The sequence below is a fragment of the Ornithodoros turicata genome, chromosome 4 (genome assembly GCF_037126465.1).
Source record: "Ornithodoros turicata isolate Travis chromosome 4, ASM3712646v1, whole genome shotgun sequence".
NCBI lineage: Eukaryota > Metazoa > Arthropoda > Arachnida > Ixodida > Argasidae > Ornithodoros > Ornithodoros turicata.
In genome coordinates this window covers 79,042,060-79,245,710 of record NC_088204.1, presented here as the reverse complement: position 1 = coordinate 79,245,710, position 203,651 = coordinate 79,042,060, and the positions used below count along the sequence as shown (strand labels likewise).

Sequence of the window (203,651 nt, the reverse complement as noted above, 5' to 3'; positions counted from 1 at the left end):
ATTTGCACCGAATTTCGACGCGAACAATGCAATCAATAACTGCGTAATAAAAAGGCACGATACAGGCAGAGGAAAACTGTGCACGGAACAGATACGGCAATATCTTTCAATAGCAGATCTGTTTTCCCTTTGTATATACGCTGCGCCGCGCGACCCGTGATCAATGTTTTCATCCCAGGTAGACAACCTGCCATCAGTGTTGCCAGCCGTACATTCTGCCACGACCAATGTTGTTGTGACCCACGGTATATATATATCCACGTGATAAATGTTGCTACCGGGAGTAACCTCCGCGTGATTAATGTGGAGAGACAAGAGTATCAAGACGTTCTCGGCGGGAACACCGGTCTGCATTGTGCGGTCATCGAGTCGCCCAACCGGTTCTGTAAAGTCAGATTCTGTAAAGCTTACCGTAAATGCGTCCATAAATTTCGAACAAAAGCCCCGCCCTCTCGCTGATATATATATACGCGCGCCTCGCTGGGGAAAAGCTGTAGCACAATTTGTCTGCAACGTCCCGCATATATATAAGAGCACGGAAATCAACGTGAGCAGACCGCCTCCCCACCACGTAACGCTAAAATATAACTTCCTCGTTAGTATCTCATCTGATTTACCCAACTATCATAAGAATGAAATACAGTGAACCCTCGTTAATATGACCCCCGATAATCTGACATACGCGCTTTACGACCTGTGAACAATGGAGTGAAACCTCTGCAAATCCCCCCCTCTTCGTTAATATAACAATTCCGCGTTATGACCAAAATTTTCGGGAACGACCGTGGTCATAATAACGAGGGTTCACTGTATCTTGAACAGTCATTTTTTATTTTATTTTATTTCGTGTTAGTGCCGCGACGCAACTGTGGCCATGTGCGGCGTAGAGATGTGGACAGATGGAGAGAGGACAGCAGGAAGAAGTTGGGGACAGGGGGGGTTAGTATAAGCGTCCCGGGCCGACTTGAGGGGGGAAACTGTGCCGACATTCGTCTTGAAAGTCTTCGGAAAACCAGGGAAGTTGAGCGAGTCGTGCCATTGTGACGTAATCGCGCTTAGAGCACGTGACCAGTCACGGTGAGGACTATAAGGAACAGGTTCGATTCTCGACGCTGACTCACTTTTTCGACGAAAACCATATCTCAGTCACTCTATAGTCGTGTTCAGCATAAGAAGGAGAGGAAATCTAGTCCGTCAGCTCTCAAAATGTTACTGCGCCGCACATAGGATGGCTGGACGCAGAGAGGTAACGCTCCCTCCCTGCGCCAGATAATGTAGTCCATCATACTCACTCTGCTTCCGTATTGGCTATTAAGACTGGCCGCAGAACACTACGCTGCAGCAGAAAGTGCGCTCCCCTACTGGTGGCGCATGGTGGCGCTGCAGTAATTTCTTCTGGCGCGCTAGTGCGTCTCCTTATCTCCAACGGCGTATGTAGTTGACGGACTAGATTTCTTTTCCTTCTTAAGTTGAAGACGAGTATAGTCATACTTCGTTATCCTTTATACTCAAAACGGAATGAAGGAACTGTTTCGGATCTCTGTATATTGATTTATTTCTCTGTTTTTTTATTTTATTTCAACGGTAGTCATTCTTTTAGATGTAAATTTCCGTTTTCACTGTCCGTTATCGTCCCACGTGACCAAACATTCCTTCGCAGTACCACTTTCAAAGCTTCGCAGAACACACACTAAAGTGATGCTTCGGAGTTTACGTCGCGAAACAACTAAGATCACGGGCGACATCGCGGCGATACGGGAAGTCCCTCTCGCGGACAACAACATGTATTTGTGTGCAGTGCATATGTAAGCGTACATAGTATATAATATAAATAAACTCCCTATTATTGGCAAAAAAAAAAAAGTGTTTAAGCAACTTGCAGCATGGCATCAAAGCTGTTGCCACCTTCAGCCTGGACCGAACCCGCAATACCGGTATCCTACTGGTACTGGTATCGGTACGCAGTGAGACTCTTTCAAATCGGTAACTTTATAGGCTCCACCGTCGCGCAGGTCCGACCGTAGCTTTATAGGACCACGTGACAGTGAATACGTGACCGAAGTTTTTGAGAGCCAACGATTGTCTTATAAAGTCTGCAAAACGTGCAAAGTTGCATAACACCATTTTTGAAATGCTTTCGTTTGATTTATGATTAGATACACCCAGAAAAGAACAAAAGAAGTAGATTGAGAAGCAATTAGATGTGACAGATAAGGTCGCGTAGACACCGGCGAGCAGGTGGATGAACTCCATAACGGCAACCCTGAGCAGGGCAAAACACAGCAGCTCAAACCAGAAAAAATGTTTAATTCTCACTAAGACTGAAAACCACATATAAAGTACGTGGCAAAAAGGACAGAAGGAGGGACGGGAAAACAGACGAGTGAACAGACAAGTCCTGTGTTGTGTTGTCTATGTGTTTTTGCCCTGCTCAATGTTGGCCGTTATGCAATTAGAGTTGCTAGTCTTAGATTGCAATTCCTCCCCCATCTTAATCCCAAACCCTGAAATCTATTCCCCAGCACAGCAACTACACTCTAAGAAGAAAATGAGTAAAACGGGGAGTAATTGCAGCTTCTACTCCCCTAGTCTGCAATTACTCCCCATTTTAGTCCCCTAACCCAACATTTAGTCCCAACATTTACTCCCCAGGACTGCAAATTGTCACCAAACTTCGCGAATGGTCTCCTGAATGCAACAGTCTACGTAAATATGTGCCCTAGGCCAATTTGAACGACATAAGGCTGTATAACTCAGACAACGTAGCAATTTTCCAGCCACACAGAGTAAGAAACAGTTAGCGCATTTTTCTTCGCAAATTGTGCCCTAGTATGACGCAAGATTTTATATCGCTCGATATATCACCGTTGACGGTTTGCTTCAAAGTATTTTCATGCATGCGCACCAATTATGTACCTGGGACTCTTACAAAAGCGCGTGAAATGCGGTCTTCACTCTGTAACATTCATTTACTCCCGTGCATTTACTCCCGAAAGGGACTATTTTTTGTGGCAATGCAATTAGTCCCCAAAAGGAGTAAAAGTACTCCTTTTTTTCTTAGAGTGTAGTTGTACACACTTCCGTGTGTTTAGTCATGGAAGGAATTGATGGCTGTGGCAATGCGTCTAGTCTCTAAAAGTACAAAAAAAAAGAAAAACTCTCTCTCTTTTTTTTTCTTCTTTTCTTTTTCTAGAGTGTGATCAGTTCCGCTGATCCCCCGGCACACCCTGCAAGCTGCGTACTGTCCATGGCGACTGTTACTTCCAACACTGCGCATAATTACCGATCCCACATAGTTGACCGCTACGATCTTTCAAGTGGGGGACCCATAGCAAAAGGCGTGGTGGTGGTTCCTCCTCCTCGGATATGTCCACGAGCGAGTTGCGCCATGAACCCGCTCGATCTCCCGGCTTTATCGTGCAGAACCCGACGATCGGCCACAAGAAACCGGTCTCCAAAAAATCGCCACCGAACAAAAGCAACTCTCTCGACCAGGCCAGCAGCCTTGCAAGGTCAATGCTCGGAATGCGAGCAAGGCTACTGCTCTCGCCGCCGCAGACGCTGCCAACGCCTTCGACGCTCTTTCTTTTTTTTTTTTTTTCTTTTTTGTTGTTGACGAAAGAAAGCATGCCCCGATGACAACAACGGGATTGGGATGAGTCGCTCAAGGGACCATCAACGGTACTTCATGTACGCCACACACAGCGTGCACGCTTCGTGTTGGTTATAGGAGCACTGGTCATGATCGGCAACGGGGCAAGGGCGCACAGGCGAGCTGGTGTACACGTTGATAGACGGTAAAACCCGCGACAGGGAAGAAAGAAGAGGATTTTTGAGATCGTGTGATGAGATCATCTTCTTCCCTGTCTCGAATTTTACCGTCTGTCAAGCTGAACATGATGTCTGTCTCTTGTTTCGCGGCGTTTCCATCGTATGTTCATTGGTGTATTTGGTGGTGGATTTGAGTCTTCTATGGGAGGTTTTCGTCAGTTCTTTTTTTGTTTTGTTCTAGTTTTAGTTTTGTTAAGCACTCAACGAGTAAGTAATTTTTAAGTGCTCGTACGAGTATAACACAGTCACAACATCATGTGTACACGTCATGGCTATCATGTAACCCCTTGGCTCAGCATGCAAGGACAAGCGCCGAGAGGATTCACACGTTGGTGGAAGCTCCAAGACTGGGAGGTGCCAGGTACGAATCCTACCACGGGCTGTATACTGTCCTAGACTTTCCAGGAAGGACATTGTCTCCCGCTCCGTCCCATCGTCCTATCTCTCCATCTGACTATACGTCTGTGCTTCCGTTGATAGCAGCAGATGCTTCGCGGTGTTGACAAGGCGAGCAGCGAACAGATGGAAAGAGTGCGGTAGGAAGGAGAGGAGGTAAGGAAGGTGAGTATGCGTCCTGGGCCGACTTCTGGAGGAACTGCGCCGTGTCCGAAAAAAGTGTGCGGGAAAACCCAGCGGAAACCTCAGGGAGCAAAGCTGCATGGTGGTGTGACTCGGACCCCCTGTCACGTCGCAGTCCTTGGCACGACCTTTCGAGGTGGTCACCGCAGTAAATGGACGTAGTGTGGACTCGGTCACCGCTATGTATCGTTCGTGTATACGTCGATGCATCGGATGGTAAGACCATACCGTAGAAATAACACGCAACGGTACGCAACGTCCACCCGTATCTCGCTCCACGTATATACCAACTTGGGTTTCGCCATCGTTGCAGGTTGAACGCGACTTATCTCCTGGCTTCGCAGAAATTACATCATAAAAGTCGCGGAGTGGCAAGTCGACCATTGCGACTTCCACTTCCGGGAAGAGAAAATAGCCCCGCTTTTCTCGAAATTCCGAGAAAGACATGATCCGTGAAAGGAAATGAAAACTACTACTCGCTTACAGAAATGACCGTGTGTCCTGAAAGACCGAGCTTCTCGCAGGCGTAACAAACAGCGAGATGATATATTCGTACGCTGTTTGCATGTTCAACATAACATGCTGTACCAGGACAGCGTGTATGACCTTGAAGACCGTTAAAATAATAATAATAATAATAATACTTGGGGCTTTACTTCGCGAGACAGCTATGATCATGAGCACATAATGCCGTGTCTGAGCAACTGCTGGCGTCCTCGACAGGGTTCGAACCCGGAAACTTGGGGAAAATGAACCACCGAGGCAGCCCTCGATGTATTAGTGGAGACCTAACATGATCAGCACGGCTTCTTACGTTTGACATGCATGTCACACATGTTTCACATGTGCGATGTGAAATCTATTAGCACTCTGCAAGCGTCAAGAAACAACGTACAACGACGCCCTAAGAGCACGGAAAGAAGTGCTCAGGGTAATAACACTGCTTTCCTGCAAAGTGTGGGAACGATGCTTGCGTGGCATTTATCTACTACACTACAATGGGCTTCGTGTGTTTGCGCTGAAAGATACTTTGTTCTGTATGAAAGAACAGTGCTTCTCCACCACTCCATACTTAACTCTATATGGGAGCACAGGGGCTGGGGTAAGATCTGCATTCCAATTTTGAGCGACATTTCGTGCCCTGATTGAGTTGGCATGAAAGAGAGGCATTTTTCTCTCTGCATCTGGCTGCACATATGCATGGTAAGGGGGTCCACTGTGGAAGCTCCAAGGTACACAAGACGCCACAAGACGCCACAAGTCGGGCTGAGAAGGCTGATTATACCCAGGGAACTCCCAAGGGATCTTGAGGGGTTGCGGCAGAACCGGTCAGCATCCTCAATTTTAACATCTAATTCAGCAAAGACGGAACCTGAAACTACTCAGTCACGGGGAACAATAGCAACGGAAGAACTATTTTTTTGTTCGCAACTCTGTTTGCATGAAAACCCCTAACGGGCACAAGAGATAAACTGATGCTCTGAGGCTGGAACAACATAGAAGGGACAGATACAAACAAAGCCTCAAATTGCCTAAGAAATCAACGATGAAAGAAGAAGATGTGGGTTCGATCCCTACAGCTGGCCAACCTTTCCAGTGACTTTCATCTTTCATCGTTGATTTCTAACGGGCACTTTTGGCAAAAATGTTCTGCCACGGTCTCGTCGACGCTCCCGATGGACCTGGTCGAATACCTCCACAGACCCGGCAATGGTACCATCGACAAGCGTGAGACATGTAACCCGTATGACCAAGCAGTGGCGACACGGTCGGTCAACAAAAACGGTTAACGCGATGTCCGGAGCCAACCGGGCGATGACATTTGGTTGACGGGTTCAGCGACGTGGCAGCCACGAGAGTGCCTTCGACTTGACACGGCGGCCTTCGCCGTAAATAAACCCCCGAGCGTACCTGCAATGTTCGGCCTCTCAGACAACGAGAAGGCCGGTGAGCTTGTCAAGTGGTCGTGCGGTAGCAAACAATTTTAAACGCTTTGTTTCTGTTGGCATCCAGTGGGCCAAGGACTATAGTGTCATTGAGTGAAGGTTTCCGCGAAGAAACGTTTTTTTTTTTTTTTTTTTTTTTACCGTACACGATGCATGAATTGCCAGTTCGAACGGTGTCCTTAAATAAGAAGTCGAACAACTAGTACTACTTTATTTTGGTTATGATTGGGGGTATCTCATCGCCCACCTTAATCAAGCAAGATTTTTCAGAAATTACCCGCCACGAAATGTGTCATTGTCCATCTTATAAGTAAAGCGTTGTTTTACGAATTATTTTCTGGGTGACAAAAATAGGTTATCGATGAGCAAGGTTGAGTCTTATGGTAATTGCCTTGCACAAAAACAACATATGTCTTGGACTCGTGCATGCCAGCCCTCGAACATTTTGCTGAGAACGGAGCTAGATGCAGTAGAAACACCCGATCCATGTCTACAACTACTTGTCTCTATGTAGAAAAGAAGCAAATGTGTATGAGAGAGTTCCACGCGACCGTACCGCGAGCGGCACAACAATTTCGACATTAATGTGCGTACCCGAGTCCGTCGCCCTCAAAAGACAAAAAAGGAAAATGAATAGAGTATTATATCATAATCCATCATTCTTCTCCACGAACTCTGCCTACAGACCAGTACAAGCTCCAGTTGCACAAGTTCCCGAAGCGCCCCAGACCACCCCGAAGACCTTTTTGGTCATACAGGAAATCACATCATGAGAAGAACGGCTCGTATATACGTCGGCAGTGTGAAGGAGCCAAACAGAAACACGGTATTGTTCCCTTCCCAGAACATAATTAAAGTCCGTTCTCACTTCTATAAAAAAAAAAAAAAAGTGTATAACATCGCGTGCGCCTTTAAAGTCGCCGTCCCAACCCTTACAGTCCCTCCTCCGAAGCAGGTCTTCCGGGCTGCCCGCGGAGCACCCGAGGCGATTCCTCGCGTCGACCCCGTCCATCGCTAAGCAGCCATTAACCGACGCCATTGCGTGAGACGGGCGCGAGAAGGGGCGGTCCGGTTCCGGCGGACGTGACGAAACGGGGGCCTACGAGAGAAAGGGGGAGAAAGACACCACCTCTTACCGGCCGCTGGACGGCACAACTCCCGGCCAAGGGCAACCATCAAGGACGACTCGTCCACGCTACTCCGTGAAGACCTACCCAGTAAGTGACACAGAGCTTCCTCCTCCTCCCTCTCGTTGTCATTCTGTATCTCTTATTTTCAACAATAGCGATCATCCTTGGATTGAAATAGAAGAGACAAAAAAGAAAAAAATAAGTGCTGTCATCGATGATTCCGGACAGGGTGTGCAGATCCTGACCGTACAGGGAGTATAGCCTGGTGTCTCTGGAACATCATCTTGGATGTGAACTGAGTGTAAAACTGGTGACCAAGACGTCGAGTCTCAATAGTCAAGTGCTTGAGCGAAGAACTCTTCACGTTGTCTATAGATGACACGCTGATAACGGGACAACGACCCTGCCAGGAATAACCTCACGAATGCCGCTGCTTGTTGCGGTGTACAGGTTCCAGCCTGCAAGAACTTCGAAACTGCTACGAGTGAAATTGCGAACGCGTACAGTGCGAACGAGTTTCGTCCGCGTTTTCTGGCGGCCGGTTTAGGTAACCCTGTCCGAGCAAGTGGCGAACGGCCATTGACCGCCGGAGTCACGTGGATGCCGCGCGGACGCCGCCGTGGAGTATGACGATTGTCTTCGTTTGTAGGCCCGGGGATGCGAGGTTTCCATAGGGCATCTCCTGGTATTCTTGTGGCAATGCCCATGGAAACCCCGAATCTCTGGATCCCACCACTCCGGGTCCAAGCCCCGAGACTGCGGAAGAAGACATCGTACTTGACCATGCACGTCATGGTACATGTCTATGTAGAAGATGACGCGATTTTCAAGAGGTAAATAAATTTATTTGTTAGCCGATTATTCTTCCTTTGTGACGGTGTTCTGTGATCAATTCGAGTATCGGACAGTTCTTCTTTGAGAAACGGGGAAACGGGCGGGTCGCCCGACGACCCCGTTCTCCTCGGGGCCGACGTCAACCTTTAGGCGTCCCTCCCCTCCTTGGGGCAGATAAGCGAGGACGACAGCCTCATGGCCAGCCGCCAAACAGGTTCGCATCCTGTTCCCCTTTCGCTGACGGAATCGAGACCGGTCAGCAGGACGCCCTCCTTTACCGGTCGAAGCCTTAACGCTGGGGTGACGCCCGGTCCTTCTAAATCGCTCGCGTTGTTACTCGCTTCTGGCCACTCCATCATTGACTCGTGGGCTGGAGAGCTTGCTTACACGCACGCCGGCGCATCCACTTGGGGGAATACAAAGAACCCAATAGATAGCGGCGGGAGCTTTACAATAGTTGCACGAACTGTGTCCGCTGCGAGAAATGGCAAAGAACTGCCGTCCCACCTCAGGTACCTTCCGTTGAGGTAAACGTCAGAGTCTCCTATCGAGTCGGCAGTAAGTACATACCGGTGTTGAACCTCCCATCCAATCCGTGTGCCTCTCTTCTTCAGTCTGGCAACATAATTGTTGAGGTTCAGTCCAAATAGAACGATTCCCCCGGGATATTGAAGGGAGCAATGGGCGTACACCCTAAAGTAGGGGTCACTTAATGGCACTTGATTAAGTCGAAGCACCCTTTGACCAACTAGCCTTCGGAACAGAAGGGTTAACCAGTAGTCTGGATTCGGTCGTGCGCTTGTCATATCAACTAGGGGATGGTCCCCACGGACGAAGGAATCTCGCAAAACAACGTTTACTCCGAGGCGTGCCGCGACGCCCAGAGCGTCGAGATACTGAAAGCCAGACGCGAAAGTTCCAGAAGCCCCTGGCGTCCGCCCTCCTCTTGATGGCTCCAGAGACGTCAGCCAAACTGGCTTGGCTCTGGGAGTTACGTTTCGGAGTAGCACGTCCAGATCACGCAGGTTGTTAACAAACCGTTCCATAGGTACGACGTCTAAGTAGTCATCGGGCGATAGCTTTGGGCCTGGCTTCGAGTGTACGACATGATGAAGTGAGACAACATCTACAAATTTTCCGCGGCTCTTGAGGAAAGAACCGAGGAATCGAATCCCTGGACGACGTATCGTTGATACGCCCGGCCCTACTAAGGTGGAGAACTCTGGAAAGAACAGCAGCAGTTCGTGTAGCGACCCATACTCCTTGCCTAATGCGTAAGGCGTAAGGCCGCCCGTAAGGTCTGGCTCGTGACCCAATTGCCAGAGTACCTGCGTCAAGTTGTGGCGCTCTTGAAATCGAAGAAGTTCGGCAGCGTCTGCCAGGTTCCATCGAAGGACGTCGTTCTCTTCGAGACCGGGATCCACATTGTGCAAGTTGAGGCTGAACAGAAGCTTCCACCCCACGTGAGAGGTCCAGTTAGTGAGCGAGAGCCAGTCTGCTCCCGTCAGAGGAAAGCGGTCTGCCACATTACGTAAGCGGGACCGCATTACACGGACCTGCTTGTCTATTATCCCAGCCGTCGTCGATGTCCCCCTGCAATCTTCGACGAAATAGAAATGGTTCGTCTCGTACCCGCTAAACCGTAAGACAGCCGGTGCGAGAGCTTGCGCGAGAGTAAGGAAGCGACTGTCCGGCTCACCCACCAGGCGACCCCAGGCTCCTGGTTCACCGAGGATAGACGAGTCTATCGTGGCTCCCAAGAACGCCCTGTCCACTTCTCGTACCGGCTTGCGGAGCTCGATTTCGAACGTACGGACCGAACGATCCAAATCGTCGGCCAGTTCGCCCGTCAGAAGAATCAGAAGGATCGTCATGAAGACGACAAATCCCGTACACGAGATTCCGACGGCGTTCAGTTTGAACTCTCGTGGAGGCTCACCGGCTCTCCGCAATAATGCCCTCAAAGGTTGCAGAAGACGATCGAAGAACGTTTCTTTCTTCTTCGGTGCCCCCTCCTTGCCTTCTTTATCAACTTTTTCTTTCTTGTCGGCTTCCTGGACGTGTCCAGGTTCGTGCGGGGCCTCTTTGTCTGCAGGCGGTTTACAGCAGCGGCACAACCGTCGTACGAACATAAAAAATCGTCGAAGGACCACCTTTACCTTCCCTTCGTGTTTTCCTTGTTCGTCGCCTTCATGCTTTGAAACCTTACTCTTTGAACCCCTTCGCGAATGACTTTCCAACTTGTCCTGAACAGGTTGCTTGCTTGGAGACGGTGCTCTGGAGGGACCTTTTTTAGCGTCAGCCTTCGGGGAAGTTTTTCCTTTTTCCGCTTTCACATCCTTATGCGATTCCTTGCCCTTGGGGGAGCCCTTGCCTCCTTTAGGAGATTCTTTGCCATCCTTGCTATCAGATTTCTTCGGCTTCGCGTGGTCCTGTCCTTCATGCTTAGTTCCATGTTTCGTCTCTTTCTTGTCCTTGCTTGCGTCTTTCGATCCCAAGTGCTCGGCCGATCCTTTGGGCGAAGTCTTCTTCTTGACCTCTTTTCCCGCAGCGTCATGTTTGTCTGGTGTCTTCGGCGGCCCTATGGTACGAACTTCTTTATGGCCGAATTTAACTTTCTTGTCATGGTCGGCATGATCGTCGTGTTTGGGGGCTTCCTTTGGCGGGTGGGGTGTTTCCTTTTTAGGATGAGGTGCTTCCTTTTTAGGATGTGCTGCTTCCTCCGACGGCTTCTTGCTGGGCTGCGGCGAAGGTGCTGCAAATGATGTCAGACACAGTCATGTGACATGACGCTATACGTAACGCCCCCTAGAGTACAAGCCTGTTCAAGTTCGCAGCGCCCTGAAAAGGACACTTCGCGACACGTCATCCCAGTGGCTTGCGTTTGCGAAGCGAAATTGAAGCAAACGTCTATCGTACGACTGTGGCCTACTACTAGTAGGTGACTTGCGTGCGTATACGAAGAAGTACCAAGTTATTTCTTACAGGCGACATTGTACCTTGAAACGTCATGTACACTGCGAAGCCATCAGTCAAGCCACTGAAAGACGCCGGGCAACTTACAACAGAACAAGACTGCGGTGTTCTTTGAATTCTATAGAGAACGGTGGTGCCGTGACTGTGTAGGTCGTTAAGAGCGAAGCCTCAGTTGGTTTCAATACAGCGTGGATTCAGTGGACCAGTGTGCCAGAACACGACCACAAGATATGCTAGACACTTGAAGACGTTAGTATGGTAAGACCACAGGCCACAGTCCAGTAAGCAACGTCCAGGTCAAAAGCCTCACCCTTTTTCTCCCCATGCTTGTCACTTGGTTTAGGAGGCGCAGACTTGCCCTTCCCGTCGGCCGGCTTCTTTATCGATTCCGTGCTCTTCTTCCGAATCGGTTCAGCGTAAGGCTTGAGTGTCTCTGTAAGACTCTTGTAAGCCCAAGCACGCGACTCATCCCAATACTCTTCGGCCCGATCTGTCGCTTGTTCCTGAAGGTCAGCCAAGTACTGTTCGCTTTCTCGCCGCTTCGTCGCCAGGTACTCCAGTCCTTTCGTCTTTACATCCTCTAAATACTGTTCCCCTTCCTTATAAGCCTGATCCTGCAGTTCATCGAAGCGCGCTCTTCCGTCCTTGAGCAATCCGGCCAGGTACTCCTGACTGCCCGTGTAGACAGCATCGGCTAGGTCGACGAGTCGCTCCTTGCTTCGCACGTACGCGCTCTCTGCGAGTTCGGTGACGTAGTCTTTGGTGTCGCTGACGAAGTCGCTCACTCTGTCTTTCACGTTATCGACGGCTACCGAAAAGGTTTTAGTGAGCTCGTCGTACGCGGCCTCAGCCTGCCGGGGAGGCGGGTCCCGCCCGCCATCCGCCATGACTGCGGCGGGACAACAAACAGGCACGCGGGACACAAAAGACATTCTCGTCTTCTTTCATCAAAAGTGAGTGCGTTTCAAGTGCGTTTTGGAAGGGATGTATTTAACTTTACTTTTCTACACTCCCATAAAGCACACCTTTTTTTTTTCGGATGACAGAAGCCCGATAACGGAGCCTACACCGTAACAACCCCCGTCTCGTAGCTAACCGTACAAGTCTGCAATAAAAATTCCTCTATCTTCCGATCGCCACCCTAAACAACGGCGAGGCCCCTCCCTTCGTAGGATATATACAAGCTCTCTTTGCTATTCGGCCGAGCCCAATTTCCTGGTGTTCATCGATCAGAAGATAAAAAGCCCGTTGTGCCGAGCCGACTTCCCAACGTGGGCCATCTTCAATCAGCCCAACCCATTAACCCGCCGTCAAATTTCAACGAGGCCGCCATCCACCACAGTTTACTTCCGTCCTCGCCCTTCTACGAATGCAAAGGGGAAAGGGAAGACGCCTACAGCGATGCGGAAAGAGTTCGCTATACAAAGAAAGGAAGGAACAACGACGCGATTAGAGCGATAATAACCAAATTGCCTCAACCAGGCAGACGCAGGGTACGATATGACTGAAGATGACGAAGTACTGGTGAGCTGAAGCCAGGACCCAGAGAACTTGCTGTCGCATCAAGATACCAAGGTCGCGAAATGGGACGTCTAGCCAACGGTCTGGACACGTCGTCCCAATGGCTCCTCCGTGCACAGTCCTCACGTTACGCACCCGAAGGCACGAAACAGTCCAAAATTCTTTCCTTGAAGATAAGTCGTCGACTGATTTTGATATTAAAGTTGTATTCCAATGTAAGTCACATGTAGAGACCACATGCAAAATTTCGTCCACCAGAGTGATGTAGGTTTTGACGCGAACGAGACGAACGAATGGCATATCCTCACATCCAGTTTCGGTTTTATGGTGACGTAAGCGTGAGGTAGCACACCCCTGCGGACGTCACAATAGTCTGTACCGCTCCCCGGTAGTGAGTAAAAATTGTTCTGCTTTCCAAAGCACGGACCCGGTGTCTGCTAAACAAATGCCAGGAAATGCGAACTGTTCAGAAACGTTGCTAACCCGCCAATCATGCGGCAAATCAGCAGACACCCTGCGCCACATGATGCTAGATTGCGACGAACTGAGCAGATACAGGAGGTTCAGATGAAACCGAAAACGAAAACGAAACCGAAGAAGCGTCAGAGTGGTTTAGGCGAGCGCTGCGCCACCTAGCCGAACGGGACACGTCAAAATTTGATAAAAAGAGAGACGAATTTGGAAGACTGTTCTCAGAAAAATCTTACATTGAAATTGAAAAATTGATTTCATTCGGAAGTCTGCCCTGTACCAAAAGGTACTAGGTGCTCTACTCTAGTCTAGTCGGCGATCGAGAAAGAAGCGATTGAGGACTGTCTTAGACAATGGTATTGCTTGGCGCCACAGAAACTGGAAGGTACCGACAACGACGTCACGGCAACAAAATCGCTGGTTACAAAAAAAAATCAGTTATAAATAACTGGCTGCGAATTTACGGTAACTCTCACCATCATTAAAGAAGCAAGTGAACGCGAAAGCACGTTAGTTGTTGCATAATCTACCGCCGCAAAAAAACAAGAAGACTACGTAGGGGGCTTTACTGCACTCTTTTAGAAACCTCCAAAATAGTACATGGCAGGAAACAAATACCGAAACCGAACTCTGCAAGACCTACGTGATAAAGAATCACCACGCAGACCTCGAATGAAGTCCTCACACTTTGTCCTACCCTACAAAACCCTTTCCACCAATCTTCAGCTTCACCTTAGGCACCTTAAAGTCGGAACAGTCGAAAGTGGACATGTAAAGTCGGAATGTCGTCTGCTTTCAGCCAATCGACGCAGACGATTCCAGGCACAGGCTTCTGTGGCTATACCGGCAGGCATATTCCCAGGATTTTGATCTAGGGGGCTGTGAGGTGTCGTAGGGGAGGTGTGCCGCCCATATCTGATGATTTTGCGGCGTTTTGATGCCCTTCTGGACGGTATCTTGGAGAGGTGTTGCAAGATTTTTTGGCGAGTGCTGGGAAAATCCCTGGCTACCAGTGAGTGCCTATACGGCTTGTGGTGGCTCTTCGCCACAGCTAAAGCCACTGAAATCACGTTCGTGATTTCGTAAAGTTTCAGATTCCGCCGGTCCCGACATAACCGGCGCTTGGCATTCCGACGCCCACCGATTAGCTTTGCGGGAAGACGCCTCATTCGTGCAATAGACCTCTACCAGAGGAACGTCATCATGACCTTGGTAGACAAACTGAAACCGAAACAAATCGAAAGGGGAGGGCTGGGTTCCACGAATGGGTACTTGTTCGCAGCCTCATACTGAAAGAAAAATAGGACCGAAGGTCGCGTCCCTTTCATAGGGACCATATTTATCCCCTCAAGACCGTGGCTTTCGGGCGCGACCTTGTTCACCCCTAGCTTCGGGTGTAGTCCAACTCTACCAGATTGGTGGCGCTGTGGAACACTATGACGTCATTTGTTTACAAACAGGGAGAGGTCTATTACGCGCGACGTTTTCGGGGCTTTTTGATGTCTTTCATCAGATTGCTCTGCATATACGCAACCTACCGCCATTGTCCGAGATCGCCGAGGAATATTGTGGTACTGAAGTTTCGGAGTCGACCGAAATGAATGCGATAGCCCCTTTAACGGGGTTGCGACAGGTCATCCCAGCTACACGCAAGGGACGGTTACTTGCACAGACGTAAACCTGCATCGGAAGTCCCACAGCGGCGAGGGTAACAGAGGCGGAGAAAATAGGCACTACGAATGCCGAAACTCGTGAAGCTCTGACATCACAGCCCTTGCCGCCGCCAGTGAGGCGGCGCACGAGAGGTCACGTGCTTACGCGGCTGCCAATGGGAATGCACGCAGCTCGGAGCTTTGTGACGTCTGCGCTTTGCTCGGGAGTGTGTTCGAGGGCTTGTATCTCGCTAAGCATGACATGTAGAAGAATAATTTTTGTTTCCTCAGTATTCTGGCGTGCAGTATAATAATGCATCCATGATGTAATGAACTGAATCTCTGAAAGTGAAAATGCGGTCGTGTAAAGCTTCGTTTACAAAGGCGGCGTTGCACGAGATCATACTTGCAGGGGCCGCTCACCTGCTAAAGCATTTTTCCTGCTGTAGACGAAAAGTTTAAGAGGAACGCCCTTCTTGGCAGCAAAGGAAAAACCACACTGCAAAGCCACTCAAAACATGGCACTCTCATTCTGCTTAGCATTCGTAGCGCGTAGCAATTCTCATTCTTAATAGCAGACATGAATTGTGAATGGGGCAGAGAAAGATAGAAGCAATAGACAAGGGCAAGGGACTCAGAAATCGGGTAATGGACGCTCAAAACGTGGACAAAAGCACCACATCGACAACATACAAAAGAAATCGGAGGAGGAGCATGCTGGACAGTCCACAGCCAGGAAAGAAATTGTTAGGAACGAAAATAACCGGTTAAATCAGCTGGCACCAGGTGGCAGAAGCTACCACCCTCTACGAAGGAAAAAGCCGTGCATTCATTCGTGCAAAACAGCTCAGCTGTAATTAATCATTCATACGTTCACAACAACAAGATCGTATGGAAGGTCAAAACCCATCATGAAACCATATGGTACATGACGTGATGTGTTTATTATGATATGAACATAAATGTGAACCGAAGAAATGGTGATGAAGTGGTTGATGAACTTGAAGTTCACACCCAGTCATCGTTTTCCTCAAACATGAGACTGGCGCTCACTTCCACCTTGTGGGATTGCACTGGCCCTGCATGAATTACGAGCGATAGGTTAACCAGCGCAGTCGTGTTTTTTTTCTTCGCAATCGGCTCCGTAACCCAACTGCTTAGCATACAAAATTGTTTTGTGCAAAAGAAAAGTGGAAAGAAACGAACAAAGAAAACATAAAGTGGGCAAGCTTGACGTCACAACAACCTTTTTTTTCAGCAGTTTTTTTTTTCATTTTTATTGAATGCCCATTAACAGCACAGAGGCCTACTTAAATGGTGCAATAACAATTCCATAAATGCGCTACAGAACTCATAACAGATTTTATTTTTTTTTTTGCATTGTACTATTTACCATTGGTCTAAAAGTCTTAATAGTAGAAAAATATCAGAATGTTCTCTGTAGATGATCAATCAGTGTAAGAGCCAGGTCATATACTCTGAAGACAGGAGGGTGTCGAAAGCGCCTTATGGGAGCATTGAAACTGAGTGATTCAACCAAACTTGGGCAATTCAAAATTCCATGCACAGTTTTATACAAAAATATGAGACAGTGCTTCTTACGTCTGAGTTCTAATGAATCCAAGTTACACTGCTTAAGAATTCTACTGTATTCGTAATGGTGCCGCCTCCTTAGCTACCTATCAAAGTAAATACGGATAAATCGCAGCTGAAAGAACATAATCAATACTATTCCGAGCCGCGGAGCAATATTCATGACCACGGTCGACGCCACAGTGGTCAGTTTATCAATTCGTTTTGTACACCCCAGCATTCTTCCACGTGCACTAAAATCTCGGCACACAGTATTTAAAGGAGCAGCGAAATCCTTCTCTCAATTTTTTTTGTTTTAGGTCAGGGCATGCTATGCGACCAATAATGTGAGCACTTGCGAAAGAACAATGTGTACAGCTGACCAGCAGTGCACATGCTAGTGGCCTCTAATCTCTCTAGAAACAATCAACTCCTTGAAAAAGAGTGTACCATATTTTCTCGATTATAAGACAACCTTTTTTTTTTTTCTTCAAAATCCAGTGTTCCAAAGTCGGGGGGGTCGTCTTGCATTCGAATATGCGAGCCACAACGAGGTCAGGGGATCAGCCAATAGCGCGGCGCGACCGATATCACGTGTTGCGGTGTCAGCGCGATGCAAATACGGCAATACGGACACAATGGGGACGGCATTCATTCTCCATTCACTGTCATGGTGTCAGTCTTCGGCGTTTGGACGAAAAAGTTAACACTTTCGCAAATGCAGCAACAATTTAGCGGTGGCAAGGTGGTTTCGAGTGTCGGAAATAAGTGTTACAAGGTGGCTAAAACAACAGGGAGAGATCAAGAATTGTACGAGCGCGGTGAATTTTGGACACTTCGTGCAATGTGCCTGACGACGTCATCATCGTGCACACTCGAAAGAAATATGCTTTGTCTAACTTTTTGGATGGAACGGAGGACAATGAGCTGCGTGTGGCTTGCACGGCTTGTGCAAGATACTCAAGAAAGTACTGCGCCATGCAAAAAAGTAGCTGAGTAGAGTACTGAGTACTCAACTTTGAAAAGTGTTTGAGCAGAATCTTAAATACTCACAAAAGTAACTAGCTACTTTTCCCCCCGATACTATCAAGTCACAATGCACAAAATTTACCGGCGAACAAATACAAACAAAGTGAAGATAAAAACAAATACTCGTCCGGATACCGTTGTATTTCCCTTCTTCATGCCCCCTCCTCGCCCTCCTCAGCAGACACCTCGCCCTATAATGTTGATCACGTGGATACCCGATACTGTGCCCAGAAGAGGAAGAGGAAGAAGAAGAAGAAGTGGTGGAGGAGGAGGAGGAGCCACACAAAATGAACATCAGCGACGAAGCCACCCTAAACTACATATACTATTGTTCTTATCAACTGTTCCTTTCAATTGTTAACATATGTAGCCACCCTCGCCAGTGAAGTACAAGAGTATATCGGAACATCTGAGATTAAATGCACGCACGTGTGAGTGGCATAGAGCACAACCAAGAAGCACGCAGTTAAAGGGGTTGCGAAAGGTTATCCCGGGTTTTCCGAGATAAATGTAAAAAAAATGGTGCTTTGTATCGACGTGAACCCGCATTGAAAATTTCACAGCGGGGAGGGTCACAGGAACAAAAAAAAATGGGTACCTCGGACACCGAAACTCGTGCGGCTCTGACATCACAGACGTCGCTGCCGCCAGTGAGGCAGTGCACGAGAGTTCCATGCTTACGGCTTCCAATGATAATGGTGATGATGGTGATGATGAAGATGGTGATTGGATTTTTGTGGCGCAAAAGCAACAAGCAATGGGAATGAACGCAACTCTGAGGTCTGTGACGTGCGCTTTGCACGGGCGGGCTTGTACGTCACTAAGTACGACACATACAAGTTTTTTTCCTCTGTGTTCTTGCTTGCAATATAATGCGTCCACGATGTAATGAACCACATCCATGAAAGTGTCTCAACCCCTATAATTTTTTTATCAATCTTCCAGACTCGCGAAAAAAGTAATTAACGCGAGCATCTTAGGAGTAACTTAAGAAGCGAGTACAAATTTCTTCCAAAAAAGCAACAACTTTATTTAATGAAGACGATTGGGGAGTTAAAGGAGCACAGAAGTCATTTTTAACACCCCGTTTTCTTTCTACAAAACGGTTAAGTAGGCCAGTAAAAAGCACCGTGAGAAGTAATTCGCCCCACAGAGCCGTAATTATCGCAGAAATTGAATTTAAAGTACGCCGCAAAAAGCGACCGTGTGCAATGGTGGTGTACCAGTGAGTACCATTACGCAAGAGCAGTACCAGCCTATGACCTTGCGCTGTTGCTACAGGGTCTGCGCTTGCTGATTGGTTCAGAGTGTCGTCTGCTAGTCAGCTGTTCAGGGCTCTGAAAATTCATCACCCACAGGGAAACTCCCGCGGGAAAATGAAATCCTCCATGCCCCTGGTCACCTTTTCAATTCCTAATGCCCCCCCCCCGAGGGAGCAGGTCTGCAGACTACAATAGAAGAACTCCCTCAGCAACTAAAAGAAAAAGACAGGTGCTGACCTCAAGTGACTGCGCAGAAGTTATGACATCATAAATCATCCCTCTCCTCCTCGTGGCACCCCAGGTGGTCGAGTCGAGAGTGAACGAGCGCGGCTGTGTCAAAACCTTTTATACTGTTCGGCAAATTGGCGCATATATTTTCATCGGACGTCTAAAAGTGAAAATATTTTGGATGGCCTTCTGTACTCCTTCAAGAGTATTTAAGTTAGAATGCTAAATACTCACTCTTAAAAGTATTTCAAGAAGTTACTCCCAAAAGTATTTAAGATAGAGTAACTCGAGTGGCATATGTAAGTTACGTACAAATCTGGTCCTATAACAAAAAAAAATTAAAAAACTCACCGTTTTTGCTTCCTTTCGTCAAAGGTGATTCGAGGGACGCACTGGACAATGAGACACAGGAGCCAGAGCTTGTGGAGGACCTACAACATCAGACGCTTTCTCAACCGCCCAAATGTTCGAACAATCAGGTGAAATACTCTCGCAGATGTCAAACGTGGCTCGAAAGATATCTTATCCCGCAGCACGGATAAAAAAAGCGGTCGCGAGTTATTTAATCAGACTGTTCTTTAATGCGGCACTTTAGCTCCGTAACGCACCACAGTTTGTACCGAATTTCTGGTAGCTCGCATCTAATTATCGAAGAGAGACAGACATTTCACATTTTTTGCACATTTCTAACGCTTACCCCGTGGAACTCCTGTCTTCCTCGCTGCGGGCTCTTTTGGCCGGTGGCTCTGCAGTTGCGCTGTCACTACCTGCGCTGTTTTCCGCAGGGTGCTGCGCTAGGCCCAGGGTCCTGGCATTAGCGTCCACGTATTTCGCATACGGATGCACTTGGTACATAGGGACACCACCGTCTTTGCGTGCCTTTGCCATGTCGGACAACACTGAAAAGAATACGGAACACGCTTACCCGTGGTTCATGCTCGCAACCATGGGCATCCCCGGGATTCTTTATGGGGAGGGGGAGCAAAGCACGCGACCAATAGCCACTAGGCAATAGTAAACTGTGAGTAAACTGGGGATCTTGGAGCTCCAGAGTGGATGCCAAGTCCCCCCTTGACCCCTCCTCCAAGTCCCCTCTTGGAACATCCACGCTTGCAACATTTTAAGGAAGTTAATCAAGTATGGCAGGCAAGCTGTACTTGTAAGATGAAACCAAGCAAGCTGCATGAGGTAACGTTGCTGTAGAGCTTGTTCAGTTTCCCAAACATCCTGTTTCTGCCGTGAGTGCATTTCCTAATTTGCGTAATTTTTCTGATTACCTTCGTGGTACCTCTACTTCAACGCATGTACGTATGAAGTACCGGCGACATACAAGTTTTCTCAATATTACGTTTGCACTGTTTGTGTGTTTATTAAATTTTTTTTTTTGTCCAGGCACAAAAATGCACTGCCTTTTGAATACTCACAATCAGTGGCGTATCTAGAGCTACCTGCGCCCATGGCAACATGGTTAACATGATCTCCTTGGGGATGCGTTTTCGTGTGGTCCGCACTAGGTTTCACACTACAACCTCTCTAATGGCGGGTGCTTTAGATCATTTATGAATGTGCCAGGTTGAGTACCCGACCTGGCACATTCACACCCGACCACATAATGGCGCCCCTGTTCACCTGGCGCCCATGGCACCTGTCCACACCTGCCACACCCTAGATACGCCACTGCTCACAATAACTTTCCCGTTCAAGTGATGCTCGACCAACGTGCATCCAGTGCCCTACGGTTACGCGGGAACTACATACTCAGGTCGGACACAGGTTGACTGGAGCATTACGCAAATGTTAAAAAATGGTGCCACGTTGCACGAAAAGCGGCACCATCAGCCTCGCTACATCTGCGGAAGTCTTTGATACATACAGGAAATCGTCAATGCTCAATATAGTGGAGGGTAGCAGGAGACCGAAGTTCGCAGAGCAGTGAGGGAATCAATTCCGCTGGGCTCGGGTTTTTCGGTAAGCCCGAGCCCGTGCAGTGCTCTAGTTGGTCCCACAACAAAGTAACTATCCTACGTACTCATATGTAGACCATGAAGTTTTCGGGTTTTATTTTTTTCCAAATTCGGGGGGTAAAATTCAGGTCAATCACTTGATGTCGAAAATTCATGCAAATTCGGGCGGAAAAATTACCATCAGACTGAATTTGGGGACAAATCGGGCTCTATTGTCGAACAAACGTTCGTTGTACAGCCTATCCAGAGCATCAGACGTTGAGATCAACCGTGTATTTTGTGAAAAATTAGTATGTAATTGCCGTGAGGTGCCTAGCTTAGGTGCAGTTTTGCGGGTAGAAATTGGGTTTAACCCTAAACCGGTGAACCTCGATTCGGGATGCAAATTCGGGGAAAAATCGGGTTTAACCCTAAAACTTCAGGGTCTACTCATGTGTGGCCCGCAACACATTTGGTCGTCTGCTACTGCCTGCAATGTTTGCTACTGTGAATCACACTTTTTCCCTTTCAAATATTTCCTCGCATTTCCGACTACCTTAAAATTAATGAGAGCCGTACATGCAACTGAGCGTGGTCTTCGTGCGAGGCAGCACCACTACCTTGCTATGTCTGCTGCAAATTTTGTAAATTTCTGTATAAGCAAAAACGAGGCCTTTGTAGGTCACTGCTACATTTTCGCTGCAGCGTGCAAGACCCACATTGGATACTGCGTCGAATTCCTTTTTGCTGTAAGAACGATAATCTGTGGCTTTACACCGCAAGACAACAACCATGGTCACATAACCGTAATACAGGTGCTCACACATACCTGTTCTGGCTCTAATGGAGTCTCTCACCCTGACTGCAGCTTCTGTGTGGCTGATCCATGTGACGTGTACATCACCTGCAGAAGTGCACATCTTCATGACAGTTCCTTCTTATTTGACTCCTTAGTGCAGGGAACGACATATGTACCACGTACATGATATGTGGACGTGTGTACCAAACATGTGACACAGTTAAGAAAAAGTACAGTGGGATAAACAGCACAAGAAACGACGAAAGGGTATGAAATGGTACAAAAAAGCCCCAATGCGAGCTACAGGTGACACGAGAAAGAATTCTTCGGGAATAAACGGTACAGGAAAGAACTACGGTGAAATAGAGGGAATAGGGAGCAACAACTAGGGAAATAAACGGTACAAAAAGTCAACAAGGACGAAAATTCCTACGTTCACCTCTGCACACTTGAAAGCCTAGCGAATCGTTGCAATTTTCGAGCACTGCCAATTTAGCAATTGCCCCTCGATCTAATAATATCGACGATAAAACGCAAAAGGATCTCGTGCTCCAAAATAACAGGTGCTCCGAGCCGGCAACTCACCATAAGGCATAAAGAGAGTCCTCAGGTCGTTGAGCTTCCACTCTTCGGGGAATGTCACATAAAACACGTTGCTTCTGTTTGGGACGACTGGTTCAAGGGGAAGAGAGGCAAAGAAATGGGATCAGAGCATGCACGAAGCGGTTTATCCAATAAACAGAGACAATGAAACAGTCAGCATTACCATTGACGCCATCCAAATTGATATAGTGCATGTCGTCCGACATAAAGTACACCCTAGAGAAAGAAAATATTACTGGTAACAAGTTCAATACCCTCAACTATTGCTGCTGAATAACTAGGGCCTGACTTTTTCGGGTTTTATTTTTGGCCAAATTCGGGGGGTAAATATCGGGTGATATTTTTCATTTCAAAATTCGGGTGTATTCGGGTTAAATCCCGTTACGGCATATTCTGTCGTCAGGAATTCGGGTGTATTAGGGTGATTTTTTTTTGTTTAATAAAAATTTGTCTTAACATGGAACTAATGTTTAGCAATGTTATCAAACTTTATTTTAATGCACGCTTACGAGTGTGACACGCGACCCGGATGTTTTCGGGTAGATTCGGGTTAAACCCGAATTTTACAGATTTTGTTTGGGGGGTAAATATCGGGCGGATACGGGTTTAACCCGAAAAAGTCAGGCCCTATGAATAACATACTGTAAAAGTGCTTTCTTTTGTGTGGAACAATCTTTTAATTTTTTGTGCACCCCTAAAAATAGCAAATTTCCAGGCGAATCGGCATTTTCGTAGTATAATTCTGCCTATATATAAACATATTTTGCGCTAACAAAAAAGGACTTCTGCAGTAAGTAATTATTATAAGACAACACTTATAACAAAAGCCTAAAGTTTTTGGGAAATATTTTTTTTCCAAATTCAGGGGGTAAAAATTGGGGGAATAAACATGTGCCCTAACTTGATGCGAATTTGGCTGAAAAACTTTCAGTACGCTAAATTTGGGGAGAAATCGGGCCCTATTACCGCAACGAACTGTACCGGTTTGGGACAAACAGTGATGTAATTGTGTCTGCTGCCAAACAAGCCAGTGCGTATTGCCACGGACATTTGAGTTAGGGCAATTTTCCGTGTAAAAATCGGGCTTAACCCGAAAGAGGCAACCTTCAATTCGGGGGGGGGGGGGGGGGGCAAATTCGGTGAAGAATCGGGTTAAACCCTAAAACTCCAGGCTCTACTTATAACAGAGAATGCAAGTCATGACAGGCCGTAGCTTCACAAGTTTTGTGGACTCTGCCAACACACCAGTCGGCTAACTTGCGCGACCAGTCGTGTGGCCGTCATAATTACTTGTTGAGATGGGATCGCAACACCGCACTGGTGGCGTTCAGCTCGGGATTGTCCCTCATCTTCTCGGGATCTGGAGGAACAGAAGAGAAACGATCAATTTACAAGACTGAGAGATCATACCGGGACCGGGACAGTGGCGGAGGAATCACTCACGGAGGCAGGAGATAAGGCCAAGGAGACAGAGACCTGTGGCAAAGGCGTCGTGGCCAGCGTCGTGGAATTTGAGACTAGATTCATCATAGCCGTAACCCGTACCGTGTTCTACAAGAACAATGCAGCAGTCTTAACTTTGTGTTTTTCTCCGTCGCAGGCAGAGTACCCCAGAGTACCCCCACCCCAAATTCTGTAGAACATAGTGCGAGAACCCTTACACTAAGCTACAGAGGGGGCTGCCACTTCGTCATCTGACTTGCTGTTAACAAGGTGGTCGGGACTCTCAACTGCGTGAGAGCCCTGTTAGCATTTAAAATTAAAAATTAAAATTGTGCGTCACAATAGCCAAAATCAGAAATTTAGAGCTTGCTCAGGAGACAAATATATCATTGTTAGGGCCTGACTTTTTCGGGTTAAACCCGTATCTGCCCGATATTTACCCCCTGAACGAAATCTGTAAAATTCGGGTTTAACCCGAATCTACCCGTACATGTGCCAACCAAAAACATCCGGGTCGTGTGGCACACTCATAAGCGTGCATTAAAATAAAGTTTGATAACATTGCTAAACATTAGTTCCATGTTAAGACAAATTTTTATGAAAAAAAAAAAAAAAATCACCCGAATTCCTGACGACAGAATATGCCGTAACGGGATTTAACCCGAATACAACCGAATTTTCGAATGAAAAATATCACCCGATATTTACCCCCCGAATTTGGCCAAAAATAAAACCCGAAAAAGTCAGGCCCTAGTCATTGTGTGTTGAAGAATATTGCTGTAACGGTGTCACGATATTGCGAAAACATGACGGAAATTTTGCCCCAATATCATATTTGTGTTGGGGAAACACGGTTCTAGTGCTGTCACAATGTTGCAGAAATGTTTTCCTGCAACGTTGTTGGAACAGATTTTCAAGAGGACATTCAGAACGCCTTTGTAGCCTGGTTAGGGTATAATCCAATCATTGTTTTGGGACCATATCTACTGCATGGTTAAATGATGGTGCATTAAGTTAACATATAGAATAAAAAGATCAGAGAATGGTAAAGTACAAACACTTAACAGGTTAAGTTCAAGGCACAATAAAAAACGTTCAACTAATGCACTATGGAAAACATCAGCAGTTGCGCAGCCATACAAACAATTAATCGATACTTACCCACGGTCGGAATACGGCCAGATTTTTCCTTAAGTTGCAACAAGAGCTGCCCTAGCGCGGTCGACTTGAATGACGGCTGAAACCAAGAACTGTTTTAACGGAGGAAAGTGTGCACAGCGACATAAACCAGCCTCACCATGTTAGCCGATGGAGACGACAAGACTTTTGTGTCTATCAGTGCTGGGAAGCACGCTTTCGACATTGCCTTAAATTCTTCGAAGTCCTGGGTGTAAGCGGATGAACGTATCAACATTGGACGAAACAAAAAGTTGAACTGAATCACCGTGTACAACTCAGGGGCGTATCTAGGGTGTGACAAGGGGGTACCTTTGCCCAGGGTGCAACCTAAAGGGGTGTGCAAGGCAAACAGAGTGAGAATAAACTGAGATTGACTTCAATGACATTACAGATCAGCCTATCATAGCAAAAAGTTTGGAAGGTTACACTACAGACGTCTCGTAGAGTCATCATTTAACGCATGTAAGCTTAAACTTGATTTACTTTATTTAATTGATACTTTATTTAATTGATTTATTGATACTTTATTTAAACTTTGATTTACACATATGGTAACGATAAGCTAGAGACGGGTGTCAGATGATTTGACAGGGGTGAGGTCACACTGCTTGCCATGGGCGCCGTTCTTCCTAGACGCGTCACTGATGCCACCGAGCTACTAAACTCACCCCAGGAAGGTCATCCACAAACTGGTCCAGCAGACGGATCAGATCCAACAGCATGTTGTGTCCAACGACCAGCTTCCCCGAGTGCGAAATCTTCTCCAGCACAAGCGAGAAGCCCTTCGAAATCTCTAGGGATTCCTGAGAAACGAAAAATTTGGGAGCGTACTCTCCGTCACAGGAGTCCGTAAGGTTCCGGGGCGTAGAGTTTACGGTTGGTGACTTTTAATCAACTTTATCTAATCGCTCTTATTAATTAATAAATTAGTCGTTATAATTTAATTTAACTGTCATTATTTTATCGATTCGACACCGCGTCAAACAATATGGAAAGACTTAAATCCCACGTCCTGCCTACCAACTCTGCCTTGTGTTTTTCTGCCAATTCGCGTTCCCTGGAGGCCGCCGAGAAACGTCTGGCAACCACGTGTCGCGCGTCCCCGCCTTGCGTCGTCTGCGTCTCCAGGTGTAAGACGCCCGCGTACTTGCTGAGCAACGTCTGGTAGATCAGTTTTCGTCGGTAAGCGTCGCAGTCGGGAAAGTGGAGCTCTTCCTCGGAGTCCCCGTGCATGCCCAGGAAGTCGGACGCAGATTTTCTGCAAGAGAGAAGGTATAGACCGGGTCCCCCAAACTCACCTCGGAAAAGCGTGCAATGAAGAAGGCCGCCACTAGGTACCCCACTGTTGCCGTTCCGGATCACTTCAGCGCGCTAAGTTTAGCGGCAAAATGTTTTTGTTGTTTCTGCGAATGAATCTAGTCTTTATATGTCCAAATAAAACGCGTATAACAACTTTCTGCGTCGTGTTTCACTATTTGGTCCCGTTTTTAAACGTGTTGAGCGATTGGAAGGATCTAGTGCACGGCTGCGTGCATCCCATAGCGTACCTGTCGTACCAGGCGCAGTCGTCCATTTCTCCTTCGGTGACTTGGCCTGGCTTGGATTGTGCTTCAACTGGATCTTTAGCGCGCTACAATCCAACACAAGCCAACGTCTCGTAACAATGGGGTATCTAAGGGTGGCCTCCGGCATTGCACACATCGGGATAGGAACAAATACATGGGAAAATGGCGACCTTGGGGGACCTGGTATAGACGTCGCACACATGTTTTGTTCCGTCTCCATCCGCACCGCAGAAAAACGGTACTTACAGGACGCCGTCGATGAACTCCCTGTGCTCGGCGGGAATGTCCGGTGCCGGGCCCTTGCACGGAGGCTTCCGCAGTTCCTGCAACTGGGTCTCTTGCCGTTCGTTGATGCCCGACAAGACCTTTTCCGCTTCTTTGGGCTTCAGGTAGCTCACGCCTAAGTGAGGCAGAAGGAACTGGGCAAAAATTTATCTGGCAACATCGTGTTCGTAACAACCGCTCGTCTCGGTAAAAGCGAGAACACAGGTACGCTCATACTTTTTGTATCACAGGGCTCTTAATCCTAATTTCTACGCCTCCGGACAGATTTTTTTTTAAAGAGGGATGGTTCCGTTCGTTGTACGTGACTTGGCTCAACTTCATCAGATTCTCCGTTTCTTTTTATTCAATGTTGGCACTGCGAACTGGCTACGGCAGCGTACAGACACAGACAGATGGGAGAGGAGGGTTAGTACACACCCTGGGCTGACTTCAGGGGTTGGACAATCTTTCGGAAAAACTGACAGAGCATTTACTACGGAGCAAATTTTTATCGAAAGAAACTGTACCGTTGATAAAAGCCTTGTTGAAATCGAACTGGTGATTACCGAGGAACTGCAATGAGGACGCCTGCATGAAAGACGGAACATAATTTTAGCAATCACTGCTGCCTTTGGAGAAGAAGACTTTCACGAAATGTCCAGACAAATATCAGAAATTCGAAAGAAAAAAAAAATCATATGGTGGCAGACTCACTTGATACTGAAAAATTCGTTCAGGCACGCCACGCAGTGCTAACCAAGGCCGGATGTAAAAACTGAAGGAGAGATTGCGATACCTGCGAGCACGAAAAACATCGTATGGAAGCTCCGAATATTATTGAAAAAAAAAAAAAAGGAAGAAAGAAGAAACGGTGTCACGTCTTAAAACTCACTTCTTATTTGACTTGTCATACTCGAATGTTGAAATGCCAACTTGGAGGACTTGAAATCCTAGGGCAGTCTAAACGAGAGGTCAGTATAAGTTCGCGTTCAACACAAGAATACAACTTACTTCTCGAAGTTTTGCGTAGTGTTCTTTCGGCGTGTCCAAACAGTGAACCGTACGCTTGGTGTGAAGTCCTGCACATTGTAAATTATGGTTTAGACGAACATAAACCCCGACGAGAACCCGTTTTGATTCGCTTCGTGCAGCGCAGAAAAAAAAAAAAAACGCTGCAACGAACCGGCCCAACCTATACCTGTGAACTCGCAGTCTATTGCAATAAATGACGCTGCCTCTATCGCTTTCTGTATGACTGGCAGCTCGTCCCTGAAGTCTGCAATGGAGTCGTTACATCGGTGTTATGTACGGTTACGTGTGAAATAAAGATGCAACAACTCGATAACTCCGATTGCACGTTGGGACAGCATGATAGAAGCCAGCAGCGTCTGCGCAAGACACTTACTCGAATCTGTCACTTCCATTGTAGCTACGCAGTGATGACACTGCCGTGCCGTGCTTCTTCTGGCTCAGTACTATTCAGCATTTAATATTTCATCGCGAATTTTCATTCCCGCCATCAAAACCGAGAGCACGATCCACGAGTCGGCAAGTCGGTTGCTTACCGTCTCTGCCGCTGCGTTACTCGGCGCGACGATCGCACCGCATTCGATATTCATCAATTTGTAAGGGCGTAACGTGTAACCCAGTTTTACGCCGTTGTATGATCTGCAACATCGATTATGAAAGCTGTGCAAAAGAGAGAAACAGTCAGACGGAGCGAAGAAAGCAGAGAGATAATTGATACTTGATACTCTGTAGCATGAAAAACAAGGGAAAGCTTGAAAACTGCAACTCTTAAGTGCGAAGGTGAGCAATGTGTGATTAGTTTTGCTTTCTTGCATTGTCCACGTAGGTAACATACGTCGAGCTTTTATTTTGTTACTGTAATTTTGTTCAATGTAACTTTCGTATGCATTCGGTTAAATATCATATTAAGAGAAGCAAATTTCGTGGCTCGTTGGTCTAGGGGTATGATTCTCGCTTAGGGTGCGAGAGGTCCCGGGTTCAAATCCCGGACGAGCCCAATTTTTTTTTCATTTGCATTGTGATTAATTTTTACTATTGATCTCGAGCATTTCCTCTCTTGCTTGTTGGTAACTTCAACATGGCACAGTGTTGACGCAGCAAACTGGCGGACGAAGGCAACGCACCGAAATTTTCAAGTGCTGTTGTCGATGCCCATTGTCCAGATTCTTGTTTTTCCCCTTCACCACGTACTCTGCGCTTTTAACCCTCTTCATGACAAACTGTCTTTGTGTTCGGCGTAAACGTAAACATCAAACTCCCATAGATTAGCGAATTCAAACAACTCACGGAAAACAGGCGTTGACGCCAGGAAGACCCAGGTTCGATACCGGGCGTCTTTTTCCTGGTCGTTGTTTGAAAACTGTTTTGTGTTCTCTGCCTTTCCCAAATTGTTGGCACATTTCTGCGAGTTGTGCTAAGTTGCCCACAGTGCCAGTCCGGAGAAAGAAGTACTTTCATTTTAATTACTTTCAATTACAATTTAATGCATTTCAATAAATTTTAATTACATTAATCACCTTTAATGAATGTTTGACTCTATACGGAAAACATGAAAACCGTCAGTGAATACTTCTTCCACGAATTTTGGAAAGGAGCCACGAACCTCCATAGATTCCACCCCAGACCCCACCCCCAGCAACCAGCACGTCAGCAGCCGTTGTGCCCTCCTACCTCCTCTCACTCCTTCACACGTAGACATACAAAGTCCGCCAATCGCGGCAGCCAGCCAAGATGTCAGCCAATCGTTGCAGACGATGTTGAAAGCCAGGCTTTCTGTGGCTTCCAGTGGGTGCCTATGCGGTTCATGGCGACTCGTTTTCATAGCTACGACCGTATGAAAGTAACGACGTGATTGGCTAAATTCAAGCGATCAGGTTTTGTCTCTAGGTGACGTTGTCTGTGGTGAGGAGCAATGTTACTTCTCAAAGCTAATTATTATTGCGATATTTCCGCTTCACATAGAAACACAATAGGTTTTCGTTATAAATAAGAAGCATTGACCGCGGACTTGAATAACACAAGCATTCTGCAACTATCAGTGTTTGCGTTTATTTATTTATTTAGTTATCTTTCTTCTTCTTCTTCTTTTTTTTTTTTTTTTTCATAGTTTCTCGATTCCGAGGGACAAGATCGTCCCCACGTGGCTCGTTGGTCTAGGGGTATGATTCTCGCTTAGGGTGCGAGAGGTCCCGGGTTCAAATCCCGGACGAGCCCACATGGTTTTTCTTTTTTTGTTATCAATTGTCTTGCCTTCTTCTTGTTCCTTCTCGGAGACTCGCTGCTGTTTCTGGTTCCACATGTGTTGTCCGAGCAACAGAACACTCACAAGATGTTTGTGTTTTCTGTGTTGTTCAGGCTCTTGGCCGTGTCGTACCCCGGCTTTCTACGTCATTGCAGTATTTTTCTGTTTGCCTCTGGAGCACATGGGCGCAAATATTGAACATTTAAGGTTGAAACGGATGCGAATGCGTTTGATGACTAAAGTACTTTGTTTCTAACACAAATTGTTCGATGTCACATTTTCTTCCGCGCGCAACTGTAGCTAACGAAATCACTGTGAATATATAAACACTATAGTCAGTGACAACATAAGTGACACATAAGTAAACATAAGTATACATAGCATACATACATAGCAAGCACACATACATAGCAAGCATACATACACATAAGTAAACACTTGACCCCGTCCCCGTCCAAGAATCGCTCCGCGCGCGCGCGCGTATGTAGTGCGGCGCCGCCAAGTGGGGACTGGAGAGAAAGAGAGAGAGCCGGGACTACATCGCGGAAGCGGGGGCGTCGTGCAAAGGCTGGTAGCCAACCGCAGGAGCCTTCCAGGGATGAGTGGGCAGTCCCAATTGTAGGACTTAAGTTGTCGTTGACTATAGGATGTCAGTTTTATGTCATGGCACGTTCGTACCAGCTTGACTTTGCCGTTTATCTTTCCATTTTGTCTACACCATACACAGCACACCAAGAAAGCGTTCCCATCTGTTCTAGTCGATTTCGAAACTACGTACCAAAGTGCGAAGTTGGGGTAGTTCTAAACTAGTAATTCGAAACTACATAGTGTCTATGATTTCTCCTGGACCACTGCACCACGGTATAGAAGATACCACGTAGCATAGTTTGACTGTTATTCAACGAAATACACGACAAGAGCAGACGCAGAATGTTGAGAGTATTCCGGAATTCCCTCTCTGGAAAAAGGAGAAAACGTCACTCCATAAGAGCCAATGAGGGCGCGACCTTGAGAAAAAGGAATGCCGCGTGCAAATGCATGCGTCTCGGAGCTTCTCGCTCCTCCGCTTAGGAAGTGACGCTACGCTGCAGGAGCTTCTGGGGGCGCGGAAGTAGCATCATAGTCCTCGCTACGCAACAATCGGGGCGTGGTCTGTCTGTAGCCACGACGCGGAACGCATGCGGGGTGAGTGGAGAGTAACTTAACTCGTAACAAGTTCTTTTTGACGGGTAACTTCTCAATCTATGGGTATCTGTCACTCAAAATAATTCATCCGGCAAGGAAAAATTTGTTTCGTTTGTTAAACCAGGCATATATCATTCCAGATTGCAATCTGGAAGAATAACTCGTAAGATGGAAGGAGGGGATATATTTATGAGACCAAAGAAAAAAGGGGGAGGAAACGCAAGATTGGGATCAGGATTTGTCGAATGGCAACGGAAGTGCCTGCTGCTGAACTTTCGAAGATTTTGCGATCAACAACTACAAATCGCAAGAGGACTGTTCTGAACTCCCTGAACTTTTGTCTTCTGTCACGTCACCTGAACAATTTAGACAAAGTGCGACACCTGTGAGTGAGCAAGCAGTTGTGCCTGTGATGTGTGATTCCAATGCGTGCTCAAACATAAAATAAAAGAAAATAGAAAAAAAGAATAGACTGAGAGCAATATATAGCTGATATACTTTAGCTGATTAATGTATTCCATTTAATGAAATAGTTTCTCTGTATCTGTTCGCGTTAATATCTATATCTCGAAATTCGGAAGCAAGTAACAACAGCAACAATGAATGATAGAGAAGTTATGATGACAAGGAATGTTTACCGCCGGTAGACACAGGACCCTACCCTACTTCACAGAGGTTAATATGAGAGGAAACACGTAGCATGGTTTGCACTAATTTCCCCTATACTTGCAAACAGTTCTCCCGCCAGGCACATACCAATCTCACCTCTCCGCCTTTGCTCTTCCCGCCCCCATCCCTTGCTCTCTCTTTCCCTCCTCACGTGACATATGACGCACGCCATGAGGCGGAGCCTGTCTGACGCGAACTACAGCCGAAAAGAGTCTCCCGTATCGGGCGGGCAATGTCACAACTCCCGCACGGCGGATCGTACGTCCTGGACCGACTTCACATAGGAGAGAACTGCGTCGACATTTATCCTCCTCCCCACACAGGAGTCTTAGCTGATATTTTAGCTGACATTTTAGCTAATATTTTAACTGACATCTTAGTTGATATTTTAGCCGATATTTTAGGTGATAATGTTACCCTATGTTTAGCTGATTTTTTACTCCGTCACTTCGTCGTCGTATTAAGCGGGCAATGTCACAACTACCGCAGGGTGCATCGCGCGTCCTAGACCAACTTCGTAGAGAACTGTGTCGACATTTATCTTAGAGTCTCCTCCCCAAGCAGGAGTCTTAGCTGATATTTTAGCTGATACTTTAACTGATATTTTAGATGATATCCTAGCTGATATTTCAACTGATATTTTAGCTGATATTTTAGCTGAATCTTAGCTATCCTCACTGATATTTTAGCTGATATCTTAACTGATATCTTAGCTGATATTTTAACTGATATTTTAGCTGATATCCTAGCTGATATTTTAGCTGAATCTTCGCTACCCTAGCTAAATCTTAGCTATCCTAGCTGAATCTTAGCTATCCTAGCTGATATGTTAGCTGGTATCCTAGCTGATATTTTAACTGATATCTTAGCTGATATTTTAACTGATATGTTAGCTGATATTTTAGCTGACATTTTACCTGAATCTTAGCTACCCTAGCTGATATTGTAGCTGATATCTTAACTGATATTTTAGTTGCAGTTTTAGCTGACATTTTAGCTGAATCTTAGCTCTCCCAGCTGATACTTTAACTGATATCTTAGCTGATATCTTAACTGACGCCTTAGCTGATATTTTAGCCGATATTTAGGTGATAATGATACCATTTGTTTAGCTGATTTTTTACTGCCTCACTTCGTCGTCGTATCAAGCGGGCAATGTCACAACTACCGCAGGGTGCATCGCGCGTCCTAGACCAACTTCATAGAGAACTGTGTCGACATTTATCTTAGAGTCTCCTCCCCACGCAGGAGTCTTAGCTGATATTTTAGCTGATATTTTAGCTGAACCTTAGCTATCCTAGCTGATATTTTAGCTGAAAGCTTAACTGATATCTTAGCTTATATTTTAACTGATATTTTAGCTGATATCCTAGCTGATATTTCAACTGCTATTTTAGCTGATATCTTAACTGATATTTTAACTGATATCTTAGCTGATATTTTAACTGATATATTAGCTGATATCCTAGCTAATATTTTAACTGATATCTTAGTTGATATTTTAACTGATATATTAGCTGATATCCTAGCTAATATTTTAACTGATATCTTAGCTGATATCTTAGCCGATATTTTAGGTGATAATGTCACCCTATGTTTAGCTGATTTTTACTGCCTCACTTCGTCGTCGTATCAGGCGGGCAATGTCACAACTACCGCAGGGTGGATCGAGTGTCCTAGACCAACTTCATAGGGAACTGTGTCGACATTTATCTTAGTCTCCTCCCCACGCAGGAGTCTTAGCTGATATCTTAGCTGATATTTAACTGATATTTTAGATGATATCCTAGCTGATATTTTAACTGATATTTTAGCTGATATTTCAGTTGAACCTTAGCTATCCTATCTGATATTTTAGCTGATATCTTAACTGATATCTTAGCTGATATCTTAGCTGATATCTTAACTGATATTTTAACTTATATCTTAGCTGATATTTTAACTAATACCTTAGCTGATATTTTAACTGATATTTTAACTGGTATTTTAGCTGATATCCTAGCTGATATTTTAGCAGATATTTTAGCCGATATTTAACTGATATTTTAGCTGACATTTTAGCTGAATCTTAGCTATCCTAGCTGATACTTTAACTGATATCTTAGCTGATATCTTAACTGATATTTTAGCTATCCTAGCTATCCTAGCTGATATTTTAGCTGATATCTTAACTGATATTTTAACTGATATCTTAGCTGATATTTTAGCTGACATTTTAGCTGAATCTTAGCTACCCTAGCTGATACTTTAGCTGATATCTTAACTGATATTTTAGCTGCTGTTTTAGCTGACATTTTAGCTGAATCTTAGCTATCCTAGCTGATATGTTAGCTGGTATCCTAGCTGATATTTTAACTGATATCTTAGCTGATATTTTAGCTGACATTTTACCTGAATCTTAGCTAACCTAGCTGATATTTTAGCTGATATCTTAACTGATATTTTAGCTGCAGTTTTAGCTGACATTTTAGCTGAATCTTAGCTCTCCCAGCTGATACTTTAACTGATACCTTAGCTGATATCTTAACTGATATTTTAACTGGCGCCTTAGCTGATATTTTAGCCGATATTTAGGTGATAATGATACCATTTGTTTAGCTGATTTTTTCCTGCCTCACTTCGTCGTCGTATCAAGCGGGCAATGTCACAACTACCGCAGGGTGCATCGCGCGTCCTAGACCAACTTCATAGAGAACTGTGTCGACATTTATCTTAGAGTCTCCTCCCCACGCAGGAGTCTTAGCTGATATTTTAGCTGATATTTTAGCTGATATTTTAGCTGAACCTTAGCTATCCTAGCTGATATCTTAATTGATATTTTAACTGATATCTTAGCTGATATTTTAACTGATATATTAGCTGATATCCTAGCTGATATTTTAACTGATATCTTAGTTGATATTTTAACTGATATATTAGCTGATATCCTAGCTAATATTTTAACTGATATCTTAGCTGATATCTTAGCCGATATTTTAGGTGATAATGTTACCCTATGTTTAGCTGATTTTTACTGCCTCACTTCGTCGTCGTATCAGGCGGGCAATGTCACAACTACCGCAGGGTGGATCGAGTGTCCTAGACCAACTTCATAGGGAACTGTGTCGACATTTATCTTAGTCTCCTCCCCACGCAGGAGTCTTAGCTGATATCTTAGCTGATATTTTAACTGATATTTTAGACGATATCCTAGCTGATATTTTAACTGATATTTTAGCTGATATTTCAGTTGAACCTTAGCTATCCTATCTGATATTTTAGCTGATATCTTAACTGATATCTTAGCTGATACCTTAACTGATATTTTAACTTATATCTTAGCTGATATTTTAACTAATACCTTAGCTGATATTTTAGCTGATATCTTAACTGGTATTTTAGCTGATATCCTAGCTGATATTTTAGCAGATATTTTAGCCGATATTTTAACTGATATTTTAGCTGACATTTTAGCTGAATCTTAGCTATCCTAGCTGATACTTTAACTGATACCTTAGCTGATATCTTAACTGATATTTTAGCTATCCTAGCTGATATTTTAGCTGATATCTTAACTGATATTGTAACTGATATCTTAGCTGATATTTTAGCTGATATCTTAACTGATATTTTAACTGACACCTTAGCTGATATTTTAGCCGATATTTTAGGTGATAATGTTACCCTATGTTTAGCTCATTTTGTACTGCCTCACTTCGTCGTCGTATCAAGCGGGCAATGTCACAACTACCGCAGGGTGCATCGCGCGTCCTAGACCAACTTCATAGAGAACTGTGTCGACATTTATCTTAGAGTCTCCTCCCCACGCAGGAGTCTTAGCTGATATTTTAGCTGATATCGTAGCTGATATTTTAACTGATATCTTAGCTGATATTTTAACTGATATTTTAGCTGATATTTTAACCGATATTTTAGCTGATATCTTAGCTGATATTATAACTGAGATCTTAGTTGATATTTTAACTGATATTTTAGCTGATATCCTAGCTAATATTTTAACTGATATTTTAACTGATATCTTAGCTGATATCTTAGCCATGTTTAGCTGATTTTTTACTGCCTCACTTCGTCGTCGTATCAAGCGGGCAATATGCTACCGCAGGGTGCATCGCGCGTCCTAGTAGACCAACTTCATAGAGAACTGTGTCGACATTTATCTTAGTATCTCCTCCCCACGCAGGAGTCTTAGCTGATATTTTAGCTGATATTTTAACCGATATTTTGGCTGATATCTTAGCTGACATTTTAACTGATATCTGAGCTTATATTTTAACTGATATTTTAGCTGATATCCTAGCTGTTATTTTAACTGCTATTTTAGCTGATATCTTAGCTGATATTTTAGCTGATATCCTAGCTGTTATTTTAACTGCTATTTTAGCTGATATCTTAGCTGATATTTTAACTGATATATTAGCTGATATTTTAACTGATATATTAGCTGATATCCTAGCTGATATTTTAGCTGATATCCTAGCTGTTATTTTAACTGCAATTTTAGCTGATATCTTAGCTGATTTTTTAACTGATATATTAGCTGATATCCTAGCTAATATTTTAACTGATATCTTATCTGATATCTTAGCCATGTTTAGCTGATTTTTTACTGCCTCACTTCGTCGTCGTATCAAGCGGGCAATGCTACCGCAGGGTGCATCGCACGTCCTAGTAGACCAACTTCATAGAGAACTGTGTCGACATTTATCTTAGTCTCCTCCCCACGCAGGAGTCTTAGCTGATATTTTAGCTGATATCTTAGCTGATATTTTAACTGATATTTTACCTGATATCTTAGCTGATATTTTAACTGATATTTTAGCTGATATTTTAACCGATATTTTAGCTGATATCTTAGGTTATATATTAGCTTATATTTTAACTGATATTTTAACTGATATCCTAGCTGTTATTTTAGCTGATATCTTAACTGATATTTTAACTGATATCTTAGCTGATATTTTAACTGATATGTTAGCTGATATCTTAGCTGATATTTTAACTGATATGTTAGCTGATATCCTAGCTGATATTTTAACTGATATCTTAGTTGATATTTTAACTGATATTTTAGCTGATATCCTAGCTAATATTTTAACTGATATCTTAGCCATGTTTAGCTGATTTTTTACTGCCTCACTTCGTCGTCGTATCAAGCGGGCAATGCTACCGCAGGGTGCATCGCGCGTCCTAGTAGACCAACTTCACAGAGAACTGTGTCGACATTTATCTTAGAGTCTCCTCCCCACGCAGGAGTCTTAGCTGATATTTTAGCTGATATCTTAGCTGATATTTTAACTGATATTTTACCTGATATCTTAGCTGATATTTTAACTGATATCTTAGCTGATATTTTAACCGATATTTTAGCTGATATCTTAGGTTATATATTAGCTTATATATTAGCTTATATTTTAACTGATATTTTAACTGATATCCTAGCTGTTATTTTAGCTGATATCTTAACTGACATTTTAACTGATATCTTAGCTGATATTTTAACTGATATGTTAGCTGATATCTTAGCTGATATTTTAACTGATATGTTAGCTGATATCCTAGCTGATATTTTAACTGATATCTTAGTTGATATTTTAACTGATATTTTAGCTGATATCCTAGCTAATATTTTAACTGATATCTTAGCCATGTTTAGCTGATTTTTTACTGCCTCACTTCGTCGTCGTATCAAGCGGGCAATGCTACCGCAGGGTGCATCGCGCGTCCTAGTAGACCAACTTCATAGAGAACTGTGTCGACATTTATCTTAGAGTCTCCTCCCCACGCAGGAGTCTTAGCTGATATCTTAGCTGATATTTTAACTGATATTTTAGCTGATATCTTAGCTGATATTTTAACTGATATTTTAGCTTATATATTAGCTTATATTTTAACTGATATTTTAGCGGATATAATAGCTGTTATTTTACCTGATATCTTAACTGATATTTTAACTGATATCTTAGCTGATATTTTAACTGATATGTTAGCCGATATCCTAGCTGATATTTTAACTGATATTTTAGCTGATATCCTAGCTGATATCTTAGCCGATATTTTAGGTGATAATGTTACCCTATGTTTAGCTGATTTTTTACTGCCTCACTTCGTCGTCGTATCAAGCGGGCAATGTCACAACTACCGCAGGGTGGATCGAGTGTCCTAGACCAACTTCATAGAGAACTATGTCGACATTTATCTTAGTCTCCTCCTCACGCAGGAGTCTTAGCTGATATCGTAGCTGATATCGTAGCTGATATTTTAGTTGAATCTTAGCTATCCTATCTGATATTTTAGCTGATATCTTGACTGATCTTAACTGATAAAATCGATGTGTGATTCAAATGTGTGCTCGAATCGCTGGAAACATAAAATACAAGAAAATAGCAAAAGAATAGACAGAGCAATATATATATATATATATGGTTAATGTATTCTATTTAATGAGAGTTTCGATCGGTCCTTGTTAACATCTATCTCTCGAAATTCGGAAGCACGTACAACAGCAACAACAATAAATGATAGAGAAGTTATGATGACATGGGACTTTTACCGCTGGTAGCCACATGACCCTACTGTACTACACGTAGAAAAGTTACACATAGCTACGATAATCTATACTATTTTGTGAAGTAAAATAAATGTAAAAATGGACGTGCATCGAATAAATAATGCTGAATTCGAGAAGCCATAACGGCAACACGCCTCCGACGGCGTTTATGAATGTGCGTTTATGAATGAAGTTGGGACCACGGTTCTGAATATCACAACGTCTTCATACTTTCGGAACAGCAGCGGAGCTGCACTTTAAATCATTCTTTGAAGATAGAACTCCCAAAGATATCGCATAATTTGCCCTACTTGCAAGCAGGTCTGCCGCCGGGCACATACCAATCTGGCCTCCCTTTCTTTGGTCTTCCCGCCCCATCCCTTGCTCTCTCTTTCCCTCCTCACGTGACATATGACGCATACCATGAGGCGGAGCCTGTGTGAATCGAACTACAGCCGAAAAGAGTCTCCCAGTTTCGCATTAAGAGCGAGGGAACGAAGAAGAAGCAAGAGGAAGGAGAAAGAGGAAACAAGGGGAGGGAAAAGAGGAAACAAGGGGAGGAGAAAGAGGAAACAAGGGGAGGGAAAAGACGAAACAAGGGGAGGGAAAAGAGGAAACAAGGGGAGGGAAAAGACGAAACAAGGGGAGGGAAAAGAGGAAACAAGGGGAGGGAAAAGAAGAAACAAGGGGAGGGAAAAGAAGAAACAAGGGGAGGGAAAGAAGAAACAAGGGGAGGGAAAGAAGAAACAAGGGGAGGGAAAGAGGAAGAAACGACAGACAGCGCCGCACTTTTCGTATTAAAAAATCTTTTTATTTTGTAGTCATCGAGGCCCCGTACGAGGCCTAGTCCATACTCCAGTCGGAGGGTGTTGGTCAAGAGGGTTATACACAAAATATACATATCCCTTATAAAAATATTTGCCTAAGACGAGCAAGCTCAAAACATTAGTCTATGCAAACACATAGTACCCCTCGTTATGCGTCCATATCGTACTCCTACTTTGCAGAACGTCGCGAGCAAGGGTCGCACCTAAATAATCTCCGTTGTCACGTGGACGCCGACGGAAGTGACGTCACGTTTGTCCCCTTTGCCACGTGCTTTTAAGCGTTCCGACGTAGGTAGTTCTGGGCCATGAGCCAGACTGTCATAGCTAGAGTTGGAGTTCACTTCAAGTTACGGGACAGCGTGACGTCTCGAGGTGCGTCTCCCTGTTGCGTCCCCTGTTGATTCTGTTGGATGTTGATGTACTGGCGGACAAGCCGGGAGACTTCGTGAGCCTATTGAGCAGAGAAAGTTATATAAACGAGTGATTTGTGGGGACATATTTATCGTGAAACAGTTCGGCTACGTATCACTGCACTGATTTTCCGTGGCGTGTCACAAATGAGGGCGCATGCGGAAAATAGCTGGTACCACATTTGTCGGCGTATGTGAAAAATAGCTGGTATCGGGATGGAGGGCGTTTGGGGGAAAACAGCTGGTATCGGGATGGAGTGCGTTTGGGGGAAAACAGCTGGTAAGGGGATTCGGGGCACTTGGGGGAAAACAGCTGGTAAGGGGATTCGGGGCACTTGGGGGAAAACAGCTGGTAAGGGGATTCGGGGCACTTGGGGGAAAACAGCTGGCAAGGGGATTCGGGGCACTTGGGGGAAAACAGCTGGCAAGGGGATTCGGGGCACTTGGGGGAAAACAGCTGGCAAGGGGATTCGGGGCACTTGGGGGAAAACAGCTGGCAAGGGGATTCGGGGCACTTGGGGGAAAACAGCTGGCAAGGGGATTCGGGGCACTTGGGGGAAAACAGCTGGCAAGGGGATTCGGGGCACTTGGGGGAAAACAGCTGGCAAGGGGATTCGGGGCACTTGGGGGAAAACAGCTGGCAAGGGGATTCGGGGCACTTGGGGGAAAACAGCTGGCAAGGGGATTCGGGGCACTTGGGGGAAAACAGCTGGCAAGGGGATTCGGGGCACTTGGGGGAAAACAGCTGGCAAGGGGATTCGGGGCACTTGGGGGAAAACAGCTGGCAAGGGGATTCGGGGCACTTGGGGGAAAACAGCTGGCAAGGGGATTCGGGGCACTTGGGGGAAAACAGCTGGCAAGGGGATTCGGGTACTTGGGGGAAAACAGCTGGCAAGGGGATTCGGGGCACTTAGGGAAAACAGCTGGCAAGGGGATTCGGGGCACTTGGGGGAAAACAGCTGGTAAGGGGATTCGGGGCACTTGGGGGAAAACAGCTGGTAAGGGTTTTCGGGGCACTTGGGGGAAAACAGCTGGTAAGGGGATTCGGGGCACTTGGGGGAAAACAGCTGGTAAGGGGATTCGGGGCACTTGGGGGAAAACAGCTGGTAAGGGGATTCGGGGCACTTGGGGGGAAACAGCTGGTACGGGGATTCGGGGCACTTGGGGGAAAACAGCTGGTACAGGGATTCGGGGCACTTGGGGGAAAACAGCTGGTACGGGGATTCGGGGCACTTGGGGGAAAACAGCTGGTACGGGGATTCGGGGCACTTGGGGGAAAACGGCTGGCACGGGGATTCGGAGCACTTGGGAGAAAACAGCTGGCACGGGGATTCGGAGCACTTGGGAGAAAACAGCTGGCACGGGGATTCGGAGCACTTGGGGAAAGCAGCTGGCATGGGGATTCGGAGCAGTTGGGGAAAGCAGCTGGTATGGGGATTCGGGGCTTTTGGGGATAACAACTGATATCAGGATTGAGGGCGTTTGGGGAAACAGCTGGTATCAGGCATCGTGATTGAGGGAACAGCTGGTATGGGGATTTGGGGCTTTTGGGGGACAGCTGGTATGGGGATTTGGGGCTCTTGGGGGAACAGCTGGTATGGGGATTTGGGGCTCTTGGGGGAACAGCTGGTATGGGGATTTGGGGCTCTTGGGGGAACAGCTGGTATGGGGATTTGGGGGAACAGCTGGTATAGGGATTTGGGCGAACAGCTGGTATAGGGATTTGGGCGAACAGCTGGTATAGGGATTTGGGCGAACAGCTGGTATAGGGATTTGGGCGAACAGCTGGTATAGGGATTTGGGCGAACAGCTGGTATAGGGATTTGGGCGAACAGCTGGTATAGGGATTTGGGCGAACAGCTGGTATAGGGATTTGGGCGAACAGCTGGTATAGGGATTTGGGCGAACAGCTGGTATAGGGATTTGGGCGAACAGCTGGTATAGGGATTTGGGCGAACAGCTGGTATAGGGATTTGGGCGAACAGCTGGTATAGGGATTTGGGCGAACAGCTGGTATAGGGATTTGGGCGAACAGCTGGTATAGGGATTTGGGCGAACAGCTGGTATAGGGATTTGGGCGAACAGCTGGTATAGGGATTTGGGCGAACAGCTGGTATAGGGATTTGGGCGAACAGCTGGTATAGGGATTTGGGCGAACAGCTGGTATAGGGATTTGGGCGAACAGCTGGTATAGGGATTTGGGGCTTTTGGGGGAACAGCTGGTATAGGGATTTGGGGCTTTTGGGGGAACAGCTGGTGTAGGGATTTGGGGCTTTTGGGGGAACAGCTGGTGTAGGGATTTGGGGCTTTTGGGGGAACAGCTGGTGTAGGGATTTGGGCTTTTGCGGGAGCAGCTAGTATGGGGATTTGAGCCTTTGGGGAACAGCTGGCACCACGACTGCGGGCGTTTGCGGAAAATGGCCAGTATCGCGATTACGTGCATTTACAGAAAATAGGTGATCGTGATTGCCTGCACTTGCGAAGAATAACTGCCACCCAGGTGGCGGCAGAATGGCGAAAGACGCTAACATGGGGTATTGTTCACCAGTACAAGTGAGAAGCGCCGTTCTACGCTACAATGCTTCCGTCATTGCATTCTATCATCTTACGTTACTACATAAAACCCATCCCCTGAACACGTTCCACTGCTCTTCTTGCTGCACTTGTTACACTCAGTAGGGCAGGCTATACTATCTTGCAAAAACAATCAACCAAACATAGATACCTGGTCAGTCTGAATACGGGTTATCTTTTGTACCATAAGGTTGCCACATTTCATGTCCAGGAACAGCGTTCCATCCTCCGCACGAACTTTGCGCGTAGAGATCACCTCGGAGAATGGGTACATCCACACGGACTCCTGGAAATGTGAAAGTACGTCCACGTGAACCGGTGCACGGATCAGGCAGTCAGGCTCCTAGTTCTTCGCAAAACAACCTACGTGTGAAGCGACATCTAAGAAGTGAATTCCTTCGCGATTTAATGCCAGGATGTGCTCGGCTTGATTATTCTCGGTGCGGATCCACTGGAAACGTTTGACGTCAAGATTAGCGTGAGACATCGTCAAGCGGAAGTTATGGCGTACCTTTACTGCGAAGAAGCAGGATCCGAACAATGGCCACCTTTGTAGGATGTCTGGAACGAAAAGGAACTGCACTCAAGGAAAGTTCTAAGTCGTTGCTGGACGTCTATAATTAATGTGATATGCGAGGATTAGGTGGAACTTCTTTTTCCTAACCGAACAGGTTCCACAAAATAAGCGTGTTATAGAATGGCTAATTCGTCGCCAAAGGGCTTGTGACAGTTTGCTCCTAAATTATGCCACATAGATCTAAAAGGTTATTCGCGTTGATCAGAACCAACTTTCAAAGTTTTAGAGCAAAGGTCATGGTAATACGCTATGCATGCGGGTCAGCATTTTGGCGCATCCCCTCAGCTTTTCCCTTTCCCGTTGTGCGTGTAGAATGAGCTCATTGGATCGCCCTTAAAGTGCCCCTACAGACTAAATCTCGTTTCTTCAGAATCCTACCAAAGTTAGGTTACTGGAATCTTCTCGTCTCACTTTACAATCCTGCAAAATAGTGTGGCACTACGTGACGGGAAAGCTAGAGAAAAATTTTTATGTTTGAGAACTGTGACGTCATGTTAGGCTCTGATGGAGCGCCCGGCTCTCATCTGGTAACGCTGTTGCCCTTCGCGTCTTCCGGGGGGGCTCACTTTTTGCGCTCCGGTAACGGAGCCCCACGTGACATATCATCCGACTGCTCCGACCTTGGAGAAAACACAAAGGAAGGAGAAGACACCTCTCCCATTTTCCCCTCTTTCGATCAGCGTCACGTGACCCTCCCTGGACGCCAGCGTCGTTGCTAGGAGATGTGTGCCCTCTCCAGAACATGATATCATTGCAATTTGTGGGCTTATGATTACGTCACTCGCTCTTCGCGTCATCGAAACTTGTGGAAGCTCAGCAAATCTTCAAAAATTGACAGAAATGCACAGCGTTCGTAAACGGCACTGAAATTTCTCGTATAGAATCCTTGAGGCACCTTTTCATGAACTAAAATAAAATAAACGCTGTTTTCCCGAGTCCGGAGCGGCACATTAAATAAGGTACCACAACAACTAAACGCGAGGACCTCACAGGTTGCCCACCTCTCTGAGGCTATCAACGGCGATCGAGCTCTTTCAACAGCGCCACCACCACGTTCTTTCATCTTTTTCACCGTAGTGTGGTGGCCCGTCTGCGGATGCCCCCTTATTGCCGTTTTTTTTTTCAGTAGACAAGACTCTGTCACGTGCTTTTTCAACCTTTTCTTCCTCTCACGCGCAGAGACGTACTGTCGTAGCGTATAGACGCAGAGAAAGTCGGCACGGTGAATACCGAAACTCATCTCTCATACAATATCGCGGCAGGGCTCTCAGGCAGGTGAAGCGGCCGCGAAAGAGGTGACGTGCTCACGGGAACCAATAGAAATGGTCGCGGCCATTATTGGTGTCATTGTAAAGCTTGAGCACTATGCACTGATAAGCGAGGAGACCTCAACTAGCTATAGATGATTTTCCGTGCAAACACACACGTCACTGTGTCTCTCTCTGACACCGCTGCGCAAGCACCTGCTGGTGACGCATCTAGTGACAGCTGGCGCCAGTGGCGTAATCAGAAATATATTTTGGGAGGGGTTCCACTGGGACTTTACTGGGGGAGGATGATTTCACCCTCGCTACCCTCTCCCAAATGCAATACAAAATGTACGAGTTCGGTGGGTTTTAAACCCCGAAACAGCTCCCCCCCGTGGCTACGCCACTGGCTGACGTGCATCTGCTGTTCTGATCCTCCTCCTTGCTACCCTTTCCACCAATTTACCGAGGCACTGGGCTTTGGCTTCCGTGTTTGTGAGGGCCATCATGTCAGGCCAACTGTATTGCACCATGTCGACCCACTGAGGCGGTCGAATGTCCTTCATGGCCAAGACGGGCTTTGGCAACAGGTACTTTACTTCGTCCCTAAGGAAACAAAGCATTATGAGGGTTAGGTTTACTTGGGTTAGGTTAAAGCATTATGGACACGAGACACACTATAGACAGGCAGGCAAAACACAGTGCGGCGGACTTACTTGGACGGAACATGCTGCATGTCGGCGGCACGATGTAACAGGGCTGCAATGCGCGCCATGTCGTTCTGAAACACGACACGAAAAACGAGTCGATGCTTATTAAGTTCCTAAACACACTGCAAAAAAATTCCTGCTGTTGAGAATATATTAAAAAAAAACAGTTGAAAACATTGATGCGCAACGTATTTTTCGTAAATGAACATGTGAAGCGATAAAAGCAGTATTTACATGCGGACTATCAAGCTCAAAGCTCAGCGCTACGCAGGCACTTTTCTTTTTTTGCTGAAACTTTTCTTTGTATCGAGAAACTCGTACACCAGAAATTTTCCCCGATTTAAGCCCCGCGGTTTTTCAAATACGCGCGGTTGAAATCGGCTCAGGACCTCTCCTCGGTTGTCCTCCTCTCACTTCGTTGGGTTTGCACACGGGTCGCAGAAAGAAGCGTATCTTCAATAGAGAATGAGGACGAAGCTTCTCTACGTTGTTGGCGTTGTTTACGCGGGCGTACCATGCGAAGAACGGTGACGTCATGGGTGACGTAGATGCGCGCGCTGTGAAGTTTTTCTTATCGCTACGTGGAGCGGGCGACAGGCGTATCATCCTCGCTACTTCGTTTAAATTATTTCTTGAAGTCATTCGCTCTTGCTGAAGATTAAACTTCGGTTATGTCATCAGAAACAACTATATACTGCCAAACGGACACAAGAAAACAATCGTTTCATAGTCTCTTTAATTCCTGTTATTCTGTTACGTCTGCTGGTCATGCACTGGGTCGCATACACCTTAAATATGTTGGTAGCATGTTGCGTAACAGGGACACCGGTTATAGCGATAGAGTATAACATAACAGGTTAATCCGTCAACTTGCGGTAAAATTCAGCTTACCACTACATTGTCAGGTATTGGACGCCCTCTTGGGGCAACCAGTAGCAGACCTTCCAAGTAATCAGGAGCCACTTGGTTGAAGATGACTTCGACGTAAAGCGCATTGTCCAGCCGCAGCGGGAAGAACCAAACGGAGCGGCAGAAGATGAGGTAGAACACGTGTCCGTTCTTGATCAATTCCGTCGTCACGTCAAGTATGTACTCCTCTCGACTTAAAGGCATGGTGAAAGGATCTGCGTAACAGGAATAAAATTCGTGACGCAGGCAAGTTTGTTCCTATATAATAACCCAGGGAAGGCTCGTGTGAGTCCATTTATAACGATATCGCGACACTACGGCTGTAAACGAAGCAAATAAAGTCTAGCGAAGTAAAATAAGTCTATACCCAACATGTTTGCACAAGACTAATATGACCATTTCACTCTTCTTACCGAGCGTGAATATGAAATCCGCTTAAAACGACCTCCCTTGCGGACGTTGTACAGAAATCGTTAATGTGAATAAAAAAAAAAGGATCTTTGGGAATTCTTCCAAACACATCGACCCTGGTAATGAAACCCCCAATCATTGTCATAAGTAAAGTCGTCGTTCTACCAAACACGTTTGTATACGGCAACTTGGAAAGACAATCTTCCGATCCTCATCCTCGGGCACCCCCTCCCTCACCACTTTCCGCGCCGTTGTAACTTTAAGAACGGTTACGGACTAACAGCCGTCGATGTTGGTGGACTTTACAAAACTATCGCTGAAAAATGGAATTGCCAGATAGAGGATAGGGGGCCGTCGTCTTCACGACTGCAACTCTCCATCGCCATAAGCGGGTTACTGCGTACCTCCTTCAACGATGCAATATAAAGAAAATTCCTCTGCTTCTATGGCACTTCGCACGCCCAGTATCGTGCAGATTTCGTCGATGATGTCTTCGACGACGGTTGTTGACTTTGTGTTGATGACTCGCTCCGTTCCTCCTGGTAGCCTGTAGATCTGCCGTTTCGAATTCCTGCCCGCCTGTTGAAAGCAAATGTGCACCAAACTGAATGACGTCTGCGCATTGAATGGTCTCAGAAAGTCATTTGGATTCTCATTTCGGCAACAATGTATCGATTGGAGGCTTTAGTACGTGGCCGTCAATGTTGAAACAAGAGTACTCACCGAGATGGCAGCAATCTCTTCTATGCTAGGAACATTCTTTCTTCCACCGTACTTAAACGTCTTCCTCAGGTTCTGCAAGCACACCATGGCAGTACCTTTGCGGAAGCACAAAAACGTCAGTTCATCGTTATAACAGGATCAGCGCAACCGACATACCGTGGTAAGCTCGTCTTTTGTCATAAGCTGCTGTTTCCAGGAACTTGAAGAGATACGGCTTCAGGTTCTCCGAGCAGTCAAAATATGCAGCGATGATTGAGAACAACCGCCATCCACGTTGGCAACTGTCACTGTTGTGCGGGGAGTGAAACCCGGTTATTGCGATGCGATGTGAGTACAGCGGTTATTGTTATCTAAACCAGGTCCTGTTCAGTGTCTAATAGAGACGGATATCACCAAAACAGAGAGCAACGGCCATTTGCGCTGGCAATTATTGGTGTAAAGAAGAAAGCAAAAATTCGGTTATAACGATATCAAGTATTTGCAAGATAATTCTGTTTCATTCTACGTATCCAAGTTCCGTAAAATTCCAGCGGGGTCATGAACGAACACTGACTTATGTAGAAGGGTATGTTCGGTATCTCAAGTAAGTATTACATTAGGTTTCAAGGAAATGCAACATTTCGACAAAGTACTTCACATACATTCCCATGAAGCACTTAAATTTCAACAAAACCTGCTAAAACAAAGTGCATTCTTCGTACTTACGGTTTTGAGCTTTTGTTATTTGTCGTCTGTTTGATAATCTGACAGTAGACTTCGTCTCGTAGTGCTGGATGTTTATGGCAACTCTGAAAGTTAAAGCCGATGTCAACTCGCACGCCAATCCACTCCAGTTTATTGATTTATTGACAATAATCGGATGGCAACGAGATCCAGAGAGAGTGCAAGTCTGCATGACACAGGCTCGGACGGGATACGTCAAAGATACAGCACGATGGATGACTCATAAAAGCGACCTTATAAAGTTCAAGAAACATCTTATCACGAGAGAAAGAAAATATTTTTTTCCCGGTTGGAACAAAAACCTACGTTACAAATGTCTTCTCGGAACCCCCCTCACCCGCATTATCATCACGATCAAGTTGACGCGAGTCGTGACGCAATTACTACTAAATTCCTGCGAACTTAGCATAATATTTATTAATCACTCCGGGGGCAGTACGAACCTAAAAATCGCTATAGCACGATTTCTAATGATGTTCACAATCAGCACGCAAAATATTCCAATGATACGGCACCATAAAAAAATGGACATGTCACCATAAAAAAATGGACATGTCACCAACAAAAAATTGGACATGTCACCAACAAAAAATTGGACATGTCACCATAAAAAATTGGACATGTCACCATAAAAAATTTACATTGCACCATAAAAAATGGACATGTCACCACAAAAAAAATGATATGTCACTGAGACTACACACAAAGCATAAAAAAACTTACCACAAGGATAGAATATACACAGTCCACTTCTGACTGATTTTTGGCCAAGGGGTAGTCGCCCATATAGCGCATGACAGCTGCCAAAATATGCACGTATTGATTAATGAGGAGGAACAGCTCACAGGCACATTGTATGTGCATTTAACTGTGGATATCTCACCTAGGAAGCTTTCAGTGGCCATTTTATTTAATTCGGGAGACTCCAAGTTGAGCAGAGCAGATTGAATAGGAGACTGGACAGGAAAAAAGAATGCATTCAAGATCACATTCAGGCATGGAGTCACGTAAAGCATACAACCAATTTCGTGGCAATTTCATTGTGAGGTACATAGGGTAAGATGTTTTTTAATTAATTACTTTAGGAAGTAATAACTTATTACTTGAGGAATTCATAACTTATTACTTGAGGAATTCATAACTTATTACTTGAGGAATTCATAACTTATTACTTTATTTATTTATTAGTTATTATTTCTTGATTTATTACTTTTTTTATTGCCCAAAATCCGCTATAACCTAATGTCAAATGAAGACATCAACCTGTGCTGTGAATGACGTCATCACAACCTTTGGAAACTTTTGAGGGGCATCACGATAGATGCAGGCGTGGATCTAGGGGGTAGGGGTCCGGATGTCTTGACCCACACCTCAATTTCTGTCCCTCAAGGCAGGATCTTCCCTCCCCCCTCCCCCTTAGAAAAGCCCAGGATCCGCCCCTGGGTGGATGGGCGAGCTTAAATGGTACTCGACATTTTCACCTCATTTCAATTTAACCTTTCCACTGAAGAGCAATCGCCCGCTTTGTTTTTTTTATTACTAAGGCGAGATTTATACCAACGTCGACAGCTGTGTCGGTCGGGACGGAGAAGTTAAAATGCCCAGGCGGCACACGACATCGGGCCGAAGTCGGTAGCAAATTGGGCACGTCGGCCCAACATATGCCCGATGACTGCCAACTTGTGCCCGATATACGACAGAATTTGGCAATGCCGGCACGATGTTGACGGAATAACGCGACATGTAGCCGACGATGCCAACTTGCGACCGATATCAAGTTGAAGTTCGCAATGTCGGCTCGGTGTTGACCGAAACAAGCGACATGTAGCCGACAACACCAACTTTGGACCGACATTCCGCAGAAGTTGGCAATGTCGACTTGGTGATCACCGAAACTAGCCGACATGACCTGCCACTGTCAACTGGCGGCCGACATACCACAGAAGTTGGCAATGACGGCTCGATGTTGCCGGCTTAACGCTGGCGCCCGTTGCCCAATAAAAGCTACCGTTTGACAGAATGCACAAAGATGCAGCCAATTCTTATTATTTTTGTTCATTTATTACTATTTTAATTAAGGAAACTTGAACAAAACTGGATGGGTATAGAAACCCAGCGAACCGGTAGAGATGTAGGAAGGGAGTTGCCTCAGGACAGAAGCCGCCGATATTTCGAACAGAGACTGTTCTTCTTCTACTGTTCTTCTTCGACTATATGATGACATCATGAAAATCTATCAAATAAAATCCACACTGTATACGTCTCGCATTCCCAACATATTCAGTTCCAACCAACGCATCCTATACCGTCTCTTGCTGCAATAAAAACAAATTTCTGACGCTTTTTAAATGTTTATGTGCCCTACTTCCAAAGTGTATACCCTGCTCGAGACAGACCCTCTCTGTTACGGTCTGCTGGCGAATGAGCGGCGTTTAAGAAAGCGGACTTTGAGAGCTTTTGTCGTTTGTTGGAAGGAACTTGGAACAATGATCTTCGAGATGGGATCTCTTTCTTTTCAGACGCGTTGTTGTTGTTGTAAATAGAAAGACGCGGGATAACAAGGTCGGCGATTCGCGCGGGCGTGGTGCATCGAGTAGGGGCCGTGCGCACGGGAACAGCGTCACAGGATACGCGAAAATGACGACAACAAAACGAAGTGTGTCAATAAAATGGCATAAATGGGGGGCTAGCAAGAAGAGAAACTCTTTGTACCAGCGTGGCGTAATGGTTAGGGCACTTGACCGGCAGGTGGAGCAACTCCATGCAGAAAAGGCCTTTTACACACGAAAAAACGACAACGCGGATCTATGTTGTACTCCACACTGATACGCCATAACAGATAAGAAGGGTGCGCATCTTATGAGACTTATCTATCTTAACTTATCTCTGACCAGGGGCTTTCCCAGCACACCCCACGCCCTAAGATCCCATCCCCAGCAGCACAATGTACTGAAAGTCGAGTGCAATAGGGGTGGACGGGTAGGTGGAAGGCCTTGAACAGAATTCTGAAACTAAAGAACATTGATAGGACACATACCGGCCACCCCTATTGCACTTGACTTTCAGTACATTGTGCTGCTTGGGATAAAATATCTTACAGTACACCCACGAAAATTTTGCTGATACGAACAATACATGGCAGTATAGCCAGCTGATACAGATGTCACACCGCTTCAGATAAAAATCCTGGTTAAAACCATCGGACCGCAGTCACAGAGAGCACACTATTAGCAGAGTTGTTACCTTAGAGAATTTGATCATCTCGACGAGTTCCTTCCAGGTCCAGTCGGAGTCCTTGGCTTTTCGCCCTTTTCCTCCTCGGGTTGCCTTCAAGTGTTCGATCATCTTGACGGAACCTCGGATGGAACCATCCCTCTGGCGCAGCAACTCGTACCTGGGCAGTCACAATGTGTTTACTCTCACACGCAAAAGCGCGCGAAAATTGGGACGTTTTGCGGCTCATTAGCACGAACGTGACGGTTTTTTGCGTCAGTTAAAAACGGATGCGAAAGTTCTTGTGAATTAGTAAATACGAGCGAACTAGCGAACTCTAATAGGCGTGCGAATAGACCTCTACCCGAGAAACGTCATCATGACGTTGGTAGACAGTCTGAAACCGAAAGAAATCGGAAGGGGAGGGCTAGGTTCCACGAATGTGCACTTGTTCGCTGCCTCCTATAGACCTCTCCCTGTTCGTAAACAAATAACGTCAAGCTGTTCGACAGCTTGACAGTTCCCAGCACAAGAACAATGTATCGCCCTTCAAACGTACCCACAAGTAAAGGTACCGGAATGTAACTGAACTTGACCTTACCAATTCAATAGCCAGTTACCGCAATCAGTCACAAACCTCAAAGGTACTTGACTCATTCTGTAAACCCGTTATCCTCGCGATCCTTTAATTTTCGCGAATTTCGCGAATCGGGAAATTAGAACTTTAAGGGCACGCGAAAGATGGACACTGCGAAAAGTGTGCTGGAATCGCGATCTTTATTTTCACCCAATATTAAGCATCATCAAAATAAAGCCGTTTTTCATTTTCACCCATGATTGTACAGGTTACTAGCAAAGAAAAAAGAAAGAAAAATATCCAACTATTTTATCGCGCAGACGCGTGCAATGCAGCTTTTTATCGAACGCAGCAATCTCGGGGTGTATACCAGGAAGTGAGCGAAAGTTCAGCCACGGATTTTTTGCATACAGACGAATCGCGAAATTATGAATGTCCGCGAATATACACGCCCTCTACCCCGTTCGCGAAACACTCGGGCCGCGAAATTAACGGCTCTTTTGCAGTGTCTTACCTGTCCAGACTCTCTCTGAAGTTGAACATAGCGAATTGCAACATGCTGTGCTTTCCGTCTGCCAATTCGGTCGCCCTCCTGTCCGCCTCCTCTCCCACCTCTTCCTCTTCGTCACCATGGTCGTCCTGGCGACGAAAAAAGCGTCGAAGAAACATTTCACTTCCGACCAGCGTCGTGAAAGATGATGCGGAACGTCAAGAATGTCAACAGAACCAGAGGGTCAAGCCATCTTCTTTACGACCGCATTATTTTCCCCACCCAGTCGACGCGAACATTGCGTTTCCTATTGCGGCTTATCACTGGAGCGATAACGGCAGAGGATACCAGGAGGAGAGCGCGCGTCTGAGGTCGTATCGGCGACAGCGTTGTCAACAAACCTGTACAGCTTAATATTGGATTAGGAGAAATGAGAAGTCGTATTGCACTGACGGTCAGCAATGTAGCTGCACTGGACATGGGAGAATGGACGAGGGGAAAAAATTGTTGAGAATGAAAGGAGTAGCTATCTTTACGTCAGCGTTGCCGCGTTGTTTTCCGAGTTTTCGAGATAATAATCGTAATTCCAAAGTTTACGTCACGGAGGTAGTTATCATCGGCAGAGACTCCTCGGTGGTCGATTCGCCCAACTCAAGGCCCAGACAAACTTCAGGGTCGTACTATAAGACAGGGAGGTGATGGTTCGAAGCCTGGCACAACGTGTGTTTGAGGCTTTCACCGAGTTTTCCGGCTGGCTTTGCAGAGGAGCATATATCGGCGAAGCCGGCCCTGGACGCATATTAACTTCCTTCTGTTTGCAACTCCTTCCTGCTGTCCTCTCTCTCCATCCGTCCACGCCTGCGCACCGCTCAGAGCCATAGTTGCATCGCGGCGCTAAACGGAATGAAAGAAAGGCGGCTGGGGGGGGGGGGTGGATCACGGGGATCACGCGAGCTGATGGCCTTCGCGCGGAGGACGGAGCGACATTCCAACCCACATGGTTGGAGTCCGCCGACCCGGCACAGAGGATGTTTTTGGAAGGTATATGTTCAAGAGGTTAGCTTCCACGAGTGTCTTGCAGCTCTTATAGCAGTGGACAGCGAAAGCGTTTGCTAAAACAGATAAAATAGCCTTAAATTTGGACTTTACTAAGAAATGCATGAAGGTAAAACCCCGAGACCAAGGATTTGATTTGACTTTACTGGCGCAAGGATAACAAAGATCATGCTGCGCCGAATAATAATTTTGTTGAGTTACTCTACATTAGGTCCAGTTCAGTCAGGTATTTGCATTATCAGAGACTATGAATTTCCTATGCCCATTGTCAGATCCGAGACTGTGTATGTTCTCATCATGCTGCAGAGCCCACATCATTGTGACACTGGGGAAGGACAACCCAGCTCGCTACCGGCCGAATGGTGCCAAACGTGTGGGCAGGTCCGAGACTAAGGATGACGAGAGCACACCAGGTATCGTTGTCCCTAGTCCCGGCGTGCTGCAGGGCTGACGTTTCCCCTTTTATTTCCCTTTTTTTCTGCCAATAAATTCCCCCCCCCCTAGTTTTGAGGTATGCTAGTCATCAGCTCGCTTGCTGTTTAGTAATTCTTTAAGAAATGCAGGTCCTGCTTCGCACTTACTGTCACATTTGATTACAAATAGATCTGCCACCACATCGCATACTTTTTTGCGCCGTGTAGTGCACAATAGGCAATATGGGTTTGGATAGGGCACTCAAGCGCTCTGGGGCCTCAAGGAACTAGGGGCCGTCACTGTATACGAGCCGAGAACCCAAACAATGTTCTGCGCAATACGGACCGACGACTCCTTATTTCTTTGGGGACCCAAAAACTCCTCGGTACGTACCCTATTCTTAAGATTCTCTACTGTTACGGATTTCACTTTTTCATCCCTATCTTAAGATCACATATCTTTCGCTTGTCCCATCCTACAGTTGGCAATACAAGATCACATATCTTATCATGAGTTTCTAGCAGACTGACGACGAAGACACTGACGCGAACGGAAGCCTGGGTATTGTCACATTGAAGGGCTCGGATCAAGAACGGAGTACAGAAACGCAAACACCGTCCCGTTGTAACACGAATCGTTCAACATTTCGTATGTCACTCAGTGCCAAGAACAGCCTTTCCAAACTGTACCCGTTCATGCTTAATTAATCCTCGTGCAGACTATACCGTGGCGTCGCTCGCCATGATCACACTTGTCTCGACACGTAAAGCCTGTACCTGTAATCGTTACTTTGGCTACAAGTTCACAGATAAACGATGGCAAGATGGCGCTGCTGCTACAAGCATTTCCTCCTAGCTTTCCCATCTGACTTGTGAATATATGGGAAGAGTTATGTCTAAATTTAATTGTTGCCTTATCTCTGGCATCCGTCTTTTTCTTTCTTTTTCACCCAAGTTATCATCATGGAACTACGAAGTGAATGTCCCAGTAGGGAAGACTTAAAAAAAACATGAAGCGACGACAAACAACCATGCAGCACGCTCTGCAAAAAGAGGAGAACTGCCTATATATGCTGACAGCGCCCAAATATCTATCATACGTGGCCCACTACTGCGTCGTTGCAAAAAAACGAGGACACCACGACAAGTTCTTCAGCATCTACATGCGACTTCCTTCAACACATTCATCACTCTTCGCCCGCCATACCTTCGACAGAACATCTACAATGACTAGCTATCATTTAACACTTATTTCATAAGCCCCCCCGCCCACACGACGTCTTACCTTGCTTTCAATCCACGCCGACGACGCGAGGATCGGCGAAGACACCGCACCATCCACGAGTCTCTCGACGTGCTGTCCAGAAGGCCTCTGCGACACCCGGCTCTCATTCTGCAACATGGTTCGAAGGCACACCTTCACGTAAGAACGCATAGTCAACGCCACTTGTCCGCGCTCGATCATATTTCCTGATGCCCTCCCTCCTAGACTGATTCAAACTTCTGCGTTTACCGTTGCCGCTTGCGTCCAATCATTTCAACGGAACCTCCTTCGGGATGGAAAGAAGGTACACATCGGACGCTGTACGCAGCCGTAAACGCAGTAATGTGAATCAGCCTCTCGCGTGAGTAATGTTCACCCGGATACGGGGCTTTATCTTATCGTGATTACCTTACCTGATGGGTAGGTGTGTGGTGAGCGCCATCTTGGCTTTGCCTGCCGAGTGGAACCACGTATTCGCAGGGAAAGAGGCCGGACTCTCCGCTCTCTGTAACGCCGTACAGCCATCCTGCAATGTTACGTTTTGTGACCGTTAGAATTCGCTTAGCTTACGGGTTGGAGAAAAGGTCACGCTGTTGATTTGGGTGTCTGGAGCGCAAGATACGAAGATTTTGTGCGAGGACTGTTCGATATTGTGCGATAGCTTTATCTGTTTGTTAAGCGTGCTAAGCTTTCTTTGTGGTGGTAGCACTGGTCCCGAAGACATTATTTATGAAAAGTGCCCAATTAGTTGGAAAAACGCACGGTTTGAAAACGCAATAATGGCAAGCGTATGTCGCGTTTTATGTCGTAGAGGTGCTTTGCGGTCAACGGTGAGGTTAAAACAGAAGGCATATTCATAAACCTGGCTGTTTCGGGAGTGGGACGGTTGTGCTTAGGCCGAAATATTTCGCCGTAGTACGATGAGCAAAAAGAAAGCAAACGCCAAATATTCAAATATAGATTTTTTTTCTTTTTGTTGCCACAACACCGCTTGTGGACAAATGTGCTTAGACAACGGTCTGTGGGCTTGGACCTAGTCTTTATCCTTTCTTTATTACATCGATAGCTCCTATAGTCTCCCGCCGTCCACTGTGGCGGGTGCACTGGCTTTATCTCCGCAAGCAAGTAGCGCTTTTATCTTTGACTTGCTTTGGTAGACAACACGGACCATCTTGCCTCATGGCCCGTCTGATTAATCGATAGTACAATCAGGGTATCAACCATGTCACACTTTTCAGGTCTGGACTAGTGCTTATCGTCCGCTCCTATACATGATGATAGCGATAAACTTGCTTCCGCTGTATTCCTGCTGGAATTGTAGCTGCTGACGTCAGGAACAAAAGACAAATCAAAGGGCAAGGTAATCGATAATTCAGTGGTTTATGTCGTAGTGGTTTCCCAAGCAGCAAAATGTACTGAAAGTCGAGTGCAATAGGGGTGGACGGTATGTGTCTTATCAATGTTCCTGAGTATCATGAGTCTGTTCAAGGTCTTCCACCTACCCGTCCACCCCTATTGCACTCGACTTTCAGTACATTGTGCTGCTTGGGTTATGTCGGGCAAGAAAATCAATTTTTGGCCACACATGACGTGTTCTTTAACGTGCCCTGAAATCCGCGTTTGTCGACGTCCGAACCGATCCCCTTGGAAACAGGAGGCGAACAGGTTACCAGCTGAACCACCGACGTAAATTCCAGAACTGGTAGAACTTCCATCACGCTATGTCACATTCACAGGGCTCGGCGCCGTCGGTCAGTTGCTTAATCGCGGGATGGAGCCTTGCTACTTGGATATCGAGAACCAGTCGAATTCGATACTCTGCACGACTAATCACAAGCAGATGTGTAAGGAACTATATAGTATAACCTCTGGAGATAATCTCTAACGGTTGTCAAGCACGAACGAAGTTCATATTGGTGGATTAGGCCTTACACAGATGAAGCTTTTCTCGCAGGCACAACAGAGGCACCTTTTCTGACTGAGATGCCATCACGCACATGGATGCTGGTAAGCAACTCAAGTGTAGCGTTTCCCTTATCTTCTGTATAGACCTTTGCCTGAGAAACGTCATCATGACGTTGGTAGACAGACTGAAACCGAAACAAATCGGTAGGGGAGGGCTAGGTTCCAGGAATGGATTCTTGTTCGCTGTGTCCTATTGAAAGAAAAGTAGAACCGAAGGTTGCCTCCCTATTCAGGGACTGTCGTAATCCCCTCAAGACCGTGGCTTTCGGGCGCGACCTTGTCGCCTCTAGCGTATAGTTCAACTCTACCAAATTGGTGGTGCTGCCGAACACTTGCCTACAAACAGGGAGAGGTCTATTGCTGCCAGAATCACTCTCTCACTCCCGGTAGTCTAGCTACCATCACAGGCGACAACGCTGTAACCCAGTGACGCATCGTTCAGGTACCAGGACATAGACTACTAGTACACATGGGAAGACCTCCTTCTTCGCCACTCATGACGTAACACGCGAGAGAAACCGCACTCACAATAGAAGACATCACCTCTCAGAGCGCCGACGACACCGCCGACCACCTGCCTTGGGTCCTTGCCGAAGAAACGCATCAACACCGAGCGAGGTTAAGCCGGAGAGCGACCATAAGCGACCATGCTGGGACGTGGACTGAAGAAGCGCCAAGAGAAGTGTGCAACCCCGCGTGTCTCGGCCATTGTCATCCTGTTGCACTCTGGTTGCACCGGCCGCGTCACATCGGCACCCACGTCGCGGATCACGGCTCTTAGTATGCGTCTTCACGCTTCGAAGCTCTCCTTCTTTGCGGGGCAGGACGACAAGTGTTCGGCTTGGCACGCGGCGAGTTGTTTGTGCAATGGGAGGAATGTGCCGATACTGTTTCTGATAGATTGCGTGACGGATGAAATGAGTCGTGGGTGGCGTTTAGTGTTGCGACTTGTATTTCATTGACTGTTGCGCACGCGCAGTCACGGATGTCGGGTGTCGTGGGTGGCCACGGTGTCCCTCACTGGATACGTGGCCAGGGATTTGTGCGTGATTTTTCGTCTCAGATGCATGGGTGTCGGAATAGACCATTTTAAAAAGATGCGCGCGCCATCAAGCGCGTGGCGCAAGGCAGCATGGGAACTTTGAGGGACACTGCTCCGTCGTCTGCTTCGGATATGGTTTATATCGGCTGACGCTGATGCTGCGCACACCGGGAATGTTGTTGTTCTTCTTCTGCCTCCGCCTCTGGCCGTATCGTAATGCTTGGAGGCGCTCGAAGTTCCCATGAGCCCTTGCGTACCACAGGTGGCGCTTGCTTTTCTAAAATGGTCTATTGCGTAGGGATGTGTTCATATATCTGCAGGCTTTTCGGGCTCCGTGGCCTTTTTTGCAGGAATTTCTCGGGGATTTTGTAAGTTCCTCGGGGGTGTATGGGGGTGCGAGGAAAACTACACACAATATCCGCTCGCCGGTGGTAGTGCCAAGGCATACTAAAGCCCAAAAGCGTGGTTGCTGGTTCGAGTCCCTCTACCGGCTCTGTTGTCTGAGGTCAACCCTGGGTTTCTGGCGGGCTCTCCGGACACATGTCACTGCAGTTCTCCACCCCGTAGGCGTACTAACCCCCTGTTTCCCACCCTCCCTTGCTGTCCTTTCTCCATCTGTTCTCGTTTATGCAACACTCATAGCCACAGAAACTTAAAAAATGACATTATATTCTCGCAAAAATGTCCTTCCCATATGTGTCAAGTTACACAAAATTAATCTCCAACTTCGAGACACATATACGTGTGTGATATATGGCTCCCGCCTGGCAACATTGTTGCTCTCCACGCAGCGGCGTCACTAAGGTACGCGCCACCCGGTGCGGGGGCTCTTTGCGTCACCCCCTCCCCCCTCTACCAGACGGTACACGATACATAATATAATACCAGAGGCAAAAATCACGTGCTCATAGAGGGCTCCTCATGTCGCCGCAAAGAAAGAGAGCTACTGGTGCGGCGCGTCACCCCCTTCAGTCGCGTCACTATACGGGGGTGCGGACCGCACCCCCCTATAGTGACGCTACTGGCTCCACGAATGATTCAAAGTTAGCCTAGAATTACTGGCCATCCTGCCATGGAGGCTGAAGACAGGCGTTCCGAGAGGACTTCTTCGCTGTTGCTAGGAAACAGATGCGCTTAGTGCGTGATGACGTCACCTACTTCTTCGCGAAACCGAAACTTGGGAAGACTCCACGATTCTGTGAAATTATCTCGAAATAAACCTGACATAAACCTGACATATACCCGACAAACGTCATCATGACGTTGGTAGACAGACTGAAACCAAAACAGATCGGAAGGGGAAAGCTGGGTTCCACGAATGAGCAATTGTTCGCTGCAAGAAAATAGGACCGAAGGTCGCGTCCCTTTCAGAGACCATCGTAATCCCCTCAAGACCGTGGCTTTCAGGCGCGACCTTGTTCGCCTCTAGCTTTGAACGTAGTTCAACTCTACCAAACTCGTGGCGCTGTCGAACATTACGACGTCATTTGTTTACAAACAGGTAGAGGTCTATACATAACGTTCGCTTCTAAGATCTATTCTGAATATCCGAGCGACGCGTGATACGAAACGAAATAAATACCGCTTTTGAGCGAGAGCTACCCTTCAGTTACACCCAGTTATGGACACTTTGTAGCCACTGAAGCGTAGTGTTCGACACTGCGGTGCAATGTGCAATAAACAGTCTTGCTTTACATCCGCTGCATGCCACTTTGATTGGTAGCCTTTGCAAGATATAATTCATTCTCAGATATCGGAAGAAGGGGCGAAACGCCCGAAGAGGAGCAGCAGCTGTGGTGCATCACGGGAACTGGTATGCCTCGTGCTTCCACACTGAAGAGGTGTGCACGTGGAAATTCTACGATGCTCTTTTAATACCGCTCTTGGGACCCTGGAGAGAGTGATGGAAGCTCCTTGCATGGACTTGAGACATTCCATGTGCCATACGTACTATCCTACGACACATTGACGCCAGTCCGTTTCGGAGGCAACGTAAGCCCACGTTCTATGACGTCATCTTACAAAAACGTGAGCCATCTCTTCACCGATATCTTCGTCGTCTTATCGATATCGCAGGTAACTGTGGGCCTCTCTCTCTAGGTATCTAGTTTTGCTGAACGTCTCTGCTGAGCGCCCGTAACTGCCGCCATTTTGCGACCGCCACGCTTCCAGTTGCAAGTTTGGAGCCAAGCCTTGTCAGCGATTTTCCTTGACTTCAGCTGCTTTTTGGCCGAATTCCCTGACAATCCCTCGACTCTTTCAGTCGCATCAAGATTTCTTAACATCCGTACATCGCACACGACTTGGAGCGTTGTACACAGGAACTACAAGGCACAAGCTAAGGTTCTGCGACTCCAACCCTTGCAAACGATGCAAAGTCCCAGAGGATACACACCACATAATCATGCACTGCCCAGAATATAGCTAAGCCAGACTTAAACTCCAACTGACTCTAACGGCACTGGACAACAGACCTTTCTGCTTTTGCAAGATTGCCGGAAGATGGCCCACAAGGCAACAAAAATCCAAAGCACTGAAAGCGCTCTGCGCTTTCTTAAAAGATAGCGGTATAAAAGACCGCTTCTAAATTCCATCCCTCCCAATTATCATATTTTAACGCGTGAGAACTGGAGCTGCAGGTGCTCTTAAGGCAGCCACCTAGCTTCAATATATACCATAACCAGTTGAACTTATCTTATCTTAACAATTTCTGGTTTTCCAGGTTAGTAAACACCCTGATAATTTACAGTCAAACTCCTTTATAGCGAACACCTTTTTAACGAAAATACCACTACAGCAAATGTTTTTTGCGGTCCCGCTGGAGCCTATAGGTCCAATAATGGACATCCTTTTTAACGAAAATACCTTTACTGCGAATTTTTTTTTATGTCCCCTGAGTTTCGTTGTAAAGGAGTTTGATAAATGAGAGGGAAACAAGACCATATGCAAGGACGCTGTTACGTCAAGAAAGTCACCTTTTGGTAGATTGAGCGAACGGTGTTTGACGAGGCGTACGATCTCGCCTTTACGGAAGCTGAGCAGCGTCGACTCTGTTGTCACGTAATCGGCCACAGCACGGAGGTACTCCGGCGCGTCCTGAAATAGTCCCCAAAAGGGCCATTCATTACAAGTATACGCAACATACGTATTCCCGAACCTCAAAGCTACAAGACGTGCTACGAGGTAGCGATATCACCGATATCCATCCTTACCTGTGTGCATTCCACGACAAACTTGTGTATCATTGACTTGATCTGCGTGGCCTAAGCAAAGGGAAGACATGTTTGATCAGCACAGGTAGGCGTCATTCGCCTAGTACACGTTGTGGTACCTACTTTTGGGGAGTATATCGTCATCCAGCCGCCGTTTCGCAGAAGAATATTCACAGTCGAAGGCCGCGGAACAGTCACATCTGCGATGTCTTCAAACCTGCAAGTTTAAGGTACCGCTAGAGTAATGCCTCAGTGCAGTGTAAGGTGTCCCTTATACCTTCCCTACAGTGTAATTGGTATGTCGTCCAAATTATGTGATCATGTAGTGTCATGTCAGGAGCAAAGAATGTCCCTACGATGTATCCCTGCATGCCTGTACAACCTACACTCTTAAAAATGAACTTCACCGCATAGCACGCTCCTAGCCAACCATCATCCCTAATGATATCGTTATCTGCCCTGATTTGTTGAAAACGGGAGGCGTACGCCTTTTTTAAGTGACACTTATGCTGTTCATAATTGTCACAAAAAAGGCGTACGCCTCCCGTTTTCAACAAATCAAGGCAGATAACGATATCATTAGAGATTATGGTTGACTAGGAGCATGCTATGCGGTGAAGTTCATTTTTAAGAGTGTACCCTTGAGGTTCATGTTCGCTAGAAATAAGGCAGAGTGCCCTAGGGATCAAGCTTCCCTATAATAGCATACGGTGTCCCTAAAGTGTAAACTGACCCTAAAGTAAGTAGTCCTTGCTGCACTTGACATACGATATAAAGCGACACCAGCGGCATGGTCGAGCAGGATAAAATAATCGGGTCATTGGTGGGTGATAAGGTCTTGCTTAAGACTGGAAGGTGGTGGGTTCGAATCCTACCACCGGCTGTGCTGTCTCAGGTTTTCCCTGGGTTTTCCGGCAGACTTTCCAGGAGAACGTCGGCACAGGTGGGAGGGGATATGTTTATTAAGAAAAAAGAAAGGAAAGGTTAGCCAGACGGAGATCGGCTTGCTATTAAAAAAAATGGAAAATGAGGGAGAAAAGAAAAAGAAGGAAAGAAAAGAAGAAAAGGGAAAGACAAAGCAGAAAAGAAGAGAACGGAAAAGAAGAAACGAAAAGAAAAAATGAAACAAAACGTCTGCGCTGTTCCCCTTGGAGTCTGCCCAGGACGCATACTAACCCCCTTATTCCCCCACTCCTTCCTGCTGTCCTCTCTCCATCTGTCCATGTCTGTACACCGCTCATAGCCCCAGTTGCTTCGCGGCGCTAACGCGGAATAAAAATATAACCCTAAAGCAAAACGTCTGTCTGGCGCCCCTGGCGTGTAAAAGTGATCCTAAACTAAAGTGTCTTTGTAGCGTCCATGACGTGCAGGATTACCCTAAAGTGTCCAGCACGCATAGCGAGTCCCCATTGGCATCACGTTGCCGCTTGACAAGCCGCACTCCCGTGTGGGAAACAGCCAACATTTGGACGTCCGGCAACTGCCTGCCTCCGGAAGCCGGGAAGATCCGGCTGAAATACAAGGGCAGCGCGCGGGCCGCTTCTACGACCTGACGCTTGGTCTGCAACGTCACGCTCGGGCCCTGAGCGTTGCTGGGAGTCACGGACAGACTCACTGCAAAAAGAAAAGCGCTGGCGTCACCGGTTTAAACCATTCACGATCTTCGAGGTGCTTTCTACACGTACCCAAGAGAGCTCGGAGAGTCTTGTTTTCGTCCGGCGTCAGACGAACGCAAGCGTCAGCGTACACGTCTTGCATGATTTGACTGAACACGAGGTGCAGCAGGTTCGCGTTGTCCAACATCTCTCCCGGTGTGAACACCTGTCATGCAGACCACAGTGTATACTTATTCGACGAATTGCTATGTGAAACGCAAATAATGTGCTATCAACATTCTACTAAAGTAATGACAGGAGATGACTACTCCGGCGTCTCGCTTATCTCATTTTGGCCTTTGAACAGTGGTCCTCAACTTGTGCGAGGGAAGAGGTATGGTGCCAGCCCGACTTCGAGGACCTATATACTTGCTCTGTCTACTCTCTATACAGAACGTTCAATCCGATGATGAGATGATGAAAACGCAAAAGGATGATGTCCAGAGACGAACAGAGATGATAATGGAGTTCAACATGTAGGTCTGTATTAAGTGTACTGGGGTAGCCAGTTTGACTTCGTCGAAAGTCACATCCCCATTTTTTTCTTTATTCACATCACATCACATCACATCACATCACTCTCTATATACAACGAGCGTCAGCCGCTACGGTTATATGATCTCGATGTCAATCCAGATGGCAATGGCACGATTTGGCAAGGTTTGCGAAACCCCGGTTGAGAACCACTGCCTTAGAACATAATGTAAGAAGAGAGAAAGTAATAGACAGTCGGTTGGTTCACCTCTTTCCGTATCCGCAGCCTCCACGGCACCTTGGTGTAGGTGAGGTACGGGGCTACGCTAGAGGGAAAGAGTTTAGTCTTGAGGCTGTCCACAGCTCGGGCCCCGCTCCTTGTGGGCACAGTGGGTGGTGGTGCGCTGTCCACGGGCTTCAGAAACTCCGGACATTCGTCAACTGTGAAACGTTAAGTGCAACGCGTCAGGGACAGCGCATTTTGTACACGTGTCCCTCGGCCAAACTTAAAGGTAAGGCTAATCTTTGCTTTGGGCAGCATTTTACAGTGCCAAGTTCATGTGCAGAAACCGAATCGCGTACTGGAACTATACTCCAGTGGTATAATCACGTATATGACTTCACCCCTCGATGCTGGCATAAGAATTACGTGCTGTCATCCAATCAGGAATCATCAAGATGTCAGTACAGTAACAGTGACGTCCGAGTTCCCAGTAGAACGCTATTGGTATACAGAATTTGGTTTTTGGTTTTGACATGACCTACTTCGTACGTACTGCACTGGCGGGTTAAAACATATAATGCCGAGGCACATTATCAAAATGAGAGAGAAAGATACAGAGAGAGAGATATTATTTCGCATAAAACCGACGGATGGGTCCAAAGAAAGGAAATGGTCACAGGAAAACGAAGCATTGCCATGAAACACTTCATAACGGCTGCCCTTATATTTGTAAACTCACATCCCCTTTTTTTTTTCTTTATCACATCCCCATCCATAATGCAAAACCCCGAGAGTAGGGAACACGAAGGGACAGGCACAACACGAAGTCTCAAGACTGAGACTGAGACTTAGGGAACTGAGAGGGACTTAGGGATTGAGATTGATGAACTTAGGGACTGAGACTTAGGGAACACGAAGGGACAGACACAACAGGAAGTCTCAAGACTGAGTCTTCGTGTTGTGTCTGTCCCTTCGTGTTCCCTAAGTCTCGGGGTTTTACATTATGCATCATCTTCGCCAGCTCGCTTGCTTCCTAGCCATTTTTTCATCACCATCCCCATGTTCGCAGCGACTTCAGAGAGCCCCACAGAAATAGGGCTCGCGCTGAGCCTGTGACTGCGCCTCTTCTTTCGCTCTTTTCGTTTTGTCTTTCTTTTTCTTCTTTTCATTTTCCCTTTTTTGTAAGCGGGAATAGCAAGTCGGCTTCTGGAGCCAGGCTAACCTTTCCCCTCTTTCGTGTTTTTTTTTTGGTTCTTTGTTTTTTCAATAAACCTATATCCCCCCCCCCCACACACACACAGAAATTGCACAAGTACAGCTGCACAGGAAACCTCACTCACATTCAATCGTCTCCGACTTTCCCGAAAGGCGGTCGAGAAGTTGTGCTGGCTGGATGGGCGGAGGCATAACGCGGTGTCGTGCCACCACGGGGGTATTGGGCGCGTAGCAGCTACTGGACGCGGCCACCGACGGCGTTGGCCCTCCCTTAGTTGGCCGGGGCGCCGAAGGGGGCTCCACGGGGGACGCAGGTTCCCGGGACGCCTGTCGCTCCATCTTCTCGATCTTCGATTTGACCAGGTTATCGACGCGGAAAGATCGGGTCCCCACGGACTCCGACGGCGGGGGCGGCGGTATGGCCGACGGCAGAGCTGGAACGGAACTGTCCAGTTCGTTCCAGCCTCCCAACTGCTTCTCCAACGCACGTTTCCGGTCTTCGTCGAGTTTCGGCGCCGGAAGGATCCGGCCCCTGCTCTCTTTGTGGGTGGACGTCTTCGAACGGACGCTGTGGTCTATGGTGAGCTGTTCCAGCTTGGCTTTCATCTCGGAGCTGATCCTGATCTTGCCGATGGAGCCCGGTCGGACTTCGCCTTCAAAGGCCCGAATGAGATCCTCTTTTGAGCGGCGACTGTCGTTGGCCGGGGAAGAAGAAGATGTTGGGGCTGGGGTCGTCGGGACGGGGATGCCTTTGGCGACCGTTGCGTTTTCAGGCTGTAATGGAATGTTGGGTGGGACCTGGGTTTAAATCGATGTAGTTTGGGATTGCATTGCGGTGTTCAGCAAGTTATGTAATACTTACGTTATGCAATACATATACTTAAGTTATATATTACATTTGGTTATATGTTGCATTGCAATTTGTGGGCCTACGATTACGTCACTCGCTCGTCACGTCATCGAAATTTGTGGAGGCTCAGTAGATCTTCAAAAATTGACAGAAACGCACAGCTTTCGTAAACAGGATTGAGATATCGCGTACAGAATCCCTTGAGGCATTTTCTTGTCATGGACGAAATAAAATAAACGCTGTTTTCTCAGTCCAGAGCGGCACTTTAAGGATTGCTGTTCGTGCTTGTCGTCGCCATGCAACAGACCAAGACTGCGAAGAGTTGCGTACGGGATAACGCCGGGCACGAAGGAAAGTAATGCTCAATGCAGAACAATCATCAGGAATATGTATTGGCACCGGAGCGGAAGACCATCCACACACACTGGTCCCCTCTAACCTTGCACACGGGCTATACTAGGGTGTATTGTCATCAAGCAGGCGAACTATCTATGGAGGTAGTCCCCTTTGCATTGTCACTATACGCTATACTAGGAATCACGTATTGTCATCAAGCTATATGTCGTATTGTCATCGTATTGTCATTGTTGCCAAGCAGTTGCTGTCAAGTTGTATTGTCGCTATTCGCGACTCCAGCGAACTATAGGTGGCGCACGCCGAAACTGGACTCGAGGGTTGCCACTTCCACCACTAGGTGGCTACGGCTTCGCTGGAGTCGCGAATACTAGAGAGTTTATTGGCATCAAATGGAAGGCCGGCTTTATATTGCCAACTGTAGGATGGGACAAGCATAAGCCGGACCGAATAACATTCCGAAAGTATACGTGTATTATAACCCACTCTGTCGTTCTACTTCCACCATGGTCCCTTTAAGGTACCCGTTTTGTCATCGTACGATTGTGACGGTATGGCTCATTCTTTTAGAGCACATGGGCAGAGACGAAGATGAAGTGAGCGTGTTGACACCAGAAAAAAAAAAAAGTTGAGGGGAATACGTATGTTCTTTACCTTTCCTCCAAGAGCCGTCTCCATGCCCTGAATCTCTGGGAAGTCGACGAAGTCTCTCTCGTCGTCGTCTTCGTCGCTGGAGTCAAAGGCCAAGCCGGCGGCACGACGTTCTTCGCGTTCCTGCTGCTTGAGTCGTTTGAACTCCAAGAACGAAGTCGGTTGTCCGGGGAGGAAGTTCCCAGCTTCGTCCCTCGGTGGAGGCCAACGCCACTTGCCGATGCGGACGGTCTTGGCCCGACCGTACACGTCTGCAGACAACGGTCTCACAACTTAGTTAAAGAAAGTATAAAGAACAGAGAAAGTATGGAGTTCTTCACTTTTCCCTATACATGTACTTTCTACCGTACGTATTAAAGGGGCTGTGCAACGATTTTTCGTCGTTCTTGTTTGTCAGAAGAGGTGTTCCTGAGCACACCACCCAATGGACCTGGTGGTGGTGGTGGTGATAGGGCTTGCCGTTGTCGGCCTCACGTATGTGGGCAACGTCACGTCACGTCACGTCACGACTCACGCCCTGGGGGAATGTGCGTCCTGGGCCGACTTCTAAGGGAACTGTGCCGACATATGTCTGAAAGCGTCTGAGGGAAACCCAGGAAAAACCCCAGACAGCACAGCCGGCCGGGATTCGAACCCGGGTACCAATGGACCTTTTTCCCCATACACGTCGTATCCTAGCGGCTCTCCAACGAACCATGCTCGGCGCGCGTCGAAACAAATCCACGTGGGTGGCAGAAAGGACTAAAACCGGTCCGGAGTGGGACCGTCGAGCTCGCGCCGTTCGTGCGGTCTCCCCACTGGTCCCCACTTCTGTCGTGCCCATACTGCGCCATCTAGTGAAGACGGAGATAACCCTCTCCGGCGCCTCAAGGTCATACGCATGCGCATAGGCCATTGTCGAAAAGGCCCATTTTTACGTGAGAAAGATTTCGTCGAGTTCGAACAATAAAACGGATAACGCCTTCATCAAACTCAAGGAACGTACGCCTTTTTCACGTATACGCCAGCTTGCTTGGCACCAGGGGACGGATCTAGAGGGGGTTACGGCAGAGCCGTTTATAGAGAGAGTTTGGCCATTAGGAGGAGCCTAACTTAAAGCGCGTCATGCGACGTCACGGCTGAACGACCTCCCTCGTCGTGCTCTATTGTTATCCAGTCGTCAACCGGTCGCCGACGCCATATTGATGCTGATCGTTGATGCTGACAGACTAGGAGAGACGACACGTGCGTCTTCTTGCTTCGAAAGCCTTTCGTCCTTGAACTCTTTCACTTCGACAACAAAGCCCCCCTTATCACTGGGGCCGGTGGATCATAAGCCGGTTATTCCTGTATATTACATTCAACGCAACCACGAAGTTGCCGACCAGCTGGCGGACAGCATCAATATGGCGCGGACTAGATGGCTGATAAACGGATTCCGCTCGGATTCAGGCTTTTAAGGCGGCGCAACGACGACTCTGACGTCAAAATAAGCTCCTCCCATGAGAAGACAAAATATCAAAGAATGGCCAAACTCTCCCTATAAATGGCTCTGGGGTTCGGGATGTCCTGATCCCCTCCTCAATTTCTATCTTCAAATAGTGTTTAGTCGACCTAGATCGTGTATCTACCACGCTGACCAAGGCTGGACCCTCCTCTCAGAAGAATCCTGGATCCGCCCCCAGCTCGGTTCGTCCTACTTTGTTCGCCGAAGTTCTACATTAAAGGGGCCGTAAACAGGTATATACAAGGTGCGCATTTCTCTGCATTATATTACTGCAACCTAGGCAGTGACAGCTCCTTTCAATTACCCTCCCTTTAAGTTCTCTCAAACATCGCAAGAAATGCACCGTTCAGGTAGCAGTCATATTTTCGAAAAGTTGTTTTATAACGTGAAACGAGAGTAAATATTATGCGACACTTTTTTTAACGCGCGTCGGAAATTAATTTAGCCAAAGACAACTTTATAAAACACCGAACTCTGTTCGGGCACTGTTCGCGTACCTGGATACTTGGCCATGGTGTTTGGCGACAAGGGCGGCATTGGAGGAGGAGGGGGAATTCCGTTTTCGGGAGCCGTTCCAGCTTTATGCCGCAGTTCGGACAACACATTGCCAAACGTGTCCTTGGGTGAAGGCTGGCCATTCTTCTTCGAAGCTTTCTGACCGGCGTCGGGAGGCTTCCAGGACAGGTCCGGAGTTACACCGGGAATGGCCAGGGACAAGGGCGCGAGAGGGGAGGTCAGGCCACCGGTAGAGGCCAGCAGTCGAGGGTCCGGGCTTGTTCCCGTTGGAGAGAGCAGTCCCCCAGACGTCCCGTTGGATCCTGGCTGCGGAGATGTGCCTTGGGGAACCTGGAAGACCGCATGCTGTCTCATGGACCGCGAGTTCCTTTCGCCTTTTTACATTTGCCTTTTATATTTTTTTTGTTAGCGTTGCCTCGATTTATTGTTTTCTTACAGACAACCAGTGAACGAGCACATTGAAGCTGAAGCCTCAGTTCAGCCGATATTCTGAAGAGAGGTTATTCTCCTGTGTTCGAAGTGGTGGCAGCTCAAGACGTGAAGCTCCCGCTTAAACCTACGTTCGCTGCGTTGTTTGACTTTCTACTCTTCGACATCACAAATTGCATGTTCATCGACATAATGATATTAGGGTACATGAGTAAAAAGTAGAACGAGAAGAACGCTAATGAGGCAACTGTGGGCGAATATCTTTGCTCATTATCATTATTTTCTCAACAGAGTGAAAGGAAGAAGTTATGAGTTGAATGGACCTACCACTGAAGACTGCAGCAGCTGCTGAAGTGCCGCACTCTGCTGCATCAGCTGCTGCTGGATCTGGAGGTTCTGTTGCACAGCATTTGCGAGGAACGCCCTTTGCTGCAGCTATTAAGCAAGAAATTGCGTTTAGTTTAGTTTAGTGCTGGCACCAAAGCAGTACGCCTTTACCTGCATCATGTGTTGCTGAAGCACCTGCTGCTGGATCAGCTGCGAGGCATCCACGATTGGCACTGTCATCCCTAAAAATAAAAGTAAGTTCAAAAGTTTGAATTGACAACGGAAGACAGATCTGTACCAACGGAACCAGCAAAGCCCTGTCCGCACAAGGAAGCGTCTTTCTCGGCAAGAGGAGCCACGCGTGGTTTTTAGCATTGCGGTGCTCTATGGCCCTCACATTCAAGGTATACTATGTGGAACAAAGTATTACATGACTGTTTAACATAACTTGATCTGGATATTACCATCTCTGTCTGGCATCCAGGCTAGACTTCACCAGCTGCATGTCAGCATGGTGTCTACGCAGCAGGCAGTCAGTGCTTACACTGTAAGCACTTTCTTACATTAACAGCACTCTCTTAGTATTGAATTTCGTACGCTAGACAGCTTCCTGATACCCTATCAAAACACTGAAGTTCCAGCTAACCCTATTCAAGAGTCGATCTTTGCACTCGCCTATTAAGAACTCCTTTTCACAAGTCTTCTGCGAGCACAGACGCGTACGTTGCTGAGGGGTTGCGTTGCCGTAACTGAGGCCAGTTGAGCATTAGGGGATGAATAATACTCCAAGGAGCAGTGAATACCTCCTCAATGAATTATGCGTCACCATACGTCACAATCATCATTGAAATGTACCTATGTCATGCTAGCTACCTGCAACAAGATCTAACGTCAATCACCTCAATGCTACCAAGATCGTCACCTCAACACCACGTGCTACAAGACCTGTCTTCGCACCTGGTCACTACATCTGTGCATCCCGCATGCTTTGCTTCTTCCATAAAAAAACAGGTGCTACAGTGCAGAGCAAGCGAAAGAGCACCACAACCGCCACCATGTGCGTCCGACACCAACCCTCCACCAGGGTCTTCTCACCTGAGACATTGTACAGTGGCAGGTTGTACGACGACGAGCTATTCGCCATGTTCCCTGTAATGATGCCATAACTCGCAGGCTCAGGGCGAGAGATAAACACTTTGCTCTCGCGGACAGATTATACACAACCAAACTTATGATCGAGAGTTTGTAGTTCATAGCGAGGTGGAAGTCTAAAGGGAAGATAACACAGTATGCCCCGCTGATTGATTGATTGATTGAAAAACGAGAGAAGGACGATGCATTTGTGCGCGTGTCTTTAGAGCAACATCGCGCTCAGATAGTTCGGTCATTATAATTCCTGTCTTTACGTCGCGAAACCACTGTAACCACCAAGGACGACCCTGTGGTATTCCTTCCCTGTATTCGTTCTCCTTCATTCGTGGAAGACTACCTACATGGGCAACATGTACCGTGCCGCCAGGCTGCTGGCGTGGTCATCCGGTTTCGAAACCGGATCATTAGGCGAGGATATTACAGCAGTGGAACACAGTAGTATTCGGCAGAAAAAAATTCATGAAACGTATCTTCGCGGCGATACTAGATATCCGTAATCCCGGTTCTGTACGGAAACAGCCACATAGGCCACAAGGAAACAACGCATCATGGATTTTACAGTGTAACTCTGTTCTACTGGCCGTCGCAGCGCTGACCTTCCTTGTGGTATCTTGCTGGCTCATCTAAGAAAACGTGACATGAGAGGCCACGTGTTTTAGAGCACCAATTCGGTTCCGCGTTACACCGACGGACCATAGCAAGATATCTGCACCTTCCCGTTGCTTTCTGCAAGGGCGTCACCAAGTGTGTGTCCGTCGCCCGTGCATGACCGCTTCAATTGCTCGCAGACTAAAATCACCGGTCAATGCAACCTACCGGGTAGCCGGGTGCATTCAGAAAAATTTAGCAAGTCTTGTATGTTAAAGAACCTTCGTTCTACAGTATATGCACCTCTTAAGCACGGGACAGAGGAGCGACTTCTTCGGCAGGAAATGCTACCCATCTGAAATGCATCACGTAGCATGGAGTCCTGACCCATATGTCCTGAAATATAGGTGCCTGCATTGTTCCCTATATGAGGTCAGTCGTGGTAGCAACTTGCTCGCAACCAGCAAACGCCATAAACATCCGTTTCTTCTTTCGTATATACCGCTATTCTTACACTTTTTTAACATTGACACTCAATGTGCTGTGTCACTGCTGTGCACACTTAACAGTAACACGACCTCCGTACAATCGGTGGCCCCAGTAGAAAGTGCGCAAGGGTTCCCGACAAAGTGAGTTGCAAACATGAAGGTCAGGTTTCGACTTATATGTTTACTACTTGCATTGTGGCGAACCCTTGCGCACTTTCTACTGGGGCCACCGATTGTACGGAGGTCATGTTACTGTTAAGTGTGCACAGCGCTGTACAATGAAAGCAAGGCCATGTTATTTACGTATATGTCCTGAACACCTTGGCAACTGGACAACAAAAACTAATAAGGACAAGTTGCCATGATCACTAACTAACCAACTCATAACTAACTGTAGTTATTGACAATGCATATTATAATATTGAGGCAACAGCAAAACATTGACCTACCAGCAGGAGGCGGAGTGACACCTGTAGGGCTCTGCACCGGGCCCATGCCAAGCAGCTGAGGAGATAGAAGACCAGCATTGAGGCTTGCCATGTTGAGCATGCTGAGGTTTGCTCCTTGAAGACCTCCGTTGGTCTGTAAAAAGAACCGCAGGCTTTATTATGCTTATATCATCGCCATAACCTGTCAAGTAGGTCATCCCCTGTCTCACACGTCCTCTCCTCAAGGCGGTGAGAAGTTCAACTCTGAGTCAGGGCCGAACAAGGGTTCCTTGTACGAACCTGAGGAACATTAGCAGTCATAGTCGTATTTCCCGCCGGCTTCCCATCGCCTTTGAGTCTTTGAGCCATGTCCACCGCGTCGTCCAATCCCAGGTCTTCTCCTTTCAGCGAAGCAGCCAATGACCTCGCGTCGCTCATTTCATCCAAATTCCCGTCCAATACCGGATTGAACAGCTCGTCCAGGTACTGATCTAGATCAGACGTGTGCGACGGAATACGGACATTCTTCACATGCGATGCCAGCGACGGCGCCTCCGAAGTATCCGACAGCGCGGAGCTTCTGGCGCCACCATAGTCCGACAGGTCGCGCGTCCGGTCGATGTGGGCGCGACTCGAGTGTGCTGCACCGCGACGTGGGGGACGCGTTCCGGCGTACTTGATGTAACGTTGCTGTTCTCCACGACTGTAGCCGACCGCGGAGTCTGTATCTCCGAGGTCCAACTCCGGAAAGTCTAGTCCGTCGAGCGAAGGACTGTCCGTCCGTTCAGAGTGGTCGTCACGACCCGACTCGCCGAGAAGTAGCTCACTGGCGGTCTCGGAGGCTGAGGGTGCGACTTGGAAATAACGTTCGTTGAGGGCTGAAGATGACAGGCCCATGCGACGTTGCCACGCTGAAGAAGATGATGTGGCGGAAGACTCTGGAGCTGCAGCGGAGTCGCGTCCGCTGGGCAAGTACTGCGGCGTGCTGATACGTCCTTTACTGGGAGGACGACTGCCTTCGAAGTAGCGACCGTTCAGAGCGCTCTGTTTGGACAAGGCGCCGTCGGGAGGACCACCGTCCAAGAGGTCTTCGAGGGAGCGGGTGCGATTAGTGAGCGCTGGTGAGCTCCGGGGTTCGCGGCGGTCTAAGGAGCCCTCTGTCAAAAAGAGGAAATACGTAACACTCGCTGCTGGAGGCTGAACTATATCGAGAAGTACTAAGATGCGTAAAAAAATAATGAACCTACCGACGGTGAGGCATCCCGTCCTGGTCTCGTGAACAAACTCTCTGACCTGTCGCCTCTGTTGGTTTTGAGACTCATTGGACCTCCGGCTCGGCGACGACGTGACAGCCGCGGCGTCCGGTACGACAGGCGGAGGAACGGGGATTGCTCCTCTTTGAGGTCTAGTAGACGGAGCGGCTGCAGAAGCCTGCGGACTTCTTCCCTCTGTGGGGGCGCTGTTACTAGACACCCTCTGAGGTGGAGCTGGAGGCAGATCATGAAGCTCCACCTCATATGTCTCCACACGGTCTGGACGGTGCGGCCTAACGATGATGTCGTGGTTAGACGAAGACACATGTGTAACGGCAGCAAAAATTTTGTCTACGAAACTACTACGAGACAGTAAATACGAGACCGTTAATTAATTGATACCGACTCTTAACAACGGTGAACAATATTTAGTGAAACTACAGTCAATATTGATCATTAACAACAACAATTATATCCTGCACTGTCAAATAAAAGTATAATTCGTCGTATTTCCTCCATCTTGAACGATCCCTAACAGAATTCATACAAATTGTAAGAACTATGAGAGACCTATCGCTCATGGGGAAATCTCGCTAGCGGCACCTATTCTAATATTTGCATCCACTGTGCCACGGCAACAGGTACCATCGTACACAAGATCAACGCCAACGTCTATAGCACCATGAACCGCCTATGATACAACCATTGACCCTATGGTTAGACGACTTACGACGCAAGTGCCGAGTTCGAAGACGGTGGCTCTCCAGGTCCTCCACTGTGCGAAACAAGGAAGTAAGACTTGCAGACAGGAAACGCCGGTGGAACCTCTGTCTCGGCGATGAGGTCGAGGACGTAGTCGGTGCCGTTTAGCGAGTAGGTGGCGCCCTCGTCCAGTAACTCCGTCGTCCAGCCGTACGCGTCATCCACACCCCTAGAGAAAGGCTTGTTTCAAAAATCTAGAAAGCAATAACACCCCTTCCGCTGCAGTCATCGCCAAGGGACGCCAAGGGACCATGCCTTAACGCCAAGGGACCATGATCGTGCGCGACGACACAGTGTTCCGTCTGTTGCTTAATTTTGTCCATCCGAAAGACCTCTAACGTGCATGCACTGAAATCTCTGCACACGGGACACCCTATTTAACGTCCCTCGCGGAGGGCGACGAGTCTATAGGTCTACCTTTAGAAGGTTGGCGTCCTAGGCCAAGTTCGAACACCGCAACCTTAGTGGACGGGTAGGCAATCAATAAGCGGACGCGTCACCGACTGATCCACCGATACTGGTGTTTAAGTTAAGCGTTGCTAACCAGCCAGAAGGGTAAAATTGCTACCTTGCGTGCAAGAGTTCTGCAGCGAACTCTTCTCCGGTAGTCCAGGAGTCGACGGCACCAAGGCCTTCGCGCTCTGAAAGAGATGATGCCAGAGAAGGACATGAAATTTCGGCGTGCCACACCTGTTTCTTTCTATTATACTTCGAAAGCGAAGAGCTCACCATCAGGAAACTGTGCCTCGAGCGCCATCTGCATCTTTCGAGTGTTCGCCTTCCATTCCAGTAGACAAGGTGGGTAAGTCCTGGCGTCTTCGGGTCCCAGACCGTTCTGACGCAGCAGTTGTTGTTGGCAGTAGGCAGCGTATCCTTCTTGACCATGATCGGAGACGTACCTAGGGTCAGGGTGCAGCGTTTTGTCACAGCACTTCGTAACACATTGATGCCCTATGACGCCAGCCATTTTCGTAATCGATAGTGAAACTACCATGTTGTCCAGGCCACACGCCAAAGGCACAAAGGACAGCTTAGTGGAGCCCACCAATATCGACAGTAGTGCGAGTCCGTCCGTAACAGTTGATCCTAAATTTAGCTCCCGCATTTAAACCCGTGTGGCTGAATGTCCAGAGATGAAGCCAACTTTTATATTCTGTTTTGTCCTTTGTCGACAACCCCGCCAGCATGAAATCCATTGCCGGAAAATATTCTAATTGTGTAAATTACATAGATATATCTTAGTCGACATGGTAGCTTATTTCGTCCAGTCTCATTGCAATGCATTGGTATAGTCATTGTGTCCTTATCACTTCATTTGGGGTAGTCAGCACAACGAGGTAATATTTGCAAATCTTCGTGTCTTACCAGAAGGATATCGGGCAAAACTGATTACAGATGTCAAAAAACGTCATGAAACGATGAACGGAAACAGCAATCGCGTTGTTTACAAACGATTCGGCCACAGATCATGGGCACAGCCATTGTTTATGCGTAAGGTTACATCTGTCCAGGACCAGATCAAAGTACATTGGGCGAGCCGAACACAAATTTTTACATCGAACGAGATAGGGCAGGGGACCCCGCGTTCCGTAACTGGTATACCGCCAGGTCTGGTGCCCTGCCATTAGCATCACGGGACACATCCCCCGTACGGAGATCTCTGCTAGTCTTGAAGTGAAATTATCTCCTTCGTTGTCTTCAATGCTACCTTATCAGTGGACACCGCCAAGTGCAGGCGCCTAGGAAACTTTTTTACAACGATACAAATTCCACAGTGCACGTACAGAAAACACTTCAAAAAACGTACGCAAAACGTCGTACGCAGTTACAAATACCATCGAGGGATACGCTTCGATGGATGATAATTCACTTGTCGTAACAAATCACTGAATAGGTAGTCCTCTTAGCTGATGACAATACACACATTTCAAGTGCACACTTTAAAGAAAATCACTGTTGCATTCAAGCCTGGCACATATTCTGAACCGGTAGGAGACAACATGGCTTACTTGAGGAGGTACTTGTAGAGTGTACTAGAAGGAGGAAACGCAGAGAGGCAGTTTGCCATGAGTAGCCAGCCTCTCTGGCAATTGGCAGCGTTGTCGTTCTGCCACGTTTGATTGCACAGCTGACAGAGGAGTTCGTCCCGCATGGTAGCCTCGCGTAGGCCCCGTTGGACGATGTAATCGCCGAGCACTCGTTCACGCTGACCGCTCAAGTGACTGTCGTTCATGAAACGCAAGATCTGCGCGCAAAGTAGCCAGACGTCATTCAGGAACATACAGAGCATTTAACTGGGTTCGTTTTTTTTTTTTTTTTGTCCGAAGACGCGTGTGTTGCCTAGGTAACCGTCAATCTAACGTGACGTCAACCAACATGTGTCGTGCATGACGTACCAGCTTGAAGAGCGCCAGGGAGTCCTGGTGCTGCGAGCCCGACGCCTTGGCCAGGAACGGTGTCCTGATGGGCTCCCTCTTCATGCCCCACAGGTGAGACTTGAAGTAGATATTTGTGAATTTGGTGAAGACGTGCTGATCCACGTCCGACGGAAGACCAGGGGTTGAGGTGCGTGGACGGGACACGGACGGGCTCGCCTTGGTGACGTTGCGGTCATTGTGCGGTGACTGCCACTCTGTCGGACGAAAAGTGCGTCACCACTTATTTATCCAGTCATAAGTCGAATAGACAAATATATTCATCATGCAAAGCACGGATGTTGCCCGGACGCGAACTCTTGAGGTTAAAGCAATGAGTCTTACACTAGGGTCTCTTCCCGTCTGTTACACTGCCTGCAGACTTCAAGAAGTTGTGACACACGCGTGTGTCGGAATATTAAACTTTGGCGTCGATATGGAACGAGGTCATCGGCCACTCCTATTGGCTCTCATAAACACGTGATCTCTCCCGCGGCCGCGTCGCTGGAGGGGATACCAATCGCGACGTAGTAGTAGCATGAGTTTCGGTGTTCGCGATGCCGATTTTCTACGCGTCTATCATCCCTTTTTCTGTAAAACTTGCAATGCAATTTCGCATAGGTACATAGAACCGTCTTTTGTAATTATGCGGCGTAACTTGAAGCCGAGTGTCCTGAATCCCTTCGGTGCTCTTTCTAGGTTTCCTGACGCTGCGTCAACACCTCTAATGCTTCGTGAAGTCGAAGGCGGCAGAACGTTGCCTATGATGGCCACTATACTAACCATCCAGCTTAGTAAAGATGAAGGCCAGTTCTGCAGGGATCTCCAAGTGGTTGACTCCAGCCACAGCCCGTGCGGCGCGCTCTTGCTGGTCGCGAGCCGCACGCTCCTTTGCCCGTTCCAAAGCAAGACGGTCGGCCTCGCGCTTACGTGCCAGGATAGCCTTGATCTGGAAATCATACAAATGCCTTGCATCAGTGTAATTCAGAGCAGGTACCGACGAGCATCATCAGCTTTTGAGAAATGGAATCCTGGGTCAGCGGATTCCAACCATGTCCATGTCTGTCCAGACTGCGTCTCGATGCGTGCAACACATCTTGGGAAGACCGATGATACTTGTAAAATGTGTTGGGTACATAGGGTATTATGACTTGCTTATGCAATATGGCTTATTGAGATATCCAAGGCTTATGTTATGGCCTAGTGGCTATATATACGGATATCCAAGACTTATGTTATGGCTAGTGGAATGGCTAGTGGAAGATTGGATCCTTATGGCATTAGAGCTTAGCTACGCATTAGATATATGACATTATGCCTTGTAGGCACACACTGCACAGACCTGGCAATGCGGTATCTGAACACACTCAACTGTCGCGGCATTATCACCTAGTGGTGGATTAATTTGTGCTTGTAACATTATGGGTTATTGACAAGTTGGGTACATGTGGCATTACGGCTTTTTGGCTCAGTGGATACTTATGGCATTAGGGCTTATCTATAAATTTGACATGACATTGTGGCATCTTGGCATATCGGACAGGCACATATGAACCGTGGTTTCTCAACACATCAAACCCTTATTGCATGGCCAATTCGTGGATTCGGCTTGCGGGCTCTTTGACACGTTGGCCACATACTGCGTTGTGGCTAATTGACTTAGTGGACACGTATGACATTATGGTTTTTCTGTGATGTTTATGGTGACAACGAAAGTATATCTCATGAGAGTGATTCACTACCTTGTCGTATTCCCGTTTTTGCCGTAACATTCTGTAGTTGGCCTGCGCTTTGATGACACCACGTCGTACCTTCCGGTAACGACTCCTGTAAAGGGGAGAGACATGCATGTTGTAAGTACAGTTCCTCGCCAGGTGGCGCCACCACGCCTAAATCAAGCACAAACGCGACGTCAGATAGGTCGCGTATACTCACCGAGCGGCATATCCACGATAAGCAGTTTGAATCCGCCTCGCAGCTTTCCTCATGGCCCGGTAGTGCCTTCTTGCCAGATAGCCCCGCACATGGCGCTGCAGTACCACGATGGCAGAACGCAGAACAGCAACGCGCTCCTGGTCCAGTGTCTGTTCTACTGTTTCTTTCAGGAACACCTGCGGAAGTACACTACCAGCAATCATCTCTTTGTGAGCGAACCGGAAGTCCTCTAGTTTCGTCGAACCATCTGACTGGAACAAGTCTTCTAGTGGCATCGAGTTATATTGAGCCGAAGTTATTCAGTGGTACCAAGACATTTGAGGCATCGAGTACTTAGGGCAAGGCGAGTTCGGCTTAAGGACTCTTAAATTACAAGAAGGATTATGAGGTGTAGAAGACAGACCTTGCTCGTGCCGAGCTGGTAGCCATCTTGAGATCCTGGTGTCCTTTCTAAAACAGCCCGGCAAACGTCTCTTGATGAAGTTGCAGCGAGTCCTGGGACTAGGCAGCGATATCTGCGCGAGATCACGTTGAGTTTCTTTCAGTTTGAAATCATTGATAATGTTTTATGAATAAACGATGATACAGATTAAGGAATCTGCGAAACGACAACCCCTATAGCGCAGCTAATCCTATGCCCGACCGTTCACCATGAAGGTTGTCCCCTGATGCCTTTCACAGACAACACAAAAGTCTTTCTTTGTGCATATTAGAAAACACACCAACAGCAGAACATGCAGTTACACTACGAACGCCTGGTGAATTCAAAGCGTATCGCGCTACTCTAAGAAGCTCTAAGTCCCTCTAAGCAGCGACAGTTCAATGTCGTCGACACATCGTGCAAGGCACTAGCACAAATCGAAGACACAAGCTCGTGAGTCTGTCGTGTGTTCTTCTCCTCCTGTGTTTTACCTCAAATTCAAGGCAATTTTAACATCATACCGTACTCATGATAACACACAGGAATAACACAGCACAGAAGAGAAGCTAGGAAGGACGTGGGTCCTTCCTAGCTTCTCTTCTGTGCTGTGTTATTCCTACAACGATCAACAAGGATGACAAAAATGCGGCTCCTTACGCAGGTCGGCTGACGGGTCGTTTCTTCCGTTTCGTCACCCTCGAGTCACTTCGTGTCAGTCTGGTGACACTAACGAGGAACAATTCCGAACGCTTCACCTTCCGGCCCTTCAAGACCATGTTCAACACCACCACATCACAACCCTACCGGTATATAGCACTGTACCCGTATAAAATTGTAGCTCTTTGAAGAACATCCTTGGCAAAGACGCAATGACATGAGTTGGTCCTGTTGAGTATTCCATTCAAACCATTCTACGCACAATCAGTCGACGGGTAAAGCCGGATGAGTATATGATATATTGTCTCTATCGTAAACTCCACTGCAGGCATGGAGTTCGTCAAAGACGTTAGGCTCAGAGTGTGCCTAATCATCAGTACGTAAGAGTGTTGTCAATATCTGAACACCGATTCCAAAACTTTCGTGGAGGCGTTGCGTCCCAACGACGGAGACAACGGACACAGATCAGGTCATCCGGGTCTTCGGACATTTAACCGTACCCGATCACCACCGACACCGATCGAGCCATTCAGTTCATCCGCGGTTCAAACCCGTTATGTGGAAACGGTAGATACCGGCCATTTTCACCCATTCTTTCACGACATCTTCGCGGCTTGGCTTCTTCCTACCTCTGGCAACGGTATCCCACGTACAGGTAACCTTCTTAACGTAGGCATCTCCATCAAGACCACACGCGCACTCTGTAGTATTCAAGAGTATCCAGCCGCTAAGCAACACTGTCGCCGGTGCGCTTACACGCTGAAGACCTCCAGCAGAAGATTCCTTCTTCCTTCTGTCAAATATCTCGATGCATCAGGTCTACTTCTTGTACCAGGTCATAATCCCATACGACGGCGGACATTGCGCACCCGTTTTTGCGTCATCCACGACGCTGACATCGACTTCGTGTTTTACAGATTCCGGTGGACGACACACGGAAGCCTCCAGTGAAGCGTTGACGGCGGAGTGCGTCGAGATGCTCCTCTGCTTTTCCGGGTGTGAGATGAGACAAAAAGCAGGAAAGCGACCGAGACATGAGCGCTCTGCCGTGAGAAAGTGGTTAACGACTTCGTACGCGGCCAAGTAGTGCGGCGAATTACTCGCGTTGGAGTTTCAGATATGGGCAGATAAACCAGGGGGAGCCAGTGGCAACTGGATAAGCGAGCAACAGTAATAATAACGGACTAGGTACAGGAAAGAGATAATAGTATGAGTGTACGATATTACGACACCGTTAAAGTGGGAAAGGAACAATGAAATTAAGGATGCCCCGACGAGAACGGACTGGGGACGACATACAAGATATGTGCGCCAAGGTAATAACATATTAATGGTATCTTCGACTGGGGGTACCAATGCGCTAAGTCAGAGCGCTCCTAGCTCGAGGAAGAAAGAAGATGGAAGAGATAGAGAGCTTCGTTTTGAGCAGACGAAGATACAGTGCGTGCTCCAGAGCACCCCAGAGTGATCGGTGTCTGCCACTCGAAGACGCCTTTTTTTTTCTATCCATCATCATCATCATGCCATAAGTAGCTAATAAAAGTAGGGTGTGTGCAGCAAGGTAATAATAATAATAATACGAAACTATAGGTAGAGGAAAAATAATCTGGTGCGGGAAAGATCTTCCAGAAGGTCTTCAATAGAAAGTCATTGGGTACCCACAGCATATCAACTCTCTTCCAGGCTTCAATAGAAGTTCCTCCGCCTTCGCGACAGTTCAGGTTTTTCTTTCTTTTCTCTCTCTCTCTCTCTTGGGGGGAGCGGGGTTGCCGCCAAATGATATACGAAATAGCTTCAGCGGCATTATTTGTAAGAGAAGTAAATTTCCAGGTTTGTACACGTCGTACACCATGATCTTTGGCGCCGTTGGAAGACACGAGCTAGGAGACTTAGACATAAGGTACCATAAGAATTGTTTTTAAGAGTACCCGTACGTACCTGTCAGCGAAGACGGCAAACTTGTATCGTACAGGGAAGCCCAACTTGCGGATACGGATGGTGTCCAGCATGCCCGAGTAACGGAGCTGTTCCAAGACCAGAGCCATGTCCAGTTTCATGGGCGCTTTTTCCCTGTTGGGTTTCAGGCAGCGAACGAACCACGGGTGACATCTGCGAGAAGCACAAGTTAGTTATGTGGACTTGGACTGTATGGCGCTCGGTGGAATGGTAAAGTATCTTTCAGCGCTATTATCATGAACATGCTGAAGGAGAGTTTCGCCGGGTTGGTCTTCTTATACTGCAACTTTGCTTCTAAAAAGCTGGATGCCAGAAGCGGCATCTACGTCGACGCAGGCAGTGCTTAAAGGGGTTGTGACATTTTGCGCCAACTTATGTCGAATAGATGTAAAAGATGTGAAAAGGGAAGTAGACGCGTGGTGGTGGTGGTGGTGGTGGTGGTGGTGATGTTGAAAGGGCTTGCCGTTGTCGGCCTCACGTATGTGGGCAACGTCACGACTGACGCCCTGGGGAAATGTGCGTCCTGGGCCGACTTCTAGAGGAACTGTGCCGGCATATGTCTGAAAGCGTCTGAGGAAAACCCAGGAAAAACCCCAGACAGCACAGCCGGCACCGGGATTCGAACCCGGGTACCTCCCAGTCTCGACGTGACAGAAGTAGACGCGTGGAGAATAAGTAGCGCGAACATCAGCCTATGGAAGGCATCCCCGTCAGTCTGCAAATCCCCGACTCCATAGCATTTCGACATAAGAAATAGAAGCACGTCTTGCGCCAGACATTCGAACTAGAGCGCTGGGAAAGCCCGAGCGCAGCCCCCGCGGGCCGCATCGGGTAAAACCTTCTTTTGGCGTGCCCATGCAGGGCTCAGGTTTGACAGTAAGGGCAGGGACCAAGCCACGGCCCACTACTCTGTGGCTCATGGGCCGAGCCGTGAAAGCTAGCAATTCCTGGTGCCAGTGAGCCGGACCTGAGAATGCGGCGCGTGCAGTGCTCTATGGTTCGAACGGTTACGCCACTTCCGCAGCCTCGCCCAGCTGAAGTCGAACGTTACGAGATTCAACAGCGGTCGCGTAATGGACCATGTGAGCGCCAACCAGAAGGGTTTTCACAAGATGAGCCGCCATTGGTCTTCGACGCTGGGGGGGAGTGATGTTCGGGGGAAGGAGCTGTTAGCGTGCTCTGGGTTGGCGGCTCGATGCAGTTCCGCGCGGCCAGCGCCCACCAATAGCGACGCCCGCTGCCAGTTGGAGACAAATTCGCCATGGCGAATGCGAGAACACCTGCGGTACTCAGTGGTCCCTCTCTCACACATTGCAGAACTATTCGCCATTGGGCAACCAGGGGCGGATTTAAGGGTCTGTCGGGGGGTCTTAAGAAAATGTCGTGCTTTGCAGCACAGCATCATCCAGGAGATAGGGTTTTTACGTAGGGAACACAGCCGTATGGAGGGGGGGCGCTCCCCTCAAATCCGCTCCATGAAGGCAACGATATAGTGATGCCCTACACCCACCGTCTTTGTCCTAGCAGTTCCACATTGTTTTGTATGTGTTACTGCTAACGACAAATAAACAATCAATCAATCGTAAACACCTTCACGTGGTCACTTGTTGCAAAAGCACTATCTTGTCCTCGTCATCAGGGGCCAGAACAGGTGCCGAACCCGAACCGAAAATCGCTAAAAACCGTTAGTTTTTATTGAACCGTAGGTGAACCGATCCGAAAGTATTTATTCTACCGCTGAACCGAATTGGAACTGAACCGAAATAAATCAGAAGCGTTTACCAGTTCGCGAAACGGTTCCATGAGGGATGTTTGCTTCAGGGAGACAGTCATACAGCATGAATTGTATCTGCTCTTTGTCACTCCTAAATGAATTATGTATGATATTAAATAATCGGTGAACAGTTAGAGTTATTTTTGGCTACGTGAGTCGCTACGGAAACGCATTCCCCGTTGACCTCCCTGACCGGGGTGACTCTCAAAGAAGTGCTAAGCGGAACACGACGGTTAAAACTGGACAAAGTATATCTCCCAAATTATCTCGACGCTTGTTTTGTGTGCGCCAAGACGTCACAATCAGTTGAGTGGGACATATATTTCATCGTCGGATGTATGTGCGGAAGGAAACCACAGGATAGGTGTCACTTTAATGACCGACTGCAATCACGAGCGTAATTGTTGCCCCCTTTGTGATGAAGAAAAAGCGGTCACCGTTTTCGCTTTGCGGCCATCCGCAGTCTTCATTAATGCGATAAAGGAGTCTTATCTTTCTCAAGGATTGTGCGCGCCGCGAAGGTTTTAGCGTGACGTGGGTTGACGTCGGTATGACGTCATAACTTCGTAGAGGATCTCCGAAAAAGAGTAGTACAAAGAAGGAAAGAACCTAACTATAAAAAAAAAGTATATAGAAAGGAAACACTCATGGTGTTTGAATTTTTAATCATAAATTGCTTAAAATCACTGCATTAAAAATTTATGCTGAATTGATTTCCTTTTATTTAAAATATGGAGTAGTTTTATACGGAAATTCAGTGAGTATTAGAATACTGTCACGGCCCCGATTTCAGATTTATGGACCATCACGACGACTCATCTCGGAAAGGAGCATTCCCAACAATTTTCGTCGATGCTGTTGAAAACGACCAGCTTCGGCACTAATGTGCTGATGTCCCGCTAATATCCCCGTTGATAACAACTTCTATTACCACTATGCGGGACCAACAATCGATTCTATACACCACGCCCTCAATATTCCGGAAACTGCACAATTTAGTTACAGGCAGTCTAGTGCAACGACTGCCGCAAACAATCTTTTCTTTTGAACCGTTAACATTCAATTTCGCCCCTTTTGCCCCTACATCATGATTGGACAATGAAAATTAGAATTTTGAACGCGCAGAAGCGGACGTGAGACTACCATAGCAGCAACAGCTCCTATGAAAACGCGTAGAATGATGATGATAGTCAACTTTAGAAAGAAGCATCTCTCGTGGGACATCCACCGTTTGTACAAAAATGCTATGGAAAACTGAAGTACAAAGTATTGCAGAAATTGAGGAAGCAATAACCGGGCCGATGAGTAGCGCCACCGCTATAGCTTCCAAATGCGGCGCTGGGAAGGGGTGCCTATGACATGGTCGTTATTATCTAGTAGGTTGTGCTCATAACAGGTGCAGTACAGCCCCTCGTTTTATTAGATGAGCGACGTTAAAGTTCAGCTCCGGGTTCGAGGCGCCAATGTTATGATGTCATGGTTGTCGTGACACCTAGGAGGCATCTAACACGTCGTTACGTTTTATAAATAGCGCAGAAGGGCCGTACGTGCCGTTCAGCTGTGACGTCACACAAGAAAGGAGTAGAGAGAGACTGTGTCGTGTTTGTTTGTTTTCTTTGTGACTTCGGTATCCGTCGTTCTTAATCATGTACCTGCTCGCCCTTGCCCTTTTACTTCGAAGCAAGGGGAACTTACGCTTTGAATTTCGCTAAAGGATCTCGAGGAGGTGGCAAGTGGTGAATATTTCCATCAGAATACAAGCAGAGACATTTTATGAACGATACATATTTATGCTCATACATGCTCCATATATTTATTTATGCTCATATATGCTCAATATACTCGTATATATTTATGTTCCGTATTTATGCTCATATTGCTACGACGTAGCCCAAGCAGCAGCATTATTTAGTCCACTGTTTTTGTACGGACGATATTTTATGAGGCAAATGCTGTTGAAATTCGATAAAGTTCGAAATAGCTCCGAGAAAGTAAACTTCCTTTACATTTGCGGGAGCTCCGAAAGCTTCGATACCCGCATTCGTTATAAAGGGAACACGAACTTGAGGAATATAGCGTCGTCTCGAGGAGTGCACAGAAGATACTTACTGGTTCATGGCGTCAATGAGACCATGCAGGGAGTCGCAGAATCGCGCAGCCACAGTAGGGGCCCGTGGTTTCATGGTGACGAAGCGTCCGTCAGCCTTGCTGGCCATGCGAGAAGCTTCGGTGAAAGCACGACGGCGCCTGAACATTTCCGACACGAGCTGTAAGAGGACGAAGAATGTGTCAAAAGAGAAGGTCATCGTAAAAGGAAAGAAAAGAAAAGAAATAAACACGCACGCCTGGAAGAGATGGGAATAATCGTTATAAACGATATATCGCACTAAGTGGGATCGCGACAATCGGAATCCACCAACTATGATGTCACTGACGTAATTTTAACACACGCGTACTACGACAAATATTTGGGCAACATGATTGGACACTGGGGATCATGGGAGACGAAATATAGCAGCAAGTCGACTCAGTGCCACCTTGAACGTCTACGATCCGATCGAAATTGTTCACCACTCAGTTAATTCTGATATTATGGCTAAAGCTGTAGTTGATATCTTTAATAAACTCCTCCCTTGAAGTATGGATCCTTAGCAAAGGTATATAGCGAAGTCAGGTACTCAAAGGTGAGCAGGTTCAAATACAAACGACTGTTCTGCCTGCCATGCTTCGCGTTTTCTAAGCTCTCTCCTAGGCAGACGTCATCAGTATGGGATGTCCTAAGAAATCGAATCACGACAAGCTAGTCGCCATCTACTGCATGATTTATTTATTCGAAATAAAATGACATTCAGTTTAAAATGACAACGCCCGACACTTTTGCAAGGTGTTCGCTATACGCAGCATCAGTCTGAGCGGGATGCAATGCACAGATTCTTTTCCGCACGAGATATTTCCACGTAGCTACATAAAATATGTTTATCTGCAATATCGTTATAAGCGGGATAGGTCCGATGTACAAATACGACAACCCGATGACACAACAACGCAATCAGGACGCAAAAAAAAAACACCACGAACGCATCCATCCTGACCTGAAGCTTCGAAGACACCAGCAGATCCACCACGTCCGCTCGCAGAGTGTCGCGATTCTTGTCCAGGAAGCTGTCGACGGTGTACCACACCTGTCCAGCGTAGTGACGGATGCCGAACTCCAGGGACGACATGCGAGGTCGGGAGTACAGTTCGTCCAGGGCGTGGTTGTAGTGGCACTTCTCCAGGAAGGACAGGTCGGTGGCCCTCGGGAAGTTGGACTCGTCGTCCAGCAACGGTAGAATGCCCAGGGGTTTCTTCGCGAGAAGGGCGAGCACGGCCTGGTTGTCCGTGAACGGTAAAGGCTGCCATTCCAGACGCTCGCGCGTATATTCCGCTTGTTCCAACTTGAATACCTAAACGTGAATGAATGAAACGTCGACGCGTTGCTGGACGGCAAATCGAACAAATTTACCACTAAAGAAGGAAGTCGCTGAAAAGTTCAGCCAGCTGTAGGACTCGAACCCACATGTTCTGGATTACCAGTCCAGGGCTCTACCAATTGAGCTAAGCTAACACACCCCCGCAGCGACTTCCAAGGGTACGTTATCTGAAAGGACAAACCAACCACTCTCTCTCACTCATCCCGCTTTCACTCTTACATGTTTTCTCACTCATACACACATTCGTACGACGCGATCGACGCAAGCGGCATCTGTTGAATAGGATGGCAATGGACCATTTCCGACAACGCGTATGCGCATGCCCAGCCCTCCAGTCCGCCATCGTTGAGCGGAAAACATCGCTATGGACCCACCTGGTGGATACTCATGTTCATTGTGGGGAGATAATCGGTTTCAAGGTTACGCGGACGTTTGAGGTCTGGTAATGAGTACAACGCGCTTTCACTCTTTCCGCATTCTTCTTCCAATCTTCTCTTGCTACTTTCCCACGCAACGTGCCACTCCGAAAAGCGCGTCACCATTATTGGGGGGAAAGACACGACGTTCGACATTCCGTCGCCAGGGGCGACGCGAATATGGAAATGGTCCTTTGGTGTTCTGAGGCTGGAACACATAGAAGGGCCAAATACATACAAAGCCTCAAGTGCCCAAGAAATTAACGATGAAAGAGCCCTGAACCGGTAATCTAGAAGATGTGGGTTCGAGTCCTACAGCTGGCTAACCTTTCAGTGGCTTTCATCTTTCATCATTAATTTCCTAGGCACTTGAGGCTTTGTATGTATTTGTACCTTCTATGTGTTCCAGCCTCAACACATCAATTGCAATCATGTTCAACAAATTTATCACCTCAGCTCTATGTTGCAATCCCAACAAAACAAATTCGTTCAGTGCTTTCGTCTGTACTGACGATGTGACGATTGACAAGAGGGAGCGAGCAGTGACTAACAAGTCTTCCGACCAGCAAATGAACTACAAAAAAAAAGAATAAAAGTAGAAAGAAAAAAATGGAAATGTAGGACGCACTGCTGCGACCAGCTGTTCCATGACGATTGATGTGTGAAAGCACTGAATGATTTCAAAGATTATTTCAGCACGTATGTCCTTGAGGTAGTTCGCCAGGGCACACAGCGCAGGTTGTTGGTGCTGCTTTGGCCAGCTCCCCAGTACCTTCTCAACACTAAAACGTCGGTTGTGAAGTTTAACAAGGGCGTTCTTCAGTGTTCGAGAGTCGAAGCGTCAGCAGGTGACCAGCACGTGCTCCGTATTCTCCACAGTTTCGCAAATTGAACAGTTGGGCGATCCAACGACACCTATCTTATGAAGAAACGCTGCTGCGAACGGGACGTTGAGTCACAGGCGATGGATGACGGACTCTAACGTCCTCGGCATCTTCGATTGGAGGCAAAAGAATGAACTTCCAAAACTAACACACATACCAATATATTAAAAAGCTAAGGAAGGCTAACAACAACTGCAAATGCATGTAGTGACAGTCAGTGAGGAAATCTGGCAGTTAATGAACTAACGGCCCCAGGACATGCGGTGACGCATAAATAAGGACAAGAGAACTAGGCACATAAGCTAAAAAGGTAACAAACTAATACGTCACTTGAACTATCATATAACGTGCGCACTCTTGGCATACCTGTTTGTTAAAGTGATGCTGCAATGTCTCGTTAGCGTAGTTAATACACAGTTGTTCCAAGCTGTTGTCCTTGAGGTCCTCGAAGCCAAAAATGTCCAGGATGGCGAGAGATGTCTTGCGTTGTCCGTGGCACACGATCTCGTTTATTCGCCTTACCAGCCACGAAAAGAGGCTCGAATATAATGCCTTAGCTACGGCGTCCCTATGAGAAACATGAAGAAGCATGCAGAAAGTTTGAGTACAACGGCACATGTGATCATGTGAGTCACACAATGCAGCAGTATATACCTTGCGTCCAGGGCTTGGTCAATATTTAGTGCTGTCACCATGCGTTCATTTCGTGCTTCCTGTAAACGACAGAGAGAACATTTAAAGAGAGAGCGTGGCAGATATCGTTATGCCGAACTCGGATAAAACGAATATTGGGTACAACGAAGTCGTATTTGCATTCTTTTTTTTTATACTATCCGGTACTCTTCGTGAAACGCAAGAACTTGAGTTGCAATATACAGTCAAACTCCTTTATAGCGAACACCTTTTTAACGAAAATACCCCTACAGCAAATTTTTTTTGCGGTCCCGCTGGAGCCTATAGGTCCAATAATGGACATCCTTTTTAACGAAAATACCTTTACTGCGATTTTTTTTTGCTGTCCCCTGAGTTTCGTTGTAAAGGAGTTTGACTGTACATAGTGTCAGTGATGCTTTCGTTATGTTGTTATATCGAACATTCGTTAACCAGAATTCGTAATACGTTTTATAACGCAGTACCAAGCTACATTCTACGAGGATTCTTTCGTACGACTTCCACCAAAATTAGCAACCTAAAAGCAACCAGATTGCGGGTGTTCCTTTAAAAAAAAAGTCCAACTCACCGTCGCCTTAGTGGTTAACGCATCGAGGATTCCCTCGGGTGAAATCTGAAGCAAATGGGACACCCAGCGTATTTCTGCTTCGCTTCCAACTTCCACGCCTTCTTGCCCGTGTTTTAACTGCACAAACGTTCGCTTGACATTGAAGTATCGTTCACCACCTAGAAAACTTCTGGTTTTGACACTTTGAATATGCTCACAACTGCGCCAAGTATTTTGCGTAAATCGCTATGGATAACTAGGGAGTGACTTTTTCGGGCTAAATGTGTTTCCCAGATTCGGGGGGTAAAAATCGGGCGCTATTTTTAAATCTGTAATTCGGGGAGAAATCGGGCGATAATTGTGCCTTCGGGTTGGCATCGGGTGTTTTTGTTTCCCCTCTTGTCTATTAGGACATTTCCTAATCTCTCTCTCCCTTTTATTTTTTTATTTTTTGCGGGATCGTGACCTTCCAGCGGTAATCCCCGAAGGCATAGACAGTGTTGACACACATGGGTGGATTGTTGGCAACGTAAGCGAGCCATTCTTACATGTGTTACACGTGGCGACCTTTGTTCGTCTTCAGTGGAAATGTCAGTTGAGGATTTCATAGTGACTGGAATTCGGGGAGAAATCGGGTTTAACCCGAATTCGTCGCAGGTCAGTTCGGGGGTGAATAACCGGGTGGAATCGGGTTTAACCCGAAAAGGTCACCCCCTATGGATAACCTATAATCGACTTCCTTGTGTGTATGTATGTGTGGCACTCATCATCCGAACAAAAGCAGCACCATCCAATTAGGCAACGAACTAGACGAAATAGACGGGCATATGTCTATGCCTGTGGCTATGGTCGATGAAACTAGGCCGCGATCAACCAGAAGGGCAGCCACAGGCCTTCTGTGTTTCTTTTATGTTCTTTTTTTTTTTTATCGTCTGTGGGGAGTAGCCGAAGGAGACGACATCGCGACTTTATCCGCTTTATTCTAACGCCCCCCTCAAGGTACCCAGATGCCTTTCAGTGGAGGGAACAGCAAGGAAAGGTGCTGCCGTTAGTGTGCGCTTCGAGAACCGAAGGGAGTACCTTTTGAAACGCTCTATGCTCTATGCTCTATAAGGATACCAGAGAGAATATGGCGGAAAGAGAGGGCACCTTAGGGTGCATTATAAGCTCTAGGAATCCGCGACGGCAGTATATGTCCACATTATGAGGCGTCGTGCAGGCCTCCTGTAGTCTGCGTCACATATCCATGGCAACACGACGTTCACGCACAAAAGTTGTGCGGCCAGACATGAGCGTTCCCAAGGTTTTTTTTTCAGGGGAGTAGGGGGAGTGCTTCCAGTTCAAGGGGGAAAAGTGTGCAACAACACCCTAACCTCTTTTCCTAGCGACGGACGCTGCACACTGTGCGCGTGTTCAGAGGTTCATATTATTATGACATCTGAGAAAAGTCATGACATCCTATGAATAAAGAGTTAACAATACACCTCTCCCTGTTTGTAAACAAATGACGTCATAGAGTTCGACAGCGCCACCAATTTGGTAGAGTTGAACTATACGCTCGAAGCTAGAGGCTAACAAGGTCGCGCCCGAAACCCACGGTCTTGAGGGGATTACGATGGTCCCTGAAAGGGACGCGACCTTCGGTCCTACTTTTCTTTCAATAAGAGGCAGCGAACAAGTGCCCATTCGTGGAAACCAGCCCTCCCTTTCCTATTTGTTTCTGTTTCAGTCTGTCTACCAACGTCATGATGACGTTCCTCGGGTAGAGGTCTATTTCTACGAGTCACCTTGAAGATCCGGGGGGAGGGGTATGCGGCCCTCCCCTTGTCCTTTCCCATGCCCCCCCATACGACCCCATGCGACCCCCATGGTACCATGGTACCCCCATGCGACCAGAAGGAAACGAGGGTAACCGAGCTATGTTCAAGGTTATAGTAAGTCATATGTCGCACTAAAAAAAATACCTTGCGCTCTGCATGCTCCATGTTACAAGTATCGCGGTTACTCACAGGCTTGCGATGAAAATAGACGTTGCCAATGTGCAAGACTGCGGCAAGAATCCTGAAGATGGCGTCCTGCTCGTCTGCAGTGAAACCCAGCACTTGCATGGCGGACAGCAAGCAGCGGAAGTCTTCCGCGTCATCCTTGCATGGAATCTCGATTGAACCACCCTTGGGATCACGGAAGAAAATAATTACGACTCATCTTCGACAAGAGTCTCCAAGGCACAATGAGAGGAGGGACACAAGAGTTACTCTCATCTGAAGGACTTACTGTCACTATGTACGCAATAGTGAAGTCCTACGCGCAAGGGTCCGAACATGGGCTAGGGATGAAGTCACGTATTTAAACGAGAAAGGGAGTAAAAATGGGGAAAGAGAGGAATGGGTTCATCACCCGTGTACACGATACCACACTTCCAGGCTGGAAGCGATATGCCACTTTGATGCCCTTACTCGTACACTCGAGTACTGGTACCAGCGAACTGTTATCTAGCGCCATTTTCCATTGCATAGGCTAATAGACGATTTCAGAAAATCCCAGTGGTCCTTCCACACGCGTTGCATCCTGGGAGATTACTGGAATGAACTGTCCTTGAAGTTCCGTTTTCGCTGACCTTGACTCCTCGTGGACAATCGGCCGAGAGAGAAGGAACCGAAACAGCCTTGGAGGCCTATCTCCTCCTTTGTTACCAGCAAGTTCCCATGGTTCAAAGCGGCACTAAGCTCTCTGGGATTTTCCGAAGTCGTCTGGCAAAACTGCGACATGTCCCTTCCCTCATTCCTTGGCAGGAGTTTCTAGCGATGCAAAGAGGTCTACCTTCTGTAGGCAGTTCTCTTACTTGATGACTATACACCCTTACCTGGTTGAGGTAAAAGTATTTGTCCGCTGTCTGTAACCCGAATTTCTCTTTCTCCTGCGCTCCTAGTCCTACGAGTAGTTCGTAGAAGACGTGGTAGTTCCGCTCTTCCGACGCCTATTGGCAAAAAGGTGCGGTGTCACAGAAAGCCTGGTACGTCTGCTCCGTCGAGAGATACCAGAGAGATACCAGAGAGAATTGGGATCAGCCCCGTTTCTCTAGACCAGACGCTACCCAAGCAGCACAACATATTTTCCCAATATTGGCCCAATATTGGCAATACTGGCCCGACATTGCCAATATTGGTCCAATATTGGGCCAAGATGTTGTGCTGCTTGGGTAACTAAGTGGAGGTACGTATACCTGACGCCATCTTGGAACTCAGACAGAACTAAACAGACCGAAATTTGAATTTAAGCGGACTGTTCGCTCTCCAAACGCCAATTTTTATATTTTTGTTTCGGTGCTGGCGGCGGCGGCGTGCCATTTCCGAGCGATCTGCCTGCCGGTGTGGCGGAATGTTGTTCGGGGAGATTGTGCGTGCTGGACCGACTTCACAGGGAACTGCGGCGACATCTGTCTTAAAGTTCGTTTCCACGGGTAGTGCGTACCCCGATTTGTCCAATCCCTGCTTCGCTTTTCGCCAACTCGAGCAAAATAATCAATATTACTACGAGCATTATAAATCATTGGAATCCGCACGGTTTGAAATTCCCGCGCTTGGATACGTATGAGTGACGTCAATATGAGGACACGATGGCGTTCCCTTGGCGGCAGGCTTTGTCCGCTCCTGCTGCAGGGCTGCAGGGAATACGCGATGAAGAGGCGTGAGAGAGGAACGCCGACACGTGACCGTACGGGCGAGAACGTGACGGGATCGTCACGTGATCTTCTCCAGCTTGCTCCTCCCCGTCTGCGCAGTCGGAGTAGCAGCAGCATGGAGCGGCGTCCGTCGCGCAAAAACACAACGAAATAGGCTCCTTATCCCGCCGCTCCCAAGACGCAGTCGGAGTCGGAGTCGGAGTGCCGCGTACGATTCTCTAAAACCCTCTATTAAAGGTATGTAGATGGGTAGAAATCCAGCGAACCGGTAGAGATGTAGGAAGGGAGTTGCCTCAGGACAGAAGCCGCCGATATTTCGAACAGAGACTGTTCTTCTTCTGGGCACCGTCCTCATCATTGGCATGGTATTTAAAGGGTTAGGTGTGACGTGTTTAAAGGTTCATGCGAATTGTGGGTCAACAGCCCGGAGGGAAGAAAGGTTCCGTACGGGCTTCTACGGCCGGAGTGAATGGCTGCTTTGTTAAAGTGTGGAGGGGATTATGTGAACGGACGTACCCGTACGGACCTTTCTTCCCTCCGGGCTGTTGACCCACAATTCGCATGAACCTTTAAACACGTCACACCTAACCCTTTAAATACCATGCCAATGATGAGGACGGTGCCCAGAAGAAGAACAGTCTCTGTCCGAAATATCGGCGGCTTCTGTCCTGAGGCAACTCCCTTCCTATTAAAGGTATGTGCGTTATACGAAGGTCCTTACCTGAGTCACAATTCTAGATTTTTCCAGTAGGTAGTTTTTGGTATTGGCACCTGTTATGACACCGCTGGAATGTACAGAAAGACACCATTAGCGATGGTGGTAAAACGGTTTAGCTGGAGCGAAGGAACAGGGACCCACTCTTTGAAGAAGACTTCCAAGTACTTCCCGAAACGGGAAGAGTTGTCATTGCGAAGGGTCTTGGCGTTCCCGAAAGACTCAAGTAAAGGTGTGGCTTCGAGGATTTGTTCTGTGACCAGGTTATTGGACGAACGATCCACCGCAGCCAGGTACTGCAGAATGAGCTTTGTACTCTCTGTCTTGCCTGCACCGCTCTCGCCGCTGAAAATGACAAATGAACACGGTTCATGTGTATATGTACTTCAAACTAATTTTATCGCCCTTCATTCCATCCTTGTTTCTAAATTTGGGATTCAACCTTTTTGCAAACTAGGGGTTTTAAAAAAGTTTACTTTTATTTATAACTGATTTCTACCTGCGGTCATTTATGCAATTTTTGACATCTGTGCAAGTAAATTCGTTATATCGAATCCCGCTTACATAGCTTATTTATTGCATTATTTGGAATTGTTTTGATGCCCACGACAACAGGAGTGACGTATTGTGTTTACTGCCGAGAAGTAATATACGGGGTCCCACTTGGGTTCATATAGAGCAATTCAAACAACTGTACCAATACTCCGTTATATCGAATTCCGTGTATACGTAGCTTATTTACTTCATTATTTGAAATCGTTTCTATACCCACGGTATAAGATGAGTGTCTACTGCCGAGAAATAATACGGGGGTCCCGTTTAGGGGCGTGGAGCAAGACCAAGTGGAAGTGCCACAACTTCGTTATATCGAATTGCGTCTATACAGGTTAATATACCAAGGTCGGGATTTTTACGTTTTAACAAAGGTTAACTTTTCGAAAGTCATAAAGACACGTTATATCGACGTACGCTACATCGCTACATCAATGTGTGGTTGCGGGAACCGCAGTAGCATTTCAGGTTGCACATCAAACGTGCCATTACTTCGTTATATTCCACATTAGTATATTAAATTACATTCGTATGCTTTTCCTGAACACAATATTTCGAGAACTCTTTTTGTTACAACAGAAACACTCTTTTTTTTTCTTCTCTCTTTTAAACAGTAACTACTTTTTATCTTACCTGATGACCACAACCTGGTTTTCCAACTCTTTGCTCATCTTGCTATAGGCGGCACTGCTTACGGCGAATAAATGACTGAAAATCCAAGGAACAATCCAGTAAATAAATAATCCATAGCTGATACAATGTTGTCAACTCACGGTGGTAAAGTGCCCAGAATCTGTCCTTCGTATTTCTTCACAACGTCGACTCCGTATATATCGAACATCTTGTACGGATTCACGGCTACTAAGATGCTTCCTGTGTATGTCTGCAAAATGAAACGCATCGTATATTAGGTGGTGTTTGCTGCGCAAACAGCGGGCAGTGTAAGGGAAGCCCGCTTATAACGAATTCGATAGAGAGATACGTTCGCTACGGCAGAGCATCGAGAAATATATTCACTTAAAGCGAACAATAACACATTTTTAATGCAAATTAAGAGACACAGGAGATTACAACGAGGTCAGCCTCACCGCGAAGGCTAAATTTGATCGCATCAGCAAAGTTATCGTTATAACGAATTTTGTTAGAAACTATTCGCGGAGTACATACATATATGTTTTCGTGGTCGTAGCGTATCTTGAGATTCCACAACATGGATGCCTCACTGAGGTCCCTGTAAAAATCCACACAAAAAGGTCACAACCAGAAAAGAGTGTTCAGTCAACTTTACTCAGGGAAAAATAACGTGTTTGTTTCCGCATTTGTTTGTTGTCCTCTGTTATTGACTTTGTGACACTTCTTCATGATTATCGGTAATATGGTAACCATTAGTAACTTGCGTAACTTGCGATCCCAACCTGTTTTTCATGAAAATATGGCCCATTACTGTGCACCTATATCTCGCTTGCAGCGCACCATGAATACTCTCTGCCAGAATTATGATATTGACATCTTTTTTTTCTCATTCTCATCATTTAAATCTTCTCTTCCTACCAGCAATGCGAGAACTGTTTAACCCTTAACATTTCATTATTTGCTGTTTGTTGTTTTATGCTTTGTATTGTGTTCCCTGTGTCTTGGTGCACCATCCGTTAGACCCCACGGTCGTTGATGGGTACCCTCAAAATAAAATAAATAAATAAATAAATAAATTAAGCCAACCAACGTCAATGTTGAAGATCACATCTTTGGAAAATTTCAAAGTCACAAAAGACTACAAAGTCATGATTGCAGTCCGTAAAGTCATAAATATGCATATTCGTAGCATGTATTAGCTTGCAACTTGAAATCTGCGCATGTATTTATTTCAGTAAAACCATGTCTTTATGGAGCATTGTGCGTGCACTGCTAGAACGAACTCACCCCAACTGAACCATGTCTGGCACGCCATTGGGTCCGAGATCTTCACGCCGTTTTACGGTGTGTGGTTTGTGAATGGTAAAAGACTGAGGCTGAAAAAAAAAAAAAAATGAGCATTTATCTTGGACACGAACCACGAATGCTCTCACCAAGCTATTCAACAGCAATCTGCGACGTGCGCAATTTGCCTTGCATAATACAGTATTACAGCTTTTTTTTATTTCGCAGGTACAGCTGAAAGCTGTAATAACAATGCTGAAAAAGGTGTCTGCATGGCACCTGTCTAAAACAGGGCTTCAAATGGAATACACTTTCGGAGTGACTTTTTCGGGTTAAATGCCTTTCTCAGATTCGGGGGTAAAAATCGGGCGCTATTTTTAAATCCGTAATTCGGGGAGAAAGCGGGCGGTAATTGTGCCTTCGGGTGTTATCGGATGTTCTTGTTTCTCCTCTTGTCTATTAAGTCATTTCCTTAGCTCTCTCTCTCTCTCTCTTTTGTTTCTTTTTCTCGTTTGTTTTTTGGTGGAATCGTGACCTTCCAGCTGTAATCCCCGAAGGCATAGACAGTGTTGACACAAATGGGTGTATTGCTAGGAACGTAAGTGACCCATTCTTACATGTGTTAATTACACGTGGCGAACTTTGTTCGTCTTCACTTGAAACGTCACTTGAGGATTTCATAGTGACCTTAATTCAGGGAGAAATCGGGTTTAACCCGAATTGGTCGGAGGTCAGTTCGGGGGGGAATAACCGGGCGGAATCGGGTTTAAGCCGAAAAAAAAAATCACTCCGTAAATGTGCCCTTTGAAATGGTGCGTTTTGCACAACATACACCATTTGGGAGGGGGTTTTAGAAAACGTCCTCCTGCATGGTGTGAAACCCACTGCAAGTGTAACACTAGACATTTGCACCGAAAAAGGTGTAAAAAAAATTTAATGCGAAGGTGATGAAGAAAATGAACGTACTTTTCCAGACACCATGGCCTGCACAGTGACGACCTGAGCAGGGCGGGAAAATTCCACCACTTCCCCGGGCAAACTGTATCCGACACCCGGGTCGAACCACACCAAGTCACCCTGGAAATAGACACGTCATATATAGATTGTAACGCACGTCATGTATACAGTGAACCCTCGTTAATATGACCCCCGATAATCTGACATGCCCGCTTTACGACCATACTGCTTGGGAAAAATGCAGTGAAACCTCTGCAAATCCCCTCCCGTTAATATGACAATCCCGCATTATGACCAAAATTCTCGGGAACGACCATGGTCATAATAACGAGGGTTCACTGTAGAGGAGGAGGAGGAGGAGGAGTGTCGTTGGGAGGAACCCGAGAGGTCTGCCTGCCTGATTAGGCGGCATGTTTCTCGGGAAGGGAAAGATGGTGGAGAGGAGGAAAGGGTGAAGTGGAAGACCGAGCGGAATCCGCTCGGGGGGAGGATAGCTGCGTCCATGGGCCGACTTCAGGGGAACTGTGCCGGCGTACGCCTATTACACATCTGAGGGAAACCCCGGAAAAACCCCAGACGGCACAGCCGGCCCGCGGATTCGAACCGCGGACCTCCCAGTCTCCAAGCGCACGCGTTACCGCTGCGCCACCGGAGCTGGTGGTTCACTGTAGATTGTAAGGCCACGAGGATTTTCAAACTGACCGGTTGGAAGTCCTCGACGGGTGGGGTGGCCGCCCCCGTGGGGGTGTCCGGTGGACGCGTCGGAGAAGCCATCGCCCCTTCTTCTATCCTCCAACCTTCACCTGTGCATCATCTGGAAAACATCTTTTGTTGCAGAGACTGGAGCATAGATCAAAACAGTGGGACAACGTTATTAAGAACACGCATGTGTGTTAATTAGTATTACGTTGTAACGTATAAAAAATGTAACGTGTAAACCGGTGATTGTTCGCGTGGTCTTAATTTTCGCCAACTTCGTATTAAGAACACCCGAAACTTTCGATCGAAAGTTGACACTTTGACAAAACAGTGATGTAATCGGAAACTTTCTGTTCACACTTGGTCGCTAGTATATAAGCATTCGAAGCGTTTTATAGAACAAGCGTGTACAATACAATTAAATATGGTAAGGGCTATGTGAGGCATATCAAACAGTGGGCCAACGAAGCCACGAATTTTAGAATCTAGATTTCACGAAATGTTACTGGGCGCGAATACGTATATGTGCCCTGGACTCGGTTCCCGAAAATTTCGTGTCGCTAAATTAAAGAGTTATACAGTAATATTAGAGAGCCAATTGGAAAGATGTAGAGTGTCATGGGAAACATCCGACTGAGGTATCTCCCATAATGTACTTTCTTTTTCTTTCCCTTTTTTTGTTGCAAAAAAAAAAGGAATAGCAAGACGACCTTCGGTCAGGCTGACCCTTGCGAAATAAACGATATCCCCCTTTTTGAAAAAAAAAATTATATGCTGTGAAATTAAAAAATATGCCACGTGACGACACGTTTGTAGCACGCAATCCCTCCACCCTTTTTTTTTCTTGTTTTTTTCATCAAGGAAGGCATAAAAGCACGCCCTCCTGAAACATCTCGGTGGTGTGTTTCTGACTGCATTCTACAACTTTCAAATTCACACCTCGGTCTAAGGGGCAATGAAAAAACGCTGGTGACAACGCTAACAACCATTCAGTTGGCTTCATTCGCGTAGCGCGCTCCACCATTGTTTTTTTTTTCTTTAAATCGTAGTGCATTCATCGCTTGTGCGTGGCGTATACACTTAAGCACGTTTTTTTCTATACGCCACGCACGAGGTAAGCAAAGTTTTTTTCATGGCGAACCCATTTACCACCACCACCACCAAGCACGTTTTTTTTTTTTTTTTCGGGTATCATATATAATGCGGATTTATTGACTTTTGTTTCTATTTTTACCTTTCGTTATCGTCTCAGATTACGCCCTAACAAACATGCATAAATCTCACTGGAGATTTTTTATTTTTGTTAATTTATACCCTCTAAAAACAGAACTTCACCACATAGCATGCTGTGCCCCAACCACTGCAACGAATGACAGGGCCATCCCTTCTGATTCCAAAACAGAAGGGCGTACGCCTTTTCGTGTCAATTTGGCTATATGATAATGGCACCTCTTCGTATCAGAAGTACACCGCGTGCAATACGGTGAAGTTCTGTTTTTAACGTGTAAATACTGTAGGCAAATACTATAGTCCATGCAGGTGTGGCTTTACAAAAACAGGAAGGTTAAGTGAATCGAATTGAATGTTTATTTATTTCATCAAATCATATTTGATGGGAAAAACTCGAAAAAAAAAGGTACAGCTAGTTTTTCTAGCTTAGCAAGTCTACAGCACATTTCATTGACAACGGCAACGCAACAACGCGTACATTTAAAAAAAAAAACAGGAAATAAGACGGTACAATCTATTAAAAAATATATACTACCAGATAATGGGTTCCAGTCTAGTTTTCCCTTTTAACGACAATCCCCATGAAGCAGAAGTACTGTTTCTGAAGGCTACCACAGAAAGTGCATAAGTTATCCCCCTTTCCATCAAATACAATAGGACGGAACAGAGCAGGTCACACGCTATGCAGGGTCGTACCTGCATTGAAGTGGAACCGCGTGTGTGGCACAGTGCATTTACCCGCTTCACTGACATCGCGTCGAAAGGGAGTACCTCAATAACTGGATCGCCTATAAAAGGCTTGTCGCTGTTTGTAGATGAGCTAGCAACATTGGGCTCGTGTTGTGGATGTGGTTGAGACATGCTGCGAACCTCGTAGTGTAGTTGAGCGTTTTTTTAGTAGAAGTATATTAGCGTATTTCGTAGTAGTATAATAATAGCGTATTTAGCGTGTATAATAGTAGTAATAGCGTATTTAGCGTGTATAATAGTAGTAACAGCGTATAATAGCGTATTTAGTAGTAGTATAGTAATTTATTTATGATGCTTTCACCGGTGGAAGGACAACGAGAAGGAGCGGGAAGGCGATAGTAGAGAGTTTTAAGGTTCTGCGGTAATTATTATTTTAACAACTATCCCACCTACAAGCGCGATGACGACTTGCAGGTTATTTTTGAGTGATTATATATATATATATATATATAGCTATTGAATTGGTCACTTGACGGATTCTGCTACTCCCACAAACATCCCCTAAATTTTTATTATCGCTTTTATTGGCACGTTCCATTCTTTGTACCTGCGCAATTCATCAGTCAACGCGTGCTGCATCAGGCATGTATTTTCAGTTAAGAGGCGAGTACACACATGCTTTTTTTAGGAACAAGACACCGCCAACTAGGTTTAGAAAACATAAATTTGCATTATTTTTCTTTCATATGCAAATTCACAATATGCAACTGTACGTAAGTGCATTTCATCTACGTAAAGTCCACGCGCGCGACAACACCTGCAACAGAATGCCTGCCTTCTGCAATATTCTCAAAGCAGTCCCAAAAGATAAAGGATGTTTAGAGGCTGCCCAGGGCCCACGTATTATGTGAGCTTTCAATGCGACCAGCCTAGAGCATTGTCCAGTGAAGATTGTGTGAAGATGATCCTAATCCAAGGCCGCTAAGCATCGACCTTGAGCAAGGCACATCGCCAACCGGATCTAAATGGCACAACGACGATGCTGGACGTCCTACAATTGAGTCACCTAACACCGTTTTTCGTAGCGACGATTAGCGAGCTGAAAGGTCAAAAGCACAAAGGAAGCACACATAACGAGAGTTCCAAATCTGATCGCGTCGCAGACACGTTTCGGTTTCGGTTTCGACAGGGTGGCTAGACGATGCCTACGTGAAATGCTTTATCAGTAAGGCAGATCACAGCGGTAGATACCCACGCGCGTGCGGTGCTTCGAAGCGGAAGAAATTAATTCGTACGTGTCTGTATTCAATTTTGAATCGGTGGACTCGAGAGCAGGGCGTTTCGTATGTTAACTGAAGCAGACGACGCGTTCTCACTCATCCGTTGCAGTTGTCTGGTGACCTGTAGCAGTCGTCTGCTATAACTTGTTCTGCATCTCCGACATAATACTCTGGAAGGGCAAAAATATCCGCACACAAACTGATTTGGTAAACATCTGTTTGCGATGCAGTTGTCAATCATATAGATCGTCTGCGTTTTGACAAAAACAAAAAGACACATGCGCAGTCGTCTGCTAACTTGTTTTGTGCCCTCCGACGTAGCACCTCTTAAAACACACACACCCTTGCATTTCCGAGTACACCCTGAGATCGTATTACGAAGCAGCGTTGTTACGAAGCGCAGGTCTTTGCCCCAGAATGGCGCCACCGTAAGCGATCGCCGTAATTCCTCGGGTCATAGCTAGCTGTCATTCAGCAAAAATTTCCTGGCACCGGAGTAGATGTATCACATTCTCCGAATGCCTTCAGGATACCCGTTCTGAAAACAAGGTCACGCGCTTCCAAAGGCGCATCTTAGCATATTCTTTGCACTTGAGGAGAATCGCTCAGCAGGAGAAGAACACAATGCCTGGAAAGCAGAAGACGAAGACGCGGGGACAACGCCCTCTTCCACGCTTTTAGAAGAGGACCTCGACCCGATTCGGAGGCCCATTCACAACAAGCCGATCGCTAGCAGAAGTGACGTACTTACTAGGCCTAATTTTAGGAGAAATTCAGCAGACGACTCGCTACGAAGGAGTGGTCCACACTTTTAATCCATTATCGAATAGCCCGTATATCACTTTTTTTGTCGCGCGGCAGACGATATCGCAGATAGCGATTAGGCGACGCCCGACTCCCACGTTTACAAGCAACTTTGACGACGCGGACAAATTTGTGCGGTACTTTTTTTTCCGTCTTACTTACCGGGATGAAGGCACGTATGCGACGTTAGGTAATCCGAGGATCACAGTCGGTGTCCGTGCGCCGAACACACAACACGAGACGCACAGCGATGTGATTTCACACAATCTCACACACACACGGGAAAGTTTTGGCATCCAAAAAGAAAAAACTGTCCTAAGTTCTCCCAAAACTTGGGAAGCAGACGTTCGGGACGGGGCACGGCGAGTGCAACCTGCTCAATGAAACGGGACATTCTGATTGGCTGAGGAACCTGTTCTCACAGGTGCCGTTTCTGCTGCTTTATTCTTGGAGCGGAGCGCTATCTCATTGGAGCGTGGCGAGAAACTGCTTTTCGCGGCGACGAAAGAAAGGGAACAAAAGTGGTACGTGGATGTATTCTCGTTAGCCGAAACGTCGTCTGCTACTTTTGGGGGGACGTTGTCGTGCGCGCAGCAAGAATACGCGTGAAATTGAAAACGCAGGCTTCCCGAGTTTGTTTGCTTGTGCGGCTTACATATGAAGTAAAACATGTTTCTACGATACATCACATGCAAATATTTCGAAAGTCTGTTGAAATCCAGTTATTCCGTTTGTGTCACAACTGCTTTTGCTGCTCCGTATTGTTATTGCTCTCTCCCCTTCATTCTTGAATGTGGTTCCACATAATAGTTTCATTGCCAAGCTTTTCAATCTCCTTTCTCAATTTCTTCCAAGTTTTGTCAAAAGTTCTGCAAGTTATTTTATGATGACAGTAAGGAGTGTGTACTTTTTTTGTGTGTGTTTGTATATTTTTTATGTTATATTACTTTTGGCTTGTATTGGAAACTAAACATTGGTCGACTTATTGAACGAGCGTTCCGTTTATCATTATGTCCACTTTTTGGTTTTTCTGGGCATTCTATGTTCTATTTATTTCATTTACGTGGAATGCAAATATATACAAAACGAAACTTAACACAAGGTCCATCAACTAAGATATTTCCGACCTGTATCGCACTAATTAAAGTTTTGATGATGATTTTTAAAGTTTTGCTTTTTATCTCGTATTTAATCGTTTTATGTAATAGTACTGTTCCTGGAAACATGTATGGCTAATCAGACATTTTATGGCTAATCAGACAATTGGTCCTCGAGGTTGCGGTATTTCAACTCACATGAGTCTTGCGAACAAGATTAAAAAAAAAAAAAAAAAAAAGCACGCGAGCGCGATTAAAATACATCCGGGGAAGATCTTGTATGATCTCCTGTGGTAGATATGCCTTCGGTGACACGTGATTATAAGTAACACATAGTTTCCTAAGTAATTTAGTGCGCAATGTAAAAGCAAAATATTACGTACTGTGTTGAGAATTTAAACGTGTCCCTGAACAAAAATCGCTCCAACGTTTCGAGCAGAAGAACACCGCAAAATCTTTCGCCAATCGGCCACGCAGTGCATTATGACTCTTGGAAGAACTGCCTCTTCAAGAATAGTTTCTTCGACGCTCGTCTCGCAAAGTCATTTTTCTCTTCTTTTTTTTTTTTTAACTCTGCGTTAGTACTGCAAAGCACCGGTGTCTGCGAGGACAGCAGGAAGGCGCGGGAGAGAGGTTATTGGTACACATCCTGGGCAGGCTTCAAAGAGAACTGTGCCAATATCCATCTGGAAAGTCTGCAGAACAATCCAGAGACAACTTGTGACAGCACTGTCAGTCGTGGGGCTTCGTGACGAAGGAAAAAAAAAGGACTAAGGACTACTGCAAGGAGGAAAGGACTACTGCATCAACACAGGGGGGATGGGAGTGTGAAAAGAAAGGGTGAAAGAGGGAAAGGATGGTGGCACAGGACAGGGAGAGAGGGGTGTATAGTCCCTCTTGCTCAGGAATTTGGGTAGTCCAAAAGAACTATGCCCACAACAGAAAACATACGAACATCCCTAAGTAGTCCACACTGGGATGTTCCCTGTCCCACGGTAACCGCCGGGATGATTGGTGAGGTTACCCAAAACTACTGTACCAACATATTTAAAAGTTTTCTCTTACACTCACTACATTCTAAATTTTGCCAAACATTTTTTTGGATGCTTGCCACTTCGGATGCTGGTACCACCCCACACTGCCAGCTTTCGTGTCACAACACTTCCCCGCCCTTAGATTTTACGCACATTTTTCAAAAATTTTTACGAGCAGATAACATGCGTGAGAACTCTCACGTTGACACAGCCAAGCCCTCGTCCATTTTTGGAAGCGAATCACACACGAGTATTGACACATAATTTTTACTGTACATGTTCTGTGGTACTGAGGCTTGTGTTGTGTGCATCTGTTTGTGTGTTCCAGCCTCAGAGCAGTTACTTTCCACCGTGTTCACAAAGGGTTGACATGGCCAAAATCTGCTTGGTTGATATTTTTGAGAAAATTACACGCGTGCTTGTATCCCACGCACGTTACCAAGAACGGTTGACATAGCCAAAGCATGCTCCAGTTTTAAGAGCAAATCAGAGACAAGTACTTGAAAGTATCCACAAAAGGTTAACATAGCCAAAATCTGGTCCAGTTTTAGGAACAGATCACCACTACAGGGACTCATATGCCCCACTAAAAAAAAAACACTTCTAAAAACGGTTCGATACAGCCACCTTAGACACACGAAAGGAAACTTGATGATGTTCACCAGCGAAGAAAAACCGATTATTTTATTTACAGCAATATCACCTTCGTAGGAACATGAACCATCGCTGACCACTGTATCCGGACTAAATCCGGAATGCTTCCAGAGCCGTGGACTTCCAGTTTGGCTCCCAGCGTTCCGTCTGCCAGTGCAGCACGCTCGCCCTCAAGGAATCCAACAATTCCGTATTCTTCGGAAAGCTTGCCAAGAGTTCCTGTCGCGACGTAAAACGGAAGTGAACAATTAACGTGACGTTTCTCGTACCAACCACGGCAGCGTCTGAATGCCGAGACACGACAGTGCCTCACTACAACTCCTTTGCTTTCCTTTGTTTCCCTCTCATCCAGATTTTATGCCAGATTATGGTACCCATAACTTCATACACCACTACCGGTCACTTGCCCCCATTAAAGGAACTGTCCAAACCTGAACCAAAGCTATAAAGTCACTATCTCATGTTTCTTTATGATGCTGAAGAACGGTACACAACGTATTTCGATAAAGGTAAAAGCAAATGGAATTTTTATTGCCACTGCCTAATCTCGTGCATAAAGTTAAACTTCTGCACTGCTAAAAATCTCGTGTTCCTCTCTCGCCTGCAAGAAGTGCTACGTGGAACGTCTCATCCGGGACATGACTTGGACAATCCTTGAAAGAGCCGACATGGGAGATCCTGCGGACATCCAACCGGGGATGTCCATTTATGATGCTCTCACGGATGCCCGGCGGACACCCATTGTTGGATACGGACATTGGGATCTATTTCGGACATCCACAGGATAACGTGTTCTGTCCGCTCCCGTCCAGGCCCGTAGCGATAAGGCTTGTCGTGGGAGTGTCGGTGGCCGTGCTGTGTGTGTGGGTCTTGTGTCATCGTCACCGTGTCCTGATCTTTCGCTGCATGCAGCGTTCATGCCGCAGAAGTTGTTACTTGCAGATTATACAGTGCAATCCCATTAATTCGAGCTCGACAGGGGACAGAAGATTTGTGTAAGTAAAGTGGAGTTCACACTAAAGGGAGACGCTCGTGATGAGCGCTTTATTGCTTTTTCGGTGCACACTAGCTGTGTCAGCGACGCGTAATGGCTCGCAAGGCCTTGCCGCACGTTCACTGTGACACAAGAGGCTCATTCTTTCGAGATTTTTTTTCTTTTTTTTTTTCTGTGCAGGCTAGCATCAAAACAGGCCAGGACAAAAAATAATTCGCGAGTGCAAGCACCGCCATCTTGATTCAAGAAACTATCTACTTTCTGCTTTTTCTTGGCTGTGTAGTCAAGAGGAAAGGTTCTCATCCCTGCAAAACAGCGATGCTTGTTTGCTTGCTTTGCAGACGACGAGTAATTGGCACCACTCTGTGCCATTCGCTATGATGTCACTAGTCATTATGATGATTCATCTCGCTTTAACCAGAAAGTGACTCATGAGTAACAAGTAAACTGTAAACTTAACGTTTAAAAAGTAAAAGCGTGCATCTGGAACTTTCACGCCGATGCATAACCGGGAGTCGTGGAAGCTCGGACAATCATTCGGATAAATCATTGCACACGTTCATGTTTGAATCGCCGGACATCCCCCCCGCCCCCACCCCCACCCCCACACTCGAAATACCTAGACATGGTTCTGCCGAGACCCGAGTGTAATTTCAAATTATCTGGATGTTTAAATTAACAGATTTCGAGTTAACGGGACTGCCTCGTACCTGCTACAGATTATCCACACAATTATCCATCTCGCAATCTTTCACCAGTTAAGTGGCACAAGTTCCAAAGTGAAGGCACATACCGTAAGCCGACCTAACAACTCTTCGGCGGTTGTAAAGACTAGACCCGTCTTGCCGGCTTGCACCAGTTCTTCCAGACTGTGGATGGAGAGCACACCACTGTGACACATTGGTCAACTGGCACTTGGCTTTGAGCTGACAGACCCCCCCTTCGAAGCCTCGAAACATGCAACATCAGATTTAGGACACACCACGAAATGGACCTAAAGTCCTCATACCCTTTGTGTAATGGCCCTACCAGTGATGGCCACTAACTACTTCTACAGTAGTTTAACTATAACTACTAACTACTTCACAATGGAGTAGTTTAACTAGTAGTTCAACTACTTTTCAGGGGAGGTAGTTAAAACTACTTCTTTAACTACTGCAATGTATTTTAACTACATCTATAACTACTTGTACATCTTGTACATCAACACCAATCCCATTCTATAGTGTTCTTGGACACCTAAATATGAATCACAAGCAGTGATAAAAGTGAAGATTTAGTACACATGCACGGCCACAATTGTTCTGCACCTCCGTTCTCATCAAACAAGTAGCTCAAGGTAAAAGTCGGAAGCACAATCGTGCCGTAAAGCTTGCGGCAAAATCGGAAGTAGTTGGCGCCTGCAGTAACCTAACTACTGTAGATAACTACTCGAAATAGTAGTTTAACTAGTAGTTGCCACTACATTTCTGCAAGTAGTTGATAACTACTTTTGAAGTACAATCAGGTAGTTTAACTACATGTAGTTAACTACTGGCCATCACTGGGCCCTACAGATGTATAAATAAATAGATCCAGGTATGCCATCAACTCCTGATGTGTACCAAGCCTAATAGGGTGGGATTCGCTCGTAGCAGCCCAGAGAACTTGCACCTCTGGATTGCGTACCGCCTGTTTTTCTGTTGATCATAGTTATCATCACTGATGACAATAATAACTAGGATCATGAGTGATGCTAGAATTGCACATCTTCAAAATAATCAATTCTGCTCGCCTGACACTTCCTTAACGTGTTCTAAAATTTCGGTATGCAACATCCTGTATCTAACGTCCCTTTCAAGGGCAGTGTATCCAGGCAACAGCTTGTACTATGCCACGATGATAAAGATCTTGTGAGCCGATGAGTAGTGCCCCTAGTGGATCATGCGGACGGGCTCCTCTTAGGGGTTGCCCATTATGACATGGTCATTATAAGGCAGTAGGTAGCGGTCCCAACTGACCCACTAAGGTCGGTGCTAACGAAGAAAGCACATCTAGACTTGGCCCTGCGTTTTCAGGTTTTATGTTTTTTGGAAATCGGGACGGTAAAAATCGTGTTCTATTTCAGGAGCTGTAAAATAGGGTGAAATAGGGTAATATCGGGTGGAAAGAGTAGATTTTCGAGTGGAAATTAGGAAATGAACACTTCTTGCATTTTAGATTAACTCATGATATGGAACAGCTGTGCTGAATGTCCAATGCTTAGTGTTCCCCAGTGCCTGTATCGGTGGCTGAATAGGCACTTTGCCAAGTTTTCGGGCTTTACCCGAAGTGATGAAATATAAAATCAGGGTGTAAGAACAGGTTTTCCCCTACAAAACAGGGCCCTAAATACAGACCGTGTCAGTTATTCATGCATGACAAGGAACGGAACAGCGTGCATGGACACAGACAGACAACACAGGACTTCCTGTCCTGTGTTGTCAGGACGCACAGTCTACAGACATGCATCTACACACACGGTTTGTCTTAAGTTACATCCTTCCTCCTTTCCATGGTTTCCCATGGCACGAAATGCGTTTCTGCGATCCTCTAAGCTGTTCTCAGAAAGCAAGAGTGAGGGGCAGCGTAAATAAAGTACCTCCTAAACTGCAATTTAAAATGTTAGATCAACACCTCACCAGGGGTATGACACTGCACAGACTGGCAGACCGCAGCCGAACATGTCGACCACCTTCATTGGAAGGTCCAACTTGCTGGACGAAGTATGGAGGCAGATGCCCAAGTCAGCCGTCCCTGAAAGAATGGCACGGTTATAAAGAAAACATACACGCTATGACGTTCGAGAAAACAGACCTAGCAGCAGCGGGTAGTCTTCCGCGGAGAGCCACGGTGTCATAACTTGAACGTGCTTCAGGGATCGGCTCTTAACCTCTTCCAGGTAGTGCGACTTTAGTGGACCTTTCCCTACATACAAAAACAAGTCTATGTCAATGGCGCGAAGCGTAGCAAAAATTAAAGGAGCAGCGAAGGTAATTGTACTCTACACTGAAAACCATGTTCAGGCAAACACGTAACTATCAGGACATTCAGACCATGACCTACTAGATTATAGCGACCGTGTCATTAGCACCCCTACAGACAGGTCCCCCAAACTCACCTCGGAAAAGCGTGCAACGAAGAAGGCCGCCACTAGATACCCCACTGTTGCCGTTCCGGATCACTTCAGCGCGCTAAGTTTAGCGGCAAAATGTTTTGTTGTTTCTGCGAATGAATCTAGCCTTTATATGTCCAAATAAAACACGTATAACAACTTTCTGTGTCGTGTTTCACCTTTTGGTCCCGTTTTTAAACGTGTTGAGCGATCGGAAGGATCTAGTGCACGGCTGCGTGCATCACATAGCGTACCTGTCGTACCAGGCGCCGCCACTGGCGCCGCAGGCGCAGTCGTCCATTTCTCCTTCGGTGACTTGGCCTGGCTTGGACTGTGCTTCAACTGGATCTTTAGTGCGCTACAATCCAACGCAAGCCAACGTCTGGTAACAATGGGGTATCTAAGGGCGGCCTCCGGCATTGCACGCATCGGGATAGGAACAAATACATGGGAAAATGGCGACCTTGGGGGACCTGCCTTCAGAGCACCGCAGTTGGAAGCTAGTGGTGGCGCTACTCATCGGCCCGAGTATTGCTTCCTCGATTTCTGAAATACTTTGTATTTCAGCTTACTTTAGTATTTTTCTACAAGCTGTGGATGTCACATGAGAGATGCTTCTTTCTAAAGTTGATTATCATCATCATTCTACGCACTTTCACAGGAGCTGTTGCTGTCGTCTGCTATGGTAGTTGTACGTCAGCTTCTGTGCGTTCAAAATTCAAATTTCCATAGTCCAATCATGATGTAGATCTCGTGGGCCGATGAGTAGCGCCCATAGCGGATCGTGCGGACGGGCTCCTCATAGGGTTTATTGATTATGACATGATCGTTATAATCTAGTAGGTCGTGACTCAGACATAGTATTCTACCACAAATTGCCATTAAGCGCCAACAAAATCAGGGCTTCACACCCCTCACGCATACCCTTAAAGGGACAATCTGCTGTTTAAGCATTGATTTGTTGATTTCTGTTACAGACAGTAGTGTATTTCGAACTTTTATCAGGTCCATGCATTAGTGTCCAACTAGAGCGATTTATACGATTACGATACGATACGGTATGATTACAATTTATACAGTACAATTTATTGTAGGGACCTGAAAGTCACGAGAACCATGCAAGCAGGCTTTCCTGCAGAGAATGACGTACGCACGACGTCTCTCTGAGAATAGAGTGACCACAAGAGGGCGTTCCCGTTTTCCTGGTAGCAGTGTGGCTTCCAATCGCCTGCCCTAAAGCAACGTCATGAGACCGTCACGCGAGCCAATCGCGGCCTCTCATAGTAGGCCCTCCAAGGCCCCGGAGCATGGCCCTGCTGCCGGTGCCCACAGGAAAATGCTAAAAACGCGGAAAATACGTAGATTCCGAATGAAAGGGGTTGACGGGAAGTTGTCCATTAATGGTCTATTGCACACGCACCCCCCCCACCCCTAAATCTGCCCCTGCCCCTGAGGTAAAAGTACTGCACACATCCCTAGTCGATATCACAATTACAGTGCAAGGTGCCTGTAGCGGACTGGATGTTGACGTTGAAAAGCGCGCTCCGTGCTTCAGCTGCTGCTTGATTCCAGAGCACAGTCCGTATTCAGCCATGGTACAATAAAGTTGTTTGCTTGCCTGGAGTACTACCGTTCTTGGCGGACTTCTACAACTTGGCGACGAGCAGTAGTACAAGAGAGACAGTGATGTTCTGAGGCTGGAACAACATAGAAGGGACAGATACAAACAAGCCTCAAATTGCCTAAGAAATCAACAGGTGCCGCTTGCGTCGATTTCCGTTGTATGAATGTGTGTATGAGTGAGCAAAAAATGTAAGAGTGAAAGGAGGGTGAGTGAGAGTGAGTGGCCGGTTTGTCGTCCCTTCAGATGACGCACCCCGAAAGTCGCTGGAGAGGTGTGTTAGCTTAGCTCAATTGGTAGAGCCCTGGATCGATAATCCAGAAGATGTGGGTTCGATCCCAACAGCTGGCTAACCTTTTCAGTGACTTTCATCTTTCATCGTTGAGCAGTAGTAGTCAACCCAGAATGGTAGTACCCCATGCAAAGATATTCATTGTGCCATAGCCGGGTACAGACTGCACTCTGGAATCAAGCAGCAGCTGAAGCGTGGAGCGCGCACTTCAATGTCAACATCCAGTCTACCACAGTGCCTATGCTTGCAAGTTGGACTGATGGCACATCGAGATGCTGAAGGCAGGGGCAGTCTTCTTGAAATAGCAGCGCAAGCAAGAGTTCTGCCCTAGAGTGAAGTCCCAAATCCCTGCGGCCCACAAAATGCACGTGGCACATGAACATCAAAATCTATCAAGGAAATCCTAAAGAATCAGCCACGTGAAGCTAGATGACAAAGCACTTTCAATGCTACGGCATGAGCCTTTGTTTCAATAGCAATTTGTCTTCATATTCCACAAACTCCATCTCCAGTATGCACACGACAGCGAAAGCTTGGAATCACCTGTTACGATGCACAGAATGTCGGGCAATTCGTTGTCTCCTTGTTGTTTGAGCTGGTCGTACCCTAAAGGAAACAGACAACAATGAAAAGTTCCAACCACCTGAACACCATCAAAGAAGTGTTCAATATGTCTTCCACAGAGAAAAAGAATATAGTTACGCAAAGTCGGGTACAGGTACAGGCCAGAACAACTGCGGCACAGTTAAACGAAGCTGCGCAGGATAGAAAATTCTGGCCAGCATTGATCTTCAGAGTGAACAAGAGTCTGATACCAACTAACAAATACATCATAATCATCATTGTCTTTGTGAAAAACAATATATGTAGACATATTTGCTCCACATCAAAATTTCTCAATGCTGTTAGCGAAAGAAAGCAGGGATTATATCTTCGATCCCATGTTGAAAGTTCTGAAGGTTAAGCCTTTCCAAGAAGCTATTCAGGTTTCAAACGTACCTTCAAGAGCGTTGAGTAAAAGTGAGAAATCTTCATCCTCTGTAAGAGAGAGAGAGAAAAAAAGGAAAAAGCCAAAAATTGGATCAGTTGCTTACTATGAGGACATGACACTTTCCTATCATTTGTACCCAATGGCCACACCTGTCCAGCTGGTTGCGCTGACAAGAACCGCTGGCCGATCGTGACGGAGCTCCAGTGAACCATTATCGTCCAGCCGAGTCAAGCGAGTGGCATCCGGTGATTCCGACGGATCTCGCAGCTCGGGATATTCGGAAGACAGTTTCTTTAGGATGTCATGCTTTTCCTCTACTTTCAGGGGCTTAAATGTTTCTGGAGGCCTGTCATACAGCACTTTGGATCTAAACGGCGGAGTAAGGCAGGAAAATGTCACTTAGTACGATTTTAATCGGCTTCCCGCTCGCTACAGGTTGAATCTAACAATGGATCTCATCAATGAATCTAAACAATCTAAGCAACGAAGTAAGGCAGGAAAATGTCACTTGCTACATAAGATTTTAACTGGCTTCCTGCTCTCCACAGGTTCGATCTAACGACGAACCTAACAATCTAAACAACGAAGTAAGGCAGGAAAATGTCACTTAGTACGATTTTAGCTGGTTTTCTGCTCCTTACAGGTTCAATCTAACAACAAATCTTAGCAATCGAAAGAATGAAGTAAGGCAGGAAAATGCTGCTTAGTACAATTCTAATCGGCTTTCTGCTCGCTACAGATTCAATCTAGTAACAACAAATCTAAGCAACGAAGTAAGTCAGAAAAATGTCACTTTGTACAATTTTAACTGGCTTTCTGCTCGCTACAGGTTCAATCTAATGCCCAACTAGGGATACTTAAAAGCAGCTATATGACAGTTTTCCCAAGTCATACAGGTTAGGTGCAGAAGATATCAATGTGCCATCCATGTGTCGCATGAAGCAGGGTAATGCCCGCATAGAAAAAGGGATAAATGATAATGGATGCTGCTGTGACACAACAACAGGCTGCTCTGCCACTGGAGACATAGCAACCTGCTACATGTTTAGGTGCCATGATGAGGAATTCATTGGGAATTCATCTCTCCAATACATAAAGCAAAGTCCTATGCCAATGCATGGGTATCGACAGTGTTATGGAGAGTTACGCTAACCAGAACTAGAAATTACTGCTGGCTGACTTGTCTGCAAAACAAACGCCATTCTATCTGTTACTCTTCCATGTGCTACAACACATACGCAATGCGGCAAGTGTCCCAAAAGTGTACATCGCAATTAGATAATGAATGAATTAATGATTATAACTTACACGACACCCCATTCTTTTTCAAGGTCCTCCTTCATTGCACGGGAGACGCAAAACGCGGAGTGGGCCTTGCGACCAAACACTTTCTCGTTCCTGTAAAACGACACCACCACTTTATATCACACAGCACATATGTAGCTACTATGTATGCATACTAGTACACGTACCATGAACTATGCATAGTATGAACATAGTATGCTAGTATACTATGAAGGTATACTGTGAAAGGTACATATGTTATGTCACATAGCCATGCTGACGAAAACTACATGTCTCTCACTGCACATTCACGCGTGAGCCGGCACAATAAAGGCATAAAAAGTTTCGAATTCCCTTTTAATGGAAATTGGAGAGGACCAACTTTAAAACATAGGAAGCACAGCAAAAGATACAAGAGAGTTTTAGCAAACCATTGATAACGGGGCTGTCCGTATCAACTATATCAACCGGAACCAATCAGTGGACAATATTCTCAGTCACATACAACACTGATTGGCTCCGACAGGCATGACAACCTTACCAGCGGTGGGCTAAAACTGCCTACTATGATCGTCCAACATCCCCAATCGCTTGAAAGGCAAAGGGGCACCAGAACTAGAGAAAGACTAGAGATGACTGTCTCGCTGAAATTGGGAGAAAACATTTGAGCACAAGGGACCAGGAAACACTTGATATCCTGAGTCACGCACACGCATAGGTGGGAAGTAACGCGTTACAAAGTAGTGCGTTACCGGTAACGCGTTACATTCGAGTAGTGAAATATGGTAACGCATTACATTCGGGAGAAAAGTAATGAGTAACGTAACGTCATTACATTTTTACTAACTAACGCGTAACGGCGTTATGCGTTACTGCGTGTTCGGGAACATTGCTTCATCGCCTAAACTTCAAAGCATGAGCGACGACCGTGCGTGCAGAATCTGGGAAAATCCCTGATTTTTTCTATGCATCTTCAACAATGACAAGAAGGCCACATCGGCACCCACGAAGAAAGCAAAACAAGGATTACTTACCTACCCTGGTTGAGGTGTCACCTTTGTTTACCACCTCAGTTTTTCACTCCCTCTGGTATTTTTCGGACGAATGGGGCAAAAGCGACAGAAAAATAGCCTCTGCCCTCTGAACAAGTAACAAAGGACCAAGGGATTCCCTGTTTGGATTCGTACTGTGTGAGATAAAAGGTCCCGTCTCTATCAACCTTGACAAGGAGCACTCACTGGCCATTAGGCGTCCTCTCAGCCCAAACGGGCGAAGCTCAGAGATGAAAATTTTTAACATCAACTACTACTGCGTTTGAATAAATCGTACATGTAAGTTGTGTTTATGCGTGACCCTTGTTTGTGCACAACACTGCTTGTATTGATTTGCGGAATGCACTTATGTGACTCAACCAAAAATGTTACATATTAAAGGACAACTGGTGAAGTAATGCAAAAGTAACGGCATTACTTATCAGAAGTAACGGCGTTAGTAACGCGTTACCCACTACCGCAACAGTAACGAATAACGTAACGCGTTACTTTTTGAAAAAGTAGTGAGTAACGGTAGTGCACTACAAAATAAAAGTAACTTCCCCATCTATGCGCACACGTGACAATTTGCACGATTTCGCGCAAGTGAATTGCCCTCAATGACAGATCTGCAATTACAGCATTGCTCCAAATTACTTGAGAACTCCTTAATGAAAGCATAGCTCTATTTACTACGTTATCAGAAATCAAATTTCAGGTGAATTGAAACGGAGTGTACGAGATCCCCGCTTTGAAGTGCCTGGCATTCACCACTCTGCTCACCGCGCAGTTTTTATGTTACTCCAACCCGTTCACTGGATACTAAAGAAAAAATTTTAAATTATCCTGATGTACAAGCCATGTTCACGACGTTTCACTGCACATCTTGCCCCATTGTGGGGAGTACGAAAAATATTTTGTTACTTAAATAACTTTTTAATAACTGTTTAAGTAACTCTGTTACACGTCTGCCCCTGTTTTTAACCAGTATATTGGTAAATCTCTGAACCCTTTGACTATGAGTAGGTGTAAATTGGTGCAGTATTTTCAAAACCATAATTAATTCACACTTGACTTATTATTGATAAGGTGTGTGATGTATTTATTTCTGTCTGACTTCTCTCCCTTTTTGACTGTATTTATGTTTTAAATGTTTTGGCTGAACTATATTCTTCTATGTAAAATTGTTGCTGTTGTTTTGTACACTGGGAAAGGAGCCTTGTCAAGCCACTAGGCTTTTTGTTCCTTTTCCATTTGAAAGATAAATAAATTTCATTCATTCATTCATATAACGTACCAAGCGCAAAGTCTGACGAGCGGATGATTCCGTGACCCCAGCGTGAGGGCTAGTATTGACCAGCCGTAATTGTGCCAGTCCACCACGAGCTTGCTTCGACAAATCAAGCAGCAGAACCAAGCCACCGGAAGTGTTGGAACCGACGGAGGATTCTGAAACATTCGCGATGCACCAGATTTACATCTATGCAGAGTTTTTCCCAGAACAGACACCCTCCCCTGTCCTGAAGGGGCTGAAAAGCTAACAGCAACAGGTGTCACACACACTCTCCGAAATTTTAATATCCCCTCATTCACCGAAGACGACAATCCTGCACAAATCCCCGCTTTCATTGCATTGCGTGGAATACTAGCCACAGCCGATGTTAAGAGACCCTTATTAGGATGAACGTGTACTGTCTTGTCTAAGCGCGTAATAATAAGGGCTTTTTTGCTCTTTTTTACGCGAAAACCTTCGGTGCTATTCGGCAAATTGACGCACATGCTTTCATCGAGCGTCTTATACTGACAATATTTTTTATGGCCTTCTGCGCTCCTTTAAGATAAGTAAAAAGTAGGACTACAAGTCCTCGGATAGGTATTCGCAAAAAATGTATGAGTGCAGAATGCGATCATGATGCAAGCTTTCAATCTAACGGGTCAGAAAGCCCCTTCCGATGGTTGCCAGACTGCTCTGTCGCGTCAGACACCCAATAGCGCGCCTCCTTTTCCTTCGGGCAACCAGTAGCAGCCAATCAAGATGACCGATGATCTGGCACCACAACATGCCAGAAGGAACTGAGAGGGATTGCAGCTGCCGCGGGTTCTCTTGTAAATAAACTTTCTCAAGAAATGTGCCCTATTCAAAGGAAATAGTTTTTTGTGATATGGCCTGAAGACAGCACATTAATACTGTTGGTACAAGCTCATGTGGAGGTTCAAGCCCGCGACAACGGAACAGTTTAAGGTTTACGAACACCTCCAATGTATCGAGATGCAAGTTTCAACGTTCATGACGGATGAGACGACTGTGGAGTTTACGTTCAGCGGTTGAAAATATCGAAAGATGGCCTACGATATGCCGCTACAATAAATTTGAACACAGCGAAACCCCGTGATCTCATGGATCTAGTAGTTTGCTTCAAAACGACCTGTCCTTCCTTGTAAACAAATGACGTCATAGTGTTCGACAGCGCCACCAATTTGGTAGACTTGAACTACGGCCGAAGCTATGGGCGTACAAGGGGATTATGGGGATTGAGGGGATTAAGATGGCCCTTGGAAAAGATGTGACCTTCGTTTCTACTTTTCTTTCAATAGGAGGCAAGGAACAAGTGTTCCTTGCGTGTGAACCCAGTGTGAACCCAGCCCTCCATTTCCGATTTGTTTCGGTTTCAGTCTGTCTAACAACGTGTTTCTCGGTTTGTTTGATGATGTTTCTCAGGTAGAGGTCTATTACACTGCCCATACTCCTCTGTACGTCTATCGTTCCGTTTCCCGTGACTGCGATTTCACACAAAAACAGAAAGTGTTTGTTGTTAGAATTTAATGTGAGGTCTCTGACAAAAGTGTCTTAGCTACGTGATGCCGGCTCTGATAAGGATCCTACTAAGTAATAAAAAGGTGACTGCATCGCAGAAACACACCTGGACAAGCAGATGCGACGAAGATGGCAACGTGAACAGGAGTGAACACATCAACAGCACACATTGCCAGAGCACTTTCACAACGTACGCCAGCAAGCGCGGCAAGTCTGCACAAAGAGAGCAGACATGCGAGGAATAGATCGAACTCAAAAAAATATTAAGACAGCCGAAACTTTGGACACAAAAGAAGGGTACAAGCGAGCCGTTGTAAATTTGTTGAGGGAAGTATATTTCCTTGAGTCCGAGGAAAAGCCTGCGCAAGAGATGAGACAAACCGGAAATGTCTCCGGATAGAATGTCACCGAACCAAATAGAATGTCACAGGGCCCAATGAGTCCTCGAGTCAATTAAGTCCTGCGTCGTCCTGTCCAGTTTGTCCCATCTCCTGCGCAGTGTTCTCCTTGGACGCGAGGAATTATGGTTCCCCTGTGCTGAAACTTACACAATATATCACTGGAACATTTTAAAAACACAAAAGGATCCTCCTGACAATCAAGAAAAATTCAGAGGCTATTCTTACACTTGTGAAACGCTGGCGGTTCGTTCATCAGGCGAAGACTAATTCTGTCGTTCATCAGAACTTCGGATTTTGGTTGCGATCCTGTGGTCGAATGATGCGAAAAATAGTCCTCTTACATTAATATGCGGGACTACAAGTTATATACACATTTTCGTGCGAAATATGAACATTGCTGTACCTCGGTACGCGATCACATGAACAGAATATCCTTCTGCGGCCAAAGAAAGAGCGTGATTGGTCATTCTTGGGCTGTGGCCGAAGTCTCCCAGAACAAGGATGGTGACGTTGCCCTTTACGGAATCCTCGGCGTTGTCTACACTCTCTGCGCCTTCTTGTGCCATGATAACTTCTGAAGACGCAAGTGATGTTCCGTGCACCACCTGTGAATGCCCAGAAAATGAAATGTAAGCGAAGTGGATTGCACGCATGCTATAAGCGAAGGGATACCACGAAACATTCCTCAGTCGATAAGCGTCGATAATACGTGTCCCCATCTCTTTGGACACCAACGAAAGCTGATAGTTAAGTTGGTTAAGTGTTTGACGTGTCATCCCGAGCTCGGGGACCTCAACTTTAAAGCCGTTAGGACAGCATAATGCAAACGGAAACACACACCAAAGCTGCAAACTGAGTAGGTGGAATAGCTCTTCGTATGTCTCACAGACGGGTTCACGGAGCTAGCTGCAAAAGTTTTGTCTACATTGGCATTTACCGCTACATCACAAAACGAAACATTCCCAAAACATAGCGCTTGAAGTCGAGAGGAGCCAACAATAGCCAACAACGACCAAGACTAAAATTTAAAAATATCGGTGGCGCCATCTCTCGAACTATCTAACAGGCTTTAGACTGCATTTACCAGTAATAAATGTGCACCAATAAACTGCCACACTGTTTCACAGTTATTGTGCGGCTGTGTTTCCTTTATATAAACGCAAAACAATGGTACGAATCGTCACACTTTACATCATGCTACTTATATACCAGAGATACAGCTCCGCAGACACCGCAGCCGTGGCCCAGTGGTAGAGCGTCCGCCCGGCGCGCGGGAGGTGGTTGGTTCGAAACCCACCGCCGGATACCCACCGGTAAAATGGGTACAGACGGTCACCCTACTTGACGCTCGGTTCTTCAGGGATGACGTCTGGGGGAAGCCTCGTAAACCCCGCAAGCCCAGTTTCGGACAAATGGGAATGCTTGGATAAGCATGCAGCCAGGAGAGCTGCGGAGACATACAGCCAAGAAGAGCTGTGGACAGCCAGGTAGAGCTGTGGAGTTCATGACCTAAGTGGTCCGGAAAACTTGAGTTACATAGGTACTCGTCGTCGATATCGTGTCTAGGTGACCGAATACGTGCAAAGTTCACTGGTAAACAGTCAAAAAAGTTGGGCGTGATCACGGATAAGTGGGGGCCGTGGTCAGTAGCTCGCGAGGCTTCCTTTTTTTTTTTTTTAAAGTTCTGTCCTCCCTCAAAGCACAGGAAATGTCCTTGTTCCAATGAAACTTGTTTTGGATCAGTACTAAGGCACTGACAGCACTTGTGTCGGCACACAACACACTCCGTCATTAGCAGTAGGACTCGCTCTGCCGACAACACCCTGTCACACGACACTCTTGTACAAAGCCTATATGGGCCGGTCTCAGCAGTTGTATATTTCGTATCCTTTTCTTTGTGTGTGCGTGTGTGTATGCGTGCGCGCGCGCGGTATCTTTTGTCTCGGTTTAAAAGCACATGCATAATATGGTTCGGATGCAGATACTATTGCATCGGACAATGTCGAGAATGTCTTGCTCCGTGTCGCAGTTTTCGGCTCTTTGGCAACGAGACTGCCCTTTGCCCATAGAGGACATAATCAGGATTTGGCATTCGCGAATAGGTGTTTTAACGAATACGTACATTCGTACACAGAACTTCATATGTACAATTCAAACAAAAGGGGGTTCGGTTTTGCAGGGCGGTCATCTCCGGTTCCTCGATTTTCCTGACTATTTTTTGTGTGAAAGCACCACCCCTGTGATCAGCAACAGCACTGCTTGCGGAATTCATATGGCAGCGGTTGTCGAGAAATAAAATAAGACGTGCGCACTGCCCGAGCTACGGCGGTTAGCTCTGGCTGCACTGACACCTGAAGCGCCCCTCCCACTGCTGTCACAAGCCCAGTAAACAAAGAAATGAAAACGTTGATTTGCACTGGCCGAGATCGTAAATTCAAATTTTCTTCATTCCCGCGTTTGTCCTGACCAAACAACCTGCCAGTAACGATCAACGGCTGCGCGCTTGTCCAACGGAGGGATTCACGGAGTTCACTGTAAAAGTTTCCTTTGTCTATTTTAACTATAAATCACGCGCGTTTCGACAAGTTATTTTGAATGGCTTACAGTCTACCGTGCACTAAGTACAGGGTGGGTGCTCTAAAAGGTCAGTCACATTTTCCTGCAAGACGCGATACCTGCTTGACGTACAGACTTCCTCTGCCTCAGAGTAAAGAATTTATGTCAGAGAAAGCATACGAAAAAATCGTGGTAACCAAGCACTGGTAACAGAATAAATACGACCACGCAAACTTTCGTCTCCATCTATCGGTATAGCGGATAGGAAACACAGGAAATAACACGAATGCCGCTACCGTTAACTATACAAACTGTGGCGGAAATAATGGCGTAAACGGAAAAACAAACAACAAAACGCGTTCCATGATGTTCCAAGACACGGCGGCAACGGCATGCAGGCTAGACTTACACGTCATTCCTGACGTCAGCGAGCGCTCCCACGCACCAAGGCACCCATAAAAAAACATCGGTGGCGCCATCTTCCGAACTGTTTAACAAGCTACTACTACTAGGTTCAGAGTTCAGATTGCAACGGTGCGACGATAAACGGCCACACTGTTTCACATTTCTTGCGCGGCATGTTTTTCTTTAACCTAGGTACAAAACAGGGGTTGGAATCGTCACACTGCGCATCATGCTGCTTATATATTGCAGACAAACACTCGCAATTACCGCAGCCGTGGCTCAGTGGTAGAGCGTCCGCCCGGCGCGCGGGAGGTGGGTGGTTCGAAACCCACCGACGGATACCCACCGGTAAAATGGTACAGACTGTCGCCCTACTTGACGTTCAGTTCTTCAGGGATTGATGTCTGGGGGAAGCCTCGTAAACCCATGTTCGGACTAGATGGGAAAACCATGCAGCCGTGACAGCTGCGGAGACGTAGTGGGTCATACTCCACACCTCCGTAGGTCATAGGACTCTGGTACTCGTCGTCGAAAAGTTGGGTGTGATTGATCACTGAGGGGTGGTAAGTGGTCAGTAACTCGCGGGGCTTCCTTTTAGTAAAATTTACTTTTAAAATAGGTATCTAATAGAATTGAATAATCCAGCCTCAACTCAACAATACAAGGTGCTCTGTCCGCCCTCAAAGTCAAGGAAATGCCCTTACTTCAATGCAACTTGTTTGTTTGTCTGTCTGTCTGGAAAGGGATGCGAGTGGTTAGCCTAGGATACCCTGGCTTTTGTTGTGGCCCAATACAACGACTGTGACAGCAGTTGTATGGGCACAGAACACTCCTTGATTAGCAGTAGGAATTAGAGAAGATTCAGAAGAACGACACCCTGTACAACGCCTGCAGGCCGATCTCATCTGATAAAGGGTTACGGTAGCGGGTTGGCGTTGTATATTTTTATTTATTTATTTATTTATTTTCTTATTTTTTGTGCGGGGTATCTTCGGTCACAGTTTAAGTGCACGTGCAATATGGTTCGGATGCAGATATATTGCATATCGGACAATATCGAGAATGTCTTGCTCCCTGTTGCAGTTTTCGGCGCCTTGGCCATGAGAGTGCCCTTTGCCCATGGAGGACATAGTCAGGATTTGGCCTTTGCATTTGCACTAAAATAAACTATGCGCATGCACTTGCGGGTCAAAGCATCAAGTAGCGCTCGTACAGTTCAATTCGAATACATTCGGCGTGGAAGAAACATTGACTCAATTCGTATATAGAACTTCGTATGCACAATTCAAACAACTCAAGGGGGATTTAATTTAAGGGGGGGGGGGGGCGTGATCCGCGAGGGCTTCCTTTTCTTTTCATCTACTTTTTTTTATTTTTTTATCTGGGTTAGCCAGCTGTAGGACTCGAAAAGAAGATGTGGGTTCGAGTCCTACAGCTGGCCAACCTTTTCAGTGACTTTCACCTTTCATCGTTAATTTCTTAGGCAATTTGAGGCTTCGTATATATATTTGTCCTTCCTATGTTGTTCCAGCCTCAGAACATCAGTTCTCTCAACTTCGAGTACCGCTGTACCGTTGGAACACTTCATACTGTGACCCACTACAGTAGCAGCATTTAGAAAGGGAGAGAGTTGATTCTGAAGTACCGACAATACCAGCAGCCGTCACACCGTCCGACGAAATGGGACGTACGCTCTGTTCAGGTGCATGGAATATGTGTCACTTTTTGCTCCCGTCATATTTGCTTGCCGCTCTTATCTAATTTCAGAAATCGCGACGTTAAATATTTCAAAATCTTTTGTTTTACGAAGCTTCACAAAGTTTGATAGGCATAATGGTTTTTACATGAGCAGGGTTGGTCTCTAAAGAAACATTTTCCGTGTAGCTGAGCTCAAGAGTAATTAGTAACTTCAATTGGACTGACTGCAATGGTTATTCTGCAGGGGTAATAACAACACCGTTGCCGCCTAAAACCACGTTATCATGCGATATGAGAAAGCGCCAGAGGTATCGTGTGGTCACGTGACGATGTCACTGCAATCATAAAGGGCCATGACTGCAAATACAGAACTACATATCTGCTTTACATATGTACTATGAGGGTTGATAGCGCATAGCCAGCATTCTATTATCGCATGACGACATCAAAGCCCCGTATGCCATTCTTAGACCTTCTTTTCGATTTAATATGAGGGGGATAGCGCGTACGCAGTCCCCCACTACCAAAAATTGCATGCCCCATCTGCCCCTGTTTGGGGTAGTGGCAGGGGTCAGCCCAACCGCAGTGCAATGGCTAGGCCTCGTCCTGGGGGATCCCCCTAGTTGATCAGGGATGCCCCGGCACCAGGTAAGTATGCCTTCATCTCGGTCGCTGTGAGGCGCCTTCTCCGGACAGCTCGCATTTGCGAAGGTGTCTTGCCGATTAATCCAAAGCCTAACGCCTTGTGCGACACATATTCATTCAAATTGTGCTACGCAATTATATTAGAAATATACCGTGCACGTGTTTTTTACTTAAGTCTCGATATTATTAACGCCCTATGGGGATATTTGAAGAAAGTTCGCTCGAGTACGGCGGCGCGGGCATCAGCAGAAAGGGATGGGAGAGGATGAAAGACGGAGGAGGCGAGCTCGTTGGGCGGGTTAGGTTGCATCGCGCCTCCCAGCGGCACGATAATTTTCGAATATTTGGCTGCGCGCGTATTCTTTTTCTCTTTTCCTTTTTTTCACGGATCGTGCACACTTTCAGCTTTGGTTGCTGAGTAGACTCGTGGGATTGGATCAGCATTTAGTTTCTGTTTACGGAACAGCCTGTCCCATCATTGTATCAGTTCATATTGTCTTCTGAAAATTGGAGTTCCATGCACGCGTTGTTGAATGGTGTGGAACCTATACACGCCTGGATTGGCCGGCGTCTTTCGGCGTACTTCAGTCACAGTGTCACCAGAAGGCGGAAGAAAGTCTCTCCCTGAATGGGCAGAAGTAGAAGAAAGCGGGAAAAAGTTTAATCTGAAGAGTTATAAGTTAAAAAAATAGTTAAAAAGCTACAAAGTTAAAACAGTTAAAAGCTAATGTTGCGCGTACCTGGGCTTTTGCAAACAGGAACACTACTACAAGAAAATAAACCGGCAGTTTTCCGTGTGAACGTTGAATTCAGACTGTCATCCACATCACTTCTGGAGAAAATCTCTGAAAAATTCGGATAAAATTGTGTGGATGAAATCCAAACAACCCTGCTCACACGTGCGGTAACCATTGTTGCATCTCACGGCAAAAGAAGTTTTTGCGCGTTGCTTTTTCTTCACGGGTGGGTTAGATGTTCTTTCGATATAGGGTTCCGAGTTTTCGGAGTTTTCATTTCAGTTTTCATTTTGGAAAATTCGGAGGGTGTTTATCGGAGTTTATGCTTATTGCAAGGTTATATATATATATATATGTAACCTTGCAATATGCAGACGCAGACCAGCGCGCAACAAACAGCGTAGAAGAGCCGTAGCACCAGTAGCGACCAGTAGCACATAGCATACATCCGAGGAGTAGCGTTCCTAGCGATTCTCCCACTATAGCGCCATCTTCCGAACTCTCAAACAAGCTTTAGATTGCGTTTAGCAATATTACATGCGTGCCGATAAACAGCCACAGTGCTTCACGTTTCTTTCGCGGCATGTTTTTCTTTTGTCTAAATAAAAAGTCTAATACAAAACAACGGTACGGATCGTTGCACTGCGCATCTCATGCTGCTTATATAAAGCAGATACAAACCGGCACGCGGGAGGTGGTTAGTTCGAGACCTACCGCCGGGTACCCACCGGTAAAATGGGTACAGACTGTCACCCTACCTGGCGCTCGGTTCACTAGGGACTACGTCTGGAGGAAGCCCCGTTAAACATCGCAGGCCTGATTTCGGACATCGGGGATCTCGGTGCATAGTCGCATCCCCAGGCACTTCATGGAGTCTCGGTAGTGTAGATATGCAGCCGGGTAGCGGAGTTTAGCCTTCGGTGGTTGAATTAGCAGCGCGGCGTACGAGTGCGAGCGAAATTCACTGCTAAATGGTCGCGGGCTTCTTTTTCTTTTCTTAGTTATTTTTTTTAATTTGGGAGCCAAAATTTATCTAGCCCAATTTCCACTCAACTCAACTCAACGACACTTCGAATTCTGTTCGAACACTTTATGCTGTGACTCTGGAACTCGGCCAAAGGCGCGCCAGTTCGCTGCCTACTAGGGTGAAGGGTGGAAGTCACAGAAAAGGTTAGCCCAGCTGTAGGATTCGAACCAGTGCTCTACCAGTTGAGCTAAGCTATCACAGCTCCCCCCAGCGACTACCAAGGGTGCGTCATCTGAAGGGACTTCATCAACCGCCTCCAAAATACAGGGTGTGTGCAGAAAAACATGACCCGCATTTAGGCACATAGCTTGTTGCCTACCTAACTAACGAACTTCCGGTGGCGCACGATGGCGCATTTATGCGTGCGAAATCTGTAGAAAAATTGTGGAAGCCATACCCAGCTTAAAAAATAAACGGAACAACGAAAACGTCGGCTTCCGTGCATCAGAATAGGGCAACATGGTGGGCAACAGGGTGTATGTGAAAGGGCAACATGGTGCACGTAGGAGAGTTGTGTTCAAGTACCGCTAGGGGAGCTATCGGTGCATAAATCGAAACGATGTCCCACATGGATGGTCATCGGCAGTGCCCCTAGCGGTGCCTGCACATAACTCTTATGAGACCGAAATACACTACCATGCAGTGTCATGACCGCCCTATTCTAATGCATGGAAGCCCATGTTTTCGCGCTTTGTTTATTTTTTTACATTGAGTATGTCTTCCAGGATTTTTTTCTAGCTTTCGCACGCATAAATACGCCGTCGTGCGCCACCGGAAGTTCCTCGGCTAAGTAGACAACGAGTTACATGTCAAAATGCGGGTCATGTTTTTCTGCACTCACCCTGTATTGTAGCCACTGCGGCGCTAGTCTTCCCTGTGAATATCGTTGCCCTGTAGTGTTATGCTGGTGGGCCAACAATATCTGTTTTGTTTATCATGTACTTGTACACCACTGAAAAAGAGTGGAAATAAAGAAGTGCAGTTTCGTAGTTGTTATTTATTGTTTCGTATTGCCCTACTCGTTTTAGTGCAGAGTGTATATTCGTTAAACAACATACGCGACAGAGCAAGCACTGTACATGGTGCGAAACTATATTCATGGCATTGCACTGATAAACATCCCAGAAAAACTTTCTTTCTGTTTTTTGTAACACGCTCTAGCAAACTATTGACAGTTTATAGTCACTCGCAATTTAAAAGTTGAACATATCCAAAGGAAGCAAAACCCTCTGAATTCCCGTTTTTCGCATGCAGTTCGACTATCGCGTTTCCCTCTTGATTGGTTGTTATACCTCTCGGTGGAGGGGGGGGGGGGAAGTGAAAGGGAAAGAATGAAATATGGTCATGGGAACTAAACTACAAAGTTCATGAAACATGAAATATCGGAGTGTGATACGTGTACAGTGCTATAACGTGGGCATTTCTGAGGAGGAAGTGGTAGTTAACTGTCCAAACACGTATTATACCATGACAGTACCATAAAAAATAATGATAGTTTGACAGCATATGCGACTACTCTGATTAATGTTAACCATACGCATAGGGCACAACAATCCACACTTCTTTTTCTGCTTTGTTGGTTTAAGCAGAACAGAGGTTCCCATCTCTTTTTCGGGATAACTCCTCTGTTTTATGCGATGGGTTTTCTCGTGCTAACGGTCCGAAACTATTTCAAGAATATCAATACTGTGCAACTATAACGTACCAACGGTGGCGCCATCCCCCGAACTCGCTAACAGGCTAACGATTGCATTTACCAATATTACAAGCGGACCAATAAACAGCAGCAGTGTTTCATATTTATAGTGCGGCATTTTTTCTGCTTTTATCTAAACACACACACAAAGAAGTATGAGTCGTCACACCGCACAGAGAGACTTTCAGTATGGCGGGCTACTTTCAGCTTGCAGCAACGGGAATCTCGGTGGCGCCATCTCCCGAACTCTCTAACAGGCTTTAGATCGCATTTATCAATATTAAATGACGACCAATAAACGCAGCACTGCGTCACACTTATTGTGCGGCATTTTTCTTTTTCCTTTTATGTAAACAAAGAAAAAAGTAAGAGTCGTCACGCCGCACAGACACTTGCAGCTTGGAGCAACGGGAATCTCTGTGGCGCCATCTCCCGAACTCGCTAACAGGCTTTGGATTGCATTTACCAATTACATGCGGACCAATAAACTGCAGCAGTGTTCGACACTTATTGTGCGGCTTTTTCTTTTCTTTTACACAAAACAACGGTATGAATCGTCAGATCGCACATCATGCTGCATATATACCATAGATACGGAGCTCCGCAAGCACCGCAGCCGTGGCCTAGTGGTAGGGCGTCCGCCCGGCGTGCGGGAGGTGGTTGGTCCGAAACCCCCCGCCGGACACCCACCGGTAAAATGGGTACAGACTGTCGCCCTACCTGACGCTCGGTTCTTCAGGGATGACGTCTGGGGGAAGCCTCGTAAAAACCCCACAAGCACATTTTCGGACAAAATTTCATACATCTCGGTACTTGCAGTAGCGGATCGGTGGGGGCCGCCAGCAGAAAAAAGCGGGGCTTCCTTTTTTGTTTTTTTTTTTCAATGTTCATTTTAAAAATCGACTATCCACAAAATTTTATTGCAATCCAGCCCCATCTCCACACAACTGAACACAAAGGCAGAATGCAATGTGTGCAGTCCTCCCTCAAAGCCAATGAAACGCCGTTACTCCAATGCAACTTCAGGTGGTTCAATACAACGACTGTGACAACATTTGTATCGATACACAGCGCTCCGTCATTAGCCGTTAAAGAGAGAGAGAGAGAGAAAAAAAAAAGATGTTTTAGAAGAACCACCACCGGCGGGCACAGTTCTGTCACGTATTGAGCAACTAGGCCGATCTCAACAGGAAAGGGTTATGGTAGCAGTTTGGCGTTGTACACTTCACCTCACAAGGAAACCTTTCGTATCTATTTTTGTGACGGTCACAAGTTAAAGGAACTGCACAATATGGTTCGGTAACAGATATATATATTACGCAACTCTAACGCGAAAATATTCCCAAAACCGGGATGCACAAAAAGAAATGACCGAGTTGACCCAACCACGTTGCCTGAATCGTGGGAGACGAAAGGAGACGAAAAGAGACGTATGGGAGACGAAACGTGTCTATACGCTTACTATTAGGGATGGGACGAATCCAGAATTTTGCGAATCCACGAATCTTTCGAATCCTTTCTTTAAAAAGACTTCAAAAAGTCAAGAAGAAGAAAAAAAAAAAAACTTCGTCTGGAGAGTGTTTTGAAGCAGAATATGACACTTTTGTTTAATGAAAATAAATAAATAAAAAATAATACATAATGTAAAAAACCCCGAGACTAGGGAACACGAAGGGACAGACACAAACACGAAGTCTCAAAACACGAAGGGACAGACACAAACACGAAGTCTCAAAACACGAAGGGACAGACACAAACACGAAGTCTCAAACACAGCTGAAAATTTTACTTCACAAAACAGAAATATATACAAACAGAAGGGAAAGGTATACAAACAGAAGGGATTATTTTATTTACATTATGCATCATCTTCACCAGCTCGCTTGCTTCCTAGCCATTTTTTCATTGTCAAAAAATAATAGTTCAGTTTCGGGTGAAAGCATATCCATATAGTATATGTTTAACATATTGTTCGTCGACTGCGAGAAATTCATAAATTCTCGTGTCTGAATTATTTCCATAAAGCTAAAGCAACAATCCAAAGCAGAACCATATTACTTGTAAACTTGTAATGCAACAGTTCCTGCCTTGAACTCTTTCAGTCCAGAGCAATGTAACCAAAGAAACAAGAAAACACCCGTCGGCCAGTGAGGCGGTAATTTGTAAAAGAAACGAACAAATGCGGTCGGTGGATTCGAAAGATTCGGTTTGGCACATCCCTACTTTTTATGTTCAGTTTTGTTGGTGTATACCATCTTGATTCCTTATAGTATTGAAAAAAAAAAAAAGAAAGAAAGCAGTGTCCGTGGTTGCACACATCTCAGTACAAAATCGAACAAAACCGATTAATTATTCCATGATACTGAAGTTAAAATAGTCCGCCAATCACCACTTCGAGTCGAGAATGCATTGCCTTTGTGTTTACTTTTTTTCCCCTTTCTCGACCTGAGAACTGTGACGCAAGAAGGTCTCCCCTGAAAGTCACTGGAACGCGAGGGGAAGAAGGATGGGAAAGGGAAAATATGATCACATGACCTGGCTCTTTAACCCCCAGCAGATAGGCGGCCCCGTGTACCGAGGATGCCACCTGCACAGGTGGCGGAACGACTATGTGTTGTTCTGGGTGGCTTCAAAGAAGTTGCCCCCCTCGATCAGTAGTCCAGAGCCAATGCCTTTGATTAGGTCTTCCATAGACACGCTGCGGGCGGCCGAACTGAGGAAGTGACAGCACCTAGGACGACAGGCGAGCTCAAAGAAACAGCTCAGCTGTCGCTGATTTGATTGCAGTATAAAATGTCACGTGCCTGCCAAAATAATAAGACGAGGTCACTCCAAGAACCTACTTAAGCCATGTGCTACATTCCTAACACTTTGGTCCTGACGAAGACAGTGCCGGTGTCGAAACGTCGACCGTTGTTTTAAATATCCCAGTATATTATATTATTTGTGTTAAATTACCCACCAAATAAGCTAGTTTTAGTTAACTTCCCTGTAATCTGTTGTCCTTGTCTTATTATTTTACTGTTATCCAACCTCACAGCCGTCTGAAGTGTGCGTGTTCACCAACTAAGATTAAGATTTGAACCGAGACGAGCAGTCCTTCAACTTGAGTTTAACCCAATTCCGCTTCCAAGGGTAGTTACTGTCACTGAAATATTCATTACGTCACGAACCAAGGTTGCTAAAAGAAAAAGCGTATGCGAAAAAAGCGAATGAGGCAGCATTGAGTTGTCGCACAACGACTTCACAGCATGTAGCCATACTTTCCTAGAGCGACACCTGCTTTTTGATTTAATATGAGGGGGATAGCGCGTACGCAGTCCCCCACTACCAAAAATTGCATGCCCCATCTGCCCCTGTTTGGGGTAGTGGCAGGGGTCAGCCCAACCACAGTGCAATGGTTGGGCCTCGTCCTGGGGGATCCCCCTAGTTGATCAGGGATGCCCCGGCACCAGGTAAGTATGCCTTCCGTTCCGTCGCTGTGAGGCCCCATCTGCGGACACATCGCATTTGTAAAGGTGTTTCGCCCATTAATTCCGAGTCTAAAGCCTCGTGCGACGAATGTTCATTAAAATTGTGCTACGCAATTACATTCAAAATACGCGATGCACGTGTTTTCTACTTAATTCTCGATATCATTAACGAGGTATGGGGGGTGCTTGAAGAAAGTTTGCTCGGGAACGGTGGCTCGGGGTATCAGCCGAATGGGACAGGGGAGGATGAAAGACGGAGGAGGCGGGCTCTGATCGATGAAAAATGAAGAAGCTCGTTTGGTGGGTTGGACCCGTTGAATCAGCGCCGCGGGAGGCCCCCAGCGACACGATAATCTTGGTATATGGACATTGCATACATATGGACATTGGTATATGGACATATGGCATATGGACATTTCCGCGTGTTTTTTCACACTTCCAGCTTAGGCTGCAGAGTAGACTCGTCCTATTCGTTTTGTGACAGGGTGGGCTTGGCACAAACTCATTCGCAAGAAAGTGGCCGCAGCCTCTATAGGACTAAGATATTAAAAAAAAGAAAAAAAAGAAGTGATGCTATTACAAAAGGAAAAAGCGCCTGTTTTCACTCGCACTTTTTCCATTCCAGCAGGCAGCGGTTGAATTCCACTTCCGTTGCTTCGGTATCGGCCATTGGCTACGGCTGCGGCTTCGGCCGCTGCTGTGCGTCATCTCAGCCTTCGACTTTACTGGTACTGCTTCTGCTACTGCTGTCCGTCTGTTTCTCGCTCGTGTTCACGTTCTGCGTCGATTTCGTTGCTGCCTTGTTCTTCTGTCGAGAAACCAAGTGCTCACGGTAATTTTTAGCACTATAGCACACCGTGAGCAAGGCCTTCGACGGAGCAACCGCAGGTCGTATTTACACCTCGTATCGAACTCCCCGAAAAAGGACCAGGGATCATCCAATTACATGAAAGAAATGAAAATGAAAGACAGGAAATTGGGGAACCCTGCTGCTGCTGTCTTCACTTGGATTGAGACAAGTTTTCCCAGCTCGAAAATTGCGTGATTGTTTATGTATGGATAATTTAACACGGAGTTACGGTGTCTTCATTGAAGTAACGATGAAGGTTTGTCCAAAGTTTGCCTTGCAAGACGCTAATCATAGGCTTTCCCCGGGTCCAGTTATGGGTATATAGATATAAGAGTTTTCTGACTGTTTATATTCAATTGCCTGCACGAGTATAAATATGTCGTCACCTGACCTCGTTCCATAAAGACCCACCTGTTACATTCCTCGCACTGTACTTCAGGTTTTGATCCAATTTCTTCTGTGTCAATGTCGGTGGTTGTCGCTTTCGATTTCTTCACTTTGCTGTGGCCTTTTGCATTTGTCTCCTGCTGCTGCTGCTGCTGCTGGACATCTGTCGCAATACCTCAGATGGGCTTCTTTAACTTTCTGTAATGGTCTGACTCGCAATAAACTAATGGTTTGATCGACAGTTCACTGAAAAAAGGAAAAAAAAACAGTGAGAGAGAGAGAAAACAAGGAAAAACATTACCCGAAACTACCATACCGAAACGACGCACTCTTGCGTCTCGCGTCCGAGAAATAACTTACGACAAATAACGACAGATGGCGCAACGTCGCACATTCTGCTCATTCTGGCGGTTCTTTTGATAATACGAATAATGCGTCAATGAGAAAACGTACGCTTGTGCGAGATCTGTGTTGTAGCGACACGTCGTTTTTAACGGTTATTGGTAATCCAAGTGTACGCTCTGTTGCCGCTCGTGATTTCACGAAGCAGACGACACGATAGAGCAGACCACGCTTGGAAACGAACGCTCTGTGTGGGCATATTTTACGTCACATTTCTTGCGGTTATCGCCATGTCAACTGACAACAAACACGAGTCTGTATTCCCACTTGATTTAGATGAAGTGAAAGAAGCCGTACATCGTTGGAGACACATCACGAGTCAGCTGATGTTTGAACGCCGTAGGCACCAAGAAGCAGTCGACCATCTGCAACTTCGCGACAAGATGATGACCGACAACGAGAAACTTCTGAAACAAGAGAACGCAAGCCTTAAAATTGCGATGGCTGAGCGCACGCGGCTTGTTGACAAATTAAAAGAGACTCAGGTTCAGGTAGAATCTTTACAAAAGGACCTGGAACTGTCGGAACAGGCGTGGCAACAACGTTGCGAGGACTTGCAAAAGTTGGTCAACGAGACTCGCGAAAAACTCGTTCAACAAGAGAGGAAGATTCTGGCGCGGGGTTTGGAGTACGATCAACGCATTGCGCAGGTCGAAGGGCGTTGGCGCAAGAAAATGGAAGAGCAGCGCGCGCGATATGCTTCTCAGTTGAGAACGGCGAAAAGGGTGCGAGCGGAGCCCGACCAACAAGATACGTCGGACGCGGGGAAGCCGACACTATCTACAGAGTGACTGGCATATAATCGCAAATAAATATGCGTCAATAAACGAATATTACGGCAGTACTGGATCGCTGCAGATCACGATGATATCAGAACAGTGTGAGTTAATACGAGCGGCTCAACGCGCTCTGAGCTTCGGTGGCTTGAACGCACTCATTCTATTGCCGAAGCACACGGGATCGAACCTTGCTTCAATCGCCTCCGTCTCTTTGAGACGCCCAGAAGACCATTCCAAGAGCTCGAAAAATCGCCCGGGGTGATAGCTTAGTGATATGGTAGTGCTTTGCTATAGTCCGTTATTAATGTAGTACGTTCAATCTGTTTGAAACCATGCAACCGTGCGGCTGCCTGAGGAGACATTACTGTTTTTTTTTGTTTTTTTTTTTTTCGCAAAAAGGAAGCCTCGCGAGCTACTGACCGCGGTCCTCGCCGATCCACGGTCAAGCCCATAGTTTTTCTTTTTTTCTTCCTCTCATGGTCGGAAGGAGTCTACCGACCTTCACGAGAGTGAATATTGCAGCTTCACTCGCTGGCAGAGTTTTGCCGTTGACCTATAGCTTGCTAAGCTTGGTGCTGTGGCTCGTATATGCTCCCCGTGTAGGGAAGTGTTACCCGAATCCGTCGGGCGGCGGTGCGAGGTTTACGAGACTTCCTCCAGATACCGTTCCCTGGGAACCGAGCGCCAGGTAGGGTGGTACCTGTACCCATTTTACCGGTGGGTACCCGGCGGTGGATTTCGAACGTGGTTTCGAACTTGCCACCTCCCGCGCGCTGAGCGGACGCTCTATACCACACGGCCACAGCGGCGGTGCGAAGCTGCCTGCTACCCGCATCTTATATGCGTTGCCTACGCGCAAGCGCATGCCGTTTGCGCACAGCCGTTTCTGGGCCGCAAATGTGGGTTTGTTTGGTTGTGCGGAAAGCGAAGCTTGCTGGAGTCGCTGCAACATGAGGCTGGGTGTTCCCATATAATGGAGGTCGAGATATATTGTTGTTTAAACAAATAACGGCAGTGGCGCGTAGCCAGAAAAATGTTTCGGCGGGAGTTCTACGGAAACCGAAAGTGCAACCGAGAAAGAGAGAAGGAGACAGGAGAGGAGAATTTCACCCTCGCTTCTCTCTTCCGAATGCACAACCAAAAATCCGATTACCCCTTTCAGGGCTACGCCATCGGTGTGCGCTCAAAAAATCCCTGAACGTCCCCCTCCCGCGCACCCAACCCGTTTTCTTTTTTTTTTCCGTTTCGTTTGATGCATGTCATTTTGCTGGGAAGTCATCAATGTTGGCGTCATTTTCCTAGCCATTTTTTCATTGTCATTTTCCTTTTCGCTTACGGGTATGAACTACACGAGCTGATCAATGCCGTTTGTAGACGTGAATAATATTCCGCGCGCCACGACTCGGGGTGAGGGCACAGATTCATGCAGTAGTAGTTCAGTGGATCTCCAAGAGGCGGCGCTGATCAGAAAGCTATCGCTATCCGGACATCTATCCGGCTAGCTTAGAAATTTTTACAAAAGGAAATGTTGGCGAATAATAGGACATTTATCCGACAGACGAAATACAATAGTATAGGTGAATATACAAGTATTGATACTTCAAGCCATTGCAAGAATTCGCTCCCCAGGTGGCGATGCAGTGCTTTGTTTAGTTTTGCAGTTTTACGGTTTACATAATGGTTTACAGATTTACGGTTTCATTTTTAACACCCAGTTTTCTTCCTATAAAACTGTTAAGTAGGCCAGTAAGGTGCACCATGCGAAGTAATTTACACCACACAGTCATAATCATATCAGAAATTGAATTTAAAATACGACGCGAGCTAAAAAAACAAGACAAAAAACAGCTCTCTCGCTGACATGATTGCACTGTAACTCGGTATCATATCTGCAAGTGTTTGTGCAGGGCAGAGAGGCCACGCTTGCGCCCCGCAGGTCAAACGCGTCCGTAGTTGTTTTGCAGGTAACGGGCTACGTCATGGTGGTCGAGTTACTGGAACAGTCCCCGACCACGATGTGCAGGCAATATCCGCATCATCGCAATGAAAAACTAGCTAGGAAGCAAGCGAGCTGGGGAACATGAGGCATAATATAACAACTTATTTTTGATTTATTAAGAGGGGGATAGCGCGTACGCAGTCCCCCACTACCAAAAATAGCATGCCCCATCTGCCCCTGTTTGGGGTAGTGGCAGGGGTCAGCCCAACCGCAGTGCAATGGTTAGGCCTCGTCCTGGGGGATCCCCCTAGTTGATCAGGGATGCCCCGGCACCAGGTAAGTATGCCTTCATTTCGGTCGCTGTGAGGCGCCTTCTCCGGATAAATCGCATTTGCACAGGTGTTTTGGCGATTAATCCTGAGCGTAACACCTCGTGCGACAAATGTTCATTAAAATTGTGCTACGCAATTACATTCAAAATTCGCGATGCACGTGTTTTCTACTTAATTCTCGATATCATTAACGAGGTATGGGGGGTGCTTGAAGAAAGTTTGCTCGGGAACGGTGGCTCGGGGTATCAGCCGAATGGGACAGGAGAGGGTGAAAGACGGAGGAGGCGGGCTCTGATCGATGAAAAATGAAGAAGCTCGTTTGGTGGGTTGGACCCGTTGAATCAGCGCCGCGGGAGGCCCCCAGTGACACGATAATCTTGATATATAGATGAAATAAGGGTGAGCAGGCAAGCGAGCTGGTGAAGGTTCGACGAAGGCATACCTTGAGCTTGAGGGAACGATAACACACGAAGAAGTAGACAAGACGAGGCTTGTCTACTTCTTCGTGTGTTATCGTTCCCTCAAGCTCAAGGTATGCCTTCGTCGAATCTTGGTATATTTGATTCCGCGTGTTTTTTCACGCTTCCAGCTTAGAAGCTGCAGAGTAGACTCGTCCTATTCGTTTTGTGACAGGGTGAGCTTGACACAAACTCCTTCGCAAGAGAGTGGCCGCAGCCTCTAGGACTAAGATATTAAAAAAAAAAAAAAAAATGAAGTGATGCTATTACAAAAGGAAAAAGCGTCTGTTTTCACTCGCACATATTCCATTCCAATAGGCAGCGCTGGAATTCCACTTCCGTTGCTTCGGTATCGGCCATTGGCTACGGCTTCGGCCGCTGCTGTGCGTCATCTGAGCCTTCACTTCGTGCTTCACTTTACCACTTTACTGCTACTGCTTCTGTTACTGCTGTCCGTCTGTTTCTCGCTCGTGTTCGCGTTCTGCGTCGATTTCGTTGTTGCGTTGTTCTTCTGTCGAGAAACCAAGTGCTCACGGTAATTTTTAGCACTATAGCACACCGTGAGCAAGGTCTTCGACGGAGCAACCGCAGGTCGTATTTACACTTCGTATCGAACTCCCCGAAAAAGGACCAGGGATCATCCAATTACATATCCAATTACACATCGTAATCCATAATAACTCGGCGGCGTTCGGTTCCACAAATTCCTTAGACAGACAAATTTCAGCGGCATAGCCTACGTACACCTCGCAACCTTCCCCTTGTTACTCGTTAAATACTTGTTTTCCTTGAAGGGAAACATGGGGATTATAGTCCTCTGGTGTATCGAACCCCATTCAGTTAGATTTTTCAGTATTGAAAGTCCGTGAGTCTTCTTTTGTGATGTTTGTGCCTATACTGATAGGAGGTCCACTGCAGATTCCTGCTAGGAGCACTACATCGTCCGCAAATGAAAGACCTGTGTATATCCTCTTCCCCCTGTAGTTGAAATGGTGGCGAAGTTGAGGTCCTTTCCCGTGTAGTCTTTTCAGGAGGTGATAAAAAAGAGTTGGCTATACAGTGGGAACCCTGCTGCTGTCGTCTTCGCTTTGTTTGAGACAAGCTGTCCAAGCTCGAAAATTACGTGATAGTCTATGTATGGATACTTTAACGGAGTTACGGTGTCTTCATTGAAGTAGCGATGAAGGTTTGTCCAAAGTTTGCCTTGCGAGATGTCAATCATAAGGCTTTCCCCGGGTCCAGGTATGGGTATATAGATAAGAGTTTTCTAACTGTTTATATTCAATTGCCTGCATGAGTATAAATATGTTGTCACTGGACCTCCTTCTGGGTCGTAATCCATTCCGTTGATTCGTGCACTATGTTTTCTTGCCCGTAACCTTCTGTTTATAATTTGGGCGAAAAGCTCGTACACATTACTTAGTATTCCTATTGGAGGATAATTGTTGTCAACAATTCCTCAGTACTGGATTTCATTCTCTTGTATGTGTTGTCATGCTTTTACAATACTGTCACAGTTTCTTGCTGGCGTACATGCCTGCTTCTTTTATATATTATTCCAGCTGGCAGTGGTGTTGTCCGCTTGTCACTGCAAGGTGGCAGTTGAAGTCGCTGAGGATGACCGTGACCTCTTTGTTGCTCCGCTGATTGATATCATGTTGTAAGCCGCTGTATATAATTGTTGGTTCCATGCTGGGTCTTCACCTCCTGTCGTCACGTAGACCACACAAATGTTTATTTGCTTTCGCCCTTTAAGGACCACTTTTATACACGTGTTCGGGGTTACTGCAGTCAGCATGCTCTTCTGAAGCTATTTTGTTTGCATTGATAAGGGATCCTATTTCTCCTCCTTTCTTTGCTTTTCCTTGTCTGTTTTTTCCCACCCACGTTCATTTGTGATCGAACTGAGGTGATTTGGTAAGTGCTTAAATGTGCATGTCTACTCTGGTAGCATTTTGTTGGATTTCCTGCTATTTTCCCACGTTTGATACCTGCATGTTTGGCATGCCTATCACTGTCTCTCTTCTTACTGTATTGTTACCTGTTGCATTGTGGATGATGTCCCCGATGTGGTGTTATGATGCTCTGGTATTCAGTGCTAGGTAAGCATGGTATTCCTGTAGTATCCTGGGTTTTTACTAAGTATCCCATCGGCCATGTTCCTGCACGGGAAGGCATCAGGTTGTGGTTTTCTTCTGGTACTATGCCCAAAAAAGGGGCAATTTTTGAAGCTAGCCACTCACCTACGGCTCTGCCTCCCGTTTCTGTGAACTCTATGCCTCGGAAGGCTGGTTCGTTCGTTCTCCTAGCGTTCCAGAAGCACTGTCAGCCTTTACACAACTTTTACACTTGAAATATGATTTCTCTGCTCCCTCTAGATCGTCGAAAGTGGTTTCGTCCATAAAGACTCACCTGTTACATTCCTCGCATTGTACTTCAGGTTTTGATCCAATTTCTTCTGTGTCAATGTCGGTGGTTGTCGCTTTCGATTTCTTCACTTTGCTGTGGCCTTTTGAGCTTGTCTCCTGCTGCTGCTGCTGGACATCTGTCGGATCTGTCGCAAGACCTCAGATGGGCTTCTGTAACATTGTTTCATGGTCTAACTCGCAATAAACTAATGACCTAATGGTTTGATCGACTGTTCACTGAAAAAAGGGGGGAAACAGAGAGGGAGAGAGAGAGAAAAAAAAGATCCACTTCCCGAAACAACGTACTCTTGCGTCCGAGAAATAACTTTCGACAAATAATGACAGATGGCGCAACGGTGCAGCCGCACGCCGCACATTCCTCCCATTCTGGCGGTTCTTATGATAACATGATAATATATAATACGAATACGTCAATGAGAAAACGTACGCTTGTGCGAGATCTGTGTTGTAGCGACACGGCGGTTTTGACGTTTTTTCTGTAAGTCACGGGTACGCGATGTTGCCCGTCGTGATTTCACGAATGCAGACGACACGATATAGCAGACCACGCCACCACGCTTGGAAACAAGCGCTCTGTGTGGCATATTTTACATCAAGTTTGTGTGTCTAGCGCCATGTCAACTGACAACAAACACGAGTCAGTATTCCCACTTGATCTAGATGAAGTGAAAGAAGCCGTACATCGCTGGAGACACATCACGAGTCAGCTGATGTTTGAACGCCGTAGGCACCAAGAAGCAGTCGACCATCTGCAACTTCGCGACAAGATGATGACCGACAACGAGAAACTTCTGAAACAAGAGAACGCAAGCCTTAAAATTGCAATGGCTGAGCGCACGCGGCTTGTTGAGAAATTAAAAGAGACTCAGGTTCAGGTAGAATCTTTACAAAAGGACTTGGAACTGTCGGAACAGGCGTGGCAACAACGTTGCGAGGACCTGCAAAAGTTGGTCAACGACACTCGCGAACAACTCGTTCAACAAGAGAGGAAGATGCTGGCGCAGGGTTTGGAGTACGATCAACGCATTGCGCAGGTCGAAGGGCGTTGGCGCAAGAAAATGGAAGAGCAGCGCGCGCGATATGCTTCTCAGTTGAGGACGGCGAAAAGGACGCGAGCGGAGCCCGACCAACAAGATATGTCGGACGCGGGGAAGCCGACACTACCTGCAGAGTGACTGGCATATAATCGCAAATAAATATGCGTTAATAAACGAATATTACGGCAATACTGGATCGCTGTAGATCACGATGCTAAATAGGATTTCAGAACAGTGTACGTTAATACGAGCGGCTCAACGCGCTCTGCGCTTCGGTGGCTTCAACGCACGCATTCTATTGCCTGAAGCACATAGGATACAATCTTATACACAGGCGTGCAAAATCGAACCTTGCTTCAATCGCCTCAGTCTCTTTGAGACGCCCAGAAGACTGTTCCAAGAGCGCCCAACGTAAAAAAAAGAAAAGTTGAGATTTTTTTCAAGTGATAAACAGAATTATACTGTTTTTATTCCGAACTTTTTTTTCTCTCTCTCTGTCGATAATTTGCGCCTCGAAAAATCGCCCGGAGTGATGACCCTCTATGGCTCCCTAGTTCGTTCAATCTGTTTGAGACCATGCACTGTTTGAGGAGTTGCACGCACCAGAAAAACCAATGATGAAAAAAAAATTTTTTTCGTGAAAAAGAAGCCCCGGGAGCTACAGACCGCGGTCTTTGCGATCCACGGTCAAGTACATACATGCAACTCCACTCGCTGGCTCACCGTTATCCGTTCGTTATCCGTCGGGCGGGGGCCCGATATGTACGAGGCTTCCTCCAGATACCGTTCCCTGGGAACCGAGCGCCAGATAGGGTGGGTATCTGTACCCATTTTACCGGTGGGTACCCAGCGGTGGATTTCGAACGAGGTTTCGAACTTGCCACCTCCCGCGCGCTGAGCGGACGCTCTGTACCACAAGGCCACAGCGGCGGTGATAAGCTGCTTGCTACCCGCATCTTATATGCGTTGCCTAGGCGCAGGTGCGTGCCGCTTGCGCACAGCCGTTTCTGGGCCGCAAATGTGGGTTTGTTTGGTTGTGCGGAAAGCGAAGCTTGCTGGAGTCGCTGCAACATGAGGCTGGGTCTTCCCATATAATGGAGGTCGAAATATATTGTTGTTTAAACAAATAACGGCAGTGGCGCGTAGCCAGAAAAATGTTTCGGCGGGAGTTCTACGGAAACCGAAAGTGCACCCGAGAAAGAGAGGAGGAAACAGGAGAGGAGGATTTTACCCTCGCTTCCGTCTTCCGAATGCACAAGCAAAAGTCCGATTACCCCTTTCGGGGCTACGCCATCGATGTGCGCTCAAAAAATCCCTGAACGTCCCCCTCCCGCGCACCCAACCCGTTTTCTTTTTTTTTTTTTTCCGTTTCGTTTGATGCATGTCATTTTGCCGGGAAGTCATCGATGTTGGCGTCATTTTCCTTTTCGCTTACGGGTACGAACTACACGAGCTGATCAATGCCGTCTGTAGACGTGAATAATATTCCGCGCGCCACGACTCGGGGTGAGGGCACAGATTCATGCGGTAGTAGTTCAGTGGATCTCCAAGAGACGGCGCTGATCAGAAAGCTATCGCTATCCGTACATCTATCCGGCTAGCTTAGAAATTCTTACAAAAAGAAGTGTTGTCGAATAATTGGACATTTATCTGACAGACGAAATACAATAGTATAGGTGAATATACAAGTATTGATACTTCAAACCATTGCAAACATTCGCTCCCCAGGTGGCGATGCAGTGCTTTGTTTTTGTTTAGTTTTGCAGGTTTACAGTTTACATGTGTGTTTGTTTTGGAAAGCTCCATTGGTCGAGATGGCAGGTGCGGATTCGGGCATCGAAACTGGAAGCGATAGCAATGGTAGCAACAGCATGTCCGTAGGATCTCCACCAAGGATTAACCAGGAACAGGTCTCTCAACCAAACTGAGTTCTAAAACCCCTGATCCGTTCAGGGTATCGCCGTTTTGCCTGTGCATCCCCGCCACCTTGGCTATACCTAGGAATCAGTAACGTGGATCGACGATAGCACCTGCAAACCGTTTGGATTTTAATGATCAACTCCAAAATATAGCTTTACGAAGCCCAGTGTTGTGCTTTTCGTTGACATGAACTATATAAACTTCTGCACAATGTATTTTCGCTAGCCACATGATTCTTCCAAATTCTGGGGCTCGTACATATTTGCTGGCGTCCTTTTCGGGAAAGAAAAATAAATAAAAAGGAGTGCTATCAGGCTGCGTAAGTAAAAAGATAAGAAGTAAGAGATACAAAACTAGTTTCAAGAACAAAGTCGACTTCCTTGACAGGAATTCTAGATCGTGGAAATGTATTCCTCAAATTAGTTACCCCGCACTGTATCCTAGCAGCATAGGTTGAATCAGTAGATAAACGAGCGGAATTTTCTTTCTATTCAGAACGCAAATACCACCTCGGACATCCCGTAACAACTCAGTCATTTTTAACGTTAACAGATGGTCCCCCCTGATTCCCTTCTGCTCACACGGGGAGTTCCTCTCATCTGCATTCTTACGCAGGACGATCGCGATCCAGTTGTGGAAGATGAGCCGACGGATCCGCCTGCTGGACTCAGCTTCCAAAACGTCCGAGCACTGCCCAGCCAGTACGGCTACTACGCAGAGTCCGCGACGGAAGATAATGCGGTACCCCTGCTGCTCCAACGTCAGGGGCAGTGCAGCTCCTTCGGAAAAATGCGCTTTCGACACCGGTGGCGGAGGAGAGAGCTCAGGGGAGATATGAGAGTCATGGGGGTCTTGGGTAATGAATGTTTATTGTTTCACTTTCGATAACTCTATTTAAAACCCCATCTCTTAGCTGGTGTACTGAATTTTAACTTTCTTTTTGCTGCTGCGGCTGGAATTTCAACCACTGCGAGATGGCACAAAGGAAAAAAAAGGGAAAAAAAGAAAGCGTACTATTTGATTTCGTTTAGGCATTATATTTCAATGAATGTTTCTTCACTTATGATAGCTATATTTGAAATTCCCATTTAAACTGGTGGACTGAATTTTAACTTTCTTTTTGCTGCTGTGGCTGGAATTTCAACCACTGCAAAATGGCACAGAGGAGGAAAAGAAAGCGTATTACTTGGTTTTGTTTAGGCATTATATTCCTGTCAGTGATGCAACGGCTATACGCATCCAATTTTTACCGGCATCACGGCTGGATGAATAGTCATGCGGATCTGGTGGATTCAAATCCTGCCACTGACTGCACCGTCTCGTACCCCGCCTCTGTTTGCCGACACACGTTTCACACAAACGACAACACATTTCCAGTCGAAGTCGGCCCACGACACACACTAACTCCCTCCTTCTCTTTGGCGCCTCCCTGCTATCCCCGTCCGCACACTATTCACAGGCACGTTCGTTTCGTTTTGCAGTGCGAAAACAAAACCGCCCTCGTGTAGCTGCACGTCCTTGTTTTTGTCTTAAAGGAGCCCAGAAAGCCATCCAAAAGATTTTCTTTATGAAAGGACGTAACTTGACGTGACGACTAACACAAAAAAAATTCTCTGTACGCAGCATTTTTCTTGGAACGCTCCAAACATCGACGCGCGCTCCCCCTCGACTCGCTCTGCAGGCAGAAACGAGGAGGAGGAGGATTCTGATGTCATCGGGGTTGCAAGAGAGACCGCGCTCCAATCGGGGCCGGCGCTTTTCGCACTTTTTTTTTCTTTTTCATTTCTACTCCCAGTTCTCTCTCCGTGTAGCAGACGACGCTTCTCCAAACGAGCGAACCAGTTAGCGGGTTGTACCGCGACGACATCAAAGCGACTCTGGCGGCTAGTCGCGGACATTGCCACCGTTGCGGGCGGTCGCGATTTTCAAAATCGAGTTCCGCGATATGTGTGCAACTGTCGAGTGAATCACTTCGCGTGGTGCATCTTAGTAGTCAGGTTAATGGCTTGGTTTGTACGTTTCGGTCATGACCGAAGCGCTTTCCGTGCTCCTTTAAAGGCGAGCGATCCCAAATGTACTGGCAGCATTTGTTTGTGGACATTGTGCGGTAGAAATTGGGCTCGAAACAAAATGGTCTACGTTTTCCATCCAGGTGAACGCAAACTCCGCATTGCGGCGATCTCCAACAAGGTCGAAGTCGGTGAGCCTCTTGATGCGCTTTGAAGTGACTCGGGAAGCACGGTCTTAATTTGTTGGTCGTGCTTTGCAGTGCGATGTCTTCTCGAAGAGAGGGTCAACCCTTGTGCGGCGGATGAACGCAAGCGCACCGCTCTGCATTTTGCATCTTGTAAAGGCAACATTGAAATTGGTACGATGCATCTCTGAATCTTTGAAACTGGCACTGCGTGTACGTTAAGAATGTCTGAATGTAGACTTTACCCCATCAGTATGCACTTGTTTTGAAATTAATTCAACGTCACATTATATATATGGTTGTATGTATGTATGTATTATCCTGACTCGCATCACATCATCGTTAGTGCAACTAAACAAGGACGGAAAGAAGACGACGGGGACAGGCATTAACGTCTCCTTTCCATCCTTGTCTGGTTGCACTAACTCGTTACGAAGATTCTACACCAACGAGCCGAAGCTGTTCCCTTTCAGGGTTTTCCGTTGCGGCGATTCTCGAATTCCTTTGTCAGGGAATCGGAAATTCTGAAAGTATCTGCTGGAAGTGCTTGCGTGTCAAGGCTGACAGAGATATAGAAGGAGGCCAAATCTTTATTAACTTGCACATTATAAAAGTAAAGTGTCTAGAAGTTGAAATTACGGTTGTAGCTAAGTATCACATGATGTTTTGTGCGGTCTCAACGATAGAATAACGCATCAACGACGGAGAAAGAATCGGGCATCTTCAAAAAATTCTTAAGTACCTCTTGTTTCCCTTAGTGGGGGAGTCAGTCTGGTTAGTCAGTTTAGTCACTGCATGCTTCAGAGTGAGGAACATGCTAGACCAAGACCGAGATATTGCTGATCAGAGCAAAACAGAAGCAGTAAAGACAGGACGGGTGTGAGCTCAACCAGTGTTGCCAACATAAGATGCTAGAGATGGTACAAGTTTGTTTTCCTGCCAGTTTGGTGGAGCAGGAAAGGCGCTATGAGCTGTAGATATATTCAGCTCAGGCACCAAATCTGAGTTCCTCAGTCAAGATTCGTACTTTTGCAAAATTTCGGATTCCCGCAGATTCCGCGATACATCCTAAATTCAGCGCATTCTCGCCGGGAAGTCGTTCGACTTCAACTCGAGCATCATGTAACGTTGCAAGCAGTCATTTAGCATCAATTGTCAACGTCACATCACAGTGCAAACAATCGCTCGACATCACATCGTCCTCGATGATGTGGTGCTGAGTGATGTCCATCTTGGCCATCATGACTGAATTTGCTAACATATGCTATGCACTGCAGGGGCTACAGCAATTTTTGACACATTTTTGTGCATTGTTTTGTTTCAGTTAACTTATTGCTCGAATATGGGGCAAATCCTAACCAAAAGGACATTGTTGGCAATACACCACTTCATCTAGGTAAGAGGGTATTTTTTCTGTTACTATAAAGAGGGTTAGACTCTTTCGGGTACAACTCGACCTGAGCTCTACCCGGTATTTTGCCCCCGAATTGAGTTTCGTCATAATTGTGTTAAACTCTGTTTTTCTCTGCTCTGATTTTGTAACTCTCCTCAACAACTCTCCTTTACTGCTGGTTTGAGGAGTTTGTTTATAGTCACTTCTTTGCCAGCACAAAAAGATCAGATGAGCTTGGTTTGCTGGTGTAAATTATACACTGCCTCTTAGTTGATATGGTAGTGTATTCCACCAGTGGGATGCCACATTCGCAAGGCCACGTGTGTTACTTAGAAAATATTGAATAAAACTAACTACTAAGGCACCAATCATGCATGGCGCTGCCATGCTTATGCTAATATTTGCATTTGTGTGACCAGGGGGGAATCGAATGTTTGACCTGATGATTTGAGGGAGGGGTGATCACCCCCCCAGCAGTGGCATCAGTAGGGGGCGCAGTGCCACATAAGGAGCACTCTGTGAGCATGCGATTTTTTTCTATGGTATGTTATTGCTTTTTATGGTAAGCTATTTTTTTTTCTATGGCGTTCTAGGGTATGGTATTGTTATTTATGGTGTATCGCCTGGTATGGAAAGGGTATATTATTGAGGTGGGGTGACGCGAAGAGCTCCTGCAGCAGGTGACACATACCCTAGTGATGTCCCCTGACGAGGACCTGTGCAGAAATACGTATTGTTTGCCTGGCGCGCTATCATTTGCGGACTGGTACGTGGTGGCACCCCTGCATTGTGGCACCTTAAACTGAACAGCTTCTACCCTATGAATAATCTGCTGTTTGTAGTGGAAATAACAACTTGCTTTTTAACCGTAGCCGTATGTACAAACCACACGGAGGTAATCACGGCCCTGCTGAGAGCAGGTGAGCCATTCTACATTGTTGTGATACACTGAGGATGGCAGTGAGGTTAAAAACTGTGCGTCGCACAGGAACGGATGTCAATTCCTTGGACAACTCTGGCCGGACCCCGCTGCACCTGGCCCAGTCGAAGCTACGCCTCTTGCATTCTGACATAGCACGGTCGTCAGAGAATCTCAAGCATGAAGTCATGCAGGTACGTCAGTCTTTTCGAGGCACTATCCCATGCAGCATAACATCTTGGCCCAATATTGGGCCAATCTTTGTCCAACGGTCCAATCTTGGGCTAGTATTGGACCAATATTGGGCCAATACTGGTCCAATCCTTGACCAATATTGGGCCGGTATTGCCAATATTGAAGCAATATTGGGCCAATAGTGGTCCAGTGGTCCAATACTGGTCCAATCTTGGGCCTGTATTGCCAATATTGAAGCAATATTGGGTCAATACTGGTCCAGTCTTGGGCCAAGATGTTGTGCTGCTTGCGATATGGTACGGATTACAACCACTCATGACTGACGCCACCATTGCAGGTGATAGAAATGATGCAGGTGTACCTGCAAAGAAGCGGAAAAGCAATGGAGAGTGACCTCTTGGGTGCATTCTCGACGAGGCTGCAGCTCCATCGGACACGTGAAGAGGTGCGACGAGAAAATATTGTCACGGTTCAAACCTAGAAACTGGGAATCTTCATGAGGCAGCGTTTATACGGGGCAATTTTTCCCAGCAACTATGCGCAATTTTTGAGTTGCTGGCTCTCAACCGACACCGGCAACCTCCAGCAACTCGAATTTGCTCGGAATCGCTCCCCGACCGAAAACTTGAGAAGTTTCTCGTGCACTGGCCAATTAGCGAAGGGAGCATTGCCACGTGACTCCCGATGGCATGATCAGATTTCGTTAGTGGGTTCATGGGTTCAAATCCTGCAGGTACAGTTGAGAAATAGCTTTTTTTTCACTAATGTCACGCAAACATGCCAATAGTCATGTTTTGAACATCATGATGATCTTTTGGCATAATAAACTGACAAATTTATTAAACAGCAGCTTAAAAAAAAGACACCACCAGTTCGATTCGAACCCATATTCTCTGGCCACCGTAAGGTTGCTTGTGGGTGGAGCTAGCAAGTCACTACATGTGGATGCTGTGTCAAAATTGCTCATAAGACATTGGTTCAGGTTGCTACAAGTTGCTGAAAAAAATTGCCTCATGTGAACGCTGCCTCGGGATAGCTAGATCATCCTCCCCTCGATAAAGGCGGGATCCCACAACATGCTGCAGGTTCTGTCGCTGTAGCCACCGTAGCGGGAGCAGCTACCGGACCCATTTGAGAGGCGGCAGCAGCTAGCAGCATTACTATTATTTGCAAAAGAAATGTGCGTACGTTCTAATTGATCATGCGGCATGCTAGCCTAAGATATCAATTTCAATCGCCCGAGGGAAATGAACACCGAGAGAAATTTGCGCAGTCGTAATTTTTTGTTACGATTACGTGCGTCTGCGGTGGCACCGTAGTTCTACCCATTACCGTACAATTTGCAGGAGGTCGTGATCACATCGGAGATAAACGAGGAGTGACACTGCACTATAGTAGTTTCGAGATCGAGCTGTTGAGACATGGCTGGCCCTCTCAGCAAAACTGAAGTTGCAAACTGTGTGACATGAAAAAGTGTCAGTCCTTACGCGTGTATACACATACATCTCACACTAAATTTGCTTCTAGCCAAGCTATCCCAACGCTTGATTGCACATTGAAGGCAGATCGTTTGAAACGTGAAAAACACTGAAAACGTGAAGTCTTGTAGCAGATGTGTGCTCCAATTTTGCACTCGCACATCAAGAGCATTATGAATATTTTTCGAATCAGCGCACTCCAAGTGTCACGTGAAAACGATTTGTGACTGGGGTCGTGATAGGCCTTTGTGAGGGAGCTTGTGGCAAAACAGAAGCTTCGTATCAAAGAGTTCCCGTGCACCTCGTACATTTCTTAGCCCCTTACAATAACGAACGGCATGGTCTGGCAACCTAATCCGATGGCCAAAAGCTCAGCTTTGTACCCGCGCAAGTCATTCTGAGCCAGTGGCGGCGCCAGAGGGCGGTTTGCGCATACTCAAACCTTTCCCGAAACCGTACCTCTGGAGTGCATTTGGGAGAGGGTGAAATAGAGGGTGAAATCCTGCTCCATGTAAAGTTCCCATTGAACCCCTTCCTGAAATATTTTTCTGGCAACGCCACTGTTCGGAGCTCAACCTATGTTCGGCTTGCGTTAGTCTGAACAAACTTTATGAACTTTGTGTTATTTTATTGTCCTATCATGTCCTATTGTGCGACAGAGCACCGGGGCGCAATTTTTGCTGTGGTAAACTGGGAATGAGTCTAGTTTTTGGTGCAGCGAAGAACACGAGAAGATGGCGCTCTGTTATTGATGGCGCTGCTGCATAAGCATCCCGTCAACACAAGATAATCTGTTAGACTATGCTACAGATTGCACCAGGAAACAGTACAGTCGTTTATAACAATAACAGTGATGTTTACGAGCTTAAAATGAAACCCAGTTGAGCGCGTCGGTTTCAGCGTTGCCTTTTATGTCCCGTTTTGCGCAACTTTTTTTTTTTTTTTTCTCGTGCGAATTTATTTCACACTCCAAAGATATGTAGGACAATTTTGCAAAAAGCAACGATTGGTGGAGTTGCGAACTGAATTCATGTACAATATTTGCTAACAGGACTTACTTCTCAAGCAGTGTTGCTCTGAAACAAATAATACGATCGATATTGACGTCCTAGCGTGAGAATCATCGTTGCAAAGTCACTATACACCGCTAGCTCGGCCGTTTTTGTGGCAGCGTTACGCCACCAAGAACAGCATTGTGCAGTTACCACTGAAACACCGTTTCGAGGTCTCTGTACACCTCACTGTGCAGTACTTGCCGTACATCATGCTGCAGAGTGCTCTGTGTTCAGTATTAATTCTCTGCACTTAAATTCTCTTAACTTTTCTTACATCTGCAGGTAGACAACGACGTTCAAGACCTACTTTCAAGTTTGGCGCACCTGAGTTTACAGCGTACTTGAAATTTTAAATGGTGCTACGAGCTCTCACGAAGATGTCGACCAACGACAATGCCGACTGCCGCAGGAAATGATTTTAGCGCAGCTACAAATTGACGCCGCTGTAAAGCGTGTACAGTTTAGGTTATTTTAAGGCGCAGAACTTCGTTCAAGTTCGTAAGCATGGCATGACCTCTCGTCGTAAGTGTTGTGTCTATGTGGAAAATAAAAGTGCTGCATCCGGTGTCTTGAGAGGGTTATCGTATCTGCATGCTAATGTCCACCATCCACTTTTCCAGACTCCAGCATCCAGACTTTTTAATCCTCCGAGAAACTCAGAATTTCGGAAAAGTTGAAAACTCCGAAAACTCAGGACCCTACCCATTAGTAACACTGTGAACTGCAACCAAATCCCGGTATGAAGCAGAGTGTGCTATGTACAAATTTATTTTGGCTATGATCTATCTATGTACAACAATCGAGATTTGTCTGTCGGGAGTACATTTTTACAGGGTGGACTGGAGCCTGTACGGCAGAGTGCACAGGGACCAAACGTTAACGCTGAATAAAGGTTAAAGGAAAGAAACTACAACCAAAAACGTGCCCTTTTACATTACTTTTGGTACAGCACACAACTTCGCTGCGATAAAACAGCTTAATCCGTACCAGTGACATTAAAAGACGGCACAATCCACGATGAACTGTACTGTACAACCGCGCAAATAGTTAAAACATGCCCACATTACGACAAAATTAATCACGGAAGCGGGGGTGGCGGCGTCATTAAGATCCGCTGCAGGTCCGGAACCGGGTCGTACAGCTGGGACCAAACTGGGGGACCTCCATGAGAAATGGGCGGAGGCGGAAGAGGCGGCGGCCCCATGCTCCAGGGTGAACCCGAAAGTCCGCCCGGGTAGCCGTTACTGGGCGGACCAATCGGAGGCGGAGGGCTGCTCCACAGCTGCCTCATCCTCTGTTGATCATCCGGCGATGGCCCGTTGGGCCACCGGCAAGGAGATCCAAACTGGGGAGGCGGCGAACACATCCACCGCGGAAGCGGAATCCGTGGCGGAGGGAACGGTGGAACGTTCCTCGGAGGGTGCCACGAATGCGGGCTCTGCTGTCCGTTTGGAGCGTCCGGCCTGAATGTCGGCCCGCTGTTTCGAACGTCGGGGCTGTGCGGCCTGCTTCCTGCCGACATGTTCTGGCTTCGGCCAACTGGAAACTGCCTTTTCGGAGCTGCGTCCGCGCAACCTGGCTTCCGAGAACCGAGGAGGTTCGTTTCGCTCCGGCTTTTGGTGGAGTTGTCCGTCTTCCTCCAGACATTTCCCGTTTCCTTCTGGGCTCCCTTACGTTTCCTCCGAGCCTCCCTCTCCTGCTCGTCGTCGGAGTAATCGATGTGTTCCGGTGGCGGCTCATTGTTGTGCTCCCAGGAAGCATCCGACCCCTTAATCTTTCTTAGTTCCGACACGAATACGTACTGTGTCATGTCTGCATGCAGTGGCGCGTAGTACACGGGTTCCCCTTTTTCGTACTTCTTTTCCGCAATGTCTTCGGGCTTGTTGAACCTGATGACGTAATAGGGCTGGCTCACTGGGCCAAACACATCGAACACTTGTCCGATTGGTTCGCCACCGGTTCGAAAGAGAACAGAGTCCAGATCCAGTATAGGCTGTCCAACTATGGACTCGATCACCAGGAGCTGGTCCACCATGTTGTAAACCCTTCCAACCGGATGAAGCTCTTCTTTGGGAACCGTTATACGCAAGTCTTCTATCGGAGGCAAATCGGTAATGTCCAGTTCACCTGGTGTCTTTATACCTAAACATTTTTGAGGTTGTTGCATCGCTGACGAAGTCTTTCGTTTCTCTCCGGGTTTTGCATTCACCACGACCACATCATCATCGCTGCTAGAACTACTGCTTTCGTCGGACGTCGTGTCACTGTCGCTATCGGAATCGCTGGACGTCGTCTCACTGTCGCTTTCGGTATCGGAGTCGCTGGTCGCGTCGTCCCGGTAGGGCACCAGACGGGCTGTTGTGAGGATTTCAACGTCACACGACGCGACTACATTCGTTTGCTGACGCGCTTGCACTTCTCCACCGCTTACTCCGTTTGTCTCGTCCGCGATGCACACAATTTCTTCCGATTTATCTCGAACAATTGAAACTTCGTCATCTCCCACTTCCGCCACATGGTTAAGGATAAAAGATGTCACATCTTGGACGATTTCAACGTCGTCTTCCTCCAAAACAGTGGCCACAGAAGATGTCACTGCGTCATCTGGTGCAGTAAAACCTTTCTTCAGCACGATTTCATCGTGACAAGGCTCACGTTCTACTAATATTATGTCCATGCTTTCTTCGCTCTCCATGGTGGCCATGTCGGCCTTCGATCTTGAACTGTTTACGTACAGCCGCTTACGATCGCAGTTTCGTTGTTGCGGGCCATAATTAACGTAAGACCTAGCTCAAACTGAATTTTGATTATATACACCTGTGTAGATGCCACAAACTGAACATCAGCGACATAACGCGATGCGCATGTAAACATTGCTCACAACTTCACACCGCGATGAAAATTCCCACGTGCTTCTTCATAGCGATGTCGCTCCGACGGTGTTCATTGATAGAGGACGACGGTTTGTGGCGACACCTTACTATAGCCACTTGTGTGGTGAGATCACTGGGTGAGATCCAGGGATATTCCCAGGATTTTCATCTCGTTGTGTGTGTGTGTGGGGGGGGGGGGGGGGGGTGACGCCCGTATCGGCGGTTTTTGTGCTTTTTGTCCTTTCTGGCCGGTATTTTGTGGGTGTTGCATGATTTATGGATAGGTGTTCTGGTTGCGGGGGGTGCTGGGAAAATCCCTGGACTATGATCGCTTTCGGAACGTGAAAATTTGTCAATCAAAAACCTTATTCGACATTTCACGTCAGTACATTTGTTATGTAGCATCTTTTAGGCTCCTCCTAATGGCCAGACTCCCTTTTAATACACGGCACTGAATAAGGAGTTAATGCCAGCAACAAAATAAATACGACCACGCAAACTTTCGTCTTCATGCATTTCCTATGCGCTATGGGCACCGTGCACTAGCGAGAGGACGCTGCGGTCGCTTGATCGACAGCGCCACCCGTGGCGATTTCGCGCGTAACGGTCTGGTACTGACGCCGTATCGGCGCCTTCGCGTATGTAGCTTTGGTGCGTACGGGTGTTTTCCCGAATTTTATATATCGGCTTTGGGACTTTCGACTCATTAACCCGTGAGACTACTTGTGTGGAAGTGGTTTGTCAAGTAAAATGTATGCGATGGGGAAGCCTTTTGCACGTGGAACATTATGTGTCTATGCACAATGTGTGACACAGTGTGTAACGCAGACACGCGTGTAGTATTCGTGGCCCGTATTTACGTGAAGTTAAGTGCATTTATCCGCAAGGGACTACCAATTATAGACTACACATCAGAGACTAGCTACGTCCAGTACCTGCGCTATGAGGACGGAAATCTCGCACTGAAGAATTCACAATAATACAATCAACAACAAATTGGAATATACATTACGAAGATAGCGAAAAAAAAAACGTTCTCGTTTCTTTCTTATGCATAATCCGTTAACGTGATGATGCACTGTGAGGATAAGTTTCTTAGTCAAATTATTTCCAATCTTGCATCGCTCAAGTCGGGGGATTCCCTTTCAGCCCTTTGTGCCTGCATTTGATGCACAGTCATAGTAATAAAAATCAATCAGTCAATCAAGATTGTTTCAGGATATAAATAAGGCGTGTTTTTGTTTGAAACTGGATGTGTATGTTTTATTAGTGCTACAACTACCACAGCGGCCTTAGTATAGGTGAACATAGCGCATCAGACACATTGTCGCAAATTGCAACATAGAAGCAGCCAGAAATATCACGCAAAAGAAACACAAAACATAAACTATTGTTGCTAAAGGTTGCTGTTCGACAAACGCATGATTACTTTTGTGTGTGTTTGCGTGTGTGTGCGCGGACGAATAGGAAGGAGCAAAGAACCACTTGTAAACCGAGATCACAAGATTTGGCAACGATAATAAGATCATAGGGACAGAATGCACCTACATAAAATGATGACGGCTTGCGAAACGCAGCTCGGGGAGGACAAATAACTCCCTGTGTTCGCATGCAAGCTTTATATTGAAGGAAGACGAGGTCCAAATCCAGTCTTCGCCGACACGCCGCAAAATTAGGGTCCGAGTAAAAGAGATAAATACTGTACGACATACGGCAGACACTAATTTTAGCCAAGCTCCACGATGTTCATTGGTCATTCATTGGTGTATTTCGCAACTTTTTCACGTCAGTTACTGTGCTATAAGTCCGCATCGTGATGCTCAACTGGTCATTGACAAATATACTAAATGCAAGGAATAAGTTGTTTGAAACAACGGATTTGAGCGGCACGTTGGGTGGATTGCCGTGAAAGCGCTCTCTCAAATACGTGATCGGCGGGACGATACAGCGAGAAGGACGAAAACTTTACGGCAAGTTGCCTCTCTTTCACAGTAACTTGGTTGTCGTGGCAGATTGCCACATAGAATTAGTTTCCATTTTGTCTTCTCCTTTGACTTTCTATGCAGGCAGCTTCAAATCGTTCTTTCCGAACGGCGAAACTAGCACAGCACTGCTAGACGCTGCTGGCTGGTACCAGGGCATTACGCCGCGTTTCCCCGCGAGGGGCCGCTGCCGTCGATAGAAAACTCTAGCGCACGGTGCCCATACCGTCGTGTACACATTCCGGTCTGCAATGGTTGGTTCAGGTTCAGGTGCGCCTTGACCCTTTCACATCAGGGCGGGCTCGACAAATGGTGCCTCAAGCGAATAAAATAGAGTAAGATAAAACAAGGTAGGTTCCGCACAAACCGGCTCGGGCGGAAAGAAGAGACTATTGTCCATAACCGTTCACGAGGTGGAACTGGAGTTCCCTTGGCTGAATGGCTCTGCTTGGCTGCTGCTTGGCTGTGGGGTGGGATCCACTTGACTTGGCAGTCGGCTCCTCTTGACTTGTGGCTTTGCTGGAGTTCGAGGAGAGCGCTCCCTGGTAACTCGTTGGTGAGACGCGCTGAGGAGTGCGCGAGGATCCCGCTGGAAAGGTGTATATGCATAACCATCGGCAGACCACCGTGTTTGCACCCGTATAGCGCATAGAAAATGCATGAAAACGAAATTTTGCGAGGCTGTAGTTATTTTGTTACACAGCGCTTGGTAACCACGATTGTTTTCGTACGTTTCTCTGGCATGAATTCTTCACTCTAAGGTAGCGGAAGACTGCGTGAAGTAGGTACCCAAGGAGAAAAACAACATCGGCAAAATGCCGGGCCGACGTGTGCTTCCGACCTAAAACTCGTTGGGTCGTGCTTGCAAAAAAAGGAAGAAAAAAAGAGAAAAGGTTGGGCCAAGCTTGGGGATTGACATTGGCCTTACTCGAGTCGGGTTAATACTGCCAACCTTGGGTCAATACAGCAGACCGACCTATAAGACATGGGGCCAACACAGGGCCAGTGTGGAACCAAGTCTAGGCAGTAGCTGGCCCTTAGTCGGCTTAATGGCGGCCAACTATGGACCACTTGCAGGAGCGGATTTAGGGGGAGGGGCCGGGGTCCGGATGTCCTGACCCCTTCAATTTCTATCGTTACATAGAGTTTCAGTTGATCCTGGTTGTGCAATAGCATGCTGTGCGCCTGATATCACGCTATTGCATTCCGTCAGTGTCAATCATAGAGGCATACAATCGCTACACGACAATAGGAATAATAATAATAATCATCATCATCATAATAATAATAATAATAAACGCTTTGGCTGTCACAAAACTGCAGTCCAGTACACTACCAACTGATTTTTTTTTTCACTTTAATTTTTACCGAGGACGATCGGAAGGTAACCCGCATCTCGTCTAGAAATAATTTTGCAAGTATAAGAAATTGACTCAGATACGTTGAATTCGGAGAACTACAAGGACATCACGTCGTTCCCTTCCTTCTTTGTTGTTTTTTTTTCTTTTTTCGAGGCAGCTGCGTTGTTTTCGATCTTGTTTGCAGTGCAGGGCCGACATTGGCCCGCCTTTATTATGCCAAACTCTCAATAGTACGCCGGCAACACGTCGTAGAACGTTCTCGGCCCAACGTTGCTCGCCAACTATCATTGTGAGCGGTATCATACCAGCGTTGGTCCAAGGTGCAGTGGTCAACTAAGTCGCTTGCCGATCAAAATTAGACACGCTCTTCGCATTGGTGGGTTTAAAAAAGTGACCTCTACTTGGCACATTTCCGACTTCAGTTCGCAAAAATTTACATAATTAGACTCACGTGACACGACATTCACATCAGGAGGTGGCAAAAACATAGGGAGAATAAATGCAGTTGGCCGCATGATTCTATAGGTGGTGTAGTTTTTTAATTATAATTCAATGACACGTTTTCTGGAACACCCTGTATGCAGATAAGCTGGTGGGACTGGGCGAACACTGAAGACGACACGACAAGACGGCTAAAACCGCTTGTCCCGCAGTCTTGTCGTGTCGTTTTCGGTGTTCGCCCACACTCTTAAAAATGAACTTCACCGCATAGCACGCTCCTAGCCAACCATTATCTCGAATGATATCGTTATCTGCCCTGATTTGTTGAAAACGGGGGGCGTACGCCATTTCTGTGACACTTATGCTGTTCATAATTGTCACAGAAAAGGCGTACGCCCCCTGTTTTCAACAAATCAGGGCAGATAACGATATCATTCGAGATAATGGTTGGCTAGGAGCGTGCTATGCGGTGAAGTTCATTTTTAAGAGTGCAGTGCCCAGGCTTACTTACCACAGTAACAAGAAAAAGTTCTGCTTCGCTGTTATCTCGCATTTTTTCTTTGTGTTCCACGTCTTCCATATTAATATTATGAAAAGTGGTGGAACCGGAACCGAACCGATAACCGCTTGGAACCGACTACTTCTTCTTCTTCTTTTTTTCTTGTTTTTGTTTTTTCGCGAACCGTAACCGATGCATAACTGAACATCACTGAAACAACGTCGTTATATTCGAGATATGACTTTCTTGTTCCATGTCGTGCATGGTAAAATAGATGCTCCTTTATTGTTAGCCAGTGTCGATTTTCATGCGCCATCTAGACATTGTAGAGTTCATCGTACTTTTTATCCACGTTTTTGTCACCCGTCTTCTCCTTTGGCGCGCATGCAGTGTTGCTTTAATGACATTGAAAATACTAGTGTGGACATTTTTGCTGATATCATTTCATTTTTATCCTCTTTGTAACATTTTATCGTTTTGTAAGTTAACCTTCTTTCCGTGCACCTCAGGCTCACGCTGTTGGCGGGCACGTGAAACTAATAAATAAATAAATAAATAAATAACCGGAAATTCTGGTCACCCATTACCCGAAACCGTAACCTGAAACGAAAAATAAAATTCCGTCTACCGCGGTTCGTAACATACGATTCCCCATGCAGTATTGGCAAGCGAAAGTAATACGCCTGCAACTTCAATAACCTTTAGGGGTACACTCTTAAAAATGAACTTCACCGCATAGCACGCTCCTAGCCAACCATCATCTCGAATGATATCGTTATCTGCCCTGATTTGTGGAAAACGGGGGGGGGGGGGGGAGGGGCGTACGCCTTTACACTCTAAAAACTGAACTTCACTGCATAGCACGCTCTGCGCCAACCATTGCCACGAATGATAGTGTTATCGCTTCTGATTAGAGGAGAGAGGGAGGTGTAGAGGTGTATGCTTTTTTGTGTCAATTTGGATATATGATAACTGACACAAAAAGGCGTACGCCTCCCTCACGCACGCTCTGCGCCAACCATTGCCACGAATGATAGTGTTATCGCTTCTGATTAGAGGAGAGAGGGAGGTGTACGCTTTTTTGTGTCAATTTGGATATATGATAACTGACACAAAAAGGCGTACGCCTCCCTCTCTTCTCCAATCAGAAGCGATAACACTATCATTCGTTGCAATGGTTGGCGCAGAGCGTGCTGTGCGGTGAAGTTCAGTTTTTAGACTGTAGGTGATACTGGAATAGTGTAGACTGTAGAAAATCGTTGGTAACGTTGACATGAGCGGGAACCCTCGCCCATTAGAAACCCATCGGCCCAGAAAACCGCAACAATAACTTCGCAGAAGCCTGTTGTTATCTTTCTCTCTTATACCTTATCGCGTGTTTCCAACGGCGACATTTCAGCAGTTGCTCCAATTTCCGTGATCGAAGTCCTCCCTCTCACATTATCGTGTACAGTAGCTGCGCAAAGAAACGTTGCAATATGGAAGTGATGGAAGTCAGACATTCTTCCTGTACTTCGGGGGTAACCTCCACGATAAACGACTTCGATATGGGATGAGACGTCGGTGACGAATACTGGACCTCAATTATGGATATCATTCTCGTAGCGTTAACCATTATCAGCCTTCGCTGTGTCGCCGTTCCAGCAGCTTCGTCTTCCAAAGACTTCCAGAAGACAGTTCTACAAGAAGTCAATACCGTGATCGGGGACAGTGTCCCTCACGAGTGCGACACCCGTCGCGACCTTCGAAAGCCGACGTGTTCCTGCGACCCGTCTTGCAATCTTTACGGCGACTGTTGCATCGACGTGGCTAAAGAAGTTCCACGTGAACGATACATGTGTACTCAGTTGGAACGTGATGGACCTTACGTTTGGGTGAAAGCGTCGTGTACGGGACGGAGAACCACACCGATGATGAAGTTCAAGTGTGAGGGACAATTCACGAGCAACGTCCGGGGGTTGACATACATCATCGATGTTCCCGCCTTCCACAAGCCGACGAAAACGTTGTATCGAAACCTTTACTGCGTGCTGTGTAAGGCAGGTCTGACGGATATTTACCGCTGGCACAGCCGACTGGAATGGATTGGACAGGTGCCCAGGAACATGAGCAAGGGCACGTTGTTAACGCAGCTTAGTTACGACGTTGAACGACGAATTTACTGGGTACGGCACCAGGGTACGACGTACAACACCACGTTCCGAGCTGCCGAGTTCAGGTGGGAGAACTTCACGCGAGCGTTCAACACAGCGCCGTGCTCTCCTGCTCTGGACACGTGCCCCAAAGGAAGTCATCCTGCGCTTGTTCGCCAATGTGAGTTGTACGCTGCTTATTATACGCCGAACGATACGGTAGATGTGACTTACAAGAATTATCACTGCGCACTCTGCAACGGAGTGCCCCGCACGGCAATTGAGAACGACTACAAGCGCGTGACTTATCTCCAGTCATCGATTACGACTTCGCTCAGAAAAGTCGGGTCCGAGATATCCGTACCGTATGTCGGAGGTGGCTCCAGTTTCCAGTTCCTGTTCGACCCGTCGATAGCTGACAGTCGCTGCGGAAAACACGAAATCAGCGCCCCGTATATGAACTCCTGCCTTCCGGCCAGCTGTCCGGAGAATACTCGATTTGAACGAAGTACCGGCGTTTGTATTGGACGGAACGGGTCTCGCAGCTGTCCCTGGGTTGTCTTCGAGGAAGCGTGGGTCACAGTCCTTCCGAACCGCTCGTTGTACCTCAACTTCAGCAACGAAATTGTAGGTCCCGACGAATACAAGACGGGTGGTTGGGCAGGGCACGTTCTCGTGTGCGTGTCCCACCCGGTAACGGTCGTGCTCGACCCGACGCAAGAGATCATAGCCGAAGTCTGCTTAGCTCTGAGCACCGTATGTCTTCTTCTGCTCATCGTAGTGTACATCGCCCTTCCGCAACTCCGAGCTCGTGCATCTGGGCGTGCGATTCTATGCCTCGCGATGTCTCTAGCCTTGGCACAAGTACTGTTCCTTGTCAGCAACGATCTGCCGCCGTACACGACTTCCTGCCACCTGGTGGCCATCGTCTTGCACTACTGCTACCTCGCTTCTTTTTTCTGGATGAACACGCTAGCGATTGATGTGTGTCGATCACTCGCAACTCACGTGTTTGATTCTGGTAGCGAGCACCTGTTCCTGTGGTACAGCGGGTACGCGTGGCTCTGCCCTATGGTCCTCGTTGGAGTGGCAGTCCTGTTAGATGTGTTTTTACCGGAGGCGGTGCTCAGTCCTCACTACGGTGGCCACCTGTGCTGGATCTGTCATCGGGGAAGCCTAATGGCCTTCTTTCTGGCACCCGTAGCAATTTTACTACTGGTCAACGCGGTGCTTTTTATCCTCACGGCGCGGTCGTTAAGATCTGCACGCCGGAGTACCGCTAAAAACCGCCGGGATGACCCGGGTATCCCGTTCCTTCTTTACGTGAAATTAGTCCTAGCGTTTGGCCTGACCTGGGCGTTCGGGTTCGCGGCGGCGCTGACAGCCTCGCGGTGGCTCTGGTACCCGTTCATCGTCTTATCCGGGTTACAAGGCGCCTTCTTATTCGCCGCCTTCGCGTGCAAGAAATCAGTGTTTTCTGACCTTCGGCAGCGGTTCCTTCCGAAAAAGAAGAAATCGGAGCAGGAGACGTCTGGTCCGACGGCTTCGACGTCAGTACAGCCACTGAGAGAACGGCGTTCTCTCGAGAGGACGTGCAAGAAAGCTGAATACTCGAAGGAAACCCACTGCTAAGTCCTACAGTTTATTATTAAGTGAGATGCTTCCAGTGGCGTAGCCACCGGGGGGGGGGGGGCTACGGGGTCTCGAGGCCCCCCTACCTGCCACGGACGAACCGACGGAAATCGTGCAAATCCGAGGAGAACATAATATATGAGAAGGGGGGGGGGGGCAAGTGTGACGATCGCGAAAGTTCTTGCAGTTCATGCTTCCAATCTCGTGACATCAGCTCAGCTCATTGCCCATGACAACCTATCCATGTAATCGATACTGTGAAAGTCCAAATAAATTATTTTCCTTCACTTTTTTTTTTCATCGGCACTTTGCAGTATGTACATGTACGTGTGTGTTGTCGAACCCAGGATCAGGGCAGGGGGGGGGGGCGAGTGTTCGTGTCGAGCCCTCCCCCCCCCTTACCTTGGAGGTCTGGCTATACGCCACTGAAAGCTTCATCCTGCAAACTAGACTTATAATCGCAACAGTGTTATTCTCTGAACAGTCCGCTGGATGTACGTAAATTAAGAAGCGGTTCGTGCGTTGTAACGTCTGTTAGCCACATGGAGATGCTCAGACGTGTCACTAACAAATAACAGCTTTGCGACCCTCATATACACTTTCCATATTATGGCGCGTCTATATTGGTGTCTACAGGGGGGCGTGTGTCCAAGGGGGCGGTGGGGGCAGTCGCCCCCCCCCCCCCAAAGCATAGCCTGGTCCAGTTTTCGTCTCTTTCCCTGTGACACTCTCGAAGAGAGTGACCGAAATGGGACCTAAAATGGGTTACCAGTGATAGGATTTCGTGCGAGAAAAGGTTGAGCCCGTGTCCAGAACCCCTCCCCCCCCCTCGCACCCAAACGGATAGCGACAGGCTAAAGGCTAGCAGACGTCGCCCCCCCCCCCCCCAAAAAAAAAGTACTTCGCCGGGACCGCCCCTGATTGATCTGCATAACGAATCCTGAGACTGGGGGAAACAGGAGTCTTTCCCCCAGTCTCAGGGTTCGCTATGAAGATCCAAAACATTTCGCAGAAACAACAGACTCCTTGTTTACAAACGGTTTCACCACCTATCACGGGCGCCGCCATCTTTAAGCCCACGTGTGCCTTGAGTTTCCTGGGTAAGAAACTAAGGAGATGCCCTAAGCGCCTCTCCCGATGTAAGCGGACGTGCTGTGTCCCGCGCATGGCATTGTGCTTAGTTGCCCACACACGTGACCTATAAACGTCACGGCAATACGTCATAAAACATGGCGTCCTCCATGCCAGTGACGCATTTTACCTGAATACAGAGCTGCGGCCGAATATAACATGCTTCCGCTTTCATAACATCTTTGGAGATAGAAGTTATCATACCCGTTCAAACACAAAATACACAAGCTGTGCGTGGAAGCAATGTATCACTAAATCGCTATAAGACGTACGTACGTCATCGTGACGTCGCCTCGCTTCTCTTCTGTTTTGCTGAACTTTTGCTGCGATTTATCACGAGGCAAATGTTGAAGCACCCCATAACGTTCAAAGTATTGTGCATATAGACTCCTTGAAAGCAAAAAGGCTTGCTGAAGATGAGGTTTGCTATAACCTTCCAAGCCTTCGCGCAGATCGCCATAACACCAGAACATGTGGGGATCATGTGACCGGGCTACTAGATGGGAGTGGTATTACCAGGCTCCAACAGCTCCCCATAGAGCCCATAGTTTGAGATAATTCACACAACACTGGGCACACGACCAATGAGAGTGCAGCGTTGTAGAAATTATGCAATGCAAGTCGGCCAATCAGGAGCCTGAACTTTGGCTGACCTTTCGACCGGTTCTGGCTACCATCGACTTCTACCGGATTTCACGCCTACCGCCGTTACCCGATATTCAAAATAACTGAAGCTTCTTTTGGCTAAAAGAAATATTTATTGGACACAAAGCACTGATTCAAAGATCTGATACATGGATGCACTGTGAATACAAAGTCCACTGCGTTGCTGGCGCACTGTAAGTAAGTTCGAACTTGAAGCAAAACGAACACAGCTCTCGAAATCCGACGGGGCCCGCGCTTGTTCTTCACTCTCCAACAGCTCCAACTCACGAAGCATTCCAGTTCCAGAGTTGATAGACTGTTCGTTGGATAATAGTCGTGTCCAGGAACAGCACAACACACGTTGAATCACATCGACGCATGAATAAACCAGCGAACACTTCTATAAACTGTTCTGCCGATTGACATCACCGAAACCCGGAACACGAGAGGACGCCTTGCCGGCCGATTTTATGATGAGCATCTTCTTTCGTTGTTTGCAAAGCGGAAAAGGCGCTTGTGTGGCACGTAATCGTAATCCTGTCTTCGTTGTCAGGCCTCAAAATCCGACGGCGCCCGAACGCGTTCTTCACGTTCCAACCGCACCAGCCCACGAAGCATTCCAGTTCCGTAGTTGATAGACTGTACGTGGGATAATAGTCGTGTCCAGGAACAGCACAACACGCGTAAAATCACAAACTGTTCTGCCGATTGACATCACCGAAACACGGAACCACGGAACACAGGAGGACGGACGGACGCCGTGCCGACCGATGCGAGCTATTTCGAAACTATGCTGAAACTGCTGAAACGGCCGCCGGGACGCTGCACACACATGCGCGCGTACAAAATGCGATTTCAAAACGTTGTCGACCAATCGGAGCGCGCACGCAGCCTGGGCCAATGAGCTTGCAACGTTGTAGATTGGCGCAGTGGTACATACCCTACAGCCGCATCCTCGGTTACCTGAGGAGGACTGGTATTACCAGGAGCGACCGCCAGGTTACTTCAGGAGCCTTATCGCTTGTACAGCTCCTTGAGAAACTGCGCAGTTTGCCTTGGCACTCGTTCGCGACCACACCTGTTTTCATTGGATCTAAATCATTCATTTTCCAACCTGAAGTTTGATCGGTTTATTTCGACGTACATCCTACCTCAGCATGCACATGAAGCCACTCATAATCCCAGCATTGCTCATCCTCGCACTGTGTTTCGCTGTTTCATCCGGCAGTGATCTTCAAGTATCGGTGCTACAAGAAGTCTCCAATGTGCTCGGGGAGTCCTCCTTCTACACTTGCAAGCAACCTCAAGGTACCTTTCATAAACCGATTTGCTCTTGTGACCCATCTTGCAATCGATACGGGGACTGTTGCATCGACATTGCTGAGGACGTATCACTTGAACGTTACATGTGTACACAGCTAGCAAGTCATGGACCTTACGTTCGGGTAAAAGCGTCATGTGGAGGAAGACCTGTTCCACCGTGGATGAAAGTGAGATGCGAAGGACAATTTACGGGCAATTTTCCTTTTTCGTCATTCCAGTTCCTCAGCGACAATCCTTCCTTCCACAAGCCATCAGGAACCTTGTATCGGAATCCCTACTGTGTAGACTGCAACGGAGGACATCAAAGCGAGACGTACGACTGGGGCAGTAAGATTGAATGGGTCGGAGAGTCGCCAGGGAAACTGAGTGCACATAGCCAACTGCAGAAGATGCAGTATGACGCCAAACGAGGCGTTTATTGGATGATGCACGCGGGTATTATGTACGATGCTACCGTTCAAAGTCCTGTGTTTGACTGGAATAATTTTACGCGTGCGTTCAACACCACGGAGTGCTCTCCCACTGTGGATGAATGTCCCAAACGAAGCAACCCTGTGCTCGCTCAGAAGTGTGCGCTGTACGCTGCCTATTATACCCCGAACGATGGGAAACAAGTGACATACAAGAACTACCACTGCGCTCTCTGCAATGGAGTGTCCCGTACAACGGTTGAGAAAGACGGCGAGCGAGCCAAATATATTGAATCATTGATTACTCCTTCGCTTGACAAACCTGCTCCAGACATCTACTCGTCCGAGCTCGACCAGCGAACACATCACAATGAATGTGATGAAGGTCAAATAAGGCTGCCAGGACTGAACTCTTGCCGAGTTTTCGGCTGCAGACGAGGAACAGTGAAAGGCATCGGCGGTTGTCGACACCCGAACGGTACCCACAGCTGCCCCTGTATCCTTCTTGAAAAACACCAAGCCATCATCCTCCCGAATGGCACGCTGCAATACAACGTCAGTGGCAAAATTGTGAGTTCTGATGACTACGAAATACACAGATGGACGGGGCATATCCTCGTGTGTGACCCTGTTGTACCCTGTATTGCACCTGTGCTGCGTGATCCAACAAAATTCGCATCAACTACCTTGGCAATGGAACCAACACTACGTTGTCCTAACTGCGGCGACCATCAAACCGCGTTAGCGATAGCTTATGCAACGCTAGCCCTCGTCATCGCAGCGATCGTCGTACGCATTACACTGGTTTTTGTTCGGCCCCGGGCTATCAGAAACCGAGCTATCGATAAATGGGCTATCGATAACTTGGCTAGCGTTGCAATCTAACAGTTGTTCCTATCCGGGTTACAAGGCGCTTTCTTATTCGTCGCCTTCGCGTGCAAGGCAGCGTTTTCTGACCTTCGGCAGCGGTTTCTTCTGAAAAAGAAGAAATCAGAGCAGGAGACGTCTGGTCCGACGGCTTCGACGTCAGTACAGCCACTAGTTCTGAGAGAAAGGCGTTCTCTCAAGAAGACGTGCAAGAAAGCGGAAGACCCGAAGGAAACCCACCAGATAATACAAAATGATCCGAGGAATGTCTCTGGGACGTCCCTTTGCGGATGTTGAGGACGTGCGAGCTATGTGCGAATTTGGTTCAATAAAAATCCGAAACACGTCTTTATGAAACTCCGATGGATGTCGTTTGAACGTTACAGGGACGTGATCTCTATTGGACTTCTAGGAGTCCTTATTGGGAAGTTATGCATTCACTCGAAGCGGGCTTCCCTGCACAGCATGTCAGCTCTGCAGGGGTGCTAGCCTTATTGTTGTTACCGCGTTCAACATGGTAGAGGTTTTCAAACAGCATCGACCAGGACATGTGCTGATCAATGCTGTTTGAGAGGAGCCTTGTTGAAGAGATTGTGGTCATCAAACAACAGACAATGCTCACTTGTTCCGACACATCAACGCTTGTCCTTGATTAGTTCCCCAAACTAGTTTACATGTATAATAACAATGATGAATTCAATAGCTAAGGCAGTGGCGGATCCAGACCATTATGGTTAGCGGAGAGGGTGGTTTCTTTGTCGAAGCGCGTAGTGGGGAGGGGAGAAATGGCAATGCAATGCATAAACTAATGTTGTTGTTGTTGTTTCTTTTTTCGTGAGGTACGATACCCCAACCGCCCCTCTCCCAGATCCGTCACTGCACTTACCAGAGTATAAAACCAGGGTTGCATCAAGCATCGTAGCTTGCTATTGGCCTACTTCATCACATATCCCTATCAGAAAGTAATACGAAAAAATACCCGATGCACACAAAAATCATCACTGTCCTCCTTCAGATTCACTGTGTGTTGCACTCCGCCAGAAACTTGTCGTGCGTGGTGCAACCTACACGGTGCAACCATGACGTTGTCGCTTGGTGAACTTCTTCAAAGGTGGCATCGTTGAAGAATCACCCTAACCTTTTGTCAAACAGCCTGGAAACAAAGCAAAAATATACTCAATATTTGCAAAACCCATGCCCAATGTATGTGTTGCACATTCCAGGAATCGTGTCCTATCAAGCAAGCGCCGTCGCACACAGGCTCGTACACACAAGGCACACACAGGCTTGGACAAAAAAATGTTGCGCAGAACGTCCAGGTGATTGATCATTCAAACAACAGTACATAATATCATATTTAAGGAATTCGAATGTAGGAATCGGCTACATACCTTACTCGCCATCCTGCTCTCGCTTGTACCTCACAAAGCTAGGCCAGCACACGCACTGCCAACATGGAGGACATGTCAACGGAAATTTGCCTTCCTGACATTTTCAAAGATCAGTTTCAGCAAGCCACGTCTGTACTCGTCCTCATAACGTGAACAAAAACCACGAATTATTACCACAAACGTAAACATCAACGAGAAGATGAATGTCGACCGCAGCGGTGCTCGGAAATGCGATGGAAACTCATCAAACTGCATGGCGTCAGAGATCCGTTGTCGCGCGGACGCCTCAGACCCAGGGGCGGATTTAAGGGTCTGTCATGGAGGGGGGGGGGGGCGGTCTTAAGGAAATTTCGTGCTTTGCGGCGCAGCATCGTCCAGGAGATAGGGTTTTTACGTAGGGAACACGACCGTACGGGGGGGGGGGGCGGTCGCCCCCCCCTTAAATCCGCCCCTGCAGACCACTTGCTTTTTCCCTCTTTCTCTCAACAACTTGGGAGGGTGTGTGGAGCTCGCGCCAGGAGCGCGAAGCTGTAGTAGAAATCTATTGTAGCTGAAAACTCACGTGACCTCCGGAGCTGGACCAATGACTGAGAACTAGCCACCCTATTTCTTTTTCGAGTATGACGCGAATGACGTAAATGACGTGTCATCCGTTTCTCTCTCACTACTTTCCTCCTCTCTGCTCTGCTTCCCGTCTTCTTTTGTTGTTCCTTTTTTTCTTCCATGCACTGTTTTTGTCACATGAAGTATTTTATTGTGCGACATACGGTTATGCAAGCAAGACGTACACAGGATGACATTAATATTGCTCCAGAATTTGCTTGAAGAAGCCTGATAATGTCCGACTGCCTCTGGCAAGGACTGCTACTGGGAACTGGAGCTCAGTGGCTGCAAGATGAAAAAAATTGGTATCAGATATACAGTTATGCATGTGAAAGTTGCAATGTAAATTGAAAGAATAAAGGTGCTGTTGAATGCGAAAAATAAGAACGGTGGTAGGGTTGTGAGAAGCTCGCAGCCATGGGGTGTGATGAGCGACCTTAGTACAAAAAATACCTTTTATTGCGCTACTTCACAATGTATATTCAGACCGATTAGCCTGACAATCTTGGCTTTGGCGCTACGTACAGAACAGCTACTAAGTCAACGCGTTGGACGAAACTTGTCGAGCACCAAGAATCAGACTTACAGCGTCATACCTTTATATAGTACGACGTGAACGGGTATTTAATCATAACATTTAGATGATATTGTTTCACGAAAAGAAATATAGTCTACCATCGTATCTGCAAAGCTACGCTGTCTGCCTCGGTCACCGCGTATTCCGGTAACTGTTAAGTCACTTATTCACAATACACGAAGTGAATGCGGTGTTGTAAGGCAACAAGCAACGACAAATGACTTACCTCTCGGCAGTCGTTGACCAGGTATCGGGTACGAGGCGTTCGGACGCTCGAATAGTTTCTACACCAAGAAGTAGAGCACAAATGTTGCGCAGGCATCTTCCCTGGCAGCTGCACTCTTAAAAATGAACTTCACCGCATAGCACGCTCCTATCCAACCATCATTTGGAATGGTAGCGTTAACTGCCTTGATTTGTTGCAAACGGGAGGCGTACGCCATTTTTGTGACAATTATGAACAGCATAAGTGTCACAGAAAAGGCGTACGCCTCCCGTTCTCAACCAATCGGGGCAGATAACGATGTCATTCGAGATGATGGTTGGCTGGGAGCGTGCTATGAGGTGAAGTTCATTTTTAAGAGTGTGTGACTGTTCGAGGACACTCACATGATACAGCTTGCGTTTTTAAACAGGAAAAATCAGAACTCATAGTCCAACACAACCGCCACACAACACGAGCCGTCCGAAACGGACGCCGGCGCTCCGTGGACGCCGGTTTTAACCGGCACTGCGGCACAGCCGCCGCGCTGTCGCCTGTTCGAGCGCTCGCGAACAAATTTGAAAACAGCCAATCATCGCTCAGAAAACGAATTCATCCTCATGGGAACCAATCAGTAATCACTAGCCACCGGATGTCTCCATGACGTTCAATTTGTGACGTTTTCTGACGTCCGATGACGTGAAACGCATGAAGCGCCTCATTTTATCCCGCAAAGGAACTGGCGAGTTTCGGGCCCTTGGTGTCGCCGGCTTGAGCGCGCTAAAAGAAAGTTATACTTCTGTATCTGTCGCCACTTACTATCAGGGTTTACAACTGCTTTTTCCCTTCGAAAGCACGTTCGGAGGTCAAATTCAAAGCCAAAACATTTTATCCGACGAACCCCAGATGGCGCCACTCCTTATATAACTTCCCCTCTCACCAGGATATCCCGTCTTTCCTTTCTTGACACCATCGGAGGTCTGTCTGTTCATCGCCGTCGCGCTCCCCATTTTCCTTTTTTGTTTTCGGTCTTCATATTCAGGTAAGTCTCGTTACACGATCTCAGTCGAATCCCGCCACCTTTTCCTTTAGTTTGGGCAGCTCTTGAGTTTCACCCTGACACCGTACGGGTGATCAAGAACTAACTTTCGGAACCGGGTATCTGTTCCCCACGCCGCGGCAACCGAATGCCCATGCCTTCAGGCTGGAGGTCCTCTGGGGCCGACTTTTCCTTTCACACCCGGGACGGACGATCACGCTGAGGCTGGAAGGCCACAGAAGCGTGCCCCCCACTAACCACGCTGAGACTGGAAAGTCACTAAAGTGTGCACTCTCTAATCACGCAGAGGCTGGAAGGCCACTTAAGCGTGTATGCCACTAACCACCGGACGCGGTGGCAGCCCACTTAGGCCGGAAGGCTGTCCTGGGCCGAGACTCTAGGGGGAGTCCACGAGTCCTAACTTTCGCCCCAACTATCTGGGCTAGTCTGGTGTCGGCGTAACCAATTTTTTTTTATCGGCCGTGACGAAATTTTCGGCCAAAAATAGGGATAGTTTCGGGCGGCATTAGCGGTTACACCGCCCTCAGCCAAATTTTCGACAGGGAGGCGAAACCAACGTGCAGATGTGACGCAACAAGGCATTGCATTCTCTAGCGGAGTTCTCTTTTTGACAGTAAATTAAGATTTGTCTCTCCCCTGTCGCTCGCAGACGATGTCGACACCACAGACAGAATTTCAGGCGGACCTCCGCGCTATGGTGGAGAATCTGACCGCAACGGTGGCGTCTTTGGCAAGTCGCCTACCGCCACTCCCGGAGCAGGAGGTGGACGTCAGTACCTTCTACCTGGAGGACGATGCGGTCTCCAACCCGGTCTCTTCACGCCCTCCAACACCTACGGGTTCCCCTCCGCCTACAGGCCTAGATGGGGAAGATGAGGAGGTGGACTCGGAGGCACCCCCAGGTGCAGACAACTGGCTCACAGGCCTGGCCGGAGTTGGTCCTCGTGAGGTGTCTCCGGCCATTGTTGATTTTGTTCGGTCTCACTGGGGCCCAGAGGGAAGACCTGAACGCTGCCGTAAGGCTCTTGTTGATTTCCCGCGCTTGAGACTTCCTTTCCTCATTGTGCCTGATCTCAACGTGGAAATGAAGTCTTTGGTGCGGGAGGCAGCAAGGGACCGGAGGCGCACCGGCACGGAACCTGACCTGGACACAGGGGTGGGCCAAAGAGACCAGGCGCTCAGGGATGCGCAAGCGGCCATCTCATCAGCCGTGAGCCCTCTGGTGGCCCTACTTGAAAAATGTGCCGATCAAGGGTCGGCACCAACGGACACCCTCGCAGGCTCCAACAGCCGTATTGAGAGAAGGCTGGTGGCGGATCACCTGGCAGCCTCCCTCTCCCAGCTGGGACGCTTATTCGCCTTCCTGGGGAACGAGCGCCGGGAAAGCGTTCTCTTCCGGATCGCGCCAGAGCTGCGATCCTTCGGCACCCAGGGGTCTCGACCGGAGGATGAAGGGGCTGACCAGCTCTTTGGAAAGTCCTTTCTCGAGCAGATCAAGACCCGAAACGCCACTTTTCAAGCCCTCCGCGAGGCACGCCAGGGGACCGCCCGCAGTTCCATGGAGGAGCCTGCTGTCAAACGGAGTCGGCTGACCCCGCCCACCTCCACCATCTCCCGTCGCCCAGCCCAGCCCTTTCAGGGAAGGCCTTTCCCGGGGGGATACCAGGGAAGGGCCACACGAAACCCCAGAGGTAAGTCCCGCAGTCTGGCCACTCTTGCCAGCAGGCAGAATACGTCATTGTCTTCATGTCTGGGCTCAGCTTTCCCAGGACCCATGGGTTCTGCAGACGGTTGTGGGTTACCAGCTCGAATTTTTGCAAACACCACAGCAAAATTGGCACATCAAGTGCAGTCAGACCACCAGTCACTCCCAGACCCTCCCGAAAGTGATCATGGAATTACGCCTCAAAGGGGCTCTATCCCCCTTACGCGTACAAAACGCTCGCATTGTGTCCCCCTTCTTTCTAGTTCCCAAGAAGGACTCGAGTTTGCGACCCATTTTGAACCTGAGAGAGCTGAACAAATCTATGATCCACGAACATTTCAAAATGGAGGGTTGGGACACTGTAAAGGGCCTGCTTCTTCAAGGGGATTTCCTAGCACGCATCGATCTGAAGGATGCGTATATGTCCATCCCGATAGCGGAGTCCGATCGTCCCTGGCTCTGCTTCCTTTCTCAGGGCAGTTGTTACCAGTGGAATGTTCTTCCCTTCGGCCTATGCACGGCACCAAGGGTGTTCACCAAGCTCATGAAACCGGTCGTGGCTTACCTAAGAGCCCAAGGGATCCGGTTAGTTATTTACCTAGACGACATTCTGCTCATGGATCAATCTGCACGATGCCTGTTGTGCTCCGTGCAGCTGGTACTCAACCTCCTCCGGTCCCTAGGCTTTGTCGTGAATCAGGAGAAGTCTCATTTATCCCCAACTCAGAAACTTCGTTTTCTGGGATTCGAGATCTCAACAGCTCCCTTGGCAGTCGCTCTTCCCCTGGAGAAGGGCATGGCCATATCCCGAGAACTCAATATCCTACTCAGGCCAAGGATATCTGCAAGGCAGTTAGCAAAAGTGATTGGTCTTCTGAACGCAACATCCCTCGCGGTGCTCGAAGCCCCACTTTATCTCAGGTCACTGCAATTCCTACTTCTTCAAACTTTGAAGCGGGGTTCCTACGAGAGCATGACTACACTCTCCTCGGAAGCCAGAAGGGACCTCTCGTGGTGGAGCAAGGTGCTCCTCACCTGCCCCAGTCGAAGTTGGTGCGAAATCCCAGTTGTACAGGTGATTCAGACAGACAGTTCCCTACAGGGCTGGGGGGCCAGCTCGAACGGACAAGTAGTGGGCCATCAGTGGACCGCAGAGCAGACACAGCTCCACATAAACGAGCTGGAACTGGTGGCAGCCTTTTTAGGGCTCAAAGCTCTAGCAAGAGTCTCAGCACAGGGCCTTATTCTCCTCCAACTCGACAACAGGGCGGCTGTCGCAGCAATCAATCGTATGGGGAGCACTCGTTCTATGCGTCTCAATCGGACCGCCCTCCAGCTGTGGTCTTGGTGCTTGGACAAGGGTCTCACAGTGCAAGCGCAGCACATTCCCGGGGTTTTGAATGTGGTGGCGGACCAGGCGTCCCGATTCCGGTTCGACAGCAGCAGCTGGAAGCTACATCAGTCTGTCTTCCAACGGATCAACCGGCTTTGGGGGCCAATCAGGATGGATCTGTTCGCCGATCTGTCCAATTACCAGGTACCCCAATACTTCAGTTGGAAACCGGACCCGGGGGGGGGGGGGGGCATGGGCGTGGATGCTTTCAGCCAACATTGGGCAAGTCCAGGTCTCTATGCCTTCCCTCCATTCAGCATGGTGAATCGCTGCCTTCGGAAGATGTGCAAGTCAAAGTGCTCCCTCATACTGGTAGCCCCAATCTGGCCGTCTCAGCCTTGGTACCCGTCCCTTCTGCGCTTCGCTTGCCAGGAACCTCGGGTTCTACCAACCATCCGAGACCTGCTGCGGAACGCAAGGGGCACGACCCACCCACTTTTAGATCAGGGTCTACGTCTAGCGGTCTGGAATCTAACCAGCAATCAGTCTCTCATTCAGGCCTTTCAGGAGCAGCTTCAGAGCTCATTGCAGCCTCATGGCGCAGGGGCACAAGGCTTGTGTATGACTCCTGCTGGCGAAAGTGGGATTGCTGGTGCAATGAACGGGCGGTCAATCCATTTTCTCCCCCTTTAACCCAAGTCCTCAATTTCCTCGCCCACCTCCATTCGGACGAACACCTCGCCTACAGAACAATTAATTGCTATCGCTCGGCTTTGTCTCAGACAATTGGAACTTGTGAGGGTTATCCACTGGGGGAGCATCCAGCAGTATCCAGGCTACTTCGAGGTGTCTTCAACCTCAACCCCCCTCGCCCCAGATACTCAACTACTTGGCCCGTAGAAACAGTGACCACATATATCGCTTCCCTCGGACCGAATAATTGCCTCCCCTTGCGTCTTCTCACCTACAAGCTGGCTATGCTTCTAGCCCTGTCCACCGCAGGCCGTTCAGCAGACCTACGTCTGCTGTCTTTGAAGAGTGTTAAACGTCAGTTAGCCGGCTGGGAACTGACGCTTGACGGTTTACGGAAGTCAACTAGAGCTTCAAGTGACTGGCCATCGGTCTTTGTTCCAGCTCTCCCACAGGAGCCACTTCTCTGTCCAGTGCTATGCCTTGAATCCTATATTGAGCGGACCCTCCCTCTCCGAGGGGATTGTTCACAGATCCTCTTGACAACTCAGAAGCCCTTCAGGCCAGCCTCTCGCGATACTGTAGCAAATTGGCTGCGGCGCATGTTAGGATCAGCAGGCATTGACACTTCAGTGTTCAAAGCACACTCCACTAGAGGGGCCGCGACTTCCAAGGCACAGAAGGAGGGGGTCTCCATCCCGGAAATCCTTAAGGTTGCCGACTGGTCGTCAGACACTACGTTCAACCGTTTTTACAGACGTAACTTGTGCTCGAGTACATCTTTTGGGGTGCAAGTACTGTCGCGGGTGTGCACAAGGCTTTGAACCAGCAGTTGTAAACCCTGATAGTAAGTGGCGACAGATACAGAAGTATAATTACCAGTTCTAGCGAATGGTACTTACCTGAACTTAGAACAGGAATTATACGATGTATAGGGAGACACTTACTATCAGGGTGTGAGCCCGCCCTTAACACCAGGATCCCACCCTGGGTCTCTTTCCCTGCCTATCCCATGATATTCACGACTGCTATCATCACTTTGATTTGCCTCTTTTTACAGGCAGGGGCAGAGTCTAGGAATTTTCATCAGGCGCCGGTGCCCCGACGCCCCATCGTTAAATGCATCAACATCCCCCTTGGTTTGAAATAAATTCTTGAGTGTGCACACCCTTACATGAGTGTCTTGTGACTCACTGTCTCCTCCTTCAGCAAGGAAAGACGGGATATCCTGGTGAGAGGGGAAGTTATATAAGGAGTGGCGCCATCTGGGGTTCGTCGGATAAAATGTTTTGGCTTTGAATTTGACCTCCGAACGTGCTTTTGAAGGGAAAAAGCAGTTGTAAACCCTGATAGTAAGTGTCCCCCTATACATCGTATAATTCCTGTTCTAACGTCAGGTAAGTACCATTCGCTAGAACTGGTAATTCTCATACGCCCTCGAGCCAGATCTGTGACGACATATCCGCTCCGAGCGCCTCCGGGCGATTAAACATAAGCGCCCTCGGTGTCCCTTGTATCTGCGCAAGTTTTGCTTCTTATCAGCAACCACGTACAGTCGTACACAAAGGCGTGTTACGCTGGGGCAGTCTTCTTATACCCTTGTCAGACGGGCACATTTAGGGCCTTTTATCTCAACTGTTTTATTAGATAGGGCAACAAGTTCAATGCCGCAGAGAGCGCGAAACAGTGCTGCCCCAAGCAGCACAATGTACTGCAAGTCGGGTGCAATAGGGGTGGACGGGTAGGTGGAAGGCCTTGAACAAACTCGTGAAACTAAAGAACACTGATAAGGCACATATACCGTCCACCCCAATTGCACTGGACTTTCAGTACATTGTGCTGCTTGGGCGCGTGAATGTTTTCTATCTCAATTGTGGAATTTCCAAAAGGCCATGAGATAAGAGGTCCTGAATGGTGCCCGTGTGTCAGGGATATTACATTACAGTTATCTCGCTTCCTCTTCCTGCAGCCTACTCACACTAGACGAACAACAGCAGACATCGTTGGTTCCGCCAACCATCACCGGATATCTTGCATCGACACTGAAACGGGCTGCTTCGGACCAGAGGCGGAGAGTTTTCATTTGGCCAGGCGGGGCAAGGGTGCACCGCGAAGTAAGTACTCTGGCGGGAGGGTGGATATGTTTATTAAAAAAAAAGTAAACGCAAGCCAGATGGATGTCGGCTTGTTATTCAAAAAAAAAAGTGAAAGGGGAAGACAAAAAAGAAAGCAAAAGAAAACAAAAAGAAGGAAAGTCAAGGAAAAGAAAAATGAAGACCACAAAACTAAAGCTGAAGAATCACACACTCTGGCGGGATCCTATGATGTATGCAGAAATGGTATAGAAATAAGAGGAAGGAAGAACAGAAAAAAAAAACAAAGAAAAAAAAAACAGAGAGAACGTAAACAGTGAACATGTGCACAACTAAAGGCATTATGCCTTTGAAAACTGAGTGCACCGAAAAGGAACAAAATGCATTGAATCCTTGGTGTTTGACCCGAAATGCGCGCAATATAATGAATATGGTCAATGAAATGGAGCAGCTGGAGTTGAACCCGCTCCCAACGAATATGCGTTCCGAAGACTGGCAGCTGCTGGTGCCTTTTCGACTGCTTCGTTTCATTGATCTAATTGCTTTGGGCGAAATTCAGGCTATGTGTTGTGTCATCCTCTGTGTTTCTTTGCCTCACCTTCTGCTGTGATAATGAGTATGGTGGGAGGATACATATTTCACAAATTGCAAGATGCATTTTTGGGGTTGGTGCCTTTTCGCTCTTTGGACCCGGGCGCGCCGAGCCCCAAAGGTTGGTGTCAGTCTCTTAGCGGGACTTCCCGGGGGAGGCGGCGCCCCCCCTAGTTCATGTTCCGGGGGGGCAAGGCCCCCCCCCCCCCCCCCCGCAGTCGGCGCCTATGCTTCGGACGTTTCTAGTGCTGCAGGCAGTAAGTTACGTTCTTTTCTTTCTTTTCTTTAGATGCCACCCGGGGCACAGAACGTTATTTCAGACGTAGGAATATAGGTGTCGCCACTGTTCAATCCCTCTCCTCTTCACAGGACGACGCTTTCGAACATGCTCAACAACATTGCCGAGCTGCCCGTTAAATGGAGACTTCGCAACCAAATGGATTTCGAGCTTGCGGTATTCCCACAATCATTTACACGAACTGAACACAGTTGTGAAATATCTCACTTGAAAACAAAGGTGGAATCATAAAAAGTGTGGCTCCCACCGAGCGTCGGTGGAAGTATGGCGGGCACGAAGGAAGCCCGCCATAGTGGAAGTACTTCTTTCTTTCTTTCTCAGTCTGGTCGGCCAACGTCGCCGTGCATAAGCCATATCCTTCCTGGGCTATTTCCTGCCTCTCAGGAGAGCACGTGACCGCTGTTTCTTTCCAACTGTGTCTGAGTAATGTGATCTCGACCATTGCTTTGTTTCGGAAATGTGACGCAACGGCTGCGACCTGAGTGGTGCACTCTTCAAAATGATGGTGGTGGTGGTGGTGGTGATGGTGAAAGGGCTCTTCAAAATGAACTTCCCGGCATAGCACGCTCCTAGCCAACCACCATCTCGAATGATATCGCCATCTGTACTGATTTGTTGAAAACGGGATGCCTTCCGCCGTGACGTCATTAGACGTCATGACTATACAGTCGTATGTGGGCATGACCGTGACACCGGTGACTCCGTCAGAACGCTCAGACACACGACTGTGCACAAGCTGGAAACTGGAACTGGAAGCTGGCTCTCAGCCGTTTATTTTCCAACGTGAATTTTGATCGGTACATTTCGAGCCACACTCATCCACACCATGCATATCAACCGACTCGTCATAGCATCTTACGCCATCCTTATGATGTGTGTTGCTGTCCTATCCGCCAGCGATCTTCAAGTAGCGGTGCTGCAAGAAGTCTCCCATGTGCTCGGCGAGTCTTCCTTCTACACTTGCAAGCAACGTCAAGGTACTCTTGCTAAATCGATTTGTTCTTGTGACCCATCTTGCAATCGCTACGGGGACTGTTGCATCGACATTGCTGAGGACGTACCACGTGAACGTTACATGTGTACACAGCTAGCAAGTCATGGACCTTACGTTTGGGTAAAAGCGTCATGTGGAGGAAGACCTGTTCCATCGTGGATGAAAGTGAAATGCGAAGGACAATTTACGGGCAATTTTCCTTTTTCGTCATTCCAGTTCCTCAGCGACAAGCTTTCCTTCCACAAGCCGTCAGGAATCTTGTATCGGAATATCTACTGTGTAGTCTGCAACGGAGGACATCAAAACGAGACGTACGACTGGGGCAGTAAGATTGAATGGGTCGGAGAGTCGCCAGGGAAACTGAGTGCACCTAGCCAACTGCAGAAGATGCAGTATGACGCCAAACGAGGCGTTTATTGGATGATGCACGCGGGTATTATGTACATTGCTACGGTTCAAAGTCCTGCGTTTGAGTGGAAGAATTTTACGCGTGCGTTCAACACGACGGAGTGCTCTCCCACTGTGGATGAATGTCCTAAAGGAAGTGACCCTGTGCTCGCCCAGAAGTGTGCACTGTACGCTGCCTATTATACCCCGAGCGATGCGGCACAAGTGACTTACAAGAACTACCATTGCGCCCTCTGTAATGGAGTATCCCTCGCAACGGTTGAGGAAGACGGCGAGCGAGCAAAATTTATTCAATCATTGATTATTCCTTCGCTTGACAAACCTGCTTCAGATATCTCCTCGTCCCAGCTCGACCAGCGAACACATCACAATGAATGTGATGAAGGTCAAATAAGGCTGCCAGGACTGAACTCTTGTCGAGTTTTCGGCTGCAGAGGGGGCACAGTGAAAGGCATCGGCGGTTGTCAACGAAGTGACGGTACCCACAGCTGCGCCTGGATCTTGCTTGAAGAACATCAGGTCCCCATCCTCCCGAACCGCACGCTGCATGTAAACTTCAGCGACGAAACCGTGAGTCTCGGTGACTACGAAATAGACAGCTGGACTGGGCATAGTCTCGTGTGTGTCCCATATAATGTAACGGTCGTGCCTGATTCAACACAAACGAGCATTCAGTTAGCCATTATAGTTCCCGTGGCTGTCTTCGGTTTTCTATTTCTGATTCTGGTTCCGCTCGCTGTCTACCACCGTTGGCGCTTTTGTTTCCGTACATACATTGTTAGTCGATGGGGAAGGCAAACTGAAATGAAAAATAATATGAACGGTGCCGAGGCTACGGAAATGAGAAAGTACGAATTTTAGCAAAATCTGGGAGGTATACTGCTTGCGACATACTTGTTTGATATCTCCCAGACGGGCCCCAGACGGGAGAGATGGCAATCCGATAACCGCGCGTCGTCTGCTAGCTCCAAATGCATCGACGGGGCCGCGCTTTCCTCGGAATGCGGAGTGGAATGGGAATTGTAACCTGTTTCCTTTTGTTCCTGTTTACTGTTTTTGAAACGTAAGTACACCGGGATAAGGCCACATTTGAGCAGTTCCTGCGGTCGTCACGACTTTTTGTGAAAGGTGTCACAGTAATGTAAGGGACCACGGCTGCTCCGTGAAACTGGCACAAGCGAGGGATTATCTCATTTGATTTACTGGTGTTATGCGAGGATAAAAAAGAAATAATAAACCTATACAAAATGAGGAAAAGAAACGCTGCGGAACACGGGACCTCAGTAACGCGTTGGTGCCCCTCCACTCTCAATCACTGCGCTCATTCGCCTGGGCAGGGAAGCGTAGAGGGCGGAACAACACATTAGGAACAATCGAGAAAGTGTTGATAAGCTTATCAACATTTTCTCGATTGAACAATCCGATGTGTTATTCTTGAGGTCCATTCATTGGTCCATGCATTCGCACTCCGCATTCCGAGGAAAGCGCTGCCCCGTCGACGCATTTGGAGCTAGCAGACGATGCGTGGTTATCGGATCGCCATCTCTCCCGTCTGGTGGCGCTACGCAGGCCCGCCGCCACCAGGGGAACGGAAGTGAGGCGAAGGCGACGGTAGCACAGCAACTTGGTTGGTAACCCGCTTTTACGGGGGCTGGAGATATCAAACAAGTATGTCGCAAGCAGTACGTGTTCGGGCGATCGTCACCCAAATTTCTGTATCCTGTATTTGTGTACCCTCCGTTGCATTGGAGAGGGGGAGGTAAAAAATCTGAATGTCCGCAATATGAAATGTTATCATATTTCATATCTTCTTCATTTCATATAATCAGGCTGCAGTAAATCATGCCAACAAGATCCAGTCCTCTGCTGACAATTCTAATGCGGTTATTACCGACCCGGCAACTGCTAGTATAATATGACAACGTTCCAGCTGTGTTCCTCATCCCATAATGTTCATGTTTCATGTAGTTGTTGTTGTTGCTGTTCCAGTTGTGTTCTAAAAGCAGTTTAGTCATTACTTAACAGGCGTATTTCATAAACGATATTTTCCCAGAAGGTATCGTTCCAATCGAGCTGAATTATCCCTGTGCATTAAAAAGGGTGATAAACTATTCATTTCAAATTACAGGCCTATATAAAGCGGTACACTCACCGCTGCGCAAAATACTTGGAATGATACTTCTGCACACGCTTATGGTCAAATGATCCAACGAGTCAAATGTTCCAACAGGTCATAAGCTCCAAAAAGTCACGTGACAGGCGAGTCAAAAGCTCCAAAGCGTCAAATGCTCCAACCGCGTCAAAAGATCCACACGGGTTCCGTATTGTTCAATATTATCTCGTCCTCTGAGCGTCAAATGCTCCAACCGCGTCAAAAGATCCACACGGGTTCCGTATTATTCAATATTATCTCGTCCTCTAACCAACTTTCTAGCGATGCCTTGTACCAGAAAGTTTTTTTTTTTTTTTTTCGAAGAACAACATCCAGTGAAACTCAAGTCGAAAGGGTAACGTACTCTTCAGTGTTTTCGTGTCCCCTGCCATGTATGTAAACGTGTTAACCTTGGACATGGTCAATGACCGTAACCCCTGAACGACAGGAATGGGCTTATTCTGGGAAGCAGGACGTCGTGTGCAAACTTGGAGTTGAAGTCAGTAATACCGTATTGTTCAATATTATCATGACCCCTGAAAGACAGGAATGGGCTTATTCTGGGAAGCAGGACGTCGTGTGCAAACTTGGGGTTGAACGAAGGGGTATAAAACCTGGACTGGGCGGTCCGAAAACATTCGGGAGCAGAGGTCATCTTCACGGTTCTCGCTGTCCGAACTGCAAGCATACATCCACCTTGATTGCCTGGTTGAATGGACCTCGACTTCGGTGCCCCGACTTTTGTCCCATCCAGTTATCGCTCGAAGCATCAAGTGATTCAGTACCGAAGCAAACGATGGCCAAATGCAGTGTTAGAGTTTGCATTCAAATCTACAAACAAGAAGGACCCCAGTATCCAGTACTACAGGTATGTATAACTTTTAAGTGGACATTCTGATACCGTTATACTAAGTTCGATAGCAGCAGTACTCGGTGTTTAAAAGTTGGTTACCTATATTTTTTTTCTTTTTCTTAGAATGTCGGACCGCAGAGTGAATTCATATTAATGCCGGACGATTCGTGAATGCTTCTTTTACAGATGCACGAGCTGTTATCGCCTGAGCAGGTTGGCGAGGGGAACCAACGAAACCTGGTCTGTTGCCCACGTCACGCTGCAAAACGGCGTCATGAGGACAGACCCGGATCATCCATCGACACCGCACAGCTGTGACCCCGCCGAGGATGCAGAGGCGGCCACAGTCCTTTCCAGGCGTTACATGTATGAAGTCCGAACAGACGTACGGACCAGCAGAAAGAGACCTCGGCAGGCATTCGACGAAGCAGTGTCTGCTGTACAGGTCAGGTTTCAAGATGACGACGCGAGTCTTCAAAATGACATCAAACGCCAGATGAGCACCAGCTACGGTTTTGCCTCCAAAAGACGTGCGTTGTCGCGCAATCGACACGCAAACATTCCGAAGGGAAACTCCATTGACGCCATACTTCCGGAGCTGCGAATTACGAAGGATGGCCAGCAATTTCTTCAACTGGAAGACAAGCGGCCCTGGCGTTTTCTCGGAAAAAGTCGTCACCTGGTCCGGACTTGGTCACCTATGCTGCGCTCCGTAACCTGAATGACACCTGCCTTCTGGTCCTCTTAGAGATCTACAATAAATCATGGAGGGATGGACAAGTCCCTGCTCAGTGGAAGGAGGCCCTAGTGGTTCCCATACTGAAACCTGGAAAACACCCCTTGGACCTGGCGTCTTTTCGGCCTGTCAGCCTTACCAGCTGCCTAGGGAAAGTTCTGGAGCGCATGGTGCTGCACAGGCTCGAGTGGTGGCTCGAGAGGAGATGTGTTTTCCCCCAGGAAATGTCAGGCTTCCGTAGGCATCGTAGTTCAATGGATTCGGTGATGGATTTGGTCTCTACTGTTGAGGAAGCGAAAGCCCGGAGGCAAATCGTGATGGCTGTCTTCCTGGACGTCAAGCGGGCGTATGACACCGTAAGTCACCCCGGTGTTCTGCATGCGTTACTTCGGTCGCAAGTGCCTGGGAAAGCGCTTGCATGGCTTTCCGACTTCCTGAGCCAAAGGCAAATTTTTGTCAGAACAGGCGAGGGTGACACAGAAAAGACTGCTGTTCCGCAGGGTGTCCCGCAAGGAAGTGTCCTAAGCCCGTTACTATTCAATATCGTCATGGTTGATCTCAAAGAATGTCTACCGAGGAGAGTAAATCTCTCCATATATGCGGACGATGTGTGTATCTGGACTGTTGGAAAATCCCGGCCGGCAATTCAACATCGGTTGCAAAGAGCACTGGATGCCATCAACAACTTCTTCTTGAACGCGGGGATGGATATCTCCACCGAAAAAAGCGCTGTCCTTCCGTTTACTCGAAGAGAGATGCGGAGGTTCCAACTGCGGATTGGGGATTGCCCCCTCATACAAGTCAAGTTTCACAGGTTCCTGGGTGTTATCCTGGACCGCAACCTGTCGTGGCGAAGGCACATTGACTTCATCATCTCAAAGGCTCAGCGCTGGGGGAATGTGATTCGCCACTTTGCCGGCGTGCGCTGGGGCTGCACTGAGCGGGATCTTCTTGTGCTCCACAAAACTCTGGTTCGCGGCTCCCTGCTATACAGCTTGCCCGTATTGCACGGTATATCAGCCACGTCTGAGCACAAGCTTCGGTGTACACTGGCACGCAGCCTGCGGACGTGCCTTGGTGTCCCGCGCAGCGCTGAGACACGGATGGTGATCGCCGACGCCGGGGAAATACCCATCGATGTCCTCCGCCGAAGAGAAACCATCCGACACTACCTACGGTTGCTCGCTCACCACCGGCGTCATCCTCTGGTTCAAAAGCTACGTAGGCGGAAGAACAGTAAACTCTCGCTATGTGTTACAGCAACATCTGGAAACATCCCTGACTTCACTGTTGCCCCGACCGCCCCTTCAGTGGCACCATGGACACTGCCGAGCCCATCCCTCTCGACAAACATCCCTGGCCTCCTGGGGCCGAAGAGCCAGATCCCCGTTTCGGTTCTCAAGCAGTCTACTTTGGAAATGATGGATACAAACTACAGAGGCCGCACGGCTGTGTTCACAGATGGTTCGTCTACGTCGGATGGCTCCTCCGCTGCCTTTGTCATACCGGAGGAGTCACTATCATGTGGGTTCCGCCTGTCACATCGCACTTCGTCGACCTCTGCGGAGCTGTATGCCATCTTGTTATCTCTAAAGTCTGTCTCAAAGTACCCTCCCCGTTCCTGGGTGATATACACCGACTCAAAATCAGCCCTGCAATGTGTAGGAACCATGGGCATCCGTGGCTCGTTGGCCCCGGTGGTTGTTAGTATCCTGACGGCGCTCAGGGTTCTCGGCGAACAGGGACACCGGGTGACCCTACAGTGGGTCCCCGGCCACACCGGCATTCAGGGCAACGAAGAGGCAGATTTGGCGGCTGCTGCGGCCCACCGTATCTCCAGAGCCCTGCCCATTATCCTCTCCAACGGGGATAGGCGCTCCTACTTGTCTGCGTTGGTGTCACCCTTGGCCCGCCAGCAATGGCTGCATGACATCACTCAATGGTCGCTCCTCCATGCAGTGGACCCGTCATTATCATTTAGGATGCCAGGTGGCTTCCCTCGCAGCTTTACGACACTCCTGCGGCGTCTACGACTCAACGTCGCCTTCACCCCTGCGTTCCGTGCTAAGCTGGGTTACAGTAACACGGCGCTGTGCCTAGCTTGCCGCACCCCAGCTACGATCCCCCATATCATCGAGGACTGTGAGCGGTACACGTGTGAACGCCGGGTACTTCGACGCCAACTTGAACTCCTCGACCATAGACCATTCAGCTTGTCCAAAGTACTTGGCCCATGGAGCTCCCCTGAACATCAGTGCCGGGCTCTTCGCTCCCTTTTCGTTTTCATGCAGGCCACTGGACTCCTTGAAGAGCTCTAAACAGAACTCCGACCTGTCGTTGCTTCATTCTCACCATAATTCATCCTCTCATATTAACCACTGTGAAATGGGGTAGTGTCCTGTGGCTACCACGGGGAAACATCCCATGTCATCATCACTTCTTCATTTATTGTTGTTGTTGTTGTTGGAAGACAAGACTGAAGGGAGGAGACTGCTCGTATTTTACGCCGAGAAGGACCTGGACGCCTTCGCAAACACGGAGTACATCCTGGGGGATGGCAACTTCAAGTATAATCCATCCGAATTTCACAGCCCTGGACAGCTGTACACAATACATGCAATTGTCAAAGGCGAAGCGCACCCCATAGTGTACGCATTGATGCAGGCAACAGATGTGAGAGCGTACCAAGCGGTGTTCCACACCTTGAAGGAGTCCATGGTGCGACGATTTGGTCACGTCGGGAGCCTATCCACTACGGCGACCTGGCTATTTGACTATGAGTCTGCAGCAATACGGGCAGCACTCAATGTGTTCCAGACAGCGACGGGTGAACCCAACGTGAGTACGAGATCAGAGTAGTGTTCTCATCTTATTGGCTATATTGTTCTTGCTGCAACGTATATAAATGTTTCTTCTTATTCCTTATTCCTTTCCTTTCTTCTTCATTGATTACGCAGGTGCGAGGCTGCGCCTTTCACTATGCCAAGGCCATCAACAAGAAGCGAGACGAGCTCGGTCTGAAGGTGTTGTGCAGAGAGAACGCCGAAGTCAACCGATGGTTTGTTCGAGTGAGGCATCTGCCGTTCGTTCCTGACGACTTCCGCCTGGCCTTCGCCGACGACATCCTTTCTGTGAAGCCGGACCTGCCTCCACTACATGCGGCGCGTCTGGCGCTGTTTGACCGGTACTACCGAGCGTACTGGCTCACGAACAGCCTGCTGAAGGACCGCTGGGGACAATTTGGGAACCGAGGACCGAGGACCACAAACCACGTAGAAGGCTGGCACAATGGCCTGCACAGTCGGTTCACGTGTCGTCACCCAAACCTGGCCGAGTTCCTGCGAGTCAGTCAGCACGCCGTGCAAAACAGAGTCCAGGCCCTTCTGTTGGACCCGTTGGCAGTGCCAACCCCGACGTCAGCTGCAGTACGGGAGAGAAACGCGAGCCTATTGCAAGAAATGGACTCCTTCTCGTGGTACTTGAGCACAAGTCCGGTATCTTTTATGGACCTGACCACGTACCTAGACAGAATCGCCTTGGTTGGTGTCCTGCCGTCGGAAAGTTAGCGTCCGCACATTTTGTATCTAATGTAAATATTGTTATATTCCAATTAAATAGTTGCTTTCATTTCCACATCTCTGTTCGGTCATTTTCCCTGACCAATTGTATAACCACGGGGCGTCAAAAGATCCAACCGGGTCAAAAGCTCCAACGCGTCAAAAGATCCAACGGGTCAAAAGATCCACTGTTGGATCTTTTGACTCGTTGGAGCTTTTGACGCGTTGGAGATTTTGACGTGGAATCTTCTGCACAGGTTAACTTAATCTTTCTTCGATGCTAGTCATCTTTTATCTGAATTCCAGTTTGGTTTTCGATGAGGTGGATCCCCTAAAAGTGTTTGACCTTATCATTCATGAAGCACTGTTACTGAAACATGAAAAATATGCAGCAAGGAGGCTATACCACTTAAGTTGTTTTACACTCTAAGAGAAAATGTAGAAATTCCTACTCAAGCTGGTAGAACGACATTACCTCTAACATTTCGGACCAATCCACGCGCGACGGCTTCTTCTCCGCGGGTATACTCTTAAAAATGAACTTCACCGCATAGCACGCTCCTAGCCAACCATCACCTCGAATGATATCGTTATCTGCCCTGATTTGTTGAAAACGGAAGGCGTACGCCTTTTCTGTGACAATTATGAACAGCATAGGTGTCACAGAAAAGGCGTACGCCTCCCGTTTCCAACAAATCAGGACAGATAACGGTATCATTCGAGGTGATGGTTGGCTAGTTGCGTGCTATGCGGTGAAGTTCATTTTTAAGAGTGTATAAGCGTCCCTTTCCCTTGTTCCTCTCTCTCTCTCTGGTTTGCTCTTAGAAAAAAAAAAAAAAAGGAAAGGTAGAATTCCCTACCCAAGGTGGTAGGACGACAGTTTCTACTTGTAGTTTGTTTCTACTCTGCAGTTATACCAAAAAAGGTAAAATTGGTTTGAGTAGAAATATGATTGCAATACAGCTCTACCTTGATGGGTCTGGCTGATCTCTCCCTGCGTGGACGCCACCTCCAGTTTATTAAACTTATATATACCCCTGCCCCCCCCCCCCCCCCCGATATGGGTAGAAAATTCTAAGAAATTTTTTTTCTTAGAGTGTAGAAGTTACTTGAATGGGAGAAAGCAATATGTCACAGTCGCGAATACTCAACAAATACTCATTTTGCTGAGTGTATACAACGGGTGCAATACTGGGACCATTTCTTTTCTTAGTATTTATCAGTCATTCGCCAAAATTCCCATTCAAACTCTGTAACGCTTTATGCAGGTGACCCTAATATAGTATTTGTTGATGCTAAGACACCAGAAGGACTTAGGCAATTTGGCAATTCTTAGGCAATTTGACGCTTTGTTTGTATCTGTCCCTTCTATGTTGTTCCAGCCTCAGAACATCAGTTTATCTCTTGTTCAACAGGTGCCGCTTGCGTCGATTTCCGTCGTATGAATGTGTGTATGAGTGAGCAAAAATGTAAGAGTGAAAGGAGGGTGAGTGAGAGTGAGTGGCTGGTTTGTCGTCCCTTCAGATGACGCACCCCGAAAGTCACTGGAGAGGCGTGTTAGCTTAGCTCAAGTACGTAAGGGCAATGTTTCTAACCAATCTGGCAGCTCTAAACATCGCATAAGGCACAGCTTAAGTTGGGATATTTCTATCTTAAAGTATTTCATAGGAGGCATTAACGGTTCTTCGGCTAACCTTTTCAGTGACTTTCATCTTTCATCGTTGATTTCTTAGGCAATTTGAGGCTTTGTTTGTATCTGTCCCTTCTATGTTGTATCTGTCCCTTCTATGTTGTTCCAGCCTCAGAACATCAGTTTATCTCTTGTTCAGAAGGCCTATTTCATGAAGGGAACCTATAGTTCTTGGTGAACCATATATATCGCTTTGGTTGAACAAACTAAACTCTAAGTGCGTTATATTTCATCCCACGCAGAGACAACGTAAACGACCACTTTTCGTCGCATGTGCTCACCCCAGGCCTCACGCGTGAAGTTTTTAGGTGTCACGCTAAGGGAACAGCTCATAGGTGGCACCAACGCGTTACTCCTATTAGAAAGGAAATGCTGTGTACTAGGCTTACATATATGCTCTGTTTAGAATTCGAACACTACTTTCTGTTAATATTCGTCTTAAAATTTACTATTCATTAATTCACTCTCATCTAAATTACGCACTTGAAGTGTATGGACTTACTCATCGAAATGTCCTCCAACCGTTTTTTGGTATACAAAGAAGTGCACAACGGGTAATATTGAAGATGCGACCAAGGGGGTCGATTACATTTGCATTTAGTCTTTTCTCTGTAATGGATATCTTCACCTTACTTAAGTACAAGATAACTATACTCGTTCACCGCTTAATATCAGTGATGGCCACTGACTACTTCTACGGTATTTATTTATTTATTTATTTATTTCCATTACCTCAAAGGCCCGAGGGCACGGTAGTTTAACTATCACTACTAACTTCTTCGCGATGGAGTAGTTTAACTAGTAGTTCAACTACTTTTCAGGGGAGGTAGTTAAAACTACTTCTTTAACTACTGCAATGTATTTTAACTACATCTCTAACTACTTCACGTTGTCCATCAACACCAATCCCATTCCATAGTGTTCTTGGACACCTAAATATGAACCACAAGCGGCGATAAAAGTGAAGATTTAGTACACATGCACGGCACATTTGCTCTGCACCTCCGTTCTCATCCAACAAGTAGCTCAAGGTAAAAGTCGGAAGCACAATCGTGCCGTAAAGCTTGCGACAAAATCGGAAGTAGGTGGGGCCTGCAGTAACCTAACTACTGTAGTTAACTACTCCAAATGGTAGTTTAACTATAGTAGCGGCACACTGCATTTCTGCAAGTAGTTGATAACTACTTTTTGACTACAATCAGGCAGTTTAACTAGTAGTTTACCTACATATTAGTTAACTACTGGCCATCACTGCTTAAAGGGACTATGAAATTTCCCGAACCCCCATACTTTTTTTCGATGGAAACTGTTCTTCCCGCAGAGAAACTAATATGCCACAAATTTTTCCGGACGAAATCGCTCCACTCTGCGAGGAGCGCGCGCAGGAAATGTCTCTTCCGCGTTCCTCCTCTCCCGCGCATATTTCCCTGCCGATGGTAACTGTACGGACCGCTCTTCGGTTCCCCGTTACGTCATCGGTGTTGCACAATGGCAAGTACTGTAGAAGTGGTTTTTTCCGCGTGGAAAATATTTTCGCGTTTTCGAGCAGAGCTGCTTTGTGGATTGATTCGCGAGAACTTAAATTCGCGACAGAGGTTTCCGGGAGTGCTCTGCTCTTGCATATCGTGCCGCCGTCAATACTCGGGCATATTTCGGCACGTACTAAGACATCTGTTGTTCACGTGGATCGCAGCATTCTAGGTCTATTCCTTTCTTCTCCTCACAGAGATGGGAGGAAAGGCCCTGTCAAATGGCCTTTAGGGACCCTGTAGGAGGCCATAGTACTGGCCGTGTGCAAGTTAGCCAGTTTATTTTAGCAGTTCTTATTAATTATCACTCGGGGCACTGACCAGTTCGGTTGAGATGTGGTACTATCATTCAAGCTGGTTTTGAGAATGCGGGGAAAGGCATGTTCTTGCTTCGTGGTATAGTGGTATATTGCATGTATAGTGCAAAGTGTTTATAGGAGTAACAAAAGCATGATGAATTTTCATTTATTTTCATCTTGCCTGGTGGGATAAAACAATCTTCTGCGCTTGCTTAACCTGCCTACGCTACATGGAGTAGAAAGGGTCAGGTAGTCGCGGTATAGCGTCGAACGCCGAACGATTTTCGCCCTCGTATGGCCAGAGTTATTCGCGGGAACTTAAATTCGCGATCTTGGAGGTGTGAGCGAAAAACGCGAAAAATAATTCCGCGCGAAAAAACCCACTTCTACAGTAATGCCGCGAGCTCGCGCTGTGGCTGCCGCCACTGCCGAAATCTGCCGATCGCGCGAAAGCTGCTGTCATGGAGATGTCCACTCCCGATGAACGCATACGCGGGATCCTACGGCGCATGCTCCTGGCGGGATTCCTCGGCTCGGCAACACGTCACGATGACGTGTTGCTGAGCCGGCCGTGGTCGCGTCAAGTTACCCGTTGTGTCTCCGTTCGGCAGCTCGTCACGGCGCGGCGCCAGCTGTCCTCCCTTCGCCGCTCCGTTTAAATTCGCTCCCGAGAAATCCGCTCGCGCGACGAAAGTAAAATTTCGGTTCTAGACTCAGAAAAATGTCTTCTTTCGAACGAAACGAAGAAAAATATCGTTTCATAGTCCCTTTAATGTACACACCAAACTTTCTTCACATATAGTTCATTTTGTACGTGTTACTTCTTCATATCACAAAATATTTCGTAAGCAATATTTTGCAAACAAAGGTCGACAAAGACTGCCTTTGTGGTTGATAAAACAAAAGGAGATAATACTTCAAAATTTTGAAAAACAGAGGGCTCACTCTTGGTGTTTTTGTAGATTCTACAGAGGCTTTCGACAGCATTAGTCATATTATACTGAAACAAAAGCTCACTGGTTATGGCATACGTGCTGTCTCTCTATCCCTTCTGACTTCACACCTTCTCTCACCGTCAACACTGTGTTTGCTATAAAAAAAACTAGTATTCTTCTATTAAAAGTATTAAAAGTGGTGCACCCCAGGGAAATATATTAGGCCCCTGGGTGGGCCGTGTCTTTGAACGCTCGGCCGATCTTGATCTTTATATTATATATCAATGATACCGTAAACATATGTCGGGATATGAAATTAATTATATACACCGATGACATAGCATGTTTTCTACTGGGAAAAACAGCGATGAAATTGTTGAAAAAGCTAACGACGTCTTACAGGGCCTGTCTACCTGGTCTAAACGAAATATGTTGAAAATCAATGTATGCGAAACGAAAGCTGTTTCGTTTCAACCAAAGAACAAGAATACTATTTTGCATATTCTGAGTTATTTCTGTGGGAGAAGCCGGTTGGGAACTTGTTCAAAGTGTTAAGATGCTTGGCATTATATTTTCAGCAACAATGAGCTGAAAAAAAAATCATGTTAATCTTGTGCGTTTGAGAATCTTCAGCTGTTGGCATGATTTATTGAGACAAGCTTCTAGTCCCTATTAAGGTTTTATTTGTGATATATTATGCTGTAATGTTTCCTCGTGTAAACTAGTGTTGCGTTGCATGCGGCACAGCATGTAAGTGTTTTAGACCATATATTTATTGTAAAAAAAAAGTTTATCCGTATTGTAGAAAGATTACTGCGCAATAACTGGTTTATCCGAAAAGCATAATATTGTACCTATTCATTTCATATACAATTACAGTGCTAGACCTACCGAGAAGCTGTTGCAAACAATAATCCGGTATTTCTTGTGCTTGCTAATTTGTTAACAAATGTGTGCCATTATTCGTCGCGCCTTGGACTTTTGAAGAATGTAGAACTTCATTTGGTACTCAACTGATGCAAGAAACACTTCCACGACTTTTGAACACAATTGCCCCAGATATGCGAAACTCCTTCGAAAGTAGCGTCGCGAGATATTTTTGTATAAGTTTTGTTAACCTATCGTAAGTGCATTTTGTCTGCATTTCTTCGGTTTGTGTGTATTTTGCGTGTTCGCGCATAATATCCTGACGACGATGATGCAACTGTAGGGGGCCACAAACAGTGGCTTGTTGTCATTGGTCCCTATTACTTTGTGGCAAATACATAATAAAAATGCAATGTGCACGGGTGATTATTTCTTTTTTTCTCTCTCTCTCTGTCTTTCCAGTTATATGATGTGCTAGCTTGTTAGACCCACCAGAGCCGTATATTAAAAGGGAGTCTGGCCATTAATGGGTCATACCTATACCTGAAGCTCCACCCACTTTTTCAGCTTTCCGACCAATAGAGTTCTGAAATATAGGGCGCTATCAATCAACATATCCTCACTATTTGTCCCTGTATCCAACATGGGCAGCGCCATTTTGGGTGGCAAGTGGATTGGATGGGATTGAAATGGATACCTCACGCAATCTGCAAAACTAGTGGATTTTTGGTGCAAATTTGATGTGCGCCACCTAGGGAGCGTAAGGCACATCGGGAACTGTCGTCTGCTTCCGTCGTTGTACCACTGCCGGCAGAACCACCTGCTGGGACAGATTCTGTCGTTGGTATGTTTTTTAAACAAATCTACATGAATAGTTTGAATATAAAAGGCAAGAGTGTTTATATCCATGAAATCCAACAATTAAATATAAGATTGTACAGCACAGCGCCGTTTTTGTTATGGTTTCGTTGTGATCGCCGTGTTCACTAGGCCTAACACCGTCGACAAAACGTATTATTTTCATTTAGATATCGATGGATGAGCATAAGATGAAACTGATTTCCGAGAAACTTATATTAGGATGTACGTTTGCAGCGTAAAATCAGGCTAACCTGTGAAAATTTTTTGTCACGAAATCCCCGCTTCACTGTGTTTGTTTTCGTCGCCATTTTGGGTGGCAGTATGGTGTCATGGTGACCCCCTTGGTAAAAAGCAAACCAATCAGAGGAGCGAAACTGTGATTGACAGGTCGAGCCTCTTTTTGTGACTCCTCCCAATGGCCAGACTCCCTTTTAATATACGGCACTGAGACCCACAAGAAGTGTTACCAATTACTGTAGTTTGTGTGTTCAAGAAAGAACTAGGAGACTTTGAACAGCAGTGTGTAATAACTGCAATACAGCAAAGTCGGTGGACTAAACGTCTGGTTATACCCAGGTATCCCGTTCCTTCTTTACGTGAAGTTAGTCCTAGCGTTTGGCCTGACCTGGGCGTTCGGGTTCGCGGCGGCGCTGACAGCCTCGCGGTGGCTCTGGTACCCGTTCATCGTGTTATCCGGGTTACAAGGCGCCTTCTTATTCGCCGCCTTCGCGTGCAAGAAATCAGTGTTTTCTGACCTTCGGCAGCGGTTCCTTCCGAAAAAGAAGAAGTCGGAGCAGGAGACGTCTGGTCCGACGGCTTCGACGTCAGTACAGCCACTGGCTTTGAGAGAACGGCGTTCTCTCGAGAGGACGTGCAAGAAAGCGGAAGACCCGAAGGAAACCCACTGCTAAGGCCTACAGTTTATTACGACTGTTTTCCAGTGGCGTAGCCACGGGGGGGGGGGGGGCTAGGAGGTGTCGAGACCCCCCTACCTGCCACGGACCAACTGACGCAAATTGTGCAAATCCGAGGAGAACATAATATATGAGGGGGGGGGGGGGAAGGAGGGGACAAGTGTGACGATCACGAAAGTTCTTGCAGTTCATGCTTCCAATCTCGTGACATCAGCTCATTGCCCATGACAACCTATACGTGTAATCGATACTGTGAAAGTCCAAATAAATTATTTTCGTTCCTTTTTCGGCATTTTGCAGTACACTCTTAAAAATGAACTTCACCGCATAGCACGCTCCTAGCCAACCATTATCTCGAATGATATCGTTATCTGCCCTGATTTGTTGAAAACGGGGGGCGTACGCCATTTCTGTGACACTTATGCTGTTCATAATTGTCACAGAAAAGGCGTACGCCCCCTGTTTTCAACAAATCAGGGCAGATAACGATATCATTCGAGATACTGGTTGGCTAGGAGCGTGCTATGCGGTGAAGTTCATTTTTAAGAGTGTATGTACAAGTACGTGTGTGTTGTCGAACCCAGTATCAGGGCAGGGGGGGGGGGAGTGTTCGTATAGAGCCATCCACCCCCTACCTTGGAGGTCTGGCTACATTCTTAAAAATGAACTTCACCACATAGCACGCTGATAGCCAACCATCATCTCGAATGATATCGTTATCTGCGCTGATTTGTTGAAAATGGGAGGCGTACGCCTTTTTTGTGACAATTATGAACCGCATAAATGTCACAAAAAAGGCGTACGCCTCCGGTTTTCAACAAATCCCTCAACAAAGCCCTCTGAGGGCTTAATCGCTTTATCGTCGTTACGGTCGGTACAAGCTAACGAGTGGCGGGAAATTCAAAAAGGCAGGCGGGAAATTTAAAAAAGTGAGCACGTGATAAAATACGTGCACGGCGCTCTTCGCGCGATACGTGAAGGCCGTGGTACACGTCACGCGCAATGTGTCACGTGCCCACCTTTTTGAACTTCCCGCCACTCGTTAGCTTGTAACGACCGTAACGACGATGAAGCGATTAAGCCCCCAGGGCAGATACCGATATCATTCGAGATGATGCACTCTTAAAAATGAACTTCACAGCATAGCACGCTCCTAGCCAAACATCATATCGAATGATATCGTTATCTGCCCTGATTTGTTGAAAACGGGAGGCGTACGCCTTTTTTGTGACACTTATGCTATTCATAATTGTCACAGAAAAGGCGTACGCCTCCCGTTTTCAACAAATGAGGGCAGATGACGATATCATTCGAGATGATGGTTGGCTAGGAGCGTGCTATGCAGTGAAGTTCAGTTTTAAGAGTGTGGTTGGCTATCAGCGCGCTATGCGGTGAAGTTCATTTTTAAGAGTGTACGACACTGAATACTTCATCGTGCAAACTAGACTTATAATCTCAACCGTGTTATTCTCTAAACAGTCCGCTGGATGTACGTAAATTAAGAAGAGGTTCGTGCGTTGTAACGTCTGTTAGCCACATGGAGATGCTCAGACGTGTCACTAACAAATAACAGCTTTGCGACCCTCACATACACTTTCCATATTACGGCGCGTCTATATTGGTGTCTACAGGGAGGAAGAAAGGAAAGAACTGTGGACAAGACAGCTGAAATGTACCTACACCCTAAAAACATCACTTCGCCGCGTAGCATGCTGTGTGCCAACCGTTGCCAAGAATGGTATAGGGTTAGCGCTTCTGATTCCAAGAGGGAGGAGCGCGTACGCCTTTTTGTGGCAAGTTTCGTATATCCAAATTGCCACAAAAAGGCGTACGCCCCCCTCTCTCTTCTATTCAGAAGCGATAACGCTATCATTCCTGGCAATGGTTGGCGCACAGCGTGTTGTGCGGTGAAGTTCTGTTCTTAGAGTGTAGTGCCTAAGTAGTACCTAGTGCCTAAATGTGCCTAGTACCTAAAACCCAAGTAGCACACTATGGATAATAGAAGAAGAGAGGAGCAGACTTAGGTCCGGTCTCACCAACACCGATTAACACTTACACTATGATCACGGAGTAAGAAGACTAGGAGGTGAAACTGCCCATAGAAGCAAGCGACGGCGCGCGACCAGAGACTGTCACGTTGTGGGAGAGAAAAAAAAGGCAGTTGCAGACTTTACGCGACAGATGGCACGGCGGCGATGTCTTACATTTTGCGCTTTTACATGGGAGGCTATGGGGAAAGCAGTGCTTTTCGCGAGCCGTACGGCAGCCTCTGCGGATGATGACAAGCTAATGAACGTGAACGATGTTTGTCTTGGCAATAAATGTCACGCTTGTCAACTACGTAGCGCTTTTTGTTTAGCGAAACCAACGGAAAGCAATTCGTTATTCTCTTGCCTCTCGGTTCTGTTGAGCAGACGACAGGAGCACTATGATCGCGTAAGCGTTTCGTCATCTTCTTCTTTTCTAGCGTTGAATTCACGTGCTTTCACGTGTTTTAGTCACGCCGCCGGACAAGCGACAGTATCACGTGACCGCATGCTTCGGAAATTCTTCGTCCTCGTGCAACAGATGGCACTGCGAGCCAGGACGCCGAGCGCGCGCTCCGCGTATATTCTCCGGTCGCGGGAGAGAGTGAAATTTCATCTCCTAGTCTTTCAAGTCTTCCAGTCAAGTCGTCTGGACTTTTTGTCCCTCCTCCCATTCACGAAAGTGATAACTAAACTGTTATTATTGTTACAAAAGGAGGCTATTGCTACCGAGACATTCATCACGTCGCCAACGAAAATTTACAACAAAGAATTAAGCGTTAACTTCAAGGTTAACGGGTGATCTCGGTTCAAAGTTAACTAGCGTTGGTGGAACAAGGCCATATACATGCCCTTCTTCACCGCTTCTGGTTTCTGATTTCAGGAGAGAGAGACACAGAGAGAGAGCCGTATATACGCCTTTTTATGACAATTCAAATTGCTAAAGAGAGGCGTATACCCTCCCGTTTTCAACAAATCAGGAAAGTGAATAAAGCTATCATTCTGCACGGTGGCTGGTTCCGAGCATCCTTAGTCGCGGAAGGACCGGAAGTCTTCGGGGCGCGGACAATTGCTCACTGGACAATTGCTCACCGGACAGTTGCTCACCGGACAATTGCTCACCACAGAACCGTTGAAGCCGGACAATTACGCACCGCCTCTTTCACCACACTTATATTGTGATTGTATTTCGCGTTTATGGTGCTTTAAGTTGTTTCAAATAGATCCAGGAAATCCACCAGTGAAGAGGCTGAGGCGAGAGGTCGTCCACTTGCAGGCACGCCTGAAGCGTCTTTGTCAGGACCTGCGTCCATGGGGCGTTCCTATAGGAGTTTTTTTCCAAGGGATGGACAGCAAAGTGCTTCCAGGGGGCAAAGCATGCATCCACCTCACCTCCTTCCCTGGGGCGGACGCTGCGGACTGTGCGGGTGTTCACAGGTTCATATTATTAGAACAAAATCATGACCTATGAATAAAGGATGCAAAATTTTCACAAGTGACCTTGCTCTCCTCTCGGTACGCCCATGTCTGCGTCACCAGGATCTTCCAAGACACAAGCCAGGGGAGATTTAAGAACACATTTCTATTTAACCACCCAAATTCACGAATTCTCTATGTCTGTCCAAGTCGGTTTAGCGAACGCAAGCCACATTTTAGCGCCCGATTGGCTTAGCAGGGCGGACACGACTGAACAGCGCGTATTAGGTTAGTCCAAGTTCAGCGTTTGCATTGCTATGTCCCCAGGGACATAGCAATGCAAACGCTGAACTCATAGGACATCGCCACATGACACAGGACACACAGGACATCGCCACACTCTTAAAACTGAACTTCACTGCATAGCACGCTCCTAGCCAACCATCATCTCGAATGATATCGTTATCTGCCCTCATTTGTTGAAAACGGGAGGCGTACGCCTTTTCTGTGACAATTATGAATAGCATAAGTGTCACAAAAAAGGCGTACGCCTCCTGTTTTCAACAAATCAGGGCAGATAACGATATCATTCGAGATGATGGTTGGCTAGGAGCGTGCTATGCAATGAAGTTCAGTTTTAAGAGTGTGGTTGGCTATCAGCGCGCTATGCGGTGAAGTTCATTTTCAAGAGTGTACGACACTGAATGCTTCATTGTGCAAACTAGACTTATAATCTCAACCGTGTTATTCTCTAAACAGTCCGCTGGATGTACGTAAATTAAGAAGAGGTTCGTGCGTTTTAACGTCTGTTAGCCACATGGAGATTCTCAGACGTGTCACTAACAAATAACAGCTTTGCGACCCTCACATACACTTTCCATATTACGGCGCGTCTATATTGGTGTCTACAGGGAGGAAGAAAGGAAAGAACTGTGGACAAGACAGCTGAAATGTACCTACACCCTAAAAACATCACTTCGCCGCGTAGCATGCTGTGTGCCAACCGTTGCCAAGAATGGTATAGGGTTAGCGCTTCTGATTCCAAGAGGGAGGAGCGCGTACGCCTTTTTGTGGCAATTTTCGTATATCCAAATTGCCACAAAAAGGCGTACGCCCCCCTCTCTCTTCTATTCAGAAGCGATAACGCTATCATTCCTGGCAATGGTTGGCGCACAGCGTGTTGTGCGGTGAAGTTCTGTTCTTAGAGTGTAGTGCCTAAGTAGTACCTAGTACCTAAATGTACCTAGTACCTAAAACCGAAGTAGCACACTATGGATAATAGAAGAAGAGAGGAGCAGACTTAGGTCCGGTCTCACCAACACCGATTAACACTTACACTATGATCACGGAGTAAGAAGACTAGGGCTCGGATTCTCGCTCCGCCCTGAGGGTGAAGTGTACGCGCAGGGGCCCTTGCGTCCATTCACGAAGCATGGACAGAAGGGCCCCTTCGCGTGCGCTAGCACTCAGGGTGAATCGAGAATCCGGGCATAGGAGGTGAAACTGCCCATAGAAGCAAGCGACGGCGCGCTACCAGAGACTGTCACGTTGTGGGAGAGAAAAAAAGGCAGTTGCAGACTTTACGCGACAGATGGCACGGCGGCGCTGTCTTACATTTTGCGCTTTTACATGGCAGGCTATGGGGAAAGCAGTGCTTTTCGCGAGCCGTACGGCAGCCTCTGCGGATGATGACAAGCTAATGAACGTGAACGATGTTTGTCTTGGCAATAAATGTCATGCTTGTCAACTACGTAGCGCTTTTTGTTTAGCGAAACCAACGGAAAGCAATTCGTTATTCTCTTGCCTCTCGGTTCTGTTGAGCAGACGACAGGAGCACTATGATCGCATAAGCGTTTCGTCATCTTCTTCTTTTCTAGCGTTGAATTCACGTGCTTTCACGTGTTTTGTCACGCCGCCGGACCAGCGACAGTATCACGTGACCGCATGCTTCGGAAATTCTTCGTCCTCGTGCAACAGATGGCACTGCGAGCCAGGACGCCGAGCGCGCGCTCCGCGTAGGTCGCGGGAGAGAGTGAAATTTCATCTCCTAGTCTTTCAAGTCTTCCAGTCAAGTCCTCTGGACTTTTTGTCCCTCCTCCCATTCACGAAAGTGATAACTAAACTGTTATTATTGTTACAAAAGGAGGCTATTGCTACCGAGACATTCATCACGTCGCCAACGAAAATTTACAACAAAGAATTAAGCGTTAACTTCAAGGTTAACGGGTGATCTCGGTTCAAAGTTAACTAGCGTTGGTGGAACAAGGCCATATACATGCCCTTCTTCACTGCTTCTGGTTTGTTTCCAAAACGACACCCGGTTTCCCAGCAAACACGGACTGCGCCAACCGCTTTGGCGACTGATACTGCTATCACTTCTGATTTCAGGAGAGAGAGACACAGAGAGAGAGCCGTATATACGCCTTTTTATGACAATTCAAATTGCTAAAGAGAGGCGTATACCCTCCCGTTTTCAACAAATCAGGAAAGTGAATAAAGCTATCATTCTGCACGGTGGCTGGTTCCGAGCATCCTTAGTCGCGGAAGGACCGGAAGTCTTCGGGGCGCGGACAATTGCTCACTGGACAATTGCTCACCGGACAATTGCTCATCGGACAATTGCTCACCACAGAACCGTTGAAGCCGGACAATTACTCACCGCCTCTTTCACCACACTTATATTGTGATTGTATTTCGCGTTTATGGTGCTTTAAGTTGTTTCAAATAGATCCAGGAAATCCACCAGTGAAGAGGCTGAGGCGACAGGTCGTCCACTTGCAGGCACGCCTCAAGCGTCTTTGTCAGGACCTGCGTCCATGGGGCGTTCCTATAGGAGTTTTTTTCCGAGGGATGGACAGCAAAGTGCTTCCAGGGGGCAAAGCATGCATCCACCTCACCTCCTTCCCTGGGGCGGACGCTGCGGACCGTGCGGGTGTTCACAGGTTCATATTATTAGAATAAAATCATGACCTATGGATAAAGGGTGCAAAATTTTCACAAGTGACCTTGCTCCCCTCTCGGTACGCCCATGTCTGCGTCACCAGGATCTTCCAAGACACAAGCCAGGGGAGATTTAAGAACACATTTCTATTTAACCACCCAAATTCACGAATTCTCTATGTCTGTCCAAGTCGGTTTAGCGAACGCAAGCCACATTTTAGCGCCCGATTGGCTTAGCAGTGCGGACACGACTGAACAGCGCGTATTAGGTTAGTCCAAGTTCAGCGTTTGCATTGCTATGTCCCTGGGGGCTTAATCGCTTCATCGTCGTTACGGTCGTTACAATCTAACGAGTGGCGTAAGATTCAAAAAGATGGGCACGTGACACATTGCGCGTGACGTGTACCACGGCCTTAACGTACCGCGCGAAGAGCGCCGTGCACGTGTTTTATCACGTGCCCACCTTTTTAAATTTCCCGCCCGCCTTTTTGAATTTCCCGCCACTCGTTAGCTTGTAACGACCGTAACGACGATGAAACGATTAAGCCCTTAGTTAGTCTTAGTTAGTTAAAGCTCAGCTCCGCCGATTTTCGACTGCGACAGAATGGAGCCATGCTTGGGCTGTGCGTTCGTTTCCGCACAGGGAGCATACATGTGTAAAATTTTCACCCATTTGTTTGTAGTTTTTAAGAAAACAATTTTTTTAATTTCCCTGGCACGGCGGTCCTGTGGTCGGCAAACCCTGACCAATCCCGGCTTCGTCCTGGCTTAGCCGCACTCGTGGCTTGGCTAACGCCAAATCGTCGATGCGATGGCGGAGATCTATGGGCGAAGGTGAATGTTTTGGGTGTGTTCCGTGATAATTGCTGTCGTTAATAGCCTCAAAGATAGTTTTGCCTCTCTTCTTTACAAGCCTTACAGGATGGCCTCGTTGTGCAACGACGGCCGTCGTGAGCGGACATTCTGTGCCCGCACTGTGCTTCATGCTACCAACAAGACCTAACACCTAACGTGTGACGTACACTTACGCATTTTCAATAGCTTTGGCAGCGCACTATGCGCGGACTTGGTGCGCGTGCAGAAAGCACCACCAAAGCTATTGAGAACGAGAACGTGCTCGAAGACGAAGTATTCCTTATAAGAAACATGATAAAACGGTGCGGTGGTCCCCGATAGCTCGTGACAGCTATTTCAGCACGATACAGCGGCCATGACGGAGTGTAAACACAAACTGGTTGCCAGGCAGAGCTGGCTAGGTGTGGCTATCCAATCCGCGCAGTTCCAAGTATGACGTCACGAGTGGAACCGCCGTCCGGTAGTTTTTCTCAAATTTCTCACGAAAGAGTATGGAAATTTGGAAAGCAATGTGCGTTTATGAATGAAGTTGGGACCACGGTTCTGAATATCACAACGTCTTCATACTTTCGGAACAGCAGCGGAGCTGCACTTTAAGCGGTTAGTCTGAGTTCGCTGTTGACAGTTTCCCGCGCGCGACTGTGCATTTTATAGTCAGATAACATTTATTTACAGTAGTTTATTTTGCAACGGGGATTTCGATCACTTTATTTCGAGGTAACCCAAGTTCAGCTAACATAAAAAAAGTCAAGTATATGAGCGCCATAAACAAGAAATAAAATCCCATCACATAAAAACGCGAAATAAAATTGCATATAAGTGCGGTGAAAGAGGCGGTGAACAATTATCCGGCTTCAGCGGTTCTGTGGTGAGCAATTGTCCGGCTTCAGCAGTTTTTTGGTGAGCAATTGTCCGGTGAGCAACTGTCCGGTGAGCAATTGTCTTGGATCCGAAGTCTTCGTGACACCGAAAGACTTGTTTATGTTTACCAGTGAATGTCATGTATTATAGTCATGCGCTCTCACATAAACGCCGGAGGGCCGGTGCCTCGCTAAGTGTGTACGTGTATAAGTCTTTCGATACAGACCTACGGCGCGTACTGCGCGTGTTTTTCCATCTCTTTTCCAACTTGCTGGCTGGCCGCCAACTGTCCTCTGTGTCTTCCTGTAGTCTCACCAGCGGTATCAGAGCTTATCAAGGCATCGGCGGTTTGTACTATACACTCTTAAAAATGAACTTCACCGCATAGCACGCTCCTAGCCAACCGTCATCTCGAATGACATCGTTATTTCCCCTGATTTGTTGAAAACGGGAGGCGTACGCCTTTTTTGTGACACTTATGCTGTTCATAATTGTCACAAAAATGGCGTCCGCCTCCCGTTTCCAGCAAATCAGAGGAGAGAACGATGTCATTCGAGATGATGGTTGGCTAGGAGCGTGCTATGCGGTAAAGTTCTGTTTTAAGAGTGTAGAGAGCAAAGGTGGAAGGAATCTGGCGACATAACGCGCTACATATGCACGTGTTCCTTCTGCTGTGTCGTACACGTACTACACTCTTCAAAATGAACTTCACCGCATAGCACGCTCCTAGCCAACCATCGTCTCAAATGATACCGTTATCTGCCCTGATTTGTTGAAAACGAGAGGCGTACGCCTTTTTTGTGACACTTATGCTGTTCATAATTGTCACAAAAATGGCGTACGCCTCCCGTTTCCAGCAAATCAGAGGAGAGAACGATGTCATTCGAGATGATGGTTGGCTAGGAGCGTGCTATGCGGTAAAGTTCTGTTTTAAGAGTGTAGAGAGCAAAGGTGGAAGGAATCTGGCGACATAACGCGCTACATATGCACGTGTTCCTTCTGCTGTGTCGTACACGTACTACACTCTTCAAAATGAACTTCACCGCATAGCACGCTCCTAGCCAACCATCGTCTCAAATGATACCGTTATCTGCCCTGATTTGTTGAAAACGAGAGGAGTACGCGTTTTTTGTGACACTTATGCTGTTCATAATTGTCACAAAAGAGGCGTACGCCTCCCGTTTCGAACAAATCAGGGCAAATAACGATATCATTCGAGATGATGGTTGGCTAGGAGCGTGCTATGCGGTGAAGTTCATTTTGAAGAGTGTATAGTTGCTTGTATAACGCGTGCAACAGTGCTGTAGGATTGGTGCAGATCTCAAATGATCTTTGTAAAGTGCACGAGGATCGAGCGCCTTTAGGTGAGTCGAGATGCAGTCAGCGCAGCGCACCAAACAGTCCCTCCCAAGGAAGACCTTGAGGACCAAGGAGGGCTCGATCCTTGCTCCGCCTCCCTGGGAGGCGGAACGGAGTCATGCCTTACTCACTTATCGCATCTGCTCACACCAATCGCCCCCGAAGTATTTAATTCTTCCAAGTTTAATACATGGCAACAGCTCAGTGCGTCGTCATCACATCTTTGGAAATCGTCAACGGTATACGAGGCCTTATGTGCAAAACTGCATGTTTTACTGCGAGGTTACCGGATAAGAATGGGTAAAAGCGAAATAACGTATTCAAGTGAAAGAAAGCTATACTACCGAATATACAGGGTGTTTCAAAAAACGTGTCATTCGGACTTTATAAAAAAACGGGGCGACGGAAAAATACGGGGTAAAGGGCACTTGTGTGGCAACTGAATTTGCCATCTTGAAAACATATTTTCATTTGATTTTAATTAAAATAAATTGAATTTCTTTAATTGAACTCCAAAATTTCCCAAGTCAACCTAGCGTTTTTTTTTTACAGAATTTGAGAGCCCGTAGCGAACTTAGTCAGATCCACCAAGAAATCCGCTCGATATTGCAAATGGAACTGCCCAAAAAAAGTCCCGTAGTTGAGGCTTCAGAGTTTCGGGTATTCAATAGCGCACCAAATCAGTCGGAAAAATGCGCGGAGGTGCCCGCATGGGGGCAGGAGCATGTCCTGCCCTCCGCGCATTTTTCCGACTGATTTGGTGCGCTGTTGAATACCCGAAACTCTGAAGCCTCAACTTCGGGACTTTTTTTGGGCAGTACCCTTTGCAATATCGAGCGGATTTCTTGGTGGATCTGACTAAGTTCGCTACAGGCTCTCTAATTCTGTAAAAAAAACGTTAGGTTGGGTTGGGAAATTTTGTAGTTCAATTAAAGAAATCCAATTTATGTTAATTAAAATCAAATTAAAATATTTTTGCAAGATGGCAAATTCAGTTGCCACACAAGTGCCCTTTACCCCGTATTTTTCCGTCGCCCCGTTTTTTTATAAAGTCCGAATGACACGTTTTTTGAAACACCCTGTATATAAAAGAACCACAAAACGTGTGGTTGAGAAGAAGGTTTTTCATATCCATTTGAAGAACACCGTCTGAAGCACCTCTAACGCAGGAGAGACACGGCAATGCTAAGCCTAACGAACTCGACGGTTGCCGTCTTGCAAAAGGTAGGGTGGTTGGGTTAGGTTAGTTCACCTCAGTTTAGGCCAGTTTAGGTTTTAGAGATTGGGGGGAGGGGGGGGGTGTCGCCTCCCCCATGTACGCATTAGGCGGTGCGGGCATGACAGACTGTGCCGCAGGTTGGGACCTGGGAACCTCAATAAACAGGCGGATAATCTCCAAGGAAACAGGCGATGCATTTTTTTTTTTTTTTTAACGTTTGGCGCGTCATACGACGTTGGTTCTTGTTTGATTTCATTCGTTATTTTCTCATCCTTATGGAAAATACATCTTTTTTAATGTCTGTTTACGTTTGTTAAAAGATACTACTCTATTACCATCCACAAGGACAATTTACCGTGATGGAAAGATATCCAAAACGTAAGGAGCGGCAAGAAGGCAGGCGAGCTGTTGATCGCGAGTAAAGTTGTGCGAGCTAATTGATCTCAGTGGCGATCCAAAGGGGAGGGGGCATTGGGGGCGGTCACCCCCCCAATGCCCCAATGCCCCAATGGGGTGCCTTGAGGTACTACCATAAATAAATAAATAAATAATTTTTCACCATATGGTTCACGCACTCCACTTTTTTTCTTTTTTACTGAACGACGTACGACACTTGTGTTTGTACAGTTACAAAAACACCACTGTCTCCGTCGCCAATGAGTGTGGTATACCTCATGCCGTCACTTTCGCGAAATTCCTGTACAATATGATGTCCCTCTCCATCGAAGTCGAAGATGACGCCGAGTAGGCAGCTATATGTGGCAAGGGATCTTTCTGTTCCGACTCTGCACGGCGACATGCAGTGCAGAGCTTGTTCCTGACTCCAATGAGAAGCAGTTTTCACGTATACCGGCCGACAATAACGGCGACTCCTCTGTCCGCAACATAGCCGTGTCCAAAAAAGATTGCCCTGCACCACCCTTCATCCGCTGGACACTCGCGTTGCTTCGCTCAAGTTCAATTTCTTCTTCTGCTGCGGCCTTCATTGAATCCAATGTTGCTGCATAAGGACTCTCGCCAACTTTGTCTTCACACTTCCGATAGAGGTTATACGAAAGGAAGGGCAGGCCAACGCGCGGTTCCGATGGAAAGGCATATCCTCTCACAATATCTGAATTGATGCTGTCTTTTGACATGCGTGCCGGTTGAGTTTTCGCACGAAGTGACGAAAAGCGCAGAGAGTTGCCTTTGAGCAACGATATTCTAGAGCAACGACGAGCCCTCTACCCTTACCTCTTTGTGAAAGCGAGGCTCACCACAAAATAGGTGATCCTGTGAATAAGCAAGATTGGCCTTGCCATATACTCTTCGGGTATATTCGCGGCAAGTCGACAGCTATAGACTAGGTCTTTTAGTGCTTCCGGTTGTTGTCAGTATCCGCTGGCATGTGTTCACTGCATCCCTCGGCGATGTCGCGACGTTGTCCGGTTGACACTTCGTGAAGCGAGTGGTGCTTATCGCTGTCTGTGTTTGACAAGAGGTCACGTTAGCTGCGACGCTTTCGCTATGTACTTCTCCTGCAGCCCTTGACACACTTTCGTGGCCATCTCCACACTGAGAACTTTGCGGGATAGGTTGCTTCACGCTTGCGTTGTGACACCTAACGTTGACGGTTCCGATGCTATTACCCCGCACACCGGCTCGGCCACTATAAGTAGCAAGAAACATAATAGAATAAAGCTATTCATATTTCGTGCCGCTGAAGACGGGCGCAGGGAACATTATGGCGGCTTCTAGTCGTAACCCAAACAGGGAACCACTTTCTGTGGATATACTCCTACACCAGATGTGTATACGATGGATTCCCTCAATGAGTAAGAAGTCGACAACACAAAAACGAATCGAAGTTGCCGCCGCGTCGGTCTTACCGTTACCGCGTTACCATTAGAGAGTTTTAGTGTACCGTACGCGATCGCGTTTCCATTATACCTAAGGGATAGCTATAGGGTTCCGAGTTTTCGGAGTTTCCATTTTGGAAAATTCGGAGGGCGCTTATCGGAGTTTCCAACTTTTCGGAAAATCGGAGTTGGTCGGAGGATTAAAAAGTCTGGAAAATGAACGGCGCCGATTTCGAAATATTGCGGAGCAGTCATCGCAGAGGCAGTGCGAGGAAAGATGCGCAAAAGTGACTGGGACCACTACGGATGTTTTAATGCCCAGAGCTATCGAAGAACAAACGAGCGTATTTGCGCATATTGTGAATGGTGCCCGGACTCAAAATGAGTAGCAGCCGTGACGAACACAGAACTGTTCCGAGTCGCACGCCGCGGGCCATTGAATCAGTGGTGCACCGCCTCCGACTATAGACGTCCCTCTCAGCCGTGCCCTGTTGTTCAAGATGGGGAAGGTGAATTCGCCGAACTGCCTCACGTGTGATGTATAGTGGAGAACACTGAACATATATTAATTAACTGCTCCAGATACAATGTTCAACGTAATGACCTCAGAGCCGCCTTGGAAAGACTGGACCATCGTCCTGTAGGCCAGACTTGTACGTATCTTGAGTACGTACTCAAAATACACTATTTTAAATACTTTTTCCGGTATTTTGGTACTCTACTCAATACTTTTTGCGACAAGTATTTTTAATGTATTTAAAATACTTTTTTCGGTATTTGCTACTCAGTACTCAAAATACTTTCCTTCCTCGTCAAGCCATATCCAGCACGCTTCCCGCCGTGCCGAGATTTTCAGCTCACTGGAATTTAACCCCCTTTTTCTTCTTTTTCCTATTCATATTGCCAGGTGAATCACCAGGGGATTAGGTACAAGAAAATCCCGGCATTTAGTTCCTTCGTCATCAAAGCACCAGTTCCTGTGGCGCAGCGGTAACGCGTGCGCTTGGAGACTGGGAGGTCCGCGGTTCGAATCCGCGGGCCGGCTGTGCCGTCTGGGGTTTTTCCTGGGTTTCCCTCAGATGTGTAATAGGCGTATGCCGGCACAGTTCCCCTGAAGTCGGCCCATGGACGCAGCTATCCTCCCCCCGAGCGGATTCCGCTCGGTCTTCCACTTCACCCTTTCCTCTCCTCCTCTCCACCACCTTTCCCTTCCCGAGAAACATGCCGCCTAATCAGGCAGACAGACCTCTCGGGTTCCTCCCAACGACACTCCTCCTCCTCCTCGTCATCAAAGCAAACACGTGCCAGAGGTTGAAAGACCCGAACCGACATACAGGAGGGATTACGAAGTTTTGGGTCAGAACATAACAACGTTTATTTGGGTTCACTAAAGTTCACCAAGCATTACTTGACACCAAGACGTTGCAAATGAAAGATATGTTGATGAAGTTTATTCCTTTCATTTGTAAGGCCACGTTCAGAATACGCATTTCACTTACTGCTAATACTAAAGTACTTTAAAGAGTATCTTAAATACCCTTAGAGTATTTAGTACTCTACTCAAATTACTTTCAGTTTTGAGTATTTTATACTCTATTTTAAATACTTCTTCTGTAGAGTATTTAGTATCTTATTTTAAATACTTTTGCGCAGTATTTTGTACAAGTCTGCTGTAGATCTAGTGAAGCTCCTCGGAGAATGGCCGAGCGATCTCCGACAGCGTGCGACAGCTGCTTTAATGACTTTTCTAGGGGGCATTGCAGCGCCTCTAACTTTTTAGTCTTACTGTTTTTGTTCTTTTTCTTTGTCGTTCTTTTTCTTTCTTACTTTAATCTTCAAGTGTTTTGGAGTAGCCGGCTCCTGTTTTTGTAGGAGCCACCATCTCCATATTTTTCTTTTTCCAACTCCAACTACAACAGAACTGTTCTGTGCCAAACCACTTCCGTCAAGAGATCCAACGAGTCAAGAGATCCATCGAGTCAGGAGATCTAACCGGTCACGTGACAGGCGAGTCAAAAGATCCAAAGCGTCAAGAGTTCCATCCCGGTCAAGAGATCCAACGAGTCAAGAGATCCATCGAGTCAGGAGATCCAACCGGTCACGTGACAGGCGAATCAAGAGATCCAACCAGTCAAAGCGTCATACTGGTCAGGATTCCCGACAGAAAAGAAAGTCTATCCCTTACCATGTTCATTGCAGAACAATTGCGCTGCGTAAGTTAGGAAGTAATATGCCCGGTAATAGTGAATACTTTTCGGTGTTTTCTCTCTTCTTACCACACATGCACACGCCTAAAAAAAAAAGTAAGCGAGAAACTCCTGAGGTTATGATGTAGGGTATGGCGGCAAGTCCCCCTTTTGCCTTTGCACTTTTATGTCCATTGCCCTAGAGCCGTACTACGCTATGCCAGAACGAATGCTCGTTACCAAGAATATTAAGCTCAACTTACAAAGAATCGTACGTAGGATGCATCCTTGTCGCGTTCTTTTCATTGGCCCCAACCCTGATCACGTTATTGTATTCTTTAACTGACAGTGCGGGAAAATACTGTCTGACTGTGCTTTTCAATCAACATTGACCTGTCACGTTCATTGACCTCAACCCCAAAACGCAGGGTATACTGCTGGACTGGTTGTCTTTTGTGTCTGTACTGGTGTACTTTTGTGTCCATTGGCGCAGCCGTCCCCACGTTATCCCAGAACTGAAGTTTGTTACCAATTATAATGGGTCCAGCCGCAATGTGCTTTGTCTTTGTCCTTTTGTGGACGAAGGAAAAAATTCAG

The 203,651-nt window shown here is 47.0% G+C and overlaps 11 protein-coding genes, 1 long non-coding RNA gene and 5 other non-coding genes across 22 annotated transcripts; 8 read left to right on the top strand and 9 right to left on the bottom strand.

The window, feature by feature from the left end:
• Nucleotides 1-8,309: 8,309 nt before the first annotated feature.
• On the bottom strand, nucleotides 8,310-12,199 carry LOC135393533 (uncharacterized). Its single transcript, XM_064623942.1, has 2 exons — nucleotides 11,607-12,199; nucleotides 8,310-11,075 (listed from the first exon to the last, which is right to left on the bottom strand). Exons 1-2 carry the CDS (start codon nucleotides 12,181-12,183, stop codon nucleotides 8,704-8,706), a joined length of 2,949 nt encoding a protein of 982 aa, XP_064480012.1. The 5' UTR covers nucleotides 12,184-12,199; the 3' UTR covers nucleotides 8,310-8,703.
• Nucleotides 12,200-15,832: 3,633 nt separating this feature from the next.
• Nucleotides 15,833-28,417, bottom strand: LOC135392036 (poly(A)-specific ribonuclease PARN-like). Its single transcript, XM_064622656.1, has 19 exons — nucleotides 28,233-28,417; nucleotides 28,026-28,103; nucleotides 27,839-27,906; nucleotides 27,720-27,787; nucleotides 27,542-27,623; nucleotides 27,355-27,415; nucleotides 26,810-26,963; nucleotides 26,019-26,256; nucleotides 25,667-25,801; nucleotides 25,117-25,203; nucleotides 24,981-25,056; nucleotides 23,820-23,927; nucleotides 23,667-23,736; nucleotides 22,540-22,592; nucleotides 22,359-22,445; nucleotides 21,804-21,878; nucleotides 19,729-19,930; nucleotides 19,383-19,462; nucleotides 15,833-16,019 (listed from the first exon to the last, which is right to left on the bottom strand). The coding sequence occupies exons 1-19, from the start codon at nucleotides 28,249-28,251 to the stop codon at nucleotides 15,949-15,951; spliced, it is 1,812 nt and encodes a 603-aa protein (XP_064478726.1). The 5' UTR covers nucleotides 28,252-28,417; the 3' UTR covers nucleotides 15,833-15,948.
• A 364-nt stretch (nucleotides 28,418-28,781) lies between these two features.
• Nucleotides 28,782-28,853, top strand: Trnap-agg (transfer RNA proline (anticodon AGG)). The gene has a single exon. It is a non-coding gene; the product is annotated as a tRNA-Pro (tRNA).
• A 1,145-nt stretch (nucleotides 28,854-29,998) lies between these two features.
• Nucleotides 29,999-30,070, top strand: Trnap-agg (transfer RNA proline (anticodon AGG)). Its single transcript has one exon. It is a non-coding gene; the product is annotated as a tRNA-Pro (tRNA).
• Nucleotides 30,071-39,288: 9,218 nt separating this feature from the next.
• On the bottom strand, nucleotides 39,289-101,748 carry LOC135392035 (unconventional myosin-XV-like). 2 transcript variants are annotated; one of them, XM_064622654.1, is made up of 58 exons: nucleotides 101,531-101,748; nucleotides 97,368-97,479; nucleotides 96,675-96,785; nucleotides 95,712-95,800; nucleotides 94,959-95,022; nucleotides 94,565-94,674; nucleotides 94,425-94,499; nucleotides 93,384-93,584; nucleotides 93,246-93,309; nucleotides 91,706-91,819; nucleotides 90,852-91,013; nucleotides 88,864-88,980; nucleotides 88,278-88,336; nucleotides 87,990-88,191; nucleotides 85,943-86,296; nucleotides 84,960-85,117; nucleotides 81,059-81,229; nucleotides 78,446-78,557; nucleotides 78,043-78,218; nucleotides 77,850-77,934; nucleotides 76,891-77,056; nucleotides 76,090-76,325; nucleotides 75,703-75,938; nucleotides 74,423-74,592; nucleotides 74,262-74,334; nucleotides 73,662-73,862; nucleotides 72,926-73,224; nucleotides 71,979-72,835; nucleotides 71,700-71,832; nucleotides 70,118-70,171; nucleotides 69,194-69,264; nucleotides 69,023-69,130; nucleotides 68,248-68,596; nucleotides 66,268-66,515; nucleotides 64,535-65,183; nucleotides 63,240-63,412; nucleotides 62,528-62,663; nucleotides 62,219-62,456; nucleotides 60,966-61,059; nucleotides 60,843-60,893; nucleotides 60,606-60,726; nucleotides 55,037-55,149; nucleotides 54,645-54,752; nucleotides 51,915-52,039; nucleotides 50,854-51,004; nucleotides 48,494-48,566; nucleotides 48,334-48,410; nucleotides 47,593-47,675; nucleotides 47,044-47,174; nucleotides 46,888-46,982; nucleotides 46,569-46,743; nucleotides 45,736-45,968; nucleotides 44,851-44,915; nucleotides 44,601-44,740; nucleotides 42,822-42,871; nucleotides 42,678-42,761; nucleotides 42,462-42,596; nucleotides 39,289-39,777 (listed from the first exon to the last, which is right to left on the bottom strand). In XM_064622654.1, the coding sequence occupies exons 2-58, from the start codon at nucleotides 97,437-97,439 to the stop codon at nucleotides 39,664-39,666; spliced, it is 9,111 nt and encodes a 3,036-aa protein (XP_064478724.1). In that variant the 5' UTR covers nucleotides 97,440-97,479; nucleotides 101,531-101,748; the 3' UTR covers nucleotides 39,289-39,663. The 2 variants fall into 2 exon arrangements, with proteins under 2 accessions (XP_064478724.1, XP_064478725.1); XM_064622655.1 differs by lacking the exon at nucleotides 70,118-70,171.
• Nucleotides 101,749-104,151: 2,403 nt separating this feature from the next.
• Nucleotides 104,152-130,406, bottom strand: LOC135392032 (chitobiosyldiphosphodolichol beta-mannosyltransferase-like). 2 transcript variants are annotated; one of them, XM_064622652.1, is made up of 13 exons: nucleotides 130,214-130,406; nucleotides 117,119-117,320; nucleotides 116,941-117,021; nucleotides 116,421-116,527; nucleotides 114,797-114,948; nucleotides 112,493-112,582; nucleotides 111,334-111,551; nucleotides 111,193-111,231; nucleotides 110,737-110,799; nucleotides 107,983-108,093; nucleotides 107,808-107,922; nucleotides 105,941-106,016; nucleotides 104,152-104,372 (listed from the first exon to the last, which is right to left on the bottom strand). In XM_064622652.1, exons 2-13 carry the CDS (start codon nucleotides 117,279-117,281, stop codon nucleotides 104,244-104,246), a joined length of 1,344 nt encoding a protein of 447 aa, XP_064478722.1. In that variant the 5' UTR covers nucleotides 117,282-117,320; nucleotides 130,214-130,406; the 3' UTR covers nucleotides 104,152-104,243. The 2 variants fall into 2 exon arrangements, with proteins under 2 accessions (XP_064478722.1, XP_064478720.1); XM_064622650.1 differs by lacking the exon at nucleotides 130,214-130,406 and adding an exon at nucleotides 117,556-117,711.
• LOC135393609 (U1 spliceosomal RNA) lies at nucleotides 121,867-122,030 on the bottom strand. The gene has a single exon (XR_010422705.1). It is a non-coding gene; the product is annotated as a U1 spliceosomal RNA (small nuclear RNA).
• LOC135393587 (U1 spliceosomal RNA) lies at nucleotides 128,779-128,942 on the bottom strand. Its single transcript, XR_010422687.1, has one exon. It is a non-coding gene; the product is annotated as a U1 spliceosomal RNA (small nuclear RNA).
• A 382-nt stretch (nucleotides 130,407-130,788) lies between the features above and the next one.
• Nucleotides 130,789-159,254, bottom strand: LOC135392034 (uncharacterized). 2 transcript variants are annotated; one of them, XR_010422160.1, is made up of 5 exons: nucleotides 159,047-159,254; nucleotides 136,512-136,678; nucleotides 136,343-136,404; nucleotides 136,141-136,261; nucleotides 130,789-130,998 (listed from the first exon to the last, which is right to left on the bottom strand). It is a non-coding gene; the product is annotated as an uncharacterized LOC135392034 (long non-coding RNA). The 2 variants fall into 2 exon arrangements; XR_010422161.1 differs by lacking the exon at nucleotides 130,789-130,998 and adding an exon at nucleotides 135,497-135,806.
• Nucleotides 133,490-133,653, bottom strand: LOC135393620 (U1 spliceosomal RNA). Its single transcript, XR_010422714.1, has one exon. It is a non-coding gene; the product is annotated as a U1 spliceosomal RNA (small nuclear RNA).
• On the top strand, nucleotides 139,307-147,284 carry LOC135392033 (ankyrin repeat domain-containing protein 54-like). The gene is made up of 9 exons (XM_064622653.1): nucleotides 139,307-139,475; nucleotides 140,101-140,341; nucleotides 141,638-141,685; nucleotides 141,755-141,853; nucleotides 143,004-143,075; nucleotides 143,945-143,992; nucleotides 144,061-144,185; nucleotides 144,524-144,631; nucleotides 147,002-147,284. Exons 1-9 carry the CDS (start codon nucleotides 139,380-139,382, stop codon nucleotides 147,062-147,064), a joined length of 900 nt encoding a protein of 299 aa, XP_064478723.1. The 5' UTR covers nucleotides 139,307-139,379; the 3' UTR covers nucleotides 147,065-147,284.
• On the bottom strand, nucleotides 147,470-149,672 carry LOC135392030 (H/ACA ribonucleoprotein complex non-core subunit NAF1-like). The gene has a single exon (XM_064622648.1). The coding sequence runs from the start codon at nucleotides 149,421-149,423 to the stop codon at nucleotides 147,798-147,800; it is 1,626 nt and encodes a 541-aa protein (XP_064478718.1). The 5' UTR covers nucleotides 149,424-149,672; the 3' UTR covers nucleotides 147,470-147,797.
• LOC135392026 (uncharacterized) lies at nucleotides 155,269-157,682 on the top strand. The gene has a single exon (XM_064622646.1). It carries the CDS (start codon nucleotides 155,462-155,464, stop codon nucleotides 157,637-157,639), a length of 2,178 nt encoding a protein of 725 aa, XP_064478716.1. The 5' UTR covers nucleotides 155,269-155,461; the 3' UTR covers nucleotides 157,640-157,682.
• LOC135392031 (uncharacterized) lies at nucleotides 156,115-174,917 on the top strand. Its single transcript, XM_064622649.1, has 3 exons — nucleotides 156,115-156,188; nucleotides 171,546-171,690; nucleotides 172,550-174,917. The coding sequence occupies exon 3, from the start codon at nucleotides 173,385-173,387 to the stop codon at nucleotides 174,819-174,821; it is 1,437 nt and encodes a 478-aa protein (XP_064478719.1). The 5' UTR covers nucleotides 156,115-156,188; nucleotides 171,546-171,690; nucleotides 172,550-173,384; the 3' UTR covers nucleotides 174,822-174,917.
• On the top strand, nucleotides 165,142-170,801 carry LOC135393532 (uncharacterized). Its single transcript, XM_064623941.1, has 3 exons — nucleotides 165,142-165,830; nucleotides 166,498-167,539; nucleotides 170,637-170,801. Exons 2-3 carry the CDS (start codon nucleotides 166,501-166,503, stop codon nucleotides 170,651-170,653), a joined length of 1,056 nt encoding a protein of 351 aa, XP_064480011.1. The 5' UTR covers nucleotides 165,142-165,830; nucleotides 166,498-166,500; the 3' UTR covers nucleotides 170,654-170,801.
• LOC135390510 (uncharacterized) lies at nucleotides 167,897-170,619 on the top strand. The gene is made up of 2 exons (XM_064620205.1): nucleotides 167,897-168,772; nucleotides 168,820-170,619. Exons 1-2 carry the CDS (start codon nucleotides 167,897-167,899, stop codon nucleotides 170,398-170,400), a joined length of 2,457 nt encoding a protein of 818 aa, XP_064476275.1. The 3' UTR covers nucleotides 170,401-170,619.
• Nucleotides 174,914-181,328, top strand: LOC135392027 (uncharacterized). Of its 3 annotated transcripts, XR_010422159.1 has the most exons (4): nucleotides 174,914-176,467; nucleotides 176,660-176,980; nucleotides 177,152-180,539; nucleotides 180,659-181,328. XR_010422159.1 is itself a non-coding variant. In XM_064622647.1 (2 exons), exons 1-2 carry the CDS (start codon nucleotides 180,126-180,128, stop codon nucleotides 181,265-181,267), a joined length of 1,023 nt encoding a protein of 340 aa, XP_064478717.1. In that variant the 5' UTR covers nucleotides 180,031-180,125; the 3' UTR covers nucleotides 181,268-181,328. The 3 variants fall into 3 exon arrangements, 1 of the variants encoding a protein (XP_064478717.1); XR_010422158.1 differs by having other exon boundaries at nucleotides 174,914-176,980; XM_064622647.1 differs by lacking the exons at nucleotides 174,914-176,467; nucleotides 176,660-176,980 and having other exon boundaries at nucleotides 180,031-180,539.
• Nucleotides 181,329-203,651: the final 22,323 nt, after the last annotated feature.

Coding starts and splice junctions, on each gene's coding strand:
- LOC135392026 (XM_064622646.1), top strand. CDS start 155,462: ATGGATATCATTCTCGTAGCGTTAACCATTATCAGCCTTCGCTGTGTC.
- LOC135392027 (XM_064622647.1), top strand. CDS start 180,126: ATGTCATCATCACTTCTTCATTTATTGTTGTTGTTGTTGTTGGAAGAC. Junction 180,540..180,658: donor CAGCGACGGGTGAACCCAAC/GTGAGTACGAGA, acceptor TTGATTACGCAG/GTGCGAGGCTGCGCCTTTCA.
- LOC135393533 (XM_064623942.1), bottom strand. CDS start 12,183: ATGGCGGATGGCGGGCGGGACCCGCCTCCCCGGCAGGCTGAGGCCGCG. Junction 11,076..11,606: donor CAAGCATGGGGAGAAAAAGG/GTGAGGCTTTTG, acceptor CATCATTTGCAG/CACCTTCGCCGCAGCCCAGC.
- LOC135393532 (XM_064623941.1), top strand. CDS start 166,501: ATGTCGACACCACAGACAGAATTTCAGGCGGACCTCCGCGCTATGGTG.
- LOC135390510 (XM_064620205.1), top strand. CDS start 167,897: ATGGAGGGTTGGGACACTGTAAAGGGCCTGCTTCTTCAAGGGGATTTC. Junction 168,773..168,819: donor TTTTAGGGCTCAAAGCTCTA/GCAAGAGTCTCA, acceptor ACTCGACAACAG/GGCGGCTGTCGCAGCAATCA.
- LOC135392035 (XM_064622654.1), bottom strand. CDS start 97,439: ATGGCTTCTCCGACGCGTCCACCGGACACCCCCACGGGGGCGGCCACC. Junction 75,939..76,089: donor CCCTGGCGCTCTTCAAGCTG/GTACGTCATGCA, acceptor CTTTGCGCGCAG/ATCTTGCGTTTCATGAACGA. Junction 69,265..70,117: donor GCCACTGTACAATGTCTCAG/GTGAGAAGACCC, acceptor TTTTATTTTTAG/GGATGACAGTGCCAATCGTG.
- LOC135392033 (XM_064622653.1), top strand. CDS start 139,380: ATGGCAGGTGCGGATTCGGGCATCGAAACTGGAAGCGATAGCAATGGT. Junction 143,993..144,060: donor CACGGCCCTGCTGAGAGCAG/GTGAGCCATTCT, acceptor TGCGTCGCACAG/GAACGGATGTCAATTCCTTG. Junction 144,186..144,523: donor TCAAGCATGAAGTCATGCAG/GTACGTCAGTCT, acceptor CCACCATTGCAG/GTGATAGAAATGATGCAGGT.
- LOC135392032 (XM_064622652.1), bottom strand. CDS start 117,281: ATGGCACAAGAAGGCGCAGAGAGTGTAGACAACGCCGAGGATTCCGTA. Junction 114,949..116,420: donor CGTCGCATCTGCTTGTCCAG/GTGTGTTTCTGC, acceptor CGAATGTTTCAG/AATCCTCCGTCGGTTCCAAC. Junction 112,583..114,796: donor CTCGTCAGACTTTGCGCTTG/GTACGTTATATG, acceptor GTCGTTTTACAG/GAACGAGAAAGTGTTTGGTC.
- LOC135392030 (XM_064622648.1), bottom strand. CDS start 149,423: ATGGCCACCATGGAGAGCGAAGAAAGCATGGACATAATATTAGTAGAA.
- LOC135392036 (XM_064622656.1), bottom strand. Junction 22,593..23,666: donor TTGCGATCCCATCTCAACAA/GTAATTATGACG, acceptor TTCTTTCTCTAG/GGTGTACTTTATGTCGGACG. Junction 22,446..22,539: donor CAATTTGGATGGCGTCAATG/GTAATGCTGACT, acceptor CCCTTGAACCAG/TCGTCCCAAACAGAAGCAAC.
- LOC135392031 (XM_064622649.1), top strand. CDS start 173,385: ATGCATATCAACCGACTCGTCATAGCATCTTACGCCATCCTTATGATG.